Consider the following 277,152-nt stretch of genomic DNA (forward strand, 5'->3'; position numbering starts at 1 on the left):
TTTTGAAATACTTTAAAAGACAGATAAGTTGTGTGTAATTTTTTTTCTTTGCAAAAAGTGTACATATTTTCTTTCCAACTCGTAAATTGTGAGTTTATTCTTAATTAATGAATAATTTATAATATTTACGTTCATTAGTTATTTCATTATCGACACAATTTTTTGTTCATATACCGATGTTTTAATAAATGTTATCTATTTATTATTTAACTATTAAATATACTATCTCAAATGATACTATTCTAATTTTATTTTATGTTATTACATTATATTTTCTTTATGTTATTTCTTTGATATTATGAATATGTGGTTTAATTTTTTTAATGTCATAATAATCGCAATATTAATATGGTTTAATAACACAAAAGAATCAATTATATCTCAAAATGATTATATACGCGAAAAAAGGTAAAACTAACTATTTGTTGCTTTATTTTTACTTATAAAAGTAATTAACTATTATATTATGGATCTTATCCAAATACTATATATTTTTAATTTCACAACATGATAGATTGAATAAAAAAAGTTATTAGTTTTTTTATTTATTAAAATTTTAATAAAAAATGTGACCATTTAATAAAAATTAATCAATTTATTCATTAAATTTTTTTATGATGGATATCTAATCCATTCTTAGAAGTAATATTTAAAAATTAATATTTTCTAAAAAAAAAGTTATAAAAAAATCAAAATCAATTTTGTAAAATAAATCAAACATATATTTCTGAAAAAATTTAACAGAAATTTTAAAAAGTATTTAATTGAAATTTTTTGGTTAAATTAAGTTTGATATGTAAATATTCATAAAATAGTCTAAGGGATCATTAATAATCTTATGAATGTATTTAATCTAATTCATTCTTTTTTATTTTTTTATACTAAATAGATTGAAAGGATTTACATGTAGAGATTATATGAATGATAAATAAATTATTTTGTTCTAGTATGTGTTTATAACACTTGAGCAGAAACTAACTCATGATATTATCATTTTTATAATGTGATATTGATAAAAACAACTAAACAGTTTATTTATCAATCTCATCGTCCACGTGGCAGCATAATGAAGCGACAAGAGTTGCATAATTAGTGGGACAGAATTAATTACAAATAAAAACATATTTTAACTATTTTTTGTTAATTATATTGTGAAAAGGACATTAATACGATATTAGAGTGGGTATTTAGATTCTTAAAAGACTTGGTCATGCTCCCACTTTCAAACTCAATCGCCAATTATTTTAATTTGACTTTTCATTATGTGCATTAACTACGCTTAATCATAACAATGATCAGGCTCCAAATCTTTATATCATTTCCACATATTTGGATTGGTTCTCTCCATTTTCGTAGTTATACTCATTCTCTCAACTTTCTCAGCACATATATTTTGAGAAGAAAATGGATCTGAACTAAAGGTTTTCATTCTATTAGTGTAGCATTTGTAAGTTTAGGATTTAGGGTTTAAGAATAAAGGTGGTCTACCAATTGACACATTAAGGTATCAGTACAAATTAAAAAATCTCGGATAATCAACCTTTGTTAGGAAGCAAACATTTATTATTGAATCAGATTAATAATAAGGCCAGAGACAAAATAGGTAGCAAAGAGATTTTAGTATATATCAGAAGGTACACAAGAAAAAAAGACAGATCACTTATTAGGTTAAAAGTACACTTGATCACTCTGAATGTTCTAGGTTTCAGATTGTTAATTCTCTTGTCTGCAACAATTAGAAATTAGAAATATGTGTTTGTCAAGTCACTAGTGCCGTTTTGGGAGGAATATTATTCTGATAATTATTCTCTGTTATGGTTTATGCAGGAAAATATGAAACAACAATTTGGTTTCAAAGGCCTAATAATGATCAACAGTTGAATTGCTGAACCTTAGCGTCTAGTCGCAATCCTTGACCTATCTTGCAGATTAAATGCATATGTTCTTATCTTTGCCTCTTATCTTGTGACTTATCCCTTGTCTTCAGGCACTAAGTTTTATTCTAAAGCAGACATTAGAAGTTGGTGTTTTATAAAATTCCATAAAAAGACTAAATACTTCGTATATATATAGTTATCTAATCTCATTTTGGCATGCAAGATAACACTCATACTGATCATGTTTCTGATTGATTCACTTTGTAATTTTTTTACACCATTAGTGCATAGAAAATAAACTGCCAAAAAACAAACTCTTAACTTAAAAAGTTGATCAAAATTTCATTACATAAGTCCCATCAGAAGTACAATATTCTAGTATTATTCCTGTTAGGACAAAACTCTTCCAAGTTCTCATGTTATGTGTATAGTAGCTAAGGCACAGCTTAGCTCTACCTCACTCTCTGCAGTGCTAAATAAGCAACTAGACGGTAACCTACCAACATCATGGCCATTATAGACATGTCAACCCACAAGTGGTTCAAACCCACTGATTTGATTGGAGGAAATTCTCCAACCTTGCACAAGACCCCCTTTGAGCACTCATAATAATCATCATCCATGTACTGCACACCAACAAGAAGCTTGTAACAGTAGTAGCTATAGCTTAAGTACTTGAGCCACTCTATGAAGGGAGGAATCTGTTGAATATAGTAGCCACCAGCAATGAGGAACACAAGGGTTGTCACAGAAGCTAAGGTAGTGGCCTGTTTGACCTCCATCAAAATGGCCCCAAATGCTAAGCCAAGGCTTTGAGAGACAAGGACACTGTAAAGGACCACTAGGAGGGAAAGGAAAAAGGTGAGTGGATGAGGATTAAGCCCTCCCATCCAATAGATTATGAACACAAATGCAGTTGGAAGTGCAAGCTCTATTGGCAAGTCTCCTACTGTTCTAGCTAGAAAGTAGGAAGATAGACGGTACATCCCAGATGAACGTTCCTTGATCAACATTCTTCTCTCTTGTGGAAATGTGAAAACAGCATTGTAGAGAGGGTAGAATCCCCAGAAGACAGAGAAGAAAAACAGCAGGGCTATCTGCATTTTCAAATACACCTCCATTTCAGATCCAATGAATTTAGCTAACAACTATAACAAGTCAATAACAATAGTCTAATTCCACTTGCAGATTGTTAAAGACCATATTATTTACCATAAGACCAAGTTACTAAAGATCAAAATTTCAATGATATTATTGATTACAAGATTCTTTGTAACAACAAATCCCTTTCAGATAACAATAAAAACCAAAAGAAAATGTGCTCTTGATAAATAAATCAAAGGATAAAGTTAGATGAAGTTGCTAAGTTATTTTTTATGTTACTCCTCCATCAGAGTTAGAATTTTATTTTAATAACAAACGTAATAAAAATTGACACTAAACGTCAACATAAACTGTTTAAGATGAAACACCCTTGAAAAACAGCATTAAAAACACATAAGAACCAATAAAATCGGTGGAATATAAAGACAAAAGAACACAAATCATATTTTAAACTTGAGGGGGAAGAAACATTTTAGTTATTGGTGTTAGAAAACAGAAACTCTGAAATGATGTGATTTGGACATGAATACAACATTACTTGAATGTGAAAAGGCAGGAATACTCTGAAAATAAAGAACCAATGATATGTTAACAGCACAAGAGTTAGTTGATGATGTTCTGTTCTTACTAATCAATAATGATCAAGTTACTGAACTTAAGAAAACTCTTACCCTGTCTCCAATGTGCGATTCTGGGGTGTGCCACCACAGAAGTCCTCCAAGGAAAGCGACACTTATGACTTGGAAAATTCTCAGCCTGTTGAAGGCTTCAAACCTTCTCTCCCTCAGCCCCCTTTGCAACAGCACTTTGAACTGATGCCACCAACTTGTGCACCATCGCTCAGGTTTTATTTGATTTCCTGCATCAATTCAGCAACAAATCTATTTCAGACCTATAAGACTTATCTAACCAAATGAACATTTGAAGCATATGCCTGTGAATGTTTTTCATTGAAAAGTTACAACACTTACTTGTGGAACCATCCTTAATGACTTCATAGTTATTCACTTCCAAGCTGGATAATTCATCTTTCAGCTCAGTACCTATATTTTTGTCATAAGCAGAGATTAAGGCTTCTCTAACCAACTTATTTTCTGCCTCCTGGCTTTCTCTTTGTTCAGTTCCATGCTTGGAGGAGTCCGGAGCAATTCCTGCAGTTTCTCATTCTCAAAACTCTGTATATATTTAACAACACACAAATATGGTTCTGTTTAAAGAAGTCATTTCAGAAAACTAAGATAATTGAAAGTGGCCTCTCATTATAATCCCATAATACAACAAGAAAGCCTTATCTCACTGTGTGAAGTCGGTTACATGTACTAAAACACTTCATTTGACACACTTAAAACTCAAAGCTTCATGAATATATACACATAAAATTCAGTCATGACTTCATAATACTATTACCAATATTTGGTATTAAGTTGGTAAAAGTAGTAGTAGATGGTATCTGTTTAGATGCATTAGTATAAGGCTTGGAGTATTCCTGAAATACCAATAATTTAATCCACAATAGAAAGTAAAACCGTGATTGGCTAAAATTGAAAAGAAAGAATATTACCATTGGCAAGATCAAGCAACAAATCAGCAGGATTGACAATCATGGATGTGGAAAAACCAACAGAAGAAAAGTAGGCCATTGCAGTTGAAGCGGGGCCATAGTAGATGGGGCATCCTTCAGAAAGCAAGACCACTTTATCAAACATGTGATAGAGGCGACTAGAGGGTTGATGAATGGTGGTGACAACAGTTCTTCCCCCACTAGCCAAGCGTTTGATTGTGGTCATGATCCTTTGTGCTGTTGTAGAGTCCAAGCCAGAAGTGGGTTCATCCAGCAGCAACAGGCTTGGATTGATGAGCATTTCCTGGCCTATGCTCACCCTTTTTCTCTCCCCACCTGATATCCCTCTGAATAGGGGGCCTCCAATCATGCTACCCCTGCACTTGCTCAGTCCTAGCTCACTGATAACATGCTCTACATGTTGAGCTTTTTCTTCCTTGGTCAAGCTGCTGGGGAGCCTCAGAAGTGCAGTGAAGAGCAGAGTTTCAGTCACAGTGAGATGGGGGTATAACACATCATCCTGAGCCACAAAACCTGTTCTTCTTTTCATGGCTCCTGAAAAAGGCTGGTTGTTATATGTTACCTTTCCAGATAATTTGCCACTAAGCCTTCCTCCAAGGGCTGTGAGAAGTGTGGTTTTGCCACTGCCAGAAGGCCCCAACATAGCCATTATTTCTCCTGGACAAACCATACCCGTGACTCCTTTCAGTATGGTCTTCTCTCTAGAACTCCCTGTGCTCCCCCAACACATACCCTTCTGCTCCACTTTAACTTTGTACACCAATTCCTCAAACTGCAAATGGAAACAGAACAAATGCCAAAAAAAGTTAAATACTAATGCCCCACATGAATGAAAAATATGGTGGTGGTGTAGAATCAATGTAATGGTATATACTAAGGGAATGACCTTCAAAGTTATGGGGTACACAGCGAGTTTTAGAAAAGATTGCTCGTTTGTTTGTAGGACAGTCTCAGTCATCTTGGGGGGTCCTTCCTGAGGGTGACTGTTGCTGTGATCTGGTTTGAGTGCTATGCAGTTTTCTGTCATGGCTAAAGAAAGTGAGAGGTTTGTAATGTTTTGGTGGTGGTGATAGTAGTGACAACTGAGGTTTGAGAGAAGTTAAGAAGCTCCTTTTAACTTTGCTTCCCGTTGTGGAATGAGAGGAGCACACATCTATATATATAGCACAAGCTAAATTTTGTTACTGTGCACTAACTAAGATACTGTTTTAGGACTCGCATGGATGGTGGACTCCACCATCCTTTAATCTCAGAATTATTCCAAGAGAACCATTCACACCTAAAAACTATAAACTCTGAACCATTGCTTATGATCTCCGTTTTGTTTACTTTTCTCGGTTTCTCTTTTGAGTGTACCTATAACCAAACATTTTTCCTCAAGTCACCTAATTACATCGTATCATAGTTTTCTTTTCTTTTAATCACCTTCTTGAACAAGGATACATAAAATATTTCTAAGTTTCGACATCTAAATTACTAAAAAGTCGATTTTGATTTTAAGTCTAACTCAACCGATAAAATCGAGAGTGTATCTAACACTCTCGTTGAGTATTATTATAAGTACCACTTTGGCACAACATGCTCCATTGATACAAAGACACCATGTACAGTGACTAGGTGGCCTAAATTACATGCAGACAAACACAAACAGTAATTTGGAGACTACTCAGATATCATCAACTATTATTTAAAACCACGCATATAACACATGATAAATATGACATAAACACAGAAATATGCATATTTTAAATATTATTTTTTGGTATAAATTTTTTTGGGGAAGAGATTAATTACATCCCTGTCTAAGATTGTGACTAACTAAATAAAATGTTTACAGAATTTTCCACGATAAGAGAACAAATGTGTTATACATGAGATCTGTTTTGCTTTACACTGTCATTGATATAAGAAAATACGACAACCATTTTTCGATTAAAAAATTATAATTTTGAGTGTCAGTGCACCATTACTCTAAATATAAAAGAATCTATTTTAAAAATGAGTTATAGAGTATTATAAAAAAAATGTAATATTTTATTAGAAGAGGTCAACCGTGAATCACTAAACATCATTTGGTCTAGATAAAAATCAAATCTGAAATCTTTAGAAATACTTTTTAGGGTGATATGATACTTTAACTCCCCAAGCACTAAAATATACAATCTACATCCTAATAAATTATTAGTTTAATTATATTTATTTTATTTTTTAATTTAAAATATTATTATATTAATATAATTGGTTGTGAAATGTATGTTTATTTATTATTTGAGTGTAAAAGAAAATTCTTCTATTTTTTTATTAGCACATTCCTCCTTAATTAGTTTTCCAATGTTCTTCGTGGACTCTCTTTCCATGGGGGATAAAAATAGGCTTTCACGTACTATATCATTTGCCTGCACTATATATTTTTTTTGAAATGTCAGAATTGTCCTTCACTTTTTATTTGAAAGAGGAAGTTCAAATGTGTAGTTGTTGCCTCTCGATTGTTTGTAGGGTAATGATAGGTTGAGAATTTATATTTTTTTATAATCAGATTATAATTTTTAATACTTTTTGTATTATTTAATTTTAAATTTATTTTTTATTATATATTTATTTCTAAACTCATATTATTTTTAATACTTTTTGTATTATTTAATTTTAAATTTATTTTTTATTATATATTTATTTCTAAACTCATATAATAGTCGTATATAATTCTAAAGATTTTCAGAGTATTATTTTTCTTGTTTTTAATGATGGTGAAGGCAAAGTTTAATCACTTGAGGTGTGCTGGAGATTGTGGTGGTGTTCAAAAGTTTGAGTTAGTTGATTTAGAAAAAAATAATGATTAAATATGAATTTTAAAATTAAATGATGATATATAAATTTTTTGGAAATTGAATATTCTTACGCATTCTATAAATGAAAATCCAAAATTAAATTAAAGAATAGGAAATTCAATCTAAAAAAATAATTTGGAAATATGAATAATGACTTCTAATAGAGGGATCGTGAAAAACAATTTTTATATTTTAGAATTCTTCTTTCGAAACCTATTATTCTTATTTCAAAATTATCTTTCTGAAATGGATTTCCTAACCCTAAACCCCATCACAAAAACCAAAATCTAAAATTGAAAATAAACCACAAACACACATTTCTTTTATTTGTACAAAGCAAGAAAAAAATAATTGCAAAAAATACCAACCACACTAACACTAAGACCTCCCACAAAATACTCAAAACAGTAAAAAAAAATTACAAAGAAAAAGAATCAAATCCCTAAATTTATTTAAAAAAACAACTGAAGATATTTTCATTATTTTACTAGTATAGTAGAAGGTCACACAAACGATAGAGTGATGGAAGCACAAGCCCTAAAAATAATACCATTTACTCTCATTACTAATGTTTTTGCTCGCATTTTTACATTGTGCAGTCTCTTAAAATTTAATTAACTATTGTGATGTTTTCAATTCTTTTGAAGAAAGCGTTTAAAAGATAAAATTAAAACCAACTGGTAAAATAGAACTTGGTGACGTGAATATGTATGGTATGAATACGACTGTTATTTCGAGTTTCCATGCTTCCTTCATAAAAAAAAACACAGCACTTCTCTGTCTTAAATGTTTAGATCTGTAGCAATCTGTTACATATGATATTCTGTGTCTATTTTAGGTTTTGACGGTATGAATGCACGGTGCATACTTGTTTTAATATGTCAACATGCGGCTGGGAGATAACTTTTGATTAATTATCACATTTGAGGTATTGTCGGTTTTGGAGGTCGGTACTCCGGAATTACAGGAATTGTGTCACTTTTAATAGGGGAGTGGTAGATGCGTCTGAAGTGTTCGCTTTGGTGTAGGTGAAGATTTGGTCTTGGCTCCATGCAAAGTGCAGGTGATGTGTTTTTCATGGTTGTATCTGGGTCTATGGTAGGTGTCTTAGTTAGGCGTTCAATAAGGTGTCTTTTTGTATAAGGGTTGCACAATTCCTGAAGTGATTCCCATTTATTTATTTTTTATTGTTGATAAAAAAAGCAAGAATGTATATTTAAACTGCTTTTAACCTCGATTTCTAAGAAGACTATATTTATGGTACATGAACACCTATATTCTTTATTAAGACACATGGATGCAAATGGTTGCAAGATTTCCTTGCCTCCTCATATTTGGTATTCCTGGTTATCTTTCTCCATTAAAATTTTTAATCTCACTTAATCCATTTCTTTGAAATGAATTAGTGCAAAAAAAAAAAAAAACAAAGAACAAAAGAGATAACATATCTTAAGTTTCATCACCCAAACCATTTTATAGTATTCTTAATTACTTTTAAAATATAAAGACTAAAAACATGTTTTTTAACAAAAGGGTATATATATAGTTGGGATGAATCTTTAATAATAAAAAAATTTAATTTATAAAAAAGTTATAACGATGATTTGGAACAAACAATCTCCAAGCAGTTAAAGATGTTACAACTAGAATCTGGATTTAAAGGAACAAATTTGGTTATATAACTAGATTTTGTGTTCTCACACACCTCCTACTCGTGGTGATGGTGATGATGATTCGTTATGTCTTGCTACATACCATGATTTTGTCTTTCCTTTGTGCTTTTGAGGTGCTAATATGGCCAAACAGTGACTAAAAGAACCGTCCAAGCCCAAACTAAAAGCATTATATTCTCTTTCCCTCTTTACTCTCTGCGTGGTGGCCATCCATTAGAACATATTAATAATCACAATAATAAAAATTAATCAACTTTACCATGTATTATTAGGTAGGTACCAAAACTTTGACACCAAATTTTACAAAATCAAAGACAGATAATCGTCGTACTTTAGTGAAAGATCATATGAACTAGTTTTATAAGGTTGAATTAGGCTTAAAGTTCACTTATTAATATAAAAAGTTCACTTATTAATATAGTATCAGAGTAATTTAGAGCTTATCCTAATGAAATTTTGTTAGACTTATCAAACCACCCGCTATTGAATCTTTGTCTCGGTGTGAGAGATGTGTTGGAGATCTCTCAGCAATTAAAAATAAAGAAATTTCTTAATATATAATGGATACAAATTTTACCTTAAGAATCGATTTTATAACGTTCAGTTAAACCTAAAGTTAATTTTTTAATAATATAAAAATTTCTTCAACTAAATCAAACAAATTAAGTAGAAGAGTGTCCAACATCACAAAAATAAATACAATGGAAGTTAAACAAATGAAGAAAATAAGAAAATATCTATATCTAAAAAGAACTATCCCTAAACTCACTTTACACTTGTAAGAGTTGAACAATAACTCTAAATTTAATTTACGATTGTGATTATAGCTTTTAGTAACATAATTGATGTAATTAACTTCTAAAAATACACATGAAGTTACTAGGGCAAATACTCTAAACAACACTAGACTCCCTAGATATTAAACATATTAAACGCTTTATTGAGTTATCGTCCAATACTAAAATATACATATCTACTACTAAATATTCTTCAAAAGCAAGACTAAATATTCTTCTAAACCATTTTTCATATATATCACTACAAAATTATTTGATACCTTAATTATACAATAAACTTGATAATATATAAAAAGCAGGATGAGAAATTCAAACCCAGGAAAAAAGCACATGTCTAACACAGCATTTCCATTTTGAGTAATTACTACATAAAGAATTTGAGTATTTTTCTGAAAAAATTGATATGCAAAAACTTTCCAACAGTATAAAGTAGTGGCTGGATCCGTGGATATTGTATAGTAATGTTTAGAAATGCAGTAAAATGGGAAGAAGAACTTAATGATGCTGCTTTTTTCTGATATAGATATGCGATATTCTTATAAGATCTATAATTTTCAACGTTCCTTCCAAAGACAAAAGGGAAATAAGATGCTACACCGTCCAAGCTTTCTGGTATACTATATTCCTTTTTTTTTTCTTTTTTTTTTCCTTTTTAGTTTTCACATTTTTAGTATGGAAGTAAGCTGAATAGGGGAAGAAAGTATGAATAAGATTCCCATTTCTGTCCATAAAATTAATTAATTAATTATCTCATCTTAACTTTTTGTAAGCACTTGTGAGTATTTTTGGTTGTTGATGATGCCAATGTATTTCCCATTATCAACTTTGTATTAATTATACATGCATCATTAACCTTTTCTTCCACTATTCAAGAACACTTTTCTTTTTATCATATTCTCATTCATTCCCTCTTATCTTCCATATTTTTATCTTCTAACCAGAGATTCTCTTTGTTTTTTTTTTTATACATTGTATTAGAAATCTTAGTGAGATGTTAGAGAGACATTGCATTTCAATCTTGTTAGATGAGATTAAGTGTTATCCTCATAGAGTGACAGAAACAAATATTATAATCTTACTTTCATAGTAGAGACATTTTCTAGACTAGATCCCTGAGTTTTACTTCTCAAATAGAGAAATTTTTTCTACGTTAAAAATTTTCGGTATCATTATTCGATTTGGTTTATTTTCTATTATATGTTTATTGTTTTCGCAATTGTTCATTTTATATCTATACTAAAGAGTGAGAATTAGTTCTGACTTTCCGAACCCTAATAACCTAACCTATAATCTATAATCGAGTGAAGCTTGAAGAAGTAAATGTTAAGAACCATGCAATGTGGAATAGGGATGATTTTGAATGTGTAGTGTCCCTTTTAAAGAAAGATTTGAAAGGGTTATTTAGTTTATTGATAAGATTCATAAGAGAAGCGTCATTTACAACCTTGTTTGGAATGGTTAGGGTATAGGTGTTTATTTCAACATCAATCTTTGAAATTGTAATGACTACTTGTGCCATTTGAGTAGGTCTAATCCCTCACATAGATTAAGACTCTACTTGTGGGAAGTGTAATGTGTTGCACCTTTCACAGAGAATTTTTTGGATGATAGCTATCATGTTTCTCCACCAGATTTTGTTTCCCCGTGTGAAAAATGCACAATGTGTGTGGTACGCCTCGCTCGCGTGTCTTAGTCGGAAATGAAATTCATCAAACCTAGAACATCAACTATATATACTACCTATTAAATTCTATTATATTCTTCTTGTCATTTTTGTTCACTTTTGACAAATACTAATATACAATTTTTCTTATAAAAAAAAAATAATTGAGACAATCTTTTCTCCTTTTACAAAATATAATTATCTCGATTGAAGTAAAAAATAAACATTTAGTTTATTCAAGATTGCACTATAAACTCTATCTAATCCTCCTTATATATGGAGTTATACATACTATGGAGGAAGCTCAAAAGATGGGACTTACTAATGTTTGGCTTGAATGTGATTCGGTCTTGGTTTGTGCTGCGTTTACTCTCAGGACTAATGTTCCGTGGATGCTTCGTAATCGATGGAATTCTTGTCTTAATTACTATGGGACAATCAGGTTTAGGGTTACTCATATTTTTCGGGAGGGGAATGCATGTGCTGATAAGTTGGCTAATTTAGGGTTCATTCATAGAGAATCATTTCATTGGTATAATAAACTTCCATCTAGTCTATTCTTAATTCTTTATGAATAGGTATAGTCTACCTATGTATCGTTTTTGTTAACATGTGGGTTTTGGTCTAGTCCCCCCATATTTTTGTATTTTTTGTATTTTTTTTTTAATAATACTTTTTTCATGTGATGGCAGATGATTGTTGTTACTTGAGGTGTCAGCCTTACTGAGATGTCAAGTTGCATAGTGATGCCTAACATGAAAACTTTTATAAAAAAAAAAAAAATCCTCCTTATATATAACACAATGTATAATGTATAAGTAATTATCTTATCACCATCCTCCTTATTCAATATAATACAATGTATAAATATTTATCTTATCACCGTAGCTAAAATATATTCAATTCAATTTTCTTATCAAACTCAAGACTTTGAATATATCATTTTAATAAAATAAAACAATACATAGTAAAATACAGTCAATTTTCCACTAATTCATTCACATGCTTCTAATTTAGGTTTTGCAACTCATCCCTTAAAATTATGAATCTACTTAAAATCTCTTACCATTTATCAGTACCTCCTTCAAAAACTCTTTTATAAACACAAAGAAAAGTGAGAAAAATTCTACCTAACTTAAGAAAAAATAATTAAAAAATAAAAGAAAAGAACATCATTACTTCCTTAACTAATTCAAATTCATCTTTTCTGAGAACTAACTCATATTTATTATTATTATTATTATTATTATTATTATTATTATTATATACATATATATTTATATATATATATACACACATTTATAATTTTAACTTCATATATACAAAATACCACAAAAATATTAAATATTTTTAAAAAGTTATTCTTATTAAATATTTGATCGACTAAATTGGACCAAATCTTGATAATATTCACAACAAAGAAGCCAGATCTAGAGAAAAAAATATTAAATAAAAAAAACTTATATAAAAAAGTGACACAAAAAATTGAAATTTTTAAATAAATAAAATATATTTAAATATTTCACTACAAAAAATCATTAAATAAAAAATAATTTTAAAAATATAAATAATTAATTATTGTTTCATCTATAAGAAAAAATATCAAGTATTTTTTTTCTAAAATTATTTTTATTTAATAATTTTTTTATAATGTATATATATATATGTACCTATATATAAAGGGGATTCCCCTTCTAACTGCCATATAATATTATTTCAACTTTATTCTTAGATTTATATTTTATTTCATTATTTTAAAAATTTAAAAATATATTATTTCATTTTTTTAACAGTTTTAAATGTATAACAGAAATATATAACAGAACAGATAACATTATTTTTAAAAATCAAAACTAAACATATCTTTTTCTCCCATTATTTTCTCTCATCAAACGATCTTTTGTCTTCATATTCAAATTCATATTCAAAAATATGAGAAGTCATTCTTACATTCCACGAGAACCCAAGAACCCAACCAGTCTTTCAATTATAAAATAGAAGATGAAATTGTATGGTATGAATTTACTTTTATTTTTTATTTTTTATGTTTTATTTATTGATAATAATATTATTCTTATTGTGCTAATACATAAAACATTGAAAGGGAAAGAACGTAGCGCTGCAATTGTTAGGTTCAGTGCCATGGCGGTAATGGATTCCGACTCAACATCGAGTGTGGAACGGATGACGGTAGTAACGAAGTCAGCGATTTTGATTGACTCACCGCAGACATAGGCAATGAGAGAGTTGTTCGATGGGCCACCGGTGTAGAATTGTGGCAGAGTGGATTCATAATGGTAGTTGGTTTTCAATTACAAGGATTCCATTTAGAAACTGCTGCCACTGTGTAAAATCCTTCAGGTTTCAAATTTTTTCAAACTTTTTAAATTTGAAACTTTTCAAAATTTTAAATTTTCAAAATTTAAAATTTTAAATTTGCGAAATTTTAAATTTCAAAAAATTTCAAATTTTCAAAATTTCAAACCCTAAATTAAAACACTTCAAAAAAATTTAAATTTAAATTTTAAAAATTCTTAAATTTTCAAAAATTTTAAATTTTTTAAACCCAAAAAATCTTTAAATTTTAAAATTTCGAAATTTTCATATTTCAGAATTTTCAAATTTCGAAATTTTGAATTTTTAAATTTTTTAAATTTTCAAAATTTTAAATTTAAATCTAAACTGAAGGTTTTATAAACCCATCAAATATCTTTTTTGTTTTCTATTTTCTTATTCAAAATATTAGTCGTAATATTGTTTCAAGAACCACGAAATCAAATCAACCAGTAAGTAGTGTTTTTCAGTGGCTTCTACACAGTTGACTCTTGCAAATTCGTAAGTATGTATATAATTATTGTTTTGTGTTTCTTATAATAATTACCAAAACCATTCCATTAACAAGATTCTCCATTTTTTGTTTCGTGAACATTTATAACTCTCTCAAATTAATCTTTTGGTCTCATTACCTTTTCTCTCTCTTATTTTCTCTCTATTCTTTGTATCTCTTTTCTTCATTAATCTCTTTTAATTTTATTATATGCGATTTGCAGTTTGAAGAACTTTCACGCGTTATGGCCTGGGATTTGCAAGCTATTGTGGGATGCACCATTGCCCTAGCCACCACTATGGACAACCCGAATCTCATTCTTTCTCAAGGTTTTTGTGCTGAACAAGATGACCTACTTTGTGATTTTCAGAAATTCTCATAAACCAAAACGGTGCTTCATGAATTGGAAGAGATTTACAAACCTTTCTACCCTCATGTTCATAACAACCCTCATCCCATCATTTAATGTTTCCAACCTATCCCTCATAAAAATGTCAAAGCACTCAAACTATCAAACAAAGTAGATGAATAAGCACAAGATTTGCACGACACGGAAGCATCTAAATGCAGAAGAAGGTAAGTCATTCATCCAACTGAAATTGAAAATTGATGGTACATGTATAATTTTGTTTTGTTACATTAAAAGTCAACCTGTTATGTAATATCATCAAGAATGAGGGTGGTGAAGCATATAAACCGCGGCAGATGGTGTGTCAGACCCACAAAAAGGGTAGTTTTGGATTTAAATTTTGGGCGATTTTGGTGTTTCACTCTCTTATCTCCCCAGAGTCAACTTTTCCTATCCATGTTACAAAGACCAAGGTCAAAGACTCATGGGAATGTTTAAAAATCATAAACCAATGAATGGGACGTTTGTGTTTTCAGAATTGAAGTGCTCCCATTTTGCTTCACAGGGTGCAAGAGTTACACGATCGAAAAAGGTAGATACTTTTAGGAGTCTGTGGTGTAAAGAAACTCAACAAAGCAACAACAATAATGATTCTTTGGGCATTGTTTTTTTCCATTAAAGGGATTTTGTCTTGAGTCTCCTTTGGAGAATTGTGTGTTCCTATATATTTTGGGATTATTATTTTACAATCACATGGTGATGAGTGTGCATTTGTCCATTGGAAATAATGAAGAAGATGAGAAGACCAAACTTTTGGTTAAATGGAACTTCATTCTAAAATATTGGTTCATGTTAGCAATGAGAATGGAAGTAATAAAATTGACAGTAATGTTGAAAGAGAGGGTGAAAAAGATGAATAATGTTTGCTCTGAATTGTTTTATATTTTGTTTTCACTTTTACTATGTGTAAATAATAATATTATTTATTCAATTTTACTATTAAACATAATTATATAAAAATAAAAAATGCGGATACACAGGCACGTGACTGCCTGTGTTCCCGCTAGTATAATATATATATATATATATATATATATATATATATAATTTCTCAATTTAAAATATTATTTTTTATTTATTTTAAATTTTTTCATTTAACTTTAGAAAATTAGGTCTTAGACCCATTAATATTACTGCTTTATCTAGAAAGATAATAAATTGTTAAGAGCAATGGTATAATTGTGTAGTGGAAGTTGAATAATAAATATTTAAAGTTGAAGGGCATGAGTGATAATTTCTGAGAATCTACTTGCCACTTCAATCATATTAAATCTGTCACTAATCCAATCTTAATATATCTCTTATAAAATTCGTATCACATAAATACTATATTGCTCTTTTCTACGGTCAAAATACACGCCTCTGCAATTCAATGAACACGCTTGGCACGTGCGTCCAATTGAATCGATCCGTTGGCACGCGCGACCAAGTTACACACACATGCTTCTCAGGTAAAGGTTTGCAAATATGAAAAAATAACATATAATAACAACTAATACAATCATTTAATAACTATATTACAATAATATAGTAATAAAAACAGATTATTATAAATTAAATGAAATAGTTATGAAGTTGTAAATATAAGTGTATGTATTATTGGTTTTAAGGTGTTACATCGTTTATGATAGGTTTTGTGGAGATCTAGTAATTTATATGTAGTGGCTAAAGAGCACCCACTTTCTTTAATAATGCAAATAAGGGGACCAACCCAAGCTCATTGCACCACCACTAATACACTTTTTCAAAGTCTTAAATTCATTTAATTAATACTCTCAACTTCAACTTCAATATATATACAACCTTATGAAATAGATACTTAAATGAATATTAATATTTTACTAGGTTATATGTTTATTAATTGATTTTTTTATCGATAAAGAATAAATAAAATAAATTGAAGTATTTAAGAGATGCTCTAATATCTATACGAAAAAGATTTAAAATTGATGAGGTCAAAAGGCCACCATAGTATACACGACCAACAACTCAACAATAAAAAAAACAACATAAAAAGTTATTACAAGAATGTTGCATGCTAAAAACATTCACAGTTGTACAAAGTTACCGCATCTAAAAGGAGTCCCTACACCAGAACATTTCCCTCCCCATCCGTATATTCCATTTCCATGACCTAACCATGTAGAATTTTGTTTTAAGTAGTGTTGTGGTAGCTATGTGAGAAGAGGCAAATGTGTCTTCATACCGGTTAAATTCTGTTAGTGTTGAACTGTGTTTGTGACCCCAACTTGTTTAGTCAACCTACAATTACCGAAATTGTTTTTGACTGGACTACACCACAAAGAACTCAATTACCTTATCAAACACAATAAATGCATATTTATATACATCCTACATTTACTTCTTATTGAGACATTCGTACATAATGGAACTCAAACACGTAATCAGATTAAAACACCAATCAGAGTATGAAAATAATGCAGACTTTTCTTTACTTGATATTCAAGACCAAGTTTTGAGTTGAGCAAGAGCAAAAAAAATTTAATGGATTGGATCTATAATTCTTAAAAATAATGTGATTCCTCGATTTCCAAATTTATGCAACAATTACAACTCACATACACCCCATGCTCTATTTTCAGCCTAATTACCTCAAACTCTTAAATTGACAAAAGTGATATTTTGTTTCATAATACATAACAATGACTTTTCCAAAATAATTGTAACAACAATTCTAGACACTCAAGATAATTTCACACTTTAGAAATATATGGTAACAAATTCCTCTATTTTGCCACATAAAGTTTAATAGTTTAATTAATTTAATGGTAAGATAAACAACTTTGTTGTGAGGACTACACATCATTAATTGACATTGAGTTATGTAGCATATTAGAAAAAGTTGTGAGTTAACAATTTCATTAGGTGTTTGTTAGTGGAAAAAGATTAATTTCTTTATGAGTTAATTGATGCATATAAAGGAGGTTGATGAACATGTGGCAGTATGATACTGGTAAAGTTGAGGAGAGGAAAGGGATGGTGATATATATGTTTGTGTAGTGCGTTGAGTTTTGTTCAACACATGCAATTGATTGAGCCAGAAATTCATGCATCATGCTACATACTTTCTGATATTTCAAGGGATAGATATGGTGTGTCATTTCCTCCCTGTAATGTTGGAGCATTATTTGATAGACGTCTGTGAGTTATTTTTTTTTTCTTTTATCGATAAGAAAAAATAAATATGAACCAATTATTTTATAAAACAACTCCTTTTAAAAGAAAGATCATACAAACTTATCAAAAGTTGTCAACTCAAAACCATCAGGAACCATTAAAGAAAACATCATAAAATTCACATACTCAAAACTATCAGACTCTTAATAAAAAACAAACAAGTCCACAAGTTCTCAGATCAAGACATCAATCAGAAAAGAAAAAAAAATATGCTGAAACAAATTTAGTTGATAAGCAGATGAAATCTTTGGTTGAATCAAGAAAAAAAATTCAGAATCATCACTATTTTTCTTTTAAATATGTGTTTATTTATGTGTGGAATGGATGAGAAGATAATAATAACGAGGGGCAAAATCCCAGATAGCACTGCAAAAGTTTGTGAAAGTAGAACCCACAGAAACACGCGTGTGCGTTTTGTTTCATCTTGAAATGTTTCCTCCTCGGATTTTCCTTTTCCTTTTGCTGTTGGAAAGAGATTTTGGATCCTCCACCACCACCACCCATGCCCAAGGGAATGTTTTGATTTTGGCTATCATTGATCAATTAATGAATTGGTACCTATGCAAAGCAAACATGAACAACATTATTCATCACGAATCTAGGAGATGTTAACGTGCATTAATGAAATCTAGTGTGCTACCTAGGTTTTGAAAAAGAGAGGTAGAAAAAGCAAAACTTGCAAGTGATTCATAAGTGGGGGGCACATGACATGATATTTGGAATTTGGAAAGAAAAAGATTACGCAGCTTTCCATATCTTAATTCATCCCATCATTGCATTCGCAGCCCTAATGACCTATAAACACTTCAAAACCATACCATAATTCTCTACTCATTCAACTCACAATTTTAATATATCTCACTTTTTCTGATTTGATTTTGCTACTAAGATTCATTAGCTTTGTTGTGAGCAGTGCAATGTTATCTTTCCAAGATATCCATATCCCCATCCCTCATCATGTTATGGTTTTTGGGTACAATCCATATCATGTCCTACTACTATCTCAAACAAAAAACTATTAACTTCCTTTTTCTTGCTTTTCAATCCTTTTTAATGCTTCTATTCAAACTGTTTTATTGAATTACCTCAACAATCAAAATAAATTAATTTATAGACTTCCCACTTTCATTTTTAATGTGTAAATAGTTTTTGTCGTACCCGAATTTGTTGGACTAAATGATTGATAAGACAAAAAGTTACTCAGCCTTTTCGTAAAGTAAAAACTTCGTTGAATAATTAGTTAATCCAAATTAGGAACTACAAAGTATCATTAAAGACTTGTTGGGCTTGGGCTAACATCATTAAGTAGAAAGACCATATAGAAAACTATAAATAGGAAAAAATCCTTACAGTAAAAGGTAATGACTTTTATAGTTCTAAATTCACAAACACCTTAATACCCCAACTGACTTAAGCATTGATGTCTCTTTGCAGATGCCCCACTCTTCTGAAGATACTTGATAGAAAATATCCGATCTCTTATATTGTATGAACAATTTTCATCTTTATTAAGAATATAAATAGATGTACAAATTTATAATATATTTATATTTTCGATCACCATCAATTTATAAGGTAATATTTTTAACCTTCCTAGATTATTTTATAACCAAGAAGAGTGAATAAAGAAAAATAATTACTGTCAATATTTTGTTATTAATGAATTATATTATTTTTTTATAAGAAATTAAAACAATAAAAAATATAAAATTAAATCAATGACAACACATTTAACTCAAATAAAATAATAACAAAACAAAATGTTTAGTTTCATCAATATCCATATGGACAAAGAACTTATCAATTAGGGATTAAAGGAAATTCCACAATTTCTTTAAATGAGGGTTTTCTCTCAAAACATGAAGAATTTCATACTTGAATAAGGTTGATGTCATAATTGTTTTGAGAATCTATTTGCAAGTTGGAATTACTGTGTAATATACATTGGAGATTTTCCTTTCAAATCACACCATATTTTCCATAAGGATTCTATGGGATAATATTGTTGATAACATCAAAGGTGCATTTTGTTTTGTTATTTGTGTATAAAATCTATTAAGTTGATTTTGTAGATCTTTCGTACTTACTTGGTTGAGAGTGTACAATGTGTACATCAATCTTTTCAACAGAAAGACCCTCTAAACATATAAATCTAGATTTTTGGAGATTAAGTTTTAAACATGAATCATTACAAAAATCACGTAGAGTGGTTAAGATTAAACACATATACGATCCTCAAAAACCTTACAAAAATAATAATTAAATCTTACAATTTTATTTTTCTATATAATTTTCCTTTTGATCACAACGGCCCAATTTTTTAAACTTCATAAACAATTATTTTACCCATATCAAAATTGTGAGACTCATTATGAGTGTTTGGGCTTTCAGCTTTTAACATGGCATGTGAAGTGAGCTTGCAAAGGCTTATTATTGTCACACCCATTTTTGTTATTCTCTTACCCTAATTTCCCTTTATTCTAATCCTTTTCTCTTTCATTTCTTTCCTCAAAAGTCAAGTCCTTTCAAAGGATTCGGGACAAGTTTTAATATTTTTTAGTTACAAAATTATTTAAAGGATAAAAGATAATGAATACTTAATTCTTAATATATAATCTATAATATTATATTTGACTTGAATATTAGAGTGTAATTGTAGTTAGAAGAACATGAAATAATGAAATAAAAAAGGTTGGAGATGTGAAAAATCCAAATAGAACTACCTATCTGTGTAAAATATCCGATATTAATATATATATATATATATATATATATATATATTACAACTTAACTTTTAATTTATCATTTTTAACGTATGAATTTTAAAATTACTTCCATTTTACTTTTCTTAAATCTCATGTAAAAAGATTATGAAGTTGAGTCTCATGTAGTGTGAAATAAGATATTAATGGTCTAAAGAGTAAAAAAAACTAAATACTAATCATATCAATAACAAAACAAATAAATTAATTTAAAATGAGGTAAAAAATATATATTTCTATTATCGAAGATCATAATTAAAGAGATTGCTCATATAATCAATATTTTTTTTTTATATTTGTTTCTCCAATATATTAAATTTATTTTATTACAATTAAAAATAAATTTCATTACTATTATATCAATCATATATGCTACTCAATCCAAATAACATGTTTCTTTTATACTCGCAAATTTATACAATCAAATCATGTTGCTGTTTGCTATACGTACAAAAGTACTACCTTTTCGAGTGTATAAAATAGACACATTCTGTTAACAACAATGATCACTAAAGTAAAAGAAAAGAAATAAAAAAAAATCCATTATATATTTTAAGAATTTTGAATGATAGTCAACTGAAAAAGAGAACTCAATTTTATACATAAATATATAAATAAATTTGAATGATAGTCAACATAAAGTTAGGCTAGTGGGCATTACATTTATTAGCATTAATTATATTTCCATGTAAGTTCCTTATTAAATATATAATTCTTTTTAGTTTTAACTATGAATGTAAATATCAGGATATTAATTGGTATTCACTAATATCCATTAACATGTTATACTTTTTAAAATTGGAAATAAGACTATTTTAAAATAAATTTTAAACTAAATAAAACAGTAATTTTAAATTATAATATAAATAAATCCAAATAAATTATACAAATTTAATATCATTTGAATAAAAAATATAAATGTCAAAATAAAATTTTCGCTAAAATACGTAAACAAATTATTGGATGTTATGATTTTTGGCATTAACAAACATGTAACTAAAATACGTGTATATTATCAACATATATTTATGAAATTAAAAATATCCTTTTGGTCATTAATTTTACACATGGATATAGGTTTAAGTAAAAAATTGTGAACTTTAGTTTATATTTTAATTATTTTTATATGATTATATTAATAATCTATGTTGTATAGACATTGACACAGATACTGATACATAAGGAGATACGAATAATTTCTAAAATGTAAAAGTAACATAGATCTATATATTATATAATTATAAATTATATAAATTGATAATAAAGATTTATGTGTATAAATATGTTTTAATTTTTTTTAATAGAAAGATATTCAAAATGATTTGTTTCATATTTTTATAATATAATAAATTTGAATTTTTTAAAATATAATATATTTTTATAAAAGAAAATTATATCAAAATTATCAAAAATTTAATAAATACATAAAAACCGTATCCGAGGTAATAATAATACATAAAAATAAAAATGGACTAGGGAAGAAAAGTTGTTAGAGTAATTGGTGGTGCAACCGTGCAGACACGGAATTGAGCCGCCGCCTCAGCACCAGAAATGATAACATTTGTTTACTTTTATTCAATTTTTTTATTTAATTATTATTTATAGCATGCGATATTTGTGCTTCAACGGAGTTTCAAACGAGAATTTTGTAGTGATGGGAACAGTTTCAGGGAGGGAGATATGGAAAGCACACACGTCGTTGGTGATGGTGCAGCTGTTTAGCGGTGGCTATCACGTTATCTCGAAATCGGTTCTTGACGATGGCATCAACCAAATCGTCTACTGCGTCTTCCGCGATCTCATTGCCTTCCTCATTCTCGCTCCCGTCGCTTATATCCGTGAAAGGTTCTTCTCCTTCTCACTCACTTTTCTTTTATGCATTTCAACATTCAACCATGTTCTGTAACCGATTGCGCTTCATTTTTTTGCTTCCATTTTCATTTTGGACTGATCAAGAACAAGAACCAGATGATTGATTACTGATCCATTTAGTTTATTATTAGCGACACGATTTACAAATATCTTCATTCTTCTGTGCTTAAATCGATCATTAGATGTATGCATTATCATAACAGCTCTGATGATCCACTACCACGAACTTAAGTCGAATCTTTTAGACTATTCTGATACCTATTTCTATTTAAGTGGATTGTAGTTTGTATGTCATGAATAACATAGCACATTTTCTAAATAACAATGTCAATTATTTTATTATTTGTAGGTATGGTTTAATAAAATTAAGTCAATTAAGAACTCATTAATCATATATTTAACTCCATTAACGGGTGACTCAAAGTAATTAAATTCAATAAATTCAGTTCATAGCGTATTTAAATTTAGTTAGATTGAAATGTGTTTAGATTATGGTTTTTAAAATAGGTAGCAGACGGTTTTAAAATCATAATTTATGCAGGTGTTGTCTAAATTAATTAAATATAAACGTTGATTAAAGTTGTTTTCTATATAAACAGATAATTGTTGTTTGAATTATTGTCTATTCATACGTGAGCATTTATATAGAAGGAAAGCATAAGTGATGATTGTTGTTTGAACCGTCGTATATGTTTTTGTTATATATGACAAAATGTTTACATAGACAATGATTATAGTTACAAGAGTAGTTCATAGTATTTCATAGACTACGGTTTTAGTCAAAATTATCATCTATATGAGTTATTTTGTTCAATTTATTTATTACGTTTTCTTTTCTTTATTAACTTGTATTGTTTAAAACCTTGGCTAGATTCAATAATAATGCAGAAAAACTTATAAATACTTTTAAAACAGTATATAATGAATGCAAACGAAGTTATAAAGTAATGTGTAAAGTCAAAAAATTTATACACTAATTATATAAATCTTAACAACATATGATTTAACTATTTTGATCATCATCTATCATAGAGTGTTATAGAATGTTATGAAATATGTGGTTCAAGCGTTCCTCACATAGTTTGTTGATTATGAATCCAGTGGTTGAACATCTATAAAATACTATATCATGAAATAAGTTCAAATTAGTCCATAAACCACATATAGTTTTATATAAACAATTAGTGAAACATGATTACCTAGTCCTAACCTCTGTCAATTTCGGCTCTTACGATGGTTGTTAACCATTGCATTATATAGTAGTTACACTTATACCCTCCCATTTGTTTATTACACTACAATTCAATATTAATGGAAAGTTAATAATGATATTCACAAGATAGGAAATTAATATTGAAAATTACTAAAACCTTTAGGTGTGACTATGTCATCTTTTTGGACTTGGACTTTTCACTTTGTTAACCTCTCTATATGTTATATCCAGTGTATGAGCTAATTAATAAAAAACAACTTGTTAGGGTTAGGGGACATTTAAATAATATACATAGGTAAGTTAATAATGTAATTACCACTCCACTTTTTGCTTGAGGTATGTGAGTGACTTATTGTGCAATGAGAAGAACTATGTTGTAGTGTGATCATTCAGGAGATATCACAAGTAAATGTCAATGGAGTTTGCATTGAGAAAATAATTAGTATAACTTTAAATGATGAAATACTAATAATTGACAACTTAAAAATTGTACTTACTCATTAATGTAAGTGAAAAAATATAATGTATGTTTCCTCTGTAAACACTTTGTGATGTATTTTGTGATGTATGGTGATGGGCAATTGCTTATTGCACCTAATCAATTTTGACTCGCACCCAAAGAAAATTTTAAAACCCCATTCTGCCATTTTCACACATTTGATTACGGATGCCAATATTGGGAAGTGATTTTTATAGATTTTGGATTTCGAAATCCGAAAGGTCATTTTCATATTTTATTTAAGCTTCTGGATAGTCATATCCAAAAGTGAGTTATGAGTTTCGAATTTTCATATATGGAATGGTGTGGTGTAAATGGTGTTGAGGATTGAGATCCGGAATTCATTTATGTTTGCTTACGGATCTTGACATTCAGAAGGTCATTTATGCTGTCCAGATAAGCTTCCGGATGGTGAAATCCGGAAGTGACATATTAGTTCTGGGTTTGTATATCCAAAACTTTGTAGTTTGACTTACGAATATGAATATCTGAAAGACAAAAATTTTAAATCATTGAAGACAAAATGGACATTTCACGTCAATGTGTTGGGTGCAAATCTGAATTGATATGGTGTAGGAAGAATCAACCTCTTTGTGATGTGTGTATGAGTTTCAACTTTCCTATTTCCATTTGATTAATTAATTGAGATCCATAAATCCATAAACATCATATTTCTCGTCATTAATACATACTTCAAACAAATACCTACAAATATACTTAATTAAAACATAATTAATAATTTAAATTATATAAAATAAAATAATATCTTTTAAAACATGTGTATATACAAGGAGATGTGATTATTTCTTCCAAAAAAAAAACAATAATATCCCAAGCACTCTCTATCAATACAAAACCCTAACATATAATGAGAACAAAATTCCTAACATATATTGAAAATGGTAGAGTTAAAATATAAAAATATAAGGAGAATTTGCAAATATGGCTTCAACCTTGAGCCTACTAGTCTAGCTATGTTTCTGCAACAATCTCTACGTATTTTCCTTTCAACTATTAACCACTTTTTCAAAAAATGTAGGATTAGTCTTTTCTATTTCTTTCTCCTCGTTTAAGAACTATTACAAGATTATTGCAAAAATTATATATAGAATAATTTTCTAGTAATCAGTTATTCTTTTCTAGAAACTTCCGTTTTATAAGTGAAGAAGCTTTTACACTTTAATACACTCGAATATTCTCATTTAAGATCCAATAAACTTTGGATTAGAATTCTTCTCTTGAATTTTTAGATCACAAAGAATAATGATGTTTTATTATAAGATCTTATGTCCATAAACATATTCGTGGAAGAATGACAATAGCTTCCTATCAAATACAATATATATATTTTTTAATTTTTTAATTTTTTATTTGCTAATATTTATATAAATAGGATGGTTTCAAATTTTTTATTCACAGTATTTTTAATTTTCTTTTTCTCTTATATTCTTTGTATCTCATAATCTCTTCCTGAAGCCAATTTTATTTACTTTCACTATTTTTATTTATTTCTTATTACTCCGAGAATCAAATCAAAATCCATTCAATTCTTATTTTAAATTTATGTTAATCTCTTATTAATTTAAATTCTTAAAACTTCCCACATTTATTATTTTAGTAATGTACTTTTCATTAACTTATAGCTTTATATTGTCATAATTCTACAATTTTTGTTGTTTGTAGCATTTTAAATAAAATCTAATTACTTAATTATTTATTTTTAAATTGTATCATTAAAAAATATTTTCCAAAATAATAGTATAAAAAAAATCTTACGTTTATATTTCATTTATTCTATAAATACAATAATTATAACTTATTAAATGAATTACTAATGAAATGTAAAATTTTAGAGTTTTTTATTTACTCATTTAAGAATCCTAAGAGAAATACTCAATTGGAGAGTGGTTGTAATTTAATTAAAGATAATTTATTTTTGTAATTATATTTTATGGATACGTTTGCATAATTTTAATAAATATTTTTTTCTTTAATAAATATCATAATAAAGTAATAATTATTATACAGTTAATTTTTATTTTTTCATATCATAAAGAAAATTGAACACACCCCGGTTTAAATATAAAGTAAATAATAATAGAAAATTGACTTCGATAAGAACAACAGAGAAAATGGAGTTGCTTAGAGATTGGGGCTCTTTTCCTCTGGCATAAGAAATTCAACATAGTTTATTTTGAATTCAATGGTTTGAATTCAACGAAACCCCAATCTTGAAGGTGAATTGTGTCCCTCTGTAGAAAGAGTTGTAATCTAATAAATTGTAAGCTAATAATGATGGCAACAGTGTCAGGGGGTGAGATATGGAAGGCCCACACGGCCATGGCAATGGTGCAGTTATTCAACGGAGGCTATCACGTCATCACCAAAGTTGCCCTTAACGTTGGAGTCAACCAAATCGTCTTCTGCGTCTTCCGCGATATCATTGCCCTCGCCATTCTCGCTCCCCTAGCTTTTATCCGTGAAAAGTACCTTCCTTTCTCTCTCTCTCACACACACACGCTTCGAATGTTGGCGTTTATCTGAAAGGGGCAAGTGAATTGATTGCTTTGGTGTTGTTTTCAATGCGTTTTTTGCAATGCATGTATCATTGATTCGGTGTTGTACTGGTCCCCGGTTTATACTTCTGTCATCAATTCTACTTTCTTTCATTGCTTCTTATTTTGTCAGCACGATTTCTAACACAATTGCAATCTACTAGCGACTGTTGGTCAAAACTCATTGGGAATACAAACTCACCAGTGAATTTCATTAATAAGAAGTGAAACTCACAGATTTGTAATTTTTCATAAATTTTTACTAATAATAATAAAGTGTGTGTTGTTAACATTTTTATTTTCTTAGAGGTAATTTAACATATAGTTTTCCCAAATGTCAGGGTTTTTGGTGTCTCTGTGTAGGGTGTGTTTAATTGGATCAAATTATACAGTTATCTATGCCTAAAATTTAGACCTATCTTCCATCTAGAGTTATAGTTTTTAGTATGTTTCAGTAATTAACTAATAACCAAGGGTTATCATGATCGAGGTTAATTTGTTAACATCTCAAGTTTGATTCTGGAATGCTCATACTTATGGTCAATTTTTGCCTAGATGACAGCTAATTTTATGATGCTTCTTTGCTCATTTAACTGTGCTTTACTGCTATATTATATATATATATATATATATATATATATATATATATATATATATATATATATATATATATTCCAACTTAAGAAATGAAATTTTAACTTGCTACACTTTTATACCCATTTCTCATCGTCATTGCTTTACTTCTAATGCATCGTTATCCTAATCATGTCTGGTTTGTAGGCGTACACGGCCACCGATAACTAAACGCCTTCTACTGTCATTCTTCTTTCTTGGATTGACTGGGTAAGGTTCTGGATATAGTCACATATTCTCTCTATTGGTTATGCGTGAACTCTAGTGTTTTATTGAGGCAGTGGTAATTTGGCTTCTTTGTTAATGATCAGGATATTTGGCAACCATCTTTTGTTTCTTATTGGCTTAAGCTATACTAGTCCAACTTATGCTGCTGCGGTTCAGCCAGCCACTCCGGTCTTTACTTTTCTATTGGCTGTGATGATGGGGTCAGTTTCTCTCGCTTCAATTCTACATTATTTTTTGTCAATTTATCTTTTTCTAGAACACACAATTCCCCACTATTGTTGCACTGGAATTTATACATTAAGTAAATCAAGATACACCAGGACATAGAGTAATGTGCACCTGATAAACTTATTCATGCAGTACAGAAAGAGTGAACTTGCTAAGATATGAAGGTTTGGCCAAGGTTGGAGGAACTTTCTCCTGTGTTTCAGGTGCTGTACTGATGGTTTTGTACCGTGGTCCGCCATTGATAGGATATTCAGAAACAGACTTTGTATCACACAGTGAAATAAGTGCCAAAGGTCAACCAGAGCCTTCTGGATGGTTAATTGGTGGCTTACTGGATCTTGGATTTGATCAATTTCATCTGGGAGTTTTGTGCTTCATAGGGAATTGCATGTGCATGGCTGCTTTTCTAACCATCCAGGTTCTTCTCTTTTTTATATTCTTCAAATGATTGTTGACTACAAGAAGCATTAAGAAAAAAACTGGTAGTGATCACTGTCATTTCTTATCTCTATTATTAACTGATACTTATTTGTTAAGTTCCAATTCCATGCATTATACACATGTGATGTTATGCTCTCTACTAATCATAGTGGAGTGAACCAGATGGTTCATCTGGAAAACCTGTAAGTGATCCTCTAAGCCATTTATGTTTAGAGATCTGGTCCAATTTTCAGGATCAACCAGGTGAGACCCTCTTGACTTGCTTCAACCCTCTAGACCTGTTTTCATCTTATTAAGCTGCTTGCAGCAACACCAAGACAGTTGTGGAGACTGCTGGTAAGAAGTGATTCCTTGCATTGAGTACTTTGAAACTGTCGTGAAAATTGAGTTTGAACAAGAAGATCAAGCTTGGATGACAACTAAAAAAGTGGTTCTCGAAAGTAAATGAATGAATCAAAATAATAGAGCCATGGTTAAGGCTCTATTATGGATGAAATATTGGAATAGTAACATACGAACAAGAACCAACAACATTAGATTCTTCATAAACAAGAAGAATGAGTATTTATTAATTTTGTTAGAATCTTGTAAATATACTAATGGTGGATAGTATTTCACTTTTATGATAATTTGGGTGGTGGTAGGGTCAAGCATTCACAACGCCTTGTCTTGTCCTTCAAAAATGGTGATTGAATGTTCCTTGTTTCTTTTAAGAGGTAACCCCATGGGTTTCTTGGAAACGGCAGCATATGTTGTCAACAAAAATTTATACAACTAGTGCTTTTTGTACTAATCTCCTTAGCATCAACACCTTTCCGAGGCTACTACTAGCAAAATTCACCTCTATTGAAAGGAATATTCATCAATCATTCATTTAAGCTTTCAAAGTTATTACAAAATGAAATTTAAGCGAGGAATGGACATCTCGAACATGAGACTGAATATTTGTGGGTGATTTGTTAGCAGTCCGGTAACGGATGACACAATACGCCCACCAAATCTCATTAGGATAGACTCTTATACCATATTAGAAAGTAGACTTTAAGCTTAAGTCAATCTTACAAAACCGGCTTTAAGTTACATATTGGATAGTATTGAATGGATTAGTGACAAAACAAGTCACGGACAATAGTATCATTCTGATACCATGCTGAGAAGAGAAGAATTGAGAAGGAATATAATGAATTATGTGTGCTAAATTTTTTAACAATTTTATGATATTAGGTTCTATTATATGTGAAAAATGTGCTAATAATTATTGTGAAATATTTCCAGGCTCCACTGTTAAAAAAGTATCCGGCAAACCTATCTGTCACGGCATATTCATACTTCTTTGGAGCTGTTCTGATGGTAACTACATCTTTCTTTGCAACTAACGAGTCAACTGACTGGAGATTGACACAGTCCGAAACAATTGCTGTTATTTATGCTGTGAGTCACTAGAACTTCAAATCAACCTTCAATATTATGAGCCATTATTAGTTATCTATCTCTGATAATTTTAGTTCATCTTCTTTATTCAACATTTGTGTGGTTTCATTCTTGAACACCTCAAATGCCAATTTTATTTTTTTAATTGTTTGAGTATGTGGTTAAGAAAGGGCTCACAGGCTCCTATCATGAGCACTGTTACTGTTTCCTCTCTCTAGTTAGTTAGCCTAGTCAGTTGGTTAGTGTCCAAATACTCTGAACCTTGTATTCTCACTGTGTATAATACTGCTGTATCCTTAAATTCATCAAATAATAACACAATTTAGTTTTCTTCCTTAGCAAGTTTATCTTGCTTCTCTTTGAAGCTTTACAATGGAAGCATACTCACTTGTGTATTTTTTTATCAAGGCATACCAAGTTTTGCATTTGAGGAAAATGAAAAGACGTTGTTCATGCATGCAGTTTTATAAGATTTCCTTAAGATGTTGTTAGTTGTTACCGACAAAGTTAGTTTCTCAGTTAGTTAATCTGTTGTTTGGCTGTTGCCGGCTCAGCAAAGTTAGTTTCTCAGTTAGTTAAGCTGTTGTTGCCAACTCAGTATAGTTAGTTAGCCCTTCTCTGTACCCTAAATGAACTGATCTCATTGTTTATGAGGTCAGAATAGGAAATACATACACAGTTCTCAATTCAGTTTCTCAATTCAAGTATGATCTTTATATCAACTTTTAATAAATTTCTTTGGAGGATTCTTAGCATGTAAGAGTCTGACAGATGTTTCCCTTATTTGTTCAGGGATTTATCGCATCTGCCCTTAATTATGGACTGATTACATGGTGCAACAAGATCTTGGGGCCAGCCATGGTTGCTCTTTATAACCCACTTCAACCAGGAGCTTCTGCTCTCCTATCTAGAATTTTTCTTGGAACTCCAATTTACATGGGAAGGTACATCTATTACTCCTAGTTATTGATGCATTTTTTACTAGCCAACTCAACTTTTAATGCTATTTCCAAAAGGCAGCACGATATGCTTTATTTCCAGAAAAGATGCATAGTTGTCTTCAATAAGTAACTCGTCTTTATTTTCTGTGCAAAATTTGTTTAGGGTGTGATGTGTCATATTTACTTTGTTGGTGTTTGAAAAAGTTTTTACTAAGCTTATTTAAACTTATGAAATATATTTATGGTTCTTATAAACTGTTTTCAGTTGATTTCAGTAAGCTTCTTTCTGTAGTTTATTGAAATAAGTTTATGTTCTAAAAACATTTAGTAAATTTCAAGATGAAGTTTATGGCATGAGCTCTCATTTGTTAAGAACTTGTCCAACAAGAACTTGATCATGTTATATATCAGAATGCATCTGTTGTCTATAAAGCTTGTGGTGACTAGGTTTTGTACGATTCCAGAAGAGACATCCTGGAACAGTTTATTGTATTGTTTCAAGTTTCTTACTGTTTTTATTTTTCTTTATTGGTGACAACAGCATTTTAGGGGGTTCTTTGATCATTATTGGTTTGTATGCGGTTACTTGGGCGTCTTATAGAGAAAGACACGCAGCTGCTGCAGTTATTTCTCATGGCTCTCGGGTCTCTGAATCACTTATCCATGACAAGACTTCTTATAGAGTTAACATTTTTTCAGGCCCCCCCATCATGTCCCCAAAGCCTTCAGATTAACATTTGTGGATTTTCATGTAAAAAGTTGTCTCATAATTCTTTGTTCACTAGGTTACATCTTAAAATGATTTCATAAGAATTGTTTTTAACAATAAATTTAAATCACCATTAGAGGTCAAATTAGAAAGAAAAAATTATGTAAAAGAGGGGTTATTCTATTTTGTAAGAATAGGTTTATTAAAATAAGTTTAGTATGGTTAAAAATTACCCTATATTCTATAATTGAAAATCTAAAATTCAAAAAATAAATTTTGGAAATCTAAATCTAGAATAGCTTATTGTATTTTGGAAATGAAATTCTAAAATAAAATTTGAAAATCAAAATCTTATTAAACTAATTTCAGAATGCAAAAATACGTTTTAGAAAAAAAATTCAAAAAATGAAATTATTCTATAAAAATATTTTCGAAATTCAGAAAAGTGTTGACCAGTAAATAAGGATTGAGTTCGAAGTGAAATAAGGATTTTCTTTGGGCATGATTTAGAAAAACGAAGAAATATAGAGAGTAAATGAATATACAAAATTTAGAAATATAATGATCTGTGGATTTACCATCATCTCATCTGATAAATTTTTTGTTATATGGTCTGTTGAATGCAAAATGTTATTTTATTTTTTTTATAATTATTAGGTGGTAAAATGATTTTTAATTGATTAATTAGGATAAAATTATATTAAATATTTGGAGTAGTTGTCTACCAAACTAATATTTCAACAAAAAATTACATTATTTTTATGAATCTCCGAAAATATTTTCAATTTTATAAATTATTCATAGTAATTATTTTTCACAAAATGGCTGACAAATCAAAATAGATATGAGAGGTCTTAACAAAATAGATAAGACATTATAAGAAAATGAAATATGACATATCAACTTGGTCATTTATACGGGCAAAAAATACAATTATATGGAAAGCTTACTCAAGAAATTGTGAGAAAAAAATGGTTTGGTAAGTATGAGAAAGCTTGAAAGAAAAAACAAGTTCAGGAATGATATTAAACAAAAACAAAAACAGTTTATCATTTTACCTTCGATATTGAATGAGAAAAAACAATGTTCCAAAACAAAAGGAAACTGAGCTCAAAATAATGTTGCCTAAAATACCACAAATTTAAAATGGAAAATAATTAAATTAAAGAATGATATCAAAGATAAAAAAATTGAAAATAGACTGATTATTATACTTAGATCCCAAATCAAGAAACTACAATATATGAATTAAAAAGTATATTAAACAACTAAAAAATGGAAACGGGACTCATTAATTTGATAATTGCACCTTAGATCCCAAAGGAAGGGATTTTAATTTTCCAAGAAAACATAGGTAAAATGAGTTTTAGGTCAAAATAATGTTAATTAAGATACGAAGAAGCCTAAAAAATATATTGATAATAGTATTAAAGAGAAAAGGTGAAATAGATACTATGAAATTGATCATTTTACTTGAGACCCCAAATGGAAAAACAAATGTAATTTTCCAAAAGGATGAGGTAAGAGAAATTTTGGTTCAAAATACTGTTGGTTACGATATGAAAGGTTGAAAAAGAAAAAGAAATAAATTAAAGAGCAAAAATTGGAAATGGATTTTATCATTTTATCTTAAATCCTAAATGAGAAAATTATAATTTTTGTATAGAGTTGAAATTGGAACAATATATTATTTAGGTGATTATTGATAGGTCCAAAGTCCCTTGAAATGGAAGGTTTGAATGGTTGAAAAGAAACATATGATGAAAACGTTGTTTTACTCTTTCACATAATAATGCTTTGACTCAGTCTTCTGAGTCTGCGTTAAGCTTTGACAGACATATCCTTAAATTGAGACCAAAAAGACAAAGCAAAACAAGTTTGAATGTCAACATGAAATAACAACTTGTTTAAAGTCTAACGGGCCAAAATATAGTTATCAGAAGTTTAAGTTAGAACTTAGAAGATAAAAAGATAAGAAAAAAACCAAGATTTCTGTGTCCTAAAGTTGATCCAAATTTGGACCTAATAGCAATATGAATCACGTGAGATTTAAATTAAAAATTTGGTAAGAATATGAGTATTTTTTAGGCTGATTCTCCATGCACCATGCGAACGAAAAACACCTAACACACTGACGTGAAGTATTTGTTTTATCTTTACTAAAGTAAAAGAATTTCCATATTCATATTCGTAAATTAAATTATGAAGTTTTTGATATGCAAGTTTAGAATTAATATATCATTTCTAGATTTGATCATCCGAAATTTTATTTGGACAACATAAATGACCTTTCGGATGTCAAAATCTGTAAGAAAATATAAATGAATTTCAAATCTCGATCCTCAACACCATTTATAACACATCATTTCGAATATAGAAATCCAAAACTCATAACTCACTTTCAGATATGAACATTCGGAAGCTTACACAAAATACGAAAATGATGTTTCGTATATCAAAATCTAAAGTATATAACCATCACTTCCAGATTTCTGCACCCGTATGCAAAAATGAAGTCAATGACAATGTTGAGTTTTAAATTTTTTGTTGGATGAATGTCTTAATGGTGCAGGGAGAAAAACCTAATTTTAAATGTAGAGAAATGAGCCTTAAAGTAGGGTCAATTAAGCCCATATGGCCCAAGAATTAAAGGAAATAGCAAAACTAAGAAGGCAATTTCTCCATACAACATATCAATTCCAACATGCACCGAATCTGTTATTAAAAATGATAAAAATATCCCTCTTAAATAACGAAAATAACCTTTACATAAAAGGAAAGTGTAAATAAAAATTACTCCTAGAAGCTTTTATCCAGAAATATTCCGAATTTTAATTTCCAAAACATTTTGGATTCTAAATTTTTTTTATCTAAAATGCATTTCTAATTTTGTGTTTCGGAATGTATTTTTTTTTTTTTGAATTTTATTTATTCTTCCAGAAATAAGGGTAATTTTAGAGATTTAAAAAAACTATAGAATACATGTTAAAATTGACATGGTGTAAGAAGAAATTGCCTACTAAGGAAAGAAAGGAGAAGAAAAAACCGGTTTGGTTGTTGTGGTGTGTGTTTTTGCACTCACCAACGACGCAGTTCTGTGCAGAGAGATCTGCGTATATTCCATTTCCGTCTTCACTGCACTTTCATCTTCAAACTGACACTACCCAACATAACTACCTCTTCTCTCCGATCTCATTCAACTCAACAACCACCATGCACCATTAACCCCAACCCAGATCCAATCCAACACCCTCACACAGAGACATGATCTTTGGCAAACTACAAGGCGTCAAGAACAACCTCCGAATCTCCGCCTCCCTTCAGGATCTCTCCTCCTACCGGAACATCGACCCCGAACATGGCCTTCTCCGAGACCCATCCAACGCAAGTTTCTCCAAAACCAAACCACTCCAACTCCCCACCCCGGTTCGCCGGAAATGTCTCGCCCCGATCGCGATCATGGCCCTCCTCCTCCTCCTCCTTCTTCTCTACACCTTCTACTCCCACCAAGCCTCCCCCAAATACTACGTCGTTCTCGATTGCGGCAGCACAGGGACACGTGTCTACGTCTACAAGGCCCAAGTCCAACAGCCACACTCCACCAACCTCCCCATCGCCATCCAATCCCTGAAAGACGGCCTCCGCAAGGACCCCGCCAGTGGCCGCGCCTACGACCGAATGGAGACCGAACCGGGCCTCGACAAACTCCTCCACAACTTGACCGGTTTGAAAACCGCGCTCAAACCGCTTCTGAAATGGGCGCAGAAGCAGATTCCAGAGCCTTCCCACCGGTCCACTTCCCTGCTCCTCTACGCCACCGCCGGGGTCCGGAGACTTCCCTTCGATGACTCCAAGTGGCTGCTCGATAATGCGTGGAACGTTCTGAAAGGTTCGCCTTTTGTGTGTCGGAGGGATTGGGTGAAGATCATTTCCGGCACCGAGGAAGCTTACTTTGGTTGGATTGCGCTTAATTATGACAGTGGCATTCTCGGAGTTGAGCCCCAGAAGGAAACCTACGGTGCTCTTGATCTGGGGGGTTCTTCTTTGCAGGTGACGTTTGAGGGTAATAAGCAACAGCATTTGAATAGTGAGACTAGTTTGTATGTTAGGATTGGGTCTGTGAACCATCATTTGACTGCGTATTCACTTGCTGGTTATGGCCTCAATGAGGCCTTTGATAAGTCTGTTGCGCGTGTTTTCAAGGAGTTTGGGTATGGTATTGCGGATGTTATGAAGGGGAATCTGGAGCTTAAGCATCCCTGCTTGCAGTCTGGGTACAAGGCGCGCTACACGTGCTCGCATTGTGGTGCTTTGGAGAATGGAGGGGAGAGTCCTAAGGTTGAGGGGAATGGGAATGTGTCGGGGAAGAAGACAGGAATTAAGACCATGGTCACTCTTGTTGGCGCGCCCAATTGGCAGAAGTGTAACGCGCTGGCCAAGGTTGCTGTTAATTTGTCTGAATGGAGTGATGCCAGTCCTGCGCTGGATTGTGAGATTCATCCGTGTGCTCTTCGGCATAACTTGCCTCGCCCTATGGGACATTTTTATGTGATTTCTGGGTTTTTTGTGGTGTATAGGTTTTTCAACTTGAGTGCAGAAGCCACGCTTGAGGATGTGTTGGAGAAGGGTAGGGAATTCTGTGAGAAGAGATGGAATGTTGCAAAGAAGAGTGTTGCTCCTCAGCCCTTTATTGAGCAGTACTGTTTCCGGGCGCCTTACATTGCATCATTGCTTAGAGAGGGTTTGCACATTACTGATAAGAGTATAACTGTTGGTTCTGGAAGTATCACTTGGACACTTGGAGTGGCTTTGTTGGAAGCTGGGAAGTCGTATTCTGTTAGGTTTGGCCTTCGTGGTTTTGACTTGCTTCAGATGAAGATGAATCTACTTGTTCTTATTCCCATTTTGATACTTTCGTTTATTCTTCTGCTTTGTGCTTTATCGTGGGTTGTCAATTGGATGCCAAGATTTTTCCGGAGACAGTATCTTCCATTTTTCAGGCATAACGGTGGGTCCACTGCATCTGGCCTTAATATCCCATCCCCATTTCGGTTTCAGAGGTGGAGTCCAATCAATTCTGGTAAGCTAATTGCACAACTGATATCTGATTTTTTGATGATCCAATTACGTACTTACAATACAAATAAGTTAAACACATGGAAGCATGCACATTGATAAACATATTCCGATTGATTTTGATGATTTTCTCTTATTCACACCTGTTCCACGATAATCTTCTTCTTCCTTCTTTGGTCATTGCTTCTTCTGCCATTCTTGAACCCTCCAGTCCGTATTATATCCATCCAAATGAGAACCCGTTTTTGGTTCTCATTTCCATCATTCTTGATGGATCAAATTTTATAACTGGGCTCAAGCTATGTCCATGTCCCTCAAAATGAAAAACAAATATGCATTCATCAAGAAACCAGGAGCAATAGAGTCACCTCTATCATGGAAAAGGTGCAATAGCTTAGTTCTTTCTTGGCTGTACCATTTAGTTTCAACCGAAATTTCTACAATCATCATTTGGATGACTGAAGCTTACAATACATGATTTGAAAGGTAGTTTTTCTCAGGGCAATTATGCTTGTATTTCTCATCTCTGCAATGAGATATGCTCTCTTGAACAAGCTGATGTGTCTGTGACCTATTTTACCAAGATGGAAATACTTTTGGGGCAACTTCCACCCAATTCCTGCCCCTGCTGTTCCATCTCAGTGTTGCTGCAACGCCCCTAAAACCATCCAGCATGATTGTGTCTTATCCTTTCTCCATGGCCTCAATGAAAATTACATATATGTTAAGTATCTAATTCTTTTAGTGGAGTCCTTTCATCTTTGAATAAGGCGTTTTCTATGGTGTGTGACTCTACAGAACAGCAACTCCAAATTGGCATTTACCTGATCCAGAAGCTCTCACAGTACAAGCAAAGCTCCCTCTTTCTCAAAGTCATGGCCGAGCCAAATTTTTTCCTGCAAAATCTGTTTCTGCAAGGCTATACACTCATTTGTGGTCACACACAAGTCATAATGTTGATAGATGTTTTCTTAAGCACGAATTCCCTCCAGGGTATAAGTCAAAAAAGGTAGCAAATAATGTTTCTTCAGCCATAACCTATCGATTCCTTTGCTGATTATTCTCCTCCTTTATCTGGTATCAGTAAATAGCAAGTTCAAAGTCTCTTGACCTAAATGCTTTTTTTTTCTCTTAATAATCTGACATACATTCCTCCTGCTCGAGGTGTCTTGAGTGTTCTACATGTTTTTTAGACTAACATCCCACTGACACATGTTTTTGAGACTAACATCCCACTGACACATGTTTTTGACACTAACATCCCACTGACACATGTTTTTGACACTAACCTCTCTCTTACACATGTTTTTGACACTAACCTCTCTCTGACACTCTTTGTTAGGCATTTAAGTAAAATAATATTTTGTTGTCTCAGCTCAGACACTTAAGCAAACATCTTGAATAGCTTGGACATTTGAATGGAGTCCATCGACATCTTATGGATAGACATTTAATGATGCTATAGAAAAAAAATATATTCAATTTTTTAAACATTCAGCTAAATATTTCGTGAGGCATATTTTCAATCAAATCTGAATTATCAATTTAAATATTGTGTTGTGTTGTTTATGCTTAGTTTCATTACACATACAAATGCACTTTGCTAGTGTTGTATATTTTGGACTTTAATTGTGTTGGAGTAGTGTCGATGTTCGTGTTGTGCCTTGTGGCTATATTAGAGTCGATGCTTGTGCTTAGGACACAATAGATTATTTTTGGTGAAAACGCATTGTGGTGCTTTGAATCTTGTAGCATTCTTCCTTGTCAGTGTTATGCACACAACTTATAATTTCTGATGACTCCATAAATGTATTTAATGTAATAACATGAAATTTCTGCAACTTAAACAAACATGTAGAAACCAAATGTATGTATAAATTATCTTGTGTATGGGATTGTACACTTGATGATTGACTGTTATGAATAGATATTGGTGTCAAGTTTTCTAACTTCTCAGGTTAACCTAGAGTGATGCAAATCCAATTATGCTTTATGCACCTTAGCATTCCAGTATATGAAACAAAATTAACTTCTCTTGAATTTCTTATTGATCATAGATATGGATAAGTAGAGCTTATAAAGGCTTAGGCAATCCTATCCTCACCTCATGAATTATAGCTTTGGGGTTGAATTAGGCTTTAGCTCAAATTCAAGATGATATTGGAGCCTGGATCCAATATTGAGCTACCCTCAATTATCCAAAGAAGAAATCAAACTACCCGTTCCCCACTGCTTTCCCAGTGCAATCTACCTGGGCAATATAGAAAAGTTCAGTCCTACAATCTCCATTCTCCAAATGTCAATCCTAACCGTGAGATATGTGTTGAGATCCCACATCAATTATAAATATGACTAAAGTATAGTTTACAATGGCTTGGACAATTCTTGTATGATTATGTCATGAGTTAGCTGTTGGAATTGAGTTAGGCCTAGCTCAAATTCAAGAACTTTTAATATCTGAGAAGAACATTGTCCCAACCTTCCTAGATTGGTATTGCCAGCATATGATATTTACACTTTCAATTTTGTTACAGAAGGAAGATGGTATCATTATAAGGATTGAAGTCAATCAAGCTTTCTTCTTGATTCAAATTTGTAAACAAACCCTATATATGAATAAGTTCAAAGCTTTTTCTGAAAAATTGCTGCCTCATTTCAGCCTAGTAAGTAAATAACTTGGGGTTCTTTTGTTTAGTGCATCTCCCAGTTCTTATTGTGTCAAATATTCAGAGTAAATTATACTTCCTTCCTTGAAGGACTCATTACATTCCTTTCTCCTCTCTTTTTTTGGAAAAAATATACACTGTTGTTTGCCGTGAGAGATGGATTTGTTTCATTTTAATGTAGATGAACCTCATAACAATAGTGAATTACTATGAATATGCCTCCCTATGATGTTTTATTTTTCTACATCTTTCAATGTCTTTGCAACTAAATTTGAACATCCATTACTTACTATAGTCTTTGACTGGGTTTAATGAAATATTAGCATCTCTACTATCAAATTTAGAATTTCATCTAAAATCTTTATTCATCTTTTGAAGTCTGAAAATTGGTAGTAAATGTTCAAGAATTATATTGAGAAAACACTCTAAAATGCTCATATATTCTCTTAAGAAAGTAGGATTTAAACCTAACTTAATCTCACAAAATCAGCTTATAAGATGGATGATTTGCCCCCACCTATATATTATAATTTGCTCATATCTCTATTCGATTTGGGCTCTTCAACACACCCCTCACACCAAGGAGTAGACATCTCGAGTATGGGACTTGGGGGGAATGCGATAGCGGGTGACACGAGACCCAACAAACTTGACTAGGATAGACTCACTTTGATACCATCTCAAGAAAATGAACTTTAAACCTAAGTCAAACTCACAAAATTAGCTCTATGTATTATAGTTTAGCCTTATCTCTAGTCAATGTAGGTTTCTCAACATAGGTCCTCATGACATCTCGAGCATGAGACTAGGGGGAGAACCTGATAGTTGGTGACACGACGCCTAACATCTTGTTAGAATATGCTTTGAATGACTCTGATACCATCTTTAGAAAGTGAAATTTAGTCATATCTCTAGTCTTGGGGTGAAGTGTAATTTAAACATTTCTCTAGGAAGGGGAGTGTAATTTACTTATTCTTTGTAATTCCCCTTTATTGGAGCTGCATTTCCAAAACCATGATAATGATTTGGCTAAGACATTTGACTGCACACATCATTGCATCATGACATGTAGCCAATGTTCTCTTACAAGAAGTTAATCACCTCATGTTTTTGTGTTGTGTGTCCATGTTGCTGCCAATATTTTGGAAAATTGCAGCCGTTGTTGGTGCAGAGGGATGAAAGCCCATCTTTGCCCATTTTTCTGAGTTTTCCAACCCATATGCTTTCATGATTTTGTTTTCTTTTTTATTTTATCTGAAGATTCCTATAGGTTCAAAGACCTTCTTCTTCATTCAACGCCAACTCTGACCTCTGTTCAATACAAACACTAAGCCAACCCTTAGACCACTGCTCGTTGGCAGTTATTTTTTACATGCCTGGTGTTTTTCTGGCACACCAAGTGCTCGCAGGCATCCTCTGCTGATCTATGCACCTGCATCCACGTCTCATGTCTTGCAGGTCTCCTGATCTGCTCTTTTTCTGATTCATGATTAACAATTTGCACGTCAGTCTGTGATCATTTTTATGTCCGACATTGACATGGCCCAAAACTCCCAAAACTTCTGACTCAAGTCCGATGCATCACTGCAAGATCCAAATGTAGGGATGCCATTTTTTCTGACTTGTCAACTTAAATTTTAAATCTTATCTTATTTTCAATCGAGATTGTGTTGATTAAGTCAAAAAACAAATCACCAAAATCAAAATCCATTACATTAAGTTACAAACTGCATCAATAGGAAACAATTTATGCACAAAATCCTTCTTCTCCGTTCTGCAGTGTTCTGTTCTGTTCTTCTCCTTCATCTCTCCTCCTTCCCCAGTGCACGCTCTGTTGTTGGCTTTACTGTCAACTCTAGCCACCTCCTCTGTGCGGCTTATTGTATTGTGGTCATCAGGTTTGCTTCCTTATTATTTTCTTTTTGTGTTTATTAATCTCCTATGGTTTGGAAAAACAGGAGCATGTCATTCATTGTGCTTATGCTCCTGTTTGTGCTTTCTACTGCAAGGCACTGATAATAATGCTTTTTTTTTTCCCTTTTTATTTATAAAGCCTACTCCTTTATGTTTTTTATTGTATTTATAAAGCTATACTACGACATTAGGAACTTACGTATAATTGTGAAGCTGCTTCCAGTAAAGCTGCTAATTTGTAACTTGATGAACTGGAACTAGAGGCTATGTTTTTCTTAGATGATGACTAAGGAGGACACAAAATCTGTTTTATGTTTTTAAAATTTTGGGAGAACTAGAAATATTATGACTTTATATTTATTTAGTGAGACTCATTATTATATGAAATATTATGACATGTTTGATCTTGTTTTTCTTGGAAATGTTTTGTAAGAGTTGCATTGTGAAATGATCTCTTATTCCTTTTTAGTGTTCTTTTTATAAAGGTTAATATCATAGATGATGAATGAATTTATAAATATTATATATATGGGGTGTTGTATATTTTACACATTAGCCATGTCGGAGTTGATGTTTCTTTGGTCCTCCATGAGGTGTTGGAGTGTCATAATGCTTCCAACACCATTGCACGCCTGACACTTATTGACACTGCACCTGTGTATGATTACTTTTTTTTTCTTTTCAGCTTAGACATGACTTGGACACTAGGCTTAGTCATAACTAACACTTCAGAGACAGTTATTATATAAAAATCAATTTACTATTTGAACTCTGATAAAGTCAGCTTAAAATAAAATATAAAATATTAAAAGATGATACTCTGTAGCATTGTGAGTCTCGTTATAATAGGGAAAAGAGTAATGCATCGCAAGTTGTTTTAGGAATCTTTGGAGTGAATCTTTGGTAGATGCTATGGCTGTGAACTGATGTTGTGAACAGTCCCTCCGTAAATGATACTGATTGAAAAACTGTAATTTACATTTGCAATTGATATGTCCTAATTATATACGTGCTGATGATGTAACATTTGCAATTGTTACAAGCGTGCATCATGTACTTTCACAGATACTATGCTTGGTTTTAGTTTCTTTAGAAATGATTGCTGAGCTTCTGCTTTTGGATACTTTGAATGTCGGTGTACTCTTTTTTGGTAATATTTCTTTGTGATTGCGAGCTTTGAAGTCATTGTATGTACCTATGGTATTGCAGGGGATAGAATAAAGACCCCACTCAGCCCAAGAACGGCAGGTTCACAGGATAGACCGTTTAGCCTGGGGCATGGTCCCGGTGATAACAGTGGCAACATCCAGCTGATGGAATCTCCCTTTCATCCATCAGCTAGTAGTGGTGTCTTGCATAGTTATTCTTCAAACAATTTAGGGCAGATGCAAGTGGACGGCAGTAGTATAGGGACATTCTGGTCACCCCACAGAAGTCAGATGCGTCTGCAGAGTAGGAGATCTCAATCTCGAGAAGACCTGCATTCTTCATTGGCTGAGGCGCATATGGTGAAGGTTTAGGGGATGCTCTTCTGAAAACTTTGGTATGCTAACACTGATATCTTTACCAATTCTTCATAGGCATTCTTTTTTATAACATCAGAATAGTTATAGGTAAATTCTAGTAAAACACACATGCATATTCTTTTTTGTTGATTGTCCTTTCTATATGTTTGAAGTTATTGATACAAATTTCTTGACCTTACTAATTAATATTTCCACGCATTTCTCCTATGTTTGTAAATGCTGTTGTTCATGAGCAACGAATTTTATGGCTTGACATGAGTTGTAGGCCAATTGAATTGGACTGCCCAACTTGAAAATTTTCTGGGCATTTTTCCTGAACATCTTGTCATTTGTCATCTGTAATGATACTTTTTTCACAAAAAGATATATTTGAGTCACTTCTGTATATTAATTTTCTCTAAATTTTTCATGCAAATTGTAAAACATTGATACGTGTCCCAGCATTTCAGTTTTTGTCATGGAGTTGACCAAGGGGGCTAAAGAAGAGTTGGCAAGATTCTTTAATTCCGTTATAATTTACATCTTCTGGATGACACTTCTAAACTGATTTCTTCCACAAGATGCATAGCACGACAAACAAGTTCCTATTCCATCATTGCTTACCACTCTCCTTTAGTGGCTACCGAGTCTCCATGTTCTGCAGTCACTGTACAGTTTCCCGGTGACCTTAAGCCTTCTGATGATGAATGAAGCATCAAAGTATGCCAGCGAGAAGCTCTTCAAACTGCTGAGATCTATTCATTTGTGACTATTTTCATACCATTTTTTAGACTAATAAACCTCCATTACTACAGAGAACCTCTCCTTGTTCCAGAGGGGACTTATGACCGGGAAGCTCTAAAAGTTAAAGCTCTAAGAAAAGTTGTAATATAGTATAAGGCTCATATCTTACATGTCAAATAAGCTATTGAATCCAGTTTCACTTATGCAACCTACTTACCCCCTTTTCTTCATCGTAAAGACGTTAATCCCACTTTCCATATGAAGCAAAGCGTTCCGCTTGAATATTTATACAGCAAACAGCATTCATTACGTTTAGAATTGCTCTAGATGTTATTGATTTTTGATGCTAGCCAACTCTATATTCGTGGAAGCTCTTGAAAATGTTTTACGTTTTGAAAATTGCTTATTCATCTTCAACATAGTAAAATTCGTAATGAAAAAATAAAAATACTAATAAGAATCTTCTGTACAAAGCAATTGCGACTTCATGGAAATTATAATCTAATTATATATGACAATTCATATATAGACAAGGGAAAAAGATTAGATGGTCTATAAATTCTAATTCCAAAATGTAATTAACTCTATTTGATTACTGAGATCTCAAGAGATTACATAAAATATAACTTCATCAAAACAGAGTCTCTTAAAATGTTGCACGCGCAATCAGAAAACAGAAAGGCATTAGGTTGGAGGTGTGATTCATATCAAGGATCATTGCGAATTTTATTTCTTAAAAACTAAATTCTCAACACGAACAATAAACAGGTATATTATAGTAAATAATGTTGCTAAACCTAAAAAGAATGTATATGTATAGCGCATCATAATGAAGAGGAATACCGAAAAAAGAGGAGAAATGAGTTTGAAAGTCGCTCACAGATATTGTGTCGAACAGGTGAGAGGCGCGAATGATCCTTGTTGTGGTGGTTCAGGCGCGAAGATGTATCTCAAGAAGTAAATGCGATGAGAGGGAGAGCTTGAGACACAGCGATGTGGTGGCCGAAGCAGAGCGAAGAGGAAGCAGAAGCAACACTTTTTGTGGAAGAGGGACCTTTAGGCACACTCGCATCACTGCCATCCTTCTGCTTCACTTAATTCCGATGCAAATAACAAAACCTTATGCATTTTATTTCATAATTCAAATTTCTTAAAAATTACTTTCTATAACATTTTTTTTAATTAAATTTTATACATTCTTAGGTAAATATCCTATTTTTTATTCCAAACACAAAATTAATTTTCTTAAAATAATTTTTCAGCAAACCTTTCTAAATAAGCATTTTAAGCTATATATATATATAAAAAATAAGATAGTATTTCAGTAATTTTTTTCAATAAGATATTATTATTAGACAACGGTTGACGATTTTAAAATAAAATAAATATGCAGGTGTAGTAGTAGTTGACAAAAATAACTACTGGATTAGATAAATGATGCAAACAAAAATTAAAAAGTGAAATTAGTTAGAGATATTTGATTAGTATAAAAGAAATTAGCTTAGAAGCAATTTGGTGTAAGAATTAGAAGAGAGAGTGCGATGTGTTAAAGGCAAGAAGCAGAGTGTGGTGAAGTGAGGTTGGTAAGTCAAATGTCACGCACCATGGAGTGGGCGGCGAGAACGGACCACTTCCGAGGCATTCCCAGAAAAATTGTGATTGCGGTGGTGGGCGCCTTCGCCAAAACGGTGTCGTCTGTTCTCAACACCACCTCCGTTCACAACGCCGACACCCTCCTCCGCCTCGTCCGCTCCAGACCCAGCCGTGTGCCACTCGTCACCGTTAGCAATCACATGTCCACGTCAGCACACTCTCTCACTTGAATTTTCTTTTTCTTTTTCTTTTTCTTTCTTGTGTTTATCTGTGAATGCAAATGGTGCAGCTTGGATGATCCGCTCATGTGGGGTTTTAAGGGTTTTCCCATCTTTGATACTAAGTTGGCTCGATGGGTTCTTGCTGCGGAAGATATATGCTTCAGGAATGCCCTCTATTCCTATATTTTTCGCCTTGGTAAGTCTACTGATTTCGTAATTGATAAATTATTAAATTGTTATTTCTTCTGGACTGATCTTGCAAGGAAAGGCTATTGTCATTTCCCCAACCTTTGTATATTTGATCAATTTTGGGTTGAAGCTTATCATAAATTATGCGTCAAAATATGCTGAAAAGGATATCTAGTTGTTTTTATAGGAGACTGTTGTTTTTCTGTTTCTAACTTGGTAACTTGCACAGGGAAATGCATACCTATTACAAGAGGAGGTGGAATTTATCAAGAGCACATGAATGAAGCTCTTGAGCGCTTAAAGAATGGAGAATGGGTATCTATGTAACATTTAATACTTTTCTCCCTCACAAGCTTAATGCTGAAGTAAAACTGATATATCATTTATGAATTTGTTATGGCAGATGCATACTTTTCCAGAAGGAAAGGTGAATCAAGAAGAGGCACCTATAAGGCGGTTGAAATGGGGAACTGCTAGTCTAATTGTTCGAGCACCTATAACTCCAATCGTATTGCCAATTTTCCATCATGGTTTTCACGAGGTAAGTTAGAACTTCTTTGCTTTTCCTAAAATTATATATCCTACTACACTTCTAGTTACGTTTTCTACCACAGTTGTAGCACTGTCAATTTATCAGTCTGTTGGAATAAGAAAGCCTCTATGATAAGCTGTCTCCAATTGTTGACATATTTGGGATTGAAGCATTTTATATCCTCTAGATGAACAGCACTGTCTTGCAAGGAAAACAGTTTTTATATTACTACCAAATATGTTGCAAAATAACCATTTAACTGGAACTATGAAGATAGCGTTGAGCATTTATCAATGTTTCAAGGACTATTTATTGTTAAAAATAAGTGTTGAGAACATGACTTGTCACTCTAATTATATCTACACATTCTATGTTTGCTCTGTCCAAGACTTCTTTTCTCATGCTTGCTTCCTTCTCTAGGCTTTCACTATGCTATATTTATAAATTGCTCATAACAATGTTCATGTTTTAATATAAATTATAATCATATTGATTATATATGCATTCTTGTATTAGCACGAGCAAGAGAACAAATTATTTCTACATAAATTTGTAGTTATTGTCTTGATGATCACTTGCAAAAGTGGTATTGTAGTGCTGTAGCAGCAGAGAGCGGTCCTTGGCTGCTACAAACTTCCTTCATAAAGTGTTTTGGGATCAGTGCTGAAATTTCAGACCAAAATCACAGATTTTGACATGCTACTGTAGCACAATGCCAATGGGTGGTAAAAGTCCCCTTTTTGGCCCTGTTTGAATGTCATTTTCAGGTAAAAATGAAATTCCGCCCACTTTTCTGACCTTCGGAAATTTAGGATTTTCCCTACTTTCCTTCCGTTGTGCCTCTGTTTCCCTCCCACTATTACTCTCTAAACTTTGAGGCTCGCCAACCCCCATCACTGAAATAAAATCTTCTCTTAAGCAGACCTTGTGTGTGTTTGTGGCCACTTTGTGTCTGTTTTGGTTAAGACTTGATGAGATCATGGAGTTTTTTCTTTTTATTATATTTTTTTTCTGGTTAGGAAAGACTTGGTTTATAAGATCATGGAGTTTTTTCAGTTGAGTGAAGTTTATTCAGATTGCTTATTGCAGTTGTACCCAATTCTTATCTAAGTAAGGGTTTTTACTCAGTGGTCAATTAACTGAATTCTTATCACTCGCAGTTCTCCATTTCTAGAGTGTGCAGGAATGCAACTAGGTTTCTTTAGGTTGTGGTGTTTCTACTTATCCACCCAGAGTTGTCTAGTTCTCTTTACTTTCTTATTTTTAACTTTCGGGGCACATCAAGACTGTTGCCTTTTTATTGTTAATTCTTCCTCACTGTGAGTCATTCAATTGTGGCTTGATTAAGTGCTAAATATCAAACTCCTACACCCTTTTGTAGCTTGGACCTAGGGTGCATTGAGCTGTCCAAGCATTGTTTGCCCAAGTGCTGAGAACCTATTCCCTTATCACTAGAACCTTTGTCACCTTGATATCCACTCTACAACCAATAAAGGACTAGGCAAAATTTGGGAAGTCAGCAGAATGCTTCTCGTCAGTTCAGACTTACATGAGCTTGTTATTATTCTCTCTGTTCAATACACCATAAATGTACCGTTGGTGTAAATCCAAAGAGGCTGGGCAAGGAAGGAATCTTCTTCACCTTTTGGTCTCTCGGGCTAGGCTAGAATGGATTCATTCCCACCTCTTGTCTATGATAGTTCAGTCTTCAGGGGCCATAAATGAACAATATGTGCGTAGCATTTTTGGGGCCAGCCACTACACCACTGTATGAAGATTGATAGCTATGTTTAAAGTCGTGAGAATTCTTTAAGGATAAAGATGAAGATTTCTGTAGTCCTATATCTGATGAATTTTCATAATTTAATATTATATTGGCCTGAAGGCGGCACACTAATAATATTTCTGCATTACGGGGACTTGATCTGCATTAAGAAATCGTCTTATTGTTACTAGGGATACATATTTGTAAATTTGAGTGATTTTGTAGATTTCTGACAGACTGCTTTCAGTAATTCTTTTATTATACAGTTTTTATCAATGCTGTGTCTTTTGTCCCAACATAACCGCTATAGATGTCCAATAGTAAATAGGCAAGCTTCCTCACGGTTTTCTTTCTGCATGGTTTTGATCATCTATATAGTTCTTAGTAGTTTAATAATTGAACAGTTATTATGTTGTATGCTTATTCTGGTTCTTAATGCTGGGTTCTGATTATATTTCTAGGTGATGCCAGAGAAATATATGTTTGATAGACGACCTCCTTTACCATTATGGAATAAGAAAGTTGACATTATTATTGGCGATCCAATTGAATTTGACCTTCCAGCAATGAGGCAAAAGGCTATTTCCCAATCTCGTAGTGAGTCATTCCCAACTGCTGGATGGCCAAGCACTTGTGATGGTTTGGATGAAGCAGCACAAAGATGTCTCTACGCCACAATTTCAGAGCAAATCCATGCTGCAATGGAGAGATTAAGGTGTTTTGGTAAAAGTTTTCTGAGGTCATAGGTAGGTTGAGTCAGAGATTAAGGTGTTTTAGATATTGAATCATTCTTTGTTATTGTAATTGATAGTTGAGCCAGAACTATTCGGTTTCTTAAAATCAAGTTTCATTCAGTAGAATATATACAAGTTTGTAGGGTAGATGTACAGCCCAAAATTAGATGGGCTTTGTATTCCAAAATCCAAAATTTCATTTGAAGAATAAAAATTTGGAGTCCATGGTAACTTTGGGTTGTGTATACATGCATGGACATTGATCCTTGGCATTTTAGTAGTGTCAATATCACCTAGGCCATTTCTTTCTGTGTGATGTACTATATCCTAATCCATGTTTTCATTTCATATGATGTGTCTGTCGTATCGTCCGTATTTATTTGTCCACATGGTGCTGGTCCTATTTGCTTTGCTCCCTTCTTTTGTGGTCCCCATCATCACTCTCTCTTTTGCTAATAAATTCACTGCTAAGACCGAAAAACAAGGGCAGACAATATCATTCTGTGTTAGAGAAATTCAAAAATTTGTTAGCAGAAGATGCATTAGTAGGGCCTTCTGGTAGGGCAAAACAAATACTAATGGTTGCATTTATAAATTAAACTTACACTCAATGTTATGCATGATCTAGTTATAAGATTTACAGCCAGTTCAGATAAATAATAAATGTCTTAACAAACACTTACAAGAGAAGAAAAAAAAATATTTTTAACAAGTTAAAATTAACTTTCTAGGCTTATAGAAAAACTTCGAGAGTTGTAATAGCTGACTTTGGCTTTTGAGGGAAAAAATGACGTGTTTTATCCAGTTCATTTATGCTCTATTAACGACAAATATAAAAAAAGTCACTCATAAAACTAAGTTGTTGTAAATGTGGTTTTGAAAAAAAATCTGTGGTATAGCAGAATAAAAGTGAAAGTATGAATGAGCATTTTGGTATGTGGGATTAAAAAATTGTCCGTATAATATTCCATCTATTGCTTTGTTATGTTCCATAGATCTTTTTAAAAATAGAAAAAGTATTTTCGTGTTGTCTGGTGTTATATTCTTTGGGAAAAAAAAGGCTTCCAAATTCAAATACATTTGGCACCGCTGAGATATTTCTTTGATCAATTTCGGCCTTAAATAGTTTGCAGTTTTCTGAGAAACAGCAATGAACAGTAGCTATCTGCCTTCTATAATCTTATTGGTTTGGCTCAATAAAGAGCACAGCTTCTGTTGTGTTAAACTTTTTTGCAACTGGAAACTAAAGAGTGTTTGGTCAGTATTTGTTGTCGCAAATGGTGTAGCATTACACCTTGAATTTGACATGATGTATCAGCAATCTTGTACATTACCAAATAGCACTTTCTTTTTTGTTTTTTTTGCATTGTTTGCCTTTTAAATCTGTCAATAAAAATAGGTTAAATTATTTGTGATATAATAATGGTTACAAATAATTAGGTTGTATTCTTTGTTTTCTTTATTGAATATATTTGAGTGTTTTTTAATGAATCAATTTACATTAGAGATCTCAGCCTAATCACAAATATACCCATTCAAAAAAAGTTGCAGGCCCTTGACCCTCAAGCTGGAACACTACAAGAATTTTGAATTTTTCTTGTAGAACCCTACAACTAGGTCCACTTGAGAAATCCTTTTTCAATATCACAAATTCGTTAAACAAATAAAAAAATATCATAAGAAAGATATCTCTTACATTTTGATGAATTGACAATTAATGAACACTTACACATGCCTGATCACAAATTTGAATCCAATCGTGTGAACTCAAGATTTGAAAACAGAAATGCAATACACTCTTAAAGATTCTCGCACGATCTACAGACTCATGATAGATATATTTTGAGAAGCTAGCGTGTATAGGAAATGCAATAAAAGGTGCTAGATGTGGTTGTGGGAGTCCTGTTCAGAATGGCTACAACAAGTGTTTTCCATCAAACACATGGTGGGCATCCATTTTGGTTAAAAGATTCTTGAGATTGTAAAAAATGCACATGTACAGATCTAAGTGAGTACCACAGCCAAGAAAAGCAATTTTGTTTGCTGTGACACTGCCAATTGAGATGAGAGTAAAATGGATTATGTGACAATAAGTAAGTCTTGTTGATGTTACTCCATTTCCTAAGATTCTTAAACTTATAATAATCCTATATATAATCTTTACAATGGAAATATCCTAAGAACACATTATTGTAGCTTATCTATATCATTTAGATTGGTTGGTATGATTTGAATAATAAATGTAATATGCAAATATTGTTTCAAAACAATATGTAAAAAAATTTATTAGTTTAAAGTTCACGATCTTAACTTTTTGGATCGCATTTTAGAAGAGCAAACACATTCTAGTCCTAGTTTACTTTTCTTCTTTGTAATTCTTTTGTTTTGCTTCTATATGGAAATTTAAACCTTTTTGGTTGTTTGCTTTGTAATTTTCCACTGAGTTGAGGTTTTGATCAATAAAAGTTTTGTTAAAAAAAATAAGTTCACAATCTTAATCCATTATATATTTTTAAAGAGAGTATACATGTTTCACTGTTGCTTATAAAATGAGTGTTTAGTTTTCTAAAAAGTAAAAACATGAAAAAACAAAACATTTAACAAATGATTCAGCATTATAACATTTGTAATTCTATATATTAAAAGGGACCTACATAGTATCTGGAACTGGAATTAGTAGTAACAATTGTTCTTGATTTCCCGATCGCTCCTCCTTCGCCCTTCTTGTATTCGCTCTATAGTGCTCAGGTCAATCCTCCTTCACTCCTTTTATGCTCCTCTTGTGTTCCTTGGCCCTTCAACTCTTTGGTGCTTGATCGAGAGTTAACTTGCAGAAGGTTCTCCAACGATCAAGTAAGTACTTTGTATTAAGAGTCTATGATGTAATTGATAAAAGTGTATCTCTTACTCTTGCGTAGAAGGGTTATTTATAGTGTTTAGTAGTGGACTATTTCATGGGTCTATCTAGCGCATATCTTCAATAAAATAATATTAGTTGATTTATCTCATAGCTCTTAGATTTATCGGAGTGCAGCCCGAATTTGTAAGGTGTTAGCCTGATTTGTAGGCTGTTATCATACTTGTCATATATTCTTCATTTTTTCTTTATTGTAATTAATCATCCGGTCGATCATTCAACGATGTCGAGTGACGTGGTTCATTCGATCTCGATCGATACAACACTGAAGTCTATTAAAAAAAACTAGTAAAATAGAAAAAAAATGATAATTTACATGTGACAAAAAATAACGTAACAATTGTTTATTGATGTCAAAGATCAAGAAATGTATAAAAAAAATACGTAAACACATTAGCCACTCTAGTAAAACTATAGAGTTAACATGCAAGAAGAAAAAAAAATTAAAAAAAAAAAAGATGATTCTATAAAAAAGTTTTTATGAAAATATAAAAGAGCAATACATAATACATAGTGACTTTAGACAACAACCTTCTTTTGTGAAAATCTCATAGCAGCAGTAAGACCCTTACTATAGGTTGTATAATTGCTTTTAAGTGACTAAAAGATTTCCAATGTGAAAGCATAATCTATTATAGATCATCTTGCATTTAGATCACCAACATGATCTAAATATGAATATACAAGAAGGGTACATCGAATGTTACCTCTGTGGATGAGGCCCACATCAGATATACCCTTAACATTCGTGAATATATGTTTCACTAACAACCATTGTTCTTTTCTCATATTAGCCATGTACCAAATTACTAGACTAATTGCTTGAGCAAGGTTTGGTCTAGTGCACATTATCACATACATCAAACTTCTTATTGTACTTGCATACAAAACACAAACCATGTATTCCTTCTCAGATTTTGAAAGAGGGGTACTAGTTACACGTAAATGAATAGATGATGTTAATTGAGTAACAACTAACTTAACACCACTCATGCCAAAATAGTCCAAGACCTTTTGAATATATCTTGTTGACCTAGAAAAATATTCTCCTACACATGATTCTACATGATCTACATGCCCAAAATTGTACAAAGAGCTCATAATTCTTGCATCTCAAATTCACTGCTTAACAACGACTTCAACTTTTGTATCTCCACCTTATTCATTGACACTATAAGCATATAATCTACATACAACAAAATATAAGCATTAGATTCCACCTTCTTGCAATAAACATATGCATCATAAGGACATCTGTTGTATCATGAGAGACAATGGATTGATTAAATCTCTTGTACCATTATTCAAACCATACAACAACCTTCATAGTTCCTAGACCTAATTATCCTTCTCTCACTCTTCAAAATCTTCTGGTTGAAACAAAAAAAGCCTCCTTTATACTTCCATGGAGGAAAGTAATCTTCACATCAAGTTGTTCTAGCTCCAGATCCATGCATATCAAAAGAGCAAGCAAAAACTTTGATGGACATGTGTAAATCACTTCTTATCTTTGCTATAATCTTTAGCCTCATACTTAACGGATTCAATATAAGCCACTCCAAATCGTCTGACTTCAGTAGTAGACGAATTAGGGCTCAATGTTCAACATTTTTCTTATATATTCACTTGCATCTACCTTCCCGCCTCTAGGTAGCTTCACTGAATCCCAAGTTTCATTTTTAAGATAAAATTGTTATTCCACATATATTACTACACTTGTAATAATCTGCAAAAGTTATTGCATTAAGAAATAAACATGGTCTACCCAATCAACATCTTTTGCTACACTCAAAGCAAATGTCATCACTTTAACATGTTCATACCTTATAGGAGGTTTGTTAATCCTAGATAACCTTTGGATTACAAGTGACTAATATGTCGAGACAATCTCATCTTTAGACTTTAATTGAAGTAAATATAAATGTTTCCTTTGAGAATCCATTTTAGTCTGACTAGACATACCAGAGACGGTTGCTCTAACATCTAAATTACAACATCATCTACTTTCACCTATTTTCTTATGATTTTAGTAGAAAACGTTTATCAAAATTTACATAATCTCTACTCAAAATCATTCTCTATTCAAAAGGTGACCAAATCCAAAGGCCACAAGAATTTTTTTTCTTGGCTATGACTTACTATCATCTAAATAATAGTATACTAGATTGTTAAAGCAAAAAACTAATAACCAACAAATCATAATCTTTTACCCTCTATTATACGGATGTAACCAACTTGGGATATTTGCAATCATAAGGGAAAATATTCTATTAAAAGCTATTTAAGCATTTGTCACATTCATTTTTTTTATTAATGTCTAATACAAAACTTAAGTAAAGATTTTGCTCTTATTTCAAGAACGTCATTTATGTCCAAGTTTAAACATTCAATATAGAACCTTCAAAATGTATCTAGCCTTTGAACTAATATAAAAAGTTCTCACTTTATAAATTCTTTTTAATCTTTAAATTTGAGTAGCATAAAATTGCTTTAAAAAAATATAAAAATAAACTATTATAAAGGGACTCAAACATTATCTTTTTGTGTGGAATAAAAGTGTAACATTGAATTAGTTTGTGTCTATGGTGTATACCTAACAAAGTATAAAATTTAGTGTAAATATTGTAAGCCAATAGAATGATACAGTATAATATAAAATAAGAAAAGTTTATTACTCTAAAATAATATATATATATATATATATATATATATAATGTGATATAATACATAATATAGAACAATATATGTATTAATTAATAATTAAAATGATACTTCAATTTTATTGGATAATTATTATTAACATAGTGTAAATTAGAGCCTTATGTTTTACAAAAATAAATAACATAAATTCGTTGGCTAAGATACAAATGAACAAAATATAAAGATAAATAATTTTCTTAAGATTATGTTTTCTTATAAGAAAATCCTTAAATTTTTCACTTTGTTGTTTTTTATGATGCATGTAAACCTTATACGTTCTCTACAAAAGTTGATAGGAGTATTTTTTTCATTCGGAAGAAAGAAATTTTTTTCCCATATAATAGGGTAATTTGTGTTTTAATTTATGCAAATAGACAAATTAAAATTTTATTTTTAAATTACAAATCCTAAATCCTAAATCCTAAATCCTAAATCCACCTATGATTTATTTAATTAAAAAAATTAATTAATGTGGGCATTTCCAAAAATTCAAAAGCAAATTACACTAATATGTGAAAAAAAAATCAGAAAAAAAGAAAGTGAGCTTAAGTGAGAGGAAGTTTGGTTAAGGAAAAAAAAAATAGTGAAAGTTGTTAGGAAAAGTTTGCTTTGGTGAGAAAAGTAGTGATTATTATTATTTGAAGTTTAGGTTACGCATTTTGCAAATGGTCCACCGAATTGAAGAGTAGCCAACTTTCTCATGCTTCTCTTAACTCTTCTATCCATCACTCTTCTGGTTGTTGGAATCACTTACTTCAAACCTTGCTTTTCATAAACTCTTTCTTCTTTTCTTCTTTTCTTTTCTTCTCCAAATATATTATCCACCATGCTTATCAAATATTCAAACTCACCATTCTCGTGAAACTTATAAATCCACATTAATTCAACCCATCTTTTCCCTCTCTCTCTGTGCTTTCTTGTTTTTTCTCTCTGCATTTCACTGGCCCTGCCCAGCAACACTGTCAATTTATTGGTTCCATGCATTTTGACTCTTTCTTTTTCTGAATTAGTCAACTTCAATTCTTTTTTTTATGCATCAAGTAACAAATTTTGATAGGTTGAGATAAATTGCTTCCATATTACAACAGTTAAAATGTTATTCGGATAACTGCATAATCAAATATAAATATCGATTTATATTTGTTATAGTCAAAAAGGGTACCTCCTAACTAGAGCATAGTTTTACTAGAAACAGTAGTTTCCAATCGAGTTGTGTGTCCTCCTTGATCGGTCTCCCTTCTCTCTTATAATGAGTTCTTTCCTGTTCCTTTTTGTATTTTGTTAGAGATCCCACATCGACTAGAGATTAGAACATTTCATTATATATAAGTGGGTGCAAACCTCACCTCATGAGCTAGTTTTATGCGGTTGAGTTAGGCTTCAAGTCCACTTCGTAATATATTTGACTTGATCTCCTTTCTGGCCTTATTCCCTCACAACTTCCCGTGACCTCTCCTACGCTTATTTAACATCTTCCACATAATGACATTTTCATTCATTTACCAGATCGGAATCAAAACAGTTTCACTACATTAGTAAGATCAGCTGGACCTCACAATAACTTTTCAAAAACATTATATTTTCTTACACAAATCCATTTTGATAAAAAAATATTTTTCTTTCTATTTTTAACAGGTTGTAATGTGAAACAATTCATTGTTAGTTTGTAAACATATCAAGATTGTTATTATTATAAGTTTATTATACATGTTGAAAAATATTCACAATAGTGAAAAATGATAGCAGATTAACCTCTTTACTCACTACAGAAATAAATACTTATGGATATAAAATTAGGAATTATAAGAATTTATTTTATTATGACGTTATTTTAGAGTGTGAAGTGAAGTGTTTCCTAAAAGCTAGCTGTTGGATGTGGAAAAGTATTAATGTTTCATTTATTATTAATAGTAAATAGTGATGTAGTTGCTGAGCTGTTAACTAATTGATACTATTAATGAGGAATTGGTGGAAAACAAATGAACATTACTTTGAATGCAAAAAGGAATTTTGTTTTTTACAAAAAAAACTACAATTTAAATTCTAAACGATTGAATTTTATTTCTTTTCAAAATTAGAAATGAGAATGAAAATGTTAATGACATATTTTTTTTTTCTTGCTGATTCTATACACAAATCAAAACTATTAATAACAAGTTTTATTTTTGCTATAGGAAAACGAAATCAAAAGTGTGGTCATAAATTAAATTTTCAAGAGTTTAGATTCCTTAATTAAAAGTGTGGTCTTAAATTAAGTTTTCAAATGGATGTATTATAAAAAAAAATTGTTGAAAAAAGAGACACTTCAACATTTTTGGCGTATTATTTCAGTACCTTATTCTTTCATTACTAAAAGCAAAAATATTCATCTAGTACTTTAACTAATCAACAACCATTTAAATTTGATTTAATGATATTTAATTTCTTATATAGTGACAGTCTCGATTATATAATATTACATATTATATTGTAATACAAAACATTAATTAACAATAACACTTTAAAAATAAATGAAATGCCAGTAATCATGTTGAAATGTTTTGTTTAGAAGGTTATAAGTATATTTTAAAAAATGATTCTGTTCAAATTGAGGAAGATTATTACAAATAATAAGAACAAATTCTGAATAAAAATGTTTTTCTTTTATTTATTTATATATACATTTTGTTTGGAAAAAAAACATTTATTGTTAGTTATGGTATGGCGAGGACTGGTTACTCTTGAATAATTATTTTGAGTACCTCACGCATAACCCCACAAGACAAGTAACTCATGTGTAATGCTACAAAAAAGTTATGGTATGTTCTATTCCTTTTCTTTCTTTTATATCATTTTATGGAAGAAAAAGTTTATGAGACAGTTAGATAGGTGGTGTGATTGTCACCATCACTTGGTACAAAATCAATAATTTTTCATTTTGTAAAAGGCATAGTAGAGATGTGAGATATTTTAAAAAAATATTCACCTAACTCAATTTTCTAAAATTAGTTTATAAGATGATAATTTGTATGATATGAAATATTTTTATTTCTGGTCGACATGAGATTTTTAACGCATCTTTCATGTTAAGACTAACAACTCGTGCATAAGACTATATATTTATGAATAGTCTGATAGCGGTCCGATAAGGGAAAGTTTGATAAGGTTAACAAACTTTTATATAGACTGTAAATGACTTTTATATCATATTAAAAAAATGGATTTTAAGTCTCACTTAACCCTATAAAATCGACTTATAAAATAAGGTTTGCATCCACATATATTATAAAATTTTATTAAGTAATATGTTTGAGAGGAGATTTTCAATACTAATATGAAAGTAAGTTGGAAATATGCAGAAGTTTTTTTTTTAAAAAAAAAGCCAATTAGAAATGCAATTGATTCTATGTAAAGTTACATCATTAAAATTTGAAGGTTTCAACATCAAAGAAGTTAGCATAAAGAGGTGAGAAGTTAGAAATTAAAATTGAAAGGAGATTTTGAAACAAATGTGAGATGACAGGAAGATTGAGAGAGATAAGTGTTGGCAAAAGAAGAAGCATTGTAAAGAATTAGGGTTAGGGTTAGTAGGGACCCATGTGGGTAATGTGAAAATCCAATTTGGAAGGTGTTTGTTTGGAATTGGTATGCATCTATTCTCTCTTCAATCTTTGGAGGGACACAAAAGTTGTGGGTCCCCTCCTTCCTCTCTCCATAGATTATCCACTCAACTTTAGTGTAATTCAAATTTAATATTTCAACTTTATTGTAAAAACAACAAATGAAAAATAAAAAACGAATCAAATTGAAAAACAATTTAACAAAAAGTGATGAAATTACAATGCTATAACAATTTATATTGTTAGTATTTTTTTTAAAAGATAACTTTCATTAATCCAACCATTAAATTATTATAATGATTATTTATATAATTTTTTTCTAAAATTAAAAACTATTATACATGTTGAAAATGTTGATAATACCGATGAAGAAAAGGGATTACAAGAAAAAAAAAAGACTTGATTGTGATATTATTTGAGTGTGAAAGTGAAATGTTAGCTACATTAATCTTGCTATGCTCATAAAAAATATTAAAATCTTTGCTACCATTCGAAGCATGTATTCAATTGGAAACGACAACATTTGGAGAGATTTCATGAACTTAAAAGAATTTCATGTATTTAAAAAAAATACTTTATATTTTAACATTTTACGATGAAATTTATTTCTTTACCAATTATTCTATTATATAAAGTTACGTAAATAAATTCATATAATAATAAATAAGAGAAATATAACTCCACATTTTTACTTGAATTTTATGAATTTAAAAGAATTTCTTGTATAAATATGTGATTCTTACACGATACATGTCTCTTTTAGCTGCATAACTATAATTTTGTTTCTCCTTTACTTTCTTTTAGGATTTATGGTGTATATATAAGTAGAATTAAAATAGTTATTATTTTAATATTAATATTATATTACATTAGATTTTAATTGGATTCGGTGAGTTGGGAATTCGTTAACTAAATTACCGAACTCAATCTATATGTTATTGAGTTGACAAAGTGTTATTAAGATAGATATTATAAATGGTTTACCTTTTAGTAAGGTTAAAATAATTACACACACTATACTATTATGTATTTTAATTCTTATTACTGAAAAAAATAAATTTTTATTTTTATTTATTAACCCTAATACCTATATTATATTTAATTTTCTAAAAATAATATTTAATAGTTTTTATAAATTAATTATGTATTAGATTTAATACATTGTATACACACCTTTATTTTTATTTATGTAAACATATAAATATAGAAAAGTGAAAAAATACCAATACTATTACAAGAGTAATGATTAAAATTTAATAATATTTTTGAATCTAAATTTATTTATGAGTAAAGTAAATAAGGAAAGAGAGTTGAAGGTTGTGATTTGGGTGTATTACCGTTGGTCGTGTCGCTCCCAACAAACAGGAGGTTGAGTTAATAATTAACACAACATTTTGAAAAATGAGTAAAGAAAGAATAACAATGATGTTCTAAATGATGTTGTGTTCTTATTTTTATTCTTAGCGATAAAGGAAAGAGAAGGAAAAGTAGTAGTAATTTTGATGAGTGAGTTTTTTCAAAAGCCTTTTGGCAAATCACATATAATGCACTCGTGACTTCCCTCTAGCTTCACAAAAAAAAAACTCATTTTGCCACATTTCCCTCTCTCTTATCATGTAAACAAACCACATTGTACCACTCTCACATCCCTCTCTCTTCCATTCATTACAACTTTGCTGCACACAACCTCCTCCCTTTTCTCAGACACAAGACACCAATGTTATTGTAACTCAGAGACTTCATTGCTGTCACAAAGGTTGCCTTTTTATTTTGCATTCTTTTTAAATTTCACAGCTCATTTTCTGGGGTGCTTCCATCTCCCCCCCACCCCCCTCATTTTCTGGTCAATGCAAGGATGTTCTCGCAAATGGGTGTTTGGTTCTTTGAAGTTTGTAACTTTCGTGGATCTTATGTTTGATGCTTGAAGCTTTTTTATCCTGGTTCTGTTTATCTTTTTCCGTTCTCCATTCTTGTGAATTTGATCAATTTGACAAATGGGTCTGGTGATTCCATTGTGCTTTGTCCTCTCTTCTTTGAAGAGGATTTTTCAGCTTTTAAGAACAATCACGACACTTATTCTCTTTCTTTTTGAGTTTGGATTCTTACATACCAGCAAGGCTGAAATGGTTTATTTTTTAGTTAATTGTGTGTTGTTCTGACTTATGTTTGGATCTTTGTGTTATGCAGTGAAAGAGCTTGAAGGGGGAAAGGAGAACAAAAATTGTTGATTTGATTGATTTAAGATAATCTGAAAGCAAGATGATCACTGATGTGCCCCCATCTATGATGCAAAGCAGTAGGTCAAGCAGATATTCCTTTGGCTCTAGCAATGGCAATGATGATACCCCAGCACACAACGGTGCTGCTGTTGTCAATGTTGATGACTATGATAGTGATAGCTCCAATTTTGCCCCACCGTAAGTATCATCCTTTCTTTTGGAGATACATTGAAAATTTGGATATTTTCTCTCTCTTTAAAATGATGTACAGCTTAGTGTTCAGAAAACTTAATTTGGACTAAAATTCTAGTATATTTTCTCTCTGAATTATTGGGTATCGGAATCTCACATATCTTTCTTCTTCGGTAAACTGTAGAATAGTTTGATGTAAAAAATGTTGGTTTGAATCGTAAACAAATTTTACTTGTTAACCCAAAAAATCTTTTACTTCTTTGGTACGGTTCTACAACATTCAGATAATACTTTTGAATTTTAATTCGTACTTGCTTTGAAACTTTGTATCAATCAACTCTTGGAAGTTTAACCTCTAGGCAAGCACTTATCGACCTTTATTGTATTCATTCAAAACATCATATACTTGAATTCTGTTCTTCTTGATAATGATCAATCTCTTACTCCTTGCAACATGGTGTTTTTGCGTTTCCCTTTTGAACTGAGTGGCTAATTTTATGTCAAGCAAGAGAATTTGCCGTTTGCAGTATTATCCATTTTGTAACTTGGTATTGATTTGTTTGTTGCAGCACGCCATCAACTATGTCAATGACTGTTCCAGCAGAACTCGCTGGAGCTGTACCCTTGATCAACAGATTCCAGGTGAGATAAATTATATTTTAATTTAGACATTTATATCATTTCTTAAAAATTTTATAGCTTCCCTGCTAGTTCTGTGTCTCAACGATCTGTCTAACTAATTACCTCAATGATGGTTTGTAGTTTTTTGCTCTGGTGCATGAACATTTATGTTTCTGTTCCTGTTGTTTGTCTTAGGTGGATGGATTTTTAAAATTGATGCAGAAGCAAATTCAATCTGGTGGGAAACGTGGATTTTTTTCTAAAAGATCTGTAGGTCCTCAAGTTCGAGAAAAAATTACATTTGAGGACATGTTGAGTTTTCAAAAGGTAATAAAAAATCAAATCAAATCAAATACCAGTTTTTTTTTGAAATATGTGTGGTATGAAGAGAAAAAAATCTAATTTTTTGCAGGATCCAATTCCAACATCATTGCTCAAGTTAAATGTTGATTTAGTAAGCCGGGCTACAAAATTATTCCAAATAATTTTGAAATATATGGGAATTGATCCATCTGATCGAGTAACTCCTATAAGCTTAGATGAACGGGTTGAGCTTGTAGGGAAGCTGTACAAGCAAAATTTGAAACGACCAGAACTACGAGATGAACTTTTTGTTCAGATATCAAAGCAAACAAGAAATAACCCGGAGAGGTATGGAACTTTTAGATTCAATATTGAGTGACATGCTTCATATTTTTGGGCCTTTAATCATTGAAGCTATATCATCTGTGATTTTTGCCTAGTGATTAACATTTGTTTCTCAAAAATAGGCAATACTTGATTAAAGCATGGGAGCTCATGTATTTATGTGCATCCTCAATGTCTCCTAGTAAAGACATTAGCAGTTACCTATCAGACTACATTCATAACATAGCAAATGGTGTGGGTACTGATTCTGAGATCCAAATACTTGCATTAAATTCATTAAATGCTTTGAAGCATTCTGTCAAGGCTGGTCCCAGACATATAATTCCTGGGCGTGAGGAGATTGAAGCTCTATTGACCGGGAGAAAACTTACAACAATAGTGTTTTTCCTGGATGAAACATTTGAAGAAATTGCATATGACATGTCAACCACAGTTTCTGATGCTGTTCAGGTTCTTCAGACTCTCATACTTCTCTTTTCATTTGCATATGTTCCTACTGACGTGACTATGCCTGGTAATAAAATGCTATTGAAGATTGAAAATTAAGGTGAAATTTGAATAGATTATAAATGATTTGATTGAAAGTGATTGGAGAAAAAATTTAGTCTCTTGACAGAATCAATCTAATGAAGGTGGATCAATTTCATTCCGTTTCTATAGGCTTTGGTTGCATTTAATCAACAACTTGAAATGTGACATTAACTCTTATCTGCTTCTGTTTGCATTTGCATGCATTTCAACTAATGTCAATGTATAGGATATATTATGGAAGATTCAAAATTACAGAATGTGAAATGTAATTTATTCAATAGGGAATCCATATGCATCTAATTTCAAACCTTTTCAATCTAAAACTTTCAGTTGCTTTAGGCTTGAGCTAGCAAAAAGGTATGAGTTTTTAGATGATTATCAGCATTACAAGAACTATAAAACTACCTTCGTGTTGACACTTTTCTCTTGCTATTTTACATTAATGTTTGCATTCTATTAGATGAATTGTGCTTATGACTTCTCTGTGATTTGCTTGTCCTTTTATGGAGATCATTCTAAGTACCATTAAAATGCACAAATAGCCTTTCTTCTAATTTGTGGAAGTAAATAAACTAAATTGTGCATGACAATCCTTTTGATATCTTAGGCGATTAAATTGATAAAAGGTTGAGAATGGTACTCAAAATGTTAGTTTAAGAGTTGTGTCTTGGTAATTGATGACCACCTATATCGGCAGTGATCAACATGATCAAGGGATTCATTTCATTTGGGGAATTTTAATTCAGATTTATCAATGAGAGAGAAGAGATTATTTTTTTCAGAGATATTCATTCATTTGAGTGATGTCACCTTAAATTGTTTAATGGATATGCTCTGGTTTTTTTTCATCATCCTACTGCTTTGCTGTCTTATACAAACCAGCTCACTCTTCTAACATAATCTCATTTTGATTGTATTACATATTTAGTAGCTGCTACATTGCAGCATTCTGTTCTTAAACTTATTTGGTTAACAGAACCGCGTATTTGTCTAATTAAGTTATCTGTTTGTTTGCTTCGGATTGAAGTTCTTCATACCCACAAACACTTGTGTTTACACTATTAAGTTCATATCATTTTATTCCTTACTCAACATATTTACTTCAGGAACTTGCAGGGCTCATTAAACTGTCAGCATACTCCAGCTTTAGTCTATTTGAATGTCGTAAAGTTGTTACTGGCTCCAAAGCACCTGATCTTGGGAATGGTATGTCTATTTTCTCTCACTTGTTTTTGTTATGTTGTAATCAAGCTGAGCTTAGTAATCTGACAGCCCCTTTCATTGTTACTCAGAGGAGTACATTGGGTTAGATGAAAACAAATATATTGGGGATCTGCTGGCAGAATTCAAAGTTGCAAAGGATCGAAGTAAGGGAGAAATCTTGCACTGTAAATTGATATTCAAGAAAAAGTTATTTCGTGAGTCAGATGAAGCTGTGACAGAACCAATGTTTGTGCAATTGTCTTACGTACAAGTATGTCTTTTATATATATGCGATGACAAGTATACCTAGTTTATGTACGAAGCTGCAATTACCTTTAAGTTATAGATTTTCTGATGCTGAACGTACTTTGCAGTTGCAACATGATTATATTTTGGGCAATTATCCTATTGGAAGGGATGATGCAGCTCAGCTTTCTGCTCTACAAATCTTGGCTGAGATTGGTTTTCTTAGCACACCAGAATCATGCACGTAAGTGATTTTTAGTGTTCATTTGTGATAGTTGTTAAATTCTGTTTCCTATATTCTTGTTGACACTGAAGGAGATGCTGTATTTCTTAGTGACTGGAATTCACTTCTGGAGCGTTTTCTGCCAAGACAAATTTCAATGACACGAGCAAAACGGGAATGGGAGTATGACATTATTTCTCGTTATCGCTCATTGGTATGAGAAGACCATCTATTTATCTGTCTTTGATCTTCATCCACAGACAATTATGAGAAAGTCAATTTTTAGTTTGTATTGTTAGTTATACTTGACCCTTTGTTGTGCTCATAGCTTCATTCATTTTTCACTTTTGTGTTAGCATTTTAAATATACTTCATTCATTCATATTTGCTTCCATTACATACACTTTATAGTAAATGGGTTCACTCATGTAAGATTTTCTTCTCTTTCAATAGGAGAATCTGACAAAAGATGATGCACGGCAACAATTTCTGCGTATATTGAGAGCACTGCCTTATGGAAATTCTGTTTTCTTCAATGTCCGCAAGATTGATGATCCTATTGGACTCTTACCTGGTCGGATAATTTTGGGAATTAATAAAAGAGGGGTATGATAAACAGAAAAAAAGAAACTAGTTAACTCAACCTTTTTTGATATACTATTACAATTATTAAGAAATGAACTGTGATTTTAATTGTGTGCTTTTTCTCGATCAATTGGCTACAGATTCATTTTTTCCGACCAGTTCCTAAGGAATATTTGCACTCAGCTGAGTTGAGAGACATAATGCAATTTGGAAGCAGCAATACTGCGGTCTTTTTTAAAATGAGAGTTGCAGGAGTTCTTCACATATTCCAGTTTGAAACCAAGCAGGTATAACACTTTTGTTGATGTCAGGCAAGCCCTTGTTAATTTGGAATATTTTCCCTCACTGTTTTTTATTTCTTTGTTGTAGGGAGAGGAAATTTGTGTAGCTCTTCAGACTCATATAAATGATGTAATGCTGCGCCGCTACTCGAAAGCACGATCTGGTGGTGGTGGTGGTGGTGGTTCTTTGAATGGAGATATTTCTAATAATTCTTCTAAACCTCCTAATATGGAATTATATGAGAAGCGTGTTCAAGACTTGTCAAAACTAATTGAAGAATCTCAAAAAAATGCTGATCAAGTATGTCTAAACTTCTAGTTTATGATATAATATGCTGTGCAGGTTACACAACAAATCCCAAACTGAACCATTAATCCTAGAGGACAATTTCTATGGCTTGTTGCATAGTAAATAAAACCTATTTGCTTCCCTTTGATACTGGTTGCCTTTGGGTAAAAAATAAAGAGGCTTGTACCTGGTTAAAGTTCTCAATATAAATGGAAATGTTTTATCTTCATATCATATTGGATGTCTAATACATGCTTTTGGGGGTAATAATGATAATCTTTACTGTTCTTGAATAGTTGCTTGAAGAATTACGTGTGAAGCAAAGACAAGAAGAGAAAATGCAAGAAGAATTGGATGGCTTGAAAGAATCCTTAAAAGCTGATAAGAAAAATCTAGATTCTGTTACAAGTGACCGTGATAGACTTAGATCATTATGCAATGAAAAAGATAAGGAACTACAGGTAAAGATCAATTGATCTTTTATCTCTACATTTATTGATCGATGTGTCTTACTGATTGTTCAATCTAACAGGCTGCTATTCTAGACAAAAGGAATATGGAATCCAGGATGGCCAAGTTAAGTAATGCGGTGATAGAGAACACTGCCAAAAAGGATCTTGCTAATGCTGGAAATAGACAGGTAAGATATTCTGCGAAACTGTAATTCATGCCTTCAATATAATCTTTCTTATTACCATTGCTGATTTTATTTATTCTTGATGTATAAACATTAACCATGGGCATTGTATGGTACCAATAGGTGACTCAAAAGCTTGAAGATGAGCTAAAAATTTGTAAATATGAGCTGTTTGCAGCCAATGAAATTGTCAAAAGCTTGAAAAGTGAAAAAATGATTTTGGAACAGAATTTATCTGCACTTGAGAAGAGGAATGCTGGAGAGGTAACATAAAAATTTAAATTGCTGTTAAAAAGAATCATCAATTTTAGATGACAGTGGTTGTTGTAATGCAGATTAGTTCCCTTCAATGGAAACTTGAGCAAGAACGCAAAGCTGTTAAGTCTGAAGCATACGAGCTTGAAAGAAGGCTAGAAGGGTGTAGACAAGAATTATTGGCTGCTAAGGCTACTATTTCAGTCAAGGACTCTGAGTTGGTTTCAATGCAAAATAGTTTGAAGGAACTAGAAGAATTGAGAGAAATGAAAGAGGTTGGAATACTTTTAATTCATAATTTTCACCGCTCCATTTGTATACCAACTAGATTTCAATGTTTTGTTTATTTTCACTTCATTGTGATTTTAAAATATATGAACATGTTTTATGATTTAGGATATTGATAGAAAGAATGAACAGACAGCTGCCATACTGAAAATGCAAGGAGCTCAACTAGCTGAAATGGAAACACTTTATAAGGAAGAACAGGTTTTAAGGAAGCGCTATTTTAATGTAATAGAAGGTGGGTGATAGAAACTCTTTATATTCAGAATTAAGTTTATGTGAATGTACATTGACATACAAACAAACAACCATCAATTATTCAACCTTGGAATTTGGTTTTATTTCAGACATGAAAGGCAAGATTAGAGTTTACTGTCGACTAAGGCCTCTCAATGAAAAAGAGATGGCTGAGAAAGAAAGAGAAGTTCTCACTGCAGTTGATGAGTTTACAGTTGAATATCCATGGAAAGATGATAAGCCAAAGCAGTACATATATGACCGTGTTTTTGATGCTGTTGCAACTCAAGAAAGTGTATTTGAGGATACAAAGGTAAGTCATACATCATTCATTGTCATTTCTTCTTATGGGAACATGTATAACTTAAACTCATTTACCAATTTTTCTTTTATTTGCAATGCAGTATTTGGTGCAGTCTGCTGTAGATGGTTATAATGTTTGCATATTTGCTTATGGTCAAACTGGCTCTGGAAAGACATTTACAATTTATGGATCAGACAACAACCCTGGGCTTACCCCTCGTGCAATTTCAGAACTTTTTAGAATTTTAAGAAGAGATAATAACAAGTACTCTTTTTCCTTGAAGGTAAACATTTCTAGAATGGAGATAACTAATTTTTTTTCATCTTTTCACGTTTAGAATTGTTGTCATTTGATCTGGTGAATGTACAAATAAATATTCCATAGGTGTAGATGATTACATAGTTTAATTTAAATGCCTTGTTAGTGTAAAAATGTTTGCACTGTCTTTGTCTAAGATTTCTGCAAAACTTTGCTTCTTATCTTTTATGCTGACTTCTGGTGTCACTTATGCAGGCATACATAGTGGAATTGTATCAAGATACCCTCATAGATCTTTTGGCACCAAAGAATGGAAAACATTCAAAATTGGATATCAAGAAGGATTCAACGGTAACCATCTCTGTTGTCATTGCTAATTTCAATTTGTAAATATTTTATTCCTTGGACTAAAAGCATTTATAAATGTGCTTATATGTATGCTTGGTTTTGATTGCTCAGTAAGAAAATTTACTGACCAATGGTTATATTTGAAAACATTCATATTCCATTTAGCTATGATTTCTAACAATAACAATCATATCATAACTGTTTTATTTTGATGATTAGGGAATGGTAGTTGTGGAAAATGTGACAGTTATGTCAATTTCTACAATTGAAGAATTGAATAACATAATACAAAGAGGATCTGAGCGGCGACATATATCAGGAACCCAAATGAATGATGAAAGTTCAAGATCTCATCTCATTCTATCAATTGTAATTGAAAGTACCAACCTTCAAAGTCAGTCAGTTGCAAGGGGAAAGGTATATTTTACATTTTCTCCCTTTGAGCAACAATAATATATAATTTTTTAGGAAATGGACTAGAAAAAGTAGAAGACAGAAAGAAAGAGATGATCTCTATTTCAATACTCTTCTCCATTATTCCAAATCAAGAGGGAAGATGCAAAGGAATGAAAGTAGTAAACCAAAACAATTTAGTGATGTTTTATTTTATTTCATTACTTATTTTAAAAACTGAAAAAAATATATTATTTTCAATACAGTTTTCAAAATCTATTCTTATCAAACAAATTTTCTTGGTTTTGGTTTTAGAAACAGCAAATAGTTTTCAAAAGTAGGAACCAACATGCCTTAATCTCTATTGTTTATATTCTATTATTTCTCCCTCCTTCTGATTAACTAAGGTAGCTTCATTGTTAAGTAACAATGTGGAACATTGATTGTTTCTTGAGCTTGAGGCACTTGCTGTTAATATGCAGCTGAGTTTTGTGGATCTTGCTGGTTCAGAAAGAGTGAAAAAGTCAGGTTCTACTGGGAGTCAGCTTAAGGAAGCTCAAAGCATTAACAAGTCATTATCAGCCCTTGCAGATGTTATCAGTGCTTTGTCTTCTGGTGGTCAACACACACCATACAGGAATCACAAGTTAACCATGTTGATGAGTGATTCACTTGGTGGTAATGCCAAAACTCTAATGTTTGTGAATGTTTCTCCAGCAGAATCAAATTTGGATGAGACACATAACTCTCTCATGTATGTTCTTAGTCATTTTCTTCCATTATATTTTACTTTATTGGTGCTCCTCTTGTTCTTCTTTCCAACACTATTCTTCTATGCTTATTTTAGGTACGCATCCCGAGTAAGATCCATTGTGAATGACCCCAGCAAGAATGTCTCTTCAAAGGAGATAGCAAGGCTGAAGAAGCTGGTTGCATATTGGAAACAGCAAGCTGGTAGAGGACATGAGTATGAAGACTTAGAAGAAATTCAAGATGAAAGACCAACTAAAGAGAATGGTAATGGCAATAGGTAAAAGGATTACACAAGAGATTGGATTGAGAATAGTTTTCTTTTTGGAATGCATAAGGATCATTTTTCATGATCAAATTGTATATCTTTTTAGAGGGATCATCTAGGTTGTATAGTTGAAATTTATGTACATAGTATTAATACTTTCGACTCATACACATACAAGTATATTCACTATTTTATATCAATATTTCTTACCTTCAAAATGCACCAGATTTTACCCAACATTGGATGAGAACTGCATTGTTTACTCATAGTGCATTTCTTTTATTTTCTGCCTTCTTTTATATCCACCTTACATCCTCATAATTACAATATTTTTATGTCCATCAATTTTATACAGTATAAGTTGTATTGTTTTATCTATTTAATTCTAATTATATATACTAGCGGAAACCGAGACCCTGTTGTGACGACCCTGTTGTGACTGTGTATCCGCATTTTTCTTTTCTGTTCAACTTTTATCATAATAGAATTTTATCATACATAAATAATAGATTTCTTATTTAAAGGTTTTTATCTTTGTTAGTAAATGAAGCAATTTTGATAGTTATTAAAAATGAGATACAATAGATAAAATTAGGTAAAAAAAATTGAGAAATTTTTTAAATAACTTTTTGGTGGACAAACTATGTCCAAAAGTTTAAGAACAAATTTTTGTGAGCATTCATTACCAATCAACTTACAACCATTCGAAATTGCTCTCTAGTAAGAACATAGTGATTAATTTTCTTTTTTTTTAGGGTTGAATATAATGAGAACCAAACTCACCTAAACACTTGATTTTGAATTTATCAAAGGTTTAATTCAATTATATTGTTATTTTCTATGCTTAAAACTTGTATTAATTTGATCACCTTCTACTTGTTTAATTGGAATTCCATTAATATTGAAAAATATTTTTAAACATATAGTGTTTGAAATAACACTTAATTAAAATTTATGTTAGAAATAAATTGATTTTAATTTAACATATTTAAAAAATATTGATCTAAGAAGTTTGATTAATAATAATTGTTAATAGATTGAGATTGTAATAAATCATTTTATGTTCAATTGCTTAGACAACTAAGTTTTAAATAATTTAATGAGTTGTGATATGATTCAGATTTATTTAGATAGGTTTAACTTGTTTTCTATCGCTTGAAATTTTTTATTTATTGTACCTTTATCAGTCCAACAAAAAAAAAAAACTATATGCATCCAACTTCGTTTGTAAAAAGGCAGTTTTTTCCTGCACCCCTACATTTTTCTTCCTGCACCCCCACAATTTTGTAAATTCCAAAACTGACCTTCACCTGTTATTTGAATTCGGGATCTGGGAGTGTGCTATAGATTCATCATTTCGGAAGTGAATCATGTTGCTTTCCTGATGAGGGGGTGTTCCGGAAGCAAAGTTTGCATAAATTGTTGATTTCTGGATTGATGAATCTGGAAGCCTAATTTCTATTACAGATTGTTGGATCTGGAATGATTTTTTTCAATTATGGATTTCTGAATCCGGAATGCATATTTTGAATTATGCATTGGCGGATTCGAAATGTTTTTTTAATTATGGATGTTTTGCATTTTTTTATTTTGGATTAACACTGCCATTCATATACTACCGGAAGCACCAATATGGGAGATTACCGGACGCGCCAATATGAAATTTTACCGAAAGCGCCAATCCGAAAATTTACCGGATTTCATAATCCGGAATACAAAAAAATAGTTTTATATAGGGACAATTTTGTCTTTGCGTGGGTGCAGGAAGAAACTGCCTTGTAAAAATTATTTTTGGGTAGTTTCTTCCTGCACCTCTACATTTTTCTTCCTGCACCTCTGGAAAATTTTTGAATTGACACTTCCAGTAAAATTTCGGATCCACCAATCAGTAATTCAAAATATGCATTTCACATTAAAAAAATGCATCATTCAAGAAAAGCATTTTGTATCCACCAATCCGTAACAGAAATATGCATTTCAGATTCAGAAATCCATAATTCAAAAAAAAAATCATTGCGGATCCACCAATCCGTAACAGAATTAGGCTTCCGGATTCAACAATCCAGAAATCAATAATTTATGCAAAATTTGCTTCCAGAACACCCCCTCATTTAGAAAAAAGTTTCAGATTCATGAATCCGTGGCACACTCCCAAATTCCAATTTTCGGTAACCACAATACCCTTTTTCAAATAAAAGATCAAGATCAGTTTCGGGATTTAGAAAATTGTGGGGGTGCAGGAAGAAGAAGCCTTATTTTTTATACCTTGTATATATTATAAGAAAATTATTCAATAAAAATTAATTTGATAGACAAAAAATAATTAATTGCTATATTAACTAAATTAGATACTATTTTACTGATTAAAAAATTATTAGTATCTAAATTAGTTTTTATTATTAATAAAATTTATAAATTAATTTTTAAATCGATACCTTAATTTTAAAATTGATATTCAAAATATTAGTAATTAATTAAATATTAATTAGCTACTTAAATACCAATTTAAAAATTAATTTATAAACTTAAAAATTATTTTATATATTAATAATTTTTTAATTTATAATATTTAATTTAATTAATATAATAATTAATTATTTGTTATTTTAAAATTTGTTTTTATTTTATTGATTTTCTAATAATGATATATGAAGAGATATGTTACGATACAACATGATTACTTGATTTTAGGAGTAATGATGGTGGAAAAATCCTCAGTTGATTGTTTGATGTTGGAACTTGGGTATTTTGTGAAAGCACATGAATCCATTCAGACCATAACCAAATTAAGAAGAAGTAATATGAAGAATCTTCTGTGACTGAAGACACTGCTTACTTTCATACAAATGTTTCGTACCACAACGACACTCACTGTCACACTCAACAACAATCAGACCCACTTTTTATAATTTATCTCAATAATATAAAGTGCATTCAAAAGTACGTGTTAGTGCGTTTCTAACATAGCTTTATGAGGGAAAATCATATGTTTCAAATCTTATTTGTCTTTTTAGGATAAAGTAAAAATAATTTTCTTTTGAAGTAATTGTTGAGAATGAAAAATTTTCTTGCATCAAAATTTTGTTCAGCAAAAGAGGGAGTTTCTATCATTACTCTTCCCAGAAAGATATACAAGAAAAGAAGAGTGGATGATAAAATATTGTATTTGAGAAATAAAGCAGGAACTTTGAGACAAGGGAATGGACCAAATAGGTATAATAATTATGAGGAGAAGGGTTGATTTGAGAAGTGTGCCACACAAAATTGTGGAAACTGATATGGATACTATGACAGCAATGGGTTGCTGAAATGCAGTAAAAGCTGTTTCTTCTGGTGAGCACCATGCTCAGTACCACCTTTCTTTTCAATAATAAATGTTTACCTTAAATGTAATGAAAAAATCTTATACCCTGTTTGGTACTGCCAAAATAATGTAGAAGAGAAAGGAAGAACACATAACAGTTCCATGATTTGGTATGTCTGAAATACTTCAGAATTTTTGTTTTCAAAACTTGTTTATTTATTTTCTCTTTAATTTAAATCAAACAACTGAACTTTACTTTCTTTACAAATATTTGAGTCACATGGCTCATCTCAGATGTCTGCATGTGGAAGTGACTAACTTTTAAATAAAGTGAAAGCGAATATGTTGCAACAACTGATAAATAAAGAATTTCAGAGTAATTTTTAAATACACCATCTCTTTGGATATTTTGGTGACTGTTGCTGCTCCAAGAACACAATGAGCATAATTTTGGCAGCTATCATTTGTTGCATCAGGATTTCAATATGAATGACTGTTCTGGTCACTAGAATTCTGAAAGCTCTTAAGCTAATATTGATATATACAAGCAATGCTATCTCACCAACCTATTTTATTCCTGGTGCAAGCTGGACAACCAAAGGACTAGTGACTTGTGACCTTCCATTCCTCCATGACAAGAACCCAAATGCATATCCCTTTGAGGGAGCAGTTATTTTGAACTTCACAGTGAAATTCATTTTCTGCCCAATTCTTGTAAAGATTAATCGGTTTGGTATAACACTGACTCTAACACCAGGTGGAGAAGACACTACAGCTTTGTAAACACTTCTTGCTTTCCCAACATTAGTCACAATCCTAGTAACAAAAAAGTTATCTTTAAGATTGGGCACTGAAATAGATGGGTAGTTGAGGTCAGATGCTGTGTTGAATGCCCTATCACAGGTGCTGTTGTCTCTTGTAACTTGGTGGAGTGACCTCTGATCATAACCAAGTGAACACAGGAATGCAACATAATCTGCAGGCTCCGAGTCATAGATGAGACCAGGATCAAGAACTCTAGCAGGGTTCACAAACCCTGATCCGTAATCAAATGCATTAGCCCTTCTTTGCTCTGGATCTGCAATGATGGGTCTGTGGTGCTTATCCAGTATTGTAGCTGCATAAAGAGTTCATGATTAGTCTCTTGAGTGGAACCAGAGAAGCCAGTGCACTGTAAGAAATATAACACAATCATGAGAAATATTGGCATACTCTTTTAATATATTCTTTCCAATATTCCCTTTATTATTGGGTGAAATTCATGGAGCTCCTATTAAATAATGTGAGTTTCACCCTTGTTTAATGGATTTCATTCAACGCAATTTGTAATGCAAGAGTATGTTGGAAAAGGTGTATTAGAGACTATATTACTAGCATTCTCTCTGTATCATATTATTTCATTTGGTGATATAAAAAATTATTCACAATGTTCATTTTCTAGATTTATAGACATTGCAAGTTGGAATTTAACCCAATATACCATCAATTTTATCTTTAAGTTTTACTCTTTCTCCTAAATAGTCCCTAAACTAAAAAAAATTATATAAATAATTCTCCAAACATTAGAAATCATTTTAAGAATATGTTTTTGAAAACCCTTTAAATTGGTTCTTAAATGTTAATAAAATACATCAATATAGGGACTAAACTGATGAATATTTAATACTTGAGTGAGAGGTTACTAATACAGTTTTATTATTTCAGAGACTACTTAGGAGAAAATGTAATACAAATGAATGATTTACTCAAATGTAATCTACTATGGAGTTTTATTTCAATTTGTCTGACTAAGAAGACCCTAAACATAGTTACATATAGGCCTCTGGAAAATGATATTAATATAAGTGTATTACCAGTTGTCATGATGGCAGATTTGATAGCAGATGGAGACCATGAAGGATGGACAGCTTTGACTAAGGTTGCAATTCCTGTTACATGAGGACATGCCATAGAAGTTCCTGAGAGAATGTTGAACATGTTCCCTGCTGCTGGAGACCATGCTGCAAGGATATTTAGTCCTGGAGCTGTGACATCAGGCTGTGTAACAACAGAAACACAATCAGAACTCAGAAGTCCTAGAATGAAATAAAAGTAGTAATGAGTATCATGAAGAAGCCAAATCGAGAATATAGAATTCAGTTGCTACTAGTTAGAATGTCACCTTCAGAATTTCAGGGTTCAAAGCATTGGGACCTTTAGAGGAAAAAGCTGCTACACGTGGGGCAGGATAAGCTCCTAGAACTGTTTTTGCACCAAATATTCTTGACACCGGATTACTGTTTAGTACATAACAGGATAAATCTTAGACTTTGGAGAATGGCAGTAGAATAGCACTTCACAGAAAGTCATTCTTTTTCATTCTTAAAACAAAACAAACCGTGTAGTTTTGAGGTAGGATAGAATCCGTGCTCCTGTCTTCTTTCCAACAATAGCTGAAGGGATCACAAATGGGATGGCAACATCTTGATCTCTCTCATCAATAAGTATCATGCCAACTCCACCAGCATCTTTCACTATCTTGCTCTTTTGCACCTTTGACTCTGTTGAACTCTCTGCATGTCTACACACCAGAACCTTGCCTTTGCTCTTTGTTTTATTCAAAGAACTTTCCAAACAGTAACTGCAGAAGCGAATAGAAGAAGGAAAATATAACTTAAGAGTCACATTTTTGCATTGATTCTTAGGTAGTTCTCACTTTTAAGTACCTTGCTTCACCTGGATTGATAAGAAGTAAAGTATCCTCCATTGGCTGCAGAAGCAGAAATTATCCTCTTGGAAGCATTCATTTCAAAGGGACTCAGACTTTCACCCTGCTTCAATCATGGAAAGCTAATCAACGTCCTCGTAGTAATACCAAAATGCTACCTTTAAAAGAAGTCAAAGCTTAAATTTTTTACATTAATGAATTTCTTATCAAAATTATGGTATGGTGGAAGTACATTGGTAAACTTTTCTACAAACCTTGTGTTTGGAAATGCACTGGGATGGAATAAATCACGTCAAATTAACATTTGATGAAAAATTACTAGTTGTAGCTTTTTCAGACGTGATGGGCAACCAGACACACTAAAAGAATTTTACTTTTAATTCCTTAATCATTATCAAGATTACTTGTTAGTGTTTTCCTTAAGTTTTATTCATTTCAAATCTTAAAAATTTAAAAAATCATAAATTTGTAATCTCGGGAGACAGGCTACAAATGCAGTGTTTTTCTGTTGATGTAAAAATAAGTTTTTTTTTTTGGAACTAGCAAGAATAAATTTAAGCCAACAGTGAAAAAGTTTTACCATGATTTTGGCACCATTTCCCAATGTGATCTCGGAAGTGAAATCCCTGTCAGTTGAGCTGGCAGCAACAGTGAGAATCCATGGAGCAAGGTTTGTGGCAGAAGCAGCAGTCCCTTCATTTCCAGCTGATGCAACAACCAGCACCCCACGATTAGCCGCATGGAATGACCCCACAGAAATGGCATCACTGAAATAGTCTCCTTGAGGTGATTCAGCACCCAGAGAAAGAGATAAAATATGAACCCCATCTCTTATGGCATCATCGAAGGCAGCTAGCAAGTCCACATCATAACAACCAGAATCCCAACATGTCTTGTACACAGCAATTCTGGCCATTGGTGCACCTCCCCTTGCTCCTCCAGCTGCCAGTCCCTTGTAGTTCATATTTGCCACATACCTCCCTGCAGCTATGGAGGCTGTGTGGCTTCCATGACCAGTGCTATCCCTTGCAGATCTGAAGGAGATTTTGGCATCTGAGTCTTCCTCAGCTTCATATCCACTCCTGTAGTATCTGGCTCCTATCACTTTCCTATTGTACAAGTTGTTAACCATTGAAGATGACAAAACCAAATGGAGAATAATGACCTTGAAGTGAAAATTAAAAGATAAGGTTCAGCCACAAACCTGTTGCAAGATGAGGCATTGAATGATTCCCCTGATTGGCATTGGCCCTTCCAGCCTGGTGGCACTGCAGGCATGTCGGTGTCACTGAAACTAGGGGACTCAGGCCAAATTCCTGAGTGAACAGTGAATGTGGATGTGAATATGAATATAACCCATTATCAATCCCATTGATTATCAAAATCCAAGTCCTTTATTGCAATTTTTGGAATAATCACCAGTTTTTCAGTAAATGTGAAAAGACTAACAGGAGATGACTAAAACATGTTTAGGTTCTATTTTAGCTCCTTACAGAAAGCGATTTAATTAACTGAAAGAGTTCACTGGCAAGAATTTGACTTGAACAGCAATGCCATTGTGTAATTTCCAATGTTATTAATTATGCTTTCCTTATGCCTGCTACTGCTAAAAGAAGGGGAATAAAGGGACTGATACTCTGCCACTATAAAGTAATAAATGAAGCGTGGAAATGGAGATTCTTGTGAACCGAAGAATAAATGCAATTATGGTACATAGAAGTAATCAACTTATTTATCATCAAGGATTTCAGCAAAATGGTAAGGCTGCTAACCAGTATCAATGAAGCCAATGATGATATTTTCTTGGTTTCTGATGGAGTAACCAAGAGTCTCCATGGTTTGGTCATCCAGAAGTCCCATGAAATCCCATGAATGAGTTGTGTGCAGCTTTCTTTTAGAATTGGGAAAAACAGAAACCACTCCTGGCATTTCTGGTTAAATTTGAACACAAGTCACAGAGCCATTAAAACTAGCCCAAGGGTTAAGTTGGAAAATTTGGAAATTAAGTTCAGAAAAGGAAAAGAAAATGCAACAGGAAAATTTCCTATGACATACTTGAAATTTGGGAAGCCTGTTCTTCGCTGAGTTTGGCTGCAAAGCCTCTGAAAGCATGTTTATAGCTATAAACATGAGAGGCTTGGGCTTGTTCAATGCTGTCAAAACAATAAAATGAGGAAAAAAAATGAGAAGACCATTTACTTAAAACAAGGGGTGATAAGAAAACGCAACTAACTGAAAGACTTGCAGAAAATTTGCCAAAAAATGAAAAAAAAAAAAAAAGTGATCTTAGCTCTGACCTTCCACTGTGAACAGCAGCAAGCATTTCATGATTTTCCCTCAGAACATCATCTGGGTGTTCCCCACTATTGCTTCCCATGTACACTACATAAACCTGCCATCCAGTCCATATTCCACAGTTCACTTAAGAATCCATAAATCTAGTGATCACCATAACCAAATATACTACACAAAAACACCACTCTTTGAATTTACCTTGATAGAAAAGCAAAAGCTAACTTTTGCAGCAAGCACAGCCAGAAACAGAAAAAACAAAGCACTGCTTGTGGCATAACCAGAAGAAGACATTGCTAAAGTCTCAACCTTTGGTAACTAAAAGCAGTGTATATATCAGCATATAGTGACAACAACAAGAAGGATATAGGACATTAACCAATTCAAGATTCTGAGAATGACAAGATAATAATAATAAAAGAAAGCCTTGATGGAAAGAAAAGAAGGTGAGAAAGAATCATGGTTGAGGTATCATCATCATATTGGTGTGTGACATGTGTTAATGTTGAACCAGGTTTGTTTTATATAACAACAAAAAGAGGCTAGTGCAATGAGGAAACATGGAGTGAGAGTAGCAGTGGTTGAGGGAATTAGCAAAGAGCCAAAGGGTGATAGCACTAGTGGGTAAAGGGAGTTTTAAGATGATGACTATGAGAGAGAAAAGACAAGGAGAGAAAAAGACTAGTGCTTCTGTAACAATGGCAAGCAATCACAAAGCATATTCCAGTTTTTGGTGTCTACTCAAATGTCAATATGACCCTCTTATTCCGGAGACTGTTAAAAACAATGTAATTCACACTCAAGCTTAGTGGAGACAAGGTGGCTCAAGGGAGCATGTGACCTTCCTTATGTGTTGATTCATTATTTTTATCAGACAAAACCAGAAAATAAAAATACTATCTTATCTGATCTAATCTAATTAATACTATGTCCCAAATCCCAATGCTCAATGGTGAGATTCTTAGATATACTTTCTTAAAATAAAGAGAAAAATTCTTCAATAATATTACTATAAACACTTTCTCATGTATTATGCACTAAAATGATGGATGCACTTGGAATTTTTGGACATCACACTCACACAACTGTTGAAAGCAGAAGAGACAAATACGCCATTCATTGATAGCCAACAAAAAAGCAAATTCAAGCATGTTCATCAAGACAAATAATGCCTTCACGCCAATGACAGCCAAACACCAACCCAAACGGTAACTCTTTACAAATACCTCATTTTCTTTCCATCAAATGCATTTTCACTATCATATAATCAAAGATCACAACATATACATAAAAAATTAAGCTCAAAGCTCAGAATCTAAATTTTCTCAATTTCCCATTATAGATATTTTCACTAAATATTAATTACCTTACTTTAATGAGTAAAACTGTTAAACAGAAGCTTCAACTTGAACCCACGTGATATAATAAGATTTTGGAAAAATAGAAAAATGTTGAGAAAAAAGGTGTGTTATTAACTTTATCTTTTTTGTTGTCGCTTCTGTGACTATGCAGAATAGAGAGACAGTGTGATGCAGAGGAACTTTACTCTTACCTGCATCATTGTCATGGAAAATTTCAGTGCCTAAAGTCAACATTCTGATGGATGTGTGCTATGCTCTCTCACTTATCTTCACCTAATGATCAAATATGATTAGCTCAGTGGCAGATGCATCATCAATTACCATCATTATCATCCATTTTCTCATTACCAGAAAACACAATAATTACTTTCATAAGGGAAACAATAAAAAATTACCTTAATCATCTTAGTACCAACATTTCCACCATACTATGTAATTTCCGGAATCTTAAATCACATCATTGCATATTATACTCCCAAACCCCATCTTTATATCCAAACTCTAACGGATACTTATAAGTATTTATTTGGTTAGAAATGTCACATCCATAAAAATATTTATATAAAATATATAAGTTGTATACCTTACTTTATAAGTTTGGATTTTATCATGTTAAAAGAGGTTAAAATTTATTTTTTATATGATATCAGAGTCATTCTATCAAAGTCGATATCAAAGATATCAGATCATCCAAAATGTTGTTATATACAGGATGTCACTTTCAACATGAGAAAGTCGATTTATGAATTTGACTTAAACTTAAATTTCACTTCTTAATATATTTAAAAGAATTTAACTTTTCATACGGCTAAAAATTTATACGATTTCTATTTTATTGTTTTTATATTTATGAATTTGTGGTACGATCAATTGTAGTCATATATATATATATATATATATATATATATATATATATATATATATATATATATATAAAAGTCGAAAAAAGTTAGTTGTACATATGATTTTTTACAAATTTAACCCACATTTGATTCCTGATTTAAATTTTGATTATACATAAAATGAAAAAAAAAAAACTTAATTCATGTAATACTTAAGAAGAAACATAATTGCTAGAGTTACTGAAACGTATAAAAATAAATAATCGATTATATAAAATAATATATTATATTATATGTTGTACATATAAAATGTTATATAACATAAATTATTATATTAACATAACGGTTATAATTATATAATATAGTATATATAAATTATTTTAATAGTATTAATAATAAAATATCAGTAATAATAATAATTAAATGAATTTATAAAATAATAATAATAATTAGAAAATCATAAATAATAATAATAAAATCTTAAAATACTAATAATCAAAATAAATTTATAAAGTAATAATAAAAATAGAAAATAATTAAAAAAAATTAAAAAAAATTATCATCATTTATTCCATGTTTAATATTTGTTATGTGCTTAATTTTATACTAATTTCTGTTTGTTTTATTATGTTCTACAAAATTTGGAATGTCAGTTAAATATTTTATAATTATTTTGAATAATTTTACATTTATCCACAATATTGAATAATTAGTATTTTTTGTCTAGTGAGACTATGAAGGCAATAATGTTTTGATATTAAGCGAGTTTCATAGATAAATAATCATATTTTATTTTAAATTAATTTTAACAATTAGGACAAAATTAAAATCTTACAATTGTATCGATTAATTTTTTTTACAATCACACTTTAGAAACTTTCATAAACTTTATTTTATTTTTATTCACTTTTTTTTCTTTAATTCAAACAATATTATTTTCGAGTATCTATCCCCTCAAACTCATCTTAGTCTCTCTTAAATTCACTCCTAAAACAAATACACTCTTTGTTCTTACTTACACTCAATAATAATAATAATAATAATAATAATAATAATAATAATAATAATAATAATAATAATAATAATAATAATAATAATAATAATAATCAACATTGATGAAACCATGTAAGTAAATGCATAGTTATATAAGTACAAAATTAAATCTTGATCTTAATCTTACCATTACGAATGGTAAAGAATCAATTACATTCTCTCTTAGTATATTCGACAACCTTAACTCAGTTCTTTTTTATGAACAACCTTATCATGTGCAAGCCAGCTAGTTAATACTTACCAATTCAATTTATCCAACAGATGATCATTGAACATTGGTTATCATGAACATGATGCTGTGTTATGATTCTCCAATCATGTCATTTCTCTTTCTCCACCCTAAATAAATATCTACACAAAAATTACAAGTGCATAATTAGTTAATTAGCAAGTTTTTTTTCTTCAATACTTCTATTTGATCTGACTTAGATTATTCAGATCCCCATGTGCATCTAAATATTGGTTCCTAAATTAAGAGGGATCGAATAACACTTGTAATTCTAAATTATATATGTAATTCATAATTAATGGCAAAAAATTCATATGATTAACAATTATGTGACGCATGTGTGTGTGATAATTAAATATTAATGGACATCACGTGTAAACCAGATTTATGTATTCATTAGCTTTTTGTTTTATGTATTTTCTGGACATTATAGAAAATGATAGAAAGTGTTGACCATTATTTTCTATATTAATTTATTCTATTTGTGTTTTTCTTTGTCTACTTTTATTTTTCCTTGATTTGTTTCTTGCATAGCATTAATCATTTTGTTGTTTACTATTATTTTGTTATGCATAAAAGGGATTTTGGTAAGTGAGGTCTTAGACTTGGTTGTATGATGACAAGATGAGGAAGATCATTTGTATGATAAGAACATATCTACATATTATCATGAGAAAGTGACTCATTAATATAATAATTTACTCAGCTACATGCAATGTGTATATTTAAACAACTTATGAAAACTATTTATATTGCAAAGGTTGAAAATAAGTATAGACATATATTACATGGCATTCAACAACAAAAGTCTATTAAAAGCATGTGTTTTTAGTCAACTTTGGTTAATGATTATCAAGTTTGTCTGCCGAGAATCTTAAACATATATAACATGGCATATTTTAAAAAATATATTATAGGTATTAGTCTTAATGATATATTTTTCACTTTGTTATCATGTTCTTTTAGGTGTTAAAGTAAGATATTTAGAGAAACATGTACGAATTAGATTTTAATTGGATGTTATCTAAAAAATTTATCATTTATACTAATTAGTTAGTTATAAAATATATCTATATAAGGGATTCACATTTTATCACTACAAGAAAAACATCGAAATAAAAATTAATTTTAGAAGAAAAAAAAATAGTTGTTATAGTAACTAAATTAGAGACCATTTTAGAAACTAAAAAAATGGTTTCTATATGAGTTTCTATTGTTGTTAAATGGTTTCTATTTTTTAATCTTTAAAATGGTCTCTAATTTAATCACTATAGCAACTAATTATTTTGGTCACTAAAAATTAGCTTCTATTTCATGATTTTCTTGTAATGTATTTAACTCAAAATCTTAAAGATAATGTATTTATGAACGTTTTTTCTTATATGTTGTTCAACTTTCTCATTTCTACTCAATGTGAGACTTACACTCACACTTGGATTCCTAATAATCTCTCTCTCATGTGTGAGTCCCTTCGACATTGGGATAATCTCCTTCAAGATAAAAGACTTTTAACTACGAGTACCTCACTATTAACTCTTACTTGTATCTTTGTTCATCACAATGAGATACGTTTTCCTAAAATTTCATTCAGAAAGGGACAACTCTTAACTCACTTCATATTGTACTCGTCTGAGCTAGACATCAAGATAAACCATTGACTTTGATACCACTATTGACTCTTTCAAGAGAGGATTTACCAAGGATATTCAACATCAATGAGTCATGAGTCAAACCCATATAAGGAATTAAGATCTTATTGAAGGCAAAAGACTACTATATAGTGTGTTGATAGTTAATGAGGTGTAAAAAGAGAAAATATATTATTGTTAAATTGACTTTGAGAAAGCTTACAATTTAGTCAAATGTAATTCTTTCTATTACATGCTAAAGATGCTATGTTTTGGTGAAAAAGAGATATATGGAGTTACCTTGAGAAATGATAAAAAAAAAAATGAATATGGAAGGACGACAATGCAAAAATATACACTGTAAAATCAGCCTATAAAAACTATAAAATTCCATTAGAGGTGAGGAAGATGATTTTTTATGAATCGTTTTGAAAATCTAAAACCTTAGATTGCACTCAACATTTTGCATAGAGGGCATTCTTAAGTAAGGTGGTTCCAAAGAGATAATTTAAAAGATAAAATTTAATATTAGGAAGCACTTTCTATATTATGTGTGAGATAAATGAGAAAACAATTAGCCATTTATTCTTTAGTTGTGGGATGGTTAACATTCTTTACTATTTTTTATCTAAAATTATATATGGGGTGGGCACCTATAAAATGTTAGCTAGATACCATAAATAATGGTTTCAAGAGAGCAATTAGACTCCGACTCTGAAATTATATTTTATTTTATACTTATGTAAATATTATATATACAGTGTAAATTTTTTATATTTGATTTTTTATCTGAGCATCTTATGTTAGTTTTGTGATCTTGTCTGTTCAGCAGGTATATTTAGGGAGAGAGAGTTTAAAACGTTGTTTGTATAATGGTTGGATCACTCCTAAAGTGATTCATTTTTATTTTTTAATTTTTTTTGCTGATAAAAAAAACAATGTAAATTTATTCGTTGTCAATAAAAAAGTCTTCATTTCTTCATTCAATTATATGGTTTATCTTTCATTTTACAAAAGTATTTCAAAGTCTTTTAATTTATTTTACTTCTAATTATCTTTATTTTATGGTATTTAGATCTAAATTTATATTTATGTTTGTTTACTCTTTCATAATCCTTTTATCCCTTTCTATCACTTACTTTCACACCATTTACAATTCTGCAACTTATTTTCATACAATTTACAAATCATGTAATTCATTTTTTATGCTTACATTTAGTTAAATTTACATCACGATTCATTATTATTATTCTTTTATGGTCAAATTTTACTTATGTATATATATATATATATATATATATATATATATATATATATATGAGATAATGAAATTGATAGGAATGAATATAAGTTTTAATCCATACCATAATGAATTATGCATAGAAAATTATTCTATTTTATTAAATTTATAAAATCACGAAAAAAGTTATTATAGAAGTTGAAAGTTATAGAATATTACTAGTATACACACAAAAACTTACAATTATATTTGTTTTTGGTTAAGATGTTTTTATTTGTATTTTTAATAAAAATAAATTGGCATATTTGTTTGGTAAAATTGTATTATATAGTTTTAAAAAAACTGATATTTCTGATGAGATTGTGTTACTTTTTTAAGCACATATTTGGTTAATATACATAATCTTGATTTTGCATGAGACTCTTTAGTAGTTGAATAATGTTGAACATTGTAAGTTGATATTGGTATTTAAGAGGTTTTATTTTGCTAAAGACAAATCAGAAAAATCTCAGATTCTCGGCAGAATAGTAAAGAGCACTTATGACAAGATCAAGATCGAAAACAGAGTCAAATTTAACAATGACAGATATACATATGTATCAAAGAAGATAATGAGGGACAAATAACACATTAGGTTAAGAACACACTTGTTCTTGACCACTTTGAATGTTCTAGATTTCAGGTCACTTTCTAACTTATCTGGAACCAACATGAATCAAAATAATATTGAGAAAAACAATATAAATAATATTATTAATACACATGAAATGCAAATTGTTACTAAAGTTTATACAAATACAACAAAGTGGTTAAATCAATCTATTATTATTATTATTATTATGGCATCTACTCTAATTCATATATTAACCAATATTCAACTTATAACTACTAGGATGAAACATATCTCATTTCCCTTGACTTTATTCTAGGAACTTAGTTAGTTAGAGATTATAAAATTCCAAATTTATTAAATTTTCTAAACAAAAAGGGGAATCTACATGTGAACACATGATTACGTGATAAAAAGGATTAAAATTGTATTTATTTATTTTGTTTTAGTTTAACTTGAGTTACTTGAAAAGAATAATAAGCTAATTATCTTTAATATTAATTTTTATATGTTTTGTTTGGACATAATGTTAATGAAAAGAACTTTTTGTTTAATCCCTTCCCACTACATTCTTGAGAAACTTATGTTTTCATTTTTATAACTTTGATCCTAATAAAGATTTTTTTGGAGAATTTTTATCTTAGGTGGATCATATCTTAAGTGATTAATCTCTTTTTTGAATCATATCTAAGTAAATAATGTAATATTTCTCTTATTTTGGTCTAATCATATCTAAATAATGAATATCTCTTTTCTCTTATCCTCTTAGTCTTAGTAAGTGATATTTAAGTAAATTTCTTGAAAAACGTTTAAACTTTAAGAGATAATAATAATTAAAATTAAAAAAGTAAAAGTGTTTATCTGAGTTTCTTATCTTGTAAATCATATCAGATGTGACAATTATTTTGTACTTGATCATCTCAAAAAATTCAAATACCACTATTTATTTACTTGAATACTTTTCTTTTTTTATGATTTTTGTAAATCAAGATCACAGTTTATCGAGATTCCTTTCAAAAATATTAGAGATTTATACTGATGTGGGTAGTCTTTGGAACTTTTTTAGATTTAAACAAAATGCATAAATAAACAGAAATAATATATTGGGGAATAAGTTACACAGTCACCACATTTTAGGCATAGACTATTAGCAATTTACTCGATTTTATTCAACTATAACTGACTTTTCTTAAATTTTGATATATCACTTTCATAAACTTATTTTTAATTAACCTTTTTTAAATCTGTAGATGACACTTCAAATATTTTGAAGTAATAAAAAAACTAAACAAAGGATATACTCAATACACTTTTTGACTGATTTAAACATAAATCTTTATTATCTAAATTTGAAACGGAGATAATTTTATGTTATATCATTCTTTACTTTATCATGTATAATTATCCTGTGATTTGAATATTTTTTCTATATTTTACAAATTAAAAAAAAAAACCGGCACACCAGAGTAAAATACTAGTGTTACATGCAAGGAAATTTTGGAGATCTTACAATGTTTTTGTTAACTGCAATTTTGTAAAAAAACGCATTTTAAAAGAATATAAAATGCAATTGAATTTGGAACGAGACAGAGCAGAACAACATGTTATCTCTCATCTATTTACAGTGAAAACAAATCTTCAGTTCCGAGCAAAGAAAATGCAAAATGAGAGTCTGTTAAAAAAAATGTAAGCACAAAACTGACAGTGGTGGAAGTCAACAATCTTTTCCTGCAAAATAAGAGATGCAAACATCAACTTCACTTCCTTCAACAAGCATTTAATGATAGCAGAGCAAGGATCACAACTCTTGCCATATGCACATAATGAACTACTTTCTCTCAAACTACTTGCTTTAAGAGGACATCATCTGCTTTAAGAGGCTTAATTGCTTGAAGACACTAAGGTAGAAATTCAAAGGAATTTCTGATATTCCTAAACCAAGTTATGTTTGGAAGGATAGTTCAGAATTTGAGCATTCAGAGTCAAACCATAAATTTGTTTATGAAATTCAAATCTGCACTCAATCAAGCTAGTAAACAGGTAGAGGAATGTGCTAAAAGCTATGAAAACAAACTTGTAAAGTTAAGCATAACAAAAAAAATGCAACAAACTTGACTAGATATAAAGGTGAAAAATGAGAGAATACAAATCATACAAGAGAAATATTAGGTAAAAGAGGAGATTGATTATATTTAGTTTCCAAAACAAAACAATACCTTTATGAGAGCAGAACAACTGGTTATGGAATGCTTGCATACTTCTACAAGCAGAAGAAGTAATCAAAGACAAGTTCTTCTTCGAGTCAAAGAAGTCAATTCCCTTGGTTGATAAATGCCTTTGCCTAAATCCAAACAATTTACCACTGGCTTCTCTTTGCATGTCAGAGATACAAGGTAAATTTCCAATCCAGCTAACCCCTGCAGTATTAAAATAAGTTGTATCTAATCTGCATGAGTTTAAGAATGAAGACTTGGGAGTCCAAAATTCTCACAGCACATGAACTTTGTATCCACTGATTGAGAAAGACACCCCAAAATGCATACAAAAACTGGCCTAACTTTTCTAAGTGACACTTTAAGATAGCAATCAATGGCTTCACTTAATGATTGAGATTTACCATTATAAGGAGCTTCAAAGATAAAGTTAGCGGGGAGGCCAACTCCAACACCAGCAAAAGTGATGCCTACATTGAATCCAATGCCACAGCCAGCTCCAACATAGCCTACCACTTCAGGGCCAAACCCAGGACCCCATCCAACACCACAACCAACGCCCACACCCATTCCCCAAAAGGCTCCATAAGTTGGATGAACAGGGTTCCATCTTTCGTACCTTCTAAACAATCCTTTTATAATCATTAGGACCTGAGAAAGAACATTGATAAATAAGAAACATCTCAGAAAACAAAAAGTTTGTAGATGCACTAAACCTGCAGTCATCTCTCAAACCATAATAAAAAATTATCATGACATGAGTCGCATATATGAATGGAGGAAAGAATCATTAGATATTTGACACAGCCAGTTATCCATAGTCACCTAACAAAATGCCATTAAACTGTATTGCAATCATAAACTGTGTTTCTAAACTACCCAATAAACTAGAACATGTCTTTTCGACTTAATAGCCTGAAACATATATCTATGCAGTAAAAACAGCCTCATGAAACCATTTTGTGCCACCACCAAAATTCTTAGTATAGCACACATTCTGAACAGGTTGACAAATATTAAGAGAGAACCAGTAATTAGGGAATGTATAGAACAATCCATGTGGATAATGCCAATTGTAGAAAAGATCTTTATAAGGCCACTTAGAAGTTCGCTAGAAGCATCACAATTCTTCTACACAATGCCAAGTATAAACACCCCCTCATCAAACCCAGTTTGCCAAACTTAATCTTATATCTACTATCCATCCCTGATTGGCATAACAAACACTAATAAGCGATGACAGGTTTCACGGTTGCTCATATATACATATGAAGAAATCTCAAGATTCAAAACTAAAAAAAGCAAAATCATTGAAGCCTACAAAATGAGATTTGTTATTCTTCCATTCAGCCACCATCCCTACAACAGCAAACAATCGACACAGATTCCTGAACACTCAGCAGGGTAAATAGTAAGTGAACAGTGTGATTAACGGAAAGAGGAAACCTGAAAGTTGGGAGAAAAGAACCCTAGAAGATTCTGGATTTTTGGGCGAATCCAAAATTTGCCAGTTGGCCAAGAAAAACAAACAAGCAGTAACAGGATAAGAAAGCAGCAAAAGAACGTTGTCATTGCATTACATTACCTAAATTGTGGTGTGAATCAGTGAAGTGAACACAAGAACACAGTATGGGGTTTTCTTATCTTATGCGTAAATTTGGCACCACAACATACCAAGGGGATTTTGGCTATGAATAAATTACTTTGTTCTTGTCGCTGTCTGATTGCACATGCTTATTTTTAATTGAAACAAACTTGAAAGACATCCAACAAAAACAACTAAAAACATATATAAATATAAAAATTCAACAAACATAATTGAAGATTTTAGAAAAAAACCTAAAAGGTGGTACCTGTGTCCCTCAGTCAATCACCAAAAATGAAGACCAGACATTAAATCATACGAAAATCGAACTACACCAAACACCACACTGCCCAATTAGGTTCCAAAGAAACAATCATTGATATGAACATTCTGGAACCTTCGAATGGGATTCACAGCACTATCCTCATTAATGTCAACACTGGTTTATGTAATTTCTTTAAAACATAATAAATTGTTCTTAATCACATGGATTTGTAGGAGTTTCCTTTCTTTACTAATTACATTAGTGATTATTTTATTTTAAATTATTACATACATTTTAACCTCACAAGTTTTATTAATTAACTTCGTATATTTATTTCTAAGTTGTCATTTTTTCACAAAAAAAGTAGTATCAAATACTTAGGAATCCGAAATTTTAAAAAACTTAGTTTTTTATGAATGACAAAATAGAAAGAACAAAATAAAAAGGGAATTACATGCTAGTATGAGAAATTTACGTAGTTAGCATAAGATTTCTCAAAATTGTATGAGAAAAACTGAAAAGTAAAAGAAAGAAGTTTGAGCATGAAACTCATTCTTTGTTAGCCAAGTCAACCTAGGCATTTAAGAAAAATTGGAAAATTAGAAGAAAAAAAATTTAGATTTAGTAAAAGATTATTTTTTGTAAAATTAATAAAAAAAACATAAAAAGAGAAAGAGAAAGAGAAATGAGAAAGATGGTGTGTATGTAGAAAAAATAGAAAAGAAAAGAATAAAAATGGAAATGAGAGTGAGTCTGGAGAAGAAAAGAAAGTGAGATTTTGAATATCTTCTTTAAAAAATACTGTAATTGATAATTATAAGAAAAGATAAGTTATTAAAGTGATAAGAGAAGAGCTCTTTTTTTTCAACGATAAAATTGGGGAAAAAAGTTATTAAATTAATTTTGATTTCTCCAAGATAAAATTATTATTTTTCGAGAATAAAATTGAAAAAAATTGTAGAAAAAAACAAAAATTATATACTGTTATAGATTATGCTCTAAATTTTGTTAATTACTGGTTTATTTAAAAATAATTGAATTAAATTAAATTGATTTGTATAAAAAAAAAATGAACTAGATCCTTATATTACTGGTCTTATTTTGTGACAATCGTTTTGGGTGAGTGTGGACTTCAGAAGAATTCACTGTTGACTCCACCCACACAAAAAAAAAAAAAAAAAACAACTCATTATTTTTTTTTTCCTTTATTTTGTTACATTTTGTCTGTGTTTTTTTTTTTTCAAAAATAGACCACTAACTCTGGCTTAGTTTTGTAGTTTTAGACCCTATATTATGGGCCAGGCTATGCATGATTTTTGGACAACAGGAATTCGACTGCTTCTTCATATACTTTCATATGTTTTCTGTCATCCTATAAATAATTTTTGTATTTTCAAAATGTCCTTCGTAATTTATATTTTGAAAGTTTTTTTTCATATTTATAATTAACTTACTGATTATGTAAATTTGAAGTTTTTTTTCTAAATTTGTGATTAATTTCAGGATTATATAATTTAAAAAGTTTTTTTATACGATATTAGCTTCCGGATTATGTAATCTATAATATATTCGGATTACATAATCGATAAGCTACTCTCACATTTAGAAAAAACTTTTGAATTATGTAATCCCAAATATATATTTTTAAAATATATTATTGATTATATAATCCAAAAGTTATTTCTAGATTTAAAATTAGCTTCCAGATTAGATAATCCAAAATATAAATCTGGAAAACGCTTCTGAATTTGAAAATATCTTCTCATATAGGAGTGATACAAGAAGAATAAAAATGTATTTTTACATGTAGTACGGGGATAATGAAAACCTTATGGAGGTGTAGGAAGAAGCTGTCTAGGAATTCACACTTATGGAAGATCAAAGGCCCAAAGTTCATTGATCTGAATAAATAAAACCTTAGCCTTCGGCTTTAGCTTCCTTTTGTTTATCCATTGCATAAAAATAGATTAACGTAAATGAAGTATGAATATGTTGATGAAAGTAGCATCTCTCCACGTAACACTCCAAATATCACCCCATAACTAAGAACATGCATTGCCTACACCTAAGATCTTCTCTTTCACTACAATGAAACAAAATCAACATCTTAATCAAATTGCACTAAAAGTTATCTTTTGTGTAAGAACTATAGTTTATGAAGGGATTGGTAGCCAATGAGTAAACATTGGAGAGGTTAACACGTGCAATTTTATGGCTATGTTCAATACCTAATGTCTTTAAGTTTCATAGCCACTTATTCTTCTAAGATTTCCCTTTTCCCCTTCCCTAAGAAAAAGAAAAAACAAAATACAAGTACACAAACAAAATATTCGACATTTGAACATAGCCTTTGCAAAATCGATTTCCCTGTATGTACGATTTTGCAGCAATTCCGTTTCTTCTCTTTAAAGAGATTGGTACATGAACAATTTAAATGTTGTTCCTGGAAAGACAACCAACGGAACAAACATACTAAAGTGTCTTATCTGATGTTTTCCTCTTTGTTCAAAGAACAATTCAGGCACACATTTTTTTCTTTCTTATTTTCTTCATGAGATCCATTTTCACCCTTTTCTCACATTCCCATCATCACTAACTCAAATGAACCTGAATATTCACTTTACCCTTCTTTCGATTTCCCTCTCCAACCCCTTCCCTACATGTGAGATAAATCAAGAAACAGTTTTTCTGAAAGCTAGATCCACCCCATCTCACAAAAACTTTTCCTTTTATATTTTTCATATTCATCTTCCCTTTTCAATCTTATTCTCACAAATCAGATTCCAATTTCATGTTTCTAATTCAAGTATTTAGCCGTTAATCAGCAGAGTGTTCCCTTAAGCACAAGCAAACCCCTTACAACACTTTACCTGCTTTGTTAAGGTTACTTTTCAAGGGGCCACTGCATCAATTGGGTAAGAGTTAATTCCACACACATACATGAATCATCCACCAAGGTGAGATTCTTGGTTTGAATTCCCATCATGGCACCAAAATGAGTGAGAAATGAAGTGAATTTATGTATAAATAAATGAGGGGTTTAAGTGCATAGGAAGTAAAAGTTATGATAAACAGTATTTGCACAAGACACCCCACTTGTGTCTCTTCTTTTAACATGGGTAAATAATGGTTTTATTCTGGAGCAAGAAATCAAAAGAGAACAACCTAATAACCAAAGTAATCAAACCCCAAACATTGGAAACAGGGAAAGAAACACTTGGGGATTGAGATTATGGAGATCTACCTTGGGAGAGGATTGCTGAATGGGAGCTTTATGATCACTTTTCAAAGCACATTATTATATATATGATAATTGCCTTATGCTTGCTTATTCACTTCAGAAAAAACAGAACATTCCTAACGTTAAAAGTGGTCTAATCTACCCCATGCTTTCATGTTTTTTAGTTTTACCTTTTCTGCAGATTTTTGAATTTCATGAGCTGAACCTGAACAAATTTTTTTGAAGGGCATGTGCCAAATGGAATTTGTAACTGAGACAATAGAAGCATGAGAAAACAAAATTTGTAAGGGAAAACATGGAAGGGTGGTCTAAATAAAAAAAATGATCCTTTTAGCAAATGACAACAAGAGGAATAATTGTGTGTTTGCTTGGACTGAGCATAGGCTTTTGTTTGCTAACATTTGTGTCTTGTCTTTTATACATAGATTGAAGATAAAGAGAAGTGAAAAAAAAAATAACAAAGATGTGATTAAAGTGTGGGATATTTTTTGAATTCTCTTGAAAACGAAAAACCCAAGTTGGGAAGGAATGAATGGCTTTGGACCTTGACTATGCTTTTCTTACTTAACAAGATCTAGTGAGAACATGTCTTTAGGTAAAGCAAAACCCCCAGATTGTGACACGTGGAGTTCCCATTTTCAGATAGGAAAAGAGAGAGAAGTGTAGAGAGGGAAAGAGAGATTGTGTTATAGTTTTTATAGTGTGGTTTTGTTGTCCCTCCATTCCAAGCATTCTTTGCTTAAAGAGAGTTTAGTCCAGGGAATAAAGCCAAGAACCAAAAACAGTAGAATGGGTTAAAGTTAAAGCACATCATCACTTGTTCCTTCACCATGACAAGGCACCAATTTCTGACACACTCTCTTCACTCCTTCATTCAGACAAAACAATCAACACAGTAACAAAATACTATACCATGTATACATCATATACACCCACTTTTACTTCTTTCACAAAACTTTGTCTTTCGATTTTACAACTAATGTTTTTGTTGCCATTGTTGTATGGGCACGTAGAAACCATTCGGTGAGCAAAGAAAGCAAAGTTTGGTGGAACTGTAGTTCAGGAAACCAGCAGGCATAATAACATGTCTTTAATGAAACGTCTTATTTTCATATCTGACTATTTCCAAACACTGCACCCACTTTTCCCACTCCTACTTAAGATGCTTTCTTTTATGGCTAATTCTTTCATTTTATCTTCAATCTTATGTTATACTAAATTGAGATAGTTTTAAACTTCACTTCTAAATATGTGGAATGAGAATATTTTCGAATTTATTCTAATGAGAATTTGTTAAATTTATCAGATCATTTGCTATCAGGTTGTTATCAGATCATTTATTGTATAGTCTTACACACAAGTTGATAACATCGACGTGAGTGATGTGTTGCAGATCTCACATCGTCTAACATTTAGTAATATATAAATTAGTGCAAACTTCACCTTATAAATTAATTTGACAAGGTTGAATTAAGCTTAAAGTTTACTTCTTAATAAATATTGTATGAAGTTTGGGCCATCTATTGTATAGTCTTAGACAAGATGGTAACATCGATGAGAGTAGTACGTTGGAGATCTTACATCAACTGATATTTAGTAATATATAAATATGTGTAAACATTACTTTATAAATCAATTTGATAAGGTAGAATTAGGTTTAAAGTTCTTAATAAGTGTTGTATGTTGTTATACGAAATTTTGACTTAATGAATGAATTCACATTTATTTCACTGAAAAACAAGCTTCAATGGACTCGAACCGAGATGCTCTAACAGTACTTTCTAAGAGAAGCGTGTCTACCAATTTCACCATAGTAGCTTACTCGAAAGCAAAATTGGAGTCAATTGTCGAGATTCAAAGAATCAATTCAAATACAATATTTGTTTACTAAACATTTAATAAAATAATTTTAAAGAATGATCTAAAATATAATTTATTTTATTTAAATTTTTAAAGTTAAAAACTAGATGATAAGACATATTATATTAATCGTCATTTTTTGTTAATGAAGATATTACTGGAAAACTGTGTTTATATTGTTTAAAAAATTAATACTACTAAAATTTTGTATAATATTTATTTCAATAACATTTTAAATGAATTTGATATTTTATATATTAATAGTGAAATTTTGAAAATGTTTAATTGCAAATTTTGATTAATCGAAATGAATGAAAAGAAAATAAAAAATAAGTTTAAAGCGAAAAATATATTAATATAATCAAAATTAAAAATAATTAAATAAAATATATTTTTAACCAATATCATTTAAGAGATAAATTCTTCTCAACTACTACAAGAAAGCGATCCACAATAAAAGTAAAAATCGAAGCTAATTAGTCAATGATATTGAATTTGTGTTCCACATACAACAAACTCTCAAAATATAATCTTTAATTTATTAGCACGACTTTTGAAAGCTAACTTTAAGTAGTCTTAACCATTACTAAATTTTAAATTATTTTTTAATTAAAGTAGTTTAGTATTGACCAAACTCACATTAATGTGTTTTTTATTCTAAAATATATTTAATTTAACTTTGGTTTAGTCGACACTAAATAAAATATATTTTTAATATGATATTTTTAATATGATAAATATTCAATTTAGAAGAACAAGTATTACCATATTTTATTTTTAGTATAATAAGAAAAAAATTATAGTCTTAATACAAAAACTTTAATTTTGTTAATTTTGTTTGAATCTTATCCGTGATTGAGATAAATAAAAATATATTTTCTCTTTAGTAATAGTTATGAATGTCTACTTATTTATTTTTAATATTTATTTCAGTTAATATTAACTTAACTAACCCTAATCAAATACATTAACATAAATATTTTTACTTATAAAAAAATTAAAAATAATAAAATTATTTTAAAGTTGATTAATATGATTGTATTAACGTCTCCAACTTTAGCATCAACAACACTAACATTAATATTTATTTTTAAAAAATTAAAAGGATTCAACATTAACTTAGAGTTTTCTAAACTGGTTTTATGAAAAATTAAATTATTTAAAAATGATTTAATATTTTTAAAAATATAAACTAAATAACACCATAATTTAACTGACAGTAAAATTTAAAAATTAATTTAATATTATATATATATATAAATCATTAAATAATAACTAAATTTAGAGAAAAATAATAATTTGTCACTATATTAATTAAATTAAATACTATTTTATAAACTAAAAAAAAAATTAGTATCTAAAATGGTTTCTATTATTAATAAAAATTTATAAAATAGTTTCTAAATTGGTATCTAAATTAACTACCAAGGTTTTAGCTACTAATGTTTTAGATGTAAATTAGTCTCTAAAAAACTAATTTAGAATAAAAAATAGTAAGTAGTTAAAAATTTAGTAGGTAATGATTATATATCAATTTACAAACTTTTTTGTAAATTTTTATTAATAATAAAAATTACTTTAGATACCAATATTTTTTGTAATTTATAAGATGGTCTTTAATTTAATCAATAGTAACTAATTATTTTAGTATCTGAAATTAATTTCTATTTAATTATTTTCTTATAGTATATATATATATATATATATATATATATATATAAAGATATCGATGATCTACTAACCATTACCATATTATAGTTAATTTAAACTAATTTAAGATATAATCATTCTCATCAATGCATATCCTATTAACTTTAATTGTATTGCAAAATAAACCATGCATAATGTAGGGATAAGTAATCATATGGTATAATTTTATCTTTTAATTATTGAAATGAGTAAACTTTAAAAAAAAATATTAAATGGCTAAATTGTGTCGTGATACAACTTTAGTTAAAATTTGATCTTACCGAAATCGGGTTACCTTGATACAATTTTGGTTCAAAATACATTAAAGTCATTAATACTAATTTATTGAAAATATGTGTGAGATGACCCATGAATCAAATAGTCCATTACCAAATATTATAAATAAGCCTTATATGAAGGAGTAAGGTTCATTTTTATCAGTTTTATATCATATACTCTTAATACAGAGTACTTACTTGATCATCGTCGAAGAACCTTCTACATGTTTACTTCTGACTGAACGCTAAAAAGTTGAAGAGTTGAAACATCAAGAAGTGAGAGAACTGAAGTAGAAAGGAGGAACGACCGAGTATAAGAGAATGATTACAAAAAAAGCGACCCACAATCTCAGATATTATCTAGGTCCACTTTGTCTATACAAATACACCACCAATTATAAAATGAAATTGTTTATTAAATTATAAAATGAAATTGTTTGTTAAAATTGAAAATTAAGCAACATGGAATCTTAAAAGAGAAGTCTATATATAAATTTTACGTGTAAGAGAAAGTCTTTGAAACAAAAAAAAATCTATATATTATATAAGAGTTTGAAATATATGCTTATGCATGTATTCACCACACACATTTCATACCACTAATCACATTGTGATCAAGTATTAAACAACATATATACATGTTATACAGAACTTCATATATAAAACTTCACATCTAACAGAAAATCGATTAAGACATAATCATTTGTTGAGAGTTTCTGCATATCATCAAATGCATTCTACTTAACAAAAGCATTTTATTATTGAACACTATTCATGACTTAGACTATTAGAGAAATGATTAGATAAATGATGTTCTATGGTGTTGATGATAGGATTTTGCAGAAGCAGAACTCCATGGTGGATTGATCCAACTACCAGTGCAAAATCTTGTGTTGCCAAACTTGCATTGTCCTTGACCCACCATTTGCTGTACTCTTGGGCACAAAGAAACATGAATGGGTTGGCCTAAAGCCCCTTGTTGAACGCACTATGTTGCTAATTGTGGAAGCCTGAGTGAGACAGAAGGTGCATTGTGGCACACCCATGCATGCACGTTCAATCCTCCACCATAAACATCTCTCTCGTCTTGAACCCACCATGTTTCCCTTTCGCACACACTCTAACTCACTGCACCTGCTTCACACCATCCTCCATCAAACCCTTTTTCCATTCTTGCCGGAATTCCTAATACCATCTTGACCCAACCTCACCCACTCTTCACCTTCTTCTCTCTCTCTCTCTACAAAACCTACCCTTTTCATGCAAAATGTGTCTTCTCTAATCAAAATAAACTTCTGATTTCGATTGATGCAAAAGGTGTGAGATTGGTGTAATGTCATCATGGACCCTTGCAACTTCTCTTCCAAACATTTCTTCATAGCAATATCATATTTTCATTGTGAAACATTACCTCTCACACCACTTGCTTACCTATTTAACACAGAATGAGAAAAGGAAAAATAAAGAGAAGTATAGATATAACTACACATTTTAATTTTAATTTGAGTATAGGGAGATGTACGTGGCCTACAATTTTCTAAGTATACAAAACAAAATATTAAATAAAATGTTACTTAAATTTTGAAATTAACCACTAACCTGTTTTAATCTTGATCCAGAGTGTTAAAGTCTCGTCATAATCCTATCGTCATAATCCTATAAATGTGCACAACAATCAAAACAAATTTACGCATTAAATAATATTTATTATCATCATGTACTTCATTCTAAACTCTAATTTAAGTATTCGAGTACTTAATTTCGCATGTACTCCATCCACACGGACAAAAATCAAAGATCTCAAAGCATAATTTGCCAGGAATAATAATAATGCAAGGAGATAAAAGAAAAAATTAAACATTATTTTGTAAGAAGAATATTAAAATTAGAAGAAAAGAAAAATCATTTAGTTGGTGATTCCTCCTCTTCTTCTAACTTTTATTTCTCATTCATTTCCAATCAGTTCCCTCTCTTTTCTATCAATTTTTTCATAAACACAAATGATTGCTATATTTTCTAAAACAATTTTTCTTAAAATAAAAAAAATGCAACATGTGGTAAAAGTGCTAAACAAGAAGCTAAGAAGATAATGATGTAATAAAACGTAAAACTAACACAATGCATGGTAAGCGACCCTGAAAATGATGAGAAGGTGGACACATCATGAACACGAAACTTGAAGAAACAATTAACCTTAATGTTTTTAAAGTACTTTTCTTTTCTTTCATTCAAGTCTTAGAACGTATAGGTAAGGATTTCTACTGTTGTTCTCGTTTGCTTCTTGATGATCGTAATGTTAGATTATGAAAATGTTAGCAATTAGTATAAAAAAAACTAGTGTCAAGTATAAGTTCGACCTAAGTAGACTAGAAAATTCTGACACTAAAATAATAAAATTAAATATATTATTTTATGTTTGTCAAATTAATATCAAATAAATTTATTCTTAATATTTAGTAAAGTTAGTCTCAAAAAGTTAATTTTATTAAATGTTAATATAGGTTAATGTTATTTAATTTTAATATTTATACATTTGACTACATAGAAAAGAGAGGCATAATTTTTGTATACTAACAGTGGGGACCTACAAGCTATTTTGGAGGATAAATGTTCCATCAAACAATTTTATAGTATTGTGAGAATCATAAGAAACAAATTACAAATTAAGAATAATTTGTTAAAGAGAAACATACAAATATGATTACAAGAATGTGCTTGCTCTTTTTGCAATCAAGAGCAAGAAATTAGTAGTCATCTATTTTTTCATGTAATTTCTCTTCTCCATATGACTTTCATGCTATGATTGATTAGGTATCTTAGGTTTTTTGCACAAGGGTAGTCTTCCACTTTTTCTATAACAATTTAATCATATCAAAGGTAATTAAAGCAATTACAACTTAATCGTTCATATGGTTTGTAACAATATGGTTAATTTGATGAATGACATAATTTTTAGAGAACAAGAACTAAGTACCATTTTAACTATTGACATTATTTTTTTTAGTAAATCTCAACAAACCCTTTTTTTATTAAGTATTATTAAACAACAAGTGAAAACATCAATGTGTTTCGTCTATAAGTGATAGTTTTCAAATAGATTATGTGAGATGCAAGTGTTTCGTCTAACTAATGATATAACACATTATGTAAAGTCTTAGTAAGATGATTCACAAACAATCTTAAGTTAATGTTATACTTCACAAAATTCTTTATAACCTTATTTTGAGTTGTAAGGAATGTTTCCATCTTCATGTCTACCAAGAAAATTTCATAAAGTTCTTGTCTACATCTCACACGAAAGTTGTTTTAGCCAACAAACATCCTAACACTCCTTATGTCAATAATCCTAGCAAGACTATTTATCGTGTACGTTCTTCTATTTTACTCTAGTTTGGGTGAAAACTCTCATGCCAGCTATCAACATGTTAAAACAAAGAAGAGATAATCATTTAATGTTGTATGAAACCCATTTAATGCATCTTTATGTTTTAATATACAATTCAATCTTCATTTCTTCTTGTGTATTAGACTTGTTTTTTACATTATTAAATTAAAATATTGAGCATGCTTGTAAAATAACACAGGGATTTTAATTTTCTTTTATGGATTGGTCATTTAATTCTTTATCATGTCTTTGTTCTCTATGATGTTTAGATACAATTGTATGCATATTTATATACTCCCTTTAACTTATATTTCTTTTAAGACAGACATGCACAAATACGTGTCCACAGACCTACAAAGAATTACATGCATGTCTTTCCAACTCAACTAGGAACCAACAAATTATAGTGAAAAGAAAAAGGAAGAACCCAAAGTTACAATGACTATCGTAAAAAATAACATTTATGAGATAATAACAATTTTTTTAAAGATGATTATATATATATATATATATATATATATATATATATATAAATGAGAAGAAATGAAAGACAAGTAATGGTTCTTGTAGTTTAAAATAAAACTTTATACTAAGCAAGCTCATACGAGGGCATGTCTTTTGATCTTTTAGCTTTGTATAAATAGCTCTCTTTAGTATTCATATTACTTTCATATTAAATGAAAGGAGCACATGTATTCGTTTGTTAAAACGTTCAACTTAAACCTATATCCTATTGCTTATATTTGAATATTTGTCTTCAAAATTCTTTGTAAAACAGATTTAATGTATATAAGTCAAAGTTATTTGTCAAACAATACTTGTTATAATTCATTTTTATATACAATTTAAAGTATTTTATAATAAAATATGTTATTTGGATAAATAATTTAAAAGAAATTAAAATTTTAGAAATTTACAAAAATAATTTGATTACTTATAATGAGATAATTTCAAATTCTTAACTTAAGTTTCAAATTTTACCTAAAATTTAAAAGTTTGAAAAATTGTATACTCTTTTCCCTTTAACTATGTGTTTTTTTATATTACTTTTTCGGTCTGATCTCGATTAAAATACCGACAATCGAACTATTTCTTAAATGTTTGTTCAGTTTTGTCAACCAATACTGATATAATTAGTTTTTGATTGAAGTATGTAATAATTATATTTTGAAAATATCTTGAGATATTTTTTCTAATCGATGTTATTAGTGTCAGTGATAAATTTTATAGTCGATGATAATTGAAATACTATATTTAAATTAAAAATTAAAATTTAATAATTTCAAGTTAGGAGACAAAACAAATTTGAAATGAAAAAAAAAAAAATTAAAAATGAAAGTAATTTGAAATTCAACTTTTTTAGAAAAGAATAAATATTCAAATTGATAGTTGAAAATATATTATTCTTTATACTAATAAATTAAAAACAAAATTACATTATTCCAAATATCCTTCTTTTTATTCAGAAGGAGAAGCACTTAAATGGAATAATTTTAAAGACTCATTATGAGTCCCCAAAAAAATCTTGGCATTAAAATAAATTAAACTGTGACTCATTTAAATTTTAAGAAAAAAAAAGTTTTTGGATAATGTAATTGAAAGAAGTGTTTAGGTGAAACATGAAACGGTATTTTGAAAATACAGTGACGTTCGATAATTTGAGTTGGCGAAAAGTTGAGTTATGATTTTACGATATGATTATTAAGAGGTAACGAAGGACATGAAAGGCCTGATGGGATTGTTCCCAACTCTGTCATACTAATCCCACCCACTCAACACCTCCATTACATCACTTCCAATCACGCTTCGCCACGTGTCATGTTACGTACGCACGTTAAAGATCCTTCTTCAGTGTTGCATTGCATCACCATGAACATGTGGACCCCACTGTCTTCTACGCCCTCCAACATCGTTTCCGCTGTAAAAAGACAAAATCAAAATTCCTCGTTACGTCTTCCCTACTAACGCCAAACATTTTCCGTCAAAACTAACGCCGTCACCCCTCCCCCTCCGTATAAATACCGCACCCTCAACCTTCGCCATCTTCCAAATTTTCGGGCACCGATTCCAGATTCTCGCATCCCGTTTTCTCGCCGAAATAACCAACAACGCCACTCATTGCTAAGCACCGCTTCGTCGTTCTTCGCTGCTTCGGAGCTCCAAAAATGGAAAGCTAAATCGAAGGAAAAAAAAAGTGAATATCACATCACATCACATCATATCATACTCTATCGAATCCAATCGAATCGAATCCACCGTTCTTGTATATAAGGTAAGTTTTGATCTCTTTGGTGTGTGGTTAGGGAAATTAAAGCGTAGATAGCAGTAATTAATAGGTGTATGCATTGCATTAAAATGCGTTTCAGATCCCAAACGCAGCGCATTTAATTTGATTGATAGATTGTAGTAAGAGATTTTGATTTTGATTTTGATTAAAGTGAGAGAGAGAGAGAGCGTTGGAGATATGAAGAAGAAGAAGGTGTTGAGCGTTTGCTTGCTAAGTCGTTTTCGAACAGTAATGACTGACTCTATTTAATTAATTCTGCTTTTGCAGTAAAGCTAGAATTATAATATCCCAATCAATGCACTAACAATTTCAATTCCCTTTTCTCCTTCATTCTCTTTCCCTGTCCAGTTACCTCTCTTCGCACCCTCCGACAAACATTGATTCCTCATTCAAACCCATTCTGTTTTTTTTTCCGCAATCCCAAAAACACGTACACTCTCTCTCTCTCTAGGTCACTCAGTCAGCCGCTTTTGGTTTTCGGGTGTGCCTCGGAGAACGGGGATTGATGTGATTTGCACAAAAGATAAAGAGAGAATCGAGAGAATATATTATAGTATGTCATTTGTTTTTTTATTATATCTCACTGTGCAATAGTACCTGTTTTTGTATTTGTTTTCAATTTTTCTCTTTATTTGAGGCGTGAGAAAATGTGTTTATAATCAATGGGGTTCATTTGCTTCTTTTCTTTTTAAGGGGTGTCAGAATCTTCCTTCGGCTTGGAGGTTCTTCTTTTAAAATTGAGAATTTGTGTGCGGTAAAGCAAAGCAGATAGTAGTAGTGTAGTAGTACCCCTGGCCATTCCTTGCCCCATTTTGTTTCCTTTCTCTACTTTTTATTATTGATCCCATTTTCTTCTTTTGAGATTTTGAGATCGCTTTCGATCTTGCTCTGATCCCGAGCCTCCTTCTCAAGACCGCTTTTCCTTTTTCTCTTTTCCTCTCTTCTGTTTCCCAACGAAAACGAAAGATATCATTTCTTAGACCACCAAAATTTGCAAAATTTAAATACCCTTTTCTTTGTCTTCTGTTTCGCATTCTCGCCTGTGCTGTTGCTGCATTTCTTCATTCAATTGGGTGCTTCACTGGCTGGCGTTGCTCTGTCACTGTTTCATTCAATGAAAGTGATTGCCTCAAGCGCGTAACCAGTTATGTCCTTCATTACTCTTCCACGTCGTCCTCCATCCCAGTCCATCCAAACCCATTATCATTATTATTATTAAAAAATTGAGTGGCTCTTTAATATTTATCTAACTATTTTGGATTTGTTGTGCAGGTAAAAACCAAGGTATCATTAAAAAGAGTAAAGAAAGATGTTTACGTGCATAGCGTGTACGAAGACGGATGATAGGGATGAAGAAGGAGGAGTCCGTGAGAGTGGCACGCCGAGTACAAAAGAAGCTGTCAAAAGCCTGACCACACAGGTTCTTCATCTCTCTCACACACATTCTTTCTCTCTCTCTCTCTTGATTCACCCATAATCTTTGCTTTTCCATCTTGGTGAAAAACAAATAAAATCTTCACCCCGCTTAGGTGCACTCATATATGAGGGGGACCACCACTATTTTACCAACACTTGAATATGGTTTTTGATAAATTTCTATTTCTATTTTAGAATAAATAGTGCAGGTATGTAATTATTTCGGTCTTACATTTGTTGATTTTAACAAGTTACCGTCAAAGCTTAAAAGCCATAATTACGTAATTTCATGAATGCTTTTGATAAATGCTTCTTTTTAATTTAAAGTAAATGGTCTATGCAATTTTTTCAATAACACGTTATTATCGATCTATGGGGACGTTACTGATTTTAACAATATTGATATTATTACCTTTTAATAGTATATCGAAATTAAATATTTTATTTTACCAATATATTTATTGATATTATTCTTCTTATTAATAATTTCTTTATTTGTTAATTTAAAAACAAAAATATTATTTGACCAAGATTGAACCGAGTGGCAATAAGTTAAGACACGCATGGTTTTGGATGACGCAGTTTTGTTTTGTTCTGTTCTGATATGGACCCTTTTGATGTTGGCGGTATGCTCCCTATCGTGTACTATTTGGTCTATTTTATTCGTTTATTTAAGTGATTTTGGGCATGTGGTGTTGCCATTTTGCTAAGCTGTGGAGGTGCAACATGGGTTCATGATTAACCAATCAACCCATGATTATCCACTTATAATTGAACATGAAAGGAGCATCAAGGTGCTCCGCAGTTTAAAATCTATAATAACCATGCAAACATCAACGGATCAATATATATTTACACGATTCCGGTGATGTCTCGTTACTTTCTAGTACTCTATATATAACTTATTTTTTAATTTAGAAAATAATAAAGAATAATACGACGAGATTTTAGATGCGGAAGCTAACTTATTATATTCATATAATCTTGTTTAATAGTGAACATTATCAATTAATTTTTTTGCTTTTATCCAAAATATTAACTTGGTTTTCCTAGAAAAGCAAATGTCTCGGTCAATTATTCTAAATGTGTAATGAGAATACCAATAGTGGGAACATGTTTCATATTCAACATTTGAGTTGATGATGAGAAAAGATTCCTATCAGAGGAAGGGTCTGCCACATTCCTATCCCTAGTGTGGCCCATCCTTGAATTCTTGTCGATACAATGTTTTTCAAAAGTTTTCTATTATTACCAATGCAGAAAAAAAAGAGCAAAAATAGATAAGTGATATAGCCGAGTATTAATTGTTTTAATGGCAGAAAAGTATATCTAATATAGCGGCCCTTAGTATTTACTTTAAGAACAATAGACATCTCTTTCTTAATGTCTGCTTATGCAAGTGATATACCTTTATTTTGATGCTCTTTATTCTTTCTTGTAAGTCAATGTAAATGCAATTTAAGCTAAACACTCAACTCTCTGTTAAGACGATCCAATATTGTTCTAATTAACAGAATAGTGAACTTCTCTCAAAAGTTAAAATTTTGGTGATAAAAACCTGGTTAGAAATGATCTGAATTTTCTTCAATTAGGAAATGTTTTCCATTAGTGGTAACAGAGTTCGTGGTAGCATATATGTAAGGATTTTGTCATCCACTTGTATCCTCAACCCAAACACATTCTCCACAAGTCCAGCTGTAAAGGTTTTTCTTTGAAAATGACCAAAGACTGAAACCTTAGCCTCCATTCAGTTTCTTTCAAATTTACTTTTAACTTATACTTCAGAACTTGCACAAATGGTTTCCATCAGTCCTTCCTTGTGTGCCATTTGACGAACACATTTCTGCTATCGTCTGTCAATGTTCAATGTGTTTATCTTTAAATTATTTAGATCTTTAATTATGGCTTTTCTCCCTCTTTTGTTTCCTCCGGTCCAATTCCAATAAAAAATAATAGTTTTTTTAATCATGGGCAATTTTTATTTGCTTCTTCTAGCTAGTAGACAACTAGTTCTCTGTCTATACTTTTCTCTTTTCCATCTAGTGCATCATATTTTAGACAATAATAACATATTCATGATAAAAGGAAAGTATCAAAGCAATATGAGTAGGTGGATAAAGCAAGATGCCACTCAGGTGTTTATGAAGGCTTGACACATTGCTGAGGTGTAATAATAGAATTTTAAACTGTATCCACTCCCCACTTAGAATACTAATTGTGTCAGTCAGTGACCGAAATCCACTTAGACACATAATATATTATTTAATATTCGACAATCCCAATTTAAAATAGAATAGAACAGTAGATGTTATGTGAACAATGAAAGGAGAGTTACTTGGGGGGTCGTTGGACCAACATACGGTACTCCTTTAAGATAAAAGGAAGTGTGATATAATTATATATTTCTGGTTGTCGTGAAATGTTTTGTTGTATTATTTCCATTACAAAGCAATGATTTAAACATATAACCACGTTACAACTTCATTTATTTTATCAATCTTCTCTCCATATTATTATCTTATTATAATATAGTTGTTAATTATTGAGTTGTTTTGGTGGTTAAAGTATTATTTTCGTTCCGATTACTCGTGTCTCGCGTCTAAATAGCTTACTAATCAATTTTTTCAACTGAAGTTGTCTTATGTATAAATCGGTGAAAAAGATTGGTATTAAGATAAAATTGCAATATCTTTTCTTGCAATTTCACTCGTCCTGAATAATTTACCCTTGTAGTAGAAAAAGGCTCTTACATTTATTTTCTATTATTTAAAATTAAATAATTGAAGCCTCTAATGCATTGGTGTTAATACGGTTATATTCTTTATATGCAGATAAAGGATATGGCACTAAAGTTTTCAGGTGCTTACAAACAATGCAAACCCTGCACAGGGTCCAGTAGCTACAAGAAAGGACATAGACCATATCCAGACTTCGATACCATCTCAGAAGGGGTTCCATACCCTTATATTGGGGGTGCAAGCTCAAGTTCAACCCCCGCTTGGGACTTCACAACCTCTCACTACCCTGGTGGTAGATCAGACCCACGATTTGCTGGGGCATTTGGTGGTGACCGCACCCCTAGAGGACGTGACTCGGCGTCAGTTTGTGATGTAGTCTTAGAGGACGAGGATGAGCCTAAGGAGTGGATGGCAGTGGTGGAACCAGGGGTTAACATTACTTTTGTGTCTCTTCCTAATGGGGGAAATGATCTTAAAAGAATTCGCTTCAGGTATAGTAACGACTACGCCAATAATTAACAAGTGATTTCAGTTACAAGTTATTGCAAAATTGTTTAATTTTCTTGTGCTTGTCCCGAAAGTAATAATTAATGAACCAATTAAGCACTAAATAAATTTGTCCCAGACTGCGCTGGCCTAACAATAGACTATTTGCTTGGCACTGCACTTGTTGGATCAAAAGATTAGCTGAAATATGGAGTTTACATTCTGAAAAGAATGTGTACCTTAGGCCTTATTATAAATATTAAACAAAATGTATGGGATTTTTTAGTTGTTGAGAACTTAAATTATCCTGTAGGAGAAAAGACTGACAATACTTAGCATTTGAATTTGAAGCCGAGAGATGTTTAATAAATGGCAAGCGCAAAGATGGTGGGGTGAGAATTACGACAGAATCATGGAACTTTATAACGTACAGAGATTTAATCGACAGGCACTCAACACTCCTCCGAGGTCTGAGGACGAGGTAATAATCTACATTTCTTTTCTCGCACTCCCTAAACTTGTCGCTTGATAATATCTTTCCCATGAATTAAGTAAGAAGACAACTCTATTCAATGTTCAAAAACTATATCGTTTTCGAGACTAATCTGTATCATTTGTTTGAACAGCCAAGAGATTCTACCTACTCAAGATTGACATCTGCACAGGAAAGTCCCATGGCCTCAAACAAGGATTGGACCCCCAGGAGTCACTATAAACCTTCTGGGAGCAGAGGATATTACCCCTCTGAAGCGTTGGATCATGGTGAAGGTGGTGGGCCATCCATGGAACCAGCAAGGGATACCACTGCTTCTAGAGATGAGCCTTCTATTAGCAATGCCAGTGAAATGGAGGCAGAATGGGTAGAACAAGACGAGCCTGGAGTTTACATTACAATCCGGCAGTTAGCTGATGGGACAAGGGAGCTTCGACGTGTCAGATTCAGGTACTATATAGTACAATGCATCTCCAGAAACATGTTCCCCTTCTTTTCCTTCACAGGGAAATAATCCTAGGAGCATGTATTACTGTGAAATAATATTCACACAAATGAGAGCCATGAAAAGAAGAACAAATCGTAGCTAAATGTCAAAATAGTGATGATCAAGATATTTTTAAGTAAAACAATCCTTAGCATCTATGCATCATAATATAATCCTTTAAAAGTTATTATGTATACTTGGTTTTGAATTTAACAGTTATTGAACTGATGTTTGCAGCCGGGAAAGATTTGGTGAGGTGAATGCAAAAACATGGTGGGAAGAAAACAGAGAGAGAATACAAGCTCAATACCTTTGAAGTGTATTCCTAAGAAAAATGGTGGAATCCCAATTTTGTCTCCCAAGAGATTGTAACGGTATGACTCCAGATTAAGGAGTGGAGTCAGTGCGATGGTTATGGTCTCTGGTGTTAAATTCACATCACAGTGTGACAGAAGAAGATAGTGCAAATCAAATCAGGGATTTAGTTTTGTGGTGATGGTGACTCCATTTTTGCCAAGGATCAGTCGCCATTGGATTCGGAGGTCTAATCTTTATTACATATCCTCCTAATTTTCCTGCCTTGCTTTCTTTTCATCTTAAGGATTACTTTTTTTCTCATCACAGTTTCTGTTATTACATTAATTTATCACCATTTGTTTATTTTTTATCTCTGTGTTCTACCTGCTTACCAAATGGTTGCCTTTTATAACGTGAGATTAAAGAAATTAATGCATGATTTTAGGCTCCATGAACTCGGAACTCATATCCTTTATTTAACCAAATTAGATATTCTAGTATTTGGTTTTGTTTAAACAAATTTCTCTATAAATCTTTGTAGAGAAATGAAATTGAGCTTTTCAATTAAATTTAGTTAACTTTAAGTTTGCTTTTTGAATAGTTTTTTTAAAGAAAATCATGATAAATTATTTTTAATTATTTTGTAAATGCTATAAAAATAGAAGATTATAAAGATAATATCTTTAAGAAAATATTAATAATTTGAAAAATAATTATTTTCAAAACTCAAATTATAATAAAATTTAAGACCACATGAAGTAGAAAATAAATCTAACATGACTCGTAATAATAAAAACTATAAAATAAAACTAAATACTCAATTTAGTTCATTAAAGATTTATCTTACATTTAAGTCATTCCATTATAACATGACATTTAAATGTCACAGTGACACCTTTATCTCTCAATTATCACTCTGAAGTTTGATGCATTATGGAATAAAACTTAAATGCATGAAACAAGTTCATAACTAATCCACTATCTTTCATCTAAATTCTTCTATAAACAACTTTTTTTCTCGATGCTCAATAATAACACTTACACTAACACTATCATCCCCTCCTCCAATAAACGTAGAGAATGGGAGATGAAGAAAAGAATGCTTGCAAGCTTTCATTATTGAAAAATAGTACCCAAAATAATCTTGAAGAAGCATATCTCAAAAGGAAGACAATGTATTTCTAATTGGAAATCATAACAAATCACAAAAGCAAGCAACCACAAAAAAATGAAAATGACGGATAAGTTTTTCCCTAAATATAGACACTCACATTGTAAAATAGAGAAAAATAAATAAAAAAATCAACTAAGGAATTTTTACTTGGATTTTAGTTTCTATATTTCATTTTTATAAAATTATCGTTTTTTAAAACTTTTTATGTTTTCGAACTATTATATGTTTTAAAATATCTGTACAAATCTTTGGAAAAATGATTACTAAAAAAGTGAATAAAATATAAAAAAATGCAAATAAATGATATAACAATGAGAAATGCAACTTACCCCATGGCTAGTGGATGGTGGTCGTTTATGAATTTTTGTTGGCACACATAACCTATAATTCTGTTATTGGGTCTAACTGCATTGTGTATCATCTTTGACACATCGCTATTGTCTTTAACACCTCTTTAGTATACGACATTCTCATACCCAGTGTTCTTCTGTCATTTCTTTATATCCTACATTATTTTAGGTTATCAAATTTAAATTTGATTCCTTTATAAGTTGTAATATGATTATAGAAATACATAAAATAAGTTTCAAATCCATATTTTAACATAGGGATCTATGTTGAGTAAAGGAAGGATTTTGGTGAAATTCATATTGATGGTTGCTAAAGAAGCTCCACACTCAATATTTCAAGTTCTACAGATAATCGTACGTTTAGGAGTCCAGTGGGTCTTTAAGGTTCCTCCTGCACCTCCACAAATAGGAAAGTTTTCATTATTTTTAACTTTTGGATTGCAACTGAAAGTCATTTGACTTCCATCCTAAATTCATTTGGATTATGCAATCCATAAACTAGAATGCAAAAACATGAGTTATAAAATACTAGCTGCCGGTTTACTTCTACTAAAACTAATTGATTACCATAAATTTGAATGTATTAAATCAGCCCAAACCACATTTATGGCGTGAATCGTGATCTTCTAAGAGTGGATTTTTCAAAATCCAATTTAGATCCAATCCAAATCTTTGGATTTAAAATCCATATCCACTTTAACTAGATCAAATATATTTGAATTTTTTTTAAATCCATTTAAAGTGGATTAAATCTACATTAAATTCACTTATTTAATTATATTAAATCCACTTTCAACTAGATTAAATCCATTTTGATATAGATACAAACTAACTTGGCTTGAACTAGGCCTAAGCCAACTCAACCTCGACGCAGACACACCCGGCTCTACATCGGCCCAGACCCGGACAACTCGACATCAGCTCGGGCCCGGACAACTCAACGTCGACCAGGGCCCAGACGACTCGACATCGGCACGGGCCAAACAACTCGACATCGGCCCCGACCCGAACAACTCGACATCGACTCGGAACCGAACGACTCGACATCAGCCCGGGCCCGAACAACTCGACATCGACTCGGAACCGAACGACTCGACATCAGCCCGGGCCCGAACAACTCGACATCGACTCAGAACCGAACGACTCGACATCAGCCCAGACCCGAATGACTCTACATCGGCCCGGATCTAGACGAATTGACATCGGCCCGGGCCCGAACGAATTGACATCGAACCAGGACCAAACGACTCAACATCAGCCCAGGCCCGCTCAACTTGACATCGACCCGGGCCCGCTCGACTCGACATCGATTTGAGTCTGCTCGACTCAACATTGGTCCAGGCCCACTCGGCTCGATATCGGTTCGGGGCCGCTCGACATCGGCCCGAACCCGCTTGGCTCGATATCAGTGCAGGCCCGCTCATCTTGACATCGATTCGGGCCTGCTCGGCTCGACATCGATCTGGGCCCCGCTCGGCTCGACAACAGCCCAGGCACGCTCGGGCCCACTTGACTCGACATTGACCCGGACACACTCGAGCCAACATCAACCTAGACCTGGACCTGCTCAAGTCAACATTGGGTTGGGCCCGCTCAGCTCGACATTAGCCCTGGCCCAATCGCTGGATATCGACACGGGCCCGCTCGACTCAATATCAGACCTGAAAGACTCAACTCGACATTGGCTTGAACCGACTCGACTAGACAATGGCATGGGCCAGCTCGGCTCAATATCAATCCCCGTCGACTCGGGTTGATTCAATATCGGCCACTCAGCTCGAAGTGGACTTGGGTCGACTTTGCTCAACCTGGGCCCGAATTGTCTTGGCTCAACCTGGATCAGGCCAAGTCAAAATCCAACCCAAAATGCAATTTGGATAATCCAAAAATGTATCCAAATTATATCTAATCCATGTCCAATTAAATAGATTGGATTTGGATTTGAGATAAATCCAGAGTTTTTGTCCACCCTTATTCATGAGTTATATCCTAAGAGTAAGCTAGTCTCATGTAAAAATAATGTCTAAAGTTGAAGATATTGCCTCCTATTTCTCTAAATGAATACATACCATAATATCAAGTAGAAAATAATTAAAATGTGTAAACGATATAAAATGTGAATGGATTTATTTGTGTGAGATTTAGTTGGGAGTTGAAGGGTGAATCTAGTATTAATGAAGAAACTTTTACTCAAAATACTAACACATCCGCAAAGAAAAGTATATGAAAAAGCCGTAATAGTAACAAAAAAGCATCACCAAACTCAAGAGGGCAGGTGCAAACCCATAATTGAAAATATGGATCTATGAATCAAAGATTGTCGAAAGTGATCTCAGCCTGCAACTTTTCTTGTCAAACTTCTCTCAGTTGGATTTTGTTGTCCGGACCTGAGTGATTCAGATATCCAATTGGCTGTCTTCATTGGAGGCGGTGGACGGCTTTGTCCCATGGACTGTCTTCGCGTACCAATGGACATATTTGCCAACTTCTCAGCGCTTTCTGAAACCCCGCGTACACTCCTCCCCTTGTTCATACCAGCTGCCAAACACATGATTATATTAATGAGAATCAGCTTTAAGTAATGTCCTTATATGAAATTGGTTATTTATTAGAGGACTAAAACCCTTACTCGGGCTATCTTTTCCTGTAAATCGATATTTTGATTGTGGAGTAGTAGTCTTCAATGGCTTCTTGTTCTTAATTCCATCCTTCAGAAGAAACAAAAAAATATTAGCAGAACAAAAATTGACAGCAAATAATTTATGGGCGAACCACAGTCCAACATAGTAACACCAAAAAGGGGCAACTCTATAAGGCCAAAAGGAGTCAGATTTGTGAGATTTTTAACTATCTCAATGCCTGGCACCACATATTCAAAGAGTAAAAAGAGGGCGTGGGTTGGCACCAGATTTTCAACGTGTAAAAGGCATGGGTGGGAACCAGAGACTCAATGAGTAAAAAGAAGACAGCATGGGTAGGCAGGGCATGATTTAGTCAGCATAACGGGAAAGGACAAAAGTAGAAAGACAGAACTCACCTTGGTTGCCAAATCCAGCTTCCGCTGCACACCTGTAATGTTCAGAAATAAATGAGTACCAAAAAGAGGGGGCCTATTTTCTCCACTTTTCAAGAACATAAAAAATCTCAGCTGCATTTATAATTTCATCGCTTTGAGACTGGAAAGAAGAAATAAATAGGAAACTATATATTCAAAAGAGTATGACTTGTGTTTGAATAGAAGATCAAATGCGTGGAATGTAAGTTTAGTTGGTGGTACATTCGATTTAAACTTGTGAGAACTGGAGATCATACCATACCAAACATAAACGATGTAATATCTGATGGAGATTTCCCAGCTTAAACACCAACAGATATTTCTAACTATAATGAATAATAATACAACTCAAATCTACAAATACAAGAATAAAAAAGATGCAGCATGTATTAAACCTAAATATGACTGAAACCAATTATATCACCTGAAGTTACAGAAGCATGTAATTTTTGGGAAGAAAAATTGTTTGTGATTTTTGTATTAGGCAAAGCACTAGAGTATCTCTTGAGCCCCTGCCGGTCCAATGAACCCCTGGTCCCAGCTGAAACAAAATAGACAACAAGGAGTTTGGTATCCCTTCCAATTGAAGCATAAGTCATTCCTTATAAAACAATCTAAATTAAACTACAAACCAGATGGAGGAGTTCTGGTCACGGCTCTTGTGCGAAGGGACGGAGGGATGTAAAAGCAACTCTAAACAAATCAAAAAGCAAAAATATTGAAGTTAACATATAGTCATGTGATTAAAAGATAGAAGACATTTTTTACAAAACTTATCTAAAGTAAGGATTGGTTAAAAAACAACCTGAAAGAAAGGATGTTGAAGAGCCTCTGATGCTGTTGGTCTCTTGCAGGGATCCCATGAACAAAGTGACTACAGAAATATAATTCAAACAGAACATGAATACATAGCACTCAATAAGTTTTAAAAAAAGGGGCCAAGACCGAACTACTGAGTGATAAAAGTAAAACTACTCACTGTAACAAGGCTAATTGCACTATCACTTCTGGATGGGATAAGAGCAGAGAGATGTACACTAGCATGCTGCAGAATTTATTTAGGGAAGAAAATATCCATCTTAATATACATAATATCAAAAGACAACAGGTTAAGGGGAAAAAAGACTAAATAAAAGACTTTAAAATTATCCAAGCAGACAAAATAGCACATTTTTAATTGCTTCACATGTCACAGTCACACATTGCATAATAATTAGTATCTAGCACTCTCAAAGTAAAACAGAAAAAGTACAAAAAGAACCTGCGGAAACTGATAGTTGATATCCCTGGCAAGCTTGAGTCCATCAGCCCAAGATTCAGTTGTTGGACTACCTATTACACTGCATATTTTGTAGATCTCATCTGCTTCACTGCATGTACAGAAATAATGGAACATGTTAATTCAAAGCTCAGTCACTAAACTTGATGATGTCTAGAAGTATGCCACTAATATGGAATTATAGATGTTAAGCCATAAACTATTAACAATTTGAAACCAAATAATTTGCCAAAAAGTATTCAGTCATGTACTTGGATTGGACATCGTAACTTGTTCAGAGTCGAACCAAGTATCACAGATTTGTGAATTCCCTAATAAATATTTATTAGCTTTATCTAACTAAAAATATCATTATGGGAAGCTGCATAACTGGAGAGAAAAGTTAATACCTGGTACCAGGGAATAGAGGACGTAGAGTGAACAACTCAGCCATAATAGCACCCATTGCCCACATATCTACAAGATGAAAGAAAATCCATAAATGTATGGTACTTGACACTTGAGTAATGTATTGTCTAGACTCTAGACCATAATATTTTTGTAAAACATAAGTCACCATAAATGACAATTATTCAATATCAGATACTTACCAACTTTAGGTCCATATAAATGGGATTGAAGTAGGACTTCAGGAGCACGATACCTAATCAGAGGTTATAATACATATTAAATTAAATGCATATGAAACAGTGCATCATACATTAACAATAACAATAAAGTATTGAGTAGAAAAAACATACCATCGTGTGGAGACATACTCTGTATAGGGTGGTTGTGAACTGATCTCTCGGGCTAGGCCAAAATCAGCAATCTTTATGACATCCTTAGTGACCAGCAAGTTCTCTGCAAAAAGAAGTGTACCTCGAGTCAAAACAGCAGAATTTTGTAGCAGAGTAATAGAAATATGTAAATCTTGTCATGATATTCAATTCAATTATCCAGCAAGCAACATTTAAAAAATATTTTTAAAATAGACAAAAAGGAAAAATTGGCAATAAGAGAATAAAATTCTAACATTATATCCATTCCAAGCTGTATAATATAAACGGAACCCTATTACTCCATCATACCACATACTAACACAATGGTATAATATGATAATCATGTACCTGGTTTAAGATCACGATGAAAGTATCCACGCTGGTGCATATAAGCTAAACCTTGGAAAACTTGAAAACACCAATTTCTAACATCATTTTCAGAAAACAGCTTTTCCCTGTTTTTCATAAGTTGGTACAGGTTGAATTCCTACATTACCCAATATTGACTTAAAACAATTAGTATTAGGCTTTACATCAGCCGCCAGTATGCCACAAAATCCAGTCACTCACCATGTACTCAAAAACAAGGCACAAAGTGTCACATTCTCGAATAACTTCCTTCAGCTTCACAATATTTGAATGATTCATTTTCCGCAATGACTGCCATAGGAGAAATTAGAGAATAAATATAGGGAGAATAAAAGCAAGGAAAGATCAAAGGGATGTGATACCTTGACTTCTCTCAAGTTTACACACTCCTCCCAAGAGTAATATTTCTTCTTCATTTTCTTTATTGCAACCTGGAATTTTATGACAAATTAGATGAAACAAACACAATGCAAATTCATATATCATTCTACTCAAAACATACTTACAACTTCACCACTTTGCTTATTAATGGCTCTCCAAACACTCCCAAATGTTCCATCACCAACTTCCTTAATTAACTTGTACCTGTGTTTAGGGAAGGAGAAAAAAATTGAATATATTAAAAAGTAAAAAAGAGGGAATAACAACTTCTGGCTTGAGAAACAAATACTCACCTCTCCATTTTCCCACAGAACCCAAAGCAGCTCTTATTCAAAAAGAAATGACAAACAAACTAAAGATAGATGGCATTTATCTCTAGCAAACAATGTCAATAAAAGGGTAGAAAATGTTGACAGATATTAGATGATCCGGCAAATTTCACTGTCAATTCGCTGTCATGTCAATGAAATAAAAAACATAACTTTTTTATGCAAGGGCAGCATAGCCTTATTGATTAATAGACCCACGGCTTCGTAGTGGTAGCAGGATGCATCTGGTAGAATCAAACAAGTCCTGGAGAACATACTATCAACTCCCAGTCCAACCAAAAAAGATTGATCAAAGCAACATTAATCTTCAGCTAAACTCATCATGACCCAAGACTTGAGGACTTCAATAGTAGTCACTTCATCTAATCTAGATAGTTTTAGAATTGTCCGGTAAATAGTATTTTGTCACCACCAATGTCCATTAGAAACAACAACGCAGTGATGGTAAATAAGTACTGACTACACTTCTTCAACGCAGTTGCTTGTCTAATACTTGAGAAGCAGGCAGCATCCAAAATTCACACATTAATCTATATACTTCAGCCCTGTGAAACAAAGAAAAGGTTCAGTTAAACTTTAGTAGGTGAAAACAGGTGAAGGTGGAGGAGATAAACAACTGCTCCCTGAGAATCTCTTACCCCAGAAGTGGATTTTTCAGATGTTTCAACAGGATGTCGGGTCAGGAATGCACTGCCAAAGGAACACTTATTAAGAAACAACATTTTTTACAGGTTTCAGCAAAAGACAAATAAGTTCTTACTTGTATGTGTTCCCTAAAGATGCAGCACTGGTCTCAGAAGAAACAAGCATTAAGTACACTGTGCTGATCATCAACGTAGAACAAAAAACTAGGTGCAATTGACAAAAGAAACATGAATAAAATCTCCACGGACGAAGAATTGGTGGTCAAACACTTCTTGGAATAAAAGCAACCAATACTGGAAGCAACTTGGCAAGAAGCAAATTCTTTCCATGTCTCAAAAAATGTATCCGGAACCTCAAGATTCAAATCAAGATCACCCTGCAATCAGAAAACATGAGAAAACATCTGATTAGATTAATAATCTACAACATATTATGAAAAATGGCCAACAAAGATAGAAATCTCAACAAAAACAGAAGAAATGACAGGAAATGTGATAGACTTCAACGCTATAAGTAAATCAAAATTAAAGAGTGTGTACCATCAATGCCCAATTAAAATACACTTCATTTTTACTTTCTAATTCTAATTTGTGGCTAAAAGTTAAAATTTGAAATCCTACAGAAATTTCAATTTTTCCAGTGGTAGAAAAAATACCAGACAGTTAAACCAGCATATCAACTAAAAACTAAAACTCTGTTCAAAAATACAATCAAACAAGTTACAGTGGAGGGAACAAACATAATAACTAATTTGCAAGTCCCAAATTCAATTATGATTACAGGTAGAATGTAAAATATATAATTATTTCAAAAACCATTTCCAAACATCCGTATTAATCCAAACAGTTACACTCCAGACATCATCACACGTCAATTTACCTACAAAAAAAACATATCGTCCAGGAAATTCAAGAAGGTATCAAAATTTAAAAAACTTCACCTAAGACACAGAACTAAGCTTTCAATGCGCCTCAAAGACAAACCCACTCCGATCTTTAACCCAAAAAATTAAGCATCACAAGGATGAGGGATCCAATCATAAGAAGCCCTAAACATATCATAAAGACCAATCACATTATTGGCAAATCCTACCAACGCACGCAGAACGCAAAAAAAAAAAAAAAAAAAAAAAAAAAAACAATCAATACCATTCGAATCAAGCCCAAAGCAATAATCCAGAGAATTCAGGACCCGCCAATTCATCTAGCAAACAATGCGCCCATTAAATTCCCTAGATAATATCGAAGTTGAAAAGCATTAAAACCAACAAGAATGAAGTTTCAAAAGAGAATCCAATCTCGAATCGGAACCCTAATTAAGCCATAAAAATACATCAAGAAAACCACACTGGGCCTCCTCTACAAAATCCCACAAGAATGTTGAATCAATCCCACAGCATGAAACGAGAACCAATCTCAAACAATAGAGGGGGCTTTTATATTGATTTTTTGCTCTGGTGAATTTTGAACAGAAAATTGCAATGATAAGAACGAATGGGATGAATGCAATTAAGGTAAAATGGGATCTGAAAAGCATGGAAGAATCGAAAAGGAAGAACCTTAAGAGGTCGAAGGAAGAGGACCGTCACGAAGGACGGGAAGAGGTGGAATCCAGAGTTTCCCTCTCTCTCTCTCTCTCTCTCTCTTTCTCTCTCTCTCTCTCTTTCTCTCTCTCTCTCTGCCACCAAACCCAACGCAATGATGCAAATAAAGTCAATGTTTCCCAAAATTCAATATATTTCTGTGGAGTAAAGTACACTCCAATTTTACCTCATCTTAAAATATAACTTTGTAATTAATATTTCAAATATTTCTTATCTTTAGTTCAAATAATCTTTGGTCCAATTCATGATTAACAAAATCTTAAAACACTGCAGGTACAAGCACAACAAAATAATTATATTTTTCTTTGAGAAACATGAAAGAAAAGAATATATATATACATATATTTCATATAATAATTGAAAAATTGCTAAAGAACTTTTAGTATAATAATATTATATAAAAAAAATTATAAAATACTAACACGCAAAGTTTTCACTAGTTTTATCTTCATGAGTTGATGTTCAAGAACTAATTCTTCATAGGTGAAAAACACTAAATAAAATTAAGAGGAAAATAGAAAAATAAGATGGAGAGACAATTTCTAAGAATGAAAAATAAGCAAATGATCATAGTGTCTTTTAGAACACATTTAGGTTTATATATACTTTTAAACATCATCCGTCTAAGTGTGAGTTCTAATTAGGATCATAAGTCCAACTAAAACAAGAAAAATTGAATTTGTATGGGTTCGTAAACAAAAATCAACAAATATATCTCAACTTAAAAAAAATAATAGAAAATAGTCGAAGACTCCAAATTTAAAGCATCATATGTCCATTTTAAAGTTCTGAAAATGTGGAATCCAATGTAACTTAAATCAGCAAAAAAAAATGTTGTTTACAAAAAAAGTTATGATTAAAACAATAAGCAAAGAAAGGTTAAATGAGCTGAAAAATACAAAATTAAATATGTAATTTATCAGTAGTAAAAAGGAAATGAGTAACAACTAAAAATAAAACATATGAAAAGTATTTTCAAGGTATAATAAAGTTATAAATGTGTGTTCAAAATATTTTTCGTATGACATATTCAAAGTTTGGTTGAGTGTAATTGTGACACAAACTCACATTACAATAACTTATATCATAGTAAGTTGGGTTTAACAATAGGTTTTGCACCAAGATAGTGGAATCTTTAAGGCAATTCATGCATTAAAATTGATTACCTTATATTACATTTATATTGTGGTTTGTAATAATTATTTATAGTGAATGGGAGGTAAGATATGTGATTTTTTTTTGTGTAGAAAACATTTGTTTATTGAAAATCTATTGTTTTAAAGAAAATCTTTTTTCTTGCATGTTACATATGTAATATTTTTGTGTGTGTTGGTGGAGGTGTTAGTGGGAGATCTTCACCCACCATTAAATCTCTCACTTCTTCTATTTATGCCTCAACTTGAAGTCTACATGTATTATCCCTTAAATGAGTCTTGGTTCATTCAAGAGGACTTTGAATCAACCTTATATAACACAAGAGTCTCTTACGCATGAGTATTCACATCTTTTATAGTTTTACAATGTAGTTGATCAAATGCCTTGGCTTCATGTAGAAAAAGAAGAGTGAATAAACTTTAATTTAATTATTATTTTTTGTTATGCCATTATTTATTTATCATTTTGACCATATATGTTCACACAAGTTTACACTAGTAAATATTCCTTATAATATAATCACATGGATCATTAAGAACAATTTTAATAAACCAAGTCCAACATGGAACGAGGTACAACTTGAACTCCAAAATAAATGATTTGGAGCCAAAATAAATGATTTGGAGAGTTTAAGGTAATTTAAATTGTAGTTCAATTTAAAAGGGTTTTTCTTGTTATGCTATATTTGTGTTTCTAAACATTTTCATGTTAAAAGAGTATAGGTGAGAAACACAACATGAGCAAGTCATTGTCTATTTGATAAAAAGGTTACACATTTAAAAAAAAAATGCAATGAACAAGGTTATGACTCCTCGTGATAAGGGAATCTAGATTCCAAAAAATGTTCAAACAACCTTGGACCAATATTGGGCTTCTACAAAATTCTAAAATAAGAGCTCCATTTGTAAGACAAATTGAGTTATTGATAAGGAAGCCTTAACCTATTGTGGCGGCTTCATATCTACTACAACTCACTTTGAGAAAAAGACTATCTTATAACATTTATGAATAACCGATTAAAATGTAATATATTTTATTTAAAGTATAAATTTTACCTTATGGATAGATTTATGTAAACCAAGGAGCTTGAATGAAAACCAGCCACTTCAGAAGTGGTGGAAAAAACAAATAAATTAGAGGCTAAAGAATGAGTTAATGGAAAAGATTCACGACCTTGTTGTATTTTAACCTTTTGACCTTGTTGTATTTTAACCTTTTACTTTGCAATTATAATTTAATGTTATATGTTTAGTTTGAAAAAAAAATCATATTATGACATCATTTTGAGAAGATGTATAAAAAACATCAAGAAAAGGTTCATACCATGCCACATTCAAAGACACGTATTCAATGAGAGTTCCTTTGTTGTCTCCATTTAGAATAATAATATATATTTTAACGTTCTTGGATGTGAAAATGTAAAGGGGATATGTATGTTCATTGAGCAAAAGGTTCAACAATCGTTCCCTGTATTAATATACTTCAGTCTTATAACTTATAGTTCACTACAAGTAAATACATATTTAGCGTCAACTTTTAACTTAAGCTAACAAGTAAAAGTCATTGATAATTAGCTATTAGCATCGAATTTGTGTCGTACGTGCAATTCACTTTAAAACCATAAACATTAATTCATGAGTGTCAACTTTTGAAAGTTGACTTTAAGTAACATCAAATTTATAAACTAATTTTTAAATTTATTTTTAATTAAAGTAGTTTAATTTCAAATAAGTCGATGTTATGTGTTTTTATCTTAAAATTTATTTAATTTAGTGTTGACTAAGCTTATGTTAAATAATTTTTTTAATATTAATTTAATTTGTCAATTTGACTGACACTAATAATGGTATTAAAAAAAATTCTTATACCAACTTCAACAAAATAAAATATAAACAAAAAAATAGAAAAATATTTGTAGTGGATGAAAGAGATGTGTGCTGATGAAGCAGATGGGTGTGAATGATGGAGATGAATATGGATGAGTGGAGATAAAAGAGATGAGTGTGGATGAAAAAGATGAGTGTAGATGAAGAAGATGAGTGCGGATGGAGGAGATAAGTATGAGTAAAGGAGACGAGTGTGAGAAGAAGATTTTTATAGAAAGTGAAAAAGGAAAATTGTGAGTGAGGAGATTTGTCATTAAGCCTTTGTTTGGATGAGGGTGGGAGTGAAAGGGAAAGAAGAAAAAGAGAGTGGAATCACTACAATACAATCACTAAATAGAAACTAATTTTAGATATAAAAATAATTAGTTGTTATATTGACTGAATTAGATAATATTTTAGAAACTAAAAAATTATTGATATCTAAATTAGTTTCTATTATTACTAAATAGTATCTAAGTTATGTTGTTTTGATGAGTGAAAAATGAGTAAATTTGAGTTGAAAGATTATAGACCATACAACTTATGTGAAATGTAAAAAATAAAATTAATTGTGTTATTTATTAATTGACCAAAATACCATTATCATGAAATTGTGAAAGATTTGAATTAAAATAAAGATAAATGTTTAGATATCTATATTTATACATATATATTTCTATAATTGGGTTTAAAATAAAAAATAATATTAATAATTAAAAGTATAAATATTTATATAATTATTATTGTTTGAAATTTGTAATTAAAAAAACAACTGTAACGCTTAAATATTTTTAACCAATATTTTTTAGTAAAGACAATAATATTCCTAATCATAATGCATACTGGTGAAAAAATGGTAACATACATGCATCAAGTTGTAAAATGTAAAGGAATAAGTGTCATCAAAATGATTTAAAACACAAGTAAAATGATATTAAAACATAAAAATAGGTAATATTTTAATTATTATAAGTAAATAAGAAAAGATACATTAAAAATAAATATATTAAAACAGTATGTATTATTTTTTGTCTGAATTTTAAATATTTATTATAATACAAAGATGATAATTTAATTTGAATATTTACATATAAAGTTCATATGTTGTTTTTAAACAGTTTTACATACAAAATACAATTAATGAGTTTAGGTAGGAGAGAAAAAATAATGTTGAAAGAAATATGATATATATTTATTGCATTTTTAATATAATATACCTTTTTATCGTAAATTTGACCAAATAAATAAAATAATTATAAAAAAAGTTTAAAAGACCTACAACAAAGAGTAACATAAAAATCTTGAAGTCCAAAATGGCTAAAAGTATACACTTTAACATTATCCTTTTTTAAAAAAAATATTATTTGAATCATAACTAAAATGACCTGTAATTAAAATTATTTTATGATTTCTATTCACATGAATTCATAACATAAAAATTAACATCCAATTTAATAAAAACTAATTTAAATAAATATAAATATTAAAATAAATAAAATTAACATCAACACTTTATTTTTAATATTTATTTTAATTAATATTGGTTAAGCTTATGTTAACATAAATATTTGTATTTATTCAAAAAAAATAAAAAAGAATTAAGGTGTCTTGTAATTGTTTAACTTGAGTCTATTTATGTTTAGTATTAAATAAATTCTATTAGTTTTTTTTGTCAATATTTAAAAACTTATTTGATATTTTTTTTGCAATGGTTGTTCAACAAATAAAGAAAATCAGAGGACCATTGAAAAAATTAAATATTGACTAATGACAAAGGATATAAGTAAGAGGTCACTTGAAGAAAAAAAAATATAACAAATTTAACAGAAGTAGGAAATGATATTTTTACATTCTATTTCACTTTATACCTACAATAAAATATTAATATTTATATAAATAAATTTTTCCTTTAACAAAATATTAATATTTATATAAATAAAAAAAATTTAAAAAAATCTTAATAAAATTATAAGCAAAATTTTAAAATAATTTTTAAAATTAAAAAAAATTATAAATAATTAAAATATTAATATTTATTCTGATAGAATTTTTTCTTTTTATTAAATGCACCAACAAATGGAATGGAAGCAAATTTTTATATAAAGTATTTTTTGTGAGCCCTATTCTGGTGACGTATGCATGACACTAACGATGACAGATGAAAGGCTCATTGATTTTAATGCCTCTTATGTCATTATTACTTAGGATGTTTAACACTTTTTTTATAATTATTTTACTTTCCTTTTTGCATTGTGCCAAATTTGTTGACTCTTGTTCTAAATTTAAAACATTACTAAATAGTAATGAAATTTAAAGAATAAAAATAATTAATTATTGATTAAATTAATATTATTTTGGAATTAAAAAATTCTTAGTATATAAAATGGTTTATATTACAAATATAAATTTATAAAATAGTTTCTAAAATATTTTAGTTACTAATATTTTAGATTTTTTAAATTAGTCTTAAAAAAATTAATAAAATTTAATTTAAAATATATAATAATAAATACCTAAAATCCTGGTAACTAATGGTTAGATACAAATTTAAAAATTATTTTATAAATTTTTATTAATAATAGAAACTACTTTAGATATTAATATTTTTTAGTTAAATAGTAATTATTTTAGTCTCTAAAATTAGTTTTTATTTAAAAAATTTCTTCTAATGTTATATCACTGTTGTATCACTATTGTTTTCACTATAAATTATGTCTTTTTTTACTATTATTTATTTATATTTATTAATCAAGTCAAAATAGAAATGTATATATAAAAAAATAGAATTCATAAATTAATAGTGCAGACTACCACAAAGGCACTCTATAACATAAACTTAGATGATACAGTAGAATTGATGTTTGAAAACAATAAAATTTGAAAGTAATTAACCAAGTGATATTGTTGTAGGGAAATGCATAGTGATGGAAAGTTGTGTTGTTCATGATTGAAAGAGAAGTTTTGCAGGGTCAATGTTCATATGGGTGATTTGGATCTCCTGAGGAAGAAGATGATACTTGACACCATGGATCTCAAAGATCCTCTTCAGTTCAAACAAGAGCTCAGTCATTCTAACATTTCTCTCACTGTAGTTCTGATGGTTGATAGTATGTTGCACACACAAGGCAAATTTTAGCTTGTCCATATTCTCAATTCCTTTTGCTATCACACTGTGTTTTGGATTCCAATAATTGGGCTTGCTCTCAATGTACCTACACTCATAATCATTCATGTCAAATATTAACAAAATCAAAAGCTGCTTAGATTTGAGGAATAAATTAATTTGCAACTTTATAGTGAAGTTTGTGAAAAACAAATTTTGTTACCAAATTAAATAATTTTATAGGTTAATTACTAAATTAAGTAAAATTATAAAAAATTGACAAAATTAGTAAGTCGTGACATTTGACACAATTTTAGTGTAATCAGATCAACTAATACTAAAATCGTACTACTTATGTTGAAATCTAATTAAAAAAAAATATGTTATATTATAACAATTTCAGCTAAAATAGATTAAAGTCGACTTACCTATTTTAATATTTTTTTAAAATTTTATCTATTTCAATAATTAACTTATGAAGTTATCCTATTTTAATTAAATATCATTAAAAAGAGGTGGTTAAAGAACTTAAATATGTACTAATTAAATCAGATTTCGTATAAAGTTATGTAAAAGTAACACAAGTTGAGTTAACTGAAGTCGTGTTATTACTTCCGTTCAAATATCCTAAAGTCGTGTTACTTTAACACAACTTACTTATTTCAATAAATTTTCAAAATTTTATTTATTTTTGATAATTAACCTATGAAATTACTATACTTTATTAAAAAAATCATTAAAAAAAAGATAGTTATAGAACTTACATTTGTATTGATTTCTTGAGGGCAATGATGGTCTCCATGGAAGTTGAAACATCGACAGTGAAATCAACTGCATCCCCCATCTCTGGACTCCTGTAGAAGTTGCTTATGGGCTTAGAGAGCAAAACTTGGTTAGGGTAGTATATTTTCTCATTGTCATATCGAAGAAACACTGTTGTCAAGATATTCATCTCTTCCACGATCATCTGCATGTGAGTGCATGCATGCATGCATATGTAATTAGGACAAAATGATTAAGCTGAGATGAAAATGGTGAAATGAAGAGTGTGAAATTACATGAACTCCATCAATGACGCATCGATCTCCAATATCAAAAGGGTGCATGACAAAGACAAAGATGATGGCTTCCAACACAGTCTTGCAGGTACCTTGGAAGGCAACACCAATGAGAACTGTTTGTGTGATGCAGAATAATATTATCTTGAGTGTGGCCACCTCCATCACCAAAAGCATCACAATGATTATTATCACACTAACAATTGCACTTGCTATTTTGTGAAGCTGTTGCACTGCTGTTTTCGTATCATTCAGTGACTGTGCTAGGGCTTTTCGTTCATAATATGCTCGAATCTGCTCAAATCAATCATTTTTTTATACTAATCAAAATGTTAAAAGTGTCTAACCCAATTTTAATATTTTTTAACCTATAGTTGTTGAAAAAAAGTTAGGTTAATTTTTTTTATTAATAAAAAAGAATAAATAAATAAAAATCATTTTGATGGAATGATTCAACCTTATAAAAAAAATATAAACAAAACAAAAGAACTTACCACCCAATTTCTGAATGAAGACCTAGTGATTTGTCCTGTCTCAAGAGCACCTTCAAATAGTGGAAATATGGTATGTATCTCAACCCTTTTCAAAAATCTCATCAGATCTTCCTCTTCAATATACCTTCAATCCAAATCACCATATTTTAATTCACTCTTCAAATATATCTATGCAATTTTTTTTATCAACAAAAACTAAATAAAATAAAAAATATATTTTAGAAATATTTCAGCCTTTATAAAAAATGTCAAATCAAATTGCTTAACACCATCCGACTTTACATAACAACAAACCAATCTTCAAAGATATATATAAAAAATTGAACAACTCTCATAAAATCCCATTTATTGGTGTATTTTAACCCATAAAAAATATTAATAATTTTTTTTTATAAATAATAATTATAATAATAAAAATAGTAATAGTAATAAAATTATAAAAACAATAATAATAACAAAAAACCTAATAATAATATTCATAAAATAACAACAATAATAATATAAATAATAATAATAAGAAACTTATAATATTTAATTAAAATTGCTTTATAGCAACGAGAACAATTTGATCGGTTTTAAGGATATAAATTTATAATTTTTTAAAAATTTATTATATTAATAAAATCTTTCACTAATTTTCCTTATGATTTTTTTTTATTCCCACTCTTTAATTTAATCAACTTCACTTTCTATTATTTATTTATTTTTCTTTTTGGTTCCTGAAAATCAATTATGATAGCCTTGAATAAGAAGGGAGCAAGAAAGATGTTGGTGGGACAATGATGAAGAGTGCTTTGCTTGCGCACTAAATTTAGAATATTGCACCAGAATGGAAGATCTTATAGCAGAAGCTTCTTGTTGGGTTGCTTTGCTGCAAAATAATGGATCTCACACACCACTATTCTGCACACACAGAATAATAACTCTTTTTCAACACCATCTTAACAAAAGAATGTAATTTAATTAATTATTAATATTAAAAGTGTTAGATCAGAAATAATTTGTTAAGAAGTGGGCTTTAAGCCTAACTCAACTCCATAAAACTGACTCATAAGGTTGAGGTTTGCACCCACTTATATACAATGAAATGTCCTAATCTCTAGTCGATGTGAGATTTCCAACATACCCCTCACGCCGAGGCTACCAACTCGTGCGTGGAGATATATGTTATGGGTGGTCCGATAACGGCCCGATAGCGGGTGACCTGCTAAACCCAACAAATACTCGCTAGGATAGGCTCGAAATGGCTCTGATACCATGTAGGAGATATATAGGGAGTTTCTCTCCCCAAATTACAATCTAATTAGGTAGGATACTAATCATGAGATTCTATAATTATTAAATTAATTGCATATAATTGGGTACAATATCGTCAAATATTGCATACAATGATTGCATATAATTTGATAATTATTATTTCTTTAATATAATTGTTTATTTAAAATATGAGTGGTGAAGTTTTTTTCCTATCACAAGTTAAAGTTTAATCTTTGATTTATTAAAGTTTAGTCTTGGATCTCTTTAAAATATCGTCAATGAATTTCTTGTTCTCTTAACTGATGTCTATAACTTTTATAACTTTTGTTCTCTAACTGGTATCTATAACTTTGATATGTATGCATGCATTTAAATTAAAGTTACTATATTAAGATGGTGGGATTGGTTCTTAATCTTATGTTGTTTTTAGCTGGTAGTGTCGGAATAGGCACAGTGGAGTGTGTATTTTTGTGTTGCGGCATGATGAGGAGTTGGCACTGAGAAGAAATTGCGTAAATTGGTGGATGAAAGGAGTGTTAATGGACCACTCACACTGAGTACGGAATCAACCACCAAAATGCTTCTGCTACCAACACCTCATAATATGGACCACACAAACACAATAAAACTTGAGCAATGATATGGTGACATCTTGCTCCATTATACAACTTCTTATTAATGATATAAAAAATGGTATTTTTGTCATTTCATGTAAAATTTGGAATTTTAAGCATAGAAAAAAGGTTGTATAGTGAAGCAAAGGTTGTCATTTTATCATTTTTCATAAAACTTTCTTTTCACATACAAATATTTATTACACTCAATTTTATCTTTATTTAACCATTTTTTTTCATACACATAACCTAAAATGGAATGATGAAAACATTGTTAACAAACTTAGTTATATGTAGACCTTGTCAATAGTTAGACATGTATGACTCAAAATCTCATATCAACTCAATCTTTTCTGTTTCATGTTAGTCCTAAACAACCACTACCTAATATTTGTGAAAAAAAAATAAATTCTTGTGTGATAAATAGATTCTCTTTTGAAGTCAAGTTAGAGTGAAAAAATATTAGTTCATTCCCATAAAACCAGCTCATGAAATTGAGGTTTGCACCTACTTATATATAATGGACTATTTTCATCTCTAGTCGACGTGGGATCTCCAACAATCACCACATCTGTTAAAAAATTAGACATTTTAGAGAAGGTCGATGTTTCATCACAATTTTATCTTTAAAAGACATTTTGGTGAGTTCACTACAAGAAAATCATTTAATTGACAAAACTAGATACTATTTTAGAAATTAAAAAAATTATTGATATTTAAATTAGTTTATATTTTTATACATAATTTCTAAATTAATATGTAGCTAAGACTTATGCAGCTAATTAGATATCAATTCAAAAATTATTTATTAATAATAAAAACTAATTTAGATACCAATAATTTTTTTTAAGTATCTAAAATAGTATATAATTTAGTCATTAGCGAGATTAATAATTTTTTTTTCTCTAAAATTGTTTTTATTTAATAATTTTCTACAGAAGAAAAAACATATAAAGTCTCGACTGGATTGATGTAAGACTATATTGGCTCTAGGAGAAAATATTGAAAACGTAAAGTAATAGAAAATGATAATTTGAAGAAGATGAACTTACTTGGCACCAGGTTTGGCAACATTCTTGAAAATCCTCTGAGCACAGTTTCTAGCTTCCCACTCACTGCTAATCTCAGACTCAGCGTTGCCAAAATCATCCACAGTCCTTGAAATGGTGGACAAGCCAGAAGATCTGACATAGTTAACAAGTCTCTTCACACTCCAAGCAGACGCAGTGCTCTCCATGCTCAGCTCTCTCAGCTTCTCCATGTCGATCTTCCTCGACCCAAACCTATTCGACTTGTACAACTTCTTCGCCTCCTTCATCTTCAGCCTCGCCGGCATCGACTTCGACCCCTTCAGATGGTGCTGCCGCACTATCTCCTCCGCGTCTTCGAACGGCGGACTCGACAGTGCATCCAAAATGTAGTGGTGGAAAACGCTCTCCTTCATTCTGTCAAAGTACGTGGTCACGTGGAACGACGACGCCAGCATCTTCACCAGCACGATCTTCACCAGCCATATGGTTGCGCCCACCAAAACCGCCACCAACGCCTGAAACATCTTGTTCAGAAACTTGTGGTTCTTCTTCTGGACATCGTCGAATACCAAGCTCCAATAGGAGAGTAACACCAGACCTAACCACAAACAGTTTCTTATGCTCTTTCTGAGGCCGTATATGAAGTACAACACCTTATCCCTCAGCATGAAGTTTCGTTCCAGGAAGAACACTATCACACCAACTAGCCACCCTGTTTGGATTGCATGTAACATCAATCAATTTCTACATCACACACCAAGAGAAAAATATACATTGAAAACTTGTTCTCCTACACAACTCTCTTTATTTCTCTAAAATTGATTTTAGTATGAAATAATAAAAATATAATTTTTTTATCATCAATTAGAGGTTGTATAGTAGAAATTTAACAAAACACAGGGGAGAATTCAAATGAGTTTTTCGTTACTTTACGCTATATTTTTTTATCGATAAAAATAAATAAATTAATTGGAGAGATTTCAGAGATATTTTAATCCTTATACAAAGTCAGTCACTACCAATCCTCAAAACTCCTTATACATACCCTAACACATAAATAAAGGATCATAGCTAGCTAACAAACGTAAACAATCCCATAATTCAACATATAGCATTTTCTAATAGATCTCATGCATAGCAAAGGCTCAAGACAACCATCAGAATGAAAAACTTATCCCACAAACTTTTGAGTTCATCAATGACCATACCTTCACTTGCATCATAATAAAAACTTCAATATGATCTATTCTGTCGCTTCTAAAAATCTTCTTATTCATATGTCTGCTACCATCAAATTAAGCTATATAAAATGTTTCTAAAACCCTAAAGTCAATATATATACATTTATAAGAGTTACACCAGTTCTTGGGTTGTAGTCTTTGGTGTAAGAAACCTTACAATGTTTTTTTTTTAGCCATATAAGGAGGTGTAGCCTTGTGGGTTTTGTATTCGGTGTTGAGATTCTTGAAGTATAAAAAAAATGCATTTATAAGAGTTACCTGAAACGAGACGACCGCTGAATGTAACCATCATCATGACACACCACCTCCAAATCTCCAATCCCAGGACGTGCATGTTGGTAATGGAAGAAATGGTCAAAGAACACACCAAGCATGCCAAGATATTGAGAAACAAAAGCCACTCCATCACCGGCCTCCACTTGATTTTGAACTTCCTCTTTTGGTGCAACTTTGTGTTATGCTCTGACCCCTCTTCTTCCGTCTCTTCCTTGTCCCATTTCCAGTCATCTTCTTCCTCATCGTCTTCTTCATTGGAAGTGAGCTTATAGGTGGGTTGGATAATGTCACCTTCTTCAGAGGTTGCTAGTTTGTTGCGGGGAACATAGTTGTACTCTTGGATTCGGGATTTGGGTTTTGAGAAGTTCAGACGGTTCAGAGTTCTCACTTTTAAGGGTGGCCTGAGTTTCTCTTGATGATTTTCGGCTTCCATGGATGATGGTTTAGGGTTATGTTGGTCGATGAACACAACAACTTGGTCTGAACTCCTTGATTTCTCCATGACTTGGGATCACAAATGTAAGGAATGTAGTGCTGTAAAGGAATGTTGCTATAAATTTTGCTACTGCTGGAAATTATGCAGATTTTTGCTGCATAACTATGCCATATAAAGCACTAACTAAAGGATATATTGCTAGTTTTTGTTTGTTGTTAAGTGATGTGGGTTTTATAATTGTATAAGGGTTGAGAGAGTGGCCAAAACTCTCTTGTTTGAGTGGATATGAGAGAGATACTCAAATCCAAACTTATAGAGAAGCTTTATCTTATCAAATTTGATAGGGTAGAATATCATTTTTTATTCATGAAAGTAGAATACAAGGTCTCCTTTCACAGTGTGTGAGCAAATAAACACTTTATAGGAAAAGAGTCCATGAAGAGTTTTGAAGTGGCTTGAGGGAATAAAAACCTAAGATTAATAATCATGTGTTGTAATATCATTGTTAGGTATTTTAAGATATATAAATCTAGAAGAAGGGACATCATTGAGTCATGACCAAACCCCATATAAGATATTAAAACACATTTAACTTCACAATAAGTTTGTAAGTCTTTTTATATTGATTAATTTGTATTTTTTTACTTTATGTGATACTCGAATTTCTATACTTGCAATCTTAATAAATTATTTTAGTAATTTAGAAAATACCTTTAAAATAGTTAAGAAAACGTGTTTTGTACCGAAGATGAGAAGAGAAAAAAATAGAAGGAAAAACATGAATAGAAAGAAAGGAAAATAATTATCAACAAAGAATAAATAAAATAAAATAGGAGATTTAAAAAATGTTTCAACCTTTATAGAGACATTTTAAGGGTGTCGTAACCCTAATACAGAAAGTAATCAAACTTATTCAACACCTGACCTACAAACATACTTCCGACTCTGTAAACTACCAAACTAATCATCAATTGAAAGACATCACATCATCAACAGAAATCATCATCTATTACAAAACAAAAAGAAGGAAAGAAATAGAAAAAGAAAAGATATATTAGATATTTATGAGAATTGAATTTGTGTAGGTTAGGTTGAAAACTTAGTAAGTGGCTATGGAGGATTCTCCTTTTTCTAGCATGAGAATGTGTGCCCACAGCGCATACAAGCACTTTCTTGAATGCAACTTGCCTAAATTCTTAGTTATTTGTTGCTAAAGTCTAACTTGCACACATTTGTGATGATTATGTGACAAAAAAATAGGAAAACGTTTATGATGGTTTTGGGCACGTGGTTTTGTTTTGGAGTAAATATTTCATTAAATAAATTTTTCATTACAAGAAAATCATAAAATAGAAACTAATTTTTAGAGACAAAAAATAATTAGTAGTTATAGTGACTAAATTAGAAACCATCTTAGAGACAAGGTTTTTGCTATCAAATTTAGAAACTAAATAATTGGTAGTTAAAACTTTGGTAACTAATTAAATACCAATTTAGAAACCATTTAACAATAATAAAAACTAATTTATAAATCCATTTTTGTTAGTTTCTAAAATGGTTTCTAATTTAGTTACTGTAGCAACTAATTATTTTTGTATCTAAAATTGGTTTCTATTTCATCTTTTTCTTGTAGTGTTTAGTATTTTTAAAGTAATTTTGTAATGAATATCTTTAACTTTTTTTAAATTTTATATATTTAACATGTAATTAACTTTTATTATTCTTGAATTATTTATGATAATGTAATTATTTTAGTTAGATATTTCTAAATATACTAATATATGCATATTTAAAATTAGCTAAATCTTTCAGAAATTCGAAGTCAAATATTACAAAATTTATTTCTAATCAAAATTGATAAAAAAAAAAGAGCTTCATACAATAGTTTCTATTATTACTCTAATAAAATTATTGACTAAAGCAAAATTTGAAATGTAATGACTAATTCCATTAGTAGGGGAGTCAAATTCTTATTTTGAAATATATTTGACCGGTTTTCATGGATAAGTAGAAATTTTCTCCTTACTATAATTAATATATCTGCAAAATAAAAAGAGTTTGTATGTAATCAAATACAGTTTTTTTTCTTTTTTATAAAAACTTTGGTTTGTAGATTTATATTATATTAATAACTAAACTTTAAATCTAATTTAATCTTAAAAAATAATTTATAAAATGCGATTTGTACCTACTTATATATTACAAGAAAATTATTAAATAAAAATTAATTTTAGAGGTAAAAAACAATTAGTTGTTATAATGACTAAATTATATACTATTTTAGATACCAATAATATTATTGGTATTTAATTAGCTACAAATTTTTAGGTATCAACCTTTTTTGTCAATACCTCATCCAACTCTTGTGACTCTATAATATCATATTAAGGAGTAAATTTTAAGTATAACATAAATCTTCATTCTTTATTTCATATTCTTGAAGTTTCTACACATGAAATTTTGTTCACAAAGTAAATTGTTAAAATATTCATTATTGTTGAGGAACGATTAAAATACTTATTTACTTGTATTAAGAGATGTTTTGTCTGTATTATATTTTACCCTCTTTTGACTAAAGATTGGTTGTAAAGATCCTGGTAAAATAGTTACTAAATTCTTTTGATGTGACCCACAATTCCTTTTCTTTCTTGAGGATTGGTTTAATGATTTGTAAAGTCTGATGGATGTTTGTAAGTCAGGTGTTGAGTAGGTTAACATTTGTCACTTTCTGGGTTGAGACATCGAATGTCTCAATTTATTTTATTTATTCTGGACTGATAAAAAAAATTCATTCAAAATGTATTTATAATAAAAGTATTATTTTTTAATGATAAAATATATAAAAATTGTGTAAAGGATATATTTATCTGAGTTAGTAAATTGTGCAGCTTATAATGCGTGGATAGTGAAGGGTGGTCATGCGCATGAAAAGAACACCATGATGAAATGAAATACCCTTTCTTTTTTGGTGGAAAAATGAAACACCCTTGCTTTCCATCATATTAAAAATGCGTATATATATTATATTATGATATCGACCTACAAAGAAACAGGTGTACGAGGTCGGAAAAGTGCCCCATCATGGACAGTTAATTTAAGGTTTAAACACATGAATTATGGTTAAAGAAAGTATAGCATTATAACAAATAGTATTAAATATTAAGCCAATATAGGAACATGATGAAGCTAGAAAAAAGGAACGTGTTCCATCTTTGTATCAAGGAAGTGTTTGACTCACAACACCTTGGTGGAGGATATCCACTAAGGTATAGTGAATGCACACTTTTAAATATATAAAAAATGATCGAAGTTCACTATATTCTCCTAACAAACCAACACAAGGAGAAAAGACAAGAAGATAGATGCACCAATAAAACAACAAAGCACACCACGCATCACTCACAACTAAGAGTTGTTATTATCCCACAACTACTGTCTCTTAGCTTTTTCCCACAAAGACCACAGTTTTTTCATCTTCTGAAAAAGTAGAGGGATATAAGTGAAGGACCACTTTCCTATTTGAGATCTTTTGAAAGTCCTGTTTTTAAGATAAAAATTTTATTCTTACTAAAAAAATTAAAAACTAATTAGAATTCAACATCAACAACTGTTTTTCAAATGCGAAACTATAAGGATTCTCAGTTATGTTTTTCAAATCCAAAACTATGATCGAACTCTAAACTTCAAAAATCAAATCCAAAACTATGATCGAACTCTAAATAATGTATATTGAATCCAAAACTATGATAAAAAATCAACAAATCTTTAATGTATATTGATTCTAATAATGTTATCTCAAATATCTCCAAGTTTAAACATTATGTTATCTCAATATCTCTAATGCAATTATTGATATTAATTTTAATAATGTTATCTCAAATATCTATAAGTTTAAACATTGATGCTATATGTGAAAATGGAAAAAAGTACTCTCATTTTTGTTAGACCTCAATTGTTTCAATAAGTTCACTAGTTTCATACCGTTTAAGAATCAAATCTAAAGACAATTTAAATAAACATTATTTTCTTAACACTCCAAGATGCTTTATACAACCCAAACAGTAATAAAACTCCAAACTCCAAAGCAAAATATACTTTGAATATGGTAATTAACCCTAACAATATTATCTAAAAGGTTGGATACTCAAGTTTATCATGCATATATTGAAAACAAATAGACTTTCTACTGTAATTCTGAAAACATAAAAAATGTGAGAACAAAAAGAATTGAGTGACAAATATAAATCAGGTAGATATCGAAGATATTAACTGTGCAAATTATGTCCAACAGCATTATAGTATGTGTCCTTGTTTCTTTCCTAGCTTGAAAAGTAGACATTAGCACAAGAAATAAAATTCCAATAACGTGCATGCATTCACGTCTATTTATCAGAAAATAAGGAATGCTACGCTATATGAAATACTCAGATATAAATTATAATATGCCACTAGTGAAGTGATCATGGAGCTCGAGAATTATAACTAGCCCCAGCATGATCTTCATAGCAATCTGAATGATCCTGGCAATGTTGATGTGATAGAGAAATTCAGACCATATGGATGACTGCCCATGTTGCCAATCATATACGATAGTAGCAGTTTATGAAGTAAAGTAGCAAAGCTTCTTATCGCTTCCATTCCAGATCTTCGCAATGAACTCGAAGTTTAATGCCTTTCAGGGAGTTCTCCGGTTGGCTTTTCATGTTTACGTTTCAGATACTTCCCATCCCCAGCAAGTCCAGTATATTTAGTAAGAATCTTCGAAATGAAATACGAAATTCCACGACAGATTCAAGAGTCAGAGCATGCTTTAACATGAAGACGAGGGATGAATGATCTTGCTACTCAACAGTTTGGAGATCATCATAGCATTTCTCATTGGTGGGGACCAAGACCTCATTTTTTTAAAAGCCATGTCATCCACCTAGACAAGCACTGTCTATGAAGGTACTCTGGTAAATCTGCCTAGAAAAATAACACATTAAATAATCAGTTAACAGTAGAGTGATGTTTTATTTCACCTTTATCAAGAACAATAATTTTATTTTTTTTTAAACAATAAATATTATACAAAGAAACACATATTGGATGCAGAGGGGCGTATTCAGTTCAAATATGATATTTGGGCGCCGATAATAAAAGGATAAAATACTTGAATCAAACATATTTAGAAGTAATAGCCAAAATATCTATAGCAATTCAAAAAGCAAGGTTTGCCAAAAGAGACAAATTGATCTATTCATATAAACTAGAAAACATTGATAAACAAGACAAGGGTCATAATTAAGGTATTACACAAACATAGAGATAGGGTACATTATCAAAATTCTAAGACATGGTTATGATAGAATGTGTAAAATTAATATAAAAACAAAGCTAAAAATGAAAAAGAGAATTGACATTTTGAAAACGAGCAAGTCATTATAGGCATTGTAATAAGCCATAATCTATCTAATTATTCCTGTGATATATATATATATAGACACACACACTCAAAGTGTTCAAGAAGTAAAACACATGTACAACACAACACAGTTACTATTTTGAAATGCCAGTGCTTCCTCAAATCAGACTAAAATTCAATCAAGATATTCAGTGATTTTAACAACCAAAACAAATACCACGGATATTTTTAATTTGAAAGCAACCATGCAGTTCTATGTCCACAATCACTGCTTCAAATTCTACTAAGGAGATTCTCGTTTTTTCTGGTAACTTAAAATCTCATCTATAGGCAGAATCATTATGATCAAAATCCAATAATTTTCACCTTAAATGTTGCAGATACGATTCCATCCACTAATGTTTATACGCCTAAAAGTTTATTCAAAGATATGGATTGTGGAACTTACACTGCTCAACCCTGAAGAGTATCCATCAGTTGAAAGCAACCAACTTCTAGTATTTGACAGAGAAACTAACTTCTGGCTAGCAGAATCATAATCTAGCAGTTCATCATCGTCACCATCTTCATCACGATAATAGGTCCTCTTCTTCTTTCTAGCCTTCTTTTTTCTTCTACTTTTTACTCTAACTGAAGAACTGCTATCAAAACCAGAACAATCTTCTTCTGATGGTCCATCCCGCTCTGGCAATGTATGTTTATTAGAGTTACGAAAACCAATTTGATTATTAACAAACAAAGACTCCCAAGACTCGGGGTTCTGGCATTCTCGTGACAGTCTATAGTAAAGAAGCCATGACAGAAGTCCCACATACTTTATCACTTCAATAGTTTTCATCTTATATTTGTTCTTTAAGATTGTTGTCAAGATATTAGGATTGCTTGGGATTGCAGACATCTTTGACACAATTTCATTGATTTTTTCTTGTGGCTCCCAAGCCTCTTCATCACGTAATAGGCGTAGAAGCTGCCTCCGCTGTGCAGTGACAGCATTTAGCAGCAGTAACTGGTCAATAGATCCATAAGCACCACATTTAGAAACTAAAATCGCAAACAAATTACTGATGTCATTGAATTGTTGAAGTTCCATTCTTGGGCCAAGAGATTCACAAAGCGATTCCACAAGGTAGCATAAGTCTTGATCTTCAAGAACAATAAGAAGACGTCCACACAGAGAGGAGAAGGGCTGCTGCCCAAGGAATTCATTTACAACATCCCATATGTCTTTATATTCCTCCTTATACATTAAATCAATGAAATATTGCACAAAGAATGACCTGTCAATGAAAAAAATATCACCATCCTTCACTGACTCAGCAAACTCATCAGATGACCAAAACTCAGGTACATGTTCTAGAAAGTTTTCTACAGTTTTCTGAATATCCAAATCCAGAAAATAATGGGGCTTAGTAGCAACTACTGCTGGTGACTGCCCGTGCTTTCCTTTCCACTCCAGCTCCTCCCAACAAATATCTCTATTTTTAAATGCAAACTGGGACAGTGCCTTGAAACCTTTCCCCTGCTCTAGTCCACCGCCAGAGGAAGAGCAGGAAAACCACAGCAATACTCGCTTGGGATTACCTGCATCCCATACACAAGTTATACAGTCAAAGAAAGAACTGCTCCACACACTTGTTTTGCTATCATCACAAATTCACAAATCATAGTAAGTCCGATTTAATGAATACAACACCCATCACATATATATAAAGTTCAACCAGAAACCATTCAAAAATTCACAACAAGATTAAATCAACAAATATTACACTGTTTGAAACATAGAGCAACAAGGTATCGCTAAAAACAACCAATGATGCATTCAGGATACAATACAAGAGTATAATTAAGGAGAAAGGCCCAATTTTCTCCCCTTGAATATGCATTCTTCTTCATTTTTTGTTTCTTCCCTGACACAACCTACTACTAACCACCAAAGTTTCAAATTGCAGTCATGGTTTGAAAAAATAATCCGTGACCACAATTTCAACCACAATGTCCAGGTTTTTTAATTCAATGTAACAGCCTTTCGACAGCAAATCACCAGTATTTGCCCACAGTTTCCTATGACATGATCGCAACGAGGACATGATCACAATTTTAAAAAACCTTGAAATTGCGACCAGCAACCGTGGTCACAATTTTATGGTTTCAGTCTTTAAGAGTCAATACAAATTGCAACACAACCAAAATTCAGAGCTCTCGTTCCCAATTTACAGCAACTTCATTAACTACTCCCAACAGCAGTTTAAAAGAGTAAAGAATGTGCAAACGGAACTAACCTTGAAAAAATTTCTCAAGCACGTGACTCCTCCGAGCCAAAACGGAACCAAGTTTGTGGGGCGAGGTGTCGAACATGAAATGCAGAAGCTGAGACGCCAAATCGCGCTTCGTCCTTGGTGTTCTTAGCAAAGCCCGAAACAGGTCACGCTGATGGAGTAAAGTGACGCAGTTGAAACCCGCGACGGTGTTGCAGAGCCATAAACGCGCCTCGGCGCGATCCACCGCGGACCAAATAACGGTTTCCAAGTCGGTGAGAAGGGACAATCTGGATCGAATTGAATCTTGATCGTCTACGACGTCGTTCCAATTGGGCTTCGTCAACAACAAGTCGATCATTTTCTTGCTCTGAATGAACAAACCCTACGAACTTGTTTTGGGAAACTCTGAAAACCCTAACGCGATGGAGCAAGCAAAATTGCTACGCAGCTCCGAACTAGCATGTCGCCAACCTTTCAATATCTATCTACGAAAATTGATTTTTTTTTAATTGAAAAATGTTTAATTAATTACTACGAGACTTTTTTTTTTTTTAATAATGTCCGTATGTTACACGTATTGGATTTTACTCCTTTACATTCATAAGACTGTTTAATGATATCTGTGTTGGATATACATATTGGATCTTACTCTCGTACATTCATTTGTAAGACATGATACACGTATTGGATTTTACTCTTGTACATTCATAAGACATGTTAATGATATCTGTGTCGGATACACGTATTGAATTCTACTCTCGTACATTCATAAGACATGTATCGATAAAGTGTCTAATTCAAAAACTATAAGTTGTTTTTTGGATAACTAAATTCAATATCAATCCTTTATAATTTATCATTTGATTATGATTTTTATATGTTATAAGACTTTTTTTTATTTATAATAATGGCTTGAAAAATCATATTTAGGATAATTTTTAATTGATTAATATAAAAAAATTATGTATCAAAATTAAACTTATTTAAAAAAAATTAGTAAATAATTTTTTTATTATTTAAACAAACAAAAAATTCAAACAAGCAATAAACTACAGTAATTCTTAAAAGTACAAGGATAAAATTACTAGGTAAGAGTCATTTTAGTGTTAAATGACTACTCCTTATATTTCAAAAGACTAATAATGATATACTCAATTTTCGACACACTTTAATTGATGGAAACTTATAGAGTTTTACTAGATTGAGAATGCAAATTATATAATTTGTTAGTGTAGCGAATTTTACTCACTAAAAAAGTGAGTTTAAAATAGACAAGTAGATAATATATTACTATTTTAATCTTAAATATATTATTTAAATTATCTTTAATCTCAATTTCTAATTAGAAATATAAAAAAAAATTACTACCTTTTGAAAAATTAGAACTAAAATAAGTAGTACCAGTTGAAATTAGAATGTTAGATAATATATTACTAGCATTCAAAGAAAAACGTAAATAAAATAACTAGCATTTGATAACTTTAGTGTAAAATGATATTTTGTAACTTTGGAGAGTTAATAGGTTGTTTAACTATTTTATGCATGATACATAGAGAGATTAGGGTATATTAAGATAAAAACTTTCTTGTTTATTCATATTAACAACTTTTGGTGATAAAAAAAATAAGACATTATGGTTCAAATATCACCTATTTAGATTTAGATTGTTGTTTATCCATATGAAGAACAACTTATTCATATGAACAACAATCTAAATAGGTGATATTTGATATTTGACTCAAAATGTCTTGCTTTTTATTATCAATAAAAAATAAATAAATAAGAACTATTTCAGAGGTGATCCAATCTATGTACTAAGAGTGTCTTGTCCTACAGAATGAAAAATACATATAGTATTATATAATAAAGTTCTTCATCTATTTTGTGGGGGCATGTTGTATCAGATACTTATAGAAACATGTAAATTTAGGCAAATGTATCATAGTGCATTAAAATCATGTAAGGTTCTTTAAGCTTAATCAGATATTTGGTTTTCAAATACTGAGTTTGCAGCTTTAAATAGGGTCTTCTACCAGACTCAAGTAGAATTGTCTCCAAAAAAATATCATTGCACAGTTTCACATAACTGATGAACACTAAAACTATATATAACCTTAAAATTTAGTAGAGACTAAACTTAAAATTGAACATTTAGTTTTCCAAAACAAAAGATTGTATCCATAATTTGTCATCTTGAATGATGGTTAGATGAATACCATAAGTTTTTGTGGCATACTAATATCTTCTGACTGCTACTTCCATTCTCATTATCTTCTTTATGGCATTCCCAAAGCATACCCTTACCAATGGTTGTGATAGCATCTGTAAAGTAAATGGATTCACGAATAACTGCATACCCATTGGGTCTTAAGATTCTATCCATTTCCAGCAACACGTATTTCATTTCACACCTGAAACATAACAATACTTAGATGCAAAAATGGTGTACAAAACCTTTTTTTTATCTCTGCATTGTAGAAGAAATTTCTGGTTTGAAGGGTTCACAATTTACTTCAGTTACAATAAAGTCAACTTCATGGAACCATTGTAAGTGCAACAATAGTTATTTTCTTGATAAAATTTTAACTACAAGAGACACAAACTCTCATGTAGGTGTAAATTTATCTTAGGAAGTAAATTAAAACATGTCAAATGATGAAACTATTCTCTCGAATGTTGTGAGGCTGAAGAAGGATAGAAAGAAAATTTAAAAATTTTAAAACGATTAAAACCGACTTTTTACAATTAATATAGAATTGCAGGAGAATTTGCCTCTTATTTCAGTATGGGTTTTTTTAGGAGAGCCAAATTCTGATTTCAGTCGGAAAACCACCACAATTCGATTATCCGTAAACCGAATTTCTAAATGATTTATTTTTTCATTTAAAATAATGGGAAGGGGTAAAATTTTGAGAATTATGCTGTAATATTTTGCTAATTTATATTTCTTTATAATATATCTATTTATAACTATTTATTTGTGTACTTTTTAACTTGTCTAAATAATTATATCCTACACATATACTAAACATAATTAATTTTCTCAAATTTTCTTCTAAATTCATTAATTTTTATTTTTTTCCAAAATTTTCCCCATTTCCAAATAGAAAAACCATGCTATTCCTTAATTAAAAAGGCACAGTATGTTATATATGTGGAAATAAAATCGGAATCCATGCTGTGTCAGTCAAAAGTTCTAGAAAATAACTCACCTGTGGCTTTCTGCAGTGAAGAATCCATCAAGGTGAAGCAGGTCATATGTTCGAGGATATGTTGAAAAAGCTTCACACCTACCATTCAAGAATCGAATGAACATCAGTTTAACAAGCAAAACCATATTCATAAATAAATTAAAATTATGATTTATATTAAATGATAAATATGATTTTATATAATATTTTAGATTTTCAGTTGTAACTACTCTTTTAGCTGTAACTACCTAGGTAGCATGTAACATAAACATAAGAGGACACTAGATACATATAATCTCTAAAATATAGGACACAAAACAAACACGGATCTGTATATTATATAATTATGAATTATATAAATTGACAATAAAGATTTATGTGCATAAGTATGTTTCAGCCTTTTTTTTTTGTAGGAGAAAGATGTTTCTCAAGACAGGTTCAAAGGGATTTCTTCCTTATTTTTATAATCATAATAAATTTTATACATTATGTTTAAGTTTTTAGAAAATTAATGTATTTCTTCTTCTTTAAATTATGTTAGAACCTAGAATTGTATGAAATCTAACAAATATTTTTTGAATTGGAGACTTCACCAAGTCCTACAAGCATCGTGTTCGATACATGAGTCCGACACGGACACACCATTTAAGAGACATGTCCGAGCCTCATTGGTTGTAACTACTTCAGCTGTAAAAGAGTTACTGTTGAAAAAGTAATTACAGCTGAAAATCTAAAATATTATGAGTTAATATTTATCATCTAATAGTTCATATCAAACATTTTCAAATTACCAGTCATGGAAGGTTCCAATAAGCCCTCGATCAAAAATCACAGGAAGTGTATTGGGAGCATAAGATGAGACCACGTTCATGACCCATACAGGATCATTGATAAAGGCTGCAGCAAAACCTCCATATGCTGTGTTCATGTCCATTATATTTCTTATCTTCTCTGTCCCAAGCTCAGGGATCAACTTCTTGTAGTACGCACTCTGCTTTTTCCATTTACTGTTATCCTGTTTGAAAGCTTTAGCACTCCCACGATGAACCATTGAAAGCCGTTCTGGTGGAACGTTCAACCGCTCAGGCCACTTAGAAATGGATGGCAGGCCTAATTTCCTAAACTTAGGATCTGGAACCACAATGCAGGGACGAATTGGAGTATACCATGCTGAATCTGGTTCGATCCCATCATCACAGCTAGGTGGATAGGTATCTCTAACCAGCTTATTGTAACAATTGTTATCTTCAGACTTCTGCCATACTGCAATGTCACCCTTTTCCTTGAACATTTTAAAGCACATTGAAGTGAGCAATTCCTGCAACTTCTCATAATCTGATGTTTGTGCTTCAATAGTTGTGTTCCATCCACGCCACCTGCGCTTGTAATTTACTGGTGGCCCAGACAAGACCCAAAATCCTCCGGGACGAACAATCCGGTGTATTTCGAGGAGATATGTACCACCTAAAATCAGATATCCATCATAAAGAACCGGAATTTAGAGTGAAGTTTTCAGCTCTAAGCAGAGAGAGATTAGAAGAAAACGAATGAAAAAACCATCATAAACAGTAAGATTAGAGTATACTATTTGCCATTTTATGAAATAGCCACACTTGTTAGGATAGGAAGAACAACTAAAATAGTCACATCACAGCTTCACCTTTACCAAAAGCAAAGTAGTAAAAGTTTCTGATTAAGATCTAAGAATTCAGCTGTTCATTGAAAACTAAATGGCAGCATATGAAAGAACTCAACGTGTTTACAACAGATGCATTAAGTCCAAAATTTAGGCAGCCACAAACTGGTCATTACTGAAGGTCATGATCACAAGAAGAATTGAGCAAAAAAAATCGAGTTAAACACAATAAGTTCAAAATCCCCAGAAAAAAAGTACCAAATTCTGTCCATGGGATTAGACATCTGGAGCAATGAGCCATATCAAAGGAGTTTGATGGGAATGGAAGTCTCTGTGTAGAAATGACACCAAGAATTGCAGGGATACCACGCTCTAGAGCAAATTGAATCTGAGCTCGATGGTTATCTCTTGGTGCAAGAGAGAGAGTTAGAATCCCACGATCCAACAAGTTACCACCCCAGCTAGCAACCTAATATAATATAAATTTGAGTTATGTGGTTTAATTGATGTAACTCATGTTTATAACATCTATGAGTAATAGGACAGGACCAGAAGTAGAGTCAAGAAATAGGAATTACAATACTGGCACTTTCCAAATCCCAAGTTTGTGTGAGGAAGATACAATAACAGTGATGCAAGTGAAGAATACAGCGAAAATGTTTTAATCCCCCATTCCTCTCCTTGAGCTTCTACTTTAAACCATCTTAATAGGTGTTTTACATGCACAATGAAATCAATTGGTTCTTTGTTTTGGGGTACAATACAAAATAAATTGATTTGAAAATATATTCATGCAGCAGTTAAAAGAGCACAACTAGTCAGCATGTGCAGTTAAACTAGAATCATAGGAACTTTGAGAATTCCTATAAGCAGGCCACTAAAAAAGATGAAACACTCACCCCACAGCCAGTATCAATGGCAGTTCGAATGGTCCCATCTTTCATTTCTGGGATCAGATCTTGCATTAAATCAACATATTTTCCAACACCATTGGGGAACATAGTACCCCCACCCGGAAAGATAAATTTCTCTCCTTCCTTTTTCAACCAATGCTGATTAGACTTCTGCTTGTTAATCCACTCGTTTGGAACATTGCTGTAATTATACATAACACAGAACACTTGAAGCAGAGGCAAAATATCTATTAAAGGAAATTTCAATTAAGCAAACATTTTATTGATAGTAACAAATGATTGTTATTATTTGAGGTGTCAGAGTAGCAGAGATGTCAAATTGCATAGTGATAACATGAAAGTTTTTATAAAAAAAAAACATTTTATTGATAAGCTAAAAGACATTTATTATACCTGTACCAACATTCATCTCTGCTCTTAGGCCATGTAATTGGAGTCTTATACCCATCTGGGGGAGGAACTAAGCATTCTCTCCTCTCAGATTTTGGAGGGCAATGGCGTTCCAACAAAGTAGGCTGACGGGAGATGTACTTCTTCCATCTCTGTAAGTTAAAGCATACATAATCAATCAGAAAACTTTCTTCTGCAATTCCTATAACATAAAAAAAATGGACTACTATTAGTAACATTACCCTTGGATCTGTGCATGGAGTGTAATCTTGAAATTCAGCACTGCATTCTGGAAAACTAATGTATTTAATTTGGAGAGGATTTATTGATGACTCCTTGGGGGACCCAATGGATATCTGACCATATATTGACAATAATTTGTCCTTCTCAGAACAAAAGATTATACCCATAAAGAAAGAAAATCCACATAGCACCACAAATATGATTGTCACAGGGACAATCATGCTCTTTTCCTGCTGGGGGACTAGTATTCCATCTTTGTTGTTCATTGTCTCAGAAATAATAAACTATCTGGAGACAAACAATGAACTCAACGTCACAAATATGAAAACATGCTCCCCCCAACTCATATATCTTTCAAGGAATGATAAACCCAACAATCTAAAAACAAAACAAAATCATATCCCATTAAAATAGTCAGTTATTAACATTTATCAAACATAGATAGATAATCACTGATGAAAAAAGGGCACTCGGAACTCACGAGTTTCAACAGCCACACTCTAACCACCTGCCAAGAAATCAAGTTCTGTTAGTTCTCTGTTTTACCTCTAATAATAATAGTTATAATAATACTCTAGAAGATGCTAAAATACATAAAAATGGTGAAAGTAACATCAGTTTTCCTATCTGCTACATAAATCAAACAATCGTATACTATAAGTCATGCAGTATGCACTAAACTCCAAAAAAACAATTTCTCTAAGTTATCAATCCTAGTTTAACTACTTAGGTCAAAGAAGAACGAGGGATGAACAGAAATCAGCAATCTGTAAAGGGGTTATCGATGTTTATATTCACATAAAAAAAGACTTAAACACCAATATCAGAACCACACCAATGCAAGAATACACAAATTCCCATGATTGCTCGGCATTGTGGAACCAAAAAACTGACAAAGAGAATATGAGAGTGCAACATTTCAGAAAAGGGCTAAAATCAAAGAACCCTCCAATCCAAGTTTCACCGATTCAGTTCAGAGCAAGAGGGCATATAATAATGTATTTTGTCCAATAAACAGTAAGAATTGAAAGTACTTAAAGCCCATCTGATTGAAAAACGGAAAATATAAAGACCTTGAGAAGTCATGCAGAAATCAGATCTGTGGCAGTAAAGAATGAAAAATGGAAGAATCCAAATGAGACACAAGGACAAAGATCCAAATCCAAAGAGATATGAGAGAAGTAAACAAAGAGAAAGAGAGGAATCCATGCAGCAACTCACTCAGATCCTAATGCCATCACTAACTAGCTCACTCATTATATAATACCAAATCTCTGCTGTTTTTGTCCCATGTTTGCGTTCAATTCAACTTAGTCCATCATAAACCTTTTTTTTCATTTAAATCACCCAAATGAAAAAACGAATTTTGTGAACCAGGGATTTTCGTTCTTCATATTTTAACTGTCTCAAAATTAGATCTTTCCGATGTTTGTAATTATAATAATTTATCTAACAAAGACACTCATATCAATATTAATAACAATACAATAATATTCACATGGAGATACTTATAATTTTTAAAATAGAAATATAGTAGAAGAGATACTAATAATTTTTAAAATATAGTAGAATAATGTTTTTTATGTCTAGATCAAAATAATTATTTCTTATTTTTATAATTAATTAAAAATTTATACAATAAATTTAATTTTTATAAAATTAATATATTTTTTAAATTATATTAAAATTTTATAATTATCATAAATTTAATAAATATTTTTTAAATTAAATATTTTCTCGATACCTATCCTACTAATGATATGAGTGTCGATATCCAATAAATCCTAAACCCTAAATACATATTTTACATAAATACGTCGTATAAACCTCATAACTTATAATCAGCTTTCACGAGCTCAAATTTATCCAATCCTAAAGTTATCAATTTGTTCAAAAATAGAAAGACATTTTATTTATTTTTTATTCTTATCTTAAAAACAATTATTTGCTCACGACCATTCTCGACTAAACAATAGATCACTGTAATTCAGATGTTTTTTGTTTTTTTTCTAGCAAACCGTGTCGAGACAGCGATAATGTTACGTCCAATTTGTATCACTATTTTGGATAATTTTTTCGTGAACATTTTTAAATCTTATGAGAAATAAATTTATTTAAACAGATCTTAAAATTCCATTGAATATTAAAAGCAGTTAAAATGCAGAGACTTAATTATTCATAAAATAAAATAAAAACTATCTTCTCTAGAAATAAAAATTATACAATTTTTCTTGATATACACTTCTGGAAAGAAAAAAAGTAAAAAAAAAAAAAAAAAAAAATTTGGTTATGACTTGATTGTGAGTGGATGTGATATTGAGAGATGAGGCGTTTACTCCTTATTCAATGGACATTCAAAATAATGTCAAACAAAGTAATTTTAAAATATTTAAATTTTTTAAAAATTAAGACATTTTATAATATATAATTGGATATAAATTTTATCTTATAAACTAAGTTAGTTTTAAAATTTATGTTTATTTTACATTTTAAGACAATATATATCATTTGTTGGATTTGGAATTTTTTGAACTTAAGGTTGATTTGTTGAATATTTTTGAGATATTAATGCTATAATTTTGATGAATATTTAATGAGAAATTAATGCAATAACTTTGGAATTGGATCTCGTACTTTAATTAAGATACTTGATCATTTATCAGTTATGAATTGACTATGCACATATTAAGAGACATGATTAAAGATCTTTCTAAATTAAATATAAAGAAATATTATTTATATATATAAATATAAATTTTATAAATTTGATTAAGTCTACTTGTTATACTCACTCATTTTACTTCTATAATTTTATCTTTTGGTCGAGGTTTTGTGATTAATTGAAGACCAGGTACCAAATTGTTTGAATTTGTTTATTATTAAAATTTGGAGCTTGATAATTGATTTAGAGGAAAATTCGTTTACTATTTCCTATTCTGTTTCGATTCAAATAAAACCCTCCTTTATTTCTGTTGATGAATTCATATGCACTGTAAGTATTTGATAAAATGTTTTAACAGTCGTTGATTCTATAGAAATGATCTAAGTGTGTTCTTATCTAAGTAACAGTTTAAATACCAACTCACAACAAACACAATATTTGAAGCTTGCAGAAAAAAATCATAGTATTACTATACTGTTCTCAGCATTAACACAAGTCCAGTGTTGTTCTCCGTAAACAATCTGTACAAAAACATCATCGTCCTTGCCGTGGAGTTTGATTCCTTCACAATGGCAGCATTTGGTTTGGATACAAAAACATTTTGTTCTGTTTGAAAGGAAGCAGGTGATACATAATTATGTATATAGGAAACTCTTCTCTATAAATTAACAAAATCAGATTTGTGGGTTGCCACTTGTTCTTTTGACAAAGTTGAACTTCAATGATTCTTCTTGGCTCATCCCTGAAATCGCTTTCGTTTTGCCTCTATACTACTACTCATGTTCAAGTTCCATAGTTTGTCATCTTGAACCTTGTTTGGATGAATACCATAGCTTTTTCTGGCATACTAATACCTTCTGAGTGTCACTGCCACTCTCAGTATCTTCCTTTCGGCATTCCCAACGCATGCCCTTGCCAAGGGTTGCTATAGCATTGGTAAAATAACTGGATTCTCGAAAGATTGCATGACCCCAAGGTCGCAAGATTCGATCCATTTCCAGCAACACATTCTTCATTTCACACCTGCCATACAACAATCTTTGTCAGAACAGTCAAATCAAGTCATGTATACACACTGCAAGTTGAATAAGCAGTTCAATTCAATCACCTGTGGGATTCTGCTGTAAACAGACCATCAAGATGAAGTAGGTCATATGTTCGAGGATATGTGGAAAAAGCTTCACACCTACCATGAGAAAATAAACCAACATCAGATTTCACAAGATAAAAGGTATTAAGAAGTGGATTTTAAGTCTAATTCAACCTCATAAAACCGGTTTATAAGATGAGGTTTGCATGCACATATATACTATGAAATTTCTTATGAAATTTCTTAATCTCTAGTCGATATAAATAAAAATCTTGTGTTTGATATCCAGTTATGCAAAATTACCAGTCGTGGATGGTTCCAATAAGGCCTCGATCAAACACCACAGGAAGTGAATTGGAAGCATAAGATGAGACTACATTCATGACCCAAACAGGATCATCAATCAAGGCGGCAGCAAAACCTCCATATATTGTGTTCATGTCCATTACATTTCGTATTTTGTCGGTACCAAGTTCAGGGATCAACTTCTTGTAGTACCCTACATGCTTTTTCCACTCACTGTCATCGTGTTTTAAAGTGCTATCACTCCCATGATAAACCAGTGAGATTCGTTCTGGTGTAACATGCAATCGTTCAGGCCACTTAGAAATGGATGAGAGACCTGATTTCTTGAACTTAGGATCTGGAACCACCACACAAGCACGAAGAGGAGTATACCATGCTGAATCTGGTTCGAGGCTATCATCACATTTAGGTGGAAAGGTATCTCTAGCTAGCTCATTATAGCAATTGTTATCTGGAGACTTCCGCCATACAGCAATGTCACCCTTTTTCTTGTACATTGTAAAGCACAATGAAGTCAGCAATTCCTGCAACTTCTCATAATCTGATCTTTGTTCTTCAATGGTTGTGTTCCATCCACGCCACCTGCGCTCATAGTTGATTGGTGGACCAGACAAGACCCAAAATCCTCCAGGACGAAGAATCCGATGTATTTCAAGCAGATAAACTCCACCTATAATCAGATACCCAATAAAAAAACTGAGAATCTAGATTCAAGCGAACATCTCAGCTTCACATTGATTAAAGGAAAATGTTACTTTGACAACAGTATATTGAAAGACATCAATTTACAACTCTGATTTAACTGGTTTCAGAATTGTTTCATTTCAGTAAAAAGTAATTTATCTTTCTAGTTGTAATCTGGTGCAGAGTTGTCAACATATCACCACTCTTGATTAAAATCCAAGTAGTAAACAAATTTGTGATAAAGGTTTTAAAATCCTGGTGCTCTTTGAAAACAAGATTTCAGCCTGTTTTGAAAGAACCTCGTGTATTTACAGCAAATGCTTGAAATCCAAAAGTTAAGAGGCTACAAACTGGTAAAGTATTAAAGATCATGATCACTAGAGTCTTGCATAAACAGGAATAAATTCAGTTTAGATACTAATAGTTCAAAATACACAAGGAAAGGTACCAAATTCTGTCCAAGGTATGAGGCATCTAGAGCAATGAGCCATATCAAAGGAATTTGAAGGGAATGGAAGTCTCTGAGTAGAAATGACACCGAGAATTGCAGGGATACCACGCTCCAGAGCAAATTGAACCTGAGCTTCATGGTTATCTCTTGGTGCAAGAGAAAGAGTTAGAATCCCACGATCAAGCAAGTCACCACCCCAGCTAGCAACCTAAAGTGTAGAGTTACACGGATTTATTGATGTAATGTAAGTCTTGGCTATAACATGTTTGAACAGTGATGCACAATAAATGAAGAACACAGTGTAACTCACCCCGCAACCAGTATCTATGGCAGTTCGAATAGTCCCATCTTTCATTTCTGGGATCAGATCTTGCATTAAATCAACATATTTGCCAACACCATTGGGGAACATAGTACCACCACCCGGAAAGATAAATTTCTCTCCTTCCTTTTTCAACCAATGCTGATTAGACTTCTGCTTGTTAATCCAGTCATATGGAACATTCCTGAAATTATACACAGCAGAACACTTGAAGGAGTGGAAAATTATCAATTTCAGGAAATCTGTATTATTGTGAACATGTGTTAACTTATATAAGACATATATTGTACCTGTACCAGCACTCATCTCTGCTCTTTGGCCATCTAATTGGAGGCTTATACCCATCTGGGGGAGGAACTAAGCATTCTTTCCTCTCAAATTTCGGAGGGCAATGGCGTTCCAACAAAGTAAGCCGATAGGATCCAAATTTTCTCCATCTCTGTAAATTTAAGCATACTTAATCCATAAAGAAACTTTCTTCTACAACTTGTGTAGCATCAGAAAATGGATAGTGTTAGTATTACTTACCCTCGGATCGGTGCATGGAGTGTAGTCTTGATAGTCAGCACTGCATTCGGGAAAACTGGTGTATTTAATCTGCAGAGAACTTGTTGATGATTCCTTGGGGAATTCAATGGATTTCTGGCTGTAAATTGAGTCAAAACTATCCTTTTCAGAACAAAAGATTATACCCATATAGAAAGAAAATCCACATAGAACCACAAATATGATTGCCATAGGGACAATCCTGCTCTTGTCTGGCTGGGTGAGTGGTTTTCCATCTTTATTGTTCATTGTCTGTGAAATAATCAACTATCTGCACAAAAGCAAAAAACTCATTCAGCATCACAAACATGGAAACATGCAACCTCCTCCCCTTTTAAAGAATGATAACCCCAATTCATATCTCAGACATAGATATAGTCACTAACAAAAAAGAGCATTTGGAAGCACTCTAACCACCTGGCGTATTAAAAGTGAAAATGCCATCAGTTTCCTATCTACTCCAAGAACCAAACCAGCACATCACTTACCTACTATGAGCTCATTCAACTTGGACAAAACCATTGTACCTAAATTATCCAATCATCCTAGTTTCACTACTGAAGTTATAGACGAAAAATAGATTAACATCACTGGATTACATCAATGAAAAAAGCAACAAAAACAAAAGAATCAATAAACCGTAAAGGACAAGCAATGTCGCTACTTACAAACACAAGACTTAATCACGATTACCACAATCAGATCAAAGCAAGAATACCCAAATTCCCATTTTTTATCCGAAATGAGGAACTAAAACATGGAAAGAGAATATGAAATGATAATTGAATTCCAGGTGGTCAATACTCAGTGATCAATCACAGTTCAAAGAGCAAAAAGGAACCTATAGATCATACACCATGCTCTCTGACAAAGGAAGAAAACACAAACGTAACACAAAGAGCATCAAACAACAGGGATATAATAATCATTTCTTGATATATGTTGTCCTCACTCAAACCGATGAATAGTTTTTCCCTGAATCATAGTTGTGTGAGAGTGAAACATTTGGGAAAAAAAAAAAAGCAAAGGTGAAAGAACCCTCCAATCCAAGCTTCAGTGGTTCACTTCAGAATAATATAACAACGCACTTAGTCCAAGAAAAAAAAAACACAACAAGAGTTAAAAATGATTAAACCTCGTCTGATTGTGGAACAGGAAAAAGAATAAAACTTTTTGTCTTGTAAAAATATAGTAAAACAGGAAATTTAAGCCCAAAACAAGAGATGAAAGGATGCAAAGAACCCACATGCAGAAATCAGATCTGTGACAGAAAAGAATGGAAAGAGGAAGCATCCAAGAAGAGCAAGAATGAGAAGTATGGTAATAGAGAGAGATCTGACAGAAGAAAAGAAGATGGGAAAGAAGTGAAAGACATGAAAGAAGGGCACTTACATAGTCCTTGTGTGTGTTATCTCAACGTTTGGAACAATGAAAAGTGAAATCCAAACAGTGATCAGAGAGAGAGAAAAGATGAACTAAGAAGAAAAAGAGTCCATGCAACAAGCAGTCAGATACCTAATGCTGCTATCACTAATTTGCTTAGCACTATATATAGCATAAGTACAAAACCATGTGCTCATGTTTCTTTCTCTTCAATTCAACGTACCTTATCTCACTACTTTTTTATTCTACTTGTGACAAAACTATATAAATACAAGTTGTGTTTTAAAATATAAATTTCATTTTTTTAAAATGATATTCTTAATTTTTCAAATTGTTACATGCTTTAAAAAATAATTTATAAAAATTAATATTCTTAAACGAAAATGGTATCAAGAGCCCGATTAAGACTTCTATTAAAAAAATATTAAAAAGATTAAGAAAAAAAAAACATCATAAGACAGGACTTTATATTGTCGATGTTGTCAAAGCTGTGATCTAAAAAATAAAAATTCAATATTTAAATAAAAAAGATGACTTTTACTATTTAAAAATAATGAAAATGACGTCGAATTTTAAAACACAAGCTTTGTATAAAAACATGACTCGTTGTTTTCGGTGACAAATTTAAAAATACCATTTTTATTTTTTTTTTAAAATATATTTCATCAGATAAAAAAGTCGTCATACTCGATCTGTTGGAAGACTTAGAACAGAGTAGCTTAATTATAAATAAAAGAAAATTAAAAGTTTTCATTATTAGAATATATTTAAAAATTTAGTTAAAAATTAAAAGTACTTGGGTTATTTTATGTGAAAAATTATGTGGGTTTATTTTAAATTGTGTGAATAAAAAAGTGAGAGCAGCTTTTAATTTTCTTTTTACCACTCTGTTGTGAGAAGTGTGAGGTGAATATGTGTATTAAAACCCTAGAAATTATGACTTTTGCTCAAACAAAGGGACCCGCCACTGTCATTCTTTTTTAATCAGCTAAACAGAGTTTGCCACGTTCACAATTTAATCAGCATCTTATCCCTAAATTTTTTTTCTTTACTTTTTATTTAAATACATTTTAAAGATAAGATCGTGACAGAATACCGACATCTAAAACAAACAATATCTCAAATGTCGTGATTGACTTTAGCAAAACTATCTCTTAAACTGGAAGTCGAAACAAGTACAATTATGATTGTATCTCAAAACTCAATTTCTTAATTTCTACAATATACTACAAGAAAAACAGACAATAAAAATTAATTTTAGAAACCAAAAATAATTAGTTATTATAGTAAATAAATTAGAGACTATTTTAAAAATTAAAAAAAAATGATTTTTAAATTGATTTATATTACTGTTAAAGGATTTATAAATTGATATTTAATTAGCTACCAATGTTTTAACTACCAATTATTTATATTTTAAATTTGATAGTAAAAACTTTGGTTACTAATTAGATACCAATTTAGAAACCATTTAACAATAATACAAATTAATTTAAAATCAAATTTTTTTAATTTTTAAAATAATTTCTAATTTAATCACTATAGCAACTAATTTTTTTTATTTCATAATTTTCTTATTCTAATGATATTATCGCACATGCTTAATCATTTTGTAAAAAAGTATTTAATGGGACGTTGAATATGATATTGTGTTGTGCATAATAATGAGAAGTGATGAACAACTAAGAAACAAAGAAATCCTTAAAATGGTTATAATTAAAGTTCATGAAACATAGTAATGCTTCGTGCTTGCAATCATACCAACCATCATCTTTTATTAACTTCCATTAGTTGAAAAATTCAGTATGACACACAACACATCACCATGCATCAATAACTATCATCATAAATTCTAGTTAATGCAAAGTAGTTGCATAGTCTTCAAAAAGTGGAACTAAAATATGCATAAACAGAAATCGATGTTAATTTAACACCATCATCAATATTACAAGAAACTTTGGTGCAACGATGGAAGTTTTGAAACCACCATTTTTCTACTTTTGGATACATACTTTCAACTCTCTTTTTTCCTAAGGAAGGAGATGAAGTCCAATACCAGAATCTTTTTAACTAATTTACATAATATTCAGCTAACACAACTAATTCCTAATTACACATAATATTCCATTTGGTTCTTTTTATAATAACCAAATAAAGTCATCCTTTTCATAAAATATGAAAAAAAAAAACTTCATTGCTAACATGTCTTTTTTGTGAAGTTTGGTGAGGTAGGTAGGTACACGACTTTATTACCCCTTCTTTCAATTCTCCATACTCTGTTTTCAATGTAATTTTATTAAATAATAAAATAATATATTTAAGATTTCGTATTTAAATAAATCTAAAAATAAAAAATACTTGTATTGAACATTTTCTGCTTTTGAATGGTTGAATTTTGTCACGATTTTATCTTTAAAAAAACACTTATGTAAGTTGAAGGAATATATAAATTATCATTGATCTCGACTTCTTAGCGATGTGAAACTATATTGGTCGTACCAAAATATAATCTAATCAGTTTTATAAGATTGATAAAATAAAAAACTTTTTTGTTGACATTGTTGGAGATCCCACATCAACTAGAGATTAGGATATTTCATTGTATATAAGTGGGTGCAAACTTCAACCTTATGAATCGGTTTTATGGGGTTGAGTTAGACTTAAAACTCACTTCTTAATATGGTATCAGAGTCATTTCGAATTTATCCTACCAAATATTAAAGATATTTTATAATATATAAATAATATGATATAATCACATAAAGCTAAATAAAACATATGATATGATTTTGGATGGCCTAATAAATGATTCTAAAAAGGAAAAATTAAAGAGGGCACTTTCTGATTGTTGACTTTATTAATTTATTGTTTTTGTTCTTGTTATTCCATTATTGCTGCTACTGTCAAAGTTGAGCACGTCGATGTCACACAGAAGAACGTGAATCACCCACTCCCATTTATGCCACAAGCAATCAAAAGTATGAACAAAGTTGTGGAAAAATTCCTTGCTTTGAAAATCGAGATTTAATATCAGTCACGTATTCAACTTTCTACGAATTTTTTGTATTAATTGTTCTCACACATATTAAGAAAGTAATAAATGGTTGAAGGAAAGTAATAATTTACAACCGAAAGTTGAGTTTTCATTAACAAGGTTTTCTAATTTCTTTAAGATTACTTGCATATTTGAGTGTAAATGTTCCATTCTTTTTGCTTCAGAAGAAGATGGTACAAAAATCTGGCTACAATTAAAAGTCAAAACTTAAATGCATTTTCTGAGATACTTTGCTCATTGTTCTGCTACTAAGAATTATAATTTCATTTTGATAATCTATATAATAAAAGTTTACAATAAACAACGACATAAGTTTATAAAAGTCACACTCTAATTTTAATTGGATAATCATAGTTTCAAATGTCTAAGAAAAATAAGCTAAACTTTTTTTTTCTATAAAGCTAACTCAAAACACTTATAATTGGATGATAGCATAAACTATATGTTCTTTCTTCTTCTTCTTTTTCTACTAATGTACCACTTTATTATTTGGACGCGAGTCATAACTACTACATTGAGGTGGATTTTTTTCAAGTATTACATATTATATGGTATTAATCAAAGGTATGATTAGATAAGTTTTGTATGAGTTTCTTTTAGTCAGAAAAATAACATAATAAAAAAATATTTTAACAATTATGTTACTAAACAACTTAAATAAGTTAACAAACATTAAATTATAATTTTACAAGGTTTAATATATTGCAAGCTCACATGTCTTATCATTGACTTATTCTAATTATTTTGTTTTTTTTAAGAATTGGCTCATTCAAGCTCCCTGGTCAATATATATTTAAACATAAGATAAAATTTAGTACCTTAAGTTAATAAATTATATTTAAATTAAATTACAAAAATATAATTTGGAATTGTCATAATAGGTTGAGATTTCCTTCTCAACAACTCAATTTGCCTTAATAATGATACTCTTGCTCTAGAAATTTCTGGAAATTCAATGTAGGTCCAAAGTTGCTCGAACCCATGGTATCCAGGTCCTTTTATCTTGACAATTTCTAACTTTGTTTATTGTATTTTTTTAAAAACATCTTCACTCGAAGTGTATTTCTCATTTTATTCTTCATTATGTTTGTTTGAATTAATCATTGTATATCTATTTCTTCGTTCCCACTATCAACATGAGCAAGAGAATCATAAATGAAGTTTGGATCAACATGTAGCACTATTTGAAGTTATAAAAGCTCATTATCTTAGTGTGGAATCTTATGCTCAACTTGACTTATTATTTTATCATGACTCCACCGCAAGTTTTTGTCTTAATTACATCTAAGGATATACTCATATCCGCACCTGTATCCACCCATTTGTTGTCATTGATTTAGTGTCAAAAGAGCAAACATTAGAAAGGTTTACATGATTGAATACTTGAAATTAAGAGTCAGCTATTCTTATGTGAAAAAAATAATAATAAAGAAAAGTTTAGATAATCAAATGTTTGTCCTATTTAATTTAATAAAATTGAAGTTTGTGTTTTCCAAAATGCAATGTATCATTAGAACAAAACACATAAAGAAAAAAAAAAAAAAGTGTAATCAAGGTTGTGATAAGAGAGAAAATACTTTAAAAATCTAAGTGAATTTTGTGAATATTGAACAAATCAAACACTTGATAGAGATAATGAAAAATTGTGGGGCGAAACAAAGAAATATGAATTTTTCAAATGAAACAAAACTAAAATAGTGAAGATAAATTTTTTAAAATAGTATAAATGTATAAACCCTAAAAAAATTATAAATGTTTTAATAATTTAAATGGGGATGGGATTAAAGGAGGGAAGGGTATAAGAATGGGTACAGGGACAACAACAACAACAAGATAGATATGTACGTATTTATCCACATTATAATACCCATACTTACGCAAGCTTACCATCAAAAATATATTTCCGTGTTTCATGTCTTATCATTTTTTAATTCAATTTCATCTAATGTTTAGTGTGTTTTGTCATTTTCATCGGTTCAATCATCTTGTTCTTCATTCAATCTCCATTATTTTGTTGTGCTTGGTGTGCTAGTTTGTAGTGTATTATTATCTTTAATACATTATTTACATCTTGGGTAATGGATATAAGATATCAAGTTGAGATAATGAAGGATAGAAAAAGGAGATCGTTACAAAAATTAATATACCTAAGTTTTGGAGAAAAACAAATAAAATATCTTTTTCACATATAAAAAATATTAAGTTTTAATAACATACATTATAAATTTGAAAATTAATCAAAAGGAGGAAAAATTGAGTATACAATAACGAATATAAATTTCATTCCAAAAATAAACAAGGTAAATTTATTGTTTTAAGTACCAAGCTGTCAATTTAAAAAACAAATGAATTCGATATTTGAAATGAATTCAGTAACTTTGATCTACATAAGACATGATACTTTTTTTTCTAATTCAATAAATTAAATTAAATCTCGAAATGTAGATAAATTATTTTAACTCGTTATAATAAACCTGGACGATCACTTATAATTAGATCAAATATACTGTTATATTATATAGTTTCTTGATTGCCAATATACTAATTAGATCAAATACATTTTGTTAAACTGTATAGTTTCCTGAATGTATCTTTTTTTTAAATTGCAAGTCCCTTGAAAGGTACAAATCTCAATATCATTATAATAAGATCAAATACATTTTGTTAAATTACATACTTTCTTGTATTTTTATTTGAATTGGGTTGTAATTTTTTGGAAAAATATCGTAATATGGAGTAATTTTAGAAATAAAACAGCAAAAACCTTAATGGGCCTAAATATCAGGAAAGAAAAAATCCATGTAAGTCCAAGCAGTCCAGTAATCTAAATTCATATAAAAATACAATGTATATTTGATCCAAAAAGATGAATTTTATTTTTCACTAATTTATTCTCGTCGTTTCGAAAAGATGATAAATCAATGTAAGTTAAAAAAAAAAAAAAATTACAAAAACCTAAATCTGCGCATAGAAAACTAAAATCAGACAGGTTTAACAAACAGATTCAATTTGAACAAACAATCTAAGCCATAAAAGCCTATAAGATGAGCCTGATGCAAATTTACAGAGAATGGAGACTCTAGAATGAAGATAATAGTGTTGGAAAGGGAAAATTAAATTAGAATAGTGAGTGTGAAAGTATTGAAATGTACAGTGGAATTAGTAGACAAACAGCATTGAGAATGATCCGTTCATCTGTGGATCCACAACGGCAGTTGTCTGGCTGCCTGCTGACGAATCAGCACTCACTTTACGCACAACTGCTCACAGACCTCTCCACGAAATCGGAGAGGCCTACGATACAAGGTGCATATTCAGCACACTGCTATTCATCAACTATGACATTTTCACAGATGCAAAGAACATCAAAAAAAAATCTAAGAGGAAGCAAACGGTTTCAACAAATGAACAGTGAGAAAATGATAAACGGTATATTTCAAAAAAACAATAATGGAGATTGGGAGAGATGCGAAAATACTCGGCGGTGGCTGGTGAGGAATGGTGATCCAGCTGCTATGGCTAGGGTTTGCGGTGAGAGGGATAGGACTTGAGGGTATATATAGCGAGTGGAGGCGAACCCATAGGTTGCATTTTGCCTCTGTTTTAGAACAAACCCTAGTTATCGTAACCAGAAAATACCAACATTGTTAATTTTTAAGATGTTTTAATTTTTTTATGAGTATTTCTTCCTGTACCCCTATATTTTTCTTTCCGCACCCATATATTATTTCTTGAAACATATTTTTGTAATTTCCAAAATTGTAAATTCAGAGTTCATAAAATATGTTTTGAAAAGTATATTCTAAAAAGAATAATTTGGAAGATATTTTTAAAATGGGTAAAATAATATTTTCAAAAAATAACGGAGTGCAGGAAGTCATTTGCTAGGGGTGTAGGGAGAAACACCTTTTTTTTTATTTCTATTTTATTGTCCATAAGGAGACCTTGCAGAGAAAAACAAAAAAAATGGTTTAATACATTTAAAAAAAAAGTAAAATAGTATTTTCATAACGGAAATAAAATATTGACAACTGTTTTCACAAAGTTAAACAACTCTTGGAAATAATTTATATGGTTTGCAAAGAATAACATTTAATCATTTAAAATTTCATTTCACTCCATTAATTTCACTTAAACATTTCAGAGTCTAATAATCACGTTGTTTTACTAAATTCAAATTACTTAAAACTAACATTATAGTGATTTTAATGAATTAAAAACATATTTAAATGATTAAAATTGTGCTTAAAGGCATTGGGTTTTGTTTCAATTCATTAAAATTGGTAGTTTTATATGAAAGTTGTTCTAAGCTATTTAAGGAAACAATTTATAAAAAAAAAATCATTAAAAATATATTTGAATGATTAAAATTGTGCATTGTTTTTTTTTCAATTCATTAAAATTGATAGCTTTATATAAAAGTTATTTTAATCTATTTAAGAAAACAATTTATAAAATGTTTTTAATCATTTCTTAAATTTTTAGAAAACTCTAGAAGTTAGAAAAAAAAAATGGGATGAAGTTGTATAGGAGCAACGTTGAAGATGTCCGTAGTAAATTTATTGAAATGGAAAGTAAAGTAGACACAAAGAAGAAGTATGAGTCAACATCCTCTCGACCATGACACACGTTGCCAGTAACACAACAACTCTCGACTGAGATAATACCAACTTCGATATCGCTCCTCAACATGGAAACACTAAACACAAAAGACTTTATCGTATACAACCACTTATACCGGGAAAATTATTCAGTGACCATCTTGTCAACCCATTCATACCAAGGTCGATAAGTCAATCCATTCTCGTTTGTTTCGCGACTAACTGAGTAGTCCTATCTAGAACATTTACATTAGTAGAGATAATTTCAACCTTGTTATTCTTATTCGCTATCGACCCCGAAACTAACCAAAGACTTCCCACCCGAAGAGTCCGACGAACTCAAAAAAGAATTCATGACTAACCTTGCAGGACAAACAATTTTTGGCACCAATCCATAATTCGGTATTTGGGTTAAAGTAATGGTCCTAACAGAAAAGACACCCTTATAAGGGAAACAAGCTCGCGACTCCAAACGTCCCAACTATTTGTCAACAGTTGGATCGTCTGCAATCTAACAAAACCTTCTAGAATGTCTCACACCTGGGCACCTAAGCCCAAAGACACCACGATCTAGTCGGAGACGTCCTAATCTAGAAAAAAAAAATATGGACTGAATGAGATGAAGAAAAAGTTAGGGTTTGGTGAAAGTTTTTTTTTTGTATTTTGGATTTTTATGCATTGGATAATTAAAACTTTGATCCTATTGTGAGTGTTGTCTTAGGGTGAGGGGTTTTGAAAAATACATGATTATTCCCTTAGCCTATATATACTTATGATTGATTCCTAAACAAAAATATCACTTTCTAACACTTCAAACTTCTTTATAGATTGAGTTCCAATATCTTTAAAAACTTACATTAACTTGCTTTTCATCATTATCGTCATCTTCTTCTATTCTAGATTTTGTTTCCAAGTTCAAATTTTACTACATGAATAAAAAGCACTATAATGTTTACTTCAATTATTTGTTAAATCATTAATTGTTTACCCCTCTATTCTCATAATTTATCATTTATTTTTATGTTTCCACAACCACCACCACCCAACTTCATAACCAATTATTCCTCGAATCATTTCGTTAATTCCTTTGAAAATTGTTAACATATTCCATATTTGACGCCACATCATTTCTCTACAATGGAGAGTGGTGGTATAATCCACTAATGAATTCACAAATTAAATAAGTCTATGTATATTTCAATTCCTAAATTTTTTTATCTCAAGTTGATGTAAAAAAATAGTACACCCAATGAAAGGAGGTGTTAATGGATACTAAAATCAACAAATCAAATGGTCTTCATAATAATATATTATTTTATGTGGAGTATGACTTAATGAATCAATTTATATAAGTAATCTAAAAGAAATTTTGAAGATCATATAGAATAACAGTTAAGACCTGAATCATAACACAATTGAAAGGTTAAAGAGTAAGACTTGTGTTTTTCCGAGTCTAATGGGTCCTAGACCATATTATGCAAATGAGGATAAGTGGAAGCTCAAATGAGAATACGATAACTCAAGCATATGCAATATTTTTTTGAGTTACGAGGAAAAAATTCACTCATAAGTATGCATTACTTCTTTTGAAAGGTCAACCTAAATAAAAACATGTAATGTAAGTTGATTTTCTTGTAGTCTTTACCCATTAACAAGTTTTGAATATGACTCAACAAAAATGTTAAAAAAACAAATTGTAAACTATTTTATAATAAGTTAGATAATAATATACTTTATGTTTATGTTTAGTGGTTATCCTTGTCTTTGTAACCAATATTTTAAAGTTATTTTCAAATGAGAGTTACTTGTGCAACAAAAACAAATTTATCTCAAGTTTCAAATAAATTTGGTGAAAAAATTAGAGAACAGTTTGGTCGCAAATAAATACTTATTAAAATTAATTTTAGATATTTCACTTTATACATTTTTAAATATTTATTTCACATATTTTCTTTGATTTTAATTTACTTTCAACCAAAAAATAATATAATGTATTTGTTTTATTTTTATTTTATTAAATGTTGGAGTCTCGCATTATTTTTTATTCAAAAACACGTGAATTTAAAACAATAAATATGTAGATAACTATATGAAAATTAACTGAAGTTCTTAAAATAGTTCACCATTAGGACTAAAAGTTAGATAAAGTTCATATGGTCTCAAGCTCTTTTAAACCATTGATAATTGTCCTCCCCACCAGACTTGATAATATTTTTTCTTAACTACTTTAGTAACTTTCTTCTAATAAGATAGTTATATTTCGCATAATTAATTATATTGTAAATATTAATAAAATATATTTTTTACATTTTCTTTATTATAATAAATTAAATAATTAAAATAAGACTTAAAATAAAAATATTATTAATGAACGAGTTAAATATATTTTTCGTCCTTATCGTAAAATTTATTTTTATCCTTAATCCAAACTTTATTCCTATTGGATACTTGTAATAAGGAAGTTATTGGAATATGACCTTAGTATTTTTTTATGAAACAAATAGATGTAAAGTGAGAACTATATTGTAATATTATAATATCCACTGCATCGATGAAATATTTTAACATCTTAGTTTATAAAAGAAATATGTTTGCCAAAAAAAATATATGAGAAACTCACTCTAATAGTTTTCTTACTACAAATATTCAGTAGGTCCAAAATTTGGACTAGGAAAAAAACAATTTTAGAGAAAAATACAGAAAAAAAACATATTTAACTCATATCCCATAAGTTCTTATTAGTTTATTATCTCATTGTTATCTTATTTCCTACTTTAGGATATAATCCAACTATTTTTCTCAAAATGTAGTTTCTTATAACAATTTAAAATGGAAAAAAGAAAAAAAAATACATTTTAATTAGTCTTAATGACTTTATTAAGGTAGAATCAATATCAAAATCAAGATTTATCAATATATACCATAAAAGACAGAAGGAAAAAATCATCTTTTACACATCACTTAAGGGTGTATTCACTCTTGATTATCATTGAGTGTTCTGGACTTAAAATCGTATACCCTTTTATCTGGAACAAGATACATTTTCGAAAGTGACAACAAAAATATAAATGGATATGTGAAATCCAGAAATGTAGTCAAATCATAGAGCTAAAAGTTTCAATGGGATCTGATTCTTCAAGCAAGGAAGCTGCTTGGAAGCAATCAGCAGCATCAGTTATTCGACCATCAGCCTTGTGAGTTAAACCCAAGTAATACCAAGCCATGCGGTTGGTGGGTTCTATTCTAAGTGCATCACAAAGTAGACATCTAGCAACAGAAGCAGCTGCACTAAAACCAATTTTCAGTATCAAAGAAGCCATCAAGATCTTGCTTGGCACATAGTTTGGTTCAAACAGAACTGCATTCAAAGTAGCAGTGAGAGCTTCTAAATTTTCTCCACGTCCTTCGAACATAATAGCTGGTTCAATCACGTTCAAACATATGAAATGTCAATTTGATTAAAACAACAGGAAAAACATAAGTTGATTGTGGTAAAAAAAACCACTAAGAAGAAAATTATAAAATAAAAATTAATTTTAAAAATAAAAAATTATTAGTTTCTATAGTGACTAAATTAGATACTGTTTTAGAGATTAATAAAACTATTAGTATCTAAATTAATTTTTATTATTAATAAATAATTTTTAAATCAATATCTAATTAACTACCTAAGTTTTAACTACCAATTATTTAAATTTTAAAGTTGATATCTAAATCATGATATCTAAAATTATAGTATCTAATTAGTTATTAATTTAAAAATTATTTATCAATAATATAAACAAATTTAGATACTAATAATTTTATTTTAAAATAATATCTAATCTTGTTAATATAACAACTAATTATTTTGTTAAAATTCTATTTAACTATTTTTGTGTGGAAAAACTGGTCATAACATATAGATTTGTTCTTGCCTTCCGTGTGTGTTGTTGCTGGTGAGTATTCCTTTAACTCTCTGGCCTTCTGCAAACAGATTTCGGCATCCTTCCAGTGAGAAAGGTTTGCATATAAATTTGCCAAACCATGCCAAACTTCAAGTTCATTTATCTTAGCATCATCCACCTACAAAGAGAGTTAATAAAATAAAAGTAACATAGTTTTGGAATCAAAGGGGGAAACAAAAACTTCCTTTTTATGTATGGTACAATATCTGAAAAATATATTAGAATACTCTAAAGTTTTATTTCTTTGGACCACTTCTCCTATTTGCTTAGTTTTCAGTACAATAATTTAAGGATTATTAATGTAAATAAGCATAATGGTTTATGTTTTACCATTACTAAACATTATAATAGAAACTGGAGCTTGAGAATATATTTCCATGTTTTAGGAACACTTCGGCAAACTATGACATGACAAGTTATGATCGATGATAAGACTCCTGTTTAACTCAACAAGACAAAGAAAGGGAGAGAAATAGTGGATGAAATTGATTGAATGTGTTTTACTTGTGCTATGCACAACACCTACACATAGACTCTCAATAGGCTAATGGGGACAATTTCTAAGGCATTGTAATTATGTGTTACTTCCTATATTGTTATATGCAAAAGTTAAAGGTAAGTTTGTTTAAGGAGTGAATTCGAGGAAGAGGAAAATGATGGATTTGAGAAATGAAACTTGAAAATTAGGTTGTTTGGATTTTCAGCAATAATATTCGTTGGAAGAAGAGAAGATTGCATAATCATACCTGTGAACCTTGTTTAGGAGGCCCGGGTGATTTCTTCTGGGCTTGAACCAATGCAAGAACGTACCGATAAATTTCAATAGCATCCATGGGTCGTAATTGAGAGTTCTTCAACTTGGCTTTCAGCCTGAGTAGTGGCCCCTGCTCCCATTTTGCAGTCTCGTCTAAAGCTGCATCAATGACCACTTCAGCCTCTGTAAATCTTTTCTGTGCAGACAAAACTAGAGCAAGCAACCTCCACCCTTTTAGTGTAGAGCCACCAGTTTTGTCAAAGAACTGTTTAGCACATGATAAAGCAACACTCAAATTTCTGTGCATAGCATATTGAATAGCCAATTCAAAAATGAGATCAGCATTGTTCTGCTCCAATCGAATTGCCTTCTCCAATGATTTTAGAGCTTCAGATTGAAGCTCAGACCTCTCATGGTCAGAAGAAGAAACCGTAGCTTGTATTCCTTGGCAAAGTCCCAACATCCTTAGACCCACACCTTTCAAATGCCCATCTAATCCCTGGGCATTATTCACTGCTCTTTGTGCATAACCTGCTCCCTCAGCACCAAGATGAGGATCCTCACTACAAATTCTGGCAGCCAATAATAATGCTATCAGGTCATCTGGTCGCTCATGTTTATGCAAAGACATCCTAAGCAGATTCAAAGCACTATTATTTTCTCCAGCTCCACTGTTACACAGAGCTAAAAAAATCCAACGATCAATGCGTTGATATGTACCAGGTGTCAACTCTTCAAATTGCTTTGCTAGAATAGAGGTTTCTCCACATGTTGAAAGTGTGAAAACCAGGTGTTCCATAACTGAAGGATCCCACTTTATCTTACCAAGGACGAAGTTTCTCAAAATAATCAGTAAAAGAAGAACTGCTTCTTCCATATTGCTTTTGGGTACATAAGACCCATCGGTCTTGTTAGGTGGACTTGCCTCCACTTCACTGTACAACAAAAACACAGCAAGTGCCTTCTGAATTCTTGCACAAAATTCATTATCAAGGTTCCATTGACCAAGTAGGGCATTCCTATAAGCTGACAATGCCTCATCATAGCACCCAGTCTCCTTCCAAAGCTCTGGAAGGAGCTCCACTACATGACTCACTATCTCCTGCAATTTATTGTCGCCTTGTGTATCAACTTTACCCTGACTATATGTCTTCTCAACAGCATCCAGAACACTCTTACACCCATCAATAGCTTCTGTATAAATCCATGAAACAAAATTTTCAATCTATTAATATCCCTTAGAAGTTGGTTTTTAAACAAGTGAGAATGTTGTGTGATCCATTAGCCAACTTCATCTGGTGGGATATTGTTAGAATATAAAAAGGTGTACAAGGAATGGAAGATTCGTCTCCAATTAGAAACAAAAAGTAAACCACAAGTAGCAACAACTTTCAATAGCTGGAACAATAGTCAATACCTGTACATTTGTTCAACTTTTGTAAACACTTGGCTTTTAGGTAGATAGCTTCAAACGTTAAAGTATTCTTCGCAGGTGTTTTGTCCGAAAGGGAAGTTTGTAATTGTTGTATGATTGGTTGAAGATCAATTCCATCAAACACTCGAAAGGCATTCTCCACATTACCTCTTTGATACTCTAATTTTCCAAGAAGAGCCTTTGCTTCCTGTCAAGATATAATAATTGAATAAGAATCCAATCAATTAAGTAAAACCACTCTAACAATGATCTCTCATAAGTTTCTACCTATTCAAAATGGTAACACTGAGGCAACAAATCAATGATACTAAGACCATTCGATAATAATGTGACATTGTAACATTGGTTTGTATTGTCATGAAGGATGGAATATACAATTAACAAACAAAAATGAACCTCGGAACTTATTGATAACCCATTACGCAATGTTGCTTCTGCTTCTTCAACATTTCCTGCATCAAGTTTGGCCTCAAGTTCTGTCACTTTCATGCAACTTCCATTCCCGCAAATCTCGCGAATCGTCACACTTCCGTTTTTCTCAAACTCCATTGATCATTATCTCACCACCTGCACATATTTGTGTGTTAATAACTTTAATAAATCCAGACATTATCATTTAAGATTGTTGTGTTGTTCATTCGTTGTCCATACATAACAGAAAGAAATGAAAATGTTGTTGTGAATAGAGATTGATGAAAATAAAACTGTGGATCCAGACAAACGAGAAAATGAGAATTAGAACCTTAACGTCGTTAGAACAATGTGGCGTCGAATGGAGGTTTTGCCTGTTCGGTGTTTGATTTAATTTTGTAGTTTTGTTTTGGTTTTCTTCTCCGAAACTGTTTCAATGGAATTTCGAGATCCCACAGACAAATCAATTATGAATGCTATTTTGTCTTTTTTACCTTTCAATGTGAAAAAAAAAACAAATATTTTTTAAGAAAAAAAAAAGGTGAAGAAGGAGAATTGGCGGGTCAACCGCTACTTTAGAAATTAATTATTTTTTAGGAAGGGTCAAAATCAACAATTTTAGTAATTTAAATGAAAAATACATTTAGAATTAAAGATATTAAAAATAATTTAAATATTGTGTCAAAATTTAATCGTTACTAAAATAAAATTTAAAATATTAACGAAATCAATATAAAACTAATAAAAATATATTTTTCATTTAAAATAAAAAGATCAAAATATACATTTTTAAATATAAATGACGAAAGTGAGATTTTTAAAAACATAAAGGACCAAAATAATATTTTAGCGTGATATCTATCCAACAAGTGGTTAGAAAGTATGAGTGGAAAAGTGGGGCGGGCTATGCAGGCCGGTCCGCGACCCGCTGAAAAAAACGCGGGTCGGGTTGTTTATTTCAACCCGCTTAGGTTCGCCCCGCATAACTCGCAGCCCGTGTGAGGCGGGACAGATTGGCCCGCATAACTTTAAAATATATAATTTTTTTTTTCACACTCCTATATTTTCTTCAAACAGTCTTATATTTTACATCCCTGTATTATGAAACCATCTACCTAATTTTTCTAAATAAAAAAAATTAAAAATTTTATTTAAAAAATTATACTTTTTAATAAATATTTCTTATGCAGGCTGGTCCACAGACCTGCGGACCATCCAGATTAAAAAAATCAGTAAATTTTATGCGACGGACTAACCCGACCCGCTTTTTACGACCGTAAAGCCATCTCTTCGTTCCTGCTTTCAACGAGACTTTCTTAGCTGCTCTTGTCAAAGACATTGTAACAAAAGACAAAATAGAGTAGACATGAAACATTGAAATATCAATATTATGTATTTTACAGGAAATTATCATGTTTTGTTGAAAACAGTACAGAATTACAAGAATAACATTAAAAATACATTAAAGATATAAATGAAAAAAAAATATTTATTTTAAAGATTTATACAAAAATATTTATTAAGAAATAAATAGCAATTTTGTTTTCTAACATGGCAATGAAAATGGGATGGAGGGAATAAAAGCTCGCCGACCTTTGAATCGTAGAAAGACAAAAAGGCACTCAAAATATTACCAAAATCATTACCACATAACAATTTTGAAAAGGGCATTATCGTCTATTCACTCGTTCAGGTTGTATGACCTAGCAATCCAACACGCGCGAGAGCAGTGTAATAACGCAACACGAAAGAACCGCGCCGGCGCCCGCGCACGCACGCACTGTGGAATCAGTGTAAGTCCAATTCGCACATTCTTCTTCTCATTGTAGACTTGAGAGAGAAGTGGTTTTCGTTTTCGGCGAACTGAATCTGAGTTCGCGACTGAACGATGGGTGTCCCTGCGTTCTATCGATGGCTGGCGGAGAAGTATCCGATGGTGGTTGTGGACTCAATTGAAGAGGAACCGGTCGTCATCGACGACGTGAAGATCCCGGTCGATACGAGCGACAAGAACCCTAACAACATCGAATACGATAATCTCTACCTCGATATGAACGGCATTATTCATCCGTGCTTTCACCCTGAGGATAGGGTAACATTTCTCATTCTCACTATTTCTTCTTCCAAACTTAAGTAATTAATGTATTTATCGTTTTTTGAATTTCAAGAATGTGGACGTTTACGATTACGCGTTGTTTTTTTGTATGCAGCCTTCTCCGACGTCGTTTGACGAGGTGTTTGAGTGCATGTTCGACTACATTGACAGGCTATTCGTCATGGTGCGGCCGCGGAAGCTGCTCTACATGGCTATTGGTGTGTGTCTGTTTCTTGTGATTTTTATGATTTGTCATTGCGCTATCTATGTTACTGGTGAGGTTTATTTGTTTTGTTTGGTTCGACTCGTAGACGGTGTTGCGCCGAGGGCGAAAATGAACCAGCAACGGTCTAGGAGGTTTAGGGCTGCGAAAGATGCAGCTGATGCGGTATGTTTTATGCTTATATCGTTTTACACTCATTTGGTGTTGTGTGCATTTGGATGCTTCGAGATGCGTTATAGACATCGATCTTTTGTGTTTCTTGGTATCTAGTAGAAAAATGTTATTTGGACAACGATCTGTACAAAAAGTTACAACTAAGAGAGCGGAAAAGAGAAAAGAGAGAGAAGTACAAGATGTAATAACTAATGTGATTGAGAGAAAGGGGCAAAAAGTGTTGTATAAATTGTTGCATGAATTTGACATCTCTATCTTGCAATTGTTGTGGTTGTGGCATGTGCCCTGCATCCTCGTCATCTCTGACAAGTTTTCAGCAAATTGAACTTTTGAGTTAATATAATGCCAATTTTTATGTGTTTTATTTTTGTTTGCTTACAACTTTGTTTTTAATATATGTATAACTTATATATCATATATTTCAACCATTATGTGACTTTCCCTATATGCTGCGATACTGTCTACTATATGATATAGCCGATTATTTGTTCTCTGCCGTTTTCCACTATCTGCAATTGAAACATTGTTTACACTCTTTGCTTGTTATCAACAATTTAGTTGAATCAATGTCATGCAATACTTTTTGGTTGGTAATTGAAAGCTTGAACTTTGCTCGTTGTTTGATTACTGATAGACATTGCAAATAGTGAATGCTCTGGCATTGGTCTTGAGTATTTATCCATTTATCTATACTTTTTTTTTAAAATTTTGTAGCTTACATCAACTGGTAAAATTTTCTTGATGTTGGAGTGGAAGATAGTGTTGTGTTAAAATATAAGTTCTGTTGAAAAAGTCTGGGATGATACTGCAAATGTTCCTTGCTTTCATCACTTTTTTTGTGGTTAATGTGGTTGGTGTACATGTCACCACCCTGAATCTGTCAAGATAATGGTGAAATATACGAGAAGATGCCTAAATGTGAATTTTGCCCATGTTTGCCTTCTTTTTCTCTTGCATGTTAGGCTGCTGAAGAAGCAAGGTTAAGGGAGGAATTTGAGAAGGAGGGCAGAAAGCTTCCACCTAAAGAAGAGTCACAGACTTTTGATTCAAACGTCATTACTCCGGGAACTGAATTTATGGCTGTCTTGTCAATTGCACTTCAGTACTATGTTCATCTTAGGTTGAACAATGACCCTGGTTGGAAAAATATTAAGGTAGAGAGTTAATTTTATATTTTGTGTGACTGTGGCTAATGTGTCTTATTTGAGAGGGGGATCTAATCTAATGTTATTGTTTATGTGTGTGACTGAAGGTTATTCTCTCTGATGCAAATGTTCCTGGTGAAGGGGAGCATAAGATTATGTCCTATATTCGTCTTCAGAGAAATCTTAAAGGTTATGATCCAAATACACGACATTGCCTGTATGGTTTGGTATATATCTCACTTCCAACTTCCTGTTACTCTTCAAAATTCATCTTTGATTTTGTTAATCAAAAACAGAAAATCAATTTATTTTTTACTTTTACTTAGTGTCTTCTTTGCTTTATTTATCATAGATGTAATTAACTTGTTTTTTGCATTTGGTATTCTGACGTCAGGATGCTGATTTGATAATGTTGGCATTGGCTACGCATGAAATTCATTTTTCAATTCTTAGAGAGGTTTGTGTCTGATGAGTTGTTCTGTGTCTGTGAATTATAGCTTATTAATGCAGTTAAATAAATACATGATGTTGACCGTGAGGAATGATTGATGTAATTATTTTGGCTTTTTTCCATTAGATATTGTGATTGAATTGCTGATAAATAATCTGTTAATGCAGGTAGTATTTACTCCTGGACAAGACAAATGCTTCATCTGTGGTCAGATGGGTCATTTTGCTGCAAACTGTGAAGGAAAGGCAAAAAGGAAGTCAGGAAAGTTTGATGAAAAAGGAGAGGCTGTTGTGGCAAAGAAACCCTTCCAGGTCAGGGTTTGATCTGAAATTCATACATTCTTAAAGTTATTGAATATGACAACATAATTTTGGTACTTTTGCCCTTAATTCTTACTTCCTATATATTTATTTTCTTTTGCAGTTCCTGAATATTTGGACACTGAGAGAATATCTGGAGTATGAGATGAGAATACCTAATCCTCCATTCAAGATTGATTTTGAATGCATTGTTGATGATTTTATCTTCATGTGTTTTTTCGTCGGCAATGATTTCCTACCTCATATGCCTACATTAGAGATTCGTGAGGTTTGGCATTCTAGATCTCTTGTTACCTCTGTCCCTCACCCTCTCCCCTGTTTTCTATATATTTGGAGTGAATCAAATTTCAGGACTGGTCCTTTATTTTGTAAGTGCTAATCATGGATTTTCCCCTCGCTTATCCTAACCGGTTTTGGATATATATGGGTGCTGTTTTTCTCAGCATTTGGACTTTGGTTGCTAATTTTAAAAATTTGGGTCAATTTTGGAAATCGTGGGCTTCTTCTTTTGTCTAAATAACAAGGAACTAACTATCGAGAAAGCTTAAATTGTTAGGGCGAACAATATTAATTAAAGTACTTTGGGGTGAGGCATGAATAAAATATCAAACTCTTTTTTCTTTGCTCTAAAATTTAAGGTAATTTGAAGCGTGTGAATGGTTATGCAGGATTTTGTAGTCTAGGATGAAGCAAGACACAAGGTGTTATCATGTCAACATGGCATTTCTAATGGGTTTATTGGTACAATCATTAGAAAATTTGATCCGCGGTTCAAACCTCAGTTGTTCTATTTGAGTTGATCAATTAAGACAAAAGTAATCATAGCATAATTCACTGCACTATTTTTAACTGCAAAGAAATGGATAAGAATTTTCAAGAATGGTCTAAATGTTATGGTGGATAGAAGTCCTAATCTTTAGCATCCTTTTTAATTTCTTAGTGTTATTGTATGGCAGTAATTATGGTGTTATGATATTGGTCTTGTATTGTCTAATATACGTGTAATGCTTTTATGTGCTGGTTTAGATTGTGTAACTGATCTTTGTTGGGAATTTCACTTTTTTTTTACCTAGGGTGCAATTAACTTGCTGCTTGCAGTATACAAGAAAGAATTTAGGGAATTTGGTGGTTATTTAACCAATGGAAGCATGGTATGTGATGGCAACTGGAGTGATTTGTGTGATGCCTCTTTACATCTAAATAATGTTCATTTACAATTTGTTTCTTTTCTTTACTGCCTTTTCTCAGATAAATTTGAGCAGGGTGGAGCACTTCATTCAGGCTATTGGATCTTACGAAGATAAAATATTCCAGAAAAGAGCTCGATTGCACCAGGTCTGTTTAGTTGCATCTCTTTCTTTATCCTTTAAGGACTGGATTTATACAGAGATCATCAATTAGAGCTTATTATCAGTGTGTATATGTCACACTATTGAGGAAGTGACTGTTCAACATTTGTCATAATATTGAGTAGTGAGAGATAATAAACATTAAGCCTTATGGTTTTCCTCTTAGTTGTAGATGTTCGATTGTGTTCTGAAGTGATTCTTCTTTTGTATTTATTATTCTGCTTTCAGCAACAAACTGCGAGAATAAAGCATGGAAAGCCACAAAGGAGAAGGGGAGATGATGCCGAGCCTCAATTTCAACCAGACTCTTTAGTAGCAGTTTCACAATTCCATGGTTCTCGTCTTGCTTTGGCTCCAACTCCTTCACCATTTCAGCAATCTGGGCATTATAATTCTCACATGTCCTCATCAGTTAGAAAAGACAAAAAAGAACCCTTTGAGAGACCTCGTAAAGTTGTTAGGTTATCTTCAGGAGCAAGTGTTGCTGCTGCTATTGTTGAAGCCGAGAATAGTCTTGAAATAGAAGTATGTTTTCCTGCTTCAGGAGAGGCATTCTTTAGAACTAATATAAGGGCTAACCTATTACTGGGTACGAGCCTGGCGAGGAATTAGATGCACTTTATTATCTTTTCATTGTTATGTTAAGTTGTAAGGTTTTTACAATGAGCTGGTTATCTCCTCTGTTGTCTGACTGAGTTTAGTATTCCTTTACATTTCAGGTTCATGATAATAAAGATGAATTGAAAACAAAATTGAAGGAGATACTTCGTGAGAAATCTGATGTATTCAACTCAAAAAAAGCTGAAGAGGACAAGGTAAGTTCTTACCTTTTTTTTGTTTAGTATTTTAGTTTTCCTAGACATTTTTAATTGCGGTGTTATTTGTATTTTAAAGTAACAAATAGTATATAAATTATCCTGCCTGTGATTTTTTTATTAAACCCTAAGGATTTAATTACATTGCAGTAATTTTGCCATGTCTACCTTGTGTTAGTGGGGATCATGATAGTTAGAATTGCGTGAATATTGTATTGTTTATATCCTGTTTAAATTATATTTACATTTTTTAAACGTTTTTATGTGCTTTGGAGCTGAATTTGAATTATCCGTGGGTGTTTCCTGTTTTCATTTTCGATTTTAACTGTTTAATTACAAAACTCTTATTTTGTTTTCAATCTGTTTTCTGTTTGCAAAGATCAGAAAACATTGAAAACTACTTGGTTTTCTTTGTTTCCTGTACAAATATTTGACAACAGGAAGCAGATTACAAGCAATGTGGCATTTTTGTTATTTATGCTGATGCTGATTAGTTAACTTCTCTATAAAAGAAAAAAGGGAAGGAAATATTAAATAATTAAATTGATGAAACAAACTGTAATAGATTAATTTTATCACTGTAATAGCTTTTTTTCCAGTTGAGTCCTTGATGAACCTTCAATGTACCAAAAACATAAAATAAAACTCAAGAAAATTAACTGAGTCTTTGATCTTTATAATTTTTTAAATTATGGATCTGCATGTTCTTCACTCCCAAAGAATAAGTGTTGAATTTAAAGCGCATGCCTTAGAAGGATTATCCATTTGTAGTTGTTTATCTGAAAGTGTTGATTCATTTAGAACAATTACTCTTGTATGCTGGAGAGAATGGTTGGAGTTGTTGCCATGTGACCTATAAAAAGTTCCAAGTTATGAAATCAACCTGTTAGCTCATAGTTGTGCTAGTCTTAGCATATAGTGCCAAAACCACCTCTTTGTCTTAGCATATAGTGTCAAAACCACCTCTTTTTTGGTGGATTGATTATGTGCAAAAGCCTATAAATTATTTTTGTATCTAGTTTATTGCTTACTTTTTTTGATAAGTATGACATCCATTCATATATAAAGCTTGGAATTGTGACTCTACTGCTTTTTTGTTTGTAGAAAGTTAATTCTATTTGTCTTTTTTAAATTATTTTGATTTTAGCTTATATTTCTTTTTTCAACAGATTAAGTTGGGAGAACCGGGTTGGAGAGAGAGGTATTATGAGGAAAAATTTTCTGCTAAAACTCCCGAGGAACTTGAAGCTATACGAAAAGATGTTGTAAGTTAATGAATTGAAGTGTCACTAATTTTGGTTCGTATGGAGGTCAAGGTTTTCTTATTACAGTCTATTGTTTAGGTCTTGAAATACACTGAAGGCCTATGTTGGGTGATGCACTATTATTATGAAGGTGTTTGTTCTTGGAATTGGTGAGTTTCTTTTCTAGTTCTTTCTGGAGAACTGTATGAGTCTTAAATTATGTTGGGTTTCTTTTGCCTGTAATATGGCACTTGAGGTGTTTTCTCTTTCTTCACATTGACCAAATATGTGATGACCCAAATTTGAGTGTTGATGGCTGAATTTTGAGTCTTATTTGGTTTAAACCGAAATTATGCAATGTGTGATTCTTGCAAATAACCTGTTCTCGGCATGTTCTTCTCTGTTCTGCTGCAGTTTCTTGACCTTAGTGCTTGAATATTATCGGTGAATCTGGGTATCAGTGTCTGAGGTCCCTCTGACTAATTCTTGATATTATGTTAGAAACTGGTCCTGATGGATTACAGGAAATAATCTTCGTTGGAAATTCTGGTGTCCTGACCCAGGCCAGGGTGGTGGCAGAATAGAGGACAACCGAAACAAAATCAGTACACTCTTATTTGAAAAACTAGTGCTGACAGTACCCTCCTACAATTCTTTTTACCCTATCTTGTAACTAATTACTGTTAGTCTATGACATGTCTATGATCTATTTGAGGGGAATGATCCCTTGTTGTGCCTATATTCCTCCTCACTTGAACCTTCCTAATAGGTGGTCATCGTCTATCTGGATTGACTTTTATTGTTTTAGTAGAAATGAAGAGGCTAAAATTTTGCCGCAATCTATGAATTTGGTTAGCACTTGAGAAAGTACTTTGAAGTAGGTATATGCTTTGTTATAATTAGAATTGGGGAAATTGGCTCTCTGTGTATTAATCTTTGTTATCTATCTGGTTCTAGGGAAGGGATGGGGCTTTTGTTTTTGTTCTTAGAAAGTGAACTTTAAGTTTAACTTAACTCGCAAGTTCTTAGAAACTGGTCCTGATGGATTACAGGAAATAATCTTCGTTGGAAATTCTGGTGTCCTGACCCAGGCCAGGGTGGTGGCAGAATAGAGGACAACCGAAACAAAATCAGTACACTCTTATTTGAAAAACTAGTGCTGACAGTACCCTCCTACAATTCTTTTTACCCTATCTTGTAACTAATTACTGTTAGTCTATGACATGTCTATGATCTATTTGAGGGGAATGATCCCTTGTTGTGCCTATATTCCTCCTCACTTGAACCTTCCTAATAGGTGGTCATCGTCTATCTGGATTGACTTTTATTGTTTTAGTAGAAATGAAGAGGCTAAAATTTTGCCGCAATCTATGAATTTGGTTAGCACTTGAGAAAGTACTTTGAAGTAGGTATATGCTTTGTTATAATTAGAATTGGGGAAATTGGCTCTCTGTGTATTAATCTTTGTTATCTATCTGGTTCTAGGGAAGGGATGGGGCTTTTGTTTTTGTTCTTAGAAAGTGAACTTTAAGTTTAACTTAACTCGCAATTGTAAATGAGATTTGTACCAATTTATATACTATAATTTGGTCATATTGTGAGCCGATGTGAGATCTCTAATACACTTTTTCACTGAAGACTGAACATCTTAAGCATGAGAATTAATATATATGGGTGGTTGCGGCCTGATAGCAGGTGACATAATTGGTCTAACAAATCTCATTTGGAAGGATTTGTTTTGATGTTATCTTAGGAAGGAGACTTTAAGCTTAACTCAATCTTACAAAACCGATTTTTAAGATGAGGTTTGCACACATTTTTAGAGATAGTGATGTCTGATTTTAAATGGAAAATTGTAAATCCTAGCGAATGAACTACAATTGGTCAAGAGAAAGGATAACAACACACTCTCTTTTGATCACTTTTCTATTGATTGAAAATTTTCAGAAATAAATGTTTTTAGTAAGTCTCTTTTCTCATTTAATGAGCTTCTCTTGATTTTGTAGTTTACGACAAATTTCAACCTGTGGTGGAATGTTTATTAGAAAAAATGGAGATGTTGTTAGCACTAGTTGGACAAAGTGCTTTGTTTGTTAAGCTTGTGATTTTAGAGAACTTAATGAGTCCCTTGCTAGTGTATATATTTTGTGGGTGGGGGTATCTTTAGAAATCAACATGCTTCCATTGTGGGTTATTTCTTTTCATATCTTGGTCATAATGCTTTATATGTTGAGGTGGTGGGTGTGATTCTGGCTATGGAAGTTGCAATCTCCTAGGGATGGACTAATATTTGGATTGAGAGTGGGAGTCAACTTGTTATTCATGCTTGGTTCAATACTTCTATTATCTCTTGGGATCTTCGTAATAGATGAATTAATGGCTTGGTAAATAGTAATACTTTGTATATTCGTATTTTGCATATTTCTAGATAGGGTAATCAATGTATTGATAAACTTGTTGAGTTTGGCAGTAGATCTCAAGGTTATAATTGGTGGGATATGTTCCTAGCTTTATTTGTCCTTGAGTTTTTCAGTGATAGATTTGACATATCCTTTTATAGGGTTAAGGATTAGTAAGTCAGGTTTGGTCTCCCCCCCCCCACACACGACTACTTTTTGTATTTTTTTTCCCCAATGATATTTTGAGATGCTGAGCAACAGATACAAAAATAAGGATTATTTTATCAGGTAATGTTGGAACAAATACTGTTTTAGCCTTTAATACTTTCATCTCACCACCTGTGTTGACAACATTCACCTCAGAACAATCTAAAGTCACTGGTTAGCAGCCTATTGTTTTCTGTGTGACTCTGGTAAGGTTACACACAATCTATCCTTCCTAGATCCCCTTCCCCCCACTAGATGGGGAACTTTGTGCTCTGGGATGCTTGTTTAGAGATATAAATAAGGAAAAAACACAGTCAAGGAAGGAATAACAGAATTTAGTTACTTCTATTGCCTGTAGATTTTGTGAATTTTATGTTTTCTTCATCCACAATCCAGATTGGATCTACAAGAATTGCATGTCTTGTTTTATCAGTTTTAATTAATTTTTTATTAAAACAGGTTTTATCCTTATCATTATGCCCCCTTTGCGTCTGATCTCAAGGGCCTTGGTGAGCTTGATATTAGCTTTAAGCTGGGTACTCCATTCAAACCATTTGACCAGCTTTTAGGAGTCTTTCCTGCTGCAAGGTTTGCTTGCTGCACAACTTATTTTTGTAAGGAGTTGTAGCTTTCTAAATTCAGTTAGTGTATGTAACATTGGAATTATGATATATCTGCAGTTCTCATGCTCTTCCTGAGCCATATAGGAGACTTATGACGGATCCAAACTCACCAATCATTGATTTTTATCCAATTGGTGTGTCTTTATATAAACAGGCTATTAATTTAAGTTTTAGAAGTTCCACTATATTATGAATATTGTTCCCCATTTAATATTATTAGTGTTGTGTCTCAGACTTTGAAGTGGACATGAATGGCAAACGCTTTGCTTGGCAGGTTCAATCCTGATTTACCTTTGCCTTTTTCTTCAGTGTTTTCTAGACATGGTTGCATCATAGCTCATATAATACCATCCTTTCTCTTTGCAGGGTATTGCTAAGTTGCCTTTTATTGATGAAGGGCGTCTCCTCACAGAAGTTCAAAAGACTGAACACTTTTTAACTGTATGTCTCTGTTCTCTGAATTTAAATTCACATTTGGTCCAATTTGCTGACATTTTTTCTCCATATCCTATTTCTATTAAAAAATAAAAGCCTGAGGAAAAGCGACGGAATGCTACAATGTTCAACTTGCTCTTTGTGAATTCTTGTCATCCTCTCTCTGCTTGCATAAGCACACTCCATAACAAGTGTAAAAACATGTCAGACAGTGAACGAGCTATGGTCAAGGACAGAATCAGCCCGAAAGAAAGGTTGGTACTGCTGATTTGCAATTTCCTAACAATATTTTTGGATGATGATAAGGTTTTAATAAAATTTCCTTCTGATCATAGTAGTGAATTGTTGCATCTGATGTGGTCATGAGTCACAACTTTTCTCGATTATGATATGGCAAGCCATAATGTATGATTTATGAACTTGTATGTATGGAGTATGCATATGTAGTTTAAGAAAAAATTAATTTTAATTTCTCGGTAGGTATTTGTTACTTTTTAATTTGAAATTAAGCTTGGATGTGATATACACATCTGAGACATTAAAAGACACAGTAAAACAAATTAATGTGCAAGATAGTGATAAGCATCCAACCTCTTGAAATCAGTGTTATCAATTATCTGCCATGGCGGCCCCATGGCAGATGGCAATGACGGATTTTCTGACCACCGCCACGACAAGGCGGTGGCGATGCATATTTTCCATGGTGGCCTATGGCTGCCGCTTTTGCCATCTCGGAGTGGTAACGGATAGCAGAAATATCCAAGAAAGCGGAGAAAAAGACGGTGGCAGTGGTGGTGGCGCACGCTGTGACGACAGCAAAGCATAAAGAAGGAGCTGCGGTGGCGCTGCGCATAAGGAAGGAGGAGATGTGGGCACATACTGTTAGGTTCCCAGACAGAAAACCCAGAATTCCCTCCCAAACACAGCAAGAAGAAAGAAAACTCTGTTTTATTACAGTGCAGAACAGAACACCCAAAAGGGTTACAAAGGAGAATAGCTCCTTTCACACAGGTTAATTCCTGTCAACTATAACTTAAAAAATTATAACTATTTTCATTCCTTTTGTATATAAGTATAGATTATATTTCTTTCAACTGCCATGCTTCCGCCATAACCCATTATGTTTTCCATTATAATTCTATAAAGGATTTTTGAGGTCTCTAATATGATCCGATATCGATAGCACTGCTTGAAACCCACCCTAAAAAGTTAGAAATTAAGTGAGGAGAACCAAACACTTTAATACTCTATCGAGCGTCCCATATTATTTTATGTGTGCCTCTGGCACTTAAAGTTCCCAATCTAGGCACCACCTCAAAGAGTTGATTTCTTGATGACTTTCGCTGACAGTGCTTCGTGACATTTCACTCAGTTTCCTCGTTTATTAGAACCCTTCACTGATCAAAACCCTTTAGAGCTAGCCCTTTCTGAGACGCTGACCCATGCACTTGGGAAACCAACCCTTAAAAGCTTGTTGTTAAAGGGAGAGAACCGAACACTTGAATACTCCACCAGACATCTCATAGTACTTGATATAGGACTTAAAGAATCCTGTTATACCCAAATCCATTTTAGATAGCTGATCAAAATGTGGGTTTGGGTTGCAGAGAATTTTATCATTGGTATGCTAAATGCTGTTGTAATTTTAAAGTAACCATAGTACTAATTCATAGTTAACTTTCAAGTCCATGTTATACCCATAGCTTACGTTCTAAACAATGTATGTCATTTGTGTCAGTGCTAGACTGGAATTAGTACTATTTTCTGTTTAAATACTTAAATGCTTAGATATGGCACATTGTTACGATAAAGCATACTAATATATTATGATAATTAGAGTGGGCTTTTCTGTAGGGTTTTAGAGGGAGGGATAGTGTTTTGGAGTAGCAAAGTTTGAAAAGTTAATGATTTTTTTTCTCCAAAGACAAGCACAATAGATGCTGCTATAGAAGTTCCCTGCAGTTTTTAAATGCATGAAATTGTCAAGTTTGTATGCTTTATATGTATATACTTATATTCAATTTTCAATTTTAATATCTTGCTGGACTATCTTCTGATGTTATTTAGGAATACATGCAGTGGTGGAATGAATGGTTACATATCCTTGTGTGCTGGAGAACCTTGCCCTCCTATCTTTAGGTCTTCTATCGCAAGCATGGAAGATATCATGGACAATCATGTTATGTAAGTCTCTCATACTGGGTATAATTTAATAAGAACACGATTTATGGTGAAAGTTGCTGTAATTTTTCTTATTTGCCCCTTGTTGCTCAGATGTGCAATATATGGACTCCCAGAGGCACATAAACACATTACCCGACCACCACAAGGAGTTAAATTTCCAGAAAAGGTATCAAATTTAGTAGCTGCTCCTTATTTATTATACCCTCCAATTTCCATGTCCTTCTCCCTGTTTAGTTTTCAATCTTCAACATTTGGTGGCGTATAAAGACACTGGTCTGTTTAAAGTATCATAGCTCCTCTTATTTCGTCTACTTATTCTGTAACGTATTTGGAAAATAAAATTATGTGCTTTGTATACAGGCTGTTACAATTAGAGATCTACAACCTCAACCTGTTTTATGGCATGAAGATTCAGGTAGGAGACTCCATTCTGATAATTGGAGGTAAGACTTTGTTTTTTGCATTGTTTTTTATTACAAGTGAAATAATACGGAGCAAAGAAATGAGGAATGGAATAAAAAAATAGAAATATAAGAGAAATAAAGTAAAAATCATGTATTGTGGTGTATATAAATCAAAAAGTGAAAAGAAGTAAATAAATAAATTATCAAAAATATTTTTATAGTATTTACAAAATTAAACTTTATTTCTCTTAATATTTATTTTAAAATTTCATGTTGTATATATTTATTAAATTTTTTAATAAATTAAAATAAAAAACCACAAATCCTCTCGCCTTCATCCCATTTTGAGGGATTTACTTAGTCCTGGGGTTCTCTGATTTTTGCCAATTTTCCATTATATTTCTACTTTAACCTATAACTCATAAGTCACAATCCCTTTCGCTTTCCTCCCACCAATCACCCATTTAAATTTATGATTTACTGTTGTATTGTATGCAGCTTTAGTCCATCGTCTACTTGGCTAGAACTGACTGGGGCTCCGGTTTTTTGTTTCAGGAAAAACCCTCCGGGATCTATTTCTGGTCAAGAGCTTGGAGATGCTGCACACAGACTCGTTGTGAATTCCTTACAGGCAAAAGTTGACACTCCTGGATACCGCCACCGCGCGGTGAATTCCTTACAGGCAAAAGTTGACACTCCTGGATACCGCCACCGCGACCGTGCGGTGAATTCCTTACAGGCAAAAGTTGACACTCCTGGATACCGCCACCGCGCGCATAATGGACCTCCTAAATCTTATCCCGCATCAGTGGGTCATCGACAACCAGTGTCTTCCTATGGTTATGAATCACCTCCTATTTCAGCTCCCCCACTCCAAGGCAAACCACACTCTGTACCTTACAATGATGCTCCTACTGCTCAGCCTTATAATTTTAATCAACAATACCCCCCTAGATCAAATTCGTACCAGAAAAATGACTACCCTAGATCACATCATGAAAGAAATCACCATCCGGGTAGGGGTGGTAGCAGTTCGAGGCATGGATACCACTCATCAGGAAATTATCACAATGATCATCATGAAGTTAGTCACCACAGCCAAAACTCCCAACCATCTAGAAGTAACCATAATTGGACTCCACGACACAACGCGAGGGGGCGCAGGGGACATGGCCATCATGCGTCTAATCAATATTCTTCATTAGATAGAGGGAACAAGGATGCAATGCCACCACCTGCTTAAAATCGCAGATAGTTTCATTTCATCCGGGGAATATTTTTGCCCACAAGTTAAGTGTTGTTGTACCTTATATTTTTCTCTCAATTAGATGAGGTTGGAGAGCTTCTGGACTTGCATTTTGTCCTGTTATGTCTAGTCGAGACAATAGTTAAACCAATTTTCCGTTGAATAGATGAATCTGAGAAATTATATCCCCTACAACTCAGGTTTCATAACATTTTTCCTACATGATACAGGCTATTCAATTGATTGTTTTCTACTGGGACTAGATTGCATCCCTCTTAAGCCACTTCTATTTTCAGTTTGTGATGTTTGTTTCTTATTTTTCTAATGATGTGTTGAGCAAGAAAAATGATGGGTAATTGTATAATTAAACCGATTTAATCAATGGATACCTCAGTTTCTAAGGTCAAATACTTTGTTTGGCAGAGAGAACATATTAGTTATGTTTTGTTTTTCAGGCGAAATGGTTGAATGAAATTAAGTTAATGAAAATAGGTGAAAAATTAAATAGATATTTTAAGCAATAATGTTTTGTTTAGTTGAAAAGGAATAAAGAAGCAATAAGAGAAGAAGATAACTAAGACTAAGTATGAATTAATATAATAGGAGTCATTCACCAAGCATCACACATTTAACTATTTTTTTAACATTCTCAACTAAAATGTGATGTTTTTAGAAGTTAATTTTAAATAAATAAGGAATGGAATTTTTTAAAATAAAATATAGATGTTAAAATGAGGAGTTTTACTTAATTTTATTTTTGGTTGTTGTGAAATTTTTAACAAAAAATTTATTAGAAAAATGTGATATTTTATCTTTTATTTTTAGTATTTTTAACAAATATTAATTATAAAATTTATTAAAAAAATGTAAAATGTTACTATTTGGTGAGACATGTTTTATATATGCCTTTTATAATACCGTTGGATGTGACAAATTATATTTATTTAATTAAAATATGGTTGAAAATTAATACATAATTCTTGAGATATTCAATTGTAATCTTATGATAGTACTATGCTGATATGGTATGACATGATTGATATAAGCAGGATTCTTTTCTTTTTAAATTAGTCCATTCTTATATATATATATATATATATATATATTTATTTATTTATTTTTATTGTTTTCTAAATTATTACTGTCATACTTAATATCGAAAAAATAAATAGATATTTTATTTTCTATAAACTTAATGTATACACTTTAAAAAAAAATGACATTTAATATATCCTACCAGTATAAATTATAATTTTTGGGTGGTGTTACAAAAGTTATCCATTACACGTAGTTTTCATTTTATATTTTTATAACAAACATTATTTAAAACGCGAAAGTAAAAATTAAGCTATGTTTTTATGTATTATTAATTACTCCACAATTTAGTTTTTTTTTTATTTGAATACTGAAATCCAATAATTGGTTTTGTGTTAGTGAATAATAATTATAACTACATATTTATTACCAGTTTCTCTCGGTATATATTTTATTATAATTTTTTCAAAGATATTAACGTATTTTTTTAAAGTTTAAATAAAAGAAAGTAACAGCGTTCTTACTGTTTGGTTTACAACTTTTAATGAGTTTCTTTCGGCCACTTAATAAAATATATTCGTATATTTATTGATTTTTTACGAAATATTTATATATTCTTAAAATATTAATACAAAATATATTTGGATAAAAATACATTAAACATTGTTAAAGATCTAATATTATAAATACTAATTGTCACTTTCACTTGTCATAAAGACATTTCATGACTAATATGTAATAGAAATTGTTCTCTACTTTTAAAAATTTATTACAAAATTCTCCTAAAAATTGATAAATTATTTGTTCAAATAATTAACATAACAACAACGACTACCAAAAAATATTTCAACTACTTTCAAATATTTATTCAGTAATTTGCTTGGATCCATTTATTTGAAGCAAAAATTATACTAAGGTCTCATAAACAATAAAAGACAAGAGGAGAAAAAATAAACAACCAAAGTGATTGGAAATAAAAAGTTATTTGTAATTAGGATTATTTTGTTGGTAATGTGAGTAAACAATTTTTTTTTTAAAATTTATTTGTAATCAAAACAATATAAAAAAAAACTAATAAATGTAAAAAATTGTATTATATATGGCAATAAAGACCTTTGCTACTCTTAAAAGGATAATTTTCTGAGACATCACCAATGCTGGAACAAATGAAAATGCAACATTAAATGTTTACAACCACAGCAAGATTCATGAGACCTTAATCACCATTAAACTGTGGCAAGTAGCAACTACTTTTACAGTTTTTTGTAGTTACTTTTATAGCTTAAATCATATTCCATAAACATCCAAAAATAGCATGTGCAGTGAATTATTGACAAGGAAATGAATTTTAGATCATATATATATATAAAATAAAAAGGTAAGAAACAAATGCAATTAAGGGAAACAAAAAGAACTTGAGCTCACATATTGGAGCAAACAGTGGAGATGTATATATTATTACAATAAAATCACTAAATAAAAATTAATTTTAGATAAAAAATAATTATTTATTATATTAACTAAATTAAATTCTAATTTATAAACTAAAAAATTATTGGTATTTAAAATATTTTTTATTATTTTTAAAATTTATAAATTAATTTTTATCTAATTAGTTATTAAGATTTTAGTTACTAATTACTTTAAATTTTAAAATTAATAGTTAAAATCTTAATATATAATTAGATATCAATAATTTTTTTAGTTTTTAAAATAATATTTAATTTAATTAATATAATAATTAATTACTTTTTTAATTTAAAATTGGTTTTTATTTAGTGTAGATATATAGCTACCTAGAAAAATTTAGTGATGTATAGGAAGTATTATAAGGGTACAGGGAAGATAATCTTTCAGAATCTACAGCAGAGAAGAAGGTGCTTCCAACCCAGTTGCTTCCTGCGATGCTCACCATCAGGTTTTGCCAATCTTACTGGACTGCTATTCCATTCTTGTTGCAATCTGCAAGCACCACAACCAAATCAGTGTGTTCATTTCACAATGCTTGAAGAGAAACTTACAAGTTTTTAGGCTTTTTTTTACATGGGAAAGGCAAAGGATTGTGAGCTAGCTGTGCTGCTATCTGATCGAAGAGAGATGCTTCCAGAATAGAAGGAACTTGACTCGTCTAATGTTTGAAACACTTCATCTTTCACACCCTCGTCTTCAGACTTCACATCTTCATCTTGAGTTTGATCACAATTAATGTCACTAACTTGGCTGCTTCCATGACCCGAATGATCTGAGTTATGCACCATGTTTGTGTTCTCCTGCAGTATACTGCCAAGGATTTCAGTTTTTGATTCCAAAGCTGGAGTACAAAACACTGCATCATCCTCAATCACATCTTTGGACTTGTTAGGCTTTGAGTGAAACTCGGGGTCCTTGTCAACCTGTAGTAATAATTAAAAATAAAGGATCATTACTTCATGAAATGTATATCTTCACATGAGTGCTAACTCACACTATTATTAAGAAGTGAACTTTAAACCTAACTCAACCTCATAAAACCGGCTTATAAGGTGAGGTTTGCATCCACTTATATACTATCAAACCTCCCAAACCTCTCTTATGCTGAGAGTAACAACTTTGTGTATGAGACAACATATTATGGGTGATTCGATATTGATAGCAGGTGACCTGATCAGTCTAACAAACACTCGCTGAATAAACTTATTCTGAAACCATATTAAGAAGTGGACTTTAAGCCTAACTCAACATTAAGCCTAACCCAACCTCATAAACCAGCTTATAAGGTAAGGTTTGCACCTACATATATACTATAAAATATCCTAATCTCTAGTCGACGTGGTATCTCCAACCGATATTCCTAAAGAAGTCGTCATCAACATAATGTGTATTTCATTTAGACAATGATAAATATATGGCAAGATATGGTCTATGAGAATAACCTATGACATTGATGGTTAACTTGGATAAATAGCATGTAAATTGCACAAGGAAAAGTTGTTGAATACCTTTGCATGGTTGTGTTTGATTTCATCACCCTCAACACTTGATGTCCTGGATTTCTCTCTGTCTAACTCTTGTAACAAAACGTTATCTTCAGGCACAACAATCTCCTTATACACGCTATCAGCAAGTTTTCTAGTTGCGCCTTCAACTAGCTGAATCAAATCCTCGGATTGATCAGATTCATCTGTAACTGGTGGATTTGATAAATTAATCCCAGCATTGTCTTTCACTGGTTTTTTACTTTCATAAGAATAAGTTTTGTGGATGTTTTCGTCTACTTTTCTCCAAAAAACAATCTTATCCTTGGTAGGGACTCCTACATCCACACAGATATCCTTAATAATGTTGTAATTAGTCTCTTTGTGACATATTACAAGTTCTGGTTCACATTCTGTAACACTTTTGTCCATATAGACATCTGTTGAACCCTCTAATGAATCTGTTTCATGGATTGGTGAATAGAGGGAGTTTTTCTCTGATTCCATATCATGGTGAAGCATCCCAAATGACTCTATTTCCTGCGGAGAATGAGTTGATGAATCAGTAGAGTCCCTGACCTGTGCTTCATAATCATTTTCAAAATCAAGTGTAATTGTAGTGGTGAAATCTACTGATCCCATGTCACAGGGTGATAGATTTGAATCTGTTACACGTCTGTATTTCAGTGGAGGCTCTAGTGTCAGATTCCTTTATTTTGTGTTGTTGTGATTTGCATCCACTAGAATATTACATCACTGTCATTGAAGTCAAATGGTTTAGGCCAATATTTGAATGTAAAGAAGCCAGTTCTAGTTCTGTACATTCATTTTCAGATAGCAGAAAATAATTTGCAGAGTCCGATTTTCAAAATAAAAGTCACTTGATCATAAAACAAACACAATAAACAACTTTGTAATGACTTTGTAATGACAGATGATTGTTGTTACTTGAGGTATCAGCGTAACTGAGATATCAAGTTACATGAGTAACATGAAACTTTTATATGAAAAAATAAACACAATAAACAAGGTAAAGGAATTCAGTAAATTCATGTCATGGTTATGTCACGGACTTGGAAGAATCATATTCAACAATATATGAATGGCTGTAAGAGAAGATACAAGTATAGCTGCTGGAGACAATAAAAGTAGCAAAAGTTTGTTACCTAGTTTCATTGTCCATGTAGAGTTCAAACCAATGGAAAACTTTCTGTATATTCAATCGATGAGACTAGCCAGATCACTCAACACTTTATAGGACCCTGAAGATCAGAAAACAGGAATAACTAGGTTTGTATGTATGCTGCAACAAATCTTAACAGTCTTTCAGTGACTCAAAAGATAATTTAAATGAAGAAGACAAAAGAAAAGTGACATTTCACTGTTCATAAAAGAATTTAGATATTTGTTTGGATTTCAGCAGAAGGGAAACCATGTCTATGTTACAAAGACTGCAAGACCCTATTTTCCCACACATCCATTACAAACTTTTGATGCAAATAACATTTATCAGAACCCAATTCGAACAAAAGCTTTAAGAATATTGAGAAGTAACTAAACTGGGGGACCATATTATGACTTAAGCATCTGGTATCTGCTATGCCTGTCCCAATCATTTTTCATTGTAAAAGAAGAAAAATGTTACATTTACAACAAGACAGTGAAAAACCACAATTTACAACTATGATGTGGTAGAATATAATTTCAAAATTGTTCTATCTTTTCACTGAAATGCATCTCTCAATAAAGAAAATCATTTCTCTTTCAAGTTCTAATTTGGTCTCTTCAATTGAGGGAAAACTATTTATCTTTCAAGTTGTAATCTGGTCTCTTCAGATGAAATTCATATCTCAACAAAGAAAACTATTTCTCTTTGAAGTTGTAATCTGGTGTAGAATTATCAATAATGTATTAGCTGTCACTAAAGAATATGAGCTTATGCTTATATTTAAAGTTGTGAAAGCATGTTATTGCATCCTTTTTCTTTTATTAGTAAAAGATTTGGTTTTGGACTAACTGAATAGAATCCTAGGGTGGTACTCGATGTATAAAAGGACAAAGGGAAAAAGTTTAGAAATCCTAAACTTTTGGAAAAGCTTTTTCAGCTACAAATATTCAAACTCAGATTGATTTGACACCATCAAATTCCCTACCAATACTTTTTCCTTTAGAGCTCTCACTGGATTGAGGTTTAGCCTCAAAACAAATCAGACACAAGTCTGCAAATCCAGAAAAGTACAGTGAAAATTCAAGGTCTGTTACCACATATACACCTCAAACACATGATGGAAAAAAAGGGAACCAGCACCATAATATGTAATGTATATAGAAACTCAAATGAAGAAATAAAAATATGAGATTTTTTGGAGATCACATCCACCAAATATTACAATATTTTACAGTATATAAGTGAGTGCAACTTCATCTTATAAATCGATAATAGATAAGTGAGTACCCTCATCTTATAAATCGACAATAGATAAGTGAATGTAGACCTCATCTTATAAATCGATAGTATATAAGTGAGTGCAAATCTCGTTTTGTAATCGATAATATGTAAGTGAATGCAAATCTCGTCGTATAAATTGATATAATTACAATGAAAAATGTAACTACAGTAACAAAAAGACAGAACTAAGACTTAAAATGTGGATAGTGATTTCACAGTTCACATAACAAACAGGTGGGGAGTGAGAGGAAGAGAGTACCATAGGCGACAAAAGAAACATTCCATGGTTGAAATTAAAGCAGAAAACAATGAAGAGGTTGTTTCAAAGTGTATAGTTGGCAGTGTCAAGGGAGAAAGGTGAATAAAATAATATTCTTATCATAATAACAAAATCTAGTGTTATTTATCTCATCTTATAATGTAGACAAATGTCAACAACATAAATCATTTTAATATAATATTTTTTTAACATGAGTTTTTCAGAAGGATAATTTCAGAAAATATTTCAATATTTGACTAAAATATCAATAAACATAATTGTAATTAAAAGATAATTATTATTTTGACTTAAATTCCTTTCAGAATTCATAGTTTTCTAAACATATGCAATTTTTTTCTATATAGAAATTTCATTATACATTTATTTCTCTAAATTGTTTAAATTAAATAAACCTACTCCATGGACAGTAGTTAATTCAACATTCTTTGAACATATTTGCATTAAATGTCTCTTATGATAACAAATGTGTGTATTTTAAGAAGAAAAATTTGGTCAAGTCACGTGATTTTTCTTTTTTGGAAAATAATTAATATGAATTTTATTGTAATTAGTAATGCCATTTAAAATATTTCTTAATTTTAATTTGAAATCTTAAATGTTGGTCATTTAAAGACAAAATATACTACCTACATCTTCTTTTCCTTGTATTTTAAGATTTTGATACCAAGAAATTCATTTTGCATCTATAAAATAATTCTAAAAATTCCTATTATACATTTCTATTTATATTTTGCAATGAATGCAAAGTAATTGTAAGTGTATAATTGATTGCAAATTTGGCTAAAACTAAAGAAAAAAATTGACAGAAAATAATAATTAATTATCTTGAATTTTGAAAACTAACATAAATAAAAAAATAATATACAATTGATGCTTAAAAAAAGAAAGGAGTAGTGTTTTATTATATCATTATAATTATATTTTTTAATCTATTACCTTAATACAATTAATTTATACCTTTAATGTTTTCTATTTCTATCAATTTTTCGTTTTTGGATTCATTATTGATTTTTCTTGAATTCAATTTTGTAAATTTGACCTTATTATTTCCTTCTATATTGTGTTGATTTGAGTTTCTTCTTCTGCTTATTTTGTTTGACTGAATTACTATATTGTTTTCTCTTTAATTCTTATCCCCAATTTTAGTCTGCCTATTATTTATTTCCCTGTGATTTTAGTTTCTAAGTGTTGGAAAATTCGCAATTTTGATTGAATAGTCAATTTTACTTATGATTTTTATATTTTACTAATTAATTAAATTATTTATTAAGACGCCAATAATGTGTATATATGGTTTAGGGTTCAATTTGCAAAGAAAAATGTGTACAAAACTAGTGATTGAACTAAAAAGGTAAAGTTTTCAAATCTAAGAAAAAAAGAAGAGCAAATTGTGAAAAAAAAAATAAAAAAATTCTTAATTTATAATTTTATGAGTCATCATATTGAAAAATAACATATAAAATAAAAAGAAAAACATGGAAGATTAGAATAAACTTATGAAATAAAAAACAAAAAATAAAGAAACTTTCAAGAGTATTCTAAGCATTTACATTGAAAGTTTAAATCAATCAAAAAGATAAATTAAACAAAGATAAGAAGAACTTTCTTTAATGTTTAGTTCTCATAAAGATAAAAAAGATGACCGGCCCAAAAATTCAATCATATTAGTCCTTGTTTGCATTCAATAACAATACTAAAATTCTATGATATTGATGTACGTCACTAACTCACTTTAGTTTTAGGGAGACGTCCCAGTCTTATAAAAATTTGAACCAGTTCATTGTTTTTACTAAATTAGAGACCGAATTAATTTATTATAAGACAATATCAATCGCCATATATTCAACTATATTTTTATTTTTTCTATTTTTTATATACTATTTTTTTATAGAAGTTATAAAGCTTTTTAATTAACTAGAGGCTCGGACAAATAACGTGAAATGATAATAAAATATCCATTTTTCAATAATATAAATTGCAAAAAATATAGAAATAAAACTTACTATAATTCAATAATATTTCTGAACATGTAAATGTGTACTTACATAAAATCCGTGATATCAAGCTAAATCATATTTGAGTTAAACTTAATTATGTTGTTTTTCATTATTTAATCTTGTGAATTTACATGTATTATACTATGTAGTACGGATATGAAAATACATATAATTTCTAAAATCTGAGACACGGAACATGGATCTATATATTATATAATTATGAATTATATAAATTAACAATAAAGATTTATATACACAAATATGTTTTAATTTTTTTTTAAACAAAAAAATATTTTTTCATGGCTGGTTCAAAATGATTTGTTTTTTATTTTTATAATCATTAATAAGTTTTAATTTTTAGAAAACTAATGTATTTTAATCTTAAAATTGTGTTAGAATTATTAAAAATACAACAAATATTTTTTGAATTGGACACTTCTCCGATACGTATCATATGAGTGTTGGTGTCTGATACGTGTATTCGACACAAATATATCATTTAAGAGAAATATCTGAGCCTCATAACTATTTTATCAAAAAATAAAATTTATATACTAACATATTCAAGTAGATATAACATGTATAAGAAGCTAGGACATATATAAATTTGTTGATAGTCATTAAAAAAACATATGTTGATATTGAAAGCTAGACAGAAAGCATATGAGAAGAGAACAGAGAAAAGGTATAGGAATAAAAGCACTAATTGATATTTCACTATTGCAGAGAAAAGGCTTATATAAATCTCTGAGACACGTGTCAAACAAAGGAAGAGAACACGTAGACGCACGTGTCAACTATCTACAGCACATAAGAAAACAACCGTCTAAAGCAAAATAAGTAACCGTCTAGCGTCTAATGTTACTATAAGGTTAACACATATTTTTAACCGTATTTTACTACATTTATTACTTAAATTTGTTCTTAATTTTTCCTTTTAGCATTTTGTCCTTTTATCTTTTCCAATATTGTAACTTTTTTGTTATACCTTTTTCCTGAATATTAAATAACATTTAATATTAAAAAATTGTTTTTTCATTTCACTTTTAAATTAAATTTTAATTCTATTGAAGATTGTGTCAATGTGTTTAACAGATCCGATAATTTTAAGAAGTTGTATAGTTTTCTATAAATAATCACTCACTACAATATTCTGAAAATTCATCATGGGAATATTGGAAAACTCATTCTGAGAAACTCATTCCAGAAGATATTATATACGATTCAGAAAGATTATTCTGAAAATTCTACTCCAGAAAGCTTCCTAAATGTGTTGACAGCAGCTAAATCACTAAATCTTAAATCTTAAACCAGTAACTGAATCAATTTTTAAGAACATTGGGAACACTAACCTTCTGTATAGTACTGCTATATAGTTTTAAATAATATAAATATTGTTTTTCATAAGAATTGGAATTTATGAATATATCAGTTCATCTCAAACTTCAGCTATTCATTAACTATCACTATGATCTGAAGGGAACTGAATAAAATTGCTAGTATGGTCTGTCAAAATCTGCAGAGGCTATGTTGTTCACATATTATCCTCCAAGCCAGCCCTCAATAGAAATTATTCGGTTTTCCAATTTTAATGTTCTGCTCCGCAAGGAATCCTGTTATGGCATTCCTCTGCCAGCCCTTGAAACTCCTGCAAAAAAATAACTGGTTTAGGATAAAGATTAACTTGAGTAAAAGGAAAAAAAAATTAAGGTCTATCTGTGATGTCATAGCCAGGATCACCTACCTTGGCACAGCTTAAATCATACTTAAATTTCTTAATTCCTTCTTTGTGTAAAATCACAAAAGCTAAAAGAGGACAGACACATGAAACATTGAAAGTACTCCTTAGAACATCACTTTCTAGCATTCAAGGACAAACTCACAAGACCATCCTTAGTAATCAAGGACAAAACATATGTAATTTGGCAACAAATACAAGGTCCAAATGACAGCAGCATGCCCTGCATGTATAGTGTTTTCTTCTTTCTTCTTATTCTTCCTAGTGCAGAAAACCCTCCTCTACTCATTTTGAATCTCAAAAATTTCGCAGTTGACATGAACATATTATCAAACTGTTAACATAAACTACCAACAAGCAGACCCAGTAATAAAAATCTGTCAGATGTAGGTGTAGGTATGAGGAATGTAAATGACAACTAATTTGAAAACTGGGCAACCTTGGGGCTAGTTTGCTCACTGCTTTTTCTTTTGGCGATCAAATGGAGGAACTAAAAACCCCTACAAAAACTTGTACCAGATAAATCTGTCCTTAAGCATTAAAAATAATGGGAAGAACTAGGAAAGATCCAGGTTCGTTCTACAAGGAACTTGTTTTGTGACCTTTTTCCCTTAGTAGGGGAAGGAGCCCTTCATTAATCCCCCATGAAGAAGAATGACCAAAAGTCCGTGAACTAGAGGGAGGGATGGTGAAAAAGGAGTTCTCTTTTCCCACTTTTCCCTAACCTAGAGGTTGTTCTACCATTTTCTTTACAATCTATATTACTGTAAGAGAATGGCAGGTGGAAAGCCCTAGGCAAATTATGGGATATACTGACAGAAATTTCTGTAACAACATTGAACAAAGGTGCCTTGTGGCTATGAAATATTTTTATAAAATGCTCAGCACTCAACCAAGAAATGGCTTTCAGTTCTTGCTTTGGGATTAGGAATACAAATAGTGATTGCATAAGGAGAATGTTCATAAAGCTCACTTGTGGTCTAGGTGCGCAAGAATTTCACCACCAGGAAAGGCAGACTCAGTGGCCTCATATGCAGCCTTTATAGACTCTCTCCATGTTCCACCAATCTCCCCATTTGTTTCTCCTTTTGACTGGTTTGGATCTTCCATAGGCACTGAATATCCAGAAAGTAGGTGACCCACCCATACATTATCTTTCCTAGATAGGATAAGCAGAGTAAGTAAGTATTCATATTTTATTTGAGCAAAAACACAAAATATAATGCACACAAAAATTTGGAAAATTTTAAACAGCAAGGTATAAAAAGGCTTTTTCATGACCATACAATTTTATGTATAAATCTTCTAAAATGGATTTAAAAGTTTATTCAACCTAAGTCATGAGGCAATATAAAACAACTTTATAGTCAGTATATTTTTGTAATATATTTGAATGTACAATTTACAGCCTTTTATCACAGGGCCATTAAATTTGATGATGAAAGTTTATGGATAATGTAATAATCAAAATGTTGATGAAGGCCAAATAGCTATATTTACTTATCAATTTTATTAATACCATGACAAAAGTCTTCATCTGCATACCAAGTAAACGAATGATGCTAGTAAATTTCAATAATGGAAACCTTAAAAAGAAAATGAAGTCCAAATATTGGGAGAAAATTGCAGAGTAAACTACGATAGGTTTTCAGAATAACCCAAAAGTTAATAACGTACAATAGCTGCATAGTTCAGTTTCTTTGACATCAGAAAAATAAATTATAAAGACAGGATTTGCTATGACTTATTTGACTACTTACAATACTACATCCATATGACGAGGTGCATAATGTCCACCACCTATCCCAAGAAGGATTTTCTTGTTATCATTCTCCCTGCAAGAGTGATATTTAGATTCAGGTTACAAAAAACTCACCATTTGTTGGTGGAAGATTTAACGATAATTACGCAATAACACAAACAATTTAAAAGCTTCAGGAAGACATATAGTCCGCCAAGAAAGGAATTGTAAGATCAAAGGACCATAGATAGATTAAACATATTTGCATCTGAGGACACAGAGAGAGAGACATAGCAAGATGTTAAGACATTGGGAGGTATATGCCAAATAAAATGAGTATACAAACTAACGTCACTGCATTTGTTTAACTTGGCTTAATCAATTTACCTGCTCCAGTTTCCTATATCTGTTCCACCTCCAAGCCCAAGTCCTTCCCAGACTAACTACAAGAACCAGAACAAAATATCATTTCAGTAAACTAAATAAAATACTACCGATCAGTTGCCACTAAAGCAATTATTATTCAGGAGTAACTGTGTAAAAGAATATGATCTCCATACAGGGAAATTCCAGATATTGATGGAAAAGTAATGAAACAAATTATTACCTGTGCCATAACTTGAGCAGCATCCTGTCTCTTCCAGTAGTCTTCAGTACTACCTATACCAGAATAGAAAATGAGTCGCTGTATTAAAGCTCAAATTTTATCTAACTGCTAGGAGCTTCTAGTGTAATTTGAGCATGAAGTTTAGCAGCTACAAACTATGATATGAATAGAGAGGAAAACTTGGGCCAGCTGATACATAATGTGGAAAACAAGCACAAGTTTGGCACATTTATTATAGGAAACATAAAAATAGGGGGCTTGAGCTGGCAAGAAAAGAAGACAATGACATGCAGTGAGTTAACTATAAGAAATAAGGGGGGTGAGAGAGAGGATCATCATAGATATCAATAATATGAAGAGGAAGATCATCAAAAGTTTTCTCCGGTGGGGGCAGGGGGTGATACAATCTATGGTATTCTTCATTCATTTACAGTTCCAAACCAAACAATTGGTCCAACATGCCAGATACCACTGAAGATGATTCGGCAAGTGGATGTTCTGGAAGCTCAAATGAGCCTTGTGACTCACAAGTTGTGAGAGCAAAAGAAGGTGATTTCCAGGAAGCTATCCAAATTCACATGGAACAGCTTCAAAAGCAGAATACCACATTGTTGGAATTGAATAATGTGGTAGGGAAGAAAGGTATTGGAGAACCAAAATTTTCTCGGATCTCGACCAATGATACCCATCTCAATAAATCTCAAAGTCAACCAACAAGGTGGAATGTCCATGTTTGAGGGAGAGGATCCATTTTCTTGGAATAATGAAGTACAGATTTACTTTGACGGCTAAGTTGAAGCTCACACAATTGAGCATGGATTGTCAGAGACAGGGGATGAATTGTCATGAGCAAAAACTACTGAAAGTGCTTATCACGCATTATATGGGAAGGGAAGAAGTTGAAGGGAGTCATGCAACTACAGAAGGTAAAATGGTTGGAGTGGGCTGAGCCGAAGGAGGAATTTACAATTCAGGTTTTAAAACTTTTAACCTGACCCAGTTCTCAAGCTCAAGTTGGAATGGCCCACAATGTTAGTTGTTAATTACCTTTTCGTTATGGAAACCCTGGCCAGACTAACTCTTCTTCAATTGCCTCTATGGAAGGAAAACAAAGGGAGAGTGGTGGTGCTCCTGGTCCAAGGAGGTGAGACATGATAGAAATACCCAAAATTGATGCAAGAAAGATTAAGGGAATTTTCTTTAGGTGCAAACAAATTTCAGCCATGGAACCAATGTCCCAAAAATAAACAGAGGAACACAGAGGGAAGGGCAGAGATGCCGTTTATACTCTAGTGCCGAATTAAACTAAAATAACATCACTGATTTGGAAACTCCACTTCATCTCTCCTTAACATACAATATTCCGTTTCCTATGGAAAACATAGACAAGATGAAGCCTTCTTTGCAAGCAAGTAATACTTTCAAAAGGGAGAAGATGAATATGAATGGGAAAGGAGATTAAACATCAAAATGAAGACTAACTTGATCTGAAAAACAAACGATGGAGGATACAAAAACAACAAATTATTTCCCAGTACTTAACTGATAAACCATGCAATGTGCTTGTAAAATACGATATATCAAACCTATCAATGCCAAAAAGATCTAGGGGGAAGGAAAAAACACTCACCAATCTCCAAAAACATGGTTGGCTTATTGGTCACAGGTCCATGGTGAGTAGCCTCCAAAGTAATCTAAATTGAGGAAACAGATTAAATTCTACCATAATTGCTTTTAAAAAATTAACATCATCATCTTCCTTGAACAGGAAACAAGCCATGCAATTGCAGAAATGCTGAATCTAAACCAGAAGTACTGAAGATACAACTAGAGAAACGACAATCAGTCAAAGAAAACGTCACACAAGAAACAGCATCAAAAAGACAAGTAAAGAAAACTAGTCTAAATACCAACCAATCAAACAAACAAACAAAAACAAAAAAGACACCTCGAATTCAGGGACCAGATTATGAGCCTGAGCAATATTTTTCAAAAGGCGAAGCCAAGGCCCCATCCTAGGATTTGGCAGCGCTGCCCATCCAGGTCTGCCACCTTGGGGCGGAACATCACCTTCACGCAAATGAGGAACTCCTGCACATGCACACACACACCCCACCAGAAAAATCATTGCAAGACACAAACTTTTCCACACCCACAAAAAGAACAGAGACAAAGTGAACAACTTACCAATGGGGTGAACAGTGAGAGCAGGCTTGTTGGACACAGCCGTGTGTTTGCTGAAGAAGATGACCTCATCAACAACCTCCCCAGTGACCTCTTCCCACCTCCTGTCCAAATCATCCTCCACCACTATGCTCTTTGCATGCAGCAACACCCTCACCCCTTCATTCACAAAGCTCTTCATATCATCCTAGTGGACCAAACACAACCACAGACAACAGTTAAAACAGCAAAAGGGGCATGATGGGTTCCCTAAAAGGTTGATGCTTTGAACCTGGAAATGGGGACCCGGTTGCCACCCGGGCATGGCCAACAGCGCATTGGCCGGGTTGATGGAAGCCGGGTCGGAGGAGGTTGCCACAAGAAGCGCCACCATTGTTGCTTTGGTAGAGAAATGTTTGTGTTTGTGTTGTGAAGTTGAAAATGGGTTTGAAGGAATTGGTGAAGAAAACGCTGAATTTGTATTTATATGAGAACCAATGGAAATTGGTTTTGATGATCTGAGCACACGGTTTCTCAGCGAAAGAGGAGGAAGCTGAAAGAGCTTGCTCACTGCTAACATCACTTCTCAAATTGTAAACAAAAAATATTCATTTCAAAATACATATACTTTTAATTTACTACATTTATTTATACTATTTCTTTTTTCGTGGTAATAACAAATTTCAATAGATTCATATTTTTTTTGTTTATTTTTACTTAATTATATTTATAAAAAATTACTTGAAAAATTATTTATTTTTCCTCTAAATGAATATACAAAAAGTTTTTTTTTTCTTAACTAGAAAAATTGAGAGTACTTTGAATAAAGGCAACTCACATTAGTTGTTTCATGCATTAAAAAAATGTAAATTGTGATTTTTATGGACTCTCATGATCATTAAATATCTTTTAATTTAAAAAAAATCAATAAATAAAATAAATTTTAGAAATAAAAAATATTAATTACTATATTAACTAAAATAAATATTATTATATAAAATAAATATATGGTTAATATTTAAGATAATTTTATTATTAATAAAACTTATAGCTTAATTTTTAATTAATATTTAATTAGCTACTAATTAATTATTCAATTAATGACGTGACTTGGGAATGGTTAAACATTGTAGAAGTTAATTAGAGAAATTGAGAGTACTTTCAATAAAGGAAACTCACACTAGTTGTTTCATGCATTAAAAAATATAAATTGTGATTTGTATTGTGTCACATAATCATTTTGTAAGGAAAAATTATATTTTTTAAACATTTCATAGTTTTATATCTTTATTTTAAATTTAATTATTATATATAAAATAAAAAATATTGCTGGACTGATGAAAGTGTTTTTTATTCTTAAATATAAAATATTTAGAATTAATTAACCAGTTGAAAAAAAATTAAAGTCATTACTATATTTTACCACCCTTTCACACATTGTTCAATGTGTAAGTTTTTATATTAGGAAGTTTTGAGTTATATATATATATATATATATATATATATATATATATATATATATATATTAATCTTTGTTCCAAAGTCAAAGTTGGCATCAAAGAACTATGTTTTTTATTAGCCAATATTAATGGCCATGACATGAGAATGGTTAAACATTGTAGGAATTAAGAGTTTTAATGATGCACTAAACATTTGTAATAAACTAAAATCATAAGTTTCTTTATAAGATTTTCACCTAAATTAAGGAAAATATTTAGTGTTTATATTTTAATTTTAATTTTAAGTGAGTTACTTATACTTTCATTTTTTTTATTTTAATTTGTATTTATTTGTCATTATATTTTATCTCTTTCCTTTGTGTTATCATAACTATTTTTTCTCCTTCCGAATTAATAACATTAAAAATATGATAAAAAATAATTTTATCTTGAAATTTTAAAAATATCAAATAAAAAAAAACAATTTTTTGTTAAATTCACAATTAAAAGACCCAGAGGACCTAATTCTTAGGCGTTTGCTTGTTTTATTTCTTGCATCATCGTAAGTTTTGAACCAAGAACATTATAATTTATTACTTAGAATAATATAGTTAATTATTTAATCATAAGATTAATTAAAATTGCAAAATTTGGCAAATAATTTATTATCCACTTATAGAAATACATTATCTTAGTTTTTTTTTAAATGTGCGACTATCTTATAAAATAATTGAATATTTTGATTTTAATCCTATGCAAGTAATTTGATGAACTTGATATATAATTTAATGAATAAAATAATTGATTATTATGAAAAATAATCAGTTATCTTTTTTGTCAATATAAACTGAAATGGGAAGTGTCAATATAAATTTGGCTAGAGGTAGGTCACCCTCAATCCATTTTTTAAATAAAAAATTAAACAAAAAACCGTTTAAAAGATTAACTTTTTATATTATACTACTTAAGTATAAATATATAATAAAAAGTGTAACTTAAATCATTAACACATAAACTAAATTCTAATTGTTAATTATAATGAAAGCATTTAACAATGTAATAATTATTTTAACTTATCTTATTATATACATTAACTAGTAAATTAAAAACTTTTAAAATATTTATATAATAAAATATTGTTTTTTAAAATATAAATAAATTAAAATACAAAAAAAAAAAAGTTTGTGGATCCGTTGATCCATCATTTGATAGAACATATTAAAATTTTCAATCGATTTTAATACGACAATGACTCTTTATTTTTGGTGGATTGAAATAAAAAGAGCTGAGTTAACATATTTTGCCACTTCTATAACTATTTATAGTAGGAATGATTATTTTTCCCATTTTAGTTTTTAACTTCTCTATGAAATATCATGATTTGAATTTATAGTAGATTATTTTTCAATATTAAAATGTAACTTATTTTTAAATTATATTTTATAACAAATATAAATTGTAGTTTTGATTCGATTTCAATATTAATTTTAGTAGGTCGATTATAAGAATAAGATACAATAATTAAATCCATTTAATACTGATAAAACATTTAAATTATTTTAATATAAATCATAAGATTAAAAAGGTGTAATTATTTTGTATCGTCTTAGAAAAAGTAGAAAAGTTTACATATTTTAAGTTCATAAATTAGACTAAAAATTGAAAAAAAGGAACAAATAAATAAAATTAATAGATGACCGGGTTTAGGTGTGGGAAGATATGTAGCACATATATGGATACGGACACTGACATGACATGGATACGGATACAGAAATACGTATAATTTTTAAAATGTAAGATACGGAGACACAAATCTATATATTATATAATTTTGAATTATATAAATTATGACGAATTCAAAAGAATTTGTTTCTTATTTTTACAATCATAATTGAAATTTATACAATAAATTTGAGTTTTTAGAAAATGATTGTATTTATACATTTTAAAATAGTGTTAGAACTGTTAGAATTTTCAAAAATTCATTAATACTCTTAACTTATAAGTGTCATTCGTACCAGTGTTTACAGTGATACGTTTGTCAGATACAGATACGCCATTTAAGACAAATGTGTAAGTGAGGTATTGCTATGCCGTTACGAATTTTAATTTGATTAAAAAAGAAAAGAAAAATAAAAAAGAAGAAAAGAGATGTTACACTCTCTTCACAAGTTTTCTCTGTTCATGGCATCCAAACCTCAACGCCTCCATCAAAGTAACCTTCTCTCTGTCATTCGAACATCTTTCATTGCCGTCAATTATTTCTCTGAGATAACATCCTTTTTTTTTTTACTTTCACAGTTGCAGGGACCAACTCTCAGAGCTCAGCAAAAAGGGTTAGAACCATGGCCACATTCACACCCATTGAACCCACTTTGAAGGACGCTTTTACCAGATATACCCAATATCTCAATGACCTTGTAATGCTTCTCATCTACTGTCATGCACCGTTAATTTTGTCTATTCTTTATTTCAAATTCCCAAGCCCTTTTGAATTTCATTGCAAGATTGTGTACAAGTAAGCTGAAAGGGGTTTTGCTTTGAAGACTAAAGGTTTAGTCTTCCACCCCTTTGTTCCTTTTTTCATTTCTTAGGGTTTTTTCTTCATGTTTAGGCTACTTTTCATTCTGCAGTGGTGTATTAAGGACAAGCTAGTGCCCTTTGAGGATATGTTTGGAAAAAACAGTTTAGTTGAAAAGGGATGGTGGTTAATTTATTTATTGTCAATTTATATAATCGTAAAATGTTTAAAACATATGAACAGGGGATGTTGGGGTAAAATGATAATCTCTCATTTACTTCCTTTCATTTTGAAGAATTCTTAGCAAGGAGAACATTTACTTCAAATTTTCTCTCCAAACTCGTTGGATCCAAACATACTCACTGCCTGTGACTTAGAGAAGAGGAAAGGATTGATGGGATGTTAAATGTTGATCATTTTATTTGTGATGGAAATATTGAATTGCTATTTCGTTGTTCTTAGGAAAGTGCTAAGGAATCAACAAATATAATGTTTTTGTTGGAAATCATAGAAAATGTGCATTTGTTTTGAATTTATACTTTCCTATAAAAACTTCCTACTTGTGTTTTCTTATCCAGGAATTTTTTAGCAAAGTTGATATTGAAATTTTAAATGTTTTGATTATGTATATTTGTTCTTCCCTCGGCTTGGGGCTTTATGTTCGAGAGTCTCCTCTCAAATTTAATTTTGTGAGTGTAATGTTTCACTATTCATCTGGGATTTTAGGAATTGATTTTTGGAGCACAGTACACGTTGCCCCTTTATACAATAATCTTGCCTCAGTGATGATATGTAGAAACTTACTTTACAATAACTTAATTTGAAGGTTTAAATCTACATGGATATTGGGTAGCTAAGAATATCCTTTAAAGTCAGCAGTACCTTTACAGTATTGCAGATTACAATTCCATATTTGTCTATTATTTTGAATTTTTTCAAACGTATATTTATAGAATGACAAACGCGAAAGAGTGGTTAAAGCAAGTCGAGACATAACAATGAATAGCAAAAAAGTCATATTTCAAGTGCACAGGTTTTCTCTTTCTCCACTGTTTCATCCCTCCTGTTCTCTATATATGTCCATGGCGGTGTTACCTGCATCAGCTGAATTACTTAAACATTATGATATATCTTTTTCATGCTCTTTTCTGTGATTAATTTGTCCTATCTTTTCAATTTGTCATCTGAATCAACTTAGTTGTACTTCAAAACTATTGTAGTTTGATGAGATTGTTTTCTATTAGCAGTGAGTATTATATGAATTGCATTACTCTTGCAGTCTCACATTCATTATTTATACCTTAATCCCCTTGTATTTTTTAAATACAAATAGAATGAGTTAATATGAGTCATTAAGACCTTTATATCTCGATGAATTCTTTTTGTACAGTAAAATATAAAGTAAAAGAAATAGGAGTCCAAATTCTACTGCAGATGGTTAATGATTTATTCTTATAAACTTACATGTCATCTACATCTTCATGATCTTACTGGCGTTATTGTATTCTAATTTCTTAACAAGGATGAGTAAATACAATAAAGTGGAAGTACTTGAGAAAGCTGAAAAGGACTTAGCAGCTGTGACTGATCAGTATGTGTCACGACTAGTCAAAGAATTGAAGGGAACTGATTTTTGGAAGCTAAGGCGAGCATACTCACCAGGGGTATACTTCACACATATTTCCTTGTTAAGATCAAATACTTTTCTCTGATTCTTGTCTGGGGCGGTTGTACTATGCAGATACAGGAGTATGTTGAAGCAGCTACATTCTTTTGTTTCTGCAAAAATGGAACACTTTTGAAGCTTGATGAGATGAACAAAACATTGCTACCACTGAATGACCCATCTCTACATCCTCTTCAAATAAATGTCCTTGACTATCTATTAGGGGTAAAAACAAATTTCTTAACATTTTATCATTTTCCCTGTTGCGAGACCCAATTTAACAGATTTGTAGAATTTCTTGATTTGTTGTGATGATTTCTGCAGTTTCATTTGACACATTTTTAATAATCTTCATATGGATATAAAACATGCATAGAACTTAACTTTTATGCTGGGAAAAGACTATTTAACCTCTATTTCGGTTCAAGTTGATCCTTAAACTAGTGTTGTAAAACTTGGACTAAACCAACTAGTCTGATCAGTTTAACGGGGAACCAGACCTATGTCCAGAAAAAGTCATGTCTTCAGATCAGAGATGTTACTGACCATGCGTACGTCATTAACTCAGCTAAACCGGTTCATCCAGTTAAGCTTTGAATTGGTCCTTGAATGTGGTCCTCCGGCCATTGAATGTTGTCCACAGGCCCTTGTATGCTGTCCAACTTGCTGCTGTACATTCTGACCAACTGCTGCATGCTGATACCCGGTGTCCATTGTCTGCTCCTCACTGTGTGCAGATCTGATTACAATTGAAGCTTGCACATGCAAAGGGTAATATGAAGTGAAATAAGGCAAAAATTGGGCAGAATTTGCACTTTGGTTGGGTTTGAACCCATGCTTCCTTGCTTACCAAGATGGGTTACTGTGAGTTTGCTTGATACCCATGAGGCAAAAATTTTATATATAGAATTCGTTCACATAAATTTTAAATTTTATATATTTAATAGACTGGCCAAAGTATTCTGATTGTATTTGGGAGGCTAGCTAGGAACTGAACCATCGCGCCAGCCAAACTACTGTGATTGTACACAGTTGAAGTTATATGTAGAATCTGTAGTATAATAAAGTTTGACATATTTAATGAATACGGGCTCATGTGGTTCAATTAGTGACCTACTGGTATAACCATCTATCCAGTGTGTTGAGCAGGTCGATAATTTGTTGGTTCTGATACCAATGCCTTAAACTGTGCATTTGTAAATTGAAATCCCAATCCCTTACTTTATTTTTTAAATAACTTTTTCCATATTTTTTGACTTTTCTAAAATAGAAAAATAAGAAAAGGGTAAAAATGTGCAACTATGCAGAGATGTAAGCCACCTTCTTCTGTTATCAAGTGGTGCATCATCTGCATAAAGTATTTATCGTTATGCTGCTTCATATTGATTTCATTCTTTCTCCATCTTTTTTGGGCTCTGTCTGGGAGAGAATAAGCTCAAAGGTGTTCTCACAGACCTACCAATTGAACTTCTCCATTGGTCCACCTTTCTCCATCAAAATTGCCTTTGTGCATACTTCTTGTAAGGGTAGTTGGTTCTAAGAAACTTTCGTGTGCATAGGCATTAGTAGAAGGGCATCAGAGGAGCTAATGGGACACTTCACTGTGGGTAACTGGGGTGGGAGGAGCATTGATGGTGGAGATGGGGGGAACTGTAATGGTTTTTTGATGGCATTGTCAATGTGGCCAAGGTGGAGGTGTGAGATGTGACCCTGTTTATTTTCTTGAACTGGCACATGCTTTGATGATGATCTTGTTCTCAGTGAGGGTGAAGGGACAATGCTGCATGTCAACACTCAGCTGGTTGCACCACCAGAGATGGCACAACTAGTGCAGGTGGTATTAGCTCACTAACTTCTAGAGCATGGTGTTCTTTTCGGGGACTCCATGAGTTGGAGTTAGAGTTGGCAATGATCGTGGTTCCCTTTTGGTCTCTGTTACTGGCAAGAAGACCAAGTGTTTTGGTCATTTCAAATCTCTTGATTGAATCTGGAACCACATTTTTTTTTTAAAATATGGAAAAACTGATTTAAAAATATAAAAGTTAAAGGTTGAGATTTTAAAAAAACAAATAATTGAAATTATCATTGCCTATAGTTTAACCCTAACTTAATAGAAGGAGCCAATAAATATTATGCAGTTTAAGGATCAATTTGGGCAAACTAGAAGTCCAAGGTATTTGTGAAAAATGTTATGTTTAAGGGAGTTAAATGATCCTTTCCGTAATTTTTTCTCCCTCTTCCTCTAAAAGGTGTTCAATATTTGTTTTCAGCTTGCAGATTTGACTGGAGAGCTGATGCGTTTAGCAATTGGTAGGATATCAGAAGGTGAACTTGAATTTGCTGAGAAGATATGCAGATTTGTGCGTGATATATACAGGGAGCTTACACTTGTAGTGCCACTTATGGATGACAATTATGATATGAAAACAAAGATGGATGTAATGCTCCAAAGTGTCATGAAAATAGAGAATGGTAATGCATTAGTTTTAAAAATACTGTTTGGTAGATTGAAAGTTCAATCTATCAAGTTCGATGCCTTAATACCTTGTTACTCCAAGCACAAATAGAATTAGCGTCTGATTGGAAAAATGTTTCATCTAGTTATATTTTAAAGAAATTAGTTTTCCATTCACTCGTGAGATTATTTTCTTAAGTTCATGATTTTGGATCCTGCCTATTTGAACTCAATTATTTTCTTGTGTCTAAAGTCATTCTCACTCTTAAATGTTGATGTTTGCTGCAGCTAATAGCTAGTAGTATTTGTATTTGTATGATAACCCCATTATATATATAATCTTAAAAACCTATAGTACATAATGTGGTGAGTTCATGAGTTTTAGGTCAGCTGGTGCATGAACATTGTTATGGTAATTCCTACCAAATATACTGCCTAAATGATGTGTAACAACATACATACATCATAACTATAATAACACATCATCAACATATCATGCCATAACATCGAAGGAATGTTGCTTAAGTAAAAACTTCTTCGCTTAAACGACCTGTCTTTACTTCACTATGTTGTAAGACTACTGCTTGAATAACCAACCATATCCCTTAAGTGAGCTAAGTTCGCTTGAGCGATACTAGCTCTAGAGGAGAGAAAATTGGTTCAATTTCTCTCTTGCTTGAGCTTTGCCTTGTCCTTTGATTAACCAACTCTAGAGGAAAGAGAATCAACATTAATTTTCCCTCACTCAAGCATCACTTTGTTGCTTGAGTGACATGGCTTGGTACACAAGCTACCACCCAAAAACCTATTTCTTCATTGCTTGAGTGACCACTTGTTGCATGAGCAGTGAGAGCTCCACAGGAGAGAAAATTGCTTTGGTATCTCTCTCACTAAGCCATAAGTCATAGCTTGGGTGAGGAGCATTGTCGCTCAAGTCACCATGATGGTGTTTGAGCGACACAGCTTGGTGCATGCAATGATTTCATCTGCTTGAACATTGCTCGAGTAATGGCTCGACACTCAAGCAATATATTCAGAGAAAACAAAATAAGTAGATTGCACATCAACGTCCCAACATTGATTTCCATCAATTTTCCCTTTTTCCACTTGTATTATAACTCAAATAGTACCTATTGGTACAACCAAAATCATAGTTTTGTCATCCAATCAAAATATACTATTTCAACTCAATTCAACCACTAGAATTTAGTTGAAAGACAATCATTGTTCATTCAAAATTTAACATACAAATTTACTCTAACCAAATCTAGACAAAGTTTCAATATAGTTAAGTTCCCCTTACCTAACAGTTGTGTGCTTCCCAAGCAACACTAACTAAGAGGAAACTCTCAGAATCTCCCAGAACCCTAATTTATACCACCTAACCAAACAATGCAATTGATCATAAACTATGAAAAGTATAATATAGGGAAACCTTAAGGAGAGTATCCCTAATTATCAGTTGTACATATTTTCCTCGATTACTAAGCTCAAATTATATCTGTTTTACTCTCCCTCAAGCTAGAGCATATATGTTATATATTGTAAATGTGGAATAAGAGAGCTCTTCAGATATTTAGTGAACATGTTTGCAAGTTAGTCACCAGAGTTGACAGTGTCAATGATGATTTCTTCAGAAAGCATATTTTTTCTCACAAAATGGCAATCAATTTGTGTTTAGTCCGCTTTTGTAAGATTGGGTTTGATGCAATGTGAATGAGAACTTCATTGTCACATATTGGTTGAGCATGATGTGTATGTATCTCTAAATTTTAATTGATGGAGAAGTTGCTTAAGCCAAGTAATATCACATGCAATTGCTGTCGAAACTTGGTACTCAACTTTAACACTAGATCTAGCAACTATATTTGTTTCTTGTTCTTCCAAAAACTCAAGGTTCCACTCAGAAGACAATATCCTGAAGTGGACCTCCTATTTGATGGTGATCATGCCCAAGCAATGTCAGAATAACACAATTTTGGAATTGCATTTATCTACATCTATTGAACTACAACTTGGTGCATTCTTGATATATTGAAGTATGTGTATCACAACATTCTAGTGACTATCACATGTGGCCTTTAAGAATTGACTAATCACATTAACTGCATATGTGATATCTGGTCCAGAGACATTAAGGTCTGCCTACTAGATTACAATACCTTCTAGGGTTGTCCAATGGTTCCCCTTGACCTGAATGAAGCTTCAAATTAGGATATATAGGATTGTCGTTGAGGCGATAAGTATACTAGTCTCAATCAATTATGAAACTAGGATTGGGAAACTACGATGATGATAATGTCATTAGCATGTATGACAAGATAGATGCACATGCTAGGCGGAGAATGAAGTGAAAAAAATCGATTGATCAGTGTCACAATGAGTCATACCAAACTTAAGCAAAATCGAGTTGAAATAGCTGAGGAGATTGCTTAAAGGCATAAAGTGAGAGGTAAAGCCTACAAAGAGGGTGTGAGTCACCGAATGCTATAAAATCAGGTGGATGTTCCATGTACACTTCGTACAAGTCACCATGTAGAAAGACATTTTTTATATCCAATTGGTGAAATGTTCGCCTGACAAGAAAAAGGCGGCAAAGGTGATTTTGGCCACAAGAAAAAGTGTCACCATAATCCAGGCCTAAAATTTAAGTATATCCCTAAGCTTAAAAGCAAGCTTTGTAACTATTAACTGTACCATCAAGTGTGATCTTCACTATATAGGCCGAACTACACCTAACAATGGTTTTGTTGGGAGCAAAGGGAACAAACTCCCATATGTTTCTAGCATCCAAAGCAGTCATCTTTGCCAGCAATGCCTATGGCAAATTGTGGTTAGCCATGACTTCCCTTGTAGACTTAGGAATAGACAAAGAGTCCAAAGAAGATATAAAAGAAAAATAAGAAAGAGGGGTCACACTTATAGTGGTTACTATGGTTTTCATGGTATGTGAGAAGTGGAGGTGGAGTAAGAGGTACTAGAGGTGTAGGGACAAAAGGTGGAACCTCCCAAGGGACTTCTTCAATGGTGGAAGAAAAATAAGGAATAGTCTCAATGAATGTAACATCAACAAAGATTAGATACCGTTGTAATTGATGATAAAAACATTGATAATCTTTGTGGAGTTGAGAGTAACCCAAAAAAATACATTATAGGGATTTAAAAAGAGTGTACTTTTACATGGACTGAGATCATGAACAAAATATTTGCTCTGATACAGTGAGAACTAGAGGACGCTACATAAAGAGGATCATTGGTATGTTGGTGAATGTTACGGGATAAACTTATCCAATTCCAATTTTGATTGGATAGAGTTGATCTAGCTGAAGCCACCCACTATGTAGAAAGAATATATATATAAAAAAAAAGTTTAAAGAGATGGTGAGTTATTGGAAACAATTAATTTGTATGTAACTTGGAAATTTAATCTTAATTCTTTTTAAACCATCCTTACTAAACTAGAAAAACCGATCTTACAATGTGATGACACTATATTTACTTAAACAGCAAACCGTTGCTACTGCAGTATAAAATGTTGATTATGCAGTATTTTGATTCATATTGAAAACCCAATATCAAGTAGCTTTTTCTCCCCTTCCACCCAAATGAAGTGTGAGAGAAATATCAAGATCTTCTATATGCTACTTTTGCTTGAAACTCGTTGACATATGTTCTTTATGCAGCTTGCTTTGGTGTTCATGTGAGAGGGTCAGAGTATATTCCACTTCTTGGATCCAACGATCCAAATTCTTTCTTGGTGGGAGTTCCAGATGTTGAACTATGATGAGGTATTGTATTCATTCCTGAGTCTTGGTTTATTCTGGGGCCTTTTTGCACCGTGTTCGTTCCTAATGAAAGGATCTTACACCAGTTATCTATTGGATGCTTTGTGAGATCTGTCAATGAGAGAATGATCTGCTAGAAGGTTTTGGAGGTTGATTTCACTGCATGGACCAATCTCAGCAATATTGTGTTTTGCCCATGATCATCCAAGAGGAAATTTAAGCCAATTCTTGACAAAGAGGACAATATAGTGTTCTTGAAAAGGTTGATCATTATCACATAATGTTGAACTTGTTCTAAATCTTCTGAGATTAAAGAAAACTGACATTAAGTTTGAATTATGCTATCATTCGAGCATTTTAACTTTATCTCACTTTGTCATCATATCTGATGTGCCTCTTCTATTGACATGTAGAGAAGTTTTAATTAGATAAACCATGAATTAGCCATCTCTACCCACAAAATGGCACTAAAACAGATTGTTAAAAACTTGTGTCAGGAAATTAATGGATACTGGTGTGATTGGGGTTTGGCTAAACCGTATTGTGTGTAAACAAATTTTGAAACTTCATTTTGTTGTAGTTTTTAGGTTAAAATAAATTTAACATGTATGAAAATTTAGTTTTTTTTTTAAATTTTTTTTATGTTAAAATATTTTATTTTGAAAAAAAATAAAAATCTTGTGCTTCAATTTGTTTAGAAAAATAAATTGATTTAATTTCTATCATATACAAATAACATTTGATTAGTTAGAAATTTCTTCATTTAAAAATTCTTTCGTTTTACTCGAAAAAAATATTTTGATTTCACATCAAAATAAGTCGTATTAATGTAGATATTTTAAATTTAATTAAAAATTTGATCGTTTTAAAATTGCGGAGCTGAACTAGATATTTTATTACTATAAAAATAAGGTGTTATAAAATTCAATCATTTTCTTAAAGGGAATGATATATGGAGATCTCCAATTGGAAATTGTTTTTAGTTTTTTTTTTTTTTTTTAAATCCATAGCTGTCAATGAGGAGATACCTTTTAAAAAATAAAAGTAAAATTCATTTTAACAAAGTATTAATTATTTTGTTAATTTTTAAAATCAAATAACTTAAAGGTTTATCCATTTACGTTTTTTTTTCTCCTATAAGTATATAAAATTTGCATCCTACTCTTTCACATCATTTTTTTATTTTGGAAAATGGTAGTTAGATACTCATTTAAAACCACTTGATAATTAAATGTATTAGTACTTTAAGTTAAAAAAAAATATATATTAATATTTTAAGTATAAATGGTTTTTTTTATGTGAAAATATTACCATCCTTTAATTTTTTTTAAAGAACTCATTGATTTCTTTATTAAATACATTTTCAATAGAGACAAAAATCAATTCATTATCATCTCCTCTATTTGTATAGACAAAGTGAGTCTAGATAGTACTTCATCCACTTCTTCAGACTTTAACCCTTCAATTTTTTAGCTCCTTAACACTCGGTCGAAGTAAACCTGCATAAGGTTCTCTGACGATCAAGTAAGTACTTTGTATAGAGAGTGTATGATGTAAAACTGATAAAAGCATACCATAGTCCTTTGTAAAACACTTATTTATAGTGTTTGGTAATAAGCTATTTGATTCATGGGCCACATTTGACGCATATATTCAATAAATCAGTATTAGTTGATTTCTTGGGGTGTCACCCGAATATGACAGGGTATGGCCCAAATTTATAGAAAAACTCAAATTTATAGAAAAAATACCTTGATTTGTAGGATGTTTCCTTACTTGACATTTATTATCAACTTGTTCTTTAATGTGGTTGATCACCCGATTGGTCAATGACATCGAGTGACGTGGCTGATTCACCCAACCGGTACATCTCCAATATTTGAACAATTCAATCCTAAAGAAAGATAATTAATTTTAATATAATGCTATGAATAATTGGAAATATACTTAACATTTCTAAATATAATAAATTTAAAGGAACATAACAAAATCAAATAATATGACTCGACAATCATAGATCAATTGAAGTTTTCAATGATAGTCAAAAAAAATCTTTGCCAATGATTATTGATCAAGAAAATTGACATGTACAATATAAAAAGTAATATAATTTTTTTATTGAGGTTATTGATGAACGATTTTTATATACTTGGTTTCATTGGATAATTATTGTGTTTGATATGCACATTTTAAATTAGTTTATGTGTTTAGACATTTGTCTGAAAGACATTTTTACCCTTGAATGCATGACTAATAAGGATGTGAAATGAAAATATTGAAGAGAGAAATTGAGACTTAAAATATATTACAAAATAGAACAAAGATGAACAAAAGAGTAAACTGAAGACAAAGGATATGAGAATGAATATCTCTTCTTTCTTATTATTTAAATCAAAACAAATTGTCTGAATATATACACGTAGTACACTCATTCTAGGGTATAACTAAAGAAGGAAATAATCAATATTAAATACTAGAATCATAACACACAAAGATAAAATAAAGGTTATTCCCTTCTATAAAGAGAAATAACTGATAATTAGAAAAGACACCCAATTATTCTTTTCTATAAAGAGAAACAACTGATAATTAGAAAAGACTCCCAATTAATATTAGGATCCTTCTGTAACTCTGATATCCGTATCCTTTAATACCCTGCCACAAGCTGGAGAGAGCAAATATTGATGAGACCCAGCTTGGAACAAATATTCTTAAAAGATTGAGGACTTAAAACTTTGGTATAAATATCAGCCAGTTGCTCTGTGGTGGAAATGGGAAGCAAATGGATGAGACCCTTCTTTAATTTTTCTCTGACCACGTGACAATCTATTTCTATATGTTTTGTACGCTCGTGAAATACTGGATTTGCTGCAATGTATCTTGCTGAGTCATTGTCACAGTATAAAAGAGATGGTTGCTCAATAGGAACTTTGAAATCTTGAAGAAGATAAGTTAGCCATTGAATTTCACATGTAACAGTGGCCATTGCCCTGTATTCAGTTTCACAAGAACTCTTTGATATTGTTCCTTGCTTCTTTGATTTCCAAGATATGAGAGAATTTCCAAGATACACACTAAAACCAGTCACTGATTGTCTTGAATCACTGCAGGTGCCCCAATCACTATCACAAAAGGCTTTGAGATGAACAGAAGTAGTGGAAGAGAAAAATACACCAAGACTTGGAGCCCTATTGATATATCTGAGAATTCTAATCGCTGCATTATAGTGAACAATTGTAGGCTTAACAAGAAACTGAGAAAGTTGTTGCACAGAAAATGTTATGTCAGGTCGGGTATTAGTGAGATACATAAGCCTTCCAATCAATCTTCTGTAGGCTTGAATATCTGTGAAAAGAATACTTCCAGTAGAAGAGAATTTCTCATGATTATCAATAGGAGTGGGTGCATGTTTGCAGGCTAAAAGACCTGCATCAGTTAATAATTCCAATGCATATTTCCTTTGATTTACCATTATTCCTGTCTTACTTCTTGCTACTTCTAGACCAAGAAAGTATCTTAAATTCCCAAGATCTTTAATCTTGAATGTTTGATTCAAGGCTTGTTTGATTCGAACAATCTCTTCTTTATCATTTCCTGCCAATATTATATCATCCACATATACCAATAATGCTGTAAAAGATCCTTCAGAAGAATTAATGAACAAGGAATGATCATTCATAGATTGAGTATATCCCATAGAAAGCAAAAATGATGACAGTTTGGCAAACCATTCTCTGTTGGCTTGTTTAAGGCCATATAAAGCCTTTTTTAGTTTACAAACTTTTCCTGGTGGAATAGAAGTCAATCCAGGAGGAGCAACCATGTATACATCTTCTTTCAAATCTCCATGTAAAAAGGCATTGTTTATGTCTAATTGTTTCAATTCCCAATTATAAATAGAAGCTAAAGAAAGAAGCAACCTTATGGTGGTCATCTTTGCTACTGGAGAAAAAGTATCGAGGTAGTCAATGCCTTCTGTTTGTGTATATCCCTTTGCCACTAACCTTGTTTTATACCTTTCAATTGTTCCATCAGCCTTATATTTTATTTTGAATACCCATTTGCAACCTATGGCAGCTTTTTTCTGAGGCAGAATAGCAGTCTCCCAAGTTTGATTTGACTCTAAAGCAGATATCTCACATTGTATAGCTTTTCTCCAACAGTCATGTTTCACAGCTTCAGAATAAGTGTTTGGCTCAACATGTGAAGAAAGACATAACAAAAGATTTGTAAGAAGGTGATAAATTGGTATAAGACAAAACAGAATTCAAAGGATATTTAACACTTGAAGATGTACTGGAAACATTAAGATTACAATGATAATCCTTTAAATACTCAGGTGATTTTTTTATTCTTGTGCTCATTCGGACAGATAGATCTGATTCAGAACTTTGTTCTATATCATGATTTTCATTGAGGTTTTGGTCTATATGGGAACAATCTTCTTCTGAAACCTCAATTTGTGACTCACAATTATTATCACTGCTATTTTCAACATTATCACAAGGTGCAAGAATGGCTTGTGATGGCTGACTTAAGACAAATTGATCTTCAACAAACAAAATTTGATCATTAACGTCGGGATTGTTAGTTTCATTGCTAGTATCTTGAACCCTTTGGTATGGAAAAATATGTACATAAAAGACAACATCCCTAAACACAAAAATTTCTCTTGATTGAATATTCAACAAAATATATCCTTTTGTCCCCCGTTGAAAACCAATAAAAACACATTTTGATGCTCTTGGATCAAATTTTCTTCTATTTGTTGACAAGGTGCTAGCATAACATAGAGAACCAAACACCTTTAATCCATTAAAATTTGCATCAGTTTTGAAAAGCATTTCATGAGGAGAAGAATAGTTTAAAACAGGTGTGGGAAGCATGTTTATAATATGCGCAACATGTATCACAGAATATGACCAATAAATTTTGGGTAAATGAAATTGTATCATAAGAACTCTTGCTACATCTAATAAATGACCATGTTTCCTTTCAACTATACTATTTTGTTGTGGAGTATTGACACATGATGTTTGATGTATTATTCCTTTACTGACAAAAAAATTAGTCATGAAAAATTCAATTCCATTATCACTTCTTATTATTTTTATTGTTGTCTCAAACTGTGTTTGAACAAAAATAACAAAATTTTCCAAAACCTTAACAACTTCAAATTTTTGTTTCAAAAGAAAAATCCATGTGTACCTCGAATAGTCATCAACTATGGTAAAAAAATATTTATGCCCATGAATTGATGGTATTGCGTATGGTCCCCAAACATCTACATGAATCAAATCAAAACATTTTTTTGATTTAGATGTACTAATAGGAAAAGAAAGTTTTTTTTTCTTTGCAAAACGACAAACATCACAAAAAAAAGATTTGTTATATTTAACAAAAGGAAATTTATTCTTGATAACATCAATACATTTATTTGAAATATGACCTAATCGAAAATGCCAAAGGGTTTCTAGATCACTAGCACTGACATTAACAGTATTGATGGTGTGTGTACATTCAAGGGGTTTAATTTGAAATTTCTAGTAAGATGAGATCCTGAGTATATAAAGTCTATCTTGCGTCTTAGCGATTCCAATCATCTTCATTGTTATTTTGTCATGAATGTGACAACCATTAGAGTCAAAGGTAAGAACACAAGATAGTTTATTAATCAATTTTGCTACGGAAAGAAGATTAAAATTGAAGCAACGAATGTACAAAACATTGTCTATGACATGATTTTGATTGAGAAAAACACTTCCAGAATAATTGGCAATGACTTGATTTCCATTTGGTAATTAGACATAAATAGGATCAATTTGATGATATGAAGTGAAATAAGTTAAAGATGAACAAATGTGATCAGTAGCACCACTATCAATAATCCAAGAACTAAAAGAAGAAATAAAATTATTACCTCTTTGATTGGAGGGATTGGAGGGAATAATAGAGACTTGATTAGAAGCATTGCCACTGGATTTGATCTGTTGTAAAAGAGCTAACAATGTTTGATACTGCTCAGGAGTAAAACCAATTTGTTGAGACTCCACTTCTGACTTTGAACCTTCATGATTCTGCTCATTATTATTGAAATTTGTATTCTGAAAAACTGCATTAGTATGACTATGATCATGATTCTAATTTTTGAACTTGAAATGAGGTGGAAAGCCATGCTTTTTATAGCATGTATCAATGGTATGCCCTGTCCTTCCACAATGACTACAAATTTTGGAAGTATATCATCTTCCATTGCTTCCTCTTCCATATCCAGCACCTTTGCCATAGGTTGTAGCATTGTTTTTATAACCTCCTTTGCTAGTAGCAATCATTGCCTTGGATTGATCACCAAATATTTGCCTCTCTTGTTGTGTAACAAGAGAGCAAACTTTATTCAAGGATGGCAAATGGTCCATCAATAAAATTTGAGTTCTCACAGTCGAATAATTATCATTTAACCCCCTTAGAAACTTGATAATCTGGTCTTGTGTTTTATATTTAGAAACATTCACAAGAGTATTGCATTTAGAGGCACATGAAGAAGCGGATAGCGGGCGGAAAAGATCAAGTTCATCCCAAAGAATTTTTAACTGAGTGAAATAGTTTGTAACAGTCAACTCACCTTGTTTAAAAGAAGAAATCATCTCCTGGATATAAAAAATCATGTCTCCTTGTGAGAACCTTTCCTTTAAATCATTCCATATGTCAAAGGCATTGTCCATGCAGATGATGCTCTGTGCGATGGATTGAGAAACAGCCTTGAGAATCCACGAAACAACCAACAGATTGGCTCTCTGCCATGTTGGAAACAATGATTTGGTACGATTGGGAGCTTCTATAGTTCCATCAATGAAACCTATTTTGTTCTTTGAAATTAGGTTAATTTGAAACGAACGAGACCAATGATGATAATTTGGTCCCTCAAGAATAATAGGGACAATAAGAAAGGAAGCATTATCTAATGAACTAACATGGTAAGGTGAACTAAGATCTTGTGAGGGATCATCAACTTCACCCATGAATAAATGTAGCAAGCAGAGCTCTGATACCATATTACAAAATAGAACAGAGATGAACAAAAGAGTAAACTGAAGACAAATGATATGAGAATGAATATCTCTTCTTTCTTATTATTTAAATCAAAACAAATGGTCTGAATATATACAAGTAGTACACTCATTCTAGGGTTTAACTAAAGAAGGAAATAATCAATATTAAATACTAGAATCATAACACACAAAGATAAAATAAAAGTTATTCCCTTCTATAAAGAGAAATAACTGATAAATAGAAAAGACACCCAATTATTCTTTTCTATAAAGAGAAACAACTTATAATTAGAAAAGACTCCCAATTAATATTAGGATCCTTTTGTAACTCTGGTATCCGTATCCTTTAATATAATATTTTATAAATAGAAGGAATAAAATATATATAGTTGGAATTATTTGAATATTTGTGTAGGGTAAAACTAAGGGTAAGGTTTTCCACGTTTAGAGATTCTTAAAAGCTCATTAATATTTCATCTACTCCTAACAAGTGCTATTACTATATACCATCACAAACAACTCATTCTTACATTTTTGCCAGTACCAATAACACGAATGTAGCATCTCACCAATAACACGCATGTGGCTGTGCCTTTGGAATTTTTTTTCTCTTTTTCTACATTTCATTCATAATCATATAGTCCTTTAAATACTCACATTACAAAGCTAATTAATAAGTCTACTAAAAAATTGAAAATAAAAATAGACAAGACAAAAAACTTCAACTTGAAATAGTGCAATATAGAGCATTGATAGCTGTCGTTTTGCTGTCAAATTAATATGATTCTAGCGTAGACTTGCCTAACACTAGAGAGATGATAATATAGTTGTGGTCAGATGACCCCAAGTCGTCTCCCAACGAATCCAATAGTAATTTCAGTGAATAGAATTCAAAACCTATCTGCAAACAATGAAAATTAGCAATAATAGTAAAGAAATAGGGGTTGTGATCGCTTAGCAAGAAAATATAAATGATGATTTGAATCAGTAAAGAATGCAGATTGACTCCCAAGTTCTTCCACCAATGAATTCTTCACAGGCTCTCTAAAGATTATTCTTTTCTCAATCCTCAGCAGAGTTAAACTAGATTGAACATGCGCCAAACCTAATTCAACTGAAGCTCAAAATCTCACCTGGGACAGTTTATCACAAAAGATTCAACTCTAAATTTCTCATAACCAACTTATTTTTCAAAACTTTTCTAAGAAATCCACACAACAAAGATCAAGAAACTCAAAATTTATCTAGAAACATGCATAATGCTTGTATTAGATGCTCTAAATGTTTGCTAGAAGAAAACAAAAAATATTAAGGAGTTTTTATTTGAAAGCAAACCAAGTAAACTCCTAGGAAAGAGAGGTTAGTCACAAATGGACAAACTTAAATACCAAGTCTTTCCTAGCCAGAGTCTTCCCTGGATCACTTTTCAAAATAATTTTTTCTTTAAATAATAAAAAAAAACATAAATAATGAATAAAAGAAAATAAAAATAAAAATAAAACAGTAAAACAAATCCTAACTACAATTCTCCCCCCACACTTAAATCATACATTGTCCTCAATGTAAAAACAATTAATATATGTGTTTGATAAAAGTAAGGGAAGAAATACTCCCTCCTCAAGCTTGAGGGTAATTCGGGTGCTGCAAGGTAATCTCTTCCACCGTCTCGTCTTGAGCAATCTCATGAAAGAGCTTTAGACGGTGTCCATTCACCTTAAATGTATTGGTAGATGTCAGACTCTGCAATTCTACAACACCATGAGGGTGGACATGGGTGACCAAAAACGGTCCAATCCATTTTGAACGCAACTTTCCAGGCATGAGTTTTAATCTGGAGTTGAACATTAACACACGCTGGCCGACAACAAACTCCTTTCCAGTGATGAAGTGGTCATGTAGATGCTTGGTCCTTTCCTTGTAGAATTTGGAGTTCTCATATGCCTCCAAACGGATCTCGTCCAACTCTTGCAGCTGAAGTTTTCTCTGTTCTCCTGCCTTGTCATAATCCATGTTGCATGTCCTTATTGCCCAGTAAGCTCTGTGCTCGATCTCCACAGGTAGATGGCAAGCTTTTCCAAAGACAACCCTAAAGGGAGACATCCCAATAGGTGCTTTATAGGCTGTACGATGGGCCCAAAGAGCATCGTCTAAACGTTTACTCCAGTCCTTCCTTGTTGGCTTAACCATCTTCTCCAAAATGCGTTTTATTTCTCTATTAGAGACCTCAGCTTGACCATTTGTTTGTGGATGATATGGTGTGGACGCTCTATGGATCACCCCATATTTCCGAAATAGGATATCGAGTATCCTGTTGCAAAAATGTGTGCCTTGGTCACTGATGATGGCTTTAGGAATCCCAAATCTGCAGAAGATGTTAGATCGAATAAAAGCTGCAACAACATGGGAATCATTAGTTCTTGTGGCTATTGCCTCCACCCATTTGGAGACATAGTCCACAGCAAGAAGGATATAAGTGAATCCAAAAGAAATAGGGAAGGGACCCATGAAATCAATACCCCACACATCAAAGACTTCACAAAATAGCATGGGTTGTTGGGGCATTTGTTGTCTTTGGGAGATGGCATTACCTGCTCTTTGACACTTCTCGCATGTGGATGAGACGGTCCATGCATCTTTAAAAATGGTTGGCCAAAAGAAACCACAATCTAGTACCTTTCTTGCAGTACGTTGTGCAGCCAAGTGTCCTCCGACAGATGAAGCATGACAAAAATTTAGCACAGATGGGATCTCCTGGTCAGGAATGCATCTGCGTATGATCTGATCACTGCAGAAACGCCATAAGTATGGGTCATCCCAGACATAGTATTTGGCATCGCTCTTGAGTTTGTCTCTCTGTGCCTTAGTTGCCAATAGTGGAAAAACAGAAGCAACAAGGTAGTTCACTATGTCAGCGTACCAAGGTATAAGTTCAGATGTGCTAGATAATTTAGAATATGCATTAGATGCTCTGGTTGGACCGTTTACTGATTCCGTTATAAGAAGATGCTCATCTGGGAAATCATCATGGATGGGCTCTGCATCTTGTTCCTTCTCAATTCGACTAAGGTGATCTGCAACATGATTACATGCCCCACTCCTATCTTTAATCTCCAAGTCAAATTCTTGGAGCAGCAACATCCACCTAATCAACCTTGATTTTGAGTCAGTCTTCTTTAAGAGATATTTCAGGGCAGCATGATCAGTAAAAACAACCACCTTGGATCCTAGGAGATACGATCTGAACTTATCTAAGGAAAAGACAATAGCCAACAACTCCTTTTCCGTGGTGTAGTTAGACTGAGCAGCGTCTAACGTTCTAGAGGCATAATAGATCACATGTGACAAACCATCTACTCGTTGTGCAAGGACAGCTCCAAGTGCATAATTTGAGGCATCACACATGATCTCAAAAGGGAGTGTCCAATTATGAGTTTTTATAATTGGAGGTGTCCCAAGTGCTGCTTTAAGGGCATCAAATGCCTCTCTGCATCTTTCTCCAAAATCAAACAATACATCCTTCTGTAGTAAGTTAGATAAAGGTAATGCTATTTTGCTGAAATTCTTGATGAATCGTCTATAGAATCCTGCATGACCAAGAAAAGACCTAACCTCCCTCACAGAAGAGGGATAAGGTAGTTGTGAGATAACATTCAGTTTAGCAGGATCTACCTGAATACCTTTCTCAGAGATAATGTGACCCAAAACTGTACCCTGTGTAACCATAAAATGACACTTCTCATAACTTAATACTAAGTCATTCTCAATGCATTTGTCAAGTACTTTGACCAGGTTAGCCAAACAATCATCAAAAGAAGAACCATACAGGCTAAAATCATCCATAAAAATTTCTATGCAATGCTCAATTAAATCAGAAAATATGCTCATCATGCATCGTTGAAACGTTCCTGGAGCATTACATAGGCCAAATGGCATCCTTCTATATGCAAAGGTTCCAAATGGGCAAGTAAAAGTGGCCTTGTGTTGGTCCTCTGGTGCTATACATATCTGAAAATATCCAGAGAAACCATCCAAGAAACAATAATGCGTTTTACCTGCTAGACGTTCCAACATTTGATCAATGAAAGGAAGAGGAAAGTGGTCCTTCCGGGTGGCTTGATTCAAGCGTCTGTAGTCAATACAAACTCTCCAACTGTTCTGCACTCTAGTAGGAATAAGTTCATCATGCTCGTTCTTTATCACTGTTATCCCAGATTTCTTGGGAACAACCTGAATCGGACTCACCCAAGTGCTGTCAGAGATAGGGTATATGATACCAACTTGTAGCAGCTTAATGACCTCCTTCTTCACCACATCAAGAATCTGGGGATTAAGCCTGCGTTGAGGTTGTCTCACAGGTTTTGTCCCTTCTTCTAGTAGAATTCTATGCATACAAATAGAAGGGCTGATACCTGGAATGTCTGCCAACGTCCAACCAATGGCTTTCTTGTGCTCTCTAATCACCTGCAACAGTTTCTGCTCTTGTTCATCAGTTAGAGAAGTAGAAATAATCACTGGAAGTTGCTCCCCTTTTTCCAAATAGGCATACTTAAGATGATCCGGAAGTGGCTTCAGTTCAAGTGATGGCGGTTGGATGATGGACGGTACTGGTCTAGTGCTGAGAGAAACTTTCGCAACCTGTAATTCATCATGGTTGATATCATCTGATGTTGCTAAGTGTGAATCAACAACATCTACATCAGTTACAAAACCTAGAAAATCAAACACATTATCATCCACAATATCATCTAAAATGTCAAGATGATACACAGAGTGATCTTCAATTGGGTGTTTCATAGCGTCTAGGATATTGAACTGGACTAAATTGTCTCCAAACTCCATAGTCAGTGTGCCTGCATGAACATCAATCTTGGTGCGGGCTGTCTTCAAGAAAGGTCTGCCCAAGATGATGGTTGTTGAACCAGAATTTGAATCTTCTCCACCCATGTCCAAAATGTAGAAATCTGCAGGAAAAACAAGTTTATTTACTTGAATAAGGACGTCTTCAATAAGCCCTGCAGGTTGGACTGTGCTTCTATTAACGAGCTGAATGACTATGTCTGTGGGTTTAAGAGGACCAATAGACAAAGAAGTAAACACAGATAAAGGCATAACATTTATAGATGCTCCCAAGTCAAGCATCGCATTTTCAAATAGGTTATTGCCTATTACGCAAGGAATGGTGAAAGTGCCTGAGTCTTTGCATTTTTCAGGAATTGTTACCGCAGGCTTTTCAATTAGAGCAGAAACATTCCTTCCCATGTTTACCTTTTCGTTCCCTTTAAGACGCCTTTTATGTGTGCATAGATCCTTCAAAAACTTTGCATATTTAGGAATCTGTTTAATAGCGTCTAGCAGAGGAATGTTCACCTCAACCTTTCTGAATGTCTCGAGAATCTCCTTGTCAGTTTTTTCCATTTTTCTGCTCGTCTGAACAACTCTTTGTGGAAAAGGAAGAGGAATAGATGGTCTATCGAGACTAACATTTTCTCCTTGTATATCAACTTCATGAGACGGTCTAGGAGGAGCATCCATGTCATTATTCCTTGTGCTGACCCTTCTTTGATCATCATTTTCTGGAGTAGTAGTAATGTTGGAGGTGTTAGACGATCTCAGTTGATCGTCTACTTTGGTGGATTTTTGCACAGGTGCTTGCAACTGTGTACCACTTCTCAGAGTGATGGCACTAACATTATGTGGATTGATGGCTATCTGGGAGGGAAGCTTATCAGACCCTTTGGAATTCATCTCATTCATACGAGTGGCTAACTGACCAATCTGATTTTCCAAGTTATGAATGCTTACCTCTGTTCTCTGTACTCTTTCATCTGTTCTTTGTACTATTTCACTTGTTCTCTGTTGGAATTGCGTATTAACTTCAGCCATGTGCTTTATTACATCCTCTAGAGAAGATCCACCTTTTTCTGATACAAAAGTTGGTGGTGGGGATGGTTGTTGTTGCTGTGAGTTACCCCATCTAAGATTCGGATGATTCCTCCAACCTGGATTATACTTATTGGTGGACAAATCATGGTTGAATGGTTGCTGAGGTGGGTTAGATAGTCTACTATTGAAGGGAAAACTAGTAGACTGTCTACCACTATTAAAGATGTTTGCAGCATAAGCTTGAGGACATTCAACATTGTTTCCTCCTTCAACTTCTTGAAGAGTGGGGCAAGCATCAGTGGCATGGTTAGCGGTGCAAATGCCACATACCCTTGCAACCATCTGAGGCATAGTTAGTTGCTTCATCATGGATGTGAGATCGTCTAGTTGTGCCTTCATCTGAGCATGATCAGCTGCATAATTGGTTGTCATCTCATGAACTCCACGAACAGGTGCTGCAGAGTTGCTACGTGTTTGGAATTGTTGATTGTTAGAAGCCATGATCTCAATCAATTGTCTTGCAGCGGCTGGCATCTTGTCAACTAGAGCTCCTCCACTGGCAGCATCTATCATTTGTCTATCAATAGCTATCAGACCCTCGTAAAAATATTGTATTAGAAGTTGTTCGTGAATCTGATGGTATGGACAACTTGTACATAGCCTCTTGAATCTCTCCCAGTATTCATAGAGACTTTCTCTATCTTGTTGCCTGATCCCGCATATTTCCTTCCTTATTGATGTGACTCTGGATGCTGGAAAGAATTTTTCAAGGAACACTCTTTTCAACCCTTCCCAATTAGTCACTGATCCTGCCGGCAAATAATATAGCCAATCTTTAGCTGCATCTTGGAGTGAAAAAGGGAATGCTTTAAGCTTGATGTGCTCCTCTGTGACCTCAGCTGGCCTCATGGTGGTGCACACTGTGTGAAACTCCTTAAGATGTTTATGCGGGTCTTCACCTGCAAGGCCATGAAATTTAGGCAGCAAGTGTATCAAACCAGATTTAAGCTCACATTGCTCATCTGGATATTGGATACACATAGTTTGGAAGGAAACATCTGGAGCAGCAAGTTCTCTGAGGGTCCGTTCGTCCATAATTCCAGAGTTAGGACTTCCGACAGTAGTTGGTGATGAACTAGAAGACGAGGTTGTACTAGACATGTATTTCAATTGAATATTCTATTAGACCTCTTAGAGCAAAATCTTTTTTTTTTTTTTTCAAAAAAAGGAAACAACCCAAGTCAACTCCCAGGAAAGAGAGGTGAGTCACAAATGGACAAACTTAAATACCAAGTCTTTCCTAGCCAGAGTCTTCCCTGAATTGCTTTCAATTTTTTTTTAAAAAAAAAACAAAGAGTAGCAACTGAAGTGTCTACCCTAAATGCAAGATTCTAAAAAAAAACTAATGTAATTGCTACACTTAATGCTTAAAAAAAATGACAAGGAAAAAAAATGTAAAAATGAATAAATAGGGAAAATAAAAAGATCAATAATAAAAATAAAACAGAAACAAAAATAAATAAAGAATGACAAAAAAAAAACTAAAAACAGAATATATATAGATAAAGAAAATAAAAACAAACAAAATAAAGATAAAAGATATAAGAGACAAAATCAAATCAAATAAAAACAAAACAAAATAAAGATAAAAGATATAAGGAAATAAAATAAAAACAAATCAAAACAAAATAAAGATAAAAGATATAAGAAAATAAAATAAAAACAAATCAAAACAAAATAAAGACAAAAGATATAAGGAAATAAAATAAAAACAAATCAAAACAAAATAAAGATAAAAGATATAAGAGATAAAATAAATTAAAAAAAAAAAAGATGTTCTGAATATTATATTTTTTTAATTTTTAATTTTTCGTTTTTTTTTATTTTTTTCGTTTATAAAAAAAATAAGAAAAAAAAAGGTTGAATATTAGATTTTTTAGTTTTAATTTTTGTTTTTGTTTTTTAGGGTATACTAAATAAATAAAAACTAATAAGAAGAAAACAAAATTTAAATATGCAAAAAAAAAAAAAATTAGGAAGGAAAAATAAAATAAAATTATACAGATAAGAAGAAAAACCTGATAACCAAAATCAAATTGGAATCCCCGGCAACGGCGCCAAATTTGATAGCTGTCGTTTTGCTGTCAAATTAATATGATTCTAGCGTAGACTTGCCTAACACTAGAGAGATGATAATATAGTTGTGGTCAGATGACCCCAAGTCGTCTCCCAACGAATCCAATAGTAATTTCAGTGAATAGAATTCAAAACCTATCTGCAAACAATGAAAATTAGCAATAATAGTAAAGAAATAGGGGTTGTGATCGCTTAGCAAGAAAATATAAATGATGATTTGAATCAGTAAAGAATGCAGATTGACTCCCAAGTTCTTCCACCAATGAATTCTTCACAGGCTCTCTAAAGATTATTCTTTTCTCAATCCTCAGCAGAGCTAAACTAGATTGAACATGCGCCAAACCTAATTCAACTGAAGCTCACCAATAAAGCATGCGTCTAGCGGTTTAATCAATACCCACTTTGTTCCATGCGTAAACTCCATGGAAATGCTTATCTCCTCTCTCTTGAATCATGCGCCCAAGAAATTAATTAGAACAATACGAACTAACTAAGAAACCAAAGTTTAAGATAAGGAAGACTCTCAATCATGCGTTCAAGTACAACCTCTCACAAAAACTAGTTTTCCAGGAGATTAGACAATAAAAACAACTGCTATAGAGAATTAAAAATAGAAACTTTTATTGATCAAAACCTCAGAACTCAATGGGGAATCACAAAGGAATCAACCAAAAGGTTTAGCTTTCCATGCGGAGGCAAAAGAATTACAAATAAGAAAAGAAACTAAGAAAACCCTATGAAACTCTCTCCCTTTCTACTTGATGCTTGTGTCCTTTTATAAGGCTTTTCTGCTCCAAGGATTTTGGGAAAATATTGCAGTTTAGATTTTGTAAACAATTTCCACTTTCCATAATTCTTTTTATTTTGCAGAAGATTTGCTTCCAATTCTGTTTCTGGAATCTTGTAGCTTTTATTTTCTCTTTCTTCTCCTCAGAATTTGTTTTCTGTTTTGATTCAAAGAAGCAACTTGGACTTTTGCATTTTTTGCCCATTCACAAGGGTAGATGCTTGAGATCATTTACCCTAAAAACACAAAATTAACAATAATAATATATAAGGCCCAAATAAACCCAATTATAAGAATATTAATTAAAACAATGGATTTATTTATTATTATAGTCCAATAATCTATGATTAAGGCTATTGAGTGTGAATAAATATATGCTCATCAAGCATTAATGTATTAAATTAATGGAAATAACCTCTAAAACAAAATAATTGGCATACATGTCAAATTTGACAAAGACTTGGAACTCATGTGAAATTAGTCTTCAGGTTGAGTTGCAAGCTCTCCATCAGCAACTTGCAATACTCAACCATGATCGGAACACATCAATCCAAGTAAAACTTGTAAGCCATAACTCAACACATTGAGAAAGTAGTTAAATCTTGGATGGGGATGACTAATATGCGGTACCCGATCTTATAAGGTAGTAGTAGAGACGCGAACACAATAAGTTTAGACTAATGACCAATTTCGAGTTGTAGGCCGAACCAATGATGTGAAACGAATTCTAAACTAAGCTCAAGGGTACTCATCACAAAACAAATCTTAGGCATGTAATCAACAACAACTTTTAAGGTTGTTTCAACGTCTCTACTATTGAGGCAATGAAAGCAAACCTCTTAAGTTTCCACCCTTTCACTCTAGATGTTATCAAGGTTTGACTTCCTGAAAAATGGAAGTGATCTTCTATTGAAACGTATGATAGATTGTTAGACCTAGAGAAACACATCAAGGCGTACCAAACTCAAGCGAAGCTCTTCTTCAAAAATTTGGGAGTACGTTGCAAGCTTTTCCCAACTACTCGGACCAACCCTGGAATGGTAGTATTCTCTGTTCATAAATTCGATAAATTCATTCAATACTTTTTAAGGAAGGTTCTCAGCTTGGTTTGCATATTGTAAACTCATGTCACAAACTCGGTCTCCCTGCATAATGTAGTACAAGGGGATAACAAGTCACTTAAACAATACATGACTCGATTAGCTAAAGCATCCCTCAATATTTCTGCCCTACACCTAACAGTGCCCATGCACACTAGTGGGACTCCGTTTGGGAAAATTCCTCAATACATGATATGTTGACCTACCTGCCAACATGGACAAACTTTGTACCCAAACAACACGATATATCAATATAGAGGAAAACTTGAGCATAAGAAAAATGGTGATGAAAGTTATGGTTCAATCTTCCTGCCTTTGCTCCAAATACCACACATGCCTTTAAGAAAATGTGTGTAAGTAAGTATGAAAATTACACCCCTTTGAATGTTAGTCAAGACATTATCATCAAAGAGACACATTTTAAAGATAAAATCATGATGAAATTCCGAATTTCAAAACAGACAATATCTATAATTCGTTGATTGATCCTTATAATGTTATTGAGATAAAAAAAATAACTTTGATTAGTTTTAAGATGAACATTATATTTCTTTTATTTTTATCACGAATTATCTCAATTTCATTACGTCATAGAATAATCTTTAACCTAACAAATATAATTATTTCTAGTTAAGAAGTCAATTTTATAATCTTGAATAATATAATAAAATATAGTTTTAGTTTCATAAATCATCTATTATATTTATTCAAAAGCACGAGTACATTTTAGTTAATTTAATCCAAACTATGCATTTATAAATCCCTTAAAAATATATGATAATTACGACATTAATATTAGTCAATGAAATGACTAATGTTATATTATTATTATTATTATTATTATTATTATTATTATTATTATTAGTATTAGTATTAGTATTCCCATAGTAATTATTTAAACAAATACTTTAACTAAGCAATTTGAAATAAATTAGTAATGGAAAAACTTTATAAATAAACATGATAAATTAAGTTGTTTACCTAGCTCCTATAAATAGATATATAAGCATTAACATGCATATTAGGAAAGATTTGTGATTCACAAAACACTTATTTTGTCCAACACCCAACAATAGTCCTAATCGGTTTTATTTATTTTTCTTTATAATTTTTTTTTATGTTTGTTCTTCTTTAATCAATTATAAACTTAAAAAAACACATAGTCTTTTGCATATATATTTTAGAAATGAAATAATAAAGTTCAAAAAATCATAAAATTCTTGGTTTTTTTCATCATTAGTTTTTAAACAAACAATGAAGATCAACAATATGAAAAAGATTATTTTTGTTGTAATAAAGTATACAAAAAAAGAGAGATTATTTTTACCTTCTTTTAAAGGTTGTTTTTCCTACTTGTATGGATTTTGGTTTCATCTCTATTTTTTTTTCTCTTTAATAATATTTTTTTATATAATGAGGTGATGTCTACCATAAAGTTTTATATATAACAATAAATATTAAAAAAAAGTATATGACAATTAAAATTTATTAATAATAAAAAAATTTAATCCACTTTTTTAACATTCTGTTTGAATATCAGTTTAAAGAGTTTCAATTCTTAACATAGGTTTTTTCATAATTTTGTAACTTTTTGTAAATTTACTGAAACTCCTTGATATTGAAAGGGAAAATATTTTTTATACCACTTTTTTTTTATCTACCTCTATTTTGACATTACTATTTATAATAAAATACTATATTATATTATAATAATAAAAAATAATAATAATAATAATAATTTTTAAAGTTGTAATATGCACATAGAATGAAAATATGATGACTGATACTGAAAACATGCACTGCACTGAGATAAATTTTTCATTTTTCTCTACTTCTGCTGCAGAACCATACATCAAATTGTAGAACACAATGGTACCTTCTTCTTTATTCATACATTTGAAATTGCAAGCTTTGGTGATGAAAATGAGAGTTACTTTTCTCAGCAAAAGCAGAGAATTTGCACACACAACAGCAACTGTTAAAAACTGGTTAACCAAATCATCTAACATAGAATCAGTCTAAAACCTGAGTCCATGTTGACCCAGTTTCTCTTCAGTGATGGCATCGAGTTGCTGAATCATGTCAACCGTGAGATGATTCTTCCAATCTCCGATTTCGCCACGACGGAAGAAAGCTTGGTGTGCTTCACCGGACGAAAGTTTCCCATTCTTATTCACCTGCAAGTTGCTCAAGTTATCAAAACTACACAGCTTCAGAATCTCTTGCACCACCCCTGCTTCCTCTTCTTCTCTTGAAACAGGGCACCCCACAAAGGTGGCTAGCTCCTTCAACACAAACTCGGGCTTCAGCTTCATTTCCTCAAACCTCATGAACATGATCTTGCTGGGGTGTTCTAGGCTCTTCTGCCAGTACTCCAACACATGCTCCCAAAAGGGTCCGTAGAGACTCACCCCTCTGCAGAACTTGTGGAATGCCTCGTGGAGCGAGTTGGCCCCCATGCTCTGGAGCCTGAGGCTGTTTGTGAAATGCCAGAGGGAGATGAAAGCGTCCTTGGGGTCTCTGCAGAGATAAACAATCTTGCAAGATGTCTGCGTGACGGATTTCGGCAGTGAGACAAAGGGGAGGTGGGTGGAGAAGAGCCTTGGAGAGGGCAGAGAGGAGAGGTCAGGAACAGAGGAGTTGTCAATGTAGAGGTCAAGTTCCAAGAAGGGAACAAGAAAGTGGGGATTGTGAGTGAGCAAAGGGTGGTTTTGGTTAGTTGGATGATGTTTGTGGCGGTGGAGCAAGGAATAGGTCCAAGCTTTGAGCCAAGTGGTGCCTGATTTGGGAGTGGTGACAATGAGAAGATCAGTGTGATGAGCCTGAAAGTGGTTTTGGCAAGAGAGAAGTCCTTGAAGCTGCCTTGTAGTGTGCCAGAACCCTTGGTACTGGTGAAGATGGCTTGCAACCCAACCTTTTTCCAATGGTAAGGAGGGTATCAGTTCCTTGCACTCTTGGCTCAGTTCTCTGTTCTCTTCAAGGTATTTGGGTACCACACTAGATTCTGTTTCTGGCATGGTTCTGTGGATGGAGAAAAGATGAACAGAGAGCTTCAGGAAAATGACAACCTTTGAAGCTCAAGCTCAGAGACACCTTCCTATTTCTATGTGGGTGTTATGTTGCACCACAAACACTAAAAATTATCATTTACAAACCAATAAAGTAATAATATTTTAAAGGTTGATGATATTTTCACATGTTGTGGAATTTAAATCCATAATAAAATATTAATATTTATAATAAAAAAATTAAATAAAAAATATTCTTAATGAAAATATAGACAAAATAGAAGATGTTAAAATAATTTTTAAAATTAAAAAAGTTAAAAATAATTAAAATATTAATATTTAGTGAGATGTAAAGTGAGTAATGAGTGTAAAAAATATTTTTCTATTTTAAATTTAATTTTTTTTTAACTTTAAATATTATTATAATGGGGTGCCAAAATAAATGTATGGTGGGAAAGAAATTTTTTCCTTCTATCTGACAAATATTAAACACTTATACTAGAAGTGTTAAATTTTTAAAAAAAAATCTTTAATAATTCTAATAGTTACTACACAATTTTTAAAAGAATAAATATAATAAATTTTAAAAATATATAATTTGTTTTATAATTTTTTATTATTTTTAAAAAAACAAATGCAATAATTTTTTTAAAACTTATAATTTATTATATAAATTTCTGTTATATTGTAAAAATAAAGAATAAATCATATATACAATTATAAATATTTAAATTATATATGTATTGATGTTTTTATTTAGTCTTCCATCATGTAAATTTTGTTAATTTTTCTAAAAAAAAAATCAATTAAATTCTTATTTTTTTATAATAATAATCTTCTATCATATAATTTATAATAATATAATATGTACCGGTGAGGGTCATACGACTGATTATATGTCTTGGTTTTCATTATTGGATCGACTGATATCATGGCCTACATCAATGGGCTGACCGACACCTCAGACCCAGTTACGTTTAAACAAAGTTAATAAAACTAATCCGCGATTAAAAACTAGGTAATGTATCCCTAAATGCGGTCCAACTTCATAATCTGGTCAATAAAGAAGGCCCATCAAAGGTAATATAAATAGCACACATTCCAAGATTCATATTCGTCATCATCTAAAGTGCTCTGACAACAGAGTGTTTGATACTTTTACTGACTTGAGCGTCGGAGTGCATTCAGTGTCTTCTGTAGGTACCATCCGAGTCTGTGTTACAAGAAGATCAAGAAGTACAACGAGTAGGGAAGAAGAATGAGTTAGCAAGAAAGAAAGTGAAAGTGCAGCACGACAAACCAACAAAGATAAAAGAAGAGTGATTTCAATAGTTCTTTGAGTCTCACACCATTCCAAAACAATATATATAAATTAGAGAACAATATATATAAATTAGAATTATAATGTTTTATGATATAATTTATAATGATGTAATAGTTATATAGATTGCAAACTTTTTTTTTTCAAATAAGGTATGATGATGGTGACTTACAAGAGAGTTTTTTCCTTCAAGGAAAAGAAAGAGAAATTGTGTTTATTGGCGCCTATGTACGAATCGACCAGCGTGGAGCGCAGCCTCATGATCGTACATAATTCCAATTCATATAATTTTCAATTTCTCAAAATATATTTGATATTTGATATTTTAAAATATATTAAAAGAAATTTTAGTTTATCAAAATTAGTTATTTTGAAAGTAGAATAGGTAATCAATACCAAAAATCTAATATAGAGAAGCAAAGAAACTCGTAGAAAATTTAAAAACTGAGACATTAAATTATAAAACAAGATAAAAATTTTAAGTATACACTAAAAAAATAGATAAAAAAATAGGTATTTACTATATTAATTAAATTTATTATATTAACTAAATTAAATATTATTTTATAAATTATTATTTTTAAATATTTAAAATAGTTTTATTATTAATAAAAAAAAATTATAAATTGATTAAATTAAGTGTCATTTTATAAACTAAAAAAATATTATTATTTAAAATAATTTTTATTATTAATAAAAATTTATAAATAGTTTTTAAACTGGTATTTCTAAAATTTTAGGTATCGATTTTATAATCTAACGTTTGATAGTTAAGATCTCTAGTAGCAAATTATAAACTAATTTAAAAATCAAATTGTTGTTTTATTAATAGTAGACATTATTTTATATATTAATAATTTTTTTAATATCTAAAATAATATTAAAAATGAATCTGAAAATGAAAAATAAGTTGAAGAAACTTTAGAGGTAATCTAGGATCAAATTTTTAATTGATTCATGAAGAAGATTTCAGAATGGTCGATTACTCTTCCCTTAAAAATATGTGTGAAAATAATTTCCATAATGAACTTGTTACACGATTAAATTATCCATGAATTAAAATAGTAACATTTTTTTAAAAATGTAAAGAAATATAAAATGGACAAATTGGAGTAGAAGTGTGTTATGATGTGTTGCAATCATAACTCATCTTATTATTGACTTATTATATTTTGTTTATTCAAAACAGAAAAAAGTGTGGTTCCACTTTCTACATATGAAAAGAGAAAAAGTGTGCTTCTATCTACTCTCTACAAACGGAATATGAAGAAAAAAAAGTGTGATTCTACTTTCTACGAAAGGAATATGAAAAAAGAAAAAGTGTGCTTCTACTTTCTAACAACAAATTATTAATATAGTGACATCACACTTAAAGCTCTTCACCACCACTCAACTATTAATGCATTTCCTACAATATGAATGTGCAATAAGTTTTAATTTAGATTAATTATTTCCAAAAATTGGCAAACACTGATGAAAAATAATAATATATAAGTAGGGATGGCAATGCGGGGCGGACCGGCCTGCGGTCCGCTGGTAAAAAACGCGGGGCGAATTGACCTTTTCAATCCGCTAACCCGCATTTGCCCGTCCCGTATTAGCCCGCAATCTACGCGAGCCAGCAGTGGGGCGGGGCTGGCCCGCTAACCCGCAAGAAAAAAAAATTGGCACTTAGCAGCGGCAGACAACGCAATTAGGTTTTCACAAAATTTCAAAGAAAAAAACACAACACAATCGAGTCAATAATGTTTATGTTTAATGTTTTTGAATTAATGTTTATGTTTAATGTTTTGGAATTAAGTATTTTTAATGTTTTGAAAGTGGAAGAATAGTGATATTTGATATTTATCTTAATGTTTAATGTTTTGATGTTTGACTATGTTTGAAAATGAAAAAAAAAAAAAGAATTTAAGTTTGACAGTAACAAATATATAGGTTTAATTTGACAATTTTTTTAAGAACAAAATGTAAAAAAAAATAAAAATATTTAATTTTAAAAAAAAAACGTGGATCAGCTCTTACGCGGAGCGGGTTGAGAATTCTAACCTACAATAACTTTGCGGGACGGATCAAACCAACCCGCATTTTTGCGGGCCAAGCGCGGGACGGACTGACCCGCTTTACCACCCCTATATATAAGACAGTTAAATGCGAATCTGTATAAAAAAAAATATAAATTAGTTAAATGCGAAACAGTACAAAAAAAAAATTTAGTGATATTTTGCAAATATTTTAACATATATTACATCGATTCCATATCGATGTAAAAAAAATATTCTACACTCGTTATGTGAAAGAATAGATGTAGTATCTATTAATTTAGACTAAAATAAAAATTTAATTAAAAAGATTATTTTTCATGTATATATTTACACTTTATATAAAGCTTTTTTAATTAAACTATTAAAGATAATTAGTTTGTTAGTAATTTAATTTATTCATATTATTGGAATAAAGTAAATAAAAGATTATGTAGATAATGATTGTGCTAATAATTAGAGAATTACTAATAGTTTAATTGGATCTTGATTAGCAAAAATATGTATGTTGGGGATCCGGTTAGAAAAATAGGTGTTGTAACTACAAATAGTAAGAATAGTAGTTAATAAATTTGGGTGCTGCAAATAGAAATAATGCGCAGATATAGTTTCGATCTAAATGGCTAAAATGTTGCAAAGGCAATTTCTTCTTGCACCTCCATGTTTTCCTCTTGTAGCTCATACTTCCAAGAATACCGAAACTACCATTTAACATTGGTTTACTTTCTAGGTTAGTTTTTCATTATCCGTTTTTTTAATTCTTGAATTTGAAGTCTAGGAACTTCCCAAATTATAGAGTTAAAAGTTAAAATTTATGATTTTTTGGATTTCAGAATACAAAATTTGTATTATAAAAAAATGTGTAATTCATAATACAAATTTTATATTCTAGAATTTATATTTTGAATTGCACATCCAGAATACAAATTTTTATTATCTGAAATGAATTTTTTTTATATTTTAAAAAGTATAGGAGGTGCATGAGGAAATCGTGAGAGTGCAGAAAGAAATTGCTTGCTACAAATAGTAATAGCTATGAATGATTGGGCCTAAATAGCTAGACACGTACATTAGGCTTCTTTTTGTTTAGGGTTTAGGAAAAATAGTATAAAGATAAAAAGCTTGCAAATCTATTAATTTAAAATTCTGATGAATTGAAAATAATTTTATAATCTCCATTCATTTATAACTTATTTTAATAATTTTTTATATATAAAAGTCAACATAGTCAACATAAGTTATGGAAAGTAGTTAATTTTTTGGAAATGATTGTTATGAATGGATTTTAGGTTTATATATTCATTGAATGTGATGAAAGCTGAACTAAATACTAGAATGCATGGTATAGAGCTTTGTTCAGATTGAGGGTTTTTATCAATTTGCTGGATTAGGTGTGAATGAAAACAAATCTCAAATCTAACAAAATATATTTGATTTTTTAAATAATTTAATTAGATTAATTAATTTAAATTTTACATTTAGTTTAAATTCAAATTTAAATTAGATTAAATTCATTTAATCCATGCAGTTTGGATGAAATTAGTATTAAAATCAAAACTATTATATTTGATAAACTCAAATTATTGTTTCTGAACTAATTTAGTTATTATATTTTTTACAAAATAATTAAATTTTTTCAAAACTAAGTTATTAGTTTTTGGGAGAAAAAATGTATAACGTGAATAATAAATAATATGATTTCAACATAATGCTAATTAAATTATATATATTTTACGTTTCTGTTATTTTTAATATATTAACTTATTGTTTGATGAAAGTTTGTTATTTTCTTTAATATTAGTATTTAAAGAATAAATATATGATCACGAAAAAGCTTCAACCATAGCCGAAATTAAAGATGAGCTTTACGTAACAAATATTTTAACTGAGAACAATTTTTTTTAATAACTATTAATTTTATAAATTTTAAAATCCAAAAGGTATTCCATCTATATTCAATATAAATTCAATTAATTAGATTGAATTTAAAATTTAAAATAAATCCTTTTACAAAGTGTATGAATTTTCATTCATTTTTTCTTTTACAAAATGGTTTAACCTCTCCGTCTATAAATAAAAGTTTTTTATGTATTTTTTACACATTTTAAATTGAATTAAATAAACTCTTGTGAGATTTTTGGTGTGTTGAGAGTATGAAACTTTTTATTATCTTAAATAGCTTTTTGAAGTTGTAAATCTTTCTTGTATGTAGTTATTATATGTTTAAGTGTTGTAATTCTTACTTGTCTTTATAATTTTATTTGAGATTTGAGTTCGAAAGTTAGAAATAACTTTTTGTTACAAAGGTACAACTAAAATAACATTGACGAAGATCTATACTAAGCCAATTGGCAAAGAAAAATTGGAAACAAACTAGTTTAAAGTGTTGAAAATAAAGGTCTCAAAGTCTTTTGGCTTAACAATCTTAAAGATTATATTTCTATTTGATTTTGATTTGACAATATTGAGCTATTACATTTATGTAGGTTTTGCCTTTTGATAACTCGATTGTTTTGGAGAATTTGTGTTTCATCTTGTTTATAATTGAGATCATACACGTATTTCAATTTGTTATAAATAAAATGCTACAATGTTAAACACAAAGACTAAAATCTTTAGTGGGATGTTGACAAATTTGTCCCTTTTTTAAACTTTTCTAGGAGTGTCTAAGGGATCAATGTTGTTCTTCACAAGCCAATTCATTTTATGTGATCCAAGTACAAAAGAAGACTTTTACACAAACTTTGAATAATGTTTGTGATATCTCTCTTTTACAATTGTCTTCTCCTTGCATCAAGGAAGATTTGACATATGTTCAAATTGATGAAGATGTGTATCTCATAGGTCTTGAAGACTATAAAAATCATTTCATGGAAGAATAGTACTATCCAAAAGTGAGAAACCTCTTACTCATATGAACATGTGCAAAAAGTTGGATCTTGCTTGGAAACATATGGGATCTTGGAAAGCTATTCCTCTTGGAAAAGAGTTTTATGAATTTTGATTTTTCTTTTGTTGAAGACATGGGAAGAGTGCTAACCGTGGGGTCTTGGAATAAAGACTTTGTGCCATCTTCCATAAAGCTCACCAAAGCTCAATGTTGGGTTAGGATCCATGATCTTCTTATGGATCCATGTTGATATTTTCTTTGAAGAAGCCAATTTGGTCTATAAGTTCTGGGTTGAAAAGATGGATAAAGAGGAATCATTAAGTGAAGACGATAAACTAGTTCAAACCTCCAAGAGACCAGGATGTCCTCCTAAAGTTAGAGTGAAAGCCAATAAGACGACATCTACAATAAGTCAACCTAAGAAAAAGTAATGGTAATGATGTGCATCAATATCATATGATTTTATTACTACTGTTGAATGTAATTGAGCTTTAATATGATGGATTCAATCGTTCCTCTTTGTTGTCTTTATGGTAGCTACACATTAGAAAAAATTATTTTGTTTGTCTTCTTGTCTTTATTTAATTTATCTCTTTTTGTTGACTTAAACTCTCAATGTATTTGCTTAAGTTACTTTATTTTTTGTTTCTCTGCATGAGTTTGGTTTAGTCTCCTATATTTTTGTTTTTTATTTTATGTTATTTTTCATGTGATGACATGTACTTCCTACCACGAGTTTTGTTTTAAAAAACTTATTGTTTTGGTTAATTTTCTTTAATATATTTTATCATGAAGTGGAGACAAAGTATAATGATGAACATAAAAGTGGGTAAGGAGACTTATAACTAGGTACTTTTAATAGTTGGGAACAAGAATGTTTACAACAATGCTTGCAGGTGAAACTAACAGTGAAAATGAAGGAACAACGCAAGGAAAGACTACAAATAATGACATAGATAATAAAAGGAAGAGCTACAATATAGACAATAACATAGTTACAAACATAAAAACCAACAACAAAATTGACAACACGTTGAGAAGATGATGAAATAGTTATGCAATATAAATCAGATACATAAACTTGTGATTTCAAATATATATGTAGTAAATAGACAAGATCATAAAGTCTCATGCACAAGACACCAAGATCATGAAGAATCATGCAAAAAAAAAATGCATACATTTTCTATAGTTCAACACTATTGTAAATTTAAAAAATTAATGGCTTTTGCCAAAATTCTACATAGCCTTTTCTAACTATGTAAACATTGTGGAGCTTTTAGCAAAATGAATTGACATGACTGCAACATTTGGTTGAACTTTACCTTTTTGAAGAAAATAAGGAAATGAAAAAACCTTAAAAGATTAAGTGCTATAAATGAAAACAAAACCATGTTAACATATTTCCCATAATAAAGGTGGTGATGAAAAATTGTGAAGGATTACGAAGACAAACACGAAACACTGACCATGACCACCATTCATCAGTCGTGTGCACAAAGCCATGGATTCCTACATGTCACAAAATAGGAAGCAATCAAATAAATAAAAGATTGACCAAACAAAAGTGAAGACAGATACAAAGAATACCAACACAACCACTTATACATTATAACAAAAATCACTAAATAATTTAATTTAAAAATAAAAAATAATTAACCACTATATTAACTAAATTAAGTATTAATTTAAATACTAAAAAATTATTATATCTAAACTGATTTTTATTATTAATAAAAATTTATAAAATAATTTTTAAATTTGTATTTAACTTTATTTTATCAACAAAAAATAAATAAAATAAAATAAGGTACTTTAGGGGTACTCCAACCCTTGTAAAAAACCAAAAACAAGTTTCCTTGCACCAGCAAATGTATTTAACTTAACTATGTAAGTTCTAGAAACTAATACTTTATATTTTAAATTAATTTTTAAAAAATTAATAAAAATTAATTTAAAATATAAAATAACTAAATTTTCGTAACTAATAATTAAATACAATTTAAAAATTATTTTATAATTTTATTATTAATATATTTTAGATATCAATAATTTTTTTAAGTTTATAAAATAATCTTTAATTTAATTAAATAATAACTAATTATTTTAATTTTTAAAATTAATTTTTTTTTTATTGTTATCATGTAACAAACCAAATAAAAAGAAGAAGGAGAATATAAAAGTTAAATAGAAAAAAAGTTATAGGAGACAGTGATTTGACATTGGTACAAAGTTGAACTTCAAGCTTTGCAGATAAACTATCTAGAGTGTATTGTGTGGAAGGAATTGTTGAACATATAAGTCAACAAAATAAACTAAGATTTTAGACAAAAAAAAAAGCTTGTGTAATTTCTAAGTAATAATATACTTATAAGGCCAAACACTTCTTTTATAAGTAGATAGTAGTTAACTAATTTTAAAATTTGTAGCTATGCAAAATTCAAAGTAAAAAAAGATAGAGATAATTGAGATTTTTTTAATTTATCTTATTTTTCTTTAATTTTTGACTGTTAGGTACATTAAAAAAATTATTAAATAAAAATTAAATTTAAAGATAAAATGTAATTAATACTATATTAACTAAATTATATATTATTTTAAAATTAAAAAATATTGATATATAAATTAACTTTTATTATTAATAAAATTTATAAATTAATTTTTAAAATAATATCTAATTTAGTTAATATTATAATTAATTGTTTTTTATTTTTAAAATTAATTTTTATTTAATAATTTTCTTGTATTAATAGTATAATATTATCATTCACTTTATATTAAAATAAGGTATTATTAAGACAAGATAAAACTAAGTGATGTATAACCTCAAATTTTTTGTAAAAAAAACTATTAAAATTAATATTTTATAAATAACCCATTTTAATTTTGATATTTAAAATGTCTTATAATTATTTTTAATATATCAAATTCAGTAACTTGGAAGCACAAAAAGAGAAAAAAAAATAGTAAAAAATCTGGAGTCTTTTTTCTTGTATGATCTCATTTGTATTCCATTGCTTTGATTGAAAAGAAATTGACCTAACTTTTGGTTATACCAAACAAACAAGGGTTTGGAGATACACCTATTCAGTATCCACTTTCCCCTGTAACCTTGGAACACACGTGGTTAATTCCTTTCATTATTATTATTATTATTATTGAACACCCACGTGCGCACCTTAGAACATGCCACCTACCTTGGCTCTTTTCTTCGCTCACGAACCACCTTCTCTAACATGCGCCTCCTTTTCTTTTTCTAGGTTAGGGAGAATGGGAATTGGGTTGCTGACAACGGGTGAAGGAAGAGAGACAAAGGGAGAAAAAAAAATTCTGCCTTTTCTTTTTGGAGGGACGTTGCAGGTGTTGAAGCATATGTCGGGAAGGTTCTGATTCAGAACTTTTATCTTTTTTATTTAGGGAAAAATTATATTAATTGGTTATTTCATGCTTAACTAAAAGTAATATTAGAAGATCAAATTGGTTGTGGTTGTGGTGTTGGTGTATGACTCTGTGTACTTAAACAATTCGTACACATATTTTCTGTTACTTTGTAACACATCCTCAAAGCTTATCATCTTCCGAGAAAGGTGTAGCACCAAAACTCACCCGCTGCAATGGGTAGGTGACATTTCATTTTGTCTTCTTCTTCAATTTATGATATTTTATTTTTGTTAATTTTAACCTGGGCCTTCTATGGTCGCTCAGAATTTGACGCAGGAATTGGGTATTTTTATCTTTCTAGATCATGGTTTTGGGAGAATTTTTCTGGTTTTAACAGATTTTTCTTTTACCCTTTTCTTTTGTTGATGAAAAGATTTTTCCTTTACTCTAATTGGGCTTGTGGGTGTTTTCATAGCGTCATCGTTCTGTGGTGATGGGTGTTTCTTTTCTCAGTTTCTCCCGTATTGGTTGATGAGTTAATTTGAGTCCTGTTATCTTTTCTTTTGAGTTTTTGGCTGTTTTTGTTCTTGTTATTCTTGCGGTTCTAATTTCTTTCACTAGCTTTATCTTTCTCTTTCCAATTCCGTTTTCTCTATGCTGATTGGTCCGTGATATCAATTCTCTCGCAGCTTTCATTTCGGGGGTCAACATGAACTTCTCTCGCTACATGAACGATGAATATGAAAAACTCTTTAGAAGAATGAATCCGCCCAGGTATGGTAGTACCTATTTGATGAAACAAAACCTTTCTGTCCTTAAAACTTGCTTCTTCCTCTTCTTATCCTTGTCCACTTGTTTTGTCTTGTTTTGTCAGAGTTGTAATTGATAATGAATCATGCGAAAATGCCACTGTTATTCGGGTATGAATATTTTCTTTCTTCTTCTTTTTGAGGGCTTCTTTATCTGCGATTCACCGTTTTCCTTATCTTGACGATTCTTCTATTTGTGGGTGATGGAATTGAATTTACCTTTGCAGGTTGATAGTGCAAACAAACATGGAATACTTCTTGAAGTTGTACAAATTCTCACTGATCTAAACCTCACAATAACAAAAGCTTATATATCCTCAGATGGAGGATGGTTCATGGATGGTAACAATTTTTTCTTTGCATTAATTTCTGTAATACTATATATAATGCATGTAAGCGTGCATGCCTGTGTACATAATGAACTCATATTTTGCGGGAAAGTAATGGTTGGTGTTTTTATCATGTTTTGTCAGTTTTTAATGTCACTGACCATGATGGAAAGAAGGTTACAGATGAAGCTATTCTGGAGTACATTCGAAAGGTTTGTCTCCTTTGCTGTTATTTAACATAGGTTTTTTTCCCTTTCTTTTTACTTTTTAGTATAAACTCATTGACTTGGGAGGGCTACTGCAACTTATTGTTGCAGTCTCTTGGCCCGGAGTCTTGCTTTATGTCTTCCATGAGATCTGTTGGGGTCACACAAACTATGCAGCACACTGCAGTTGAGCTATTGGGAAGTGATAGGCCGGGGCTGCTTTCAGAAGTGAGTGCTGTTCTAACCAATCTCAAGTGTAACATACTGAATGCAGAGGTGTGGACTCACAATACCCGTGCAGCTGCTGTGATTCATGTAACTGATGAAGAAACAGGTTCTGCTATCACTGATCCCCAGAGGCTCTCCCTAATTAAGGAGCTTTTATGCAATGTGCTGGGTGGTGGCAACAAAGTCAGGGGATCTAGCAGTGTAGTCACTAAAGAAGTTAACCATACTGAGAGAAGGCTTCACCAGATGATGTTTGCTGATAGGGATTATGAACGAGTTGATGATGATGATGAGGATATTGATGAGAAAAGTAGACCAAAAGTGACTGTAGTGAATTGGTCTGATAACGATTACTCTGTAGTTACTATCCAATGTAAGGACAGGGCAAAACTTCTCTTTGACATAGTTTTCACTTTGACAGACATGCAATATGTGGTTTTCCATGCAAGTATTGATTCTAAAGGGCCAAATGCTTATCAGGTATCTCTTGTTTTCTGTGTGCGTGTGTGTGTGTGTGAAAGAGAGACTCTTATTATAATCCTCAAAGGATGAGGTAAATATTCTGTGGATTTTAATTTAGGAATATTACATCAAGCACATAGACGGATCCCCTGTAAAATCAGATGCAGAGAGACAAAGAGTGATACAATGTCTTGAAGCTGCTATTAAAAGAAGAATATCAGAGGTGAAGACTGAATAATTACTGAACTTATTATCTATTACTGTTGACTTTTGCTCAGAAACTTGCCTATATAAAACTCATTCTTTCAATTCTTGTGTTTGTAAGTATATCTTTAAGAACATTACTTTTCCATCAACTATGATTTATTTTTATTCTTTAAAATTTGGTGGAGGTGACCATTATCATTTTATTTATATCTTTCTGATGCACTAATCCTTCTACCCATAACAGTGATCCGCAATTATGTTTAGTTACAAGGCAACAACAGTCATGCATTCACTACTTCTATGAATGAAGTTAGACAATTTTCTGGTTGTAGGCTACTCTATAACCCAGATTTTTTATGACTTCACAATGCATAATGTAAACAATTTTTAAGTAATTATTTCTTCCTCCACCTTATTGTGTTGTTATATTGAAATCATTGTCATTTGCTGTATGACTTTGCTAATTTTGTATTCTAGTCCAGAAAGTCCACTACCCTTTAATATACAAATGTGAGTCATGCATTTTTGGCATGTTTATCTTTTCACTTTCCTTTTGGTTAGTTTTCTTTAAGAATTTGTTTCTTGCTCCTTCAGGGTTTGAAGCTAGAACTATGTGCAACAGACAGAGTTGGACTGCTATCTGATGTCACACGAATCATCCGAGAGAACAGCCTCACTGTTACAAGGGCAGAGGTGACAACCAAAGGGGGCAAAGCTGTTAACACCTTCTATGTTGGAGGGGCTTCAGGTTGCCCAGTTGAGTCCAAGACCATAGAATCCATTCGCCAAGCAATTGGCAATACCATACTCAAAGTAAAGGGAAAGCCTGAAGAGTTGAAACCTGCTCCTCAAGATTCTCCAACAAGATTCCTTTTTGGTGGTCTTTTCAAATCCAGATCCCTTGCTAACTTCGGCATGGTTTCTTATTCTTGAGATTGTGAATTGAACAAGCTTCCTTTCATTCTGTACAGGAAAAAATGATGAAGATGCAAACCTTAGCAATATTTTCACCTTAGAACAAGTTTGACCTTAGTTTAGCAAGTAAAAAGCATTGAATCCTTACATAAGTGGCCTTGTGAATACCCCCTCAACCTCAGTTATCTAGCTTTATAGCTTTGTCACTATCAATCATAAATTGGAACGATGAAATAGAAAAAACTTCAACTGTGAAACGCCATTGAATTAGTTTCATATGTATATAAAATTTCCCAAGTATGATTTAATATTGGTTTAAACATAGTTTTAGTTCCTATAGTTACCTCGATTTTCTATTTTATGTTTATACTTTATAAAATGGACACAGTCCTCATAACTCTTTGTAAGTTTTAATCTCTATAACTTTGTTAGTAATGTTTTGAAGTAGTTCAATTTTATTTAAGTTTCAGTCTTTATACTGTAGCAAACAAGGGTACTGTTGGTTGCTTCTTGGACGTTATATGCGATGTCATGTTGATGGTGGTAGAAATCAAAACCTAAAAAAATAAAACTAGAGACTGATCAAGGAAGTATAAGTGAGAGCATATTCAAGAAGACAGAGGACCCTGTGGAGTAATAGTCCAGAAGAAGCAAACCAAGTTCTACAAAATTCAACAGTAACAAAATTTTCTCTCCAGCTTGAGTCTAAGCACTCAGAAATTCTTGCGTGGAATGAATATCAATTTATCACTTAGAATGGGAAGACAAAAATGATAATTCCAACAGTAACCAACAAATAACATGTCCAGAGATCAAATTGGAATCAATTTCAAGAAGAATGTATAGTCTCATAGTCTTAATAAATAACACCTAATTTCTCATTTGCTTGATAAACAGCAATTAACTCATTTTAGTTCATTTCACTACACAATGGTGATTGACACAAACTAATGAGGTCACATTCATTGAGAGAGCATACTAAAATGCCACTCATCCCTCTTTCATTCATGTGTGATTCCCAAATATCAATATACAGACAAAAAAGAGTACAACTTCCCTTTTAACCTTCTCACTCACTCCTAAAACAAACTCCTCTCTCTAACAAAAAACAAGTCATGCAATATTAGGATTATGCTGTTTTCTTTTTCACTACAAAATAAAATAAAAATTAATTTTAGAGACTAAAAATAATTAATTGTTATATTTATTAAATTAGATATCATTTTAGAGACTAAAAATAATTAATTGTTATATTTATTAAATTAAATATCATTTTAGAGACTAAACAATTATTAGTATCTAAATCAATTTCTATTATTGATAAATAGTTTTTAAATTGGTATTTAATTAGCTATCAAGATTTTAGATACCAACTTTAGAATTTAAATAATTGGTAGTTAAACTAAGTAGCTAATTAAATACCAATTTGAAAACTAGTTATCAATAATAAAAACTAATTTAGATACTAAAATTGTTTTTAGTTTCTAAAATAGTATCTAATTTAGTTAAAACAATTAATTATTTTTTTTCTCTAAAATTTATTTTTTTATTTAATATTTTTTTAATAATGTTTTTTTAAGTAGTGAGTAGTTTTTCATTGACCTTCTTCTGTATTTCTACATGTAATTATCAGTTTTTTTTGTCCATTGTTCTTTTTTAATAAATTTATGAGAAAGTCACCATTTGTCAATTTGTATTTATTTTCTTGTATATTTGTTATCCTCCCTATTTTTTTTTCCTCCTCTGTCATTTTTCTCTTTCAAAGGACATTAAAATATGTTCTTAGGTAGAAAAAAAAGAAAAGTAATTTTTTCAATCATTTTGTTTTTAATTATTATATTTTGGCACAAATATTTTAGAAAGTTAATAAGATGAAATTATGATAGAGTTAATTTTAAAGTCCTGTGAGTTTAAGAAGAAAAGAATAAATATGAAAGTTAACCTAATCTAAGGAGTTTGAAGATTTTGCATGCGTGTGTTGAAAGTGGACACAATTAACTGTTTTGATATTTTGGAAGCTACATGCGTCATTTTCAAGGGCTACACCATAGGTCTGACCTTCTGAGTGCCCTAAGAAAGGGCAGGTTCACTTACTAGGAGGATGGACCAAGCTCCTACTCCTAAGTGCCCTAAACAAATCAAGATTGACTTTTCAAAAACTTTTTACTGTTTGATAGATTGGAGATAAATTAAAGGAGTGAGAATAATATATAATAACAAATATTTAAAAAAATTAAAATTGTAGCTGCTTGATTTTAAAAAGAAGTATTAATGAACCTAATCTAATCTAATCTAATAACCTAGTTTTATTTTTTTATTTAATTATTTTGGGTCGGCATTGGATTGGCTATGCTTAATTACGTGTGAGGTAATCTTTTTTTTTTCTTTTGAAATTCTAATTTATTTTTTCAAGCCATAATATATATATAAAATTATTAAATAATAACTAAATTTAGAGATAAAAAATAATTAGTCATTATATTAACTAAATTAGAGATAAAAAAATTATTCATATTTAAAGTGGTTTCTATTATTAGTAAAAATTTATAAAATAATTTCTAAATTTGTATCTAAATTAGCTATCTAAATTTTAGTGACTAATATTTTAAATTTTAAATTGATATCTAAAAGACTAATTTAAAATATAAAGTAATAAATAACTAAAATATTAATAGTTAAATGGTTAGATATTAATTGAAAAATATTTTATAAATTTTTATTAATAATAAAAATTATTTTAGATATTAATAGTTTTTTTAGTTTATAAATGATCTAAAATTAATTTTTATTTAATAATTTTCTTGTAGTGATAAATGAAAATTATTAATTTGTCATTTAAAAAATGATATTTTTTAAATCTTTTTAATTTTTTTTACTTAAAAATGTATAATAACATAAACTATTATTGAGTGAAAACAAAGGGATGCATTGTGCACCACCCAAATGTTTAATGAAAATAATTAATCTATGTTCTTGAAGTTCATCACAAAGAAAAAACACAAAATAAAAAAAAAATAAAAAAAAAGTTGTCTCCGCACCAGTTTCAAAAATTTCTTAGGTTATTAAAAATCATCGATGAAAAGTAAAATATTAAAAATTATAATTACATAAGTAAAAATTTAATTCTTTACCCATAAAAAATATAAAGTAAAAGAACGATTTCTTTGAATAAATAAGAATAAAAGGCAAATTACATTTCTATTTATTTAAATGAGCAAGAAAATTGTAAATCAGTAAATCAACTATATAATGTTTTAACCCACTAATTAATAAATAATAAAGTTCTAACCAAATAAATGACCTTTTTTCATAAATTTATTTATTAATTTTGCGTTATTAAAAAATAATAAGATTTTCAAAAACCTAAAAAAAAAAAAGAATTCCATATTTTATCACCTTCCTCCAAATGAGTAGTGTATGAGTTAGACTAGTAAAGTTTCTTTGAAATTGAATAGCTTGTTAAAGTACGTAAAAATATAAGTATATTTGTTTTTATTTTATCTCAAAATATATCATAATATTAATTTATTTATTATTCAATGATAAAAATACTTTAACTCATACACCTTAAATATACATTTATATTATATTATTTGTTTACATTATTTTTTTGTTCACAGAGCATTGCTTCAAACTCCTACAATTGAATACAATTACTTGATAGATTATAGAAACTGTTAACAGATGGTTAATCATTTACTTTAAGTATACTTCATTTTAATATTACACTTTTAAAGAGAACTATTTTTGCATGGAAAATTATATTCATAAACCTATTAGATTTGTTGGTCTGTTGTGAAAGATAGGGAAAAAAAAAAGATTAAGTAAAATAAAATAAAAATATGTGACAATGGACATGATATGATAGTAAAAAGCATAAAGGAGCTGACAGGCAAAAAGATGAAAGTACTGTACATGTATATTTTGTACCTTTGAAAAGTTGAGTTCAAAGATCCCTAATGCATAATTTCAATCCTTCCTACTAAAGACACATTCAGCTTAAAATAAGGGAGAGTAAAGTGAAAAAGAAGAACAAAAATTTAACCAAAATGACTATATATTATAGTATTTTCCTTTATAAAATGTAACACTAATTAGCATTAGATTTTATACAAAAAATTATAAAAAAATTAAATTTATTGAAAAATCACCTCAGAGGCAAATGCATTTATAAAGGGCATTTAAATATCCTAATTAATGATCAATTTACCATTGTCTCATAATTTAAGAGGCAAATAACCTTTTATATATGAACTTTTTTAGTTACAGCACTTGAATAAATTAAAAATCCACAATAACATTTTGATACTCGAATTATAAATAAATAAACGAATATTTACTTTCTTTTTCAATAAAAAAAATTGAACATGCATATATCCACCTTATCTAGATCAACCTGCATAAGAATGTTGTTACAGTAAAAAATAATTACTCTCTTTAAATACATTTTCCATAATTCATATATATATATATATATATATATATATATATATATATATATATATATATATATATATATATGAATTTGATGTGTGTGTTAGGTCAAACAAAATGAATGCTACGTACCCAATTAGAAAAGACAAAGTCTTGAGTTCAAATTTCATCATACAAGACATGTCCCTTGGAGAAACTTAACTATATATATAAGGTTTGAGTTAAGAAAACATGGTCTTGGAACAAAGTTAATTATAGACTTACAACACACAATATATATATTAACGTCTTGAGATTAAGAAAAACCAGAAAACATAGAGGCATCATAAGCCCTGAAACATGTTGTCCAATGCCTTACCACATAGTTATAACATCATCCATTTTTCTAAGAATGTTTTCAGAAGCATCCAAGGTGGCAGGAATACAAGGGTTCCAGAGTGAGGTCAAGTTCATTCCTCCCTACTTCTTGTGCTTCCTCACGATAATTGCCACTGCAGAAAGTAATAACATTAACTATCAGTTAATACTTGTAAAGAAGACAACCCCAGTTAAAACATGAACTGTAACATAGTATGTTGTTATGGAAACTTCACCCCATGTTCAGAAGTGGCTGTGGTAGCAAGAAAGATGCATTGACTCCATGGTTTGGATGCTCCCACTGTGCCTGCTGTGCTGCAACCTTTTCTTTCTCCTTGATCTGATCTCAGTTCACACAAATACTTTAGCATGTGTTATACGCATACATAAATGAAGAATGTGAATCAACCTTCCATGAAATAAATAGGGCTATATACCATTTCTTAAGTCAAAATTAACAAAGGAGGTGATTGATCTCATTTTCGTTATAGTTTCAGAAGCAGATGAAAACTTTATAACATCATGATAAGAGCCAGAAGTGTATGTATTCAGAAAAAATATGAAGGGAATGATAATGAAACCTTACCTTTCTGTATAGACACACACATATTAGTTAATTTTTTTATCAGAAAAAAACCCCTTAAGTACAGTAGCCAATTAGTTGATTTTGGTTACAATCAAGTACAAAATGAATCAGAAAGTTTTAAATTCTAAAGTATGGTGTAAATCATTCTACAAGTATATTGTAAAAGTTTGTTAATTTGAAAAATAATTCATATACACTCTATAGATGACATCTGCAGAAGAAAACAAATAGAAAAAAAAAGAGAGAAAAGTTTACATGTGATAAGTTATAGGATGCTATAATAAGAAAAATTATTGAAGTATTTAATGTATGTTAGACTGGGAAAGAAATGAATTTTTTTTTAAATGGTAGAAATTGAAGAAAAATAAAATGGAAAAATGTGTGATTTGGATGAATTGGTAGAGGAAGAAAATTAAAAGATTATAAATTTCTTTCTATTTGTTTGGATAAGTTGAAAAGAGAGAGTGACATAAATAAATTTCATAAAACAATATTTTGTATGTAATATTTTTAAAATAAAACTCTTTACAAGCTTATTTAAAAATGTACTATGATTTTTATAAAAATAAAAAGAGATAAATTATTTCCCTTCCATGTTATTCTAATTTGGGAGAAAAGTAGGAGATCCAACAAAAATAGTTTTTTTCTGATCTCAAATAACAATGAAAATTTAATATTTTTTATCTCATTTTTTTTTCTATCTCCCTTCACTCTACTAAAACAAATAAATTGTGTCCTCTTAGTTAAAAATACACTTTGACTGTTTCTGATTTTAAACTTATATTTTCCAACTTACATAAAATAGAAGAATCCTGAAACATTTACACCATTATTCCTTCTCTACATGCATTCTATACTATTATTTTTCCATAGTAGTATATTAAAAAATGGTAGAATTAAAAATTTGATGCAAAGAGAATAAATGAGTAATAGTATGTATTGTTCATCACCTTCTTTGCAAGCATGTTATTCTGCTCCTGTATCACTTTCTCCTGTCAAAGTACAAGTAGAGCACATGTCAGATTCTCCAGAGGGACACGCATAATCAACAAGATTGGTCTCTGAAACTTATATGCAACCGTTACAACCTTTTAGGACACAGAGACCTACACAAAGATGTGACAAGATTTTAGTAAGTACCTTCTTCTGAAGCTCAGAAATTGACTCGTACATGAGTTGGTTCTGTCATTAAATGTATAATAATACTAGTTACTATGCATAATCATTATTCAGTATTCAGTACCAATGAAGCATAAAGAATACAAGTGAAGTTAAAGTATCATAGTTAGTTGTATGTTTTATATACTCTGCGTGTACGAATTTGTTTGAGAGCAGTATCTAACTGCTGTTCCAGACTCTGAAGCTCTTTCAGGCTCATTGATCCTAAATCTTCTCCCATATAGTGCCTGTATATAAACATTTTTCATCAAATAAACTATTTTTATCATTAAAAAATAAATAAAATAAAATAAAACACTTTAGAAGTGTCTCAACCGTCATACATACACTTCAGGTTGTCCTAACCCTTATACACAAAATAACATTCAGACTCTACATACCTCCAATTTTTTCATGAAATAATAATTGAAACTAGTGAATATTCAAAATTCCTTTTTTCTTTTCTTCTTCTAATAAGACAAATAAATTAAAGACAACAAAGTACAAATATAGTTTAGGATATACCTATGGTTTCTCTGCAAAAGGTCAATCTTTGCCTTGAGTCTGGTATACTCAATGGTCCAATTTCCCTGCACAAACACACACCTAACTGCTCACATTCTTAACTTGGATTGGGACAACAATCTCTATATATCAGTTTGATTATATCACTTCATTCACATATTCAAGAACTGCAAATGTGGGGCAGAAACTTTGAAATAAGATATTTGTAAATTAGTTAATCCATTATTCAATATACTTATAATTGTATTTAGGGTTTATGATTTAAATCTTATAAGAAATAAAATTGGTAATTGAGTGTTAATGTTGTTTAATATTTATCAATTCATAATAAAGCTAATTTATATAATTGTTGAGACATTATTGATTATTATAAGTGAAAAAAAAATATTAGTTTTCTTTTTTGAATAAATATTTCTATGGAAATAATAATTATTGAAAATTTTCTATCTATTTAATAAGCAATATATGCATTTGAAAGTTTTTTTTTTTTATATATAATTGAATATGCTAATTGATATATCATTTTTCACTTTCATATTTTTCTTTTTATATTGAGATATTTTAATCTTAACTTTATAACATGAAATACAAATTATCTCTATACGTTTTAAGTTGGGGAAATATAATTTGGAGTAGAAAATGCTTGATCTACCATGTACAAAAGTTATCAATTTTAAATGGTTTTGAGAATCAGAATTTATAATTTCAGTACCAATAATTAATCTCATAAATGATCTTTTTATACAAATAATAGATTTTTCACAAAGTTTAGATTTTTATATTCATTTCTATAATTACTAATTGAAAGAAATCATACCATTTTTAGATCTATCTTCCCTATATTTGTCAAAATATGAAACAATCAATACCTTTTTATCACATCTAAATAATATAATATTTCAACTTTTCTGTCAATAATATATATATATATATATATATATATATATATTTATTTATTTAGGAACAAATGACAAACCTGTGATTCGGAATCATTGGCAACAAGTTGTCTCTCTGCATAGGCATACCTTTCATAGCGTTCCAGTATCTTCTCCATGCTGTTTAATAATTGTTAATATATAGCAGAAATAAATAAAAAACATATATTTAGTTATCACTAAATTAATAACAAAACCAGCCAAAAGATTATTCAAAGTCCTTAGCAGAATATAAAAAAATATAGTAATAAGATAAGCGATGAACAGCTAGTAATTAGAACAAGCTACACAAAATAATAATAACAAAACATGTTTTTCACTCATGCATTTATAAAAACAAAACTCAAACTCTATGTAAGTGAAAAAATTGAATGAAAAAATAAAGTATGAATAATATTAACATCCCTTAACAGAAAACATGGATTTTATAATTGCATACAACTTTTCATTTACATGCGTAAATATAATCCCTACATAGTTACAGTTTCCACATCCTTATAATTCGTAAATTCGAACATAAAAGAGAGTTAGATTTAATTTATGCAATTGAAGATGATGATTAAAGCAAGCATACTACAGTTTTTGGAGAAAAAACATTACCCTCTTAAATATGAAATATATATAGATATATAGATACGTAGATTCTTATTTCCCTGGTTTTACTCTGCAAGTTAATAAATCATGTTATTTAACACTGTTGATAGAATCACTTTTAAAATGAGTTTTTTTTTTACTGTAAAAAAACAGTGTTGAATCCCAATAATGTTGTGGTTTAAAAAAAATGCAATGAAAGAATTGGCGAATGTGAAATGTTACGTTTCAGTGGTGGCAGGTATGGAATAATAAATATAGAGATGTGGTATGAGGGAATGAAAATAGAAAGAAATTAGAAGGTGAAATTGACATGGTTGATCTAGGAAACTGAACCCATGAAACTGACAAGAATAATATTAGTCTGAGATTAAACAGAAAAGCATGCAACATTCTTGCTTCCATGTTATGATATGTGAAAGGACTTGAGCTTCAAAATGAACTTGACACCTAGCTATGTGTAAATACGTGTTAATCAACCAGCTTTAAGCAGCATACTCTATCACAAAAGAAGGAAAGAGCCATCATTTTCTTAAATGGAAAATCAAAAGTACGAAAGTTCGAAAGCAGCAACAGCAACTGCTTCTTCTAGCTCCTGCACCCAAAGGACCTGAGGTCCAAAATCACCTTCACAACTAACCAAATACTGTCACTCCTGACCAAATATTTCAAACTAAATTTATTTATGTCCAAAAACCTTGAATCATCGGATACCACACACTTCTCTAACCTAGTAAATGTCAACAATCTTTCACTAATCAACATCGATCAACAACACCACTAATCTGTTCATAAAAAAATTTCCAGGTTTGTGCTGACTCAAAAATATGCACAAGGTTCATAAAAATAAGACATGTTGTTTCTTTCTTTCTTCTGCATTTTTCTCTAAAATCTCTTTAAAGCATGAGATACCCTTTTTAGTTCATGAAAAGAAATCTGTTTGATCCGGCAGAAAATAAGATTTGAGGGAGAAAACAAGAGGAAAGCAGTTTCTCCTCTAGCTTTCGACCCCAAAACAGAAACCTTTAACTGAAAAGTACAGAAAAAGCATTATTTGTGAAGAAAACAAAGAAAGGGTGAAGAATTGTGAAGAAAAAAGAGTGATGTAGTTATAGATCTCCCTCTCTGGAGAGGAAGGCAGTGTAGGAGAGAGAGATCTGTGGAAATGATAGGATATATGCAGTAAAAATAGAGGGTTATATAGAGATCTATGAATTATATATATATATATGATGATACAGTGCAGTTACCAAGAATCAGTGGCATATTCAAAGAGCTTTCCTTTGTGGGAGAAGACAATCAAAGCGACCTCAGCGTCACAGAGCACAGAGATCTCGTGTGCTTTCTTGAGTAACCCAGCTCTCCTTTTGGAGAAGGTTACCTGGCGATTGATCTTGTTCTCTATCCTCTTCAGCTGAACCCTACCCCTTCCCATGTTACTGTCTTCTTTTTTCCTTTAATTATATTATACCTAATTACTTCTTTCCCTTTTTTTCCCAACAAAACCCCAAACAAGCAAAAGGGAACAAACCCCAGAAATATGCTTAAAAACCTTGCTATTCTAGCCAATGGAGGGAGAGAATGTTAATTTACGGATCTTTCTTCTTCTGGACAAGAATGGAGGAGAAGCACCACTGTGTAGTAGTAGTAGTGCAAGTTTCCTATTATCTCTCTATCTATCTATCTATCTATATACTCAATTATTTCTATTATTATTATTACTACTAAGACGGTAATAACATGGGGTTTGGAGAGAAGCGGTTTTGGTTTCTGGTGTGAAAAAACCAGGCAGTTTTTTTAACGTTGTGCTGTCGAGCTGCGATTGGTTGAAGAGTTACCATGTTGGTGCATGTGGTAACCAACAGCCACACACACAATGATATCTCTTTTGCTTTTCGGGTTTTGTTTTTGCATTCTGTATCTCAGTGGATTCAACTTTCAAGTGTCTGATGGTTTAAACAGTGCCCATGTCGTACGGACCAGAACATTACGTGCATCCTTTCATTGACGGCGCCACAACCCACTCTGGTTCATCCCTTCGTCCACCATATATTCAAATGCTTTTTTTAGGGTTCACTTTTTTCCCTCCACTCTTCTTAATATCACCCTCTCTTTCTCCTTCCATTTGCCACTTTTTCCACATTCAAATTAACTAATCACTTCCTTCCCATTAATGTCCAAAACTTTTCACTCTCCAAATATGTGTATGCATATTTCCTCTTTCTTTAGGTCAAAAACTTTCCATGCTTCCTTCAACGTTTTCTATTGCAACTTTCCGTACACGTGAAATCCAGCTGTCGTTAAAATCTGAAGCATGTGACTGTACTCTCGCTTTATACTTATATTCTGTGTTTAATAGTTAGATTGGATTCACCTGTTCAACGGAAATATTTTATGAACCAGTTTCACTGAGCAGATTTAAAGCTATTTTGTTTTAAGTGTCTGACTTAATAAAAAATTAAAAGATATTTTTTGTACTGAGAAAAAAGAACAACCAATTTGGACTTTGATTGAGACTTGTAGTAGACCATGTTCTTGACAAAAGTAATAATCTATGTAAAGTTTTGATAATTGTAATGTGTACTTTTTTTTACCTAAAAGATAATAACTAAAACCTTCCCACATAATGCATCATTTATGTGATTTGTTACTGAATCACCCAGTTATGATTTCTCATAAATCATGCTCTGGTAATTAATTTATCACTAAGTCTTCCACCTACTATTTCTCCTAACTGTTCATTCTCAATTCATATTAAACATCATGAATATTGCAATTTATATTAACATATACTATTCTTTTTATAGTTTATAATATTTCATTTGAAAACATTTTATTTCCACTTTTCATAAATGATCACTTATTATACGTCACAAAACAGCGTGTACAACAATTTAATTAAAGCAACTATATACAACTCATTTAATTTAAAGAAATCAAGAAAAAAGGAAATAATTCAAAAAAAAGAGTTAGTCGTGTGAGTAAGGAGTTCTTATTTGAGCTTATTTCCTATTATGAGAGTTTCTATAAGGTTAGAATATCTTTGAAATGGTTCATATTTTTGTTTTTTTTTTATAAAAAGAATTTCTTTGATGAGAGAGAATTATCACATCCTTTTTCTTGCTCAAACATCCCATTGTCGCTAAGGGTGTGTTTGGATTGGGGAGGAGATTTGAGAGAATGGATTTGGAGTGATTTGAAAGGAATGTGAGATTATTTGGATTGGGATATGTTAGAGTAGATTTGTGAGGAAAATTTATTGGAGTTAGTGTGATGTGATGATTGCGAAAGTTTTTTTTAATTTTTTTTAAATGTAAAATGTATAAAATATAAGTTTTTACAAATTTGATAAATATAATAAATTTTAAAAATATTATAAATAATTTAGAAATATATATATTAAAATAAAAATAAATTCAAATAAAAAAAATAATATTAAATATTATTAAAAATACGTATTAATAATTAAAATTTAAACTAATATTTTATTTATAATTTATTTTATTATAATATGAAAATTAATATTAATAATTAATAAATAAATTATAAATGTTATATGTATATATTAAAATATAATTATATATACAATTAATATAAAATTTATTAAATTTTATAAAAAAAATAATATATAATCAACTTTCTCTTCAAATCCCTTCATGAAGGCAAAGAAAGTTTAGACCAAACAACTTTTATCGTTTTAAGTGTTTTAACCTCAATTCTTGCCTCGTTTTCCCAATTTTCTTTGTTTTCTCTCTTTCCTCACCAATCCTTGCATTTCTTCGCCCGGATACAAACAGACCCTAAGCATGAATATTAGGGATGACAATGTGGGTCAGCTTGTCCCGCATAAAAAATGTGAGTTGTTTTATTGGTCTGCATAATAAATATTTTTTAAAAATTAATAATAAAATAAAATTTTAAGTATAAATTTTGAATAAATATATTTTTTATTTATTAAGATAAATTTTTTTCTTAATTAGATGAATTAGGTAAATGATTTCACAATATTATTCTCACGATACATGCATAATAAGATATGGGTAAAAAAAATTATAATGATGTTTTGATTTTCAATCGTACTAATAAAATGACTAATAAAACCTTTCATTAAATATATCGACTTTTTAATGTAATACATGTAAACACATAATTACTATTCTAATTTAAAAAATAATATAAAATATTATATATATATATATAATTATACTATATTTAAATTTTATTATAAAAAAGACTAAGGTTTGACTACTGCATTAAGCATTTGATGAGTATTGAAACCTAAATAATCTATGCATTTTAGAAAGGCAAAAAAAAATATTATTAAATATTAAAAAACCATTATTGAATTTGGTGAAGGTGTTATGAATTAGGGATTGATGGTAGTTTCTTCCTGCACCTCCATGCCTTTCTTCTTGCACCCCATACTTCAAAAAATACTCAAATTACCCTTTGATATTTTCATTTAATTTTTTTTCTTTAATTTCAGAATGTAGAATTCAAAGACTTCTCGAGTTATAGAATCTAGAAGTTAAAATTTATGTTTCGGATTGTACAATATTCCAAATTGCACAATCCATAATACAAATTTGTATTTCAAATTGTAGAATTTGGAATGAATAATTTTGAAATTTTTTAAAATATGAGGCTGCAAAAAGAAATTATGGGGGTGTAGCAATAAATTTTTAAAATTTTAAAATATACGATTATGTGGGCTAGCTTGTCGTGCACTTGGCCAGCACTGACGGTGAGTTATATGAGGTGGGTCTAAGCAAGCCAAAGAGTGCAGGTTGAATAGGCAACCCACCCTATATTTTTTCTCAACAGACCATGGGTCGACTGACACGACCTTTCTCACTACGTCATCTCTAATGAAGATATAGTCACTTGAGTGTCATGAGAATGTTAAATCCTATACTCTATGAGTGGAAAGAATTTTAGAGGAGAATCTTTCTCACTCGAACATTTTGCATGAGTGACAAAAATTCTAGAGAAGAGTTAATTGTTGTCTCCTCCCTTTGCTCAAACTACCATCCATAACTTAAGCGGTAAAACTCTTTATCCAACTGACATATGGTCATCTATGCTAGGTGGAAAAATTTCACAATTCAAATATTTAATTAAAATTAAACCAAAAATAGTTTTTTTTCTCAATCTAAAATAATATAAACTATTCCAACTATACTTATTTTAATTCAACTAGGTTCAAAGCACTTAACCAACTAATCAACATAACACTCAAACAACATAACATTGCTTAAACCTAACCACCTATTACACTTATCCCAAACCTCCCTAGCAGTAATGCACTTGAAGACAAGATGATCAACATTTGTATAATCAACAATGATTCCTAGTGAAAGTAGGTTACCCTTGGTAGCTATTTGCCCTGTATAACTCTCCAAGTGAAAATTTGCATCGACGGTAAGATTCTAACTCTGCAAATTAATCTGAAAATGTCATTATCCACTATTCTACTACGTTGCATCAAACTTGTATATATGTTTCTAACCATCACTAAAAAAATCATCAAATAAAAACTAATTTTTAAATCAAAATAATTAGTTGCAATAGTAACTAAATTAGAGATCATTTTGAAAACTAAAAAAAAATGGTTTCTAAATTAGTTTCTATTATTGTTAAATAGTTTTTAAATTGATATCTAATTAGCTATCAAGGTTTTAACTACCTAGATTCTAAATTTGGTAGAAAAACTTTGGTTGCTAATTAGATATCAATTTAGAAACCATTTAACAATAATAGAAATTAATTTAGAAACAAAAAATTTATTTAGTTCCTAAAATAATCATTATAACAACTAATTATTTTTTTGTCTCTAAAATTGGTTTTTATTTCCTGATTTTCTTGAAGTGCAGGTAAGCATTTGATATGTTGAGTTATTCCACTTCCAATCATCACTTTTATTCTTAATAAGCTATTTAGAATTTATAGTGTTAATCATACAATTGAGTTGTTGTATTTTCCAAATTAACCACTCCCTTCTCCCTTCTAAGTTCTAAACCCATGTTTGATTTAACCAGTGTTCGAGGTTTTCCAATTTTGCATCTATATTGATATGGTTGTTGTACAACCTTGGATATGACAATGCTAGTGTCTCATCCCTATCCCATTTATCATGTCAAAAAATATTCTATTACCAATTTCCCTGTTATTACCATTCTTTGTTACCTATTCCACATTATTTTCAAATAATTTCCCTTTTTTTCTCATTTGTTATTTTTCTCAGGTCCCTTCACTAAACTAATTCCTTTTTCCTATTCTTCCCCTTATTTAAAAGATCACAGTCCCCATCCTTTGCTTCCAACATTTCCTTCAATATTCCCCCCATGAAATAATCTCCACATCCATTTCCCAACTAAAGCCATATTGAAAATTTGTATATTCTTAATACTCAAACCCCTTTCATATTTAGGCTTATAAATAATCCCAACCCCACATGAAGTCCTTTTGAATCTTCTTAATTATGTTGCATACAACTTTTGGTAAGGACATATAAAACCAGGGTAGGTTTTTATTACTAATTTTATTTATTGGGCACACTCTCCTCACAAATAACACGTTTTTATATTCCATTTTGTCAATTTTCTCTATGACCTCCTTAAAAAATGAAATCTTTATGGAATTTCCGTCATAGGCATCCCTAAATATTTAAAGGGTAAAGTAATCTTGTCACAACTTAACATTGCAAAAAATTTGAGCACCTATTATCCTCAACCCTGATTTCACCTATCTTGGTCTTAGAAAAGTTTGCTTTCAATCCTCAACCAATGATATTATGTGCGTCACATTATCAACTGTTAACACCATTGGTGAAAACTTAACGAAAGAGACCAAATTGAACATTTTAAAAAAACCTTGAGATCAAATTGATTTTTTTAAAAGCCATTATATTAAATTAAACATTAAACCCAAATATAGAGATAAAAAAAAGGTAATTATTCCTATTAAAAAAAGTAGTACCATTTTTAAATATATTTATTTTATTTTTCTTATATTTGATTTAACGTAAATTTTATTAATGAGATATCCACTTATTTTTGCATGGAAGTTGGCTATTAACAAACCAAGTCATTTCATTAGTTGAAAAAAATATTTCTTGAATTGCAAGTAATATCATTGAAACCAATTAGGTATTTGTTTTTTAGAGACAACTACCTTTCATCAATTATTTTAAACAAAAAATAGAGAAGACAACCAATTGGTAATAAATCCTTATCTCTTCAACAAAAAAAAGGAATATGAAAGCTTTGAAATGAAACAAGGACCCGATATTAGTGAAAATAAAAGTGAATATCAAAGTTTCAAGACTTTATAACAAATCTTTATCATTAGTACCATACAAAAAGGAGTACCAATTTAAGTTTTTACCATTCAAAAAAAGTTGCATAAAATGAACCAAAGTCAACATACTCCAAAACCAAAAGAAAGAAAAAATCCAGAATAAACCAGATTCACAGTAAAAAAGTTTCCATGTAGCTCCATCACAGTTGAAGTAGAGTCATTTTTGCACAGTTGTAAAACCATGCATGAAGATCAGAAGCTCCCCTTATGCACGAACCTTACTTTCTTTCCAGTATACTCACCATTGTACTCGTCATCTTGTTTTTCATGCACGAACTGTGAGCTGCTTCCATGAAAGAACTGTGAGCTGCTTCCATTTAGATACTGTTGTTGATCACCAGAAATGTCTTTCTCCTTCGAATATCATGTGTCATAAACAAGACAATAACCGACAAAAGAAATAAGGCAACAAGAATGGAACAAAGTGTGATTCTTTTAAAACAATTCGAAGAAAAGTACCATGTTTATTGGAACAGCAAAAGTAACACGATCATTGTTGTTGCTTGTACTAGTACTGAAAAATATCACATCCGTTAGATACAGCACTAACACTGTCATCATTTATTAAATAGTAATTAAATTTAAAAGAAAAAATTAATCTCTATATTGACTAAATTAGATACTAATTTAAAGATTAAAAAATTATTGATATTTAATGTGATTTCTATTATTAATAAAATATTATAAGATGATTTATAAATTGGTATCTAAATTAGCTGTCAAAGTTTTAACTACTGATATTTTAGATTCAAAATTAGTCTCTAAAAGACTAATAGGAACTAATGTAGAACATAAGTAGTTAGTACCTAAAATCTTAGTGACTAATAGTTAGATAGCAATTTATAAACTACTTTATAATTTTTTATTAATAATAGAAACTATTTTAGATATTAATTATTTTTTAATTTATAAAATAATCTCTAATTTAGTCAATCTAATGACTAATTATTTTAGTCTGTAAAATTAGTTTTATTTAAGGATTTTCTTGTAGTGTAAGTATGATCAGGATGAATTTCACCCAGTAATGAAGAGAGTAGAATCTAGCTTATTGTTTTATTAAAGAAACATAAGGGTGGAGTGACAGATCATTTAGAGGCTTTCTCTTTGCCTTAATTGAAGGTTTGATCTTGGATTTCTTCTAAAATTTCATCTGTTTGTTTTTCTTATTCAAATTGGTGTCTTGAACCTATGATTGGCCTAAACTCGATTTAGATTTGATTTTAGCTTGTTGGACTATGGTTTTGGGATACTTGTTTAGAGTAGTTTGGTAGGCTTTAGAGTAGTTTAGTTGGTATTTTGTTAGGTGATTGTTTTTGATAAGTTGTATAAGAGAGACTTACTTCCCGGTTTGCTGATACAACATCCCTCCTTGTGATACTGAAATAGAGTTAGTGAGTTCAACACTACTTTGAGGTAAATAATCACATCTGGGTTGTGATTCTGCAGAAGGAAATATCAAAGTTATAATAGAAACTTTTTGACTTCTAAAAGAACAGGAATCATAAAGTGAATTGTGAAGATGAGAAATTAGGTATTAAGAAACCTGAATATGGAGGTGGATTGTTCATCAGCAGCTTATGGCACATGATGCTACCCTCAAAATTTAAGAAGGTATAGTCCATAAATGTAGACCTCTCAAAATCAGTCATCTTTGCAAAACCAAATGATTGAGTCCATGTCTTGAGCGTACTAGGAACAGCAGGCAAAACAAGTCTCCCCACACCTAATTGCATCAGAAACTGAAGGAACAAAACTACAACTCAGAAAATTATAACTTCAAAAAAAGTCTAAAGCTATAGAACTTTGTCTTCAGAAAAAAATTAGCCAATTTTCAAATTTAATTAAGTAATTCACAAATACTTGTGTCATCTCAGACTCCACAGAATATGTTATGTTAAATTATTATGCAAATTTCAGAAACATAGAAGTCCTAAAAGCTACTAAAGCATTAAAAACTACATGTATTTATTGGAGCACACTACAAAAGGAGTTTAAACTTAAAACTCTAAGAAGATGTGAATTTGAGTTATTAAATATGAAAGAGTTTGAGAATATTAAAAATTATTATTATGGAATAAAAGAAATAGCCAATCAAATGACAACATGCGAGAGAACTGACAAGAAAATTCTAGTTTCTATTTCCTATAAACTAGGCAATTGTAACGATTGAACAAACAAAGGATTTGTCTTGCTTATCGGTGACAAAACTAATATGTTATATTAAAGCATATGAGCAAAGATTGAAAAGGTGTAATGATGAATTCGTTGAAAATAGCTTTCAATCAAAACTCCAATTGAGGTCTCCCGAATAAAGAGAGCAGAGAAGAAAAATGGAAAAATTTCTAGAAATAAAGAAAATTTTAGAAGTTTTTTTTAAGTTCAATCGTTTTGTCATGGAAGCTCAACTCTTTTACAGCAGGGTCAAGAAGTTAATAGTAGAAGGGAGATACAAGAAAGTGTATGTGTAACATCAAATCACTAGACAAAGGGTTAATCAATGTCAAAACTAGTGACTCATTGTCGAATCTATGACAACAGAGACAAGAGATCAATGAAGTTAAAATGGAGAAAAAATACAAAAGTTTTCCTAAAACATTCTGAAGTGTCTCATTTTATTTTATTTATTTTTTATTGATAAAAAAACAAAAGTTTTCATATAAACTTCAAATATACTATTGATATTGCCATGAATTTCCAAGTTGATGATGATTCATGGTTTTGGCATCAAAGATTTGATCATTTCATCACCCAGGCTTTGAAGTTGTTATATCAAAAGAATATGATGAGAGGATTAGCAAACCTAAAAGAAAATAATGAAGCTTATGAAGGATGTTTTTGGGGGAAGCAACACAGATTACCATTTTCAACAAACAAAAGCATGGAGAGAAAAAGACTTGTTAGAGTTAGTCTACATAGACATTTATGAACTGATGAGGACATTGTCACTACCTAACTACAGGTACTTTTATCCTTTTCATTGATGACTTCTCTATAGTACCTTGCTTCATTTCATCAAAGAAAAAATACAAAATCTTTGGAATACTCAAGAAGTTTAAAGCTCCTATTGAGAAACAAAGTGGGAGACATATAAAAGGAGGAATATAGCTATAACTTACAATTGCAAATTCTCCACGACAAAATATTGTGTCAAAAAGAGAGAATCATTTTTTTTATCAGCAATAAGGATTGAATAACAGGAACCACTTAAGAAATGGTTCAACCCTTTCATGGAGATGGCTAGATCAATGAAAAGGATGTAATTGGAGTTAAATGAATTTATAAAACAAAGCTAAATCTCAAATAGAACATACAAAAGCTCAGATTAGTAGCAAAGAGATATTCACAACAACATGAAATTAACTATAATGAGCTCTTTCAACACAAAAAGGATGGAACATTCACCAGTGAGATGTCAAACAAACCATTCTAAATGGTGTTCTTGAAGAATTTTAAGATATCTCCAAGGCCCAATACTATCATTTACTACGAGAACAAATCAACAATACCAATGACAAAGAATCCAATCCATCATCAAAGAACAAAGCACATAGTTATTAAATATCACTTCATTGCAAAGGTAGAAACAAATAAGCAAATTCAACTTGAGTACTAAAGAAAAGAAGATCAAGTTGTTGACTTATTTATCGAGGTATTACCAAGAGTCAAGTTTGAGCAATTACGATATACTTGGAGTTGTTGAAATTTGCACCAAGTAGGACTGTTAAATCTTTATGCAAATTTTTAGAAAGTTCAAGAAAATAAAAATCCTAAAAACTACTAGAATTAACAATTTCTATAATTATGAGAACAATAAAGGTTTTATGAGTTGCTGAAATTTTTTAAAGAGGAGGCAATTTCAGATAAGTATATATAAGGTTTTTTTTGTACGTGTAAAGGTCATTTTTAGTTATTTGGGTCATCTTTAACCATTGGTTCATTTTCAAAATTATCCTGTAATATAGATGGAAATATTCCATCTTTGGAAGTTGGGAATTTCATTATTCTTTATATTATTAACATATTTTTTTATCAACAATAAATAATAAATAAATATAAATCACGTTAGAGACTTTATATAAAGATGATAAAAAAAAATAAAAAAAAAATGATTGAGATGGAAAAGAGAGTAGGAGGTCTTTTGGTTGATATGTAGATGGAAAGGTTTTTTGAAAAAATCTGTTTTGTTGTATAAGGGTTGGACCACCCTTGAAGTGGTCTTATTTAATTTCATTGCTATTTGCTGATAAAAAAAAAAGATAAAAAAAAAATTTACACCCAAATCTAAATCAATTTCTGAAAAAAAAACGTGTGGACTAATCCAAAATCCAATAATATCATCTGCATAGAACCCACTTTTACATTAATTTCATATTATAAACAGAAAGCATGTGATTATACACACTATATTCTGTAACGTCTCTAAATGGAAATGTTAATACCACATGACAGATTGTTTTGTTCTGAAATTTGCAGTGTGAATCTTTAATAGTTTTTAATCATACAAACCTAGATTTACAACAAAACCTTCAAAAGGAAAACCTTCTCCATTATGAATACACTTAATTGCCTTTATTTCTCTTTGAAATGGTAAGAATTAATTGAGAATGAAAGTTTATTGGATAAAAATGGACAACTAAGATGAAAGAGTTTGTTTGTGACATCTTTCAACTTAACCTAAATCAATAATTTTTTATCACCAAAAAACAATAAAATTAAATAGATCCACTTAAAAAATAGTTTAACCTTGTACAGAATAAGATAAACAAAGAGTATCTTTCTACACATAACAAAATTCAAAATGAAACTTTTTACCATGCACTCCAACACTACCAACTAAAGAAAAATAGAAAAATCAAGAACCAACCATGTCAATAACATTAATTACCTAAACCCTAAACCTAAATCAATATTATATTAGAATGATGAGAAGGTAGGGCATAAAACACAATTAATGACAATAAATTTAATCAAAACAGGAAAAAATCTTGTTGATGAAAATGACAGATGCAGTTACTGTACAATATATACGTGGCAAGTAAAAGGGTTCAAAATTAAGGTAAAAAGACAATAAAAAAAACCTGTTCAAGGCCATTCATTAGAATGCGACAAAATCCATGTCGACGATAGTGTAATCTGGTACCAACGAAAGGTACTTCTGCCACCTTCTCCCCGTGGACCCTAAAACATTGCCACAACATGTCACATAAAAATAATTTATTAATCTATTTTCATCCGTTTTATATCCATTTTCATGAATTAATTATAAATCTGAATATTAAATATGTTTCTTATATTTAGGACAAAAACAACAATTGTTTTTGTTTTTTTATATTGCATAGGTGTGATACTTTAAAAACTAATTATTTTTTAATAAAGATTTAAAAAGTATGAAACAAATGGATTAGATTAATTTTAAAACATTAAGTATTGATCATCAAATTTGTTGGAATTTAGAAAACAGTGAATAGAAAGTCATCAAGCATCCATAAAATTAAATTGTTTAATTCAATCTAATGCAACTATTTTTTGTAGTAAAAATGAATTTCATCTAATATACACTATCTTTATTATTTTCTATAGATAATAAATTGAATGAACTGACTGATAAATGAACTTTGATAATGATAGAAAAAAAAAAAAAGAGGCTATAATATTTTGATGGTGAAAGATCATATCCTCACCTAACAGTTGCCACAGAAACCAGTTCTTCATTTTTCTCAAGTAGTACAGTATAGAAACCCTGGAAATTTAATCGCTTCAGCTCAGACCTACAAAGTTTCAAAGTACACATATCAAGTATAGGCCTCAGATAGAACAATTTTTTCTTTATAAATTAAATAATCTAGCAAAAATTTACAAACTAAATATAGTAGAATAAAACCACTAGTAAATAAGGGTAGATCTCATCACAGAAATAGAAAAGATCAAAATAAAACATTAAGAATTAGGTTATAACTGATAAAAAAAAATATTTTACTAAAATGTTGATAAATGTAAAAAAATTGTCAACTAGTGTATTTAATTATGTAATTTTCAAATATTAATTAGAAATACATTAACAGTTCCAGTATAACTCTCTTTCTTTCCTTAAAATTTCAATTTTTATATAAAATAACAAAAATAATCTTCTTTATATCATCACTTAGAAGTTCTTTATATCATCACTTAGAAGTTAGAAGTTCTTTATATCATCACTTAGAAGTTGTATAATTAGAGATTGTATAATGAAGAAGTTGTGTGAATATATCATCATTTTATAACGATAACAAAAGAATATGTAACCTTCTGGCGAATATAACATCTTCAATGATATCTCTGCTAGATAAAGTTTGCTTGAGGGTCTCAAAACATTCATGCATCACAGAAAGAGCAAGATTGAGTTTGGTGTAACTTTCTGCCATTGAACTGTCATTTTTAATTCTACCAAGATCATCACACTCAGGCTCAATAAACTTCACCAATGTCCATGTTAGATTGTCCACGCCCACTGAAACTGGCTTTCCTAATAGCTGGAAAAGCCCCTCGTGTATCTGCAAAATACAACCCCATCTCATTTCATAACAATAAACTCACCAACTTATATGAAAAATCTCATCAGTAACTCTTCACCATAATCACACATGCAGTAATATATATAATTTTGTTTCAATAAAAAGTAAGAAAAAAGTAAAACAATGCTTCCGAAGCAGTTTTTCTTGCAAATGGAGATGGAGTTAGCGTACCTTTTCACAGGTTTTTCCACAGAACCAGTTTTCTGAACATCTTGATAAATCTAAACCTCCATTCTCCAGGCACCAAACATGGTCTGCACAAGTTTGATAAAGATAACTCCGGATTTATACGTGTAGACAAACAAATACACACTCAAAAGATACCCAGAAATGGATGAAATATTAAAGTAAAAAATTTACATTTATGTTCACACTGAGCACAAGTAAGGGCAGCATGTGCTTCCTCATTTTCATCTAGTTTGCTTTGGCGGCAGCTACGGCAACGACATTGTGGGCAAAGCCAATGACCATCAGGGATATGCTGTTCATAACATAAAACAAAGCAACCTCGGATTCAGAAAAAATATTTTAGGATACCTCAACCCTTATAAAAAGAAGCAATCACTGATATGAAAGTAACAACAAATGAAATGACTCAGAAGGAGAATGGTTAATCTACCTCCAATCCAAGACATGTCATGTGAAATGAAGATGGACATTGATCACACAAAATAAGTTCACCACCAAAGAGGCAAAGAGAACAAATCAAGTCATTATCATCTAGAAGCAAATTGCTGCAAGGTAATTCACTAGTTTCTCTTGTCACCAGATCTTGCATTATTTCTATTTGGCATTCCAAGAGTGATTTACCATCTTTCAAGAAAATACAAGCAGAGGGTGTGCTGGTACTGATGCCACTAGCATGATATTCAAACCCAACGAAACTGTATATTATGTCACAACAGTAACACTTGATTCCATTGCGAGTTATTTTTCCTCTAGTCCAACTAGAAGCTGCATGGTACCATGCTTCTTCGTTGTAATAATACACAGTAGACCTTGGAAACACCATCTTGTTGTCCATCAACCATGACAAAATATTTAGAGGTTTGAAGTTAGGTAAAAGTGATCCTTGTTCCAAGTTTCTTTGACTCTTACATATTTTGGCCTTTGAATCTCTTGAGCTTCTCCACTTCTGATTTGCATACGTTTCACTCCTTTCAGAACTCTCACCTGAAACTACTTCAGGAGCAACTTGATGGGAAATTTGCATTTCAAACTCAGGTAAAACCTGGTTAACAAGAGGAGAAGGTTCTTTCTCCATAAAATTATCTTTATCAAACAAGGTCATGTTTAAGTCAATATTCATTGGTTGAAATTCCTGCTCAGGTCTTCCATCAACTACACTCCCTGGAAGCTCCAAGCCTGAGAAAAGTTGGTTCACTGTGAGACCTGTGTCAAAAGAAAATATAACTCAAAACTAAAATTAAAGATAATAATTATTGACTATTGAAGACTTTAAATTTAATGTTATCAACCTGAGTAGCTTTTAACGATAGCCCTCACAACATCTTTGTGCAAGTTTTTATCGTTGTAAGCCCACTCTCCCCTCATGCCAACTTTCATTTTCTGCAATACATCATACCATATTTGTCTAGCTGAAACAGCAACAAATGATCCATTTTGAAACTCCTGAACCAATTCAAGAAACTTCCAGTTTCCTCTTCGTTCCCACTGGCGTGTGGTTTCATTCCAATCCTGAGTAATCCGCAGTTGATGAATTTCAATCTGCATTTCATCACCCAAATCTGGAAAAAACACACTCCTCTTCTGCAATCCATCACCTTCATCAAATATCACTCCTTCCCACCAAGCTTCCTCACACTTCACATCCACACACAAACCATAGTTAAGGTCAAATCTCTCGAACTCAATCAAAGGTGGCGGTGGTCGAATGAACCCTCGCACGCTGTATCTTGAGCATTCCGATGCTTTTGAAATCCTCACTACTGTCACAAGATAATCCGAACCATCACTGTTTAGAACATTCTTGTATCTGACATAACACTTTGGTATCCCACATTTGATAACTATCCCAGGATGCCATGATCCTAGAAACCCCTCCTCCACGCGCCTCACCTGCAAAAAAAAAAACTCAAAACATTCTCAATCCTTTTTTATCATAAAAAAACAATATATGCATATGAATATGAACCACTTAAGGACTCATGGAACACAAACAAAAAAAACTAACCCAACCATGTAACACAACACATTCCAGACATATATACATATAAACTACTTCAGAGTAATCCAATCTATATACAAAATACAACACAAGACATTCCAGACAGCAATACACGTAACCCTGACCAACAACAATAGCAAAACATTCTGAATCTTGTACATGCAAATCTCGGATTCAAAGATCGCACCTCTCTTAGAACAAGTGATCGTGAGGGAAAACATTGCCTGGGACCACAAATTAAAATACCCTTTGCATGAACCACAAGGAGAACAATGCATCGGTGAGCACCGAAACAAAACCACAGATTAAAAACACCTTTTGCATGAACCACACTCAGAACCACCCGAAACGGCGGAAAAAACCAAAACTTAATAAAAAAAACAGCAGCAGCAGCATGCTTAATGAAGCTAAACACAGTAACAGCTATCAAAGCTACGAATTAACAACTAAAAAAATCACATGCACAACAGTAGCGTAATGGGTAGACCACAATTTTTTTATTATTTTCAGAAAGCCGTAAAATTCAATTAAAAAAATGTTACATCTTTATCAAAAATTTGATATTACCTCCACCTCTTCATTCACTTGAAATATTCCCTCAGGACTTCTTTTAAGCTTGCTGTTCTTACGACCATCAGCATTCTCCATGGCCATTGAGATAAGGTGGTGAAGAGATAACACAGTTTTTTTTCTTTCTACCTTTCTTTTTTTTATGTTTCCAATGCTTGCAACTTCGGAATTTTGACACCTTGAAGTTTCACAATAAATGCTAAAAAGAAAAATAAATAAATAAATAGAAATAAGAGAAACGATACAAAAGAAACTCAACAGACAACAATGGCTCAGGACTTACTATCTCAGACTCTATATAACAAAACAATTCTCTTCATCTTAAATATCTTTTTACTTTTATTAAATTAATGCTCCCAACTTTTATGTTAATTTATTACATATATTTAGGAAGTCTTTAATTATTTATTTTGAAACTGATCATCTATGTATCTTTTTATAGAGTTCATTTTTCTTCTTAGAACACTTTCTTTTGAAAGTTTTATTTATGTTAATTTTACTATCCTTCTCTGATCAATTATTGGTTCAAAATAAATTTTAATTTCTAAATACTTAATATTAATTGATTTTTTTAATTAATCTTAAATATATAATAGAGTATTAGTGAATTTACTCAAAAATTGTTTACCAATAATATTAGTAGAAAACTTAATTTTTAAATTTATCCAATTTCAACTCTTTGCAAATATGTACATAGATAATTGGGACAAAAATACTTTTAAAAATAATAAAAAAGAAAAAAATATACTTCCTATTTTATATTTTATTATTAATAAGGATATGGGTAGATAAATTGATGTATAAAATGTAAGAATTCACTCTTCATGTTACATACTACTAATTAAAAATTTGAATAATTATATATTTTTTAACTTTATATTTTATATCTTATTTCTTTTATATAAAATAATTTAAATAATTTCATAAATTTTTAGTAATTAAATTAAATTTTAATAAATTATTTTCATTTTTCTCTACACTTAATCTCTTCCTTCAACCTACTACACAAATTTCAATTCGTGTTCTCACCTCTAATAGGTCAGAGTATCTTTATATGGGACTTATTAAAGCCGCATTAATGTCTGTTAACTAACCTACTCCTAGTCTAGGTATCTTCAACTCTATAATTATTTTATATTTTATTATCAAAATTTTATCATTTGAGTTTTGTGGTTGTTTAAGTCCTTTTATCTCATTTACATTTTTAATATTTTATTTGAACATTTTTAAATTAATTTATTAAGACAATTTTGTGTATTCATATAACACTAAATATAATCAAACTGATAGTTTTAAAGACTAAATGTTTTAAAAATTATAATAAGTTATCTTAGTTTAAGACATTAATAGAAGAGGATAAATATTTATTGTCACTTCTCAATAGAAAATACTAAACAATAGTGAGATTGACAAGAAATATTAATAAAACTTTATTATAAATTTGAATGGTGGATAAATTTGAGTTATACATAGATATGAGGTTTGCATTTTTCATTCAAATATCAATAAAACTTAATATAAGTTGGTGATAAGTACAAAGTTGCATGGATATGAGGCTTGAATTTTTCATTTAAATTTACCATTGCACCGGTAAGACCATCAACATCAAATCTTAAGACATAAATTTTAAGTATAAGTGAGTCTTATAAAAATCAGTTTATAAAGTAAGATTTGCACTCATTTATATATACAATGAATTTTTTTATTAACAAAGAATTAATTAAATCAAATGAAATACTTTAGGGGTGCCACAACCCTTATACAAAAGACTTCCAACAAAACTTGCTTTCGAAACTTACAACCCAAAAAATCCATCTAGATATAAAATTTTCAAGATATCTATCAAAACACCAATCCTATATCATCTTCCTTCAAAGAGAATACTCTGCGATTTATAATAAAATACATGAGTTCAATGAAAGGAAGCCTCCAAAATTAAAGAGTCAATAAAATGAACAACATTCATATTATGCATCCACAACCATCATTGTTGTTTAACCAATCAGCTTTCAACATAAGGATTGAGCGTCTCCCACCAAGCAAACCACACAAAGACCTCCACAAAACTTCATTGTCCTCCTATCGTATCCCTACTCCATTGAAAGTCGTATATACCCCTGTGGCTTCTTCTTAATTACCCCAACAGTGCTTCCTACACTCTGAGCATCACCACGATTTGTGAGTTTGGTTGTTGTCCTGATATTCCACTCCAGTTATTGCTCCATAGCTTCTTCTAAACTTGAGATATCCTCGTAATAATGCATTTATTTCATCCTGCACATGTTAAACACCCACCACTTCCCCAGCCTTATAGTATAACGTTAGAAAGCCCACTCACACACACAAAATTACAAGTTGCTTACACTCAAAGGGTTCAATAGCTAGTCCGAATAAGAAAAATTAAAAGCATGCATTTTGTGGTCAAGCTTAACCAGGTTTTGAGTTGTGCCATATATAGAACTTTTTCCAAGTCAACTTTACCTTGTTTAAAGACAACTTTATTCCTATGATCTTGATCTCAACTACTCCACACTACCACCACCCATAGACCTTTCCACATACGATTTTGTTTTGCATTAGCTTGTAACAAATAGAATTTTCATAATAGATCTTCAAATTGTTATGTTGGGCAAACACTATTCCTAACCAGTTGTAGCATTTGTTCCATACCACTTATATACTATGAATTGATTTTATCTCTAGTTGATATAGAATCTCCAACATCAAAAGCTCCTCTAATGCACATACCTCTCATTTTATTTTAGGTGTACTCACCATTGTCTTATCACTTTGTTTTTCATTAAAGAATTGTGAGTTGCTTCCAAAAAAACTGCCTTGCTTCCATGAAGACACTGTTGATCACCAGAAATTTCTTTCTCCTAAGAACCAATAAATTGGTCATAAACAAAACAGGAACCATATAAAGTAATAAGGCAACAAAATGGAACCAAGTGTGACTCTTTTAAAACAATTAGAAGAAAGTACCATGTTGATTGGATCAGTAACATAACAATTAATGATTCTTTTGCAATTGTATAGGTTTCTAGTATGATTACAAACTCTTGACAATTTGGGTGATACTCAATTTATTGAAAAACATTTGCTAGAAAGTTTGAGTTCACAACTTTTCCTTTTCTGTAAAATTTGTTGTAAAAGAGTTGAAGAATTCCTAGTACCCCATTTATATTATTCTTTATTGCTGATAAAAAAAAAGTAATAACAATAACTCATTATTGCTACCGAAAAATATCACACCTGTTAGCTACAACACCAACATTGTCATCATTTACAACATAAAATCTCTGAACAACATGGTTATGCTCACTACCCAACATAAAATCTCTAGTTATGCTAATGAAAATAAAATTTTACTACAAATTTGTTTTGTAGAGGATTACATTGATAGGTACAAATGGGTGATACTTGGATGAGATTTGAATTATTTAGTTCATCACTAATGTATCATCATTTTAGTTGATGCGAGAATGAAAGCAATTGAAGGAATAGATAAGGTGGCATGACACTCAGAGTCATAGAGAAGAATCATAATAATGAATCATTACATGGAGAAGAATCATAATAATGAAGATGATTTTCAATAATAATGAAAAAAAAAATAGAAAAATAAATTCATTGTTCACTTCCCTATTGATGATTAGCATCCCTCAGTGATTAAAACTTCTAGGGCTCTCATAAGGATAAGGATTGCCCTTTTTATAATCAGCAATATCAATATCATGCATATAGTATAGTATTTAAATTAAAAAGGGATGAGAAAGGGTGAAAGAATAACCAAATGCACTTCATCATTCAATTATTTGGGTGTAGTGCAACTTCCAAAACCTAAGCTTTATGTTAATGAGATTTTAGTATTATTAAGTGTGACCTACATGAATTTCACCCAATAATATGAAGAAACTAAGAAAGAGGAATGTAGGAAGTGTATAGTCATGTATAAACGATAACCACTAAGGTTTTGTAAATGTAGATTATGCCGAGAATGTGGTTTTGGGTAGGTATTCATACTGTTTGGGAATGCAAATTGTTGGAAAGCCAATTTACTAAGTCTTTACCAAGATCTAAGTTCAAGCATTGTTTATAATTGATTAAATTTTTTGTTTAGGATAAAGATTTATGACAATAAACACTCTTTCATGATGATTTGTAATCAAGGTAGATAACTGTGAAATCTGACTCTAAATTATATTTGTCTAAAGAAGGATGTCTACTAGGTATTGTCTCTAGTAGTATTAAGACTAAATAGTTGTCTGTGTTTGATAAAATGTTCTTGATAAACACATGTGTCCGATGTGTACATATAGTGTGTCTATATTAGAGTGTCTACTTTTATAAACTTTTAGATAATATATAACATCCAATGTTTTAAATAATTTTCTATTACATTTGAAGTCTATATATAAAGTTCTATTTAAATTCATACATTGTTTGGTATATGACTAAGTGTTCGTGCATTATGAATATCCTTAATTGTTTTGTTTCTCTTTATTAATACTGCACACCTACAAGATTCATAATATTATATCTTCATTTATTTTTGTGAATTCCATTATATCACTCACAAGATATTATTGTCATTTGTGTTTTAAATAAAGAGTCTTATAACATCCATACTCATTAATGTTTTATTTACTTATTCATAAATATTTTCTTTTTACTTTTATGACTTGGAATCTTAAATTTTATAATAAATCATCATATTTTAGGAAGGAAATCTTATAACCTTGTAATGGATATCACTAAGATTAAGGATTTTCCTTTATGCATCTTTGAACTCAAGGTAAATGGATATTATTCCACTCCATAAATGTTGTCACATGATTACTTATTAGAGTGTTTAAGTTATTTAGCAATTAAGTTATTGCCGAATTCATGAGAAGGTAGGGCATAAAACACACTTAATGACAATAAGTTTAATCAAAACAGGAAAAAAAACCTAGTTTATGTGTCTTCAGAAAATGACAGATGCAGTTACTGTACAATATATTGGTGGCAAGTAAAAGGGTTCAAATGAAGGTAAAAGGACAATAAAAAAACCTGTTCAAGGCCACACATAATGCGACAAAATCCATGTCGACGATAGTGTAATCTGGTACCAACGAAAGGTACTTGTCACATTTTCCAGATTTTTTATCTGGAATAAGAAAAAACCTTTTAGATTTTAGTGTCCAAAAAGACATTCGTGTACTGTAGATCGTGGATGGTGATATTTGAAAAACATATTTCAGTTCTAAATTTTCATTATCTAGAACTGTTTTATTTATGTTATGGATACCAAAAGATTAAGGATAATATAGATATTTTCATACAAGTTTTAGATGCAAATTATAATTGATCTGGTGCAGGAAAAATTAGCCATGCTACTTCTGCTGCACGTGGACCCTAACACATTGCCACAACATACCATTAGGTATCAACGAAAGGTACTTTGAATGTACATATCAGACAAATTATCATTAGGTAGCAACGAAAGGTACTTTGGATGTACCTATCAGACAAATATACTGTGCAAATATTGGAAAATAAAACAAATATTAAGTTGTACTTTTCATACTTTTCTTTTTCTAAGATAACAATAACTATTATGACAGCATTGATATGTAAACATGATATAAACAAGAGCATTACTAAATAGAGTAGATATGTATAAACAAATAGAAAAAGGAACAAGGATACCATTATCTGAGCTGCTGAATATAATATCTTGAATGAAACATTTTGTAGAGAAGAATTGGTTTATGATGCATGAGCAAGAGTTTGGTGTAACTTTCTGCCATTGAGCTGTCATTTCTAATTCACTGTCCAGGTTAAATTGTCCACACCTTCTGAAAGTGGCTTTCCTAAAAGCTGATCAATGTCCTAGTCTATCTGCAAAAGAATAGACACATTAACCATCTCACCAACAGTAACATAATAACTAGTGTAACTGTTGACCCTAATCACATATATGCAGAACCATTGGTAATAAATATCATTTTGTTTTAGTAAAAAGTAAGTAATGCTTCCAATGTAAAGTAGAATAAATCATTGAAAAGGTCAAAAAGTTTGAAGGTAAACAAGTTTTGGAAGATGAGAAGAAAGAATGGAGATGGAGTTAGTGTATCTTTTGAGTCTTGCAGAAGCAGTTCTTTCTCCATCTTCTTGGCTTTGACACATTGTGAGCAAAACCAATAACCACTAGGGATATCCTATACATGAAACAGGTTTCAAAAAACATTTATAAATGAACATCAACAATCCTATATAAGTCCAAACCAAAATAAAAAGTAATGACTATATTAGAAGCATTCTTTCTGTAGTGAAAGTAGAGACTGATGGTATCATCCTTTTTCATTGCTTTGACTCTTAGATATTTTGGCCTTTGAATCCCTTGAGCTTTTTCCACTTTTGATCTGCTGTTGATTCACTTCTTTCAGAACATCTGTGCCCAGAAACTACTTCAGGAACATATTGAGGGGTAATTTGTATTTCAGACTCAGGTACAACCTCTTTAACAAGAGGAGCAGGTTTTTTCTGGACAAAAATATCCTTACAGACAAGATCATGTCTCAATTGACATTAATCATTGGTTCAACTAACCCTTTGATGAATTTCAATTGCATTTTGTCACCTAAATCAGAAAAAAACACAATGATGAAACACTTCCTTTTCACAAAGATAGAATAAATATAACACATTTTATAGGTTGTTCAACACTCATATAGAGAAAAAAGACATAGAACTAAAAAAAAACAAATTAAATTGTCTACCCTGCTAAAACTAGCTAAAAGCAACTTAAATTTCAAAGACCAACTCTGTCGCCCTATCAGCAACTTTTAATTGAATGCATACATACCAAAAGTTCAAGGCACACCAATCAGAGAAGGAGAAACTCGGTGATGGTACCTTTGACGAGATCCAAGACCAAACTTTAACATGTGTCAAAGAAAATACTTCAGAATAGTTTACCATTCCTCAGTTGAATAAACATTTATTCTTATTTCCTATGTTTCCAAATCTTGCTTACCAACACAATCCTAACATTACTCAAAATAAAATTAACCAAAGTAATCACATAAGAATTTTAAACTGTTGGAAATGTTATTAGAAGAACAAAATTTACCGAACACAATCCTATACCAACAAACTTTATTATGGATCACATCCTCTCACAAACCATATATGTAAGGTTCAATCTCTCAAACTCAACCAAAGGGGAAGTGGCCTAATGAACCCGAACATGTTATAGTTTGAAGATTCAGAAGTTTTTGAAATCCTCACTACATCCACAGGATAATCCCTTTAGAACGTTTTTGTATCTGTCATAGCACTTCAGCTTCCCACACTTTAACTGTTCCACATGCCATGATCCTACAAACTTCCTCTACACTCCTCACTTGAAAAGACTTAAAAAAAGTTTTTTAATCCTTATACATGAAAATCTCAGATAAAAAAACTTCAAAACATTGTCATCATCCAAACTAAAAGCAACACCACATTAAGTTAACACAAAAACAAAATTGCAACTTAAAATACTCTTTGTTTGATGGACAATGAGAACAATGCATGCCCTTTGTATCAACAACAATGGGAACCTCTGCAAAATTCGTCAAGCCATCAAAACAAACACTTAATAATGAAAACAACAACAGCATGATTAATGTAGATAAGAACATTCAAACACCTTATAACAGCTATCTAAGGTAAGAATTAACAATTTAAAGATTGTATGTACAAACATAGAAAGTTTATCAAATCAACAGTAGGAACAGGAGAAGATGTAACAATAGTAGATAACAAATCTTTATTATTTTAAAAAGATAAAAAATTTCATTAAAAAAAATATTGCATATTTATAAAAAAATTAGCATTACCTCAACTTCCTCTTAAAATATTCTCCCAAAACTTCTTCTAAGCTTGATGCTCTACCATCAGTCTCTCCCAAAAAATATTCTCTTATCTTTATTTTTATGTTTTCATCCTTTGAGATTTAAGAATGTCGACACATTTTTTTACTGTAAATACTACAAAAAAATAATAAAAATATACAAAAGAAGTTCAACAGACTTTTCTCATATTATAAAATGTAACTAGACCATACAAGTAATTTTAATGAGAAATTATGTTTTAACAATTTTAATCTATTTTTACTCTAATTAAAGTTCATAGTTGATTGTGAGTGAAAACTTTACATCAAGTCAATATTTCCTTTCCATCATTCTAAATAAAGTGTTATTTTGCATTAATTTCATTATCTTTTTCTAATTAGATAAGTAGAGTAAGATATTTAACAGGCATATTAATGAGACTTTACTAAGTTCACTTGTTTATTTGGATGGTTAAAGATGATGATAAATTGAGAATACCAAATACACAATACAAAATACACAATACACAATAAAAAATACAAAATATAAAATATAAAATACAAAATATAAAATATAAAATATAAAATACAAAATATAAAATATAAAATACAAAATATAGAATATAAAATACAAAATATAAAATACAAAATATAAATATAAAATACAAAGTATAAAATATCAAATATAAGGTACCAAATATCAAATATAAAGTATGAAGTATAAATACAAATTAAAAAATATATATAAAATATGAAATATAAAATATGAAATGTGAAATATGAAATAAAAATAAAAATTCTAAAATATTGAATATTAAAAATTAAAAATTATTTTAATTTACAATTTATTTATAGATGAAAAGCAAAAAGTTGTGTACTTTCTCTCTAATTCTTTCATAAATATTTTCAATAATGTTTTTTAAATAATTCATATTTAGAATTTTTTTTTCTTGTATAATTTCATTTTTTAAAATGTATTATTCCAATATGTTTACAGTCTTTTTAGGATAATAATTAATGTGGATGTTTTTCAAATGGAATATGAATATTAAAACTGATCACAAGAGGAAAAGTTGTCTACAAGACAATTTGGGAGAAAGTTGTATAAAGATGACTTAATACTTACTTTAAACAATCAATATGTTCTTCTATAATAAGTTCTTCTATAGTTATAAATGTACTTTATCTCATTTCTTAAAAAAAAAAAAATAGTTTATCTCACAAAACTAAAGTTGGTTGTTCAGAATCCAGAAAAAACTAACAATCAAAGAAAAAAAAAACTATGAAGAGGGAACTCAGATCAATGTTAGAATATGAAAGAAAGAGAAAGAAGAAGAAATATGAAAGATAAGTCACAAAATTTGAAAGTAAAATCTTATTTGAGCATTGAATGAATCCATGAATTTATGTTGTGGTCAGTGTTTGAAAACAGAATTCAAGAATGAATCTGCAAGTCGTGGTTTTGAATTCAAAATACACATTCAAAGCCAACACCACTTCACGCGTGCTTTGAATATCAAAACATTTTCACAATTCTCTATGGACGCATTGCAAATTCTTAAATGTTTGAATCAATTCAATTTCACATTTGGAATCACGAAGCATAATGGCATGTTAACAAATCAAATTTGAATAAGAAAATGTGTACCCCACTAAATCTTCAAAGATTCAATTGCACTGAAATCTTGCCACGTTCATTTGATTAAGGTGCACCACTGCAACCTCAAGCCAATTTCAATGGCTAAACATTGATTGCGCACCAGCTGTTTGAAGAATTGTCAATTTGCTTTCAATTTTCAGTACAAAAAAAATCACACTTCGGATTAACGGAAAATTGAAGTCCCAAATACTCAAAATCAAAGAATCAATCTCTCGTTTACTGATTCAAATCACTAATTCAATCTCTCGTGCAATTTGTTTTTTTTTTTTTTTGCAATATATTAGGAAGACCTGTTTTTCATATTCTGAATGGTGTTTTATTAGAGGAAGACATTTTTTTCATATTCTGATTGGTTTTGATTCTCTGATTTGTATGAATTTGATTTAGTGTTGTGTTTGAATTGCTAGTTTTTTCTTATTATAAACTGAGTGTTTATTGTGGTATTGTCAATTGTATTGTTGTAAGACAAATTCTTTCTCCACCTTACAAATTGTGACCTGCACCCGATAAATCTCGAAATTTCCAAAATTACCATTCATTCCAGAATTAAAAAAAAAACATTTGGAAAAGTAAATCCATAACAGATTTTTGTGTTTAGGAAGTGGAATTCCGTAGTAGAATTAGAAAATAAAAATTTCATTCTGGAAAAGTAATTTCGAAATATAAAAAATACATTGCAGAAAAGAAATCCAGGAAACAAAATACACAAAAGTGTTCCAAGAAAAAAATTCCTCTTATCTAAGGAAATTTTTGTCATTTCACATAAAAATCGGGTGCTGGTTCAAATTTCATCAGGTTCACGAAGTAATTGCCTTGTTATAAGGAGTATTTTGTTATTTTATGGATGGTTTTGAAGATTCTCTTAGTTTCGTTTTTTTATCGACAATAAAAAATAAATAAATGTGAATCAATTTAGGGATGGTCCAATTCTTATACAAATTAAAATATATAAAACATTTACACCGCCTTACATATAGGATTACAAAACACTCATGACTAAACCCAAAAATAAGTATATAAAAACAAATACATGAATTAAAAGATATATCAAAAAATCATCATCATACTAAATATTGTAATAAGAGTTCACTCATTACTAAAGTAATTCACGTTTATTTATTCTTTCCGACTATTACAATCACCAATCAACCGTATTCGCGGCAATTCATGCTCCTATCAATACCAATTAAAATTGCAGCTTGTGTACCAATTCAATTACAGTTTCCATGAATTCATATTAAATGCACTGAATTGATGAAGAACAGAATTATATACTAGTAGGATTCAAGAACACAGAATCAAAGAATTTCAAAATACAAAACCAAGGATCAGACAAAAAAAGAACAGATGAAAATAAGAAAAACACCAATTGCTAATTGCACCACCACAAAGTTTACATTGCTATCAAAGTTTTAGAAAAAGTTGTGGAAATTTCCAAAACTAACCACGAAATGTCACATCAAGCTCTAATACCAAATCATTAAAAACTAACTTTATGTAAGACTATTCCAACAATTTTTGGTGATGAATTACCGAAAATAATAAATGTGAAAGGGACTATGAACGAAGAAACTTCAATATATCTGGATTCATATCACATTCCGTCAATTTTGAATTGAAAATTCAAATACAAGATCAAATTTCAAAATAAACAAATTTTGAATACAAGAATCTAAAACAAATACTTCTATATTATTAACCTTCTACTCATGAACCCGGACATTATTAAGTTACATCCATCAAATCTTTTAAACTAAAGTCTGAAAAATATCTAATTACAAGAAAAATAAAAACATAAAGGTCTAATAAAAATCCAATACAAACAAATAAAAAAATAAATGCTCAAAACAAAAAATTTGCAAAAAAATAAAAATAAAAAAAATTATAATTCCAAGTCTCCTTTGTGGTTCTTAAGAAGGTCTCATCCATGATTTCATCACTATCACTACCTTATATCTAACAAGTTATGTTATATATCAGAGGAGTTGCATAAAGAAGTCACACATTTATTAGTGTGTGGAGAGCATTTATTGCGTCTATACGCTTGAACATGGTCAGACACAAGATGAATAAGATGAAAGGCTTGTAAACCTCATAATAGCTCTATAAGGATTTGCAATAACTATTTTTCTTCTCAATTTTATGTAAAGAAGTTCTTTGTGAAGAAGAAAGGTCCACGACAACAATCATAATGAGAACTTTAAAGTTCTTATAATTTTAAACAATCCTTAGCCTTCGTTTTATGAGGAAGAACATTGGTTTTGTTCATAGCTATTTAGAATAGTGTATTCAAACTTATATCCATCTTAGGATGTTATTATCTTTTACTGAGTGAAACTCATGATCATTTAAATCACAACCTTTGTTTATCAAAGTGTTTTAGCCAATATTGATTGAGTCCAAACAATTATTGTGCTTGGTTAGAAGTGGTTGTGTTCAAATAATACTTATTGTAGTTAGGAGTGATTGCATTCAAAGACTTTGTCCCCTATGATCCATTGAGACAAGATAATACCAACTAGGTTGCACATAAGAGTATGATTAATGGTTGGTTCGCCCATTACTCAATCCCGAATTTGGAGCACACTATGTGTGGGAGGATGTGACTTCGAGTACGAAGGGTGGGAGAATGTAGTCTCATTGCATATTTAGAGACCACACATGAATATGCTTTTGCAAATTTGGATGAGCTTTGTGTTTGCCAACATAGCTCATACCCTTCATATCTTTGACATCGTCACTTACATTGCAAAGTTCATATTTTTAGCACATGGACGATGATGATAAATATTGGCAACATCGTCTCTTGAAAGGAAAAGTTTTTGTTAGCCCCGCTTGAACTATTAGGAATTCTAGCTTTCATCATTGGGTTTGCAAATCCTTTAGAATTGATGTGGATCCATCACATGTAGAGTCATGTGTTCTTTTGTGTCTGCCAAT

General features: G+C 31.1%; 24 protein-coding genes and 1 non-coding gene across 63 annotated transcripts; 8 read left to right on the forward strand and 17 right to left on the reverse strand.

Annotated features, from left to right (window-relative positions):
- Window positions 1–2,194: 2,194 nt before the first annotated feature.
- LOC137808611 (ABC transporter G family member 14) lies at window positions 2,195–5,950 on the reverse strand. Its single transcript, XM_068609803.2, has 5 exons — window positions 5,450–5,950; window positions 4,543–5,335; window positions 3,953–4,132; window positions 3,653–3,840; window positions 2,195–2,974 (listed from the first exon to the last, which is right to left on the reverse strand). The coding sequence occupies exons 1-5, from the start codon at window positions 5,588–5,590 to the stop codon at window positions 2,330–2,332; spliced, it is 1,947 nt and encodes a 648-aa protein (XP_068465904.2). The 5' UTR covers window positions 5,591–5,950; the 3' UTR covers window positions 2,195–2,329.
- A 16,360-nt stretch (window positions 5,951–22,310) lies between these two features.
- On the forward strand, window positions 22,311–31,630 carry LOC137808612 (WAT1-related protein At4g19185). 8 transcript variants are annotated; one of them, XR_016519344.1, is made up of 9 exons: window positions 26,409–26,538; window positions 26,607–26,787; window positions 27,637–27,699; window positions 27,801–27,917; window positions 28,078–28,363; window positions 28,620–28,722; window positions 29,662–29,817; window positions 30,610–30,761; window positions 31,300–31,630. XR_016519344.1 is itself a non-coding variant. In XM_068609807.2 (8 exons), exons 2-8 carry the CDS (start codon window positions 26,642–26,644, stop codon window positions 31,490–31,492), a joined length of 1,113 nt encoding a protein of 370 aa, XP_068465908.2. In that variant the 5' UTR covers window positions 26,409–26,538; window positions 26,607–26,641; the 3' UTR covers window positions 31,493–31,630. The 8 variants fall into 8 exon arrangements, 6 of the variants coding, with proteins under 6 accessions (XP_090155983.1, XP_068465906.2, XP_068465908.2 ...); XR_016519343.1 differs by having other exon boundaries at window positions 26,409–26,787; XM_068609807.2 differs by lacking the exon at window positions 28,620–28,722.
- Window positions 31,631–34,133: 2,503 nt separating this feature from the next.
- On the forward strand, window positions 34,134–43,575 carry LOC137808613 (putative apyrase 7). Of its 4 annotated transcripts, none has more exons than XR_016519345.1 (4): window positions 34,134–36,547; window positions 37,342–37,552; window positions 42,333–42,666; window positions 43,091–43,575. XR_016519345.1 is itself a non-coding variant. In XM_068609808.2 (3 exons), exons 1-2 carry the CDS (start codon window positions 34,732–34,734, stop codon window positions 42,641–42,643), a joined length of 2,127 nt encoding a protein of 708 aa, XP_068465909.2. In that variant the 5' UTR covers window positions 34,134–34,731; the 3' UTR covers window positions 42,644–42,666; window positions 43,091–43,575. The 4 variants fall into 4 exon arrangements, 2 of the variants coding, with proteins under 2 accessions (XP_068465909.2, XP_068465910.2); XR_016519346.1 differs by having other exon boundaries at window positions 43,099–43,575; XM_068609808.2 differs by lacking the exon at window positions 37,342–37,552.
- Window positions 43,576–44,213: 638 nt separating this feature from the next.
- Window positions 44,214–48,637, forward strand: LOC137808614 (Phospholipid/glycerol acyltransferase family protein). Of its 2 annotated transcripts, none has more exons than XM_068609811.2 (5): window positions 44,214–45,173; window positions 45,255–45,382; window positions 45,605–45,690; window positions 45,779–45,916; window positions 48,134–48,637. In XM_068609811.2, exons 1-5 carry the CDS (start codon window positions 44,965–44,967, stop codon window positions 48,416–48,418), a joined length of 846 nt encoding a protein of 281 aa, XP_068465912.1. In that variant the 5' UTR covers window positions 44,214–44,964; the 3' UTR covers window positions 48,419–48,637. The 2 variants fall into 2 exon arrangements, with proteins under 2 accessions (XP_068465912.1, XP_068465913.1); XM_068609812.2 differs by lacking the exon at window positions 48,134–48,637 and adding an exon at window positions 46,503–46,703.
- Window positions 48,638–59,029: 10,392 nt separating this feature from the next.
- On the forward strand, window positions 59,030–68,632 carry LOC137808615 (kinesin-like protein KIN-14I). Its single transcript, XM_068609813.2, has 24 exons — window positions 59,030–59,378; window positions 59,810–60,039; window positions 60,603–60,675; window positions 60,850–60,981; window positions 61,067–61,305; window positions 61,425–61,752; window positions 62,940–63,039; window positions 63,126–63,307; window positions 63,411–63,526; window positions 63,617–63,719; window positions 63,959–64,111; window positions 64,231–64,377; window positions 64,460–64,672; window positions 64,957–65,121; window positions 65,193–65,300; window positions 65,421–65,561; window positions 65,633–65,827; window positions 65,949–66,075; window positions 66,185–66,387; window positions 66,479–66,661; window positions 66,892–66,987; window positions 67,204–67,401; window positions 67,860–68,131; window positions 68,225–68,632. Exons 2-24 carry the CDS (start codon window positions 59,882–59,884, stop codon window positions 68,409–68,411), a joined length of 3,819 nt encoding a protein of 1,272 aa, XP_068465914.2. The 5' UTR covers window positions 59,030–59,378; window positions 59,810–59,881; the 3' UTR covers window positions 68,412–68,632.
- A 3,410-nt stretch (window positions 68,633–72,042) lies between these two features.
- Window positions 72,043–77,519, reverse strand: LOC137808617 (subtilisin-like serine-protease S). Of its 4 annotated transcripts, none has more exons than XR_016519348.1 (11): window positions 76,900–77,429; window positions 76,704–76,798; window positions 76,462–76,559; window positions 76,179–76,337; window positions 75,611–75,722; window positions 74,987–75,515; window positions 74,405–74,509; window positions 74,077–74,319; window positions 73,861–73,975; window positions 73,553–73,736; window positions 72,043–72,816 (listed from the first exon to the last, which is right to left on the reverse strand). XR_016519348.1 is itself a non-coding variant. In XM_068609814.2 (11 exons), the coding sequence occupies exons 1-11, from the start codon at window positions 76,990–76,992 to the stop codon at window positions 72,266–72,268; spliced, it is 2,277 nt and encodes a 758-aa protein (XP_068465915.1). In that variant the 5' UTR covers window positions 76,993–77,519; the 3' UTR covers window positions 72,043–72,265. The 4 variants fall into 4 exon arrangements, 2 of the variants coding, with proteins under 2 accessions (XP_068465915.1, XP_068465916.1); XR_016519347.1 differs by having other exon boundaries at window positions 74,405–74,512; XM_068609814.2 differs by having other exon boundaries at window positions 74,415–74,512; window positions 76,900–77,519.
- A 7,689-nt stretch (window positions 77,520–85,208) lies between these two features.
- LOC137808618 (Putative membrane lipoprotein) lies at window positions 85,209–87,920 on the reverse strand. 4 transcript variants are annotated; one of them, XM_068609817.2, is made up of 4 exons: window positions 87,728–87,920; window positions 86,279–86,525; window positions 85,878–86,078; window positions 85,209–85,389 (listed from the first exon to the last, which is right to left on the reverse strand). In XM_068609817.2, the coding sequence occupies exons 2-4, from the start codon at window positions 86,517–86,519 to the stop codon at window positions 85,376–85,378; spliced, it is 456 nt and encodes a 151-aa protein (XP_068465918.1). In that variant the 5' UTR covers window positions 86,520–86,525; window positions 87,728–87,920; the 3' UTR covers window positions 85,209–85,375. The 4 variants fall into 4 exon arrangements, with proteins under 4 accessions (XP_068465918.1, XP_068465920.1, XP_068465921.1 ...); XM_068609819.2 differs by lacking the exon at window positions 87,728–87,920 and adding an exon at window positions 87,460–87,682; XM_068609820.2 differs by lacking the exon at window positions 87,728–87,920 and adding an exon at window positions 87,321–87,435.
- A 12,296-nt stretch (window positions 87,921–100,216) lies between these two features.
- On the forward strand, window positions 100,217–106,749 carry LOC137808619 (protein BREVIS RADIX). Of its 3 annotated transcripts, none has more exons than XR_016519349.1 (6): window positions 100,217–100,449; window positions 101,737–101,884; window positions 104,712–105,109; window positions 105,418–105,585; window positions 105,731–106,047; window positions 106,322–106,749. XR_016519349.1 is itself a non-coding variant. In XM_068609823.2 (6 exons), exons 2-6 carry the CDS (start codon window positions 101,774–101,776, stop codon window positions 106,398–106,400), a joined length of 1,035 nt encoding a protein of 344 aa, XP_068465924.2. In that variant the 5' UTR covers window positions 100,217–100,449; window positions 101,737–101,773; the 3' UTR covers window positions 106,401–106,749. The 3 variants fall into 3 exon arrangements, 2 of the variants coding, with proteins under 2 accessions (XP_068465924.2, XP_068465925.2); XM_068609823.2 differs by having other exon boundaries at window positions 105,456–105,585; XM_068609824.2 differs by lacking the exon at window positions 100,217–100,449 and adding an exon at window positions 100,762–101,608 and having other exon boundaries at window positions 105,456–105,585.
- Window positions 106,750–110,006: 3,257 nt separating this feature from the next.
- Window positions 110,007–116,435, reverse strand: LOC137808620 (cyclin-dependent kinase F-4). Of its 2 annotated transcripts, XM_090299860.1 has the most exons (17): window positions 116,283–116,435; window positions 114,840–115,100; window positions 113,876–113,954; window positions 113,732–113,800; window positions 113,571–113,660; window positions 113,349–113,487; window positions 112,980–113,082; window positions 112,830–112,882; window positions 112,629–112,695; window positions 112,222–112,330; window positions 111,940–112,005; window positions 111,766–111,834; window positions 111,593–111,653; window positions 111,385–111,501; window positions 110,943–110,974; window positions 110,535–110,613; window positions 110,007–110,443 (listed from the first exon to the last, which is right to left on the reverse strand). In XM_090299860.1, the coding sequence occupies exons 2-17, from the start codon at window positions 114,908–114,910 to the stop codon at window positions 110,238–110,240; spliced, it is 1,410 nt and encodes a 469-aa protein (XP_090155986.1). In that variant the 5' UTR covers window positions 114,911–115,100; window positions 116,283–116,435; the 3' UTR covers window positions 110,007–110,237. The 2 variants fall into 2 exon arrangements, with proteins under 2 accessions (XP_090155986.1, XP_090155985.1); XM_090299859.1 differs by lacking the exons at window positions 114,840–115,100; window positions 116,283–116,435 and adding an exon at window positions 114,044–114,624.
- Window positions 116,436–122,116: 5,681 nt separating this feature from the next.
- LOC137808621 (mechanosensitive ion channel protein 10) lies at window positions 122,117–129,305 on the reverse strand. 2 transcript variants are annotated; one of them, XM_068609827.2, is made up of 6 exons: window positions 128,404–129,305; window positions 126,926–127,616; window positions 124,003–124,126; window positions 123,509–123,802; window positions 123,215–123,417; window positions 122,117–122,559 (listed from the first exon to the last, which is right to left on the reverse strand). In XM_068609827.2, the coding sequence occupies exons 1-6, from the start codon at window positions 128,921–128,923 to the stop codon at window positions 122,289–122,291; spliced, it is 2,103 nt and encodes a 700-aa protein (XP_068465928.2). In that variant the 5' UTR covers window positions 128,924–129,305; the 3' UTR covers window positions 122,117–122,288. The 2 variants fall into 2 exon arrangements, with proteins under 2 accessions (XP_068465928.2, XP_090155987.1); XM_090299861.1 differs by lacking the exons at window positions 122,117–122,559; window positions 123,215–123,417; window positions 123,509–123,802; window positions 124,003–124,126 and adding an exon at window positions 124,711–124,905 and having other exon boundaries at window positions 128,404–129,252.
- A 3,779-nt stretch (window positions 129,306–133,084) lies between these two features.
- Window positions 133,085–137,010, reverse strand: LOC137808623 (uncharacterized). 2 transcript variants are annotated; one of them, XM_068609828.2, is made up of 3 exons: window positions 136,541–137,010; window positions 134,710–135,842; window positions 133,085–133,822 (listed from the first exon to the last, which is right to left on the reverse strand). In XM_068609828.2, the coding sequence occupies exons 1-3, from the start codon at window positions 136,875–136,877 to the stop codon at window positions 133,754–133,756; spliced, it is 1,539 nt and encodes a 512-aa protein (XP_068465929.2). In that variant the 5' UTR covers window positions 136,878–137,010; the 3' UTR covers window positions 133,085–133,753. The 2 variants fall into 2 exon arrangements, with proteins under 2 accessions (XP_068465929.2, XP_068465930.2); XM_068609829.2 differs by having other exon boundaries at window positions 133,085–133,818; window positions 136,541–137,005.
- A 1,434-nt stretch (window positions 137,011–138,444) lies between these two features.
- On the reverse strand, window positions 138,445–144,335 carry LOC137808624 (putative methyltransferase PMT20). 4 transcript variants are annotated; one of them, XM_068609832.2, is made up of 9 exons: window positions 144,115–144,335; window positions 143,375–143,401; window positions 142,893–143,181; window positions 142,654–142,802; window positions 142,246–142,441; window positions 141,605–141,815; window positions 140,502–141,174; window positions 139,732–139,809; window positions 138,445–138,930 (listed from the first exon to the last, which is right to left on the reverse strand). In XM_068609832.2, exons 3-9 carry the CDS (start codon window positions 143,157–143,159, stop codon window positions 138,708–138,710), a joined length of 1,797 nt encoding a protein of 598 aa, XP_068465933.2. In that variant the 5' UTR covers window positions 143,160–143,181; window positions 143,375–143,401; window positions 144,115–144,335; the 3' UTR covers window positions 138,445–138,707. The 4 variants fall into 4 exon arrangements, with proteins under 4 accessions (XP_068465933.2, XP_068465934.2, XP_068465931.2 ...); XM_068609833.2 differs by having other exon boundaries at window positions 144,161–144,317; XM_068609830.2 differs by having other exon boundaries at window positions 143,967–144,263.
- Window positions 144,336–145,992: 1,657 nt separating this feature from the next.
- LOC137808625 (putative methyltransferase PMT20) lies at window positions 145,993–150,571 on the reverse strand. 3 transcript variants are annotated; one of them, XM_068609836.2, is made up of 8 exons: window positions 150,347–150,571; window positions 148,937–149,225; window positions 148,699–148,847; window positions 148,397–148,592; window positions 148,084–148,294; window positions 146,949–147,621; window positions 146,664–146,741; window positions 145,993–146,578 (listed from the first exon to the last, which is right to left on the reverse strand). In XM_068609836.2, exons 2-8 carry the CDS (start codon window positions 149,201–149,203, stop codon window positions 146,356–146,358), a joined length of 1,797 nt encoding a protein of 598 aa, XP_068465937.2. In that variant the 5' UTR covers window positions 149,204–149,225; window positions 150,347–150,571; the 3' UTR covers window positions 145,993–146,355. The 3 variants fall into 3 exon arrangements, with proteins under 3 accessions (XP_068465937.2, XP_068465938.2, XP_068465939.2); XM_068609837.2 differs by lacking the exon at window positions 150,347–150,571 and adding an exon at window positions 150,201–150,346; XM_068609838.2 differs by lacking the exon at window positions 150,347–150,571 and adding an exon at window positions 149,796–150,049.
- A 5,965-nt stretch (window positions 150,572–156,536) lies between these two features.
- On the reverse strand, window positions 156,537–156,704 carry LOC137808846 (small nucleolar RNA snoR143). The gene has a single exon (XR_011080745.2). It is a non-coding gene; the product is annotated as a small nucleolar RNA snoR143 (small nucleolar RNA).
- Window positions 156,705–160,923: 4,219 nt separating this feature from the next.
- On the reverse strand, window positions 160,924–165,000 carry LOC137808626 (protein NPG1). Its single transcript, XM_068609839.2, has 6 exons — window positions 164,872–165,000; window positions 164,526–164,696; window positions 164,112–164,316; window positions 162,687–163,888; window positions 161,911–162,058; window positions 160,924–161,411 (listed from the first exon to the last, which is right to left on the reverse strand). The coding sequence occupies exons 2-6, from the start codon at window positions 164,676–164,678 to the stop codon at window positions 161,089–161,091; spliced, it is 2,031 nt and encodes a 676-aa protein (XP_068465940.2). The 5' UTR covers window positions 164,679–164,696; window positions 164,872–165,000; the 3' UTR covers window positions 160,924–161,088.
- A 1,268-nt stretch (window positions 165,001–166,268) lies between these two features.
- Window positions 166,269–180,116, forward strand: LOC137808627 (5'-3' exoribonuclease 3). 4 transcript variants are annotated; one of them, XR_016519350.1, is made up of 23 exons: window positions 166,269–166,632; window positions 166,751–166,853; window positions 166,947–167,023; window positions 167,995–168,186; window positions 168,285–168,404; window positions 168,572–168,634; window positions 168,796–168,939; window positions 169,052–169,216; window positions 170,022–170,099; window positions 170,197–170,283; window positions 170,526–170,886; window positions 171,017–171,112; window positions 172,282–172,377; window positions 172,456–172,526; window positions 175,422–175,550; window positions 175,643–175,719; window positions 175,819–175,859; window positions 175,952–176,026; window positions 176,117–176,274; window positions 178,100–178,204; window positions 178,295–178,370; window positions 178,565–178,647; window positions 179,164–180,116. XR_016519350.1 is itself a non-coding variant. In XM_068609840.2 (23 exons), the coding sequence occupies exons 1-23, from the start codon at window positions 166,429–166,431 to the stop codon at window positions 179,849–179,851; spliced, it is 3,237 nt and encodes a 1,078-aa protein (XP_068465941.2). In that variant the 5' UTR covers window positions 166,269–166,428; the 3' UTR covers window positions 179,852–180,116. The 4 variants fall into 4 exon arrangements, 3 of the variants coding, with proteins under 3 accessions (XP_068465941.2, XP_068465942.2, XP_090155988.1); XM_068609840.2 differs by having other exon boundaries at window positions 170,526–170,822; window positions 178,088–178,204; XM_068609841.2 differs by having other exon boundaries at window positions 170,526–170,822.
- A 2,118-nt stretch (window positions 180,117–182,234) lies between these two features.
- Window positions 182,235–185,321, reverse strand: LOC137805992 (uncharacterized). Its single transcript, XM_068605866.2, has 4 exons — window positions 185,010–185,321; window positions 183,868–184,599; window positions 182,933–183,282; window positions 182,235–182,851 (listed from the first exon to the last, which is right to left on the reverse strand). Exons 2-4 carry the CDS (start codon window positions 184,483–184,485, stop codon window positions 182,743–182,745), a joined length of 1,077 nt encoding a protein of 358 aa, XP_068461967.2. The 5' UTR covers window positions 184,486–184,599; window positions 185,010–185,321; the 3' UTR covers window positions 182,235–182,742.
- Window positions 185,322–189,945: 4,624 nt separating this feature from the next.
- On the reverse strand, window positions 189,946–195,438 carry GEK1 (D-aminoacyl-tRNA deacylase). Its single transcript, XM_068609844.2, has 9 exons — window positions 195,111–195,438; window positions 194,843–195,026; window positions 194,604–194,746; window positions 194,286–194,349; window positions 192,656–192,708; window positions 192,436–192,491; window positions 192,068–192,142; window positions 191,281–191,466; window positions 189,946–190,217 (listed from the first exon to the last, which is right to left on the reverse strand). Exons 1-9 carry the CDS (start codon window positions 195,396–195,398, stop codon window positions 190,130–190,132), a joined length of 1,137 nt encoding a protein of 378 aa, XP_068465945.2. The 5' UTR covers window positions 195,399–195,438; the 3' UTR covers window positions 189,946–190,129.
- Window positions 195,439–198,361: 2,923 nt separating this feature from the next.
- Window positions 198,362–207,050, forward strand: LOC137808630 (Translin family protein). Of its 2 annotated transcripts, XM_068609845.2 has the most exons (8): window positions 198,362–198,472; window positions 198,559–198,677; window positions 199,732–199,811; window positions 200,301–200,442; window positions 200,520–200,669; window positions 202,715–202,916; window positions 206,583–206,687; window positions 206,771–207,050. In XM_068609845.2, the coding sequence occupies exons 1-7, from the start codon at window positions 198,409–198,411 to the stop codon at window positions 206,681–206,683; spliced, it is 858 nt and encodes a 285-aa protein (XP_068465946.2). In that variant the 5' UTR covers window positions 198,362–198,408; the 3' UTR covers window positions 206,684–206,687; window positions 206,771–207,050. The 2 variants fall into 2 exon arrangements, with proteins under 2 accessions (XP_068465946.2, XP_068465947.2); XM_068609846.2 differs by lacking the exon at window positions 199,732–199,811 and having other exon boundaries at window positions 198,438–198,472.
- Window positions 207,051–212,926: 5,876 nt separating this feature from the next.
- Window positions 212,927–213,703, reverse strand: LOC150028912 (uncharacterized). Its single transcript, XM_090300168.1, has one exon. The coding sequence runs from the start codon at window positions 213,701–213,703 to the stop codon at window positions 212,927–212,929; it is 777 nt and encodes a 258-aa protein (XP_090156294.1).
- Window positions 213,704–215,350: 1,647 nt separating this feature from the next.
- On the reverse strand, window positions 215,351–220,717 carry LOC150028913 (uncharacterized). The gene is made up of 5 exons (XM_090300169.1): window positions 219,580–220,717; window positions 219,390–219,537; window positions 217,008–219,287; window positions 216,482–216,584; window positions 215,351–216,346 (listed from the first exon to the last, which is right to left on the reverse strand). The coding sequence occupies exons 1-5, from the start codon at window positions 220,709–220,711 to the stop codon at window positions 215,351–215,353; spliced, it is 4,659 nt and encodes a 1,552-aa protein (XP_090156295.1). The 5' UTR covers window positions 220,712–220,717.
- Window positions 220,718–225,451: 4,734 nt separating this feature from the next.
- Window positions 225,452–226,737, reverse strand: LOC137808632 (cytosolic sulfotransferase 12). Its single transcript, XM_068609847.2, has one exon. It carries the CDS (start codon window positions 226,654–226,656, stop codon window positions 225,658–225,660), a length of 999 nt encoding a protein of 332 aa, XP_068465948.2. The 5' UTR covers window positions 226,657–226,737; the 3' UTR covers window positions 225,452–225,657.
- A 9,274-nt stretch (window positions 226,738–236,011) lies between these two features.
- On the forward strand, window positions 236,012–239,742 carry ACR5 (ACT domain repeat 5). 8 transcript variants are annotated; one of them, XR_016519354.1, is made up of 9 exons: window positions 236,012–236,280; window positions 236,968–237,052; window positions 237,153–237,198; window positions 237,315–237,429; window positions 237,561–237,628; window positions 237,734–238,188; window positions 238,272–238,330; window positions 238,431–238,535; window positions 239,114–239,742. XR_016519354.1 is itself a non-coding variant. In XM_068609850.2 (8 exons), exons 2-8 carry the CDS (start codon window positions 236,988–236,990, stop codon window positions 239,450–239,452), a joined length of 1,335 nt encoding a protein of 444 aa, XP_068465951.1. In that variant the 5' UTR covers window positions 236,012–236,280; window positions 236,968–236,987; the 3' UTR covers window positions 239,453–239,742. The 8 variants fall into 8 exon arrangements, 4 of the variants coding, with proteins under 4 accessions (XP_068465951.1, XP_068465950.1, XP_090155989.1 ...); XR_016519352.1 differs by having other exon boundaries at window positions 236,111–236,515; XR_016519351.1 differs by lacking the exon at window positions 236,012–236,280 and adding an exon at window positions 236,576–236,621.
- A 4,313-nt stretch (window positions 239,743–244,055) lies between these two features.
- On the reverse strand, window positions 244,056–249,728 carry LOC137808634 (agamous-like MADS-box protein AP1). Its single transcript, XM_068609851.2, has 8 exons — window positions 249,271–249,728; window positions 247,471–247,549; window positions 246,495–246,559; window positions 246,118–246,217; window positions 245,952–245,993; window positions 245,762–245,803; window positions 244,462–244,565; window positions 244,056–244,359 (listed from the first exon to the last, which is right to left on the reverse strand). The coding sequence occupies exons 1-8, from the start codon at window positions 249,453–249,455 to the stop codon at window positions 244,266–244,268; spliced, it is 711 nt and encodes a 236-aa protein (XP_068465952.1). The 5' UTR covers window positions 249,456–249,728; the 3' UTR covers window positions 244,056–244,265.
- A 5,618-nt stretch (window positions 249,729–255,346) lies between these two features.
- On the reverse strand, window positions 255,347–264,984 carry LOC137805993 (increased DNA methylation 1-like). Its single transcript, XM_068605867.2, has 12 exons — window positions 264,686–264,984; window positions 263,409–264,009; window positions 262,550–263,322; window positions 262,291–262,411; window positions 262,102–262,184; window positions 261,662–261,909; window positions 261,061–261,147; window positions 260,458–260,557; window positions 256,923–257,118; window positions 256,720–256,819; window positions 255,839–255,893; window positions 255,347–255,733 (listed from the first exon to the last, which is right to left on the reverse strand). Exons 1-12 carry the CDS (start codon window positions 264,770–264,772, stop codon window positions 255,572–255,574), a joined length of 2,613 nt encoding a protein of 870 aa, XP_068461968.2. The 5' UTR covers window positions 264,773–264,984; the 3' UTR covers window positions 255,347–255,571.
- Window positions 264,985–277,152: the final 12,168 nt, after the last annotated feature.

Source organism: Phaseolus vulgaris, chromosome 3 (genome assembly GCF_051622355.1).
Source record: "Phaseolus vulgaris cultivar YP4 chromosome 3, ASM5162235v1, whole genome shotgun sequence".
Taxonomy (NCBI): domain Eukaryota; kingdom Viridiplantae; phylum Streptophyta; class Magnoliopsida; order Fabales; family Fabaceae; genus Phaseolus; species Phaseolus vulgaris.

What these genes read in the sequence shown, in the direction of transcription:
- LOC137808623 (XM_068609828.2), bottom strand. Translation starts at nt 136,877, where the DNA reads ATGATCGACTTGTTGTTGACGAAGCCCAATTGGAACGACGTCGTAGAC. An exon ending in GCTTGAGAAATTTTTTCAAG is followed by an intron (nt 135,843 to 136,540) that starts GTTAGTTCCGTT and finishes TATGGGATGCAG; the next exon opens with GTAATCCCAAGCGAGTATTG. An exon ending in ACTCTTCAGGGTTGAGCAGT is followed by an intron (nt 133,823 to 134,709) that starts GTAAGTTCCACA and finishes TTATTTTTCTAG; the next exon opens with GCAGATTTACCAGAGTACCT.
- LOC137808626 (XM_068609839.2), bottom strand. Translation starts at nt 164,678, where the DNA reads ATGGAGTTTGAGAAAAACGGAAGTGTGACGATTCGCGAGATTTGCGGG. An exon ending in GGTTATCAATAAGTTCCGAG is followed by an intron (nt 164,317 to 164,525) that starts GTTCATTTTTGT and finishes ATATCTTGACAG; the next exon opens with GAAGCAAAGGCTCTTCTTGG. An exon ending in AGCAACAACACACACGGAAG is followed by an intron (nt 161,412 to 161,910) that starts GCAAGAACAAAT and finishes TGATTGAACCAG; the next exon opens with CTATTATGTTCGAAGGACGT.
- LOC137808630 (XM_068609845.2), top strand. Translation starts at nt 198,409, where the DNA reads ATGTTACACTCTCTTCACAAGTTTTCTCTGTTCATGGCATCCAAACCT. An exon ending in CCCAATATCTCAATGACCTT is followed by an intron (nt 198,678 to 199,731) that starts GTAATGCTTCTC and finishes GTATATTTATAG; the next exon opens with AATGACAAACGCGAAAGAGT. An exon ending in GTCATATTTCAAGTGCACAG is followed by an intron (nt 199,812 to 200,300) that starts GTTTTCTCTTTC and finishes TTTCTTAACAAG; the next exon opens with GATGAGTAAATACAATAAAG.
- LOC137808627 (XM_068609840.2), top strand. Translation starts at nt 166,429, where the DNA reads ATGGGTGTCCCTGCGTTCTATCGATGGCTGGCGGAGAAGTATCCGATG. An exon ending in GACATTGCCTGTATGGTTTG is followed by an intron (nt 168,405 to 168,571) that starts GTATATATCTCA and finishes TTCTGACGTCAG; the next exon opens with GATGCTGATTTGATAATGTT. An exon ending in ATCATGGACAATCATGTTAT is followed by an intron (nt 178,205 to 178,294) that starts GTAAGTCTCTCA and finishes CTTGTTGCTCAG; the next exon opens with ATGTGCAATATATGGACTCC.
- ACR5 (XM_068609849.2), top strand. An exon ending in AAGGGCCAAATGCTTATCAG is followed by an intron (nt 238,331 to 238,430) that starts GTATCTCTTGTT and finishes ATTTTAATTTAG; the next exon opens with GAATATTACATCAAGCACAT. An exon ending in TTAAAAGAAGAATATCAGAG is followed by an intron (nt 238,536 to 239,113) that starts GTGAAGACTGAA and finishes TTGCTCCTTCAG; the next exon opens with GGTTTGAAGCTAGAACTATG.
- LOC137808615 (XM_068609813.2), top strand. Translation starts at nt 59,882, where the DNA reads ATGATCACTGATGTGCCCCCATCTATGATGCAAAGCAGTAGGTCAAGC. An exon ending in AGCACACCAGAATCATGCAC is followed by an intron (nt 63,527 to 63,616) that starts GTAAGTGATTTT and finishes TGTATTTCTTAG; the next exon opens with TGACTGGAATTCACTTCTGG. An exon ending in GTGTATTTGAGGATACAAAG is followed by an intron (nt 66,388 to 66,478) that starts GTAAGTCATACA and finishes TTTGCAATGCAG; the next exon opens with TATTTGGTGCAGTCTGCTGT.
- LOC137808624 (XM_068609832.2), bottom strand. Translation starts at nt 143,159, where the DNA reads ATGAACAACAAAGATGGAATACTAGTCCCCCAGCAGGAAAAGAGCATG. An exon ending in CCATTGATACTGGCTGTGGG is followed by an intron (nt 141,816 to 142,245) that starts GTGAGTGTTTCA and finishes ATATTATATTAG; the next exon opens with GTTGCTAGCTGGGGTGGTAA. An exon ending in AATCCCATGGACAGAATTTG is followed by an intron (nt 141,175 to 141,604) that starts GTACTTTTTTTC and finishes ATCTGATTTTAG; the next exon opens with GTGGTACATATCTCCTCGAA.
- LOC137808611 (XM_068609803.2), bottom strand. Translation starts at nt 5,590, where the DNA reads ATGACAGAAAACTGCATAGCACTCAAACCAGATCACAGCAACAGTCAC. An exon ending in TGTACCCCATAACTTTGAAG is followed by an intron (nt 5,336 to 5,449) that starts GTCATTCCCTTA and finishes TTCCATTTGCAG; the next exon opens with TTTGAGGAATTGGTGTACAA. An exon ending in GTTGCTTGATCTTGCCAATG is followed by an intron (nt 4,133 to 4,542) that starts GTAATATTCTTT and finishes GAGAAACTGCAG; the next exon opens with GAATTGCTCCGGACTCCTCC.
- LOC137808618 (XM_068609816.2), bottom strand. Translation starts at nt 87,231, where the DNA reads ATGGTGGCTGAATGGAAGAATAACAAATCTCATTTT. An exon ending in AGAATAACAAATCTCATTTT is followed by an intron (nt 86,526 to 87,195) that starts GTAGGCTTCAAT and finishes GTTCTTTCTCAG; the next exon opens with GTCCTAATGATTATAAAAGG. An exon ending in CTTTGAAGCTCCTTATAATG is followed by an intron (nt 86,079 to 86,278) that starts GTAAATCTCAAT and finishes TTAATACTGCAG; the next exon opens with GGGTTAGCTGGATTGGAAAT.
- LOC150028912 (XM_090300168.1), bottom strand. Translation starts at nt 213,703, where the DNA reads ATGGGTGAAGTTGATGATCCCTCACAAGATCTTAGTTCACCTTACCAT.
- LOC137805992 (XM_068605866.2), bottom strand. Translation starts at nt 184,485, where the DNA reads ATGGGATCAGTAGATTTCACCACTACAATTACACTTGATTTTGAAAAT. An exon ending in TCAAACACAACCATGCAAAG is followed by an intron (nt 183,283 to 183,867) that starts GTATTCAACAAC and finishes TTATTACTACAG; the next exon opens with GTTGACAAGGACCCCGAGTT. An exon ending in CAATCCTTTGCCTTTCCCAT is followed by an intron (nt 182,852 to 182,932) that starts GTAAAAAAAAGC and finishes TGGTGCTTGCAG; the next exon opens with ATTGCAACAAGAATGGAATA.
- LOC137808625 (XM_068609836.2), bottom strand. Translation starts at nt 149,203, where the DNA reads ATGAACAATAAAGATGGAAAACCACTCACCCAGCCAGACAAGAGCAGG. An exon ending in AGAGATGAGTGCTGGTACAG is followed by an intron (nt 148,593 to 148,698) that starts GTACAATATATG and finishes GTATAATTTCAG; the next exon opens with GAATGTTCCATATGACTGGA. An exon ending in TTTACAGCAGAATCCCACAG is followed by an intron (nt 146,579 to 146,663) that starts GTGATTGAATTG and finishes GTTGTATGGCAG; the next exon opens with GTGTGAAATGAAGAATGTGT.
- LOC137808632 (XM_068609847.2), bottom strand. Translation starts at nt 226,656, where the DNA reads ATGCCAGAAACAGAATCTAGTGTGGTACCCAAATACCTTGAAGAGAAC.
- LOC137808634 (XM_068609851.2), bottom strand. Translation starts at nt 249,455, where the DNA reads ATGGGAAGGGGTAGGGTTCAGCTGAAGAGGATAGAGAACAAGATCAAT. An exon ending in CCAATGATTCCGAATCACAG is followed by an intron (nt 246,560 to 247,470) that starts GTTTGTCATTTG and finishes GTGTTTGTGCAG; the next exon opens with GGAAATTGGACCATTGAGTA. An exon ending in CTTTTGCAGAGAAACCATAG is followed by an intron (nt 246,218 to 246,494) that starts GTATATCCTAAA and finishes GTTTATATACAG; the next exon opens with GCACTATATGGGAGAAGATT.
- LOC137805993 (XM_068605867.2), bottom strand. Translation starts at nt 264,772, where the DNA reads ATGGCCATGGAGAATGCTGATGGTCGTAAGAACAGCAAGCTTAAAAGA. An exon ending in TGACATGTCTTGGATTGGAG is followed by an intron (nt 262,412 to 262,549) that starts GTAGATTAACCA and finishes TGTTATGAACAG; the next exon opens with CATATCCCTGATGGTCATTG. An exon ending in CAATCCACCTCCATATTCAG is followed by an intron (nt 256,820 to 256,922) that starts GTTTCTTAATAC and finishes TTCCTTCTGCAG; the next exon opens with AATCACAACCCAGATGTGAT.
- LOC137808613 (XM_068609808.2), top strand. Translation starts at nt 34,732, where the DNA reads ATGATCTTTGGCAAACTACAAGGCGTCAAGAACAACCTCCGAATCTCC. An exon ending in GTGGAGTCCAATCAATTCTG is followed by an intron (nt 36,548 to 42,332) that starts GTAAGCTAATTG and finishes ATGGTATTGCAG; the next exon opens with GGGATAGAATAAAGACCCCA.
- LOC137808620 (XM_090299860.1), bottom strand. Translation starts at nt 114,910, where the DNA reads ATGATCAGCACAGTGTACTTAATGCTTGTTTCTTCTGAGACCAGTGCT. An exon ending in GACCAGAACTCCTCCATCTG is followed by an intron (nt 111,502 to 111,592) that starts GTTTGTAGTTTA and finishes ATTTTGTTTCAG; the next exon opens with CTGGGACCAGGGGTTCATTG. An exon ending in TACAGGAAAAGATAGCCCGA is followed by an intron (nt 110,444 to 110,534) that starts GTAAGGGTTTTA and finishes TGTGTTTGGCAG; the next exon opens with CTGGTATGAACAAGGGGAGG.
- LOC137808614 (XM_068609811.2), top strand. Translation starts at nt 44,965, where the DNA reads ATGTCACGCACCATGGAGTGGGCGGCGAGAACGGACCACTTCCGAGGC. An exon ending in TTCCTATATTTTTCGCCTTG is followed by an intron (nt 45,383 to 45,604) that starts GTAAGTCTACTG and finishes TAACTTGCACAG; the next exon opens with GGAAATGCATACCTATTACA. An exon ending in GCTTAAAGAATGGAGAATGG is followed by an intron (nt 45,691 to 45,778) that starts GTATCTATGTAA and finishes TTGTTATGGCAG; the next exon opens with ATGCATACTTTTCCAGAAGG.
- LOC137808621 (XM_068609827.2), bottom strand. Translation starts at nt 128,923, where the DNA reads ATGGAGAAATCAAGGAGTTCAGACCAAGTTGTTGTGTTCATCGACCAA. An exon ending in CTTCATTCAGAAATTGGGTG is followed by an intron (nt 123,803 to 124,002) that starts GTAAGTTCTTTT and finishes TGATTTGAGCAG; the next exon opens with ATTCGAGCATATTATGAACG. An exon ending in CTCAAGAAATCAATACAAAT is followed by an intron (nt 122,560 to 123,214) that starts GTAAGTTCTATA and finishes TTATGAGTGTAG; the next exon opens with GTACATTGAGAGCAAGCCCA.
- GEK1 (XM_068609844.2), bottom strand. Translation starts at nt 195,398, where the DNA reads ATGTTAGCAGTGAGCAAGCTCTTTCAGCTTCCTCCTCTTTCGCTGAGA. An exon ending in AACCATGTTTTTGGAGATTG is followed by an intron (nt 192,709 to 194,285) that starts GTGAGTGTTTTT and finishes ATTCTGGTATAG; the next exon opens with GTAGTACTGAAGACTACTGG. An exon ending in GATATAGGAAACTGGAGCAG is followed by an intron (nt 192,143 to 192,435) that starts GTAAATTGATTA and finishes TCACTCTTGCAG; the next exon opens with GGAGAATGATAACAAGAAAA.
- LOC137808617 (XM_068609814.2), bottom strand. Translation starts at nt 76,992, where the DNA reads ATGTCTTCTTCTGGTTATGCCACAAGCAGTGCTTTGTTTTTTCTGTTT. An exon ending in AATGCCTCATCTTGCAACAG is followed by an intron (nt 75,516 to 75,610) that starts GTTTGTGGCTGA and finishes CTTGTACAATAG; the next exon opens with GAAAGTGATAGGAGCCAGAT. An exon ending in ATCTGCCATCATGACAACTG is followed by an intron (nt 72,817 to 73,552) that starts GTAATACACTTA and finishes CTCTTTATGCAG; the next exon opens with CTACAATACTGGATAAGCAC.
- LOC150028913 (XM_090300169.1), bottom strand. Translation starts at nt 220,711, where the DNA reads ATGGACGAACGGACCCTCAGAGAACTTGCTGCTCCAGATGTTTCCTTC. An exon ending in AACTACACCACGGAAAAGGA is followed by an intron (nt 216,585 to 217,007) that starts GTTGTTGGCTAT and finishes TAAGGCACAGAG; the next exon opens with AGACAAACTCAAGAGCGATG. An exon ending in GATGCATTCCTGACCAGGAG is followed by an intron (nt 216,347 to 216,481) that starts ATCCCATCTGTG and finishes ACCGTCTCATCC; the next exon opens with ACATGCGAGAAGTGTCAAAG.
- LOC137808612 (XM_068609806.2), top strand. Translation starts at nt 26,594, where the DNA reads ATGATGGCAACAGTGTCAGGGGGTGAGATATGGAAGGCCCACACGGCC. An exon ending in CTAGCTTTTATCCGTGAAAA is followed by an intron (nt 26,788 to 27,636) that starts GTACCTTCCTTT and finishes TCTGGTTTGTAG; the next exon opens with GCGTACACGGCCACCGATAA. An exon ending in CTGCTTTTCTAACCATCCAG is followed by an intron (nt 28,364 to 29,661) that starts GTTCTTCTCTTT and finishes AAATATTTCCAG; the next exon opens with GCTCCACTGTTAAAAAAGTA.
- LOC137808619 (XM_068609823.2), top strand. Translation starts at nt 101,774, where the DNA reads ATGTTTACGTGCATAGCGTGTACGAAGACGGATGATAGGGATGAAGAA. An exon ending in TCAAAAGCCTGACCACACAG is followed by an intron (nt 101,885 to 104,711) that starts GTTCTTCATCTC and finishes CTTTATATGCAG; the next exon opens with ATAAAGGATATGGCACTAAA. An exon ending in CTCCGAGGTCTGAGGACGAG is followed by an intron (nt 105,586 to 105,730) that starts GTAATAATCTAC and finishes TTGTTTGAACAG; the next exon opens with CCAAGAGATTCTACCTACTC.